The sequence below is a fragment of the Gambusia affinis genome, linkage group LG15 (genome assembly GCF_019740435.1).
Source record: "Gambusia affinis linkage group LG15, SWU_Gaff_1.0, whole genome shotgun sequence".
NCBI classification, from domain to species: domain Eukaryota; kingdom Metazoa; phylum Chordata; class Actinopteri; order Cyprinodontiformes; family Poeciliidae; genus Gambusia; species Gambusia affinis.
Genome location: NC_057882.1, coordinates 21,837,319 through 22,085,317, shown reverse-complemented (window position 1 = coordinate 22,085,317; position 247,999 = coordinate 21,837,319). Strand labels below are relative to the sequence as shown.

Below are 247,999 nucleotides of genomic sequence, written 5' to 3'. Positions count from 1 at the left end.
CTCAGCCAAAAATACTTGGAGTTTGTGGTTTAAACTTAGTAAAAATATAAAAAAGTTAAAACTTTTGCAAGGTATTGCTGGATAGTTGTTGTGTTACTGCAACAGAAATCCAGCCACAGTTACACTATGAGTGAGGCTCAGTTTATCATTTCATAACGTGCATCTTTACTTAAATATTTAAGCTCTTCAAGCTCCCAAACGGCAGATTTTGCCTTCGGGGTGACTCACTTTTGTTTTCTCAGTGTAACAAGAGAGTAAAATAATCAAGATAAAACTTGGCTGGCTGTTCTGTGTTTAAAAAAATAAACTTTCCCTATTACTGAGCTACCTTAGGGGCATGCTGCTGCACACACTGTCTCAAAGGCAGTGATGGATGAGCTTGGATGGGATTATGGCTACACACAAAAAAGGATTTTCAAAGAACTGAAGCAGACGCCGATAAGTGGATAAGGTTTCTTTCTCCGCGTGACGTCCGGCAGCCAGGCGGTTATCGGCTTTGGGGAGAGTGAATATCATTCAGTGAGCTCAATTTGCCAGCAGATGGGTTTGCTAGCTCTTTAAGTCTGGACACCCTGACGCCGTTTCTCCCATCTGTTGTACCTGTCCCACGGCATTTAGGCACTCCGATTAGAGTAAGAGGCGACAAGAGGCCGAGGCATTATTAGACTGTGGATTGCATTCTAAGCAGCGCAGGGGAGAGAGGGAGGAGTGAAATCACGTCCTGCGTGGAGAGAAAGCAGCAAATGGGGTCTTTGAAGTAGTTTTGCTGTGGAGGCATTTAAAGAAGTGAAATAATTGGATGCTGGAGGCCTGGTATCAGCAAAAGCAAGAATGCAGACCTCATTCTTTTCCACAAGCGTGACGCATTCAGAGGAGGTAAAGTCGGCTGACAGCTATATCATCTAATGCAATTACATCCAAGAAATGTTAATAACTTTTTTGTTTCACTGCATTATCCAATCAGGATAAGAAGAGTTGGAGTCATTCTTTTTTTTTCTTTCTTTTGCCAACAGAAAGAATAGTTTACCCACAGGTACTGTTGTATCCTCACAGATATTGATCCATTCATTGTTAGTCCACTCCACTGTAGATGAAAGCCCCCCACTGGGTTCACCCTGGTGGCCTGATGAAGATTGAATAAATGCCAGAGAAAGAAATGGCGGCAGAATGACTCAATGTGGTCCCATGACCTTTTCAGCACTCAGGCTGTAGTTAAAGGACAGAAGACCGAGCGTCTTCCTTTGGTAAATTTATTATGGCCAAAACTACAGCATTACTCAAAATACTGATTGTTTTGAAAGTGCTACGGAGCTATTGCAAAGTATGATTTACAGCAGGTAATTTGGCGCATGCGCAAAGCCCTGGACGACTAAAGACCAAAGACGATTTTCTTATTTTTTATTTTTTTATTTTTTTACATAACAGCGCTCCCGTGGTAGAACGATTCAGTTAACAACATGAAACCTGGAGAAGTAGATACTTAGTTTCCTTTTCTATTAACACAGAAAAAGAAAAAAATCGTTAAACAACTGAAAACCATTTTTTGTCCCGCTCTCCGTGTCGGCTACGCTACACGCGGACTCGTTGCCATAGCAACTGCCAACAACAGTTATGTTTCAGGATTAAATGCGCCTCCAACCCAAGAAAGACTCAAACATTTCCTATTTAAGAACAGAACATTCAGACCGTTACAGTTTAATGTTTTTAGGCTTAATGTTTATTTTGCGATAAGTGATCGGTGTGGTAGATTAGCTACCGGTGCTATTAGCTCAGCTAACAGCTGCGGTAGATTAGCTAATTTGAAGGCCTGCTCTACTCATGGTTTGTCAGAGTTGGTGTTTAGGTCGCCTTTTTCATTTTGTAAAGGAACCGAAACACACCGAATTACTCATCACATAGATGTTATGGTTGTCAAAGTCAAGCTACCAAAACCTAACCACTTAAGTTATTTTTGTCTTAAATAAAACTTGTTCCTACTACTTTCCTCTCCCTCTCCATTTTTTTCTTAATTACAATTGTATGACCTTGTTATCTAGTTGTGGCAGTTTTGACAATTAGTAGCAAAGCACTGCGTCGTACATTTAAGGTTTAGGGCATTATATTGATAGCTTAGTTAAAACCAATGATATTATTGTTGGCTAGCAGGTAGATCCTGGTGGGCTCTTTCATAGAGGGTCCATTTGTTTTAAAATTTACAACCTTTAGTACAATCGTACAAGAACGTGTTCACTCACTTGCAAAATAACACTTTTAAAAACACTTAATTGTGCTTCTTAAAACGTAGTGCCTTACAGGCACAAGACGTAAAGACTCTTTTGCACAAGTGTCTCATTTAGATAATGCAGTAGAAGAAAAAAATCTCATTACTCAACTCACTGATATCACGCTTCAGTAAATTCACATGCATACTTTTATCAGAATTATGATTGCGGTTTAGCTAATTTTTAGCATTATATCAGCTTTGCTACTATCAGAAACTTAATAAGACAGCAAGTTTTGAACATGTTAACAGAGACTGGGGGTGTGAAAGGGAAATTAGAATATAGTTGATGTAAACGACTTCTTCATGGTTCAAAATCTGGCTGCAGTTTTAGGAAATAAAGAAAAAAATCCTTTTAATAAGACTGAATGCACTGACATTGCTATTTTAATATCTTTGACGTCATGTAAAGTATGTTAATTATGATTAGAATAAAACTGAAGTTAAAGACTGGTATTAATTTATTTTTAAACACACTCCTGCTGAGCTCAGTTTGAGATGACATGTTAATAAAGCCAATCCTCAGCTGAAATATATTTGATTCAGGGAAGCTTTTTCTGTTCATCTGTCTCATTGTGAGAATATCCACAGATTTAAAAATGTTTTACAAGCATTTATTAAAACTACAAACCGATAAAAACAAACAAACAAAAACTTTAGCATTTTATAAGTTTACTAAAGTTGTTTGAATCTTTTTTATGAGTAGTGACTTTTCTGTAACTCTTCATTAAAAAATCTTTTGTGCAACACATTTTATCTCAGTTAGTATTTCTGCCCATCGAGCTAGAAATGTAAAATGACTTATATTTTAATCAATAAAACATATTGATTAATATTATTTGTACAGAGATAATGTGCTTTACATCAGGGTTCTTATGTTAGACCAGAAACTCAAAGCAAAAGCAAATGTTTCCAAATGAAATGCAAAAGGTTTTTACAAAAAGGAAACTCTCATGATAAATTATTAATTTGCCTGCATCAAATAACAGATAGTTGCATAAACCAGAGATGATGTTGCAGAGATGACTCAATTTACATTTCTAGGAATGTTATTGTACATTTTTCTGTGAAGGTCAAATATCTGTATAAAACATAACGCCACCTTAATACTGCATTTGTTTTGAGCAGACTTTGCATAGACAGGCACATTTAAAAAAAAAAAAACAAAAAAAACAATGTTCGCTCTTAACAAGAGGAAATCCAGATTCAAATATCATTCATAAACTGGGTTGCAATGGTAGAAAAATGTTACATATTATAACAAGATTAAAAAAAAAAAGATTTTACAATATTTGTTTGGAAGAAAGCATTTTTCCATAAATAAAATGTCTACTTATTTGTAGGTTTAGACAAATCAGGACTGAGATGCGGTGATGGTTTTACGGAAAAGTTGTGCAACATTTTGTGCAAGAGCAAAAAAAACCATCACAGTTTTAACCATCAAGCACAGGAGGTGAGATGATTTTTGTTTTCTACAGCTTCTTGAAGTCACTTAAGTCGCTAAGCCAACCATGAAATCTGTACACAAACATGTTCTACATTATTGCATTTGTCAGACTGCTTTTTTGTCAATGAATACATAAATGTATTCACTGTATGAATACAGTCATGTATGAAATGAATTATGAAAAAATGTATATACTTTTTGCAGCACAGTTCAAATGACATTTTCAGTTTCTGAAGATTTCCTCTCTTTGCAGCATTCTCTAATCTGGAGGAGTCACAAAAATGGTCACAGAAGAAAACCAATAACAAACTTGTTTTCTTTTTTTTGTGTGTGTTTGACATATATAAAAAATAAAAATTGAGAAATGGCTGTTAAAAATGTAACAGAGGTCTGACCACCCCAGCTTTGAAAGTCAAGGTTTGACTGAAGGATCACACAAACCTGGAGGTCTCCTATTAATTTCCGTAAGCCAGGCAGGAATCACTCAAGGTTGCAACACGGTGTTCAGAAACATATTTATCAGCATATTACATCATGCAACACGTCGGCTTCCTAATTTATCTGGGGCTGTGCATAAATGACAACCTGCAAACTTCAATGGAATGATGCAAACTTGTAAAGAGCAGAGTTAATATTTCATCACAAGGATGAGAGACATTCTCAAGGTCAAAAACAGAACATTTTAAACGGATCCCACAAAATGTAGCTTCACAAACTACTGAGACATGGAAAGTATGTAGTCAAGTTTCACTTCAGTGCTGCTTCTACAGATTATTTACTGGGGGTGAAACACAATAAAACCCATTTGGATTTGTTGGTCACGTGTCGCCTTTATCTTAAAACCCCGAAAGGAAATATGAAGCATTTTCACCTTCTGTTTTTGCTTTATTGTTACATTTAAATACTTTAGATTGTCAAACAAAGGTTAATACCAGGCAAAGATAACCTGAGTAAACAATTTTTATGCATTAAATAATTTTTTTTCCTTGGACACACTTTGTCTTCAGTGAATAAAAGTATCTTGTTTATTTACTTTAGATCAACATTATTCACTTTTTCTTCTTTTGCTCTTTCCTTTGGTTTGTTATTTTTGTTTGTATTTCCTTTTAATTCCACTTTGTATTGCCTTGTTGCTAACAAATGTGCTATTTAAATAAAATTACCTTTACCTTTCAGATGTTTGAGATAATGAATCTTTCACGTTGCTGTTGACTCATTTTGGTCCACTTTTCATTGCAGAATTGCTTTAATTCAGTCGCGTCTCAGTGTTTTTCAGGAGTAACTGTGACATCTTTAATTGTTCACCATGTGGACAGAGCAGAACTCATGGTTTCATCACCCAAGTCCTGAAGCAGCAGAGCAGATGTAACAGGAAGCACAAGTTCCCTTTGTGTAAAGTTAGTACACAGAATATTTTCACAAAAGTTATAGAGATCAAGACTTCTCTTTGTAAATCGTCAGCAATCATTTTCACTTTGAAACTCTCCCACATAACCAATTTTCCTCCAATTTCTTTCTTATTATTGAATCAACTTTCTGTCATGCTAGTTTTGTTGTGACCTCCTGGATGAGACGCTGCTGTGCTCTTGGAGTAATTTTAATCTAAACTCTTCCATGGTTTCTTCATTTTGCACAAAGCCTCTGATTTTGGAATATTTTCTAGACTAATAAATGTCTGTCTGTTTTTTCCTCATTAATTCATGAATTTCTTTAAATTTGGACATGATTTTGTTTTTGTTTTTTAGTCTGCTTCACATTGTTAGACGGGTTACCAGCTTAAACAGAGAAAAGTCAGTTAATTCATGATTTAACCAGAAATATTCACATTTTCACGCTGAGACATAATGAAATAAATTAATTTAAAACTACTGTTACATTTATTTGATGTCAACATGAATTTCAGTAAAAGATGAAAATTGTGTTCATCTGCATCCACATACCTGTTCTCCATGTGTGTGTATGAAGGTGTGTGTGTGTCATTTGTCTGCGCCTCGCAAGGTTAATGCTTCTCATCAATCAGCCGGGCCGATGGGAACCACTAATCTGTCAAACTCTGGCAACAGCAACCTGCATGGGACCTTGGACAGAAGCAGATGGACCATCTTATATCTACAGGACACGCTGCAGTGTCATTATATTCCTGTTATTCTTACACCTGATTTGTCCAGTCAACAATGCAGCCTGATGAGCCAATAAGCAATAAAACAGCAAAGTCAGACAGATTTCCTCCAGAATTGATGCACTGAGACTCATTTGAGGAATAAATGTTTTGGTTTTAGTTGTGCTGAGTTTATTTAGGGAGGGAGAGTTTGTTTCTTTTCTGAAACTTTGTCAATGAGATGCAAATCCATGCAGCATTCAGAGAGGAGGAAAGGCCAACAGGGGCTGCACAGTGGCGCACTGTTGCCTTGCTGCAAGAAGGTCCTGGGTTCGATTCCCGGCCAGGGGTCTTTCTGCACGGAGTTTGCATGTTCTCCCTGTGCATGGTGGGTTCTCTCCGGAACCTAAATTCTCCCTAGGTGTGTGTGTGTGTGTGCATGGTTGTGTGTTCTGTCTGCGACAGACTGGCAACCTGTCCAGGATGAACCCCGCCTCTCACCCAGAATGTAGCTGGAGAGGCACCAGCAACCCTCCTGACTCCACTGGGGATTAGAAAGTGGATGGATGGAAAAGCCAACAGCACACACTAACATCAACTAACAGCATGGCAGTGTTTTAGAAGACGCTGGGCAGCGGCAACTCCTTTCTTTTGATCCGTCACTTAGCGGTTCATAAACCACCGGCGAAAGCTGCTGCATACAGAGCTGGCGGGGCAATCCTGAGCACAAATTGAATCAAGCCAATCATCCCCACACAATTCAATCCTCCTGCAACACAAATATTCCATGAGGGGCTTCATCCAATTAGAGAGAAATTGCATTCCTGAGCATCATATATCCATTTCAGCTGCAGAGTTCATCACAGCCAAAAGTTTTCAGCTGAGCCACTTTAAAATAAGAGATTTGCTTTGTAAATAGGATTAATGAATCAATCGAACTGAGCAGAGAGGCTGAAGCAATTCTTACACATTAACTCTGATTTTCTGAAAGGTAAACTTTGTTTACTTTGTTTCCTTATTGAATTTGTGAGTTTTGCAGTTACTGAACATTATGTGGATATTTTGAACACAGCCAGTCTTGAATTGTAAGTGAATTCAGCATTTCACAAGGCATTGTTACCATTGTCACTGTGCCAGAAAAGGATATTTCCTTTTTAGTGCCAGGTTGTAAATCCCAAACACATTTTGCATGAAATAGAGCAAGATTTTATTCACAAAACACAAATATTGGGTCATAACTAACACTATAAAATGTGAGTGGCAATACTAACCCTCCTGCTCTTCTTTAATGTGAGTAGAAAAAGATAATAATGGCCATTACTGAGCCACGTATTTAGTCTGGTTTACCACAGAAATATGCAGAAAAAAATAGCATCTTAGACAAAACTTGTTCATTTAAAGTAAAAAAGCTTTTTGCCTTTTGAGAGGAAATGATAAATAAAACACAGTTGTAGAATCTGATAGCAGCCTTATTAAGATAACTTTAATAAAAATATCAGTCTGATTAACAATTTTGATTGTTTTTATATTTATGAAATTGGTTTAAAAAGACATTATCTTGTTTAATTCAAAGAAAGATTTATGTTTGCAGAGTATGCCTGCATGTGTGCAGTTAACGACAGTGCAATAATGGATGATATCTAATCTATTTTTAAACTCTGGGAAAGAAAGTGATTCGATTACATCTATGTTTTTCAACCAAAAGAATAAAAACAAACAAAATTGTACGTAAGATATGAAGAAAAATATGTTTTCTACTAAAAACTCCAGTCTTGGTGCTTTTACTTTACAAACCTCCCATTAAAGTTTAACTTGAGAAATCTTTATGATTGTTCAGGCATGAATGCATTTTCAGATAAACATCAACAAGAGCCTGAAGGCCTGAAGGCCCTTAAATGATCACAGTTTTACATCTCGTAGTCTGCTTTCAGGTTGCTACAGCAAGAAAAGGTTGACTGTTGGTTTATAGCTGCAGTATATAACTTTTATAAACAATATATTTTAAAATATTTGCTACAACTGTCATCATGTTATGACACTATAACAAGAGAAAGAAAATAGTTACTCCTCCCAAAGCTACTACAGCTCTCTGCAGAAAAGCACTAAAAAAACAGGAGGAAATTTACTGTCAGTAATGCTTGTGTACGTGCTGCTCTATGTACTAATAGCAGAGAAACAGCTTACCAACACAGAAAAGCTTTTTATCAGTTGCCATGCTAATTAAGATGCTTTTCTTGTCTCACCGTGTGTTTCTGCAGATGGCAGTAGGATCACAAAGAGGCGTCAGAGTAAATTAATGACTTAAATTTATTTTTGAATTCCTTACCATCTCATACGCGTCTACAATCTTTTCTCCCATAAAGGAAATATGAGGTTTAAACATAGCAAACTCTGTTCAAGTACTGAATTTTAATGTTCCCAAACTATTTTTTAACAGTTTTTTGTTTTTTTAATTCTGCCAGTGATCAGATTTTCTTTATCTGCTGTGCGTTTTGCGCCATAGACCATAAACAGTAAATAAAATTTACCTCACACAGGCTCCACGGTCCGGTGGACAGCAGAGAGAAACAAATTAGTCCTCAATAGCAGGTCCTGCTGCTTTCTGACCACAACAATTACCTTCCTTACATCGCAGAAGGTTGTTCTTATTGCCACAAAAAATAAAAAAAAACCTTCAATGTGGGACATGTAAATGAGTAAATAAACACACCTTTACAGTCAAATCATGAATAAGCCTCACTGACTGTTCCCAGTCTTCTGTAACAAAAAGTTCAGTTGATGCAAATTTCAGACTTTATAAATGGAAAACATAATTGAGTAAAGTAACCTTGGTCATGCCGTCTGTTGACTTTGGAGGTTAAGAACTGGAATTAAATCTAAAATTAAACCTTTTTTCATGCAGAGAAAGGGGATAATTGAAGAAGGTGTAAATTTATAATGCATTTATCACATTAATCAAAGAGGAAATGTTGACATTTCAAAGACAAAATATTGTCCTAGATGTGTTAGAAAAAAAAATGAAAGGATGTGAGTGACTTAAAATTTAGACTTTTCATCAAAATCACTGCAAAAACTCAATCTTAGTGTAAGTTACTAAGATTTTCCATTGGCAGATTATTTCACTTGTAACATGAGAAAAATGTTTTGTTATAAGTGAATTTATCTGCTAAGGGAACTAGAACTTCTTCATCAAGATTAAGAAATTATTTACTTTAAACAAGCTGATATATCTTGCTGAAAAGTTATTTATAAGTTTGTTTTATTATTTCAAGTGAACTAAGATATTTTCTCTAGAAACAAAACAAAAAACATTTGGACAGATTTTGTATTTTCACTGTGTGACCCCTGTGGAATAATTATCTCCAGGAAACTTGAGTTCATACATTTTCTGCACAGATGGCTCATAAACACTCCTAATTATCAAATGTTCACATTTTTAAATTTACCTAAAAATATGTGCACAATGTGAATAGAGCTCTTTAACAGCAACATATGGAGAGCATGGGATTAAACTGGTCATAAATACTCTAATAATTGATGTCAGGAATGATTTGAGTACAGATTTAGAGACATTTTAAGAGCAAACATTTGTCAAATGTTTACCTAAATGTAACTGGAATTAGTTTTAGATAAAAATTAGTTTTACATAAAATTTAAATTATGCAAATAGGTAATATAAATTATTCATTCAGTTCAGTTTTACATTTAGACATTTCTGTTTTCGCCTCCATCATGTTTCCCTGAGCTCAGCTCGGGATTCAGCTGAATTTAAGTTCCATCCTTCTTTTCTGTCAATATTTTTGGTCAAGAAATCAAACTGCACTCAATAACACAAAAACACTGCAGAAGAAAATGTCTGTTTTGGTCCGTTTATTTCTCCCCTTTGGTCGAAGACGACAGAGCTCAGCGTTTGGATGAAGGTCACGCTGGGTTTCGCTTTGCTCCGCAGATCCTGTGAAGGTGATGGCTGTTTCAGATTAGATATTGATCTCGCTTGTGTGTGTGAGCTTATGTGCCGGCTCTCTTTTTTTTTTGTTTTGTTTTTCCTGTAATTGATTTAGTGAAAAGCTTTATCGGATCTATAAACTGCGGGTCATCCCATGCTTGCAGATTCTGTCGGGGAAAAGTTTGTAATTAGCCAGAGGTTTGATGCACGTTTGTGACCTTCTCTCATGCATTCACAATCGTTTGCAGACCGATTATTGTGGTTTGTAAAGTCTGAATGAACCTTTAGTTTTTCTTTTATTTGTCATTAGAATTAACAGCAGAAAATATTTATTTGCAGATCAAAAATGAATTAAGACGACACCTGCAAAATCCCACCAGACGTTGTTTGTTCTGTGATTTTTAAACAAATAATAAACTTTTATTGTTATTATTATTGACATGCATAAGTGAACATAACAGAGGAATGCTTTATTTCTTTACAAATATGTTAATAGTTAGCTATACCTAAAATTTATGTTTTCTCTTATTAGTTTTGCAGATATCACTTTATACCCTTTAAAAAAAATTCATAAAAAAGTTTTAAAAAATTAAATTAAAAATCCAGAACAAAAAATAATTTAATAAAAAACCTAAAATCATATTTCTAAAATATTTTAAAAATACTTAAAATTTGTATTTTATAAATTTAATTTTAAAAATATTTGAAAAATGTTACTCCATATTTAAAAAAAATTTACAGAAAGCAAAAAGTATTGAGTAAACTTTTGCAAAGAGCCCTAAAATATTTGAACAAAATCGCACAGTTTGAAAGGTAATTTCAGTATATTTTAAGGAACTATATGCAATCATTTGAAATTGAAAAACACTTTCATTTTTCTGGCATTTAACACATAATTACCTTCAAGTTTGGTCTGAATGAATCAAACATTAAGGGGGAAACAAGGAGGGAATGTAAACTTCTGGTTTCAGCTGTTTAGTAACACATAATTGGAAATAAATGCACATTTCAAATGCATTAAATTAGATATTTTTCACTTGAGTAACCCTCAGAGAATATGAATCAAACACATTATGATATGAAAGTTTAGTAAAAGTGTCTTTGAATTAGCAGCAGGAGCTTCAAACTGATATGAGGAAGGATTTTACTGAAGCAGTTAATCTCCAATAATTAAAGTTTATTGTTGTTCCTCATTATTATACAAAGTGTGACTCTGTTCTCAGTTGACTTTCTGTGTTCACTCTCATTAAAATTTCACAGAGGTACACAGACTTTAGTAAACTTTGAAGCAGAATTGTCTGGGACATTTTGTTTGAATATGATTACGCAGTTTTGCTGCGTCTTCACAGAGCCTTTCATGCTGCTCTGTTCTTTCATTAAAATGAGACATAACTGTGTTATATAAAGTGATATGCAGCCTTGGTGCATTCTACCCCACTGGACTGAAATTTCTTGTTTTAAATTAATAGAAACAATCATTCTCCTCCGTCGTTTCAGTGCACTGCAGAGCCTCAGACATGGAGAAAGTGAGCAGGCTAATCGGGTGTAGGGTGAAGCGTTGGACAGAGAGCGTCTTCATCAGTGTTTCTATAGAGAAACCGAGAAGGGATTACAATGAAATATGATTAAAAGTTTAATTTGTAATCCTGTACAGAAAGTATGAAAGAAAATGCCAAGCAGGATGCAAAGGATATTACAAATTTTACAAATTTTACACGACTGTGGGAGAATTTACGTCCATTTTTCTTTGCAGTTGTTTTAATTAAGTCACTCTATGCATGAGCATCTTATTTACAGTCATTTTACCTAAAAACATCGTTTTCATTTTAACTTAATACTGCAAAAACACAAAATCTTAGTAAGTAATTATTGTCTATTCTAGTGCAAACATCTTAGTTCACTTGAAGAAAAACAAAATTAACTTTTCAGCAAGATATAGGAGCTTGCTTTAGGTAAATTACTCCTTAATATTGATGAAAAAGTACAAGGCCCACTGGCAGATTATTTCACGTTTACCAAGACATTTGGAAAAACAAGCTGTCACTCTGGCTTCTGCCGATGTCAAAAGGACGAGGTTTCTGAAGGATTTATCTATACTTCTTTTGCCCTTAGATGTTTCCGTGCTGCTAGAGTTTGATGACACCAATAAATGAAACGCATAGAAAAAATATAACCCAGGTGGCAGATTATCTTTAACAGATTTTGGCAGCAGATGGAAACCAGAGAAAGTGTGTTTGCACTTGTTTTATTTATGTTGTGAGGACGTGTGGAGAAATTTAAGAAGAAAGAAAGCCCGTTTGTTTTCAAATGTAGTGGATGGCTTGTGTTAAATTTAAAATCAAATTAGAGTAGATCATTGTCCAAATTATGTCAGAATGAACATAAATCTGCTTGAAATGTATGATTACAATGTCTGACAAAGAGATGAATGTTTGTTTGTGTTGTGGCTCAGCCGGATAAATCCTCATGCTGTTCATCTTTTCATCTGATATTTGGAAGTTTCTCCCTGTTTGGGTTTGTTTTTATTTAGGTATTTAAAAATCACATCTTCCAAAACTTTCACCAACTTTTTTGTATCTTATTGGAATTTTATGAGAGATCAACACAAAGTATTTTCATATTTTCTTCTACAAATAAATATGTTAAATAAAATTCAGTACAACCATGATGCAGTTTTTTTTGTTTGTTGTATCCCTTATTATTTCAGATCAACCTTAATTTCTCTCTTTACTTTTGATTTGTTTTTTCTCGTAGTGGTTTGTTTATTTTGATTAGATCTGTCGTTTAATCTTTGTGTTTTCCCAGCTTCCCTGTTAATGTTTAGTGTTAGTGCCCACTCTCTGTCTCTCCCTCAGTCTGCCTTCTCCTTCTCCTCACAGCTGCACCGTTTATAATTAGTCCAGGTCCATTGTGCCAGAAATCAAGCTCCCAGTATTTAACCTGGGAGCTTCGCTGGTTCCTTCCTTTCTCAGTTTCCTCTCTGTATTTTGTCATCATGGTTTCCTACACTTTTTCATTTTAATTTTTATCAAATATGACATTCATGAGACTCCAAATGTTCTGTCTTCTCTTTAATCCCGGTCAGCCACAGATCAGATGGGATCAAATTTACACTTTGTGACCTGCATGCAAAACAATCTGGCAAAAACTAACATTGCACATCACCTTGAATACATCATACCTGTTATAAGTGAAATCAAAGCTGAAAACCAAAACACACAAAGCAAAACCTGAAGAAAATATCTCAAAGACTTCAACAATTACTTCTAAAACCTTTTCTGTGCTGCATAGCCATTTGTAAAAGAAATTTTAAATTGCATGTCACACTTTTCACATTCTTATTGTTGCACCATTTCCTTCCACTCCCTAATCATGTGTTGCTCCATCCTAAGATGTCAGCGAATTATTTGGACACTTGTGATTGTAACGTCACAAAAAGTAAAAATGTTCAAGGGGCAAACATATTTCTGCAAAGCACGGTATTTCTAAATATGCTTATGCAGCCCATTTTCTCCAGCATCACAACTCTCACAGGCTGACAGTTTGTCCCTTTCATCACTTATGACCTACTTTTTTCTGATTATGTGATCAAATGGCGGAGAGGTGGAAAAGCTGCAGGTCCAAATATGCTGCAGGAACCACAGTGCAAACGTGCACCTCTCTGTTTTAATTGTCCCCAGAGAATCGGTAATTAGCCAACATTGCCTCTGGTGTGTGTGTGTGTGTGTCTGTGTGCGTGTGTGTGTGTGTGTGTGTGTGAGCTGGGATATCTGCTAAGGAAGAATTTGTGACACACTGTTCACCCCTCTCAGTCAAAACCTCCAGTTGTTCCTCATTTACATGTTAAATACTTTAACAAGAAAGCTTCACACTCTGTCTTGTCAAGTTTGGTTCCCTGTCTGCCATCCCCATTTGTGGCATCTTAGAGGAACATTCATTCACATTAAAGAAGCTGAATTTTTCCTCAAGTTAAAAAAAAATGTATGGCTTGTAAGGAGGTTGGCTCTTTTGTGTAAGGATTAAACTGACCTTTGAATTATGGAGCGGTTTCTGCTGGCTTTCAACCACAGCAGTCCTTCCAGGGACCACCTACCAGTGCATTGACCAGACTTCAGCAGCAGCAGCTTTGAAAGTGCAGTCACAGGAAATCTTCCCTGTTGAATTAGGCCAAATGGCTGCATTCTCTGAGGTTTTACTTCCACCCTGTTTTGTCATTGTTCTTCTCGTTTCTTTAAGTGTTGTTTTTGTGTGTTTCACTCAGCATTATTTCCACTTTATGGCTGTCTTCAAATCGTTCACTTGTTCACCCACCCACCCACAAGCGTTTGCTCTGGAGGACGAGACGACACAACTTGTTGAAACACTTCAAGCAATGTGATTATAGCACTGTTACTAGGAGCTAAATTGTTGTAGTTTTCTTTGCCACACAAACAAAGAGCGGAAAATTAGCATTTTCTGTTCTTACATATGCTGTGATAATATCTAATATTTGACCTAACAAAATACTTGGTAAGATTTTGTGTTTTTGGAGTGTAGCACAGAGCAATGGGGGTGGATGAGCAACTCCATCCAAGATTGTGATTGACAGCACTAAGACCCGCCCCCTGGCTCTGATTGGTTGTTTGTAGAGGAGCTAATTTTTTTTGCAGATTATATCTCATATCATGCTATCATCAACAAATATTTAAAAAATAAAAGGTAATGAAAAAGAAAATCCCAATTGTTACAATAATACATGTGATACGTGAGTTTAACATGAAAAGCTCATTTTCTTTTTTTGCTCTGCAGTTTTCTGTCAGCTGCTCTCCATATTAACTACGTCCTTGATCTTCTCGCCCTTCTACTTGTGTTGTTCTAAATCTGCATGCGAATATGCCAAAACATGCACACACACCTGCATGAGCAGCACGATGCACAAGCACACATGAAACCTTGTTTGAAATTTCTCAAAGTACCTCACACACTCCAACTCCATCATATCTGCACTCTTATCATTTCCTACTTCTTTCCCCATTATGTCGCTGACTCGTGCTCTCACTTCAAGACTCAACTAATAAGCAGGCAAAGACAGCGGATTTGGAGAAAGAAAAAACTGAGTAGACATCTCTCATTATTTTCATTCATGGCACCAGCGGCATTGCAGAAAAACCTCACTGCATCTTCTTCCTCACACACATAATCTAAGTATGATGTGTACGAAAACCCCTGGAAAGAGCAAGTGATTGATGCCTTTCTCTCTGCTCCTTCTTTAGTTTTATTCACTCCTTTTATGTTTGCGTGCATTAGCCTGACATAAAAAGGACATATGAATATTAATCCTAACAAGAGCTGAGGCTACATGTACAAGTGACACAAACTAGCCTTTAAGTGTAAAGTAGGATCTTTTTTCCCCTGTGACTCTTCTTGTTGCTGAATCAATACTGTGCAAACAGCTACGCATGAATGTACACTGACAAACACATGCATTCAATCATAAATGAGGACACACACACACACATTAGAAGGATGTGTGTGTGCACATTGCTGTATCAAGTCCCAGTGTTTTGACTTCTTCCTCCACTGAACAAATAGAAATCAATTCCCTCGACTTGCAGGGAACATATATCAGATGGACATAAACTCTGAAATGTGTCACTTGGTTGGATGTGTGTGAGGAGGCATAAAAATAGTGTCTCTTTACTTGCTTGGCTTTTTCTTTTTCTTTTTTCTTTTTACCATCCTTCCACCAGGTCCTTTTAAAAAGCTGGAACACATAAAATAGGCTGACTTTGTGGTCTTTCAGTGAATGGAGGCGAGCTTTTTCCTGGGTATTCATCTCACATTGGTCATATTTCAGTCTTACAGTATAAACCAGGGGTGTCAAACTTCAGTCCTCAAGGCCCGCTGTCCTGCAACTTTTAGATGTGCCTCTGCTGCACCACCTGAATAGAATAATAGAATAATTAGGTCATTAGCAAGGCAAGGCACCTTTATTTATATAGCACCTTTCAGCCAAAGACAATTCAAAGTACTTGTACAAAAAACGTTAAAAACAACATACAACAAGAAGATAATAAAAGAAAGTAAAGATCAAGCAGGTTAGAAATTAACAAAATAAACATTACAGTTTTTAATATAGTTAAAAAAACAAACATTTAAGAATAGGCAATATCAAATAAGAAGGTTTTTAACCTTGTTTTAAATAAACTCAAGGTAGGGGCAGTCTGACAGTGAGCAGGAAGTTTATTCCAGAGCGTTGGAGCATAAAAACTAAAAGCTGCTTCACCATGTTTAGTTCTGACTCTCTGAATCGTTAGAAGGTTTGATTCTGATGATCTTAAAGGTTTGAGTGGTTTATATGGCTGAAGAAGATCAGAAATGCAGTCTGGGTTTCTATTATGAAGTGCAGGGATCTTAGAAATGGTCTGATATGCTGATCTCTTTTTGTTCTAGTTAGGACTCTTGCAGCAGCATTCTGGAGAAGCTGGAGCAGTCTTATTGCTTTTTTTGATAATCCAGTAAAAATAGCGTTGCAGTAATCGAGTCTACTAAAAACAAAGGCATGAACTAATTTTTCAGAGTCTTGTGGGGACATGAGTCATCTAATCTTAGCAATATTTTTTAGATGGTAGTATGATGTTTTTATGATAGATTTGATGTGGTTATTAAAGTTCAGATTAGGATCCATGATCACCCCCAGATTCTTAGCTTCATCAGAGTATTTTAATCCAATGGACTGAAGGTGGGTGATTATATTTAATCTATGCTCTTTTGGTCAAAACACTGACATTTCAGTTTTGTTTTTATTTAGTTTTATTTGTTTTTAGCAGTAAAAATTTAATGTTCCCATTCCCAGACCAAAAAACACACATCCATATTTGCCCTGAGCCCCCCTGGATCTGCATGAAATGGTTCGTTCCTGCTTGGAGCGCTTTACGGTGACGGTGCTCAGCAGCAGTCAGTAGAGGACACTAACGACTGTGACAGTTACTATGCTGGAGAAGCTGGAGCTCCATCATTAGCACATTTAGCAGTGAGTGAATGAAGTTGATTGACAGCACTCAGACCCTCTTCCTGGTTCTGATTGGTTGTTTTGGCCAGAATGTTGCATTACTTTAACCAGCAATAGTAATTCAGGGAGGAGGTGGAGTAGATTGATTGTTTTCACAGATTATCTGTTTCATAACAAACTGTCACGACATGGTGACAGCTTTAACAAATAAGGAGAAAACATATTTTTTATAAAAGTTCTATACTGCTCCTATACATAGCATTTTTTGAGAAGTCTGGATTGCTTCATGTATATTTTATGTGTTGCCTATGACTGTTGCTCTTTGGGAGAGACATTTCCGTAAGCTAAAGCTAATAGAAACAATTTAAGCTACCTACTTGCATGCAGTATGTGGTCTGTTGCATGTAAAATTCATGAACAGTAAATATTGTGCTAGTTATCAGTATTGAAGCAAAGAAAGCAAGGCAGTTGCAAGCCTTTAAAATCGTGATGCTTTTGATGAGTCAGATAGACTCAAAAAATTGTAACAGCAGCTGTGTGGGGGGGCCCAATTTAAATTTTTGTCAGGGGACCTAAGATTCCTGGTGGCACCCCTGCTTTTTCATATTTTGTGTTCTGTTTCCAAGAAAAAATTATGATCAGGAGTTAAAAAGTTTAATATTTATTATAAAACCAAACTGAAGAATAAAGGGCAGGAGTTAAAATATTTTTTTTTTTTTTTTTTTTTTTATAATTATATTTATTGGTTTTTAACGTTTTGACAAACAAACAAATACAATACAAGACAAGAACAAGAGAACAATCCAGCTCTTAAAGTTACATACCTATATACGAGCATATGCGTACACATACACACATATACATATACATACCTATCAAAGAGAAAAGAAGGGAAAGAAAAAAAAAAAGGATAGCAATGGAAGACAAATGGTCTATACCAAAACATTTCAGATGTTTACAATTCGGACATCCTCAAATTACAAATCCTCTCTGAAGAAGAACCGAAGTTTCAAATCCTACATAAGAAATAAAAGGTTCCCAAACTTTATAAAAGTTATTTTCTTTATTGTGCAGTTTGCTCGTCAAATAGTCCAAAGATATATAGTCCAGTACTATATTTAGCCATTGTGATTTACTTGGTGCTTTGTCAGAAATCCAATTCAGTACCACACATTTTCTTGCACAAAAAGTAAGCATTCTGTAGAGTTGACGCTGATATTTACCAGTAATACCGGTGTCGGTTAAACCAAGTAGTAAATACAATGGGTTGAATTGTGTGCAAACAGAGAAAATCTTATCTAATTCACATTTTATTATATGCCAAAAATGTTGAATTTCCCTGCAGGACCAGTAACAATGTGTAAGACTACCAATATCCACTCTACATTTCAGACAAAATGGTGAGAGGCTTGCATTGAATTTACTTCGCTGAGAAGGAGAAATGTGCGCACGGTGTAAAATTTTAAATTGTATGGCCTTAACCCGATTGCAAATACTTAAAGACTTTGCATTCTTCCAAGCCTCATCCCATCCCTCCTGATTTATTGCCCACTGCAATTCCTTTTCCCAAACTTCTTTTAGGTGAAATGTATTTGGTAAGGGGAGCTCTTTCAGCAAGTTGTAAAAGGTTTTGATTGAAGTTTTTACCCTGGAGGAAAAAAGCTGTTTTTCACACACTGAAATTGTTTGGTCCACATCGAGTGTTGTTTTTTTCTGTATGAAATCTCTAATTTGTAAATAGCGAAAGAAATCCTGCCTCCCAATATCATATTTATCCAATAGTTGGGAGAATGATAATAATGTGTTACCTTCCATCAAGTCAGAAAGCGTACGAATTCCCTTTATTGACCATATTTTGAAGCCAGAGTCCATAGCGCCTGGTAGAAACATCGGGTTATCACAAATAGGTGTAAGAGGTGATATAATTTGGAACCTGTCCTCAAGTTTTTGGACCATTTGCCATGCCCTCACAGTGTTAATAGTAATGGGGTTACTGCAGTATGTTTTTATAGTATAGTTTTTTCCCAAAAAAAGTAAATTTTTTAAAGGGAACCTGGACATAGAGCTTTCTATATCGAGCCACAGAGAAGCAGGCCCCCCTGTCCAATCAGCAGCAGCACGCATGTGAGCGCTGATCTGATACTTTCGTATGTCTGGGAGATCAAGGCCTCCACTCGCGGACGGGAGGCACAGTGTAGAAATTTTTAAGCGTGGTTTCCTTCCTGCCCATATAAAAGAACTTAGCCATCCATTTAGAGCCTTAATTGTTTTACGGAGAAAAAGAACTGGAATCATTTGTATGGGATATAAAAGTCTGGGCAAGACATTCATTTTTAGAAGAGACACGCGGCCCAACCACGAGAGAGGCAGCGCTCTCCATCTTTCAAGGTCCAACCGAATCCGTTCAAATAAGGGGGTGAAATTGGCCTTATACATTTTGTCAAATGAGGGGGTAATTCTTATTCCGAGGTATGAAAATCCTTCTGGGGACCAAGTGAAAGGAAATGGAGCAGGTATAGATGGTTGATGTTTTAATGTGCCTAGTGGCATGACCTCTGATTTGTTGAAATTGATTTTATAGCCCGAAAAATCCCCAAACCTGTTAATGGTCTCTATGAGATGTGGGATAGAGTCCCCAGGCTGAGATAGAAATATGAGCACGTCGTCAGCATATAAAGTAATCTTGTGTTGTCTCTCCCCAATGGTCAAACCACATATCCCCCCATGGGTCCGCCTCTGCCAGAGGCTCCATAACCAGAGCAAAAAGCAGGGGCGATAGAGGGCAGCCTTGGCGTGTTCCCCTTTGCACCTGGAAATTTGGCGATCGTAAACCATTAGTAATAACAGCTGAGCAAGGCTCACTGTAAAGTATTCTGATCCAATTAACAAAATTTTCCCACAGGCCAAACTTTCTCATAGTGTAGAACAGATATGACCACTCAACGCGATCAAATGCCTTTTCGGCGTCTAGGGAAACGACTAGACCAGGCATTGCACTTTGATTAAAGAACTGGATCACGTTGAGCAACCTACGCATATTATTGAAGGACCTACGTCCCTTAATGAAGCCAGTTTGATCCTCATTGATAAGTGTTGGGAGTAGGATCTCCAAACGTTTCGCTAATATTTTTGAAAGGATCTTTAAGTCTACATTTAATAAGGAAATTGGCCTGTACGAGGCACAATCTTCCGGTGGTTTATTTTTTTTAAGTATTAGAGATATGTTGGCTTCCCTCAATGACATGGGCAAGTGACCTTTTCGAAACGAGTCGTTAAACATGTGCAGCAGCGGTTCGGCTAGCAGGGTGACGAACTCCTTGTAAAATTCTACAACAAGAAAGTCAGGCCCTGCTGTTTTTCCAGACTGCAGACCTTTAATAGCTTCCGTGACTTCCTTAATGGTTATAGGACTGTCTAATGTTGATTTTTGGGTTTCTGTCAAACAAGGAAGGTTAAAGTTGGAAAAAAAGGTGTTCATTAGCTCTGTAGTGTCAATAGAGATCTGAGATTTGTAGAGATTCTCATAAAATTTTTTGAAGGTGTCGTTAATATCATTTGAGTCAAAGAGTTGTTTGCCATTCCTGTCGTTAATGAATGCTATATTTTGAGAGTCTGATTTCTTTTTGATCACGTATGACAAATATTTCCCAGGCTTGTCACCGTGTTCATATAGTTTTTGTTTTGCAAATCTTATTTTTTTCTCTGCTTCATTTGTTAGCAGGCAGTTTAGCGCTGAGCGGAGAGTCTGGATTTCTTTGAGTTTCTCCGTGGAGGGTCTAACTTGATAGACTTGCTCAGCCTTCTTCAATTTGGCTTCCAAAATTAATCTTTGTTCTGCTTGCCTGCGTCTTTTACCATTTGTAAAAGTAGTAATGAGGCCCCTGCAATAAGCTTTGGAGGTCTCCCACAGTAATGATGGATCATCGGTGGATGCTGCATTAACTGAGAGAAAATGCTTGAATTCCTCTGCAAAATAAGTTTTAAATTTTCCATCATACAAAATAGAGGAGTCAAAGTGCCACCGTCTTGATCGACTGGCCACAGTTCCCATGTTACATTTAATGTATACAGGGGCATGGTCTGATATTATTATGTTGCCGATTGAGCTAGAAATGACTGATGGTAGGAACTGCCTGGGGACAAAAAAATAATCAATTCTTGTATAACAAGAATGTACTTTGGAGAAGAATGTGAATTCCTTATCTGTTAAATGTTGCGTTCTCCACACATCAACATATGCCAACTCCTCACACAAAGTCAAAACCAATTGGGCCTGAGATGAAATACGACATTTGCCAGTTGGGGATTTATCAACCAAGGGGGAGAGATGACAGTTAAAATCTCCACCCACAATTGTATTCTTGATGTTCAATTCCACCAGTTTTGTAAAAGCAGACATTAGAAATTTGCCTGGTTGACCAGGGGGGAAGTAGACGTTCATAAAGGCGATCTCCTCCCCAAACAGAATACCCTTCACAATAATATATCTCCCACCGGTATCTTTTATGCAATCTATAAGTTTAAATGGTAAATTTTTCCGGATCAGAATGATAACACCCCTGCTTCTAGATGTAAAGGAGGAAAAGAAGGCCTGATTGAAAACACCCTGTTGCAATTTTGCATGTTCTTTCGCATCCAAATGGGTTTCTTGTAAAAAAGCTACTTGAACCTGTGCCCTTTCAAGATATGTTAAGACCTTTCTCCGTTTAAGAGGTGTGTGAATGCCATTAACATTCCATGTACAAATATTAAGTGCTGACATAATAACATTTAGCTATAAAAACAAGGCGCGTGGATTCTGACATAGTTTCTTTGGTATAATGAGGTCGAACATTTTTCTCTCTTCCCTCCCCCTCTATACTTCAAGAAGAGCTGGAATAACATGTAACAAACAGTAAAACTAACTAACTGCCAACAAACATTGCCTAACATTGGCATAACAGATACACTATTTCCCCTCCAAACGGTGAAGAGCAAGTGTGTAGGTCTTCTGACAACAAACAGTCGCCTGTTTAGCTAATTCAAGAGCAACAACCAAAAAAAGAAGAAAAAAAGAAAAGGGGGGCCGGCGCTTGGATAATAAGAACCATTATTTACCCATTTTACAAAAAAGTAATATATAACGACAAGCATAATGTCTCTGCATAAGAACACTATTCATCACAATAATATGAATTCACATAGGTGTATAAAACAGTAAAACGAAGTACCTATGTGTCCCATGGCGCTGACAACGGGGCTTATTTAAGCATATCCAGAAATCGTTCCACTTCAGCTGGGTTCTGATACACCCTTGTAGTACCACGGTGAGTGACTTTAAGCTTGGCGGGGTAGAGGAGCCTGTAGCTAGCATCCACGGTTTTCAGACGTTTCTTGACGCCATCAAAGCTTTTACGCTTCTGTGCAACAGCCGCTGAGAAATCCTGAAAGATCATCACAGAGGCACCGTCGTGCTCCAGGGGTTGCCCATTCTTGCCCTTTTCCAAAGACGCGCGCATGATCCTCTCCTTGTCGCGGTAGTTGTGCAGCCTGACCAGGACTGGACGTGGCCTTTGGCCAGCGGCGGGGACTGGACCTCCGGTGCGATGAGCTCTGTCCACTTTTAGCTTCCCGGTTTCCGTTTGGATGTTCAGCACTTTTGGGAGCCACTTCTCAAAGAATAAAGCGGGATCATTCCCTTCCGCGTATTCCGCAGACTCTGGGAGCCCAATTATGCGTATGTTCCGTCTCCTGCCCCTATTTTCCATGTCATCAATGTGATCCGTGAGCTCTTTCACCTGTCTCTCCAGTGACTTCAGCTTATTAACGACAGGGGCTGTTTCGTCTTCCAGGGTGGAGATACGGGATTCTGCCTCCGTGATGCGCTTCTCGTGTTCTTGGAGCTGCTCCCGGTAATCATGCATAAATCTCGATATCGGATCAAGTTGGTCCCTTAATTTGTCTTCGAAAACCTTCGTAAGGTTTTCGGTTACCGCACGAATCACCTCCTGAAGAGCTGGGTCCATCCTCTCAGAGTCGCAAACCTTTTCGCTAGCCAAACCGCCAGTAGCCTCATTAGCTTCTCCGCTCGATTCCCCTGTCGTCTCCGTCACAACGTTTTTCCTTCGTGGCATGTTCTCAGACGGTCTTAAAAAATAATCTCTAATGCTCATAGCAAGTTTAGCCGACGAAGAGAGACTGCCTTGTCGCTTTTTGCAGGGTATAAACTGGAGAAATAGGTAAAAATAAGCGTCAGCGCCCCTCGTCCCGACTGTCCCTTAAGCCGCCATCTTGAAAACCGAGTTAAAATATTTTTTAAATTAATTTCATTGTGAAAGATTTTCCTTGTCATTATAAATAGATTTGGCTAATTGCTAATGAGTATCATCTCCAGTGATTCAATAGAGCCATAAACTCTATTGCCTCTTATTAAGACAATATGAAAATTTTATTTTTAAACACTAAACTGGAAAGAAATTGAGATTCTTGAGTTCTTGTTCAAACATCTCACTTATCTGTCATGTTTGCCATCTTTTCACTTCTTTTTCCCCATATTCCCTAATGAATCTAAATAAGCTTCTCTGTCTGTGTGAGCAAACACCTGCATCCTGTTAAAGATCTACTCGTTGCCCATCAGTATTAATGAGTCACACACTCATTGAATCTAATTAATTACCTCTCTTCATTTCAAAGGAACGTTCTTAGTCAGCAAACATGAAACAACATGAAACAAAGCAAATGAAAGAAACTGCTTAATATTTATGCAATCCAATTATTTTTGTTAAATCATAGACTGTGTAAAAAAAAAGGTGGATTTAATTAGTTTTTATGAGGACAATTGGAACAAATGTTAAAAGTGCTAACTTTGTTTCAAAGTGTCAGTTTTTAACACAGGTAAATGTGAAACAGGTAACATACAGAAACTATCGACTTCTGGATTTGTACAAAACAAGTAACTTTCATCCTAATTTACTCTGATAATGTCATTATACATTTGTTATTTTAGTGATCTCACTTTATCTGTTTTACTGTTTATGTAATGTAACAAAAATGGAACCGCCATTTGTTTACATGTTAGCAACTCGCTAACCGGCTTTCGTCAGAGCTTTAAGGCTGTAAAATATGTGGGAACATCAGCTATCAAAGCTTAAATGTGAGAATATTGTTTTACCGCAACCTGCAGCTATTGCGGGGAGGGATGGCAACCGCACAAGGATTATGTAGCTACCCGCACTAGCATAGTTAGCTACTTCACTGACTCAGTTGCTTCGGATGCAGATGCGGGTTTTCTTCCGTTGGCTTTTTGTCCACTCAATTAAATGAGTACACGTAAAGCATTTTGGGTTCTCTCTTCAAGTTTTAGCCAAATTCTTTTTGTTTGCTTATCTGTCGGTAGTCAATGAAAACTACCGTTTTTGTTTTGGGTACACGTTCAAAACACTCTTGCTGCAGCCACAAACTAAACGTGGTCTGACTATTAGAGTACAGCCACGGACAGCACAAGTTTTCAGAGCTCCGCAAGGGCATCTTATGACACTTTCCAGCGTCACGTTGCTCACTATAACAGGTTAAGGTTAATAATTCGGTTCGGTTATTGTCCAGTGGGGAGATTCTTCGACCCATAATCGTTTCCCCAGTAAGCCTCCCAGGAATAAGGTGGGAGCCTGTCCAAAGTGCACAGATGATAGCCTAAAATCACTTCTATTTAGTTGTTTTCGCAGTAAAAATTGTCACAGGGTGCTGCGCGGTCGGCTGCACAAACAGGCAAGGATAGAAATTTTGTCATTTTATTGTATAATCTTTAATGAGGAAAGGTGGTGCGGCGATGGATAGCACCTGCAATCATATGATTGGCAGCCCTCGGTCTGACCGCGGATTTGCAGCTTTTTACAAGGTAAGAAGATTAACGCTTTATAAGTAAGTATAATCAGAAAGAAATCAATTATGGCTTTATGGAGAAGACACGCGTCTAACCATTAGTAACCATGGAAACAGTGCCTCGCCGTCTGTCCTAGCATGTATGGGAAAAAAGCGTCTTCTGTACGTTTTTAAGGCTACTCCGGTGTAACGGGAAACGCTGTTTATGACATAGTGACAGAAATCATGTAGTGTGAATCCTGGCAAACTCTGTAATTTGATCAACACGTCAGCAGGTAGGAGGTATGGATCGGTTTCTAAGCTAGCAATTTCAAGCGTCCGTTAAATACCACCCTCTGTGAGCCCCAAGCAGTTGTGTTACGTTCAAAGACAAATTAGCTTGACTCGAACAAGAAGAAGCAGCCATGAATAAACTGACAAAAACAACTTGAGTAAACAACTTCAGTTCAATACTCACTTCAGACGTCCATCATGGCGCTTCCAATGATTAAATTATGTAGTTGCAAAGGGTTAATTGAGAGGACTGAAAAAAACCATCACAACAAAAACAAACACTGCTCTTCCATTATTAGATGGAACAAATAATGTTGACATGTTTTTCACAACTGTATCTAGTTCACCATAATTTATCAAATCCCCACCTCAAACTCCATTTCAACTTTGGAGTATGATGAATGGATTTTTGTCTCATTATTTACCAGGGTATCTGTTGCTTCTCTTGTAGTAGCACTGTTAAAATTATTAAGTCTGCTCTGGCTTTGGGCAGCAAAAAATACTCCATCAATTCCCACACCGTGGCAGCTCTGTTGCTGTAGCCACAAAATGTAAAACCTGTGCTGTGTGACAGAGCTGACCTCCTTTTCCACGTCTCTGGGGGTGTGTGTAGCAGGAGGCGAGATGAGAGGACTGGGTGGAACTTGAGGGAGATATGGATGATGAGGAACAGCAACTGCTGATGACAAAATTGGGTTGGAGGAGGAAGATGTGATGAAACAGAGGAGAGAGATAAAATGTGAAAGAGAGAATCGGAAAATTAAAGCAGGAGAAATGTGAAGGGATTGTGGTAAGAGTGACAGGTTATGGCCCATAGAAAGAGGAGCTCAGCCACTTTCTCTCTGGTTTCAGCATCCTTAGCCTCTAGCAGCAGTTGATTTAGTGCCCACTACTAAATGAAGAGTCCCTCCACAGACATGGACCCCCATATTCGGTTTAGTGAAGCATCCCAAGGGGAATATGAATACCTGACGAAACAGCTTTTTTTTTTTACTCTGCACTGGGAGCTTTATGATGCACTTCACCTCCGTGGAGGGAGAGGATTACTCTGAAAAATGTATATGGAGTTATTGTGTTTTGAAAATAGCCTCTGCTTTGCAGTAGTAGCACTCCACAGTCTTTTCAGCAGAGCATGAATAGCACAAAAGAGCTTTTCTCATGACCTTGCACAACATAAAACAATTGTCTGATAGCCTTTTACTATAAAAGAGCAGCTGATGTTGCCATAGAAATGTTTCCTTCAGAAAGCTGGCACGTCATCATGAGTGCATTAGTTCAATATTTTTTAGGTTAAGGACCTGGAAGCAGATGCATCATATATTATTGAAACATCTGTGACTGACAGAACCACATAATTTGTAGCAAATCATTATAGTTACTATTGTTTATTTGTTGAAATGCCCATCAACTTTGAATTATTACTGGGTTATACATTTGCAGTGGTTCTAGCTAAAGCTAATATAGGGTGAGAGGATAATTTCATCATTAGTTTAAAAAAAAAATTTAAGTTTTTTTTAATCATATCAGATTAAATCTAATCCTTAGAATAACGTCAATAATATCTCATCCGGAGGGCTTAGAAAGATTATGGTGTCATGATGGGTCTGCATGTGTGTATAATAAATTCATTATACACACACCAGCTAGCAAAGCTAAGCTATTTCAGAGTCAAACAGAACATCAATTGATCAGCCAAGTTTATTTGTACATTTCAGCAACAAGGCAGCTCAAAGTGTTTTCCATCATAAAAACACAAAAACATAAAGTCATAGAGCACTTGTGCCAAAAATTGAGACGTTACATTTTGTCAATTGCCGTCATTATGCATCAAAATGTTGGTTAGTGCTTCATTCATTATGGTCTAAAATCAACTCTGAACAGGTGGATTTTTAGTCTAGATTTAAAGGAACTCTGTGTCCGTCTAACAACTCCCTACAATCTCCATGGACAAATAAATTTGTACTTCCATCCTCATGGATTCAATTCATGAATTCAATTCAAATCACATATACATGCCAGTTCCTGGAAGTTAGGAGTTTGTATTTGTCCTGCTGTTAAAGAAAAGTGCCCATCTGTAAAGAAGACGGTGAAAAAGGTGGAGGAAAATATAAATCCACCAAGTTTTATACATTTTACATTGTAACTTTAACATGGCTGATAAAAGACTTTGAGTTTCTGTGCTGCAGTTGGCTCAGCTCAAAGTGATCAGTAATCAGGATTTGAATGATGGCTTCTGGATTTACTTGCCGATTATGTTCACAGAGCGTTGCTCTAGTTTAAAAGCTAATTGGCCCTCTGGTTGCTACGCCCTGCTCTGTATAAAAAAGCCTCTAATCTGCATTCTCTTATGCTCTTGAAAAGCTGAGGAAAATGCTGATGAATTTTTCCTCTTCCACAGAAAGGTTGAAACACATGATGAAGTGCAGAAACTTCCCAAAACAGAACAAAATTATGGATGAAACATCTTAGTTACTGTGGTGAAAAAACCTGTCCACTACTCTGAGCAACACTGGGTCAATTATAAAATTGGGTTTTCCAAATGAACCCTTTATAGCCTAAGTTTCAAATTTTCTGCTGGATATTTTTGCTTGTTTTAATTGCAAGCAGTTATTTGAGTAAATGTATTTGCCCATTTATTCATAACTGGATCTTTCAATATCTAGCAAGTTGTTTTCGCAATTCGCCGTCTATTACAAGAGTGCCCCTCAGATTAATTTCACTTTCTGCTACGGCTGGGTGAAATTACTGTAATAACCCGATAATGGCTGGAAAGCACAACGTCTCCCCTTTCAGAAACCATTGGAATTTTTCAGATAGCGCAAAGTGACGCAGAATTACGGTACTGCAAATTTGGCTTGATCATTGGTTGAAATATAGCAGCAGATTAAACATTTTAACCTGAATGCTGCTAAACAGATTACACAAATGTGCTTTTCTCCTTGCGGTTACAGATATAAAGAGTGATTTTGTCTTTCTGGGTTTTTTTCACACACTTACACGTCTCCTTTTGTTTTCCAGAAATACAAACTGGCCAGCAACTTGCTCTGATGTGTTTGAAGTTTTAAAATTGAACCTTTATTGCCCCGCAAAGGAGGAATTCAGGTGTCAAAGCAGCTTCAGATAATGAAATCTTTGCAACTGTTTGTAGCTGTTGCTTCAGAGAAAGAATATAGATGTTTTTGTTTGGTTTTTACTTGTACAGTACATTCAGGAGGTTAAACAGCTTTTGATGAGCGTGAGAGTGATCTCTTACAATACTGACTTTATTCTCACGTCTTCCTTTAAAAATGGTCTCCAGAGACGGGAGTGAAACGCTGATGACTCTCTGCCGTCCTTATCACACTTTGCAGAGACTTCCTTTCAGCTGCATTGCAGTTGCTGTTCAATGCTGTGATGTAGCTCGATAGATGGATGGGAAATCCTCACTCTCAACCTCTTAGGGAAGTGAATCCTTTCGTTTTGATCAGGCGTTCAGACCCCTGAAGATTTGTTCAATCATCTGGATTCCTCAAAAGTCTCTATGGGACAGTTGCTGATTTTCAGGGTGGCGTTTTAAACTGTTAACTCTACAATAAGCTTCATTATTATTAAATATTATTGTCTCTACATCTCAGTAAATGTGTATTTTCTGATCTGTGCAGATCCACAGTGAAGTAGTCCAGGTTAATCCTCCATTTACAGATTTTATTGTAATTAATCCATAATTTGATGTTTTATTAAAGTACAGTTTTTTCTCTTATTTTTGCTTTAGGTATGGCTTTATTTTAATCATAATGAAAATAATTAGGTTACAATAAAAAGTCTAAAAAGCCTTCTCTAATTTTAAAGTTAAAGTTCCTCAGGATGAAGTTTATTTCTTTCCTTGACTTCTCTTGTGAATTTTTCAAATGGGCAGCTGATGTTTGACATGCTGTGGGTGTTGAGAGTTTATTTTAAGTCAAGCCATGATGTTTTTCTAACCACCTACTTTTAAATGCCTACTGGCCAGGTGGAGAAGGTATCTTAAACCTAGCCAAACATCTCAACAGTAGAAAAAAAGGACATATCAGGGGAAAGAAAGATTTAGCAGTGCATGGTAAAAGGTGTCAGAATGTTAGAGTAAAAGATTTTGACTATGAAATAATAAAATAGAGCAAACCTGGTAAAAGAAAATCAGAGGTGCAAAACATTTCAGGCTGCAGATCTCTACTATCTAAAAACAGAAAAGCAACACTCCTATTTAAATAAAAATGATTAATTAATCATTTTTTAACAGACTAAAACTTTAATCATGACATACTGTAGCTTATTAATATTAGTTTCAGTCAGGTTTTCATAATATGCAATCATCTGAATTTGAGGAATCTGAAATTTAGCAAATAGAAATAAATTTGATCATTTGAAATTATGTAAGATAGGTTTAGTTTGATTTAATATAATATAACAATAAAGAAATGTGTACAGTGTAATTATCTGGTTTAATTACACCAGATATTATTGGATTTGTTACAATCCAATAACAAAAATAAAAACATAAGACATAGGCCAAAACAGAGTTAATATCTCATGAACATGAAGGCGTCTTCATGAATGCCTGTGACGGCTGTGATGAAGTGTCATTCTGTAAATAATGACACTTTTAATTTAATTTTAAATTTGCATTAAAATTTTAATGCAAATTTTAATGGAACTTTGCATTAAAAGTATCATTATTTACTGAAAAATGCAAAGTTTACAGTTTTAATGAATGTTTAATGCAACATTTAGTGCATGTTTGCATTAAATTTGTCATTATTTACCAAATAATACTTCAGGACAACAGTTGTAAACATTTATAAACACTCCCTCATATTTATGACTGTCTCATGTCAGTCTTATGCAGACCACTTCAAATAAAGTGTTATCGAAGGATTTAAATATGCCTAAATAATCAATTCACTCATTTCTGATTTTAAAAAACTCTCAACTATTATGACGTAGTGAGGCCCAGTCTGACATTGCGTATGAACAAAATGCAGAAATCCTCAGTCGGTCTGAAATAAATTCACATTCTAAACGCATTTTACTTCTCATGCTTTAAACATGAGAAGTAAAGCATCAAATCCATTATAAAACCTAGCAGAGTCGGTGCAGGAAGACATGCACAGAGTGTTCTTGGTTCTGCTTTCTTCCTGGTAATGAGTAACTACAGAGTTCTGAAAGTCTCCCTCCAGCCTTAAAGAATCGGGTCAGAATGTGTTTCCACGTAGACTGCAGGCTTGCTTCAGGCGTCCCGAGGAGACTCTGTGCTGAAGTGTTCGTCTTCCTCCTCTTCTTCAGTCGGTAGATCACCAATCTGTGACAGCAGAGGGGAAAAATGCAGCATATACTAAAATGTGTAGAAAATTACATTTACATAAAATTATCATCTTTAGAGTGTTAGAAAGTTTAAAGGAGGAGAAAAATGCAGTGAAATGTTTTTTGACTGGCTGAATTTCACTGCTTATACTTAATCTGAATCTGATTATGACTGGATTATCCTGGAATACATTTAGTTAATTTAAGTTAAATTTACTAAATAATTTGGGTTTGAATTTGACAGGTTTATCTTCTGAACTGGCATAATTTAAATAAACTGAACTGAAAGGATACACTGCATTGGAAAATTACCAGCTGCATTGACAGATTGTTTCACTTATAACATGGTAAATTGTCTTGTTATAAGTGAATTTATCTGCCAATGGATTAGTAATTTTTCATCATTATTAAGGAATTGTTAACTTAAAACAAGCTCATATATGTTGCTGATGAGTTACTTTTAAGTTTGTCATGTAATTATTTCAAGTGATCTAAGATATTTGCCCTAGAAACTTGACTAAAATTCTTGGTAAGATTTGGTGTTTTTGCAGTGTAGGTAAATTTCATACTTAAGGTAAAGTTTTGAGTAAATCCAAATAGCCACAGCGTCCATTTTGCTCCTGTAAAGCTTCTGAATCTGTAGTTTGCCACACAAACAGCTCTCAACCTCTTCCTCCTCACTCTACTGAGTTTACTCATCTCTTCTTCACTCTTCTCTTAATTTACTTTCCCTTTTTCCACCTGACCTTCTCATTTCTGTCTGTCTCTTATTTCCTCCTCTCTTCCACTCCACGACCTCTCTTTCACCTTAAATCCACAGAAACCGCTACCTGCCTTCCCTCTTCCTCACGTTCTCCATCTCTTTACCGTCTTTGCAAAACTCCGTCCTTTTCCTCGTCTCCCTGCTCATCAGAGATGTTTCATTTACTTTAATCTAATTGGGTGTTATTTAATTTAGAGAGCCGTGACTTGCAATGGCCCTGCAGGGATTCAGAGGAGTAGCAGCGCTCTCCTCTCTCCCTCTCTCTTTTCTTTGTGTGTGTGTGTGTGTGTGTGTGTGGAAAGGCATGTGCGCGCGCTTACAGATCTTTGCTGTGCACACACACACAGATGTGCCCACTCGGCTGAGCAGAAGTGTTTGATTTTTTGCAGTCTGGGTTTGCCTGTGAAAAAATAAACTAACTTACAATCATTGCCAAGATGGTCATCATTTATTTACACGGCTGAGGAAGAGGTGGGAGACAGCAGGAAAATCTGCAATGAACGGATAACGAGGGTTAATGTTCAGACAGCCATAGCTGGGAAGAAATGAGGGGCGCAGGATGGGAAATAAATGATAAGAGGAGGAAGAGAAAGAGGCTGAATAACCTTGAAGAGGCCACATAAACAGACATACTGTGATTTATAAGACTTTATGCATTATTGACAAGCGAATTATAAGCTTGAGGCAATGCTCTTCACTTGCAATCATCTCTGACTGCTGTGATTCGCTGCTATGAAGACGGGTGCAGTTCCCGCCCTGCTCTGAGCCCGAAGAAAGAGGTTTCAGATAGAGACAGAAGTTAATATTGTCTTTGAATCGGTCTGCTCAAATAACCTGTTGACCTTTAAACCTTTAGACCCTGAATGCTCTTCATCTCTAATGCCAGATATTGTTTTATTTGTACTGTGAAAATAGCTGCAATGCAGAATGTTTCACATGAAACTTCTAGAAATACTTCCAGATAAACAATTAATTTTTTTTAATCTTCAGTCTTTGATCTTGTTTTCTGTTATCATAATTCAGGGCATTTCTTTGCTACTTGATCTGTTTGTTGCTCCATAAGCATCATGTTTGGAGCTCTGCTGAAATCCTGTTAATTTAATCCCTTAAACTCTCAGACAACCACCAAGATGCCTGCAGCAGTATTACCATATCATGAATTAAAAGTAATTTAATTTTGCTTTAATTAGACTTCATTTGGGTCTGTTAGCAGCATGAGTTACAGCGTATGTGTGTGTATTTGTGTGAAGATGTGGACGAAGTGAATAATTTACATATGTGCATTTATGAGCATAATTTGCAGACTCTTAAAAGTGTACACAAACCCTGTTAAAAAGGAAGCTTAAAAAAAGCAAATAAATGCTTGGAATGGAAAAAAGAAAAAAAAAAACCTGCAACAACTTCTTAAACTAAGATTTACTGAAGAACCTTTTGATTTTATTTGAAGATTAATTTCTCTTGTGTTCACACCTGCCATCCTTGATGAATTTTAGTAATATTTTCACATTTGCATTATTTAGCTTAAGCCATATTTTTGCAGCAATGCTACAAAAGTTGAAAAAGATCTCAGTGCATGAAGATATCAGGAGAAATGTAGGTAACAAAATCCTACCATCATATTTAAGCTACGTCACTGTGAAGGCTGTCACGAGTGATTACAGAAAATAATAAACTAAACAGGAATTACAGAAACTGTATATCTCACTAAAGTTGGTGAAAAGACCAGACAGAAACTACATGAGATGATATCCTATGTAAATATGTCCAGAGTTGGACAGAGCACCTAAATATTTTACTCACATAAGAGCAGCAATACCTCAATTAAAAAGTAGCCGTACAATAAATACTCAAGTAAGTATTTGATAAAAAGTTTATTCAATTACTGATTAACTGATCAAATCATCAATCATGTCATATTTAAAAATTACATCTTCAGACAGAACAAAATGTAAAATTCAGTGGAAATGTTGGTATTTTAAGGACAGTAATTCATATAAGTAGCAAAAAATAACAATATCAGGCTTCTTTTTTTTTTCCAAATCAGTTTCTTTCAATAAAAAAACTAATGAAACTTTTACAAAAACTGCAGGTCTGTCTGGTGAAATCTTTGTTAAAACATGTTTGTTTTTCATTGAGACAGTAGAAAATCCAGAACGTTTACTGAAGTAAGAGATACTTCTTACTAAAGTTACTCAAGTAAAAGTAAAAAATTACAAAGTCATCCTGAAAGTGCATATTTTTCCCTTTACCCAAGTAAATGTAACTCTGATGTGGACAAAGGGTGAAGCTGCAAGGCAGAAGTCATTTAGTCCAAAGAAAACATCCAGATTTAGATAAACTCAGGAGATATCCTCACAATCTGAAGCTTTGTAAGGCAGACTGGAGAAACATCAGGTCGAGTTGTGCTGCAGGGTTTCCAGCGTCACTACATGCTGCAAAGTTAGCAACTTGATGGAAGTGGCAATCCTACTAAAAGAAGTAGTGGGGCTGTATGTAAATATGTGAGCCTGTGTGTCTCACATATTCTGTGCTTCTGTTGACTTCTTGTGCAGAAAAACAGTGGAGAACTCAACAGAAACATTTTCATTGGTTTGCTGCTGCCGTCCGCGTTCTGTGTATCAGTGTGTGTTGGAAATAAATTCAAGCTTAAACCAGACAGGATGAAAAGCAAAGAGCTGCTGCTGAACTCGCGTGTCTGGGGGGGAAGATGGACTGGCAGCCGCCTGCTTCAGAGGAAAAAACAGACTCTAGCAGCTTAGACCTACCTGAGATTTATTCAGGCAGCGTTGTGTGTGTGTGCGCGTGGGTGTGTGTGCGTGTGGGTGTGTGCGTGCGTGTGCGTGCGTGTGTATGTGTGTGTGTGTGTGTACATCTGTCAGGGGGGAGCTGATACAGGACTTTTTTTCAAGACTGCTTTAGATATTTTTGCACCAAATTTTCCTAAAGCTGATATGTTCTGCACCTAAACAATGGAGATTATTTCTATATATCTCCTTGATTTCTGTTTAATATCAGATGGAAAAAAACCTCCAGAAATGTCCAAGCTGACACTGTTATGCCTCCCCAGCAACTCATGAAAGATTAAACTCTTCTGAGATTTATCCTCCTGCTGAATTCTTGGGGAAACTCAGAAATCAAATGAGTTTTTTAATTTAGCAAAACATTAAATAAATAATTGAACAGGAGGGTAAAATGTGCACAGAACAGAACGATGGGTGTTTGCATCAGATGCTGACTAACAGGATCAGGATGATAAACTCAAAATAATGTGGCTACTTGTGATGTACACGCCTGCTTTTCTCATGCATCCATAAACGGATCTATTTAAGGAAATCGATGAGTCACACAGTAATCTCCAACTACTGGTGGTATATAGACAGTGTTTTTAGGTAGCTGCAGTTCAACTCTTGCTTTTCTGTCGCTCTCCTGAAGTGGGCTGTAATTCCTAATTTTATGGTCTTTGGACAGCAGGAGCAACAAAACTATGTTAAACTTAGCGTGGCTAATGTCATTACAGACTGTCAGACATACGTTACTGAGGATGTGTGACTCAGAGCACAGCGCAGCAGCAGGTAGAGCTTCATTGGCTTTCACAAAAGCACATCGTTTCCTGTTTTTCTATTACGGTTCAAATTTCATTTAACACTCCTGTACAAAGAAGATGCACACTAAATAATGAAAAGCCTCCTAATGGCCTTTGGATGGACACTATTACTGCATAATTAAGTTTTTGAAAGCATTGATTTATGAGTTCTTTTAAAACTGCTCGGACTGAGTGTTTTAAAATTAAGAGCTGAGTCAACAGTAAGACAAAAAAAAAAGAAGAAAACTTTATTATCCATGTTAGAAAGTTGAAAAATAATTCATTTAGTTTTAGTTTTGCATCTACATTTTAAATAAGTTTTAAGATGTTTACTTGCAGTATTAGTATGAATTATAAATTAAATAAATGAAATTTGTTTCAATCTTGTCACAGATGAAAATCTTTACATTTGTGATGCAATGAAGGCATCTGTAAAATAAAAAAATAAAATAAATTATCTATCTATCTACATAAATATACGTTGGCATATTTAATATTTTATTTATATACCTATCTATAATTTATTTTATTTTATCTGTTTGCCCATCCAGAATTTTTACACTGCTGATGAAAATGTCAGGAAAATAATCTAGTTTTTTATTATTTATTTGGTGAAATGTAATCAGGTTGCAACACTAAGACTCAAAATAAAGGACTGAAAACCGCCTTTCAATTCAAACAGACTATCAGCTATTCAACATGATATAGTTCTAAAATGTCTGAATCTGTGCATAAATCAGGGTTTTATGTCATTCTCTGTCAGGCGTTCACAATGAAAGCAAAGGGCTTTTTGTCTTTGAAGGTGGCCGGATTGTTAAACCGTCCGTCAAAACGAACCCTCAATGCAGAGGTTAGACGCAGAAAGACAGAGATCTTAAATTAGTTAAAATATCCTGAGAGGGTTGACCAAAAAAAGTGAAGCAGTAGATACGAGAGAAATTCACTTTCTCTGATCTGGAGAGTCTAAGGAAGACTCTCCTCGACCCCAACTAAGACTCTTTCTGATGCCGACCTCAGCTCAGTGTCGTTAACGCGGCGTCTGGCAGAGAAGCTTAAAGAATTTTAGAGTTCTGTAAAAACATGATGCTGCCACCTCCAAAGGAAAGGATTTCCATTTAGTTTTATCAGACCAGGACACTTTTATAAAAATCTAAGTCTGCCTCTCTGGGTGCATTTGTGAGCTTTATGTATCAGTTCTGGAGTGGTGACATGTTCCTCTCTGTGGGACCTTCAGCCCATTTTCATTATGGGTGACAATCTATTATCAGCCTCAGCCAACATCTTCACAGTTTTTGTAGAGTTAAAACACATATTAGGGGCCAGAAACACATTAAAATGCAGCAACCTGATTTGTATCTGGATTATCTGGAGGCTGGTCATCCCCTTGCTGTGTTGTATCTGGATTATCTGGAGGCTGGACATCCCCTTGCTGTTTGTATCTGGATTATCTGGAGGCTGGACATCCCCTTGCTGTTTGTATCTGGATTATCTGGAGGCTGGTCATCCCCTTGCTGTTTGTTGTATCTGGATTATCTGGAGGCTGGACATCCCCTTGCTGTTTGTATCTGGATTATCTGGAGGCTGGACATCCCCTTGCTGTTTGTTGTATCTGGATTATCTGGAGGCTGGTCATCCCTTTGCTGTTTGTATCTGGATTATCTGGAGGCTGGTCATCCCCTTGCTGTTTGTATCTGGATTATCTGGAGGCTGGACATCCCCTTGCTGTTTGTATCTGGATTATCTGGAGGCTGGACATCCCCTTGCTGTTTGTTGTATCTGGATTATCTGGAGGCTGGACATCCCCTTGCTGTTTGTATCTGGATTATCTGGAGGCTGGTCATCCCCTTGCTGTTTGTTGTATCTGGATTATCTGGAGGCTGGACATCCCCTTGCTGTTTGTATCTGGATTATCTGGAGGCTGGACATCCCCTTGCTGTTTGTTGTATTTGGATAATCTGGAGGCTGGACATCCCCTTGCTGTTTGTTGTATCTGGATAATCTGGAGGCTGGACATCCCCTTGCTGTTTGTTGTATCTGGATAATCTGGAGGCTGGACATCCCCTTGCTGTTTGTATCTGGATTATCTGGAGGCTGGACATCCCCTTGCTGTTTGTATCTGGATTATCTGGAGGCTGGACATCCCCTTGCTGTTTGTTGTATCTGGATTATCTGGAGGCTGGACATCCCCTTGCTGTTTGTTGTATCTGGATTATCTGGAGGCTGGACATCCCCTTGCTGTTTGTTGTATCTGGATAATCTGGAGGCTGGACATCCCCTTGCTGTTTGTTGTATCTGGATTATCTGGAGGCTGGACATCCCCTTGCTGTTTGTATCTGGATTATCTGGAGGCTGGACATCCCCTTGCTGTTTGTTGTATCTGGATAATCTGGAGGCTGGACATCCCCTTGCTGTTTGTTGTATCTGGATTATCTGGAGGCTGGACATCCCCTTGCTGTTTGTTGTATCTGGATTATCTGGAGGCTGGACATCCCCTTGCTGTTTGTTGTATCTGGATTATCTGGAGGCTGGACATCCCCTTGCTGTTTGTTGTATCTGGATAATCTGGAGGCTGGACATCCCCTTGCTGTTTGTTGTATCTGGATTATCTGGAGGCTGGACATCCCCTTGCTGTTTGTATCTGGATTATCTGGAGGCTGGACATCCCCTTGCTGTTTGTATCTGGATTATCTGGAGGCTGGTCATCCCCTTGCTGTTGGACTTGGCTCTCAGGTGGGGGTTCAAGAACGGTCCTCCTTCTGCTGCACTTCAGTCAATTAAAATGCAAGCATTTGTTTGTTTGTTTGCTTTTTTTTCAGCAGAAAGCTGCAGTAGTAGAAAACTTGTTCAGAGGACAAAATATAGAGCTCTGGTAAAAACATAAGAGCGCACTGAAAACCTCTTGGTTGTTCCACCAAGTATCTGAACTCTCCTTGAATTTAAACATGACTATTGTTGTTTCTAAATGAATATGAATTTGCCCCTTTGTGTTATTTGAGTTCTGAAAGCCCTGCATCTTTTTCATTATATTGACCTTTTCTCATTTTCTGCAAATAAATACAACATTTTTGCTTGGAATTAGGAAACATGTTGTCAGTAGTTCATATAATAAAAGAGCAATGTTCATTTTACTCAAATATAAACCTATAAAAACGAAATTCAGAGAAACTGATCATTTTAAGTGGTCTCTTATTTTTTTTAGAGATGTATTCTATTTTCTAGTTTTTGGATGCTCCACCCTTTTATGGTGTTTTATACACATTTTATAAACATTTTAGTGCTTTGACAAATCTAAATAATTTAGTTATTACTAACTGACCCAGAGCAGGAAATCTCTAGTCTGCTTTGCAGTGAGGAAAAAATGCATGTGTTCAAGCAGTTTTCCACGACCTCCTGACATTATTAGGCTGGCTGACCTTTAAACTGTGATAAATTTTTGTCACGTCCGCTTGCAGGATTCACCTGCTCTGAGCATAATTCTCCTGATCCCTGTCTCTTTTACTCCAGCTTCACACTCCAGCGCAGAGACACAAACCTGCATGGCTGATTGTTTTAGTACACCTCCCAACTCACAGCCCTGAGCACACAGGTGAATATGAATTAACCTGCTTACGGGTTGTTGTTTTTTTTTTTATTTTTAGATTTAATTCTCGATGATGCCCATAGCGCGAAACTCTGGCTGACAGCATTCAGATTTCTCCCCATGGAAGGTCATCAAATCCTCGGGACATGAAATTACCAAGCAGGAGTGGTGGAGTGGAATGGATGATGACAAGATTTAAATGCTAATGAAAATTAGGTTGGAATGGGAGAGATGAGGAATGTGTCACAGAGCAAGGTTGTGATCTGAACGCCAAATCTTCCACCTCAGGAGGGAAACGAGATCCAGGGTTTGTTTCTCTGCAACTCTCTGTATTAGATAAAATGTTTTAAGTAGAATAAATGTGTTTTCTACAATGCTACAGTTCATTTCACTGCACTGAGCCTATAATTTAAGTTTTATTTCTCAACTAATCTGAAAAAAACAATCTTTTTGGGTTTATTAACACTCCGGGGGAGAACATTAACGTTACCTTTCCTGGTTGTGAGGGAAGTGCATCGATGTACCTGAACTTGAACTTTAAAATGCTAATGATCTTGATCAGAATGCTCCCTCTTTATCAACTCTGCTTAGAATTAAATTTACATTTTTTTGTCTATCTCGACCACAAATCTGCACAAACATTGTGAACGGGACAGAAATTGTATTTTGAGCCATTTTAATCTGTTGTCTAATGAATAAAAGGAATAAAACTTTATTTCTTTAACTCTTATGAAATGACTGTCAATGTGTTTCTTCAGTGTCTTCAAAACATGTGAATGCTGTCTGATAGCAAAGGTTTTTCAACTTGATCTAAAATAAATCTACATATTGATGTGACTGTGCAGGAAGAGCCAGACCAAAAAAAGAGAGATTTATTTTGCATTTTAAAGAGATAACATCTGAAAGTTTTTAGCAAATGTCAGTTGAAAACTGATGTGTTTGAAATGCCAAGAGAGAGAACTATCCTGCAAACCAATAATCCACAAATCAGGAAAAAAGATTAGTTGCAGGGAGTGACAGCAGGAAATACGTTTTCTGAATATGAAATACAAACAATGTTTTATTTTTAACATATCCAGGAAAATTGTGTGAAAATCTTAAAGTAAATCACGTCTTTTGAACTCAATGAGTAAAGTTCTTCATTTAATTTAATAAAAAAGGATTAGAAATTAGATTATGATTAGATTTTGCTCTATATTCTGATTTTCCTCACCAATGTTTCCAGTGTATTCTTCATTCTAGATCACTACATCAGCAGAAAATCATCAGAACCGACATCACTAATCTGCAAATTCAAGAATGCTTTTGAGCAATTTAAAGGCAAAAACATTTCCAGTCTTGTGCTCTTCTCCTTTACAGTGTTATCCCATTAAGCCGTCCAAGTCAGATTAGTCGGGGTTCCCATTTAAACTTTTAAGTGCGTGTCATTCTGAGAAATTCTTGACACTCCCAGTTGTCAACAGTCTAATTAAATAACAGACAGAGTGTTGAGTCTTTCTCTCAGGCTATGTTTTAGTCGTGGTCTCATATATGGAGTAATTAAAGCTGCAAGGCTTGGATAAAACACTATCCAATAAAACGTCTTACAGTCTATAAAAAAGAAGAAAAGTTAGACTCTGTAGACATGACTGTCTGTATTGATTTGTTGTGAGGTCAGAGTTAGTGCACCCCACGGCTCCATTTGACAGCTCAAACTTCCTCCTGCGACTCCTCTTTTCATGCCTGCAAAGCTCGAGGTTTTTTTTTTTTTTACCCAATTGGCAATTCTCAGATCACCTGGCAGGTATCAATTGTGAGCGTAAAATCCATGTAGTCCTCGGGGTGAAGTGTTTCACACTGTCAGCGGGGAGGGACAGCGCTGCGGATCAAGACGCTGGAAATAAGTCAACTTTATAGATTCAGTGCAAAGGTTCTTATTGTAGGAAGCACACAATGGGAGCTGCTGACATTTGGTTGGGTGGTGAAGTGATATTTGATTGAGCAACACACTGGAAACCTATTGCAGAAAATGGAATCACTCAACCAAAGAACGGGATTAAAACTCAGATGATCACCCAGGCAGCCACTCACTGCACAGGTGGGTCCTTCACAGGAACTTAAAGGAAATAATAAATCAAATAAACACAGAAATAAACCAACCATTGCAGCACATCACATTGAGTAATAGCCTGTTCTTCTGCTGCAAATTTCATTATTTTATATTTTATGAAATATTGATTCAATATCAAATGAACCCTACTGATATAAAATAAACATGCAAGTGATTAAAAGCCACTGGATAGTTTCAGGTGAGTGATATATGCTGAACTAAGATCAAATTGCTTCCAAGTAAATTTTTTTTCCACATTTTTGAATCTGAGTTTGTTCCATTGTCATCCCAAACAACACAGAAATGAAAATCAGCCTGGTTTCATCTCCAGCTCAGCCTTTAGACTTAAATCCTGCAGAAAAGCTGCAGGCTGAGCTGGAGAGTGAAGAAGAGCCCAGCAGTCTGGACAAAGAGGAATGGTCAAACTTTGGAGAAGACTAACTTCTGTCTAATTGGCAAAAACAGTCCTGCAGAAATATTTCACGGCAGAGATGCAATTCTTGTTTTTTGTTAATATTGATTAGGTTTTTGTAATGACAATTAATCTTTTCATATAAATTAATTAACTAAATGCTAAATTGTTCTCAGATTCTAGGGAATTTTTTTCAGTGCATTTCATTCATCTTTACCCCTTACAGTGTGCCAGGTCTGTAAGGGAAACGGTGCTTTACTAAATGCTGAAATGGCAAAAACAATATTCTGTTGTCCTTGAAAATCAAATGTAATAATTTCTAACGATACATTTGATGAATCAGGATTTTGACATTTCTGGCCTTTCTGTTTGTGCTGAATTTGTCCAAGGTCAGTGACGTTGTGGGGGGATTTAATAGTCAGTTTGCAAAGAAATTCAAGAACAAATGGTGCAATGACAGTCATAAAAGGTTCAATTAACAAGGTGCTGTAACAAAATTTAATGAAATGTCGATGAGAATCTTGAGATTTTGAACAACTCAAAACCCTTAAACTCACGGACCCTTTCCATCCCTGCAGGTAATATTTATTTAATATTTAAAATAAATATTAAAGGCTCTCCTTTGAAAGTTGCTAGTGCTGTTTTGTTGGTTTTTTTTGTAAAATGTAGCTAAGAAACCTTCAAAACAAAGGGTTGACTGAAGGTTATTGAAGCGCATGTGTTTTGGTTCTCAAAAAGGTACAACTGATGATCATATAGACTTTCTGCAAAATCGTATCTCATGTCGCTGCATACCGGAGCTCTATGTTGCATAAATAGTTTCAGAAAATATTGAAAATAACATCTGTCTTTCATTTTTGAGTTAAAAGCAACATTTTGTCTTCCTAAACAAATTAAATCTAGCAAAAGAAGATTTCCTTTCCATTTCCAAAGGTTCACAAATCACTCAAAATAATTTCTTTCTGCCTGGGTTCCCAGAATATTACTTCATCTACTTTAGTTTAGTAGTTTATCTTCTTTAATTTTGATCAAAAAGTCAACTAAGCAATAGGTTCTTAAACAAAATAGTACAGAAGAGATCATAAAATATTATTTTGATGTATGAGAAACATAAAATTAGTGCTTCTCAATCCATTTCTATTAATGTTTTATAAACTTAGTGTGCTGCAAGAAAACAATTTGCTTCCTTTGCTCTGTCTTTGAGGACAATCTGTTTGAAGGAGCTCAGATCTCATTTGAACAACCATAAATTTCAGTCCGTCTGTTTCTGAAGGCTGAATGAGGCACAGGCTTCACCTTCATCTGTCCTGCTGCGCTCGGAGAGCCTTCAGCACCACGGACAGTGCCAAAACGAGGAGTAGCATCGGCTTTCAAAGAAAATAAACATTCACCTTTTCAGCGTGATCACTGTGAGAATGAAATCACTTTATTTATTAAGTTGGTGTAATTTCTGCTGAGTCTGGAGACAAATTGTTTAAAACGTTTAAGCGGCTCGTTGGATTTGCCCAGAGTGCTTTCAGGCTCACTTGTGCTGCTCCAGCTTCCAGTGAGAAACGGCAGCCTGGTGGCCTGTCATGCAGTTATGGCCCCCGGGTGCAAACACAACATGTTCACCCTTCGCACAACAACGGCTGCTTGAATGCAGTGCAGCTACTCCGTTTAATTACAACCACACAGAGGAGAGGGAAACACGGTGTTGAACCTCCAGGCGAGAACTTCAATAGAACTGCTGCGGTCCCAGTGATGGGTATATTATGTAATTAGTATGCTGGCTGCAAATGGGATGCTGGTAGGGTATGATAATGAGGAGGCAAGCAGAAGACGACAGTGAGATGAGGAGGGCAGAAGATGTTGGAGGTTGAAAAGAGGTTTGAGAAGTGAAGCCACTGTCCTTTCTCCCTGAGCAGACAGACCTTATTTGTTTTTATTGTTTGAATTTGAGGAGGGAAAGGCAAAGCTCTGTGCTGCAACTTTTATTTTATTTTATTTTTTGTTCAGGTCATCGTTGTAAATGAGATTTTAAATCTCAATGGATGTTGTTAGGTTGAAAGAGGCCTTTTGATTGTTATAGTGAAATAAAGGGGATTTTTTTCTTTACCTTATTTATTTTTTTGGCAAAAGGTGACTTAGGTCGTTATTTTAAGAAGGTGAAGATATATTAAATTCAGGGACAGTAAAGTTTGTGGAGGGTAAAATAAGGGCTTAACATTTTGACTTTTTCACTATTCTGTTACATTAAATCAATAAACTTCATATTTAAACTGATTTATTTGGAGATAATATGTGATAGTAAATGTGAGATGTAAGGATGTTTTTAAATTTTTTAACACAATTACACAAAATTGATGTGTAGATTGGTATTTAGCTTTTCTGCAAATACCTTCTGCTGAAATTACAGCTGCAAGTCTTTTCAGGTATATGTCTTGTACATCTTGAAACTGAATTTTTTGCCGATTTTTCTTATGATAAAGTTCAGCTAGCTTGCATAGAGAGTATCTGTGAATATCAAGTTCAAGGAGCAGATTTTTAATGGATTCAGGTCCATCTGAAACATTTAGTTTTGGCGCTAGTTTAATGTTTAGTTTCACCTCAAACCCAAACTCAAGTCTGTTGTATCTTCTGACAGATTTTTTAATTTTATATCAATTTGAAGAAAAGGATAAGCTCTGTGCTGCAACTTTTATTTTATTTTATTTTTCCTTCCACACTGTGACAGTTTACCTTATAAAAGCTTTATTAGATACAATTGTGATCTTTTTGGACAAATTGCTTGATTTACTTTCTTACAGAGATTTGAGAATTAAGATTTTAATTTTTAACCCGAACATGCATTTTCATGTTTTTTAAACGTTATAGAAGCTGATTTGTAACTTTTTGGGAGAGGGAAAAGATGAAGATTAGGATGGTTTGGTGAGAAGAAGGGAGAAATACTGCATGGGTACTGCGGCTGATGTCATTTCCTAAACACCATAATTGGACATCAATGCCAACATCCAGCTGTGCAGAATGGGTGAGATGAGCTCCCTCTGAGAATCAGATGCCCTGGTTGGTTCCGATGCGGCCCCTCCTTCATCGAACTGGACCGACACATTAAATGGGTTAAGTCTGTCACCGGGAGCCGCGGGAGATCCCTTCCCTTCAATCCGCCGCTTGGACGATCAGAGCTCCGGGCTCTCTCCTCTGATTCAACAGTGCAGGCTGAATTTTAATCGTGATTGTGTTTGTAGAAGAAGGAGGACCAGCAGCAGCAGCAACAACCCCACATCTTCACCAACCTTATAAAGCTGGTTAATTCATGTTGGATCAGACAGTCTTTCTTTCTTCCCTAACCAGTTGATATTTTAATTGTCTGAAAAACAAAAAGAAGCGAACACACCGGTGGATTCCGAGCCAGGTCCAGCACCGAGACTGAATGAGTCCATCTTCGGCTGTTGGACGGACTCCTCATCGGACAGGACCTGGGCAACAACCCCACATCTTCAAGACATGGCGAGGAGAAGTGGGCTTTAAAAGGAAATTCTGGTTAATTCATGTTGGTCACCAGCGTTTTCACCTAACCAGTTGATATTTTCCTGAACAAGTGTCTGAAAAAAACAAAAAGAAGAAAAGTGAGGGGGGCACATGACACACCGGTGGATTCCCGGAGCCAGGTCCAGCACCGAGACTGAATGAGTCCATCTTCGGCTGTTGGACGGACTCCTCCATCGGACAGGACTGATGCAAACGGACTAAACACACCTCGGCAGCTCAAATCAGCATCAGCCTCTCGGCCACCGGCGCACTAGCGGAACGGGAGGGGACTCTGACACCGGGGGACCAGCTTCTTTGGCAGGTAGGACTGCGCTGGTCACCTCTGAGTGAGGGTGCTAAAGGTGCTGAGGGTGATTACCCACAGGTCGCTCCTCCTGATGCCCGCAAGACACACACACACACACACACACCACGCAGCACGCACACACACACACACACACACACACACACACACACACACACACACACACACACACACACACACACATATATTTGACATGTAGCAGCAGATTGAAGCTTCAAGCTGGGAGGCACCAGCCGTGTTCCCCTTTGCTAGACGCCTCAGACCATGATGCCTGGTCTTTTTTTCTCCCCATCTGGTGAAATCTGTCATTGTCATTTCAGACTACCTGAAAGAAGGACAATGATTCACCTTCATCCAGCGCTGCTGCTTCAGGTACTGTTCCACATGGTTTGATTTGAGGCAATAGATTTTCAGTGATTACCTGTTTTGTTTTGATAACATTATCACTCAACTTCACTGGCTAAAAAAAAATCTATTTTTATTTAATTTGTTGCAGCACATTGATGCGTTTCCCTTCTTGGTCAGGTCTTCTTGGTCCAGAAGGCTTAAATCAAATTTGATGCCTAACTGATCAACTGGTTTGAGCAGCTCGGCTCTGATAAATGGAGACTGACTGCAGTCCAAACCTCAACAGCACTCACTGTCAACTCCACGGTCTCTGTCACATCCTGGTTAGATCTGTCACCTGCCCTGCTCACACTCATCAATGCCAAACAGGAGACAGTCCTGAGGACAACTAGTGGACATTTCTCCACCAGCAAACCGAGTTTGTTGGTGCAAGCCAAGCCTTTTCTTCTCTTTTTTTTTATGCGTGGGTGAGTATGAGAGAAGGAGGGGTTGTTAGTTTATACAAACACACACACACACACACGCACGCACGCACGCACACACACACACACACACACACACACACACACACACACACACACACACACACACACACACACACACATATATTTGACATGTAGCAGCAGATTGAAGCTTCAAGCTGGGAGGCACCAGCCGTGTTCCCCTTTGCTAGACGCCTCAGACCATGATGCCTGGTCTTTTTTTCTCCCCATCTGGTGAAATCTGTCATTGTCATTTCAGACTACCTGAAAGAAGGACAATGATTCACCTTCATCCAGCGCTGCTGCTTCAGCTGATCACCAAGTTTAGTTGCAACAGAGTGAATTGTACTGTTCCACATGGTTTGATTTGAGGTCCAATAGATTTTCAGTGATTACCTGTTTTGTTTTGATAACATTATCACTCAACTTCACTGGCTAAAAAAAAATCTATTTTTATTTAATTTGTTGCAGCTCATTGATGCATTTCCCTTCTTGGTCAGGTCTTCTTGGTCCACAGAAGGCTTACATCAAATTTGATGCCTTAACTGATCAACTGGTTTGATTGATTTCTGTCAGTCAGCATTCAGAGTCCACTATGTTCAGCATGGCTTAATTTTAGGTCCAATGCTGTTTAGGCTTTATAAGTAGAAACAACCTTAATTTAAATATCTAAGCAAACAACACAAAACATTACAACATGAACTAACAAGCTCTTTAACTCTGCACTAATCCATAAAAGCTTGCCCGTATTATCCCTTTCCACGTGATGTCACTCTCTCCGAAACCCCGCCCACTCCGCCATGAATGACGTCAAAACATCCTACGCGCTCCTGTAAAGCCTGTCAGAAAAAAAAGCACACTTGGTAGCCTAGAATCACTTTTATTTAGTTGATTTCGCAGTAAAAATGATCACAGGGTGCTGCACGGTCGGCTGCACAAACAGACAAGGGTGAAAACCAAACTTGTCAGTTTATTGTATAACCTTTAATGAGGAAAGATGCTGCGGGGAAGGATAGCAGCCGTCAATCATAATGACTGGCAGCGAACACGTTTTACAAGGTAAGAAGATTAACGTTCATACACTTTTTAGGTGAGTATAATTAGAAGCATATCAAATATTGTGTTATGGAGAAGGTACGCGTCTAACCATTGGTAACCATGGAAACAATCCCCCAACACGATGTAGCCTAGCATGTACGGAAAAAACTGGTCAGCATCTCGTCTGCACGACGAGATGCTAACCAGGCATCTCGTCGTTTTGTGTACTCCTAATTTCCTGCTAAATCGGCAAGTAATATGAGATTTTACAACCCAAAAACATATTTGGGATGACCTTTTGGGATGACACCTCACCCATTTTAAAGTGCCTTCATTGGCTCATGTTTCATTCAGGGAGAATTTTAAGACCCTTTCCCCAAACTAAAGCAGAGATAGTTTTATTAGGCACACCAGAACAGTCAGGTCTTCTGGTTGAATGTTTTAATTATGCCAAAAGATCAGAACTAAAATCTTTTAATGAGCTCCCAGAAGGCCTGAAGGTGACTGAATGTTTCATCTTTTAGAAAATAAACTGCTGATACATTCAAACATTTTCAGCCATCCTTTAAAATCTAAACTTTTATCTTTTATTTTGACTTGAACTATCACTGTATTTCTATATTTACTGATTGTCTTTTCCAAAATGATGAACTGTTGCAGCAGCTTATTTCCGGCGTTAGATAGATCTGAGTGACCCAAGCTGAAGTTGCAGAAGCTGCAGCGCCTCTCCTGAGGAAATGGTTTTAGAAAGCGGCTTGATGGGTTTGAGAAAGACAGCTGAGATCACAGCTGTGCTGTGACTGCCTGGATATGCCCAAGGTGACATCAGTATGGCACACTGACAACGTGTTGTTGTGCAGAAGGGGGAAACCAAGGACACTGGGAATAATTAGATTTCCATTTATCATTTTATTATTGGTTTAAATTCTGTAAATCCAATAAAAAAGCACTTTTATTGTAGGTGGTTTGTTGATGTTGCACATGTCCTCCTTTGATCCATAAATTGACACTCCCTCATTTGTTTGGCTTTGTGGTCTGTGGCAAATGATAAATCACAGCATCGGTGCTTCAACTTATGTTTCATTGTTTTCGTCACTTTGCTTGAACTCTTATTGGCAAAGACATGCAGAGTAACATACTGTTTTAGTGACCTGTTGATTTAAATATTACAGGATTCAACATAAACCTGCTTTAAACCTTCAATGTAGGAAAAGCACAATGTAGTGCACAATTGGGATGCAGCAGAAAAATAATTAATGTTTTCCAACATTTTTGTAAAATTAAAATCTGAACTTGTTTCAAGCTACTTCTAAAAGTCTTTGGAGTTTGTTTCCACCAGCTTCAGATCTAGAGACTGATGCAAAACAAGATGAAGGACATTTGTGAGCAACATGTTTTTAAGCCACAAATTCTGGCTTTCCTATTCTATCACATGAACATGTTTTAATCTAAAGCAACCTGCAGTTTCAGAGAAAAATGGCTCTTTCACCTCTACTGAGGATCTTAAAAGATTTGCTCTGAAGTGATACAGAAATAGAGAACTTGTCTCCTTCCGCCACCATGTTTCCAGAGGGAATGAAGCATTCAGAGCAATGCACAGTGTTATTTGGCAGTTTCCAGATAGGCTAAAATATTTAATTTTGGTTTCAACTAACAGGCGCACTTTTTCATTCTTGGATTTTGACAAGTATTTTTGTCTTTCGTCTTTGATTTAAACTTTTCCACAACTTTATTCCTGATCTTTCTCAAGAGTTTCTCTATATCTAAAAATTAGATGCGTATTTATGAAAACTGTGAGACATATTTGGATGAGACAATTGGGGGCAGGATTTATTAGTCTTCTGTCTACTCCTTTTCAAACTGGTCATGGACGTTTTGTTGTTTACGTTTGATTATTATTGTGATTTTTTTTGGTTTCTCAATTATTTAGAAATTTTTCTTCTGAGTCAGTTGCTCTGGTTTTTATTTTTGAATATCAGATAAAAAAAAGGGGCTTCATACAAATGGATGTTATAATTTTATGGTCTTTTTGTTTTTTATTCCGTTTAGGTGAGACCAACAACTTTGTGTTGTCTCACCTGAAATCCCAGTAACATATTGAAGTTTGTGGTTGTGTGAGGAAAGGTTTAACAGGTATTTTTACTTTTGCAAGGTTTTGCATATTGAATGCATGTTGAGCTCAAATGCAGGTCCAGTTTGATTCTTCTATGTTATCCTATTAGTGCTGTCTGGCTGTGATGGCCTGTGGATCTGCAGCTGAAAAAATCACAGTTCTGACCCCGTTCTGCCATTCTGGTAATGCATTTGTCTCTCGGGGGAATAATATGAGGAATGTGGTGGGGGAAAAGGGCTGATTCTCCCCCTCAAAGCCTGCTCTCAGTCTTTTTTCCTTAATTTGAGCCTTTCCGTTGGGTGTAAATTTGTTCTCACTGCAGGCTGGAAACTGGGCTCCCTGGCGTTCAGGTGACCCCACAGTTCAAACACCGTCAGCCAGCCCACTTTCATTCACTCTCTTCACCCCGTTCCCTCCATCCCATCCCACCTATCAACCCGCATACCCATCTATCTTTACGCCACTCTTCTTCCTACACTCAGGCAATGGAGGCAATGGAGCTTATCAGATGGAGGCTTTCTGCTAAAGACTGTGTCTGTCAGCTCTGATGTCCATCTCTTTGACAACATTCAGTGATTTCACAAGTTGGTTTAAAAAATATCAGAGAATAGAAAGATGGATAACTGGCATTGACAGATAAAGGATAAAGGATACAAATGGGACAGATTTTTGTGACTTTGTGTGTGTGTGTTCGTGTGTGTCTGTGTGTGTGTGTGCTGGATTCTGCAGTGGCTGAGTGGGTGTTTTCTGTTCGGGGAACAATTATGAGAACAGATGGACGCTGAAATACCCAAATTACTTTTATGTCATATGTCTAATTAATTTGTCTATTAATTATAATTAATTTGTGCACACTGTTTAATTTAAGGTATCTGAGTAATTTGGCAATTGCAGCATACTGATGGAAATAATCCACCAGTTTATGTTATTAATTTTATGGATTCACTGCGGGTGAAACATATGAAACCTCACATGCGTAAATTAGCAGTTTTCATGCATTTATTTAATTCTTCAGTAGTTATTTCTTAATGTACAGTAAAGTTATGTTCAGATGAGAAAAGAATACATGCAAAATAATGAAAAAGCAATGCACATGGTGTGTTGTTAAATATTCATATTTTTGATTAAATGCTATTACTAAATTAGTTGGCAATTATTTCAATAATCGATTAATCATGATTAATTCAATTAATGGTCTTTACCCTACAAGAGAGTGTCATTCTTCACAGCTATTACTTCAAAAATAACAAAAATGTCCAGGTTATAGTTTGCAAAAACATTCAGAGACAAAAAGCTTTTAATGTGTTGCAATATTGAAGCAATATCTTAAGAAATCATCCAGGAAGTTGAAACTTTTTAAATATTTATGTCATTTTGAGACAAGAAAAGAAACTTGTGTCTCAAGATTTATGTATTATAGTAAAGTATAGTATTTTGAGTTATATTAACTCAAAAGTGCAGTGTAAATAAAAAAAATTCTGCTTTATTTCTTTTTAATTCTTTGACAGTAATTGTGTGCTGTGCAAACAGTGACTGTGACTCTTCCCATTGTACTGATGTGTCCAAAATAAAGGTCAGACCCATTATTGCTTCTGCAATTAAAGTTATATTTTTATTGCAGCTTTTGGCACATCATTGCCACAGTTATAAATAATTCACTTACAAATCTATGATTTGTTTTGGAGTCCCTGCAGTTGAAAAACACTTTACAACTGCAGGTAATTTACCTTTTAACATTTTGAATATGACAAATAAAAAAACCAAAGCTTTTCTTAGGTGAAATAAACATTGCACCCTCTATATTTACATAAATATTAAAAAGCAACTGTGGCATAATTTCCTGTTTTTCTAGTTATGTAATCGTTGGTTGGTAGTGACAAACAAAGGCAGAATAGCTGTTGGCATAGATGGTAAAAAAAAAAAATCTTACAGCTAAATTCTGCAAAACAGCACAATGCAAAAATGCTGCACAACATAAAACTTAGATACAGAAAGTTGGAAAGGTAGCAGAGCAATAAAAAAAGTGATGACTGTTTTAGAAAGCAAATTTAACCTAACACAATATACTCAGAGCAAAGGTCTTACTTTAACTTCCACATTGTTTTATAATCTTTTTAGCATCTCATTTCCTTTCAAAAACAAACATGTTGAATGAACATTTTGTAATCAAGACCTGACAGGGGTTTGAACAGTTTTCGAGTCAAACGCTCTTCGTCATCTGGCTCAGACATGGAGAAAGTCACTGCTGAGGCTAATTACGCCAAACTCAGGAGGACCGCTTGGAGAGGGCGGAAAGTCATTAAACTCGCTCTGCAGGCATCAGCAGATGTTTTGAAATGACAGGGAAGACAAAAAAAATAAAACCTGCTTTTTAAATTAAAAACTTTATGCTCACGAAAAAACCCTGCAGGAGTCACTTTAGTTTTCGTTGAACTGAACAGATGACCTCTCCAGGTTGACCCGCCTCTCGCCCTGAATGTTAGCTGGAGAGAGACCAGCACCTCCTGACCCCACAGGGACAAAGGGGTCAGGAGGTGAGTGTAAAAGAAGTTACACTCTTCTTTCGTAACAAGAGTGCTCACTCCATGCACTTCCTGTGTTCTTTTAAAAATATACATTTTTCAACAAAATCTTCCAGCTATCATCATTGAGTCATCATCCATTGATATACCTCTTATTTTAAAGTTTTTTTTTTCCCAGATTTCAAGAATTTTAGGTGTTTTGGGAAATTTACATGCATTCACAAATCATTGGGCTACAGAGAAGTTTAGTTTTCTTAATTCATGTTATTTATGCTTTGAATTGGTGAATTAGTTTAAAATGCTGCTACTTTCCTGCTTCTCATCGGCAGTTTCCAGATGAGGAACCCAGCAATGAAAAATATCAAATTCAAACTTAAGCATTTCCCACTGGTGGTCACTGCAGTGGACAGCTATCTACAAACATTCTCTTGTGTTTCTTGTGGATTTATATGCTATAAATGCACACAGACCACTGAAGTGGACACTGGTGCATCATGCAATACACTGCCAACTACTGGCCATCCACTGCAAGTGCAAGAACATGTTTATTAAATCCAATATGGCCGACAGACGGAAAAGCAACTCAGGAATATCCAGTCCCTCCTTCTACAGTAGAAACTCTTGCAGGTAAAAAAGAATATTGAAATCAAGTGACCCTTAAAGACTAATACTACTGATGTATTTTCCAAATAACAACTTTGTATTTGTAGAAAATTATAACAGATTGCTTAGAAAAAAAAAATCCTAGATTTGTGGGGGTTTTTTTACAAACCTTCACCCCACTTTTTATGTCTTAAGAAAATCAAAATCACTTTGGAAAAACATCCTGATATAAAGGATCACAATTCATAAATAAAGAGTAAATTTGTCAAGTTAAGCTAAATTGAACAACTTGTTATCATGTGAAGCAATTCAATTAAGTTTTTCATTTTCTCTGTGCAATAATGGCTCTTTAGGTCCAATTGAAATGTTTCTTTAAAAAAATTAGCATTTTTTTGTTTAAACAAAATCTTCCCACTGTCATTGTTGTGTTACCATCCATAAACATCTTATTTTACAAAACAAAATGTTTTTCCAGATTACAAGAATTTTTAGGTATTTTGGTCCGTTTGTTTGGACTACAGAAAATGTTAGTTTTTTTTTAAAAGTTGTTTATGATTCTCATCTGCATTCCTGCTTCTCCAAGAGGAATCCAGCTGCCAGCACGTAAAATATCGAATAGAAAGCCTTAAGTATATTAGTGGATGTGTGTTTCCACCTTCCTGGTGATGCTCTTGTCTTGAGAAGAGACGCATGTTGCTGTGGTGACCTGAGCGAGTTCAGTGTGCAGGTGAGGCATGTTTAGACGCAGCAGCAGATGGACTGAAGAGCAAATTTCCTCTGAGTTTACGAGCCGTGTACACACATTAATACCACTTCTCACACACAGTAACACACACAGCGCTGTCTGTCACTGTCTCATTGAGAAACTCAGCTTTCACACCTGCTACCCTTTGTAAATCAGCAGAGCTGACAATCCCACTTTTTGTTTCACGCTCGCTGCAGCTTTGATTCTAAGATCCACACCAAAATTTCAGGTCAAAATCTTCTCTTGCAAGAACATAGAAGCGGCTGTTTTAGTTACCGTAGATATGCCCACTTCCATCCCTGTCCTGGCTCCTTCGGGATTCTTTCTACCCCATACTTCGAATTCTAAACTTAGCATGAATGTGACATGAAGCGTATCACCAAAATGTCAGACTGTGACACGTGGAGCAGGACAGCGCTGACAAATCAAAGAAGAGCTGCTCTGATCACGCTGCAGCTGTGGCGTACTGTCACCAGGCCTGAGGTCTCATGTCGAGACGTCTGGTGGTGGGATTGTCCTGCGGGACGGGGAGTCTGAGGGTTTGACAGGGACGGTTAGAAGAAACAACAGCTGACGCGATTTTCTCCTCTGTTGAACAAGAAGCAGTACAAGGTGGAGAAAAGGAGCCGGAGAAACGTTTCTGAAAACTAACTCAATGTTTGACACTAAGCTGCGACCTTTACGATCTAAGGAGCCATTTTGCTCTGAGGACGGCCAAATAAAATTTACTAAAGCCTCAAATGTCACATGACTTTTTGAAAAAAGACCATTTTTAAATAGCATACCCAAAAATTGTACAAAAAGTAAAAAGTAGCTGTCCAAGAAATTACTCAAGAGTAAAAAAGTCTCTGGTAAAAAGTATACTCAAGTAACTGAGTTCCTGACGAAATTATCAATCATTTCATATTTAAAGATTACATAATCAGATGGACCAAAATGTAAAGTTAAGTAAAACATTTTGGACAGAAATAGCAATAATTTATATTGGTAACAAAAAATAAAATCAGGCGAAAGCAAATTTTTCCAAATCTGTTTCTTTTAATAAAAAAATTTAGAAAAATAATTTTTCTTTGTAATTATCTTAATTTAAAAGTTGTGTTTTTGTCCTAATTTGTTTAATTTATTCTTGAATTGTGTTCAGGGGGCCTAAAGTCTAAGAAAGCACTACTTCAAAATTATAAATGATCATTATTATAAATATTATACAGTATGGGGGAATTTTCCTGCCATAATTCGAGAGCACACATTTTCAGTTTGAAAGCAGGATTTCTAAACTTTTACTACTTGTGTTTACATTTCAGTTTGAAAACTGGACTTCATGTCTTTCTTCTCAAAATGTGTAATACTCAAAACTTCTGCTCTCTTTCAAATATTCACTGTGCTTTCTCAAACCGTCCTCCTGGCGCTCAAAACCTGTCTCTGTTCAGATCAAATCTCTGCTTGCAGACCTCTCTGTTCACTTATGGCAGAAAAATCCCCCTATAATACAGTCACATGTAACATTTCTGAACAACAACGTGGATTTGCTTTGCAGGGAAAAGATGCCATTCCACCATGTGCGGGCAGGCCTGCTCTATCCGGACAACTACCTGAGCAGCTCCCTGACCGAGGGCAGCGAAGCCTTCCAGCTCACCAGCCTCTCCACTGAGGAGCTGGGAGGTGAGTGTGCCAACCCAGCAGCGGAGGAGGAGGAGGGGGAGGAATGTGTGGATGCAGAACAAAGTGTGAGGTACAGACAATTAATGGGTCACTGGTGGAACAATGCAGTTACAACGCTCCAATTCTCTAGAGGTGAAGATTTTCCATTTAGCCATTCTGTCAGAGCTTGACTAGATGCATTGGTTTCCAATTATGGAGCTTAGGAAATAAAATCAGTCAGACGACTCAGAGGGAAGTGGAGCTTGACAGAACACTAGTGTATCTATGGAGGTACCCTAATTAGTTTCCCATTCATATTTTATCTTGTGTGAAAATTGATGTTACCAGTCCCCACAAAAGTTGGTTTGGATGTAATAAATATTGCGGCAGAGTAACTGCGAACATCAATAATCGGCGCTAAAGTGGAGCCATTTGCTCTGTACTTAACCAACCAAAAATGACTTCCGGGGCTTTACTTCTTATGGCTCTTGCTGTTCGTGTACCATCAGTCACGGTGACGTTAAACTCAACAAAGCCAATTTTGATTTACTGTGGAGCTCAGCGTCGTCTCTAAAATTAGGTCAAATGGTGCAACAAGCACACACTGGCTCACAAGCAGGCTGCAAACAAATCCTAAGGTTTGCTAGAAAACAGTTGATTAAAATAAAAGCTGAGTCTGGATATAAACATCCAGCACAAAATGAAGACGGACTCTGGTTCTGCTTTGATTAACGTTTCCTGCAGGATTTGATTGGCCTCACAGTTTGACTCTGCTTGAGCATTAAGTACGACCGGATCATTACATTCACATTCAGCATTAATATCACTGAAGTTGTAGCTGATGAGAAGACTTGATGGTGTTTTCTGTAATGGCTCTCTGTGATTACGTTGGTGAGTTGTTAATAATTATACTAATTAATGGCCTAGTTATAACTCTTTTTTTGTAGTTTGTCTTAAAATCAGTTTGATTGGAGATTCGCTGTTCATTTTGATCAAAACAAAGAGCTGCAGCAGGCAGTGAGTGTTTCTGTTAGAAGGTTGCTCAAACATTTAATCCTGCTGCACAGTGAGGACTGAGCATGAAAGTGTGTCTGGCTGTTTGTTGTTTGTGTTCGTACACGAAGCCCTGCTGCAGTTTGAATGAACGCTCTCTGCGCTTTGCTATGAAGTACTTTGTTGTACAAATCTTTTAATCCAGTGTCCCTGTTGCATGAATTGACTCAGCCCAGTCTGCAGAGACATTTTTTCTGCACCGAAAGCCAAACTGCACCACTGACTCAAATGTGTCATCATGACTGGTCTGTTTTCAGGGGGCCTGGTCATGTGGGGAGATTCATCCCGAAATGTTCACATCTCTTTCAATTTTTCTGCATCTTTTCTGTCACAGCCACAAACATCGGCGTATTTCATTTGTTTTTACATCAAGTCCCACAGACTGTGAGGTGAAAGGAAACATTTTTTCATAAAAACCTGAAACATGGTTTTTATTCAGCCACTATAATCACTACAACATTTATAAGCACCAGCTTTGAAAAACTACAGATTAAATTTTTTGTCTCCTCACAGCTTACGGGTTGGTTTACGTCTGGAGTTTGACTAGGCCATTTTAACACAAGAATATGCATTGATCTAAACCAGTCTGTTGTAGCGCCATTATGCTGTTTTTACCATGTTTCACTGCAAATCTTGATGATTCACATGGTCAGTTTTCTACTATACATACTATTTTGCAGGAAGTTCAAATTAAGTTACATCTAAACAGAACTTTTCATGCAACCATGACTTTCCACTTTTAATTTTTTTATTAGCTATTTGTAGTTACACTAAAATTAAACTCTGTCTGTCTGTTTGGTTTATTACTTTTAGAAATTGTGTAGTAGTCATTACCTTAGATCAACATTTAGCTTGAAACTTTAAATATCAGAGCAAGATCTAAAGAAACTCCCGTCAGTTTACAAATCTAGAACAAACTTAAAAAGTACCATCTACTTTATAGAACCAAACATGGAGAACCAACATCTAGTTTTATCAGAACAATAATCCATAGAAATGTAGTTTTATACTTTTACCTTTTTGTATTTCTTTTGGTTTGTTGTTTTGTTTGTATTTTTTTCTAATTTATGTAAAGCACTTTGAATTGCCTTGTTGCTGAAAAGGTGCTATGTAGATAAAATTACCTTACCTTACCTAAACTGCACACAGTCTGACTTGTTACTAATTAGCTGACTTCTGAAGACATATGTTTGCACTTGTTTTAATTTAGGAGAGTCAGAGTAAACGAGGCAGTGCAGATTCACGGTGATGCAACAGTTTGTGTTTGTTTACCTCACAAAGTCTCCATAAAAACATTGCAGTTTGTGATTGTGAAGTAACAAAATGCACAAAACGAGGTGATAAAAGTTTTCTTTTTGCAAAGAAGCTGCATGAAGTGCCTTCAGTTTCCTAAACTCTAAGGTGAAGCTGCAGTGAGCCAGAGATCCTGAGTAAACAACAAGTTTGTTTGATGTGGACAAAATATCCAGGCTGGAAGCTGTTGGCTGCATATGAAACGTCTAATCCCACTTCAGAGAGATTCAGAAGTTTCTCGCAGGTTTATCTGTTTGTATAGACAGATGAATTGTTAATAGCGCCTTGAAAGAACCGCCTCAAACCTTTTCTGTACTTTTAAAGCGTCTCTGCTTTTCATATGTGAACATGTGTAGACCTGGGGGCTTCCTTTGCAACACCCAACCATTGGTAGAGGCTGCAGTCTAACACACACACACACACACACACACACACACACACACACACACACACACACACACACACACACACACACGCACACACACACTGTAGAGCAACACATGAGGGACCAGCTCATTTGTACCCTATTGGAAACGTGGTCCCCTCTGTTGGGCTGCATACAAATGGACCTCAGTGGTTCTGGGAGGCTGCACACTCGGCCTCGTTCGCAGCGCCTCACCTTGCCTGTGATTCTCACCCTTTGATGGAAACAAAGAAACAAAACAAAAAAAGAAACGAGAGGCGGCAGCATGGAGGGTGTGGGGGATATTTACAAGCTGCGACTGAAATTCAGCTTTACGCTCCAACATTCAGACAGAAAATACAGAAAATAGAGTTTTTATGGATGGATGGACAGAAAGACAGATAAATGGACTGAACTTATATATCACTTTTCCAGTCATTTTGACCACTCTAAGCACTTTACACTAGAGTCACATTCACGTTTATACACCGATATATCAGTAGGCAATTTGGGTTGCATGCTAATCATGTTGCAGGAGGAAGCTGGAATCAAACCTACAACCTTCCGATCAAAAGACAACTACTCTACCACAGAGCCACAGTCGCCCCAGATGGATGATGGACAGACGGACAGACATGTAGTTTTGTCTTGAAATAAGGCAGGATCTTATTTTCAGAAAGTCTTATTGATGAAAAAGTGTTTGTAGTTGGTTGTTTATTTCACTTATTATAAATATTTTTCTTCCATCATGAGTGAAATAATCTCCCAGTGGAACGACTGGGACTTTTTCTTCAATATAAAAGAATTATTGACTTAAAACAAGCTCCTATATCTTCACAAAAAGTAACTTATAAGTTAGTTTTGTCTTATTTAAGATAAAAAGGTATTTGCACTAGAAACTAGACTGATAATACCGTTTGAGATTTTGTGTTTTTGCAGTGATTGACAAGTTATATGTTGCAAATTGTGGCCATTCTGCGAGAATGCTCGGAGTGTTTCTGCTGCACAAACACACTCGTTCCCTCTGGGTTGTGTGCATTTAATCACAACTTCTTGTTAGGACGAATCCTCATTTTGCGTGGGAACACGGAGTCGGAAGCGCTCTTGGCAGAGATGGTGGTGATTGTTCTTTGTGGAGGCCCCTCGGGGTTTGTAAGACATGGCGAGTATAAAAACGATGCGAGGGAGACAAGAAAAGGGACTTAGACAGGCAGCTGGGAGGAGAGAAGGAAGGAGTTGACTCTCACCTTGGTTTGTCTGTGAGAAAGTCTCCTGCACTTACAGGTAATGGGGAAGCCTCTTATCTACCCCAGGGAAGCACCTTTCATCTCATACAGACCTGCTAAAATCCACCAGTCACTAATTAGCACGTCGTAGATCAGTTTGTCTCTGTGACACGTTAAAGCTTTGAATTAAATGTTATAAAGGTGATAGAACATGTTCTTTTTGCACAATAAGGCTGGTGTATTGGCTTATGTTTTGGTTTGTGGGTTATTTATGGCTCATAGGTTTTTTATTTGTATTTTATTCTGGTGGTAACCTGCCTGAACAGCTTCTGTCAGGTTTAGTTAATTCTAGTTTAAGTCTTTTTACTTTCTACCAGTTTATTTTACTCCTTGCTAATCAGGTTTTTTCATGCCACTCCATGTCTAGTTTTAGCTCTGATTACCAGTTTTTTCTTGTTCTTGTACCTGTGTTTTGGTTTTCTTAGTTACACTTCTTGTGTATTTGTATTTATTTTCTGAAATGGATTCCTTTTGGTTCCAGTTCCTCAGTCCAGTAATCAAACTCACTGAACCCCCTTTCTTGTGTTTTGCTACTCACTCATCTCTCTACCTATTTAGGTTCTTTTGGATTTTTATTTTTGGAGAAAATGAATCTATCTAATGCCACACTTCAGCAGTTGTCTCCAATTTAGCTCTCCAAAACCCACCATGACAGTTATGAGATGAAATTATGAGACGATGGTGAAGATAACTGATCACTTATCAGAAAGAAATGCAGAGGAGAACAATGAGAGTCAAAACAGCCACTCATAAATCTGAGTTCCCCTTTTCTGCTTCCACGGTGAAGAAGAGGAACGTAGCAGTCGTTATTAATCAGGTGCCCTTTATAAAAACATCAACCCAGGCAGTTTGCTGGTCCAAAACATTCATGTGTAAGCTAACACAATGCCAAGAAGTGAAAACATCGTAAATAACTTTAGAGAAGAAATTGAAAAAAAAATCATATGCATAATTGCACAGGACAAAAATTCAGCGTCCAGAAACAGGAATATAATGAGATATTTCTCAACTACTGCTTTTGTTACTTCCTGCGTCAGTTGACTGTGCCGCAGTGCCAGTATTTACTTTCTGATGTGAAAATGCTGCTACTAAGATCATTTTTATGAGCGTCTTTGATTACAAAGAGGTTTTGGTGGCTACAACTGTGGTGGCTGTTGAAAAGTTGCAGTTGAAGTTTATTTGTAATTCAACAATCTCTAAATTTTTAATACCCACAAGCAGAGAAGAATAAAATCTTTTTTTTCTATTCCCAAAAGGCAGAGTTTGATTTTCTGGAAATTTTGAAATGCAAAAAGATTAAAATAATTCCACACACCATGTTAGTGAAAACACTAATTGAAAACATTTGTAACAAATATTTCTGTGTTTTTGTTATTTTAGCTCCGTGGGTCAGGTCCCCGGGGGTTCAGCAGCAGGGCAGCAGCTCTGCAGACGCTGCAGACCATTTGAAGGGTTTTTACACTTCAGGTTAACTGCTGCTGTGATTTAGGACTTGTTTTTCTGTCTAGCAACTCCATTTCCCGCAGGAATCGGTCCCGCTCCAAAGCTAATTTGTCTGTCTGCTGTTTGGTCCTAAAGAAGCTGCTGGTTATGGGAGTTTTATCAGAGAAAACATGTTGCATCCCACAACAACTTTAAGAGCAGGAGACTGAACCCAGACATTTACTGAAAAATTAAATGGTGAGCTGCATCTCTGGACAGTTAAAGGTGTAACTTTCTGATTAGGAAATGTTTTAAGGACACAAGGATTAGGTTATCAACTCTTACAGAAGAGTATTGATCAAAACCCACTTATGCTTTTGCAGTAGCTGAAGTAACTGGGCATAAAAATAAACCAGAAAGGAGGCAAATTATCTGTAACGTTTACCAAAACTGAAGTCAATAAAAACATGCAAATTATCCTGTAAGACTGTTTACTTTGTTAATATAATCATCATAGCATTTAAAAGCTCGGTTAAACTATGATATGCTAAAAGTAAATTTGTCTCATAATCTTGCAGAATTAGACAAAAGATGAATAATTTCACATCCTGCTGCAAGATCTATAAAACAAAACAAATGCTATGGATTTCCCAGATTTATTTATCATTAATCAACAATATTTATACCTAAGTTATGGATTATGAGGAAAGTCAGTGGGAGCTGGTAATTAACATAATCAAGAATTAATGGTATTAATCATTCCACTGAGGTCTATTTTAAAATGCTTTAATTAGATAAAAAGTAACATCAAAAATAAAAGCAAAGATAATTAATCTTCTCTGGAAACTACTGCTGAGAGAGAAAATCGTCTAAATAAGAACCTTATTCTAATCTCATTGAAGAGGTCGGGGGAAAGTAAGTGCACAAAGTTTTATAATGATCTTCAAATTGTTGTTTCTCTTGGTTGTTACTCATTTTGGATTCAGAAACTGGTGATATAAATAAAACAATTATGCACCAAATTAGGGAAACGCAGCTAAAGATGGGATGCAAAAATTAAAAACAGTTACAACAAAAATAAAAACAGTTACAACAAAAAAATAAAAACTCTTACAATAAAAATAAAAACTGTTGCAACAAAAATAAGAAGAGTTACAACACTTTGCTGACTTGTGTTTTTAATTTTTAAATTTTTTTGACCAAGTCAGAACAAAGCTGTTCTGTATCTGGGGATTATGGAGAAAGAGCCATCAGGACGTTTAGATCAGCCAATGAAACGATGAGAAAATGGATTCTGCAATATTTTTCAGACGAGAGAGAAACCAAGAATATAAAGAAGATAAAACTCTGTTGAATGAAAAAATGAGCTACTATTTCCAGTTTGATGCCGTAATGCAATCAGGGCTTATTTATGGAGTCTCAATTGATAAAATACAAAAGTTAAATGAATAAATCTTGCAAGAGCACTTCGACATGCATTTACAGATTTTCAAACATCAGAGGTGATAAAAACATGAGCACTTGAGCTGAGAATTTGTTGTGGTTGAGTTTAAAAGTAATTGGAGAAATGCAGTAATTTGTAGAATATTTGCTTTTCTAAGCCCTGCTTTTATTTCTGAGACACAGATAACAGCGGTATTCTTTGAAAATAAAACTCTTCACCAAGACGAGCTGAACACAACATTTATTGATCTCTAAGACAAAACAAAGACTCACAATTGTTCAGTCTTCTGAAAATCGGTCATGCGGCACTGACAAAGAAAACACATCACGCACAGCAACAAGATAAAAAAGGATTTGACAGTCTGATAAAAACACAAAACAAGAACGTATATCAACCGACTGCAATAAGGGACGTGCCTTAGATAATTAGAAACTAGATTAGATTTAAATTATGATAAACGGGAAAGATGTGTACCATTAACCTCCGCCACAAGTGCAACCACCAAACAAATAAAAAAAACAACAAGCAATGATTACTCATCAGAAAAAAGTGCAAAGGGGAAGACCAATAAAGAAAAGATATTTCCATCCCCTGTAATAAGACGCCTTATAAGACATAGTATGCAATTAGACGTGTGAGAAAGATCATCCAGACTCTCTCACACCAGATGCTCCACGACAGAAAAATTGCAGCATTTCACATTTTTCCATATTAAATTAATAACGTGTATTTTCACAAATTCGTAGAATGAGAAGAAGCACAGACAGTGTCAGCACTTTGCGGTGACATGTTGTGTTTTTATCCTGCGCAGAGATCCGTGAGGCATTCCGGGTTTTGGACCGAGATGGGAATGGCTTCATCTCCAAGCAGGAGCTGGGCATGGCCATGCGCTCCCTGGGTTACATGCCTAGCGAAGTGGAGCTGGCCATCATTATGCAGAGACTGGACATGGATGGTGAGGCGCTGCATAAGGACACACACTCAGGGGCCATTTGCAGAGCATGCAGATCATTCTCACCGTTTTAATGTGTTTCTGCTTGTGGATCTTTGTTTTCTTTACTTCTGCATGGAATACGGAGGAGTAATTTACTTCAGCAGAGGTATGGAGAGCTAAATTTGAATTAGAATACCTCTTCCACTTTCTTTGGATACAAAAATTTGGATCGAACCTGTTTTCTTCAGAAATGCTGCAGTAAAACACCTTGTAAATTACCTAACGTGCAGCAGAAGGCCAGATTTAAAGGACAAATTTCCCCTGAGACAATAAAGAACGAGCCTATCTGCTCCTCGTACTTAAAAGTTGCGCTCCACTTGTAAATTCACAGCAGATTGCAATTACTCCAAGGCAGAACTTGCATCAGGAAAAACCCATTCAGTCTTTCAGCGGTTTCTTATCTGACTGCTCTCGGCTCTTGATTTCACAGTTTGCCATAAATATCAAAGGTCAAAGCTAAAAGCTTTTTGCTTTTGCTTCTGTGAGTAACCAACCACCTGAAAGCAGCACCACCATTTGTCCTGAGGCAAGATGTTATCTTTCTTAAAATCCTGTCTACCTCTGGCTTTCACAGTCAACACATAACAACCTGCACTGTTTAACTCATTTTATGTTATTAAATATCAGCGTAAGAATTAACAGTATATCTTGAACTATCCTTCTGTAATCCTCAATTATTTCAGATTAAATGCTGTTCTTTCAGAGCATCATTTAATCCGGCTTTTCAGTGATGAACATAATGTTAGACACTGTGCAGCATTAAACACACAGATAGGTCTGTGATCTCTCTGCTGTCAGTTTTCATCTTTCCTGGAGCTTTCCAGTGAGGCTGGGTAATTGGGCAACAACTCAAGGCAAAATCCAATCTCTTTGAAACCGCTGTTCAAAGTAAACCTTACCTTTTGTAGATGTGGCCAAAATAAAAGACTGTCTAAGCTGGAGAGAACTTTTACAAAAGTAGTATTTGTTGCCAGGTTGTGCTTTATGCAAATGGCACTTGATAAAAGTTTTTTTTAATGATTAGGCAAAGGATATTAGGAATAATTATTGATCACTTACCAAAGTAATAATTTCCATTGAGCTTAAGCCACAAAGCTTTGTGTTTTATTATAAAAACATGGCATTAACCAATACAAAGTTTTATCTATTTCAAATTTTGTGTTTTCTGCAGATAAAAATTAAAATGTGTTGTGTAACGTATTCAGAAAACTCTTACTTTGATATGAATATTATATTTCTTCACAGGTACCAGGAAATCCTTAACAGGTGGATGGATGGACCTTTGTAAACATTATTAAAAACAATTTGAACCTGGTTTTTTTTCTATCAGGCTTGTCTTGCCTTTTTATGCTTCTTTGCACGAAGAGCCCTCTGCAGTGAGCCCCACAGAAAACCTCCTGGTTATTCCACCTAATATTGGTTTCTGAACTCTTCCTGAGTTAAAACATCAATATTGTTGTTTCTAAATTAATATAATCTTGTTTTCTTTGCATTATTTGAGGTCTGAAAGCGCTGCAACTTTTTCATTATTTTGCCATTTCTCATTTTCTGCAAATAAATACAAAATTTTACCTTGTAATTTCGGAGACGTGTTGTCAGTAGTTATTTTAGAATTGCTTGAAGCAAAGCAAAGCATTTTCGAATGGCCTAGTCAAAGCCAAAGATTTAGCTGTTTCCTGATTCTCACCATATATGAATAAGTTTGAGCTCCTCTTGTACATAAAAATAGTCAAAGAATCCAGTATTATCTTCTGTGCACTTCACCATTACATTTGCTGTGTCACATAAAATCTTAGTAAAATACTCTGTAGTTTGTATTTGGATTGTGTTCAAAAGATTTGAATACTTTTGCAAGGCAATTTACTGAACAGTTTCCAACACTGTGGCTTTACTGCTAAGGTTTTTTATGCTGTATAGTATAACTTAATGAACTAAAAGTTAAATAAAGCTGACAGTCGTGATCGCAGCATCTTCAGGTTAACGTCTGTAAATCTGGGTGAAAATGATACTGTTTACAAGTTCCTGTAATGAAGCTGTTCAGGCTGCTGATGGGTATCATTAACTACATGCTGCAGCAGAATACATAATGCAAACATTTTCACGAGTCGTGTCTTGTGAATTTAAATTAGCCAAATACTCTCTGACCTGTCATAAGAACACCAACACACAAAATCTTAAAGATACTCATCTGAGTTGGGGAACGTTTACTGTGTGTTGATAGTGTCACAAATCAAAGCATATTTAGTTGTTATTCTGTCATATTTTTTATTGCTTTGAATATGTTCAGCCAACACGATCCATGCTGCAGCCTGTGTTTCCTCCTGCAGGGGACGGCCAGGTGGACTTCGAGGAGTTCATGACGATACTGGGGCCTAAGCTGCTGTCGTCCGACAACAGAGAAGGATTCCTGGGCAACACCATTGACAACATCTTCTGGCAGGTGAGAGACAAACCTTCCTCCTACCTACGGGCAGACAGTCTGCTCCTCATCACTCAGGCGCCCTGTTACTTACCGGCTCCATCTTTTTCACCTCATCTAGCTCACCTCTGGCTGCGCATTTCAGCATTCAGAGGAGTGCTTACATGCTTAAGCTCGGCTCTGGTTCCTGCAGGGACTCTGCACCGACACAAATAAGAAAACACACACACACACACACACTCCAGTCCCCCCTACCTGCTTCTGCTGCCTGCCTGCCAGAAATTGTTTTTACTTAGAGACCTGAAGGAAAGGAGACCTGCAGAGAATTTACTTTGGTTTTTGTATGCGGGAGTGATTCTGGGTTTGTGTGCGCGTGTGCACGTGTGTGTGCGGGTGTGTGTGCGTGTGTGTGCAGGCATGTTCGTGCGCATGCGTGCGTGTTCGTGTGTGTGTGTGTGCGTGTGTTTATCATTCACAGTGTTGAAGGAGGCATTGCCAAAATAAGGATTTTAGAGATGCAGCACTGTCTCAAAAATGTTAGAGCATGTTTTCGTTCGAGAATCCGAACTGGGCATTAGTGTTGCAGCTCATGTACAAGCTTTTCTTACATCCTGACTTTGTTTATGAAAGCAGCTCCAGATGAAGAACATGCATTTTGTGCCTCATGGGTAAAGGCACAAAATGCATTATGGAAATGCATGAATGTTTGGGCATATTTGTGTGTTTTAAAAGCAAGGACTAGTTGAGTCTCAGCTCCTAGGAAGCTGCTCTCTGCTTTCCTGAAGTTAAATGAGATGAGAAGCATTTAGAGCACAAGTGTCAAACCTAAGGGCCATGGACCAAATCTGGCCCGCCAAACCATTTAATGTGGGCCTATAGACTCCAGGCACATATTACATCAAACACTCTCTCAAATTTTTAGTAATTGTGAAAAAATTCCTGCAGTTTATTGCAAATTTTCCAGAAAAATTATCAAAAACGTCGAATTTAAGTGACTACTAACTCCCACCTGCAGGTGGCAGTGTTTCTTACTTTTATGACTTCAGCCTTACTGGATGTCAAATTATAGTCAAAAAGTCACATTTAACATCATGTACATTTCTAAAATAACACCACAAAATCTGTGACCTTGATTTCAAAAATAAAATCGCAAAAAAGAGTCTAATTTTAAGAAGTAATTATCAACAGGTATTTATTAACATTTTATCAGTTTAATAGGTTTAATCTGGCACAAACAATCCTAGAGAACAATCATAATCTCTGATTTAGAGATTTAACCACCAACACATCTACAAAGATTTCCCTAATTCCAGATTTCATTGTGCAGTCTCTTCAAGAAGTATAATTTAAAAAACAACGGTGTGTTTATTCAAATTGGAAAAATAAACCAATTTAATGCAAAAGTATGCAGAGAGGGGAAAAAAATAGAGGTAAGCTGGACAATGAACAGGGATGAGAGTGGAAAGAGGTGGGAATGATGTAGGAGAGGAGAGGAGCAGATGCCCCACATAAAGATTTGGGAACATAAAGGAAAATCACAAAGGAGAAGAGGGAGAGAAAATTAAAGAAGTACAAGAGACTGTGATTCATGAAGGTCGCAGACAGTGAGCATCTCCGGGGTGATTTAAAACGCTCACCTCCCACAAAGGGAAACGGCAGACTCAAGGCAAACAGGAAGAAGAGTAGAGGAGAGCAGGAATAGATGGAGGAAGCGTAAAATAAAAGCATAAAGCAAAAGAATATATAAGTGGAGAGGAGGCGGGAGCGGGGATGAAATGGTGGGAGGAAGAGTGTCTCTGAGGATTGTGAGAGCTGCATTTTGAAAGTGTCTGTTTATATTTCACAGAGCTCAGAGGGAGACAGGAGAGTCATTGTGTTAAAAAAGGGAGAGATGGAAGAGGCTCTCCATGATGGATACGGCACGCTGAGCCATAATGACTCAGTTCAGCGTGTTCAGATGATGCGGTTCTTTGGGGAATTGGCTTGTTTTGTTCGGCGCTGGACAGAATTATCTGAATTATTAGGTGGGCATGCCTTAGAGGGTCGCTGGAAATGACAGAAATAAATGGATTTTGTTGCATTTTATTATCTTTTAAGGATACTCAACATTGTGTTGCATAAAATACAACTTTATGGCATATTTGCATTTTATTATCTGACAGGTACCATCCTGCACTGGATGAGCACAACGTGTCTGCTAGCAGATACACACCTGCTATTTGTTGGCAATTTGTTTATTATGTGACATGACATAAATAAGTTTTGACATATGCATCATATATCCAAACCCGAGAAAATTTCGGTGATCATTTTGTGGTTTGGTGAATAAAATACAGTTCTGTATAGAAAAGATCACTTAAAATGATCAGTTTGTCTGATTCTAGGTTTGTTTTAAACATATACCTGTTTCTAGGTGTATGTTTGAGTAAAATGGACGTTGGTCTTTCATTCTATGAACTACTGACACGTCTCTGAAATTACAAGTAAAAATTTTGTATATATTTGCAGAAAATGAGAAATGGACAAAATAACGAAAAGGATGACCTCAAATTAAGCAAAGAAGTTCATATTCATTTAGAAACAACAATATTGATGTTTCAACTCAGGAAGAGTTTATAATTCAATATTTGGTGGAATAACCAGCAGGTTTTCAGTTTGCGTCAGTGCAGTGGTCTTTTGTTTATGCGACATCTATTTTTTCCATCCCAGATTTTAAGATGGAAAAGGAAAATTCACATTCAGTTTAACACAATCAACTTTTAATGTTCATGTGTTATGGATTATTTAAAATTAGCAAAACAAGATTATTCATGAATGAGAAACTTTGAAACGTATTGAGAAAGTCATTCTGCCAGTGAAGTTATAATAAATGCATATTTATAAGAAGTTATAGGAAGTGACCAGTGGGATATGAATTCATTTTAATAATAATAAATAAATTAAATAAATAAATTTCAGATTCATATCTAATTACAGTGTTTGTAATCTGTTGTTTTCCTTAGCGTTTTGTGCTGGCTCTCTTCATTTATCCCTCTTCTTAAAAGTTTTTCTTTTTGTCAAAGGCGTATTTTAACTCCCTCCAAAGCTTTCCACTGGGATCTGTATTCTGGCTCTTGATTAAAAGAAACTTATTCTTTTTGCTCAGATTTTCTGGTCTTCATTGCTAAACCCCCCCAAGACTTTTGGCTCTTTCTTAACATTATAAATCTGGAAGTTGAAGAGTAAACAAAGTCTGTTTTAATCAATTTGGTGCCCAGAGTCAAATTCTGGTTCAGAAAATCGGACCCTCAGACCTGGATATGTGCTGAAATTAAAAAGTATTTTGCCTCCTCACTGACTCCATATGTAAACAGATTAAGGGTGCACGTGAGAAGTAAAAAAGCTATTATAGTGACCTCAGTTTTTCACACACTATCGCAGACAATTGCACTTTGAGGGGCTAAACTGCACAGAGAACTTTTCTTCTAAGGTTTCCTGATCCCGACGTAAACATTGAATCAAGCCTGATTCACAGAAGCTCAGTTCAAAACATCCCAGTTCATCCCAGCAGTCCGGTCCTCTGGTCCTGACTGTTCACAGTTGTTTTGGTTGGCAGTTTGTCAAATCTGATTCAGAATGGGCAAATGCTTCCCGCCAGCCAGACTATTGATTAAAGTTACTGGAGCCAATAAATTAAATGGTTTCTTTATGTAGTAGAGATGGATTCTGCTTTGAACTTATGAACACAACTGAATTTAGAAAACTTTCCAAAGTTAAGTCAAGGTTACAGCTTCTTGAATGATGACTTGTCTAGACGGTCTGACATTAATAATGTTGAGCTTTTAACGTATGTTTTATTTATCAGGGTTAAATTATTTTACAACAAAGGGCTTCAGTGATATTTTATATAAAGAAAAAGTAGCTACACAAGTTTGAATGTATGATGAATGTTTTTATGTTGGAGAAAGTCAAACAGGTTCATGATTATTAATACACATTCAAACCACTTCAAAACGTACAAGTGCAACTTTTCAGCAAGATATAGGAGTTTGTCTTAAGTAAATCGTTCCTTAATATCAATGAAAAATTACTATTTCCATTGGAAGATAAAGTCACTTATATCAAGACATTTTTCCATATAATAAGTGAAATAATCTGCCAATAAAACAAGAACTTTTTCATTAATATTAAGGAGTTAAATCAAGCTTCTACACTGTAAAAACACAAAGTCTTCCCAATTATTTTTGTCTTGTTTCTAGCACAAATATCTTAGTTCACTTGAAATAAGACAAAACCAACATAGAAGTAACTTTTTAGCAAAATATAGGAGCTCATTTTAATCCTATAGTTTCTTAGTATTTATCTGCCAATGGAACTAGTGATGTTTCATTAATACTAAGGAATTATTTACTTAAAACAAACTCATATACCTTGCTGAAATGTTACTTGTAAGTTTACTTTTCTTATCTCAAGTGAACAAAAATATTTGCACAGGAAACCAAACAAAAACACCTGGCAAGATTTTGTAATTTTGCAGTGTTTATCTTACTGAATGCTTATTTCTAAGTTTGCTTTGTCTTATTTCAAATGGATAAAGATATTTGCACTAGAAACTAAAACTACCTTGTAAGATTTTGTGTTTGTGCAGTGAAAACACTGTTGGTCGTAACCTAAAGCTTTAACCTCAAGTCTAAGGAAAATGTATGTTCAGTTCCTAAAACCTGGATTCATGTAGTGACTCTAATCACTACTGAAAAAACAAACATCATCCAGAAGAATGAGGATTTCTGCAGCTTTCCTACGAACACTTTTTGTCCATTTACGTTTCATTATGTGCACATTGGACTCATGCAGATATGACAAAGTTCACAATGTCTTCAAACTTCTGCATCCAATTATTTTTGAAGTTCTTTGTTGTATCATCATTTAGCTGTGGAAGAAAAATGGTTCAGAAAAATCCATGCTGATGATCAGGGTATGCAAATTTCTTGACACAAAAGTGGAAAAAGATGAAAAAAAAAAACTGTGGATGAAAAGAATCTCTTCCGTTTTCATTTGTTGAAGCAGCACGAAAAGCTATTTCTAATGAATCTTTTTAAAAAAACATTACATGCATGTTATATAACATCAGCCGTTTGGTGGATGCTTTGATCTGCAGTGCGGCACTTTGTGTGGAAATGCTTTCAATGTGGCGTCCAAACAGAGTGGAGCTTTTTATCTTCAGATTGTTGTGTTATGCTGACAAAATCTGATTTTATTCTGTAGATTGAGATTTTTACTGCATCTGTGTGGCCTGCTGACACCACACAACATAAACTTTATTTAAACTTAAGTGAAAATAGCGCAGAGTAAAACAAAAAGTGACTGTGATTGTACATCCAGTCAGTCTTGGTGGCCTTTCGGGGTCAGCAAACAGAGCAGGTGGAGGGTCTGAGGAAACAAGCTTGTGTTGCTTGAAGGCCGGGAGGATTAGATAGGAAGGACGCCGTGTTAGCACCTGTTCCTCTGATTGATGTGTCTTGACTCCTGCATGTCGCCGAGTCCCCTGCTGGGCTCCTGGTAGCAGCTCCATCATATGCACGCACAAACACAAAATGATTCAGAAAAGACAAAGACAAGAAAACTCAATATTTTGTCTGCCCCGTCCATCGCTCTGTTTGTCCTTCAGAGACAGCAGAGGAGGAAAGTAAAACATTCTGCCTGATAGCTGCAGGTAGCGGGCCTCCGCGCAGACAGACAGGAACATTGTGTGTTTTCTCTCTGCCTTCAGCTGTCATGTCATCTGTCCTGCTGCTGCTGTTCAAAGTCTTGTTCCTGTTTTTCATTGCTTGTGTTTTGGGCTGAGGCTGCTCTGACAAGAAGGAAAGCAGGAGTCAAGCAGTCCCTCTAACTGTGGTTGCCACTAACTGTTCCTGTGCCCTCAGGGTAGTTTTTGAGTGCATCCTGTCCCGTGTTTTGTAAAATATCTTCTTCAGCAGAGTTGCACTGCTGCGCAACAAGACAAATGTGAAAACCTGAAAGATCTCCTTCCTATTTAGCATCTTCTGAAAAATCAGAAGCAAAGATAATTTCATTATCATTCTGAAATCAAATTAGCAAAACTAGATTAGCTGTAGCAAATTATTTTAAGTTGGTGCAAAGAAACATTTTTTTCAGTGCAGAGGACATTATTGTTTTGTTTTTGCTACTAACTCTTGTTTTATGCAACATTGATTATATTTATGTATTTATAGAAAGAAATAAGTGTTTTAATGGGATGAAAATCAGTCTGCAGAATGAATTTTTCTACATTAAACCATCCATTCAGAGAAACAAGCAGATCTCTCTGTGTTTCTCACATTAATATCTATTTGGAATAAATCAAAAATGATTACACTTCAATTAAGGGACAAAAAGCACAAACAATTGCAACTGGTAATCAGAATGTATTTCATCATTAATCATCCTAATCTCTCTCTGCTGATAGTTTAACAGAGTAAATAAAAAACAAAAATAAATGAAATAAAACAAAATCAACTCTCCAAATACTCTACAGCACAGATGAGAAGCTTTAGGGATATCTGATTAAAATTAAATATCTTGAGCTCTCAGGAGTTTAACCCTTTAGTTGTCACCCCCAAAGATGCTAAAGACAGACAATGTTTACCATCCATCCATCCATCCATCCATCCATCCATTTTCTGTTCACCCTTCGTCCCTAATGGGGTCTGGAGGGTTGCTGGTTCCTCTCCAGCTGCGTTCCGGGCGAGAGGCGGGTTCACCCTGGACAGGTCGCCAGTCTGTCGCAGGGCAACACAGAAAACAGACAAGACAAACAACACACTCACACACTCACTCACACACACACACACCTAGGGAGAATTTAGAGAGACCAAATAACCTGACAGTCATGTTTTTGGACTGTGGGAGGAAGCCGGAGAACCCGGAGAGAACCCACCATGCACAGGGAGAACATGCAAACTCCATGCAGAAAGATCCCGGGCCGGGAATCGAATCCAGGACCTTCTTGCTGCAAGGCAACAGCTCTACCAACTGTGCCACTGTGCAGCCACAATGTTTACCAGTTTTTTTATTTTATTTTGTCTTTTTAAAGTGTTTTGTGACAGTCTAAAACAAAATGAAACTGAAAACCTGCCTCTTACAGAAATGTGAAATTGCACATTTGTTTTTTTAAAACTGTACCGTCTTGTGGTTCTCATGTGGTTCTGATTTGAAAAGGATGCAGATCATTCCTGATCAAACCCCGACTGAGCTAATCATGAAGACATAGTTGCTGAAAATTGCCTTGTCTTGCCTGTTTTAAACTTATTCTGACTGATATTTTTACACTTGTTTAAAGGTTGCAGATTATGTTAAAATAAAAAAGCTGTTTCAAGTTGCCACGTCTGGTTGAAGTCGATGTCGTCGTCTGTGTTGCTTTTTTTTGCTAGCTGCCTCATAAAGAGGAAAGAGGATCAGAATGAACACTAGGTTGTTGGAGTCTGCATTGAAATTGCTGTTTGTTAGTGACGCCTCCAGGGTTTTAAATTGATAGTATTTCTGTTTTCTTCTGTTCCCATTTCTGTGTTTGTGTGGGAGTTTCCATAATTACAGTGCAAATCACTCGAAAAGGCAATAGAAACTGTAAATTAAGACTTCTGCACAGAGAGTGATGCTTTCAAGTACATCATGATTTGAGAAAAATATCACTTTTTAGTTAATATACAGACATTTTAATAATGCTCACCTGGTTGATCTGATTTGTGTTAAATCAATACCTAACTTCCATTAGCTGGGCAAATTTTTAAAGTCAGTTGTGTTTCCAACAAAAGCACACAGGATGATAAATAATATACATTTCCAAAGACACAAATTATTAAACAGGAAAGAATTAAATATCAAGACAAATGTTGTGCACTTATATAATCCTTTTTTTAATCTGGTCGAGGTTCCACAAAGCACTTCACAATGCGTTTCCCATTCACAGACAGCCTTTCTATTATGTATTTGCACTCTGGATATGTAGTCCTTTTTAATATCATTCAGCCACCAGAGGAGGGATTTGGGAACAAATCCCCTCTCCAGTTTGGAAAACATCCAGCCTCCATGTGATCTGTTGTGTTTGGGGACAAAGAATAATTCAGAACCATCAATTAAACTTGGAGGTTCGGTTTCCTAAAAGAAAAAAATCTATTATTTTTACAGCACAAGATGAGCAAGACTATCATTCCCTTGCTAAAATGAGCATCTTCCCTTGTTACAACTCTTCCTCATCTCCACCACTATTGTCTGCCAGTTCTGTTTTCTCCATCTGCCTCTCACTACTTCATTCATCTGGCTTTTCTTGAACTTCATCATACTTTCCCTTTCTCAGCCTCCCTCTTTCCGCTCGTTTTTCGCCTTGCCTGCCTCAGAGAGGCCATCTGTTGTGCTAAACCATGCAGCTGATGGTATTCCAGGATGCCAGCGATGTAAATATTCCAGACATGCTAGTGGGTTTCAGGACGCTGGGCGCTCGTGTATCCAGGGGTATTAGTGGAGTCTGCTGAGAGTTTCGGAAAGCAGGTGAATTTTTTTGGATCAGTGGAGGCGGAATAAGAGTCTGATGTTAAATGAGAAGCAGATGACAGCCTCATAAATCATCTTGAACGTCTACAAACACCAACCACAGAGATGCAAACATGTCTCTGTTTTACTGTAATTATTGAAGCTGTTAGAGGGATTGTGTGGTTGTGCATGTTGATGTCAAATATCAAAATAACTTAGACCATTATTTAGGAACTTCTTCCTTTAAATACAATCAGAATTTCACACAGAATTACACTAAAAGTAGCACCAGTGTTCCTTCACATCACAAAATATTTTCTAATTTTGCTGATGTTTCTGTGTCTCTGCATTGATCCCTTTGGTCCCCTGCAGTTTGACATGCAGCAGCTGTCTCTGGATGAGCTCAAGCAGGTTCTGTTTCACGCCTTCCGGGACCACTTGACGATGAAGGACATAGAGAACATCATCATCACGGAGGAGGAGAGCCTCAACGAAACCTCAGGGAACTGCCCTGAGTACGAAGGAGGTGAGGAAGCTGCTCTCAGGCAAAGTTTTGATCCTCTAATGAAGACTTGAAAAGCTTCTCGTGGGAAACATTGCGCTCTGTTGCTGTTGCTGTTATTTTACAAGGTCAGCACTAAGGGACCGAAACATTTGTTATCAACTTATATGATCAGAAAATAGAGTGAAATATTGTTTTGCTCTTTTCCCAGTTGGCTGATTAGAAAACTAGACTTTACACCGTGTTCCAAATTATTATGCAAATTGGATTTAAGTGTTTGGTCTGTACTCAGACTTTTGGTCTGTACTGTATATATATGAATTTTAGAAAAGTAATAAAAGTCCTTAAAGAATTAATTGTCATTTTTGCATACAGAAATAGTTCAGGGGTCTTCAGCCTTAGTCCTCTGCAGGTTTGAGATGCATGCAAGTGGAGAATTAAAATAAAATTCTGGCACTTTTCAGAACTGACTGAATCCTGCTGGTCTTGGTGGGCAGACTGAGATATTCCTCAAACAAGAGAAGGAATTAGGAATTAATGCAGAAATGTTGGTTGAGGAGGTGATAAGGAGGTAAAGGAGGGGACTGGCCGTACCATGGAGTTATTAGAAGAGGAAAATTAAGAGTTTTAAAAAGAGGAAATAGAAAATCAGCTGTATTTTTCCCCCACATTAACCCTGATCTCACATCCTCCTCCTCCCTCTTTCATGTCGGCTTCTTTCCCATCCGTCCAGTGGGACCTCTGTACCTTTGACAGTTTCTCTTAGATCCAGCAGTCGGAGCTTTGACGCTGACTTATTGATGAGTGTGTGATTCTAACAGGCTGAGACATGGGACCTGACAGAGAGGAAACTTTTGGCTTTTTACTTCAGCCTGTTGGAGAACACATCTGCCTCTTCCTAACGCTCTCATTTTTAATCTCTGGGAGTCTCTGTCTTTGGAGAACAAAAGCTCTCAACCCAAACAGCAGCAGAGCAAAACTTCCACCTCCGTCTGTCTTTCTTTGTTTTTGCTGCTGCTGTACACGTTTGTAGCCAGTCTGTGCCTGTTATGTACCATTCCTTTTACATCAGAGATGATGCTCTCATAATCTGGGTCACAAACATGAGAAGCAAAACAAGGCAGCAGGAAATCTTAGCTGCTGTGTCATCTATATTTGTTTCAGTCAAAGAAACGGTGGATCCCTGGGGAGCAAAGAAGAAATCCTAAAACTTAAATTTTAATCTTGGTTCAACAGAAGACACATAGGAATGAATTTATTATTTCAGCAGCTCTAAAATATTTTAGCATGATTATAGTTGACAGTCTCAGAAGTCTGTATTTAAGATTTTATGGCTGGTGTTATGAACTCAATGGTTGTGCAACTGTGCCCAAATTAGATGAGCGAATCCTTTATAACTTTAAATACAAGTGCATAAACGTTACCATCAGATTCTTGAGTCAAATTAAGTGTATGTTTCCTATTCTCTGTTGCTATAATTTTCATAGTCTTGTGACAATGACAATCCATGTGAAGACAGATCTATTTGAGACAGACAATCTTCTAATCTCCTTTTGTCTGCCATTTACATAGAGAATGTATGAGGCGCTACAATAATCCCTGTGGTCAGATACGTTTTGGATAGTTTCTTAAACGTTTTCAGACCAAAGACCATTTAATAAACGCTCACTTACCACTGAAACTTAAGCCATTTATCTATTGTTAATTTTAAACGCAATCCTTTGGTAAGCTAACTGTAGCGTCGCGCCCCCTAGTGGTCCGCGAGGTACTGCATGTAAACCACCGTTTATTTGCTGTTACGTCATCTCTAAGCGCGAAGCTACAATTAGCTTACCAAAAGATTGCGTTTAAAATTAATTAACAATAGATAAATGGCTTAAGTTTAAGTGGTAAGTGAGCGTTTATTAAATGGTCTTTGGCCCGAAAAAGTTTAAGAAACTATCCAAAACGTATCTGACCACAGGGATTATTGTAGCGCCATTATTGTTTGAGAAAGACAGGTTTTACTTTAGGGTGAGATGACAACAAAATAATTTTTAATTCAGCTTCTTCTTCTCTGTTTTTTTGAACAGCGGGAGCTCTGGGCAGAAATTTAACAGTTTAATAACAGGCCGTGAAACAGTAGAATCACACTCGGGCTTCACAAGACAATTTGACAGCTACAAAAGTTATATTCGTTTGTTTTTCCCATCGGTTTTGATTTTAGAAGATAGAAAGTCCAACGAATGTAAATGTTTTTGTTCTTAATGCAATGGATTTTCCTGTTAGGCATCATGAAAACAAATTTGACTTATTTTTCCATGTTATATGTTCACATTACTGCATATAGCTGTGCCTCAAACAGGGATTTCTTGAGTGTGTATGCTCCCATTCCTTCAACCTTTCAACATTTATTTTTGTTTGTGTGTTCATATGTTGCAAATATGAAACTTTAATATATTTCTGTTATTCTGTTAATATTTTTTCTGATTTCCTTGTTAAAATCTGATTAGCTGATAGGATTTGGGGTTTGACGGGTTTATAAAATAGTCTAATTATGAATCACCAAGAATTACAAAACATTCTCATGTTTTTTTTTCTTATTCTTGTCATTCCTTCCAGTTCATCCTAAGAAGAAGAATCGGCAGACATGTGTCAGGAAGAGCCTGATCTGCGCCTTCGCCATGGCTTTCATCATCAGTGTCATGCTTATCGCAGCCAATCAGATGCTGCGGAACGGCATGGAGTGAAACCAGTTGCACTGTGAGCATGAGGAGTGGGACAGAAACAGCCATGACCTCACATTTTCTCTTTGCAGCCAAAGCTGGACCAGCCACAACCCAAGCACTTCTCAAAACAATCAGTTGACCTTTGTTTTCCTAGTTTTTGTGTGAATTATTCTTAGAAAACGGACAGAGTGGATTAAACGTGGAGGTTTTCTTGTTTTGCAATGAAGATGTCACCAGGTGAAGTCACTTGAATTTTAAATGCAAAACAGTTATGGTTTTCTATAAATTGTGACACTAAACTAGAATTACTTTGCTGTTTTCAAGGTGAAAACGACCCTTTAAACTTAATTTTACAATTAACAGAAATGCTTATCAGGTGCTTTGAGCCATTCTTGATTTTCAAAACAGTAAATGCTTCAAAAAGCTGCATATTTACTCTTGAAAATGTGCAGGGAATGTGAACGGAGTGAATGTGAGCACTCTATCCTGGCCACAGCATTGAAATTCATACCAGTTTCCTCGCATCTCATGTAGCCGTGCATCAACGTCACGTTTAGCGTGAAGCATTTGCATCCTCAGCTCAGTCTGCTGTTTGTGCTACTGTGTCAAATCTTTATGTGTATGTAGAGGAAGCACAACTCAACTCTCAGAAAGGGACCACTGGATTCCCATCACGTTTTAGTCCGATGTTTTTGTGGTGTGGAAAAGACAATGTATATAGATAATTTGCAAAAACCTCATGAGCGTTGTAAAAATAGACCAAACTGAATTCAGTTATTATCAGGTATGCGTTTGTGGGGGAAAGGCCTCATATTTGCATTTCATTGTTATACAGCTCATCTGTAGAAACCCCCTGACACCATGCCAGTATATATATTGCCATTAACTAAAGATTTCCCCATAGATTTTTGCCACCTATCTTATGTAATCTTTTACTCCTCTCAATAGTAGAAAGTACACTGCAAAAACACAAAATGAGCTCTTGGAGTCAATAATTTCTCAATATAACATGGAGGAAATGTCTTGTTATAAATGAAATAATCTTCCAGTGGAACTAGAACTTTTTCATCAATATTGAGGAATAATTTACTTAAAACAAGCTCATATTTCAATTATTTTTGCAGTGTACAAAAATAAGAAAAACTACTAAGCTTTAATATTTTCCAACTGGCCACTTCATTAGATTCCTCTGTTAACACAAACGACAATAACATGGCAGCAAGTCGCTGCATTTTGGTGACTTTGAACCTGGCAGGATTGTTGGTTTGAATATTTCAGACACTGCGAATCTACATGCACACCCATCTCTCAGTTCCACAGAAAATGGCCCAAATAAGAGAAAATACCCCTGGAGAAACAGCTCTGTGGAGACAATCTCTTGTTGACGTCAGAGGAGGATGATCAGACTGGATGGAGATGATATAAGACAAATGCAGTTCAAATAACCACTTGTTAAAACCAAGGTCGGACAGTAAAACATGTTTTCAGCTGCAATATTCAGCTTTTAGAAACAGAATTTGGTGTATAAAACGTGAAAGCACAGCACAGGTTGCTGGTGATGATGTAGAGAAATACTTTCAATTTCGGCCCCTGGGTACTAATCTGATAATCTCCCTTCCTTTACAGCCTCAGTGGACCTATTTCCTGAAGGATACCTCCTGCAGAATAATGGTCTGTGTGAGGAAGCTAAAAATCTTCTTAAATTGAGAATTAGTTTATTGTAGTCCTCCAGGGGTCAATTCAACAGAGCACCTTCATATCATGGATTTACAGCTAACAAATCTAAATCAACCATGTGAAGAAGGACCAGAGGACGTTTCTGACCCAATAGTCAATGCTACGGAGAATCAAAGTGGTGGTATACCTAACAAGGTGTACCTAATAAAGTGGAAGGTGAGTCTGGATAAACAGGAGACGTGTAGTTAGGTTCTTGGAAAAGGTTTCCCTCTAGTGGTCAAGACGGGAACTGAAGCTTAATCTGAGCCTTCAGATTTGTTGTTGGGAGATTATTTTGTTGTATATCTGTAAAAAAAATAATATATCTTCAACCCTTTTTTCTTTTTTTTGCTCAGGACTAAATGTAAAACTAATATTTTCCAAACATATTTTTTCTTAAAAAAAACTCGTTTTACAAGAAGATTTACTTTGAGACTCTAAAACCACACAAGATCACCTCACACCCATAAAAATGTAATTTAAAGATGAAAATTACCAAATGATTCTGAAATGTCTGCTCCAGATTATAAATTATGTATTTACAAACAGATATAAAGAAAATGTGGGACGTAGTAACAAAAACTTGGTTAATAGACATGGGCTGGCCTTCATTTTTACAGTAGCAGGGTATTGACACAAAAGTTTGAAATCAAATTATCTTACAGAATCTAATATATTTTAGAATCTAGTTTTCTTATTTAACAGAAAAGTCACTGTTTTTCCTGTACAGCATCCTAAATGAGATTGAAGGATGGCGTTACTTTTAGCTTTAACGTCATCACTCTGGGAAATTTCAACCAGAGATGTGATAGCTTCATTTCAGCCAGATGACGGCAGTGTGCAGCATCATACAGCCAGAGAAGATTCTGATCAACATGGGACTTTCTCTGGCAGCCCATTAACGTGACTTTAATCTGGAAGAACAAAATTTAAGCACATTTTTTAAAATTATGGTACCCTGGTACAGCTAACCAGCCCATGTCTAATCAATAAATTAGTTTTTATAAGATAATTATGTGAATATAAAGTATCCTGTATCATAAATGTCACTTCAGCTAACCTGTCCAGCCCTGTGTAGATCATTACTCCTGACTTTGACTTCATTATATTCATGTGCAATTGAAACCAGATATTGAAATACGCTTTACAAAAAGACACATGACTACTTTTATCAAAATCTGACAAAACGTCGGGCAAAAATTCTCCTGTATTTTAAATAACATGCATGATGTTGGTCATTATGGTCAAACATTTCAGTTTATATTCATTAGAAGACAGGAAATGTCTATAAAATCTAAGGTCTTGGTTCTTGTGTGTACAAACTACAATCTGGCATTTTATGCTGCTTTTAGAGTAAATGACTTCTTCCTCTCTGAGTGGCTTTCCTGCCCACGTCGGTACAGGACTCATTTTCTGACTTCAGCCAGGATTTTCACATTTTTGTTTCTGATCTGTGGTTGATAAGCACATTTTACACCAAACCTCTGGCACACAGAAAACATCTCTTTCCTGAACAAAACACTGATGGACATTTCTTTTCTGTTCATACTGGGAAATTATTGGTTAGAAAAAGATGAACCTTGTATTTTCAGACATCTGGTCATTGCACACTGCAAAAAAAACACCATTGCTAATTTACAGTAAAATACCGGCAGCTGTGGTGGCCAGTGTTTTACCATATAAATATTGATTTTATCATATGTTACCATAATTATATGGGGTTTAAAACCTGTATAAATACGGACTTATACGTATAAATACAGATTGCCTCCAAAAACACATTGCCTCCTTTTCTGATATCATGGAAAAATCTAAAGAAATCAGAAAAAGTGCACTGTAAAAAAATTGTCTCTCATATACAGCAGCTGTGGTTGGAAGAATATTTTATAAATACAGTAAGGGCTGTATTTATACAGTAACATCAATTTTTCTATGGTAAAATAAACTCGTATTTATAAATACAATAAAATTCTGGCAACCACAGATGCCAGTATTTTAAGTTTTTTACAGTGCATTTTTTCTGATTTCTTTAGATTTTCCATGATGTCAAACAAGAAGGCAATGTGTGAAATAATCAAAGGCTTATGAAAGCATGATATGATATGATATGATATGATATGATATGATATGATATGATATGATATGATATGATATGATGACTTCCAATAGTGTTAAAATATAGCATTCCAGTGGTCATTTGTCGTGTTTTTGAGTTGGAAAATGTTAAAAGTTGAGAGGAAATTTGAAAACATCACTTGATAATAATGTGTTATTGGAAAATAAATATCTGAACACCAACTATAAAGTCTAAAAATGCAAACATTAAAAAAGCTAAAATAAATAAGCAATGCTAAGAGTAAAGCCTGGTGGCCTGCCAGGCTTATAATACACTGGGGGAAACCCTGGCGTTATAGGGAACGTTTTGTTTCACTTCACAATGAACAAACTGTATCTTTTTATACAGTGTATATAAATATCTGGTTTCTACTCTGTGTAGATTGGATTCCCTAACTGCATGGTGCTCCCTTTGGGTCAAACATTGGACCGGAGACTAATTGTTCCCTTTGGACAAATCTCTTGCAATATTCTGCTGGGGGTTTCTTGGACTGTTGCCCATGTGGATTAAACCTGAGGCAGAACTTTCAGTCAAGCTGGAGTGCATCCATGTGGGTTTACAGGACGACGTTGTGAAAATGTAAAATCAGCGAGAGAACTTTTTCTTTCAAAACAAGGTCAAGTATCACAGCTAAACTGTATAATACTGTAAATCAGTGAGCATGTTGTCGTTAAAAAAAGGGATTCAGTTCCTCTTTCCTGTTGGTTTAAATGTAATTATGTATGTATTACTGTCACATATTTGACTTTCCTATTTATACTGTAATAGCCATTTTTATAGTTTCTACTAGCTATTAATCAAATCAGAGAGCAGAAGAGGGCATTTTCATAAATATGCAAATACAAAGTCACACCATCATCATCCTCAGCATCATCTACGTGTCGCATCATCTGTAGAAGAGTCTCACTGTGGATGGTTCTACACACTGATCCAATATGTCATGTATTTTAATCACTTGCCAGTCTAAAATAATGTCCTCACTGTCCTCTACAAACTTCTGCGTAAAGTATTACTCACCTGCAGTTTATCTAAATAGAAATGTTTCATTTTGAGATCATTGCATGACTGTTTAAGGGAAACCCGTTTAAGGTTCACATTATTGTACCCGTGCTTCTGTAACAGGACAAGAACCAGTTTATGGTTTTCATGTTTTTGAAGTTTGTTTTTACCAAAACATGTTTTTACCAGTTGTATATTGTACAGAGATAAAACTAAACACAGATAGCTAATACAACCTCGGCATGCTGCTTAGAAAAGGAGAACGAAAACAGCAATAGTTACCAACTGAATGGATATTTAAAATGCAAAGTTTAATCTGAGTATTCTAAAAAAAGTATATCTATATATGTTTATGCAATAAAACCTTGTTTTGATAGAAACCGATGTACCTGTGTTTACTTGTCTACGTTTTAAAGAATATTTGGTTCAGTGAAAGAGTTAACATGTCATCTGAAAAAGATGAATATCTTACTTTATGCTGATTTTAGATTTCTGTTGAGTTGGATTTATCTTGGGAATCAGATTATGGAATGATGAAGCAGTGCAGTTTATCCTGTTCTGATTGCAAGTCAGAAAACAAATGCTACTTTCTTTGACTTCAGAAGCTGAACTTTACATATTTTCACCTGTAAACTAAAAAATTAAAACTTCCAAGTGAAGACAAAACGCACAACTAGAGGAACTGGGTAGTCAGAGCGGAGTCGAGACAAAACCAAATTAGACTGAAAAACATTTAAACAATCCACCATGTGCAGCACACATAACAGTCTGCATAGCAAGGAGATTATTGAGTCTTATTTTGTGAGACCTATGCCAATTACACATGGGAATGTTTTGATAAATCTAAAATAAAATCTGAGTCAGCTTAAATTGTAGCCTATGTACATTTAAGGCCTTAAGATGATTTTTTGACACCCATAACTAATGAAATCCAGGGTGACAAAAAGTGTGTTTAATCTGTAGTTTTAAAGATAAAGCATAAACTTAAAGTGAATATAGTTATGTGTAAAGCAGCATCATTCAAAATTAAAGTTATTAGAAATGTTAGCCCCACTTATTAATCTGTGAATCTAAATGTGTTCATGCAGAACAATCAGAAGAACCAAACAGAAGTTCATCTTTGGTGTCGTTTTAAATGCAAACCAGTAAAACAGAGAAATTTTCAGTAGTTTTTTCATGGACTGAGTCATAAAGTCCATGCAGGTCATGAACCAACTTCTGTGGGTGTGAAAAGACGTTACCAAGTTACCAAGAACTGCTGCTTAAAAAAAAAACAACGAAGTCTGTGAACTAACGCTTAGCTGCACGTCCGGCAGAGCAGATTCAGCATCGGGACTCATTGTCAGTGTGCAGGTCAAATACAAGTTAGATTATCCTCCTAACTGATTCCCTCATCCCCTCAAACCTCATTATCTGTCAGATAATGAACCCAAACACGCCATTATCTGGACAAACAAGCCATTAGGCTCGTCTAATGGTCCAGACAGACATTAGCAGCTTGCCTCACTGGCAAATCCTTTATTAATTAAGGGATTTATGGGGTGATGAAAACTGCTTGACATCAAATTAAAGAAAAGAAAGTCATGCTGAAGACTGTTTGCATAAAAAAATCTTTATTTGAGGTATTCATTGTCAGTTTGATGTCGTAATAAAACGTCTGCGTTTGTAACACTGCACTCTCCCGAGACTTAAGAACCAATTGAACACTGACAAGTAACAACATCATTAAAGAAAAAAACTATCCTAAACAAAGTTTGTTCTGGCATGTGGAATAATTTATAAGAAAAAATGGTAATTTTAGACAGGAATACTGTTTGAGTTTTGATCTGGAGGTGTGTGGCCAAAACGCCATAAAAGATTCATATTTAAAATGCTTTTATTGCAATGTAAACACCTACTTCTTTTATTGGCAGATAAAGGCACAAGTGTAACAATATGTTCACCTAGACGGCTTCCTGAGCTGCAGAGTAACAACCAACAGCAGAGAAACCCCAATCTGGACCTAACGCAACAAATATGGAAGGTACAAAGAAGGTTCAAATATGTCCGTTTTACTAATTTAATGTGGCTGCTGGATCTTCCACGGTTCTTATCCACAGATTGAATCATTTTGGGACAGTGAAGGTGGCTGCTGGTACAGATGCAGCTGAGAATGAATAGAGGAAAGTCAGAACTCTGTGTGTGTGTGAGCAAAGTCCCGGCCGCCTGCTGGGCTCTCGCTCGGCTTCATGAAGACGCCCTCCATCACCTTCCACAGGCTGTGCTGGCTGGGGTTCGACATGGCGTGGACCTCCATCTGCCCGTGGATCGGCCGCCCGTACTGCTCCCCCGTCACGGACAGCAGGCCGTCAGTGGATTTGTGGCGGAAGCGGACGGATTCCTCGCGCTTCCACACGGATCCACCGCACTGGACCGTCCACTCGTCAAGGTGGTCGCCCTCCCCTTCTTCTCCAAACGCGCTCACTTCCTGCAGACGCCAACATGAGAGGATGAAACATGTGGATTCTGGTATTGCTTCTCGTCTTTTTTTTTTTTTTTGCATGCAGCAAAAGTACTCTGTGCAAAAGTATTGAGTCGCCCTTCATTTATTTAATTTTATGTTCAAGCAGCCATAGATTCCATCTGGCTACCAAAGAACTCATAAAATCAAAGTATATCAAAATGAATTTCTAATTATTATTGAACCTAGACAGTTTTTTCATACATTATTGACCTGAATCTGCTTTCAGTTAGTTCAATTAAATAATATAAATTTGGCCCGGAGCAGGGCTGCACAGTGGCACAGTTGGTAGAGCTGTTGCCTTGCAGCAAGAAGGTCCTGGGTTCGATTCCCGGCCCGGGATCTTTCTGCATGGAGTTTGCATGTTCTCCCTGTGCATGGTGGGTTCTCTCCGGGTTCTCCGGCTTCCTCCCACAGTCCAAAAACATGACTGTCAGGTTAATTGGTTTCTCTAAATTCTCCCTAGGTGTGAGTGTGTGTGTGAATGGTTGTGTGTCCTGTCTGTCTCTGTGTTGTCCTGCGACAGACTGGCGACCTGCCCAGGGTGAACCCCGCCTCTTGCCCAGAACGTAGCTGGAGAGGAACCAGCAACCCTCCTGACCCCATTAGGGACAAGGGTGACCAGAAAATGGATGGATGGATGGATGGATGGATGGATGGATGGATGGATGGATGGATGGCCCAGAGCATAAGCTTATTATTATTATTTTTTTTTTACATTTGCACATATTCTGTTTAGACTCAGTTACTGCGATTAGTCAAGAGGGTTAAACATGACCGCATGCTGGCGAATTCTGGCACATTTCTGAACCATTTTAATAATCCGCTTTATTTTTTTTAAAAATAAGCCTACAAATTACAGGGCTGTTTTTTTACACGTGAATGATTTTAACCAACCTCAGCGGGGAGCTTTTTGTGTAATCCTTCTCATAACTCTGAAATCCCCTCCGCATCACAACGCACACATCTACACTCAAAACCAACACTCACTCTATTCTCACACATTAATAATTTGGTATAAATTAATCTAAAAAGTCCTTCATAATAAATTTATTAGAATCACTCACTCATCAATATTGATGAGTGAGTGATTCTAATAAATTTATAACTATAATCGTTCCAAGAATTAAGTCAAACTCAGTCATTTCCATTTGCATAATTTATTATTTTTCTCTTACTATCAAAGACTGGATCACTAAAGTCTTCAATTTGGTGCTTTAGTCTCAACGAGCTTTTTGTTTGAAGGACAATTTTGTTTACAGAGACGCCAATATCAATTTTTGTTTGTCTTTTCTGTTGCGTTCATTTATTTTGGATATTTAAAATGTCTTCCAGTTATAGAGTTTAAAGTTAATTAATTTTTGACAATGCATTCTGGCATTACACTGCAAAAATACAAAATGTTGCCAAGTGTTTTTTGTGTAGTTTCTAGTGCAAATATCTCAGTTATTTTTCTTATTTTTCTTTAAATAAGAAAAATAAACTTACAAGTAGCTTTTCAGCAAGATATATGAGCTTGTTTTAAGTAAATAATTTCTTAATATTGATGAAAAATGACAAGTTCCACTGCCAGATAAATTCACTTATAACAAGACATTTTCCCGTTATAAGTGAAATAATCTGCCTGTTACTTTTTCATCAATATTAAGAAATTATTTACTTAAAACAAGCTGCTATGTCTTGCTGAAAAGTTACTTCTCGGTTAGTTTTGTCTTATTTCTAGTTTACTAAGATATTTGCGCTAGAAACAAAACAAAAACACTTGAAAAGATTGAGTGTTTTTGCAGTGTATTGATCCAATAACATTATATTAATTAATAATGGTCTCAAAACAAGAACATTATTGTTTAGCAATTTGTCGTCCAACAAAATTTATAATCATGACATCCCTAATATAGTGTGTTTAGTCAGTATGGATATGGTTGTATTTTTGTTTGTTTGTATTATGATATTCTGCTGTTGTTGAAAATGAGAACTTACCTGGTGAAGGTTAAATCAAAATAAATGAAGGAATAAATCACCTGATTGGAGGACAGCGGCGAGGCAAAGTAGTGGCTGTGCAGGTTGCGGCCGGTGTTGACATGCGTCAGGCGAATCGTCTGCCCGCATTTGACCGCCGTTCCCCGAGTACAGGAGGCGCCGTTCGTCCCTCGGATGCTCCAGTAGCTGTTACTGTCCTCCACCGCAGAGACGCCCGTCACAGACTGCTGCCCACTGCCTGCCGCACAGAGTCAGAGTTTATGGCCCCAGTTTCATACCTATGATTGTTATGGTTTCCTTTCGACATTAAAATGACTATTTCTTCTATAAAAGATGTGTGAGGTTCCTCTGTCAGCAGATTATCTCATCTGAGCCGTGAATCACTGCATCTCCAGATTTATCATTAGTTTCTTGGCTGATTTTCTGATTAATACTCTCTTACCCTGCCTGCCTGCCAGCTTAAGTTTTATTTTGTGTCTTAATTTATCCATTTTCAGATGACATGCTAAGCCGTGCTCTGTGAAGTGTTCAATTTCTCCACATTAAATTTTTTCATAACATTATGTCTGACCATTCTGGTTTTATTCATTTTGGTTTTACTGTTAATTAATGCTCTATTATAAACTTCTGAAGCCTTCACAAAGTGGTTGGATTTATTCTGAGACAGTATTACACACAGATGAGCTCTTAGGTTTTACTTATTTCAGAGGACAGAACACTAAATAAAAATGCATGCCACTTGTTTTAGATGTTTTTATTATAAATTCTTATAAAATATTAAAAGCCATGTTTTGATTGTCTTTAATTCATAAATAAGCACTATGTTATTTTATTCTGTCACATAAAATCCCAGTAGGAGTTACAGGCTGACAAAATCTAAAATTATTTAAGAAGAATGGATCTGTTTGAAAGGCACTGTGTACTTCTGACCTAAACGTACACATTTAAGCACTATACGTGTAATTTGCGATATGGAGCCAATATGAAGTGAAATATGTCACACTAACAACCTTTGAACACAGAATCTGGTGACATCCTATTCAGTAAAGATACGTTAACATGTGTGAAAGCCGTTGCTCGTGTTTGAAAGCACGATAATGTAAATTTTACATTAAATCATTCGTTGACGTTTAAACTCACCAGACCCGTAGCGAACGTCGTGCGAGTGCAGCCTGACGTTGTGCTTTACATTCAAAAGTTTAATAACTGATCCGCACGTAACAAAGCTGAGTTCCGAGCCAATGGACAGCCCACATATGCTGGAGAGTAGTAGGAAAATCTGGAGTAGAAAGCCTAGAAAATTCCGACAGTTTGAGGTATCCATTCCGACAACACCACAAAATCGAGCTGTCACCGGTCGATGCCTCTTTTCAGATTTGTGTCAGTTTTCGCTACGTCATTACAATTGTACAGTATCCATGTTAGAACATGGACCTAGCGCCTCTGGCGACTTGGAATAGTAAGGTCGGTACTTTCTGTGCTTTCCGTTGTTTTTGCCTACTAACTGTCCCTTGGTAATACTTTGATATAATTGATTAAACTGAACACATTTTCAACTTATTTCAAAATATAAGACTACAGAGTGCAGATTATATGTTCTCCTATGTTTTCTTTTTTCTTTTAAATCTTTTCTTGTGGACTTTAAGATATACCAGCAGGGGGCATCGTTTTTCCATCATGGAAGGCAGAATTTTCATGTGGGTGCTACAAAATATTTAGTCACTCATCTAAGTCTGTGCCTCAACTCCTGGAGGAAGTTCCTTTGCGTAATGTAATACCCATAGCCTCGTGAGGCGGTGAATCTTTTAGAATTTATGTCGTTCTGTTTTGGTTGCTTATACATTTATTGTTGTATCTCATATGCAGATGATAACAATAACAATAAAAGTGTGTAAAAACAACAGACTACAGAAAAGAACAGCAGGGATGTACATCCTAATTTTTTTCTTTCAGTTATTATATCTGACTACCACCACCATGTTGGTAGATAACAGACTATGTGGACCATGAGTGTGCTTAATGAAACAATCAAATCAATCATATTATTATGATCATTACGATGATGATGATGATGATGATGATGATGATAATGATTATTATTAATGTTTTTAGTGACAATGTAAAAAACAAAGTATTTAAGTACACGTCTAGTTGAATTTATTTGAATTATTCCTCATCCTCTCTAGACTCAAGCAGGAGCCTTGGTTAAATTGTTTGCACGTTTGTTGGTTCCAAATGAGTGTCCACTACGTGGCGGTAATTCGCCATAGAGTTGGTGTACCACTTACACAAAAGAAGATGAATCTTTTCCGGGACGCACAATTTTACACTACACCGGAATTGTCATCACGCCGCTTGTTCTCGGCCATTTTTAGTAGTGTAAGCTCAGAAACGCAAAACACAGCATTAAACAGTTTTTTATTAAAATTATATTCGGACTATATCACCACACTGAGACGTGTAAGTTGAAATTCATTGTTGACCTTTTAGAAAGATGTCAACATTATGATGTACTGGTAACGGTCGTTAAATCTAACGCTGCTTGTTATTGTTCAAGCTAACGCACCGCTATGCTAACGCGCTAGCTTGCTAATGGTTGCTTCCAAGGTTGGTTTCAGAAGCAACGGTTTATTTTCCGCTACCGCGAACTTGTTGCAGCTGGAGTTCTACTGTTACCTTTAGTCATTAAAATGTCAATAAAACCGTTTAGCATAAAATCACCCCATTGTAGAGCGATTTGTCGTTAGCTAACTTGCTAACTTTGCTAGTAATGTTAGCGTAATTTAATTTTGTTGTTCTAAAGGGTTGTAACATGCCAGTTGTACTACTTATCATTCGTAAAAAGGGAATATTTAATTCTCACCAGGTAGCAGTATTTGCATTTGTAGCTAGTTATTGTACTGGAGGGAGTTTGCCTTGTGGTTAATTCCGACGATGTTGGATCTACGCACTGCGACATACTGGTATTACACATGTTGTTAAAAGCATTGTTGTAGTTTTCTTGTTGTAACGCAGGTGTTATAATTTATTGACTGAAAATAACGACTCACAGCAATCCCGGTTTTATCCCTGTATTAATCTGTATTAATGTTAATTCTCTGTGCCACAAATTAACAATCATTATGTAAAACTCTAAGGGCTTTGAGGGAGGAAAGGACTTTTGAATCTCAGTCCTCCATTGCAGCGAGATTATCCTCTTATTGCTGCTGCTTTCTTAGCTTAATAAATGTAAAAAAAAAAAAAAAAAGAAGAAGAAGCAAGGATTCGGTTCTCTTTCTGTCCCAAGAAGTGACATAAATATAATATTACACTTATGGGTTGTGTTTCTTTATTATCAGAACCATGACCTTCCAAACAGGCGTTTTTCTTTCCTACATGAAAGATAAATATGCAGAACTCTGTTTGATACAGTTAAAGAAAACTCTTCATTACTCTGTAAGATTTTCTTGCATCTTATCAAAAGGACTTTAACAGGGATCATTTTAGTAGTTTAGAAACTATCCTTTTGAACCATTTTCAACATAAGCAGCTGTTGCTGGCCTATTTATGAGTTTAAGTTAATTTATTAAAATGCCAGAGAATGTCCTGTAGTAAACAGTTTTTTGGAGGGTAAAGGGATTATAAAGTACAAACCCTTCCCCGTCTGTAGCAGCACACAGCTGGTCGACTGGCTCAAAGTTGATTGATTCATTTATCTGTTATTTTCAGGCTTAAAAACATCAAACGTCAACCATAATGTTAAATTTAAAGCAAAGCCTCTTAAACTTTGCAAATAAATTCTGCAGCTAATTGTTATAGTATCACTGCGGTAGGGACAATTGTTGCATTTCTGTTTCAAATAAAAGCAGTTGGATTGTGTTTCACATTAATGTTTTAAAATGTTCAAATAAAATCATTGAAAGATGACATGAGAACCTCTTGTCGACTGATGCATGTTTAGGTGTCAGGGAAGTCGTCATCCCACGGCATTGTTTTCCCAGGAACCGCAGCCATGTCAGACTTCATTGATAGCGAGGCCGAGGAATCAGAGGAGGAGTTTGAAGAGAGCGACCTGAAACCTAAGAAGACCCAGAGGTTCTTGGAGGAAGATGGTAAGATGTGAAAGTTTTAGCTCGAAACCTTTGAGGGCGTTCGGTTTCCCAATTTGTCATTTCACAACAGACGAAGAAGAGGATGTTGAGAACCCAGAGGAGCAGGATGAGCACGGAAATTTACGTGGACTAATTGACGACGATGATGATGAGGAGGGAGAAGGAGAAGAAGAGGCTGAGAAAAGCAACAGTGGTGGAGGAAGTGACTCAGAGGAGGAAGTAAAACACTGGCGGAAAAAGCGGAGTAAGTTCACTGGATGTTAAGTTTAACAGTGTCTACTATCACTAATGAAACTATTGAAGAATGTAATTATTTGTATATGTAATAAATGTCTTCTAACTGTGTTATTACATGGATTACAGCAGAGATGCTCTGATCAAGATTTTGTGGTTCTAATTCTGACAGTTGAATGGAAATATCCTTTACCGTTTAACTCTGTTTTTTTATTATTGTGTTAGATTTGATAAAATGATTAAACCACAAAAGCATTGTTGGCTATATTGCTGCAGTTTTTTTAAAAGTTTATTTTAAATATCATCAGACATATTTAGATTGAGAACAACATATAGTAAGTGTTTGAGCAATTTGTTCTTTCCAGTTTTGACATCCTTTTAAATTGCAGAGCTGCTAGTTCTGAATACACCGCTGAAAGAAAACACAGTACAAATCAGAAAACAACGATCATTAAAAAACTGCTGCTCCAGACTTTGGAGCTGTTGTGGAGTGGAAAATGTTGGTAAAAGTCTAAAAGAGTGCAACATACGGCAAAAATGACTTAATAATGTGTAATTTTCTGTTGAGAATGGTCATTATTTATTTAAAAGTGGCAAAGTCACACACCCTGCATGTGAAAGTCAAGCATAAAGGGCTTAGCTTTTCACTTCATGTTAGAAATATTTTTTAGCTGCTGATGAATCCTTTGCTTTAAATGAACAAGCCTTCACTATCTGAAATTTTTTTAATATTACATTTTAGGTAATAAAATGTTTATATTCTTATTTAAAAAGGGAGTTATGGATCATTTATCTGCATTTTATTTATTTTACAACATTAAAAACTCCCTTTTCCAGCTCATATAACTGCAGTGTTTTGTTAATATTTGATTGGAAGCTCCTTTTAGTTTTTGGTTAACTGGTTTCATCAGCTTCATCATAATTTCACCAGATGTAAACTTCAAATGATACCTGCACAGAAACTGACAAAAGTTTTAATATTGTTTTTGGAAAAAAATTATCACCTTGAGGGAAAAAAATTAAATCTCTTCCTTTAAATCTTCTCTCTTTACTCAAGTTTCTTCTACTTTAAATCCAGAGAAACAAAGGTTTGCGTAAATGAATAAAAAAAAAATCCACCTACATATTTCCCTTTTTCAGAAATGGATCCAAATATATATTCAGATGGGATTTATTGGGACGTCTGTGCAGTAAGGTACAGGGTATAAACGGCTAAAAATGATTCTTAAAATTTGTGACTAAACAACAAATTAAAAATGTTGAAGAGTCATTTGTTTATTTATTGACATTTCTATGTAAATTCATCTCGTCTCAAGTCTCTTTCCTGTTGCCAAACCTTTGACTTGGTTTTTTTCGTAGCTTATGATGACTGCCTGGATGACGATGATCTTGACTTGATTGAGGAAAATCTTGGTGTCAAAGTGAAAAGAAGGGTAAGAAAATTAAATATTTTCCTCATGTGTGGTTGCGTGTTGTAGAAATGACGTTTCTGCTCATTTGTTGCCTCCTTTTTCAATCTCAAACCCGCTTATCGGCTTGTTTTATAGAAGAAGAAATATGACCGTGTTAAAATGCTGGACGACGATGAAGATGATGACGAGAAGGACTTGATCGCGGATGAGATTTTTCACGTTGACGGTGAGGGAGAGCTGGAGGACGGCGAAGCCGTCGACGAACCCATTCAACAAGCAGACGAGGAAGAAGAGGGCGAAGATGAAGAGTCAGGTTGGCAAAAAGATCCCAAAAGAAATCCTATTATTAATTTTATAGTTGTGTTAATGTGAGTGTGTGTTTGACCCACAGATATAGATGATTTTATTGTGGATGATGACGGACAGCCCATCACCAAGAAGAGGGGAAAGAAGTTCTCAGGATACACAGACGCGTGAGTTCTCAGATTTCTGCTGAAACTTATTGTCCTAAAAATGTTTCCAGCGAGACGCTTTTGTATCTTTTTATGTTTTCTCTATGAAATGAATCCATCTGTGTGAAAGGTTGACGTCAGGAATCCCTGAAAGAATGAAAACAGATTTTTCTGTTTGTTTTCCAGAGCCCTCCAGGAGGCCCAGGAGATTTTTGGCGGAGACTTTGACTTTGCTGACTTTGACGCAGACGCCTATGACCAGGGCGAAGAGGAAGAGGAGGATCAAGATGAAGAGGGCTGGGACCGGCCCAAGAAGCAGACCAAGAGGAGGCAGGGGAGGAAGAGCATCTTTGAGCTGTACGAGCCCAGCGAGCTGGAGAGCAGTCACATGACCGACCAGGACAACGAGATCCGCTCCACTGACATGCCAGAGAGGTTCCAGGTCTGTGCTGCTGGTTCTGTTTGTGTAAACCCGATTCTCCATGTTGAACTTGGTGCTGTTGCTGGATCTGCTGCTGCTCTGTCCTGCAGTTGCGTTCAATCCCTGTTAAACCTGCTGAGGATGATGAGTTGGAGGAAGAAGCAGAGTGGATCTTCAGACACGGGTTCTCCACTCTGACCATCTCCATGCAGGTACTGGTTTCGTTCCAGACCTCATTAAGCACAGACTGGTTATCGGAATCGAGATATAGAGGAGCTCTACCAGCTTTTCTGTTTAATTAAATCCAACAGAAAAGCTGGAAGACAGTACCTACACTTTTTTGTTGTAGATTTTATTTCTACATTTTGTCTAAATACTTTGATGTGGTTTTTTTATTCAAGATTATCATAGAGGCAGAATCTAAAGACTTCATTCCTGTTTAGTCCACTTTTTGGGTCTCATTTTTGAGCTCCTTCTTCACAAAAATGAATGTTCTTTCTTTTTTGATGACCACCAAAGGAAAGCACCGACTATCTTGATAGAGGAACGACAACAAACTTCAGCAGGAAAGGACCCAGCACCATTGCCAAAATCAAAGAGGCCCTGAACTTCATGAGAAATCAACAGTTTGAGGTGCGGCGGGTTTCATTTAATCATGAAACTCTAAATCATTAATGAGTCGATTCCATATGTTTAGTTTGAATCTAGAACCTGACAGATTTGTTTTACATTAAAACCTTTTCTTCAGGTTCCATTCATAGCTTTCTACAGAAAGGAATATGTAGAGCCAGAGTTGAACATCAACGACCTGTGGAAGGTGTGGCAGTGGGATGAAAAGGTAATCTAACACCTAGCTTCTCTCAAAACAATTTATCACAAGTTCAACACTTACATAATCATCCTGTTCACGTTGCATCTAAATAAGCTTGATTATAAATATCATTTTTAATTTGCATTTGCATGATTTGTTTTTCTCTTTTCTCTCTCTACCAAAAACTGGATGACAAAAGTCTTCAATCTCTTGTTGACTTTGTTATTTTCCTTCCTCTGATCAGTGGACGCAGCTGAAAACCCGGAAACAGAACCTGACCCGTCTGTTCCAGAAGATGCAGTCCTTCCAGTTTGAGCAGATATCTGCAGACCCAGACAAACCGCTGGCCGACGGCATCCGTCCTCTGGACACAGCCGACATGGAGAGGTGCTGCTCATTTCTGACTGGACTTCACAGAAAAGCTAAAAATAAAGTTTGGGTTTTTTTTAAAACGTATTCTTGTCTACCTCTCAGTTCTGGTAAATTCAAACATCTTTTATCACATTTTCAAGGCTGAAGGACGTGCAGACTCTTGAAGAGCTGAGCGATGTTTACAATCACTTTTTGCTTTACTACGGCCGAGACATCCCGAAGATGCAGAACGCGGCAAAATCCAAGAAGAAGAAGCTCAAGAAAATCAAAGAAGTGTCAGAAGATGGTAAGCAGGATTACATGAGAAAACCAGTTTATCATTTCCTGGTGAGTTAGAACTTTCTTGGCCGTGTTCTGATTTTCTCTAATTTTAGGAGAGGAAGAGGAGTATGAGGTTGAAGAGGAGGAGGAGCAGAAAGGTCCTGACCTGAAGCTGGCGTCTCGTAGGGATATGTACAGCATCTGTCAAAGTGTTGGACTCGGTTAGCCACTTTTCCTGCTACTCATACCACCACGCCTATGTCGTATCAGAACAACACCGTTATATTTCTGCTCCCATATTTCCACCAGACGGCCTGGCTAAAAAGTTCGGATTGACCCCAGAGCAGTTCGGAGAGAACCTGCGAGACAGTTACCAACGCCACGAGACGGAGCAGTTCCCCGCCGAGCCGCTAGAGCTGGCCAAAGATTACATCTGCAGTCAGTTCTCGACTCCCGAGGCGGTGCTGGAAGGGACCCGGTACATGGTGGCCATGCAGATTGCCAGAGAGCCGCTGGTCAGGCACGTCCTCCGTCAGACGTTCCAGGAACGAGCCAAGATCAACACCAAACCCACAAAGAAAGGCAAAAAGGTACGAGAACAAGCAGAATGACCTTTAGATGAGGACATGCGGGAAAAAATTGTTTCCTAACTTGTTTTTTTTTCTTTCCAACAGGAGGTAGATGAAGCTCATTTTGCATATTCCTTTAAGTATCTGAAGAATAAACCTGTGAAAGAGCTGAATGGGGATCAGTTCCTGAAGATGTGCCTGGCAGAGGACGAGGGTCTTCTTTCCATTGATATCTGCATAGATCTAATAGGGGTCAAAGGGTAAGTTAACAATAACCTCCCCTTTACTCTGATACCCCTACTTAAAATCCAGTTTAATAAATTCACTTCAGATAGTGGTTGTTTTTATGTAATTAAATGTGAGCTGAAGAATCTGCTCAACTAAATGTTTTTGACTTTTATGTAATACATTTATAACTTCATTTGGAAAAAAAAGATAACTTTATTCTTTTCCTTTTGTTTTAAAAATACACACTACTTTGACATCGGTTTATTAGCTCTACTTCAGTTTTTTGTAAATTTCTGACAATGTTACTGAACTTATAGAGGGAAATAAAGAGGTTAATAAAATGATAAACTCTGAGTTTTTAAGCAGGCGTTGGTTTCCTAACTCATCTCTCTTGGTAAACTTCAAAGCTTTAAAGTCAGTAATGATAAGCTCACACTCTCTCCCCACGGCCGTGTTTTCATCTGTTTTCTTTAGGTATGCTGGAGATCAGACCTACTTTGATGAGATCAAGCAGTTTTACTACAGGGACGAGTTCAGCCACCAGGTGCAGGAGTGGAACAGGCAGCGAACCCTCGCCATAGAGAGAGCTCTCAACCAGTTCCTTTACCCCCAGATGGCCAAGGAGCTCAAGAGCAAACTGATCGCTGAGGCTAAAGAGAGCATCGTCAAGGTAACGGCTCAGAAAATCCACAATAAGCCTTCTAACACTCACTAGGGATTTACATCAGATTACCACCAAAGCAAACTTCTTGCTGATATATTTTTCTGAAATGATTATTAAATAACTTGTTTCTCATTTGTTTTTAAAGTCCTGCTGCCGCCGGTTGTATAACTGGCTGAAAGTGGCTCCTTACCGGCCCGACCAGCAGGTGGAGGAAGATGATGACCTGATGGATGAGAACCATGGGAAAGGCATCCGTGTGCTGGGTGTGGCCTATGCCCCCAGCAGGTTTGTATCCAACAGTTATTTATCTTTTGCTACAATTTCTACAATGCAAGTTAGGTTTGAAGATAGAAAATCAGGTAGCGTTTGCTTTTGGAAGAGTTGGTAAGATTTCTGTTCCCTCTGACAGAGACACACCAGTTTTCTGTGCTTTGATCAACGGGGATGGAGAGGTGGTGGACTTCCTTCGCTTGCCGTACTTCATGAAGAGGAGGAATGCCTTCAGGGAGGATGAGAGAGAGAAAAAGGTTCTAAAGGAGAAATCGGTGTTGATTTTAGATGTTCAGATTCGATCTCTGAGTGTATTTTTGAAATATTCCCCTTTTTTCCCTGTTGTCTCCAATGCATACAGGCTCATGACGTTGAAAATCTGAAGAGATTTCTTTCCAGCAAGAAACCTCATGTGGTGGCTGTTGCTGGGGAGAATCGGTGAGAAATTGGTTATTTTATTATATCAGTGTCTATTGATACCTACGAGATGAAGGATTTTCAATAAAGTATTAAAAATGTATCATTTTCAACACTTAAATTACAGGATTGTGTGGCCAAATGAATTGTTGTTCTTAACATTTCAGTACAGAATTTTGTTCAACTGCATCCTCCACAATAGTTTCATTTCACATCCTTTGTGTGGATCTACAGGCCATAGTTATAAGTAATAGTAGACGCCCTCTTCTACCCACGCCAGCATCCTGGCAGCTAAATGTAACTGAACAGGAAACACTGAGTGTACTTCAGGAAATGATCAGGTTTATTAGAAGTTATGACGGATATAAGAGGCTAAATCTGAGGTTTCTGTGCAGAGATGCTCAGATGATCATGGAGGACATCAAGAGGACCATCAGTGAGCTGGAGCAGGAGTCTTCCCTGCCGGCCGTCGGAGTGGAGCTGGTGGACAATGAACTGGCCACCCTGTACATGAACAGCAAGAAGTCAGAGGTAAATTTTTGATTACTCCTGCAGACTGAGTTTTATGCAACATTTTAACCATCAGTGGTTTTTTTTGTTTTTTTTTTACAGTTGTATTGCTGGTTTTCATCAGAACCTTCTTATTTTTGCAGAATGATTTCAGGGATTACCCTCCCTTGCTGCGACAAGCTGTCTCCGTCGCCAGGAAGATCCAGGATCCTCTGATCGAATACGCTCAGGTCTGCAGCACTGATGAAGACATTCTCTGTCTCAAGTTACACCCACTGCAGGTGAGACATCCAGGAGGCTCTTTCATTAACTTTAACCCTTAAATCACATTTAAAAGGTTACTGTAACTGAAATGCTAATTTCAACTCTGTTGGACAGCACTGACTTCAAACTTTATAAAAGTGGTGTTTTTATATTGGTTTTGTTTTTTATTTACTTCCAAATAAGACCAGATTTATGATCAGTCATCTTCACTGTAATTTTGGTGCATTTTTTGCACTTGCTGCTCATTCAGTGAACGTGTTGGGACCAGGAAGTGCTTGATTGCAATATGACGCCCACTTTTCCTATTTTCTTAAATGCACCACATTTCTAAAACAACCAGTGAAAAGTTTTTGTCGGTGAGCCTCACGTGGTGCGAGAGAGATGGGAGAGAACGGAGCGCAGCAACGTTTTGGATGTTACTGGGAGTGTTAGTTAGAGTTCAGGAGTGTGTGCAGACCCTCAACCTTAGAGGGCTAATGCTAATAAATAAGCTTGGATTTTTTATTTTTTTTATGCTCATCATTTTATGTTTTGTTTGTCAAACAACACATAAAGCACATGTTCACGAATGATTGCTCTTTCTTAGGAACATGTGGTGAAGGAGGAGTTGCTTAACGCTCTCTACTGTGAATTCATCAACCGGGTCAACGAGGTCGGTGTGGATGTGAACCGAGCGATTGCCCATCCCCACACTCAGAGCCTGGTCCAGTATGTCTGCGGTCTGGGACCAAGGAAGGGAGCCCACCTCCTCAAGGTCAGGATTTTGCTGTTCATCTCTATTAAAACCAAACATTTCTTCATCATTTCTTGTTTGCGGAGCATCTGAGCGCCGTGTTTGTTTTTATCTGAGCAGATCTTAAAGCAGAACAACACTCGTCTGGAGAACAGAACGCAGCTGGTTACGATGTGCCACATGGGACCCAAAGTTTTCATCAACTGCGCTGGTTTCATCAAGATCGACACGGCATCACTCGGCGACAGGTTGGTGCATCAACGTGGGAAAACAGTTTGAAACTTTATTTTATGCAGGTTTTATCTGATAGACAAACAGAAAAGCTGAAATGTTGATATCTATGGCATATTCTTGCACCAGCTTTTTTGTTTTTTTAATCGACATCTTCTCTCTGAAACTCACGACAGTACGGACTCCTACATAGAAGTGCTGGACGGTTCTCGGGTCCACCCTGAGACATACGAGTGGGCTCGTAAGATGGCCGTCGATGCCCTCGAGTACGACGAGTCTGCAGAAGATGCGAACCCAGCCGGAGCTCTGGAGGAGATCCTAGAAAACCCAGAACGCCTTAAAGATCTGGACCTGGACGCCTTCGCTGAGGAGCTGGAGAGACAGGTCAGTGTGAGAGGAGATGCTCAGACAGTGAAAACGTTGTCAGCGTGAAATAAAGCTGAGGAGGCGGGCGGTCTCTTTCTTCTTTTTTCCTCTACCTGTAGGGCTACGGCAACAAGGGAATCACACTTTATGACATCCGAGCAGAGCTGAGCTGCAGGTACAAAGACCTTCGGGTCTCTTACAGAGTTCCCAACACAGAGGAGGTCTTCAATCTGCTCACCAAGGAAACACCAGAGACCTTTTATATCGGTACACAGACTCCCAACAATCAGCAAACCTCTCTGCAGTAGAAATCCTAAACCCCACAGGTGAAAATGTGTTCCATTGTTTACATTTCTGCACCCTTTTTCTTTCAGGTAAGCTAATAACGAGTGTAGTGACCGGTATAGCTCACCGGCGGCCTCAGGGAGAGAGCTACGACCAGGCCATTCGGAACGACGCTACAGGCCTGTGGCAGTGTCCCTTCTGCCAGCAGGACAATTTCCCTGAGCTGAGTGAGGTACCAGAGCCGCTAAAAGGAAACAAATGAAGTCTCAGAGCTGAGAGTCGTCTTTGTTCCTGACATTTTCTCTTTGTTTAGGTGTGGAATCACTTTGACAGCGGCTCCTGTCCCGGTCAGGCCATCGGGGTTCGGAGCAGGTTAGACAACGGCGTCCAGGGATTCATTCCAACCAAATTTCTGAGCGACAAAGTGGTGAAACACCCCGAGGAGAGGGTCAAGGTGAATCCATGTTTGATGGATGTTTTGATTTCCTGACTTTTCTTTCTTTTGTCCACTTCACCTGCATAAAAGAACTCCACTACCAGTCCTATAAACCTTTAACTTGTGTGATTTTTTTGATTTTTTTTAAATGTGTGTCTGTTGCCTCAGGTGGGCATGACGGTTCACTGCAGGATCATGAAGATTGACATCGAGAAGTTCAGCGTTGACCTCACGTGCCGCACCTCAGATCTGATGGACAAGAACAACGAGTGGAAGCTTCCCAAGGACAGCTACTACGACTTTGACATGGAGGCTGAGGACCAGAAACTGGATGAAGAGCTCAAAAAGAAACAGCAGCGCACACGTTAGTATAAACAAAAAGAGTTTATACACACGTGCAACCGAGCTCCTTACTAATGCAGTTCTGGTTTCTCCCCTCAGCATACATAAAGCGTGTGATCGCCCACCCAAACTTCCACAATATCAGTTTCAGCCAGGCAGAGAAGATGATGGAGACGCTGGACCAGGGAGACCTGATCATCAGGCCCAGCAGCAAAGGGGAGAACCATCTGACCGTCACCTGGAAAGTAAGCGAGACAGACGGGAACATGGGGATGGGGAAATAATTCAGTTGGTAAAAAAAGAAAACGTAAATCTCAAAATAAACTATGCTTCAGATTACTTTTATTAATCCATTCTTGTTTAATTTGTATTTGTGTTTCATTAGGTGGCTGACGGCATCTACCAGCATGTGGATGTGAGGGAAGAAGGCAAAGAAAATGCTTTCAGCTTGGGCCACACACTCTGGATCAACACTGAAGTGAGTTATTTTGCTTCACGTTTTACGTTTGTAAATATTTTGTGGTTGCCACGTCTTTTAAAGACGACTTGTTGTGCCGCTCTGCAGGAATTTGAAGACCTAGATGAAATTACAGCTCGATACATTCAGCCGATGGCCTCGTTTGCACGAGATCTGTTGGGACATAAATACTTCCAGGATTGCAACGGAGGAAATAAGGAAGTATACATCAATTTCTTTTTTCTATTGTCTTTAGACTGTCACTTATTTGCAGTCCTCTGTCTTCTCATGCGGTTTGTTTTGTTCTGTCTTTGATAGAAAATGGAGGAATTATTGATCAGGACGAAGCGAGAGAAGCCGACTTTCATTCCTTACTTTATTTCAGCCTGCAAAGACCTGCCAGGAAAGTTTATTTTGGGCTACCAGCCTCGTGGAAAACCTCGGTAGGTCAAATTTCTTGAAATGATTTTACAGAGAACACTAAATTTTCTTTTAGAGACGGACAGTTACTGTTTGAGGTGGATTTTTGGACCTAACAAACCACCATCCTCCACAGAACATCAGGCAGAAAGCATCTTTTAACTTTGCTGTACCTCTAAACGAAGTCATCTTTCAGTAATAAGAAATTAAACAATAATCTGAACTATTTTAATTGGGGCAGAAGAAAAACAAAATAAAATAAACTGTGTTAATGCTAAATGTTCTTGTTTTTCCCCTCTGCCTGTAGGGTTGAATATGTGACCATCACCCCAGATGGTTTCCGCTACCGTTCCCAGATCTTTCCCACAGTCAATGGACTCTTTCGATGGTTTAAGGACCACTATCAGGAGCCGGTGCCAGGTACTGAGGCAATAACTTCCACTGTAAGAGCCTCATAAATCCGTTCAAAGCGGCACAGAGGTCTGACATTTTCTCCCCCTTCAAAGGTATTACTCCCACCAACAGCAGCAGAACCAGAACCCCTGCATCTCTAAACGCAACGCCAGCCAATATTAACATTGCAGGTGAGTCCAGATTCTGTCCACACAAAAAGCCTGGTGGATTTTTTATTGCAGCGTATTCCCTCCAGGGTTCGTGCAGGTGCTTGAAATCCTTGAAATCCTTGAAAATGTTTTCAAGGGTTGGAAAGTGCTTGATTTCTGCGTGAAGTCCTTGAAAGTGCTTGATATTCAAACTGTACAGTTTGATTATAATGCTAAGTTTGGAAACAACATTTTCATACATCCAATAATAAAAAGATGGATAAATTTTTTTAACCCTTTAAATCAGTCTTTTCTTGTTTTGACAGTTAGAACTTGCAGATTAAATAGAAGCTACATTTTCTTTTTGTAACTTTAAATATTTTGCTAAGCATTTAATTTGAGCAGCAAGGTTGTTTATTGTAACATCATGAATATCTATTATTTCTAATGGCTCAATTGATTTGTGTAAGCGGAATAAAAGTTGGGTTATATTTTAACATTAAACAACGTTATTAAAATTATGGGATTTTTTTGTTGAATTAGTTCTTCGTTTAGTCAAACTAGTTTAGTAGTTTGACTAAACTAGAAGCACTAGAAAAGTGAAATAGACTTTTAAAAACTTTTATTTTTGTTTACCTTAGAATGTAGAATACTATCACAATAACAGTAATAAATAAAATCATATAATAGGTGATATAATATAATATAAAAGCTTGAAGAGGTCCTTAAAAAGTGATTGAGTTTTACAGTCTCTCCTTCCTCCTCAGACTTAACTCGAGCCGTCAACGCCCTCCCACGCAACATGACTTCCCAGATGTTCAACGCCATCGCCGCGGTGACGGGCCAGGGCCAGAACCCCAACGCCACCCCTGCACAGTGGGGCTCCAGCCAGTACGGCTACGGCGGCAGCACAGGAGGAGGGGGAGGCAGCTCCTCTGCTTATCATGTAACTGTTGGGGCTTAAAGCAGACTGAATAAAGCTTCAATTCGTGATTTCTAGAGGTTGCAGCAGTCTATTTGTGATGATGAAAGATTCAAGACGACCTGAGCTCTTGTGGTATTAGTGAACAGGAGGCTTAGAGAAAATCGCTGCAGCTCAGGATAATGTCACCTTCTGTTTATGTACAGCATTACCAAGAGTAAGTGAAACATTAGTGATCAGTTGGGGAAGCTAAGACTTTATTACACACCGAAGCCGAGTCATTTTGAGATAATTACAGCTGCACTTCAGCCACACATATCAAAGGATTTAATTCTGAGCCATTTGTTCCTCGCAGGTGTTTGCTACGCCACAGCAGCCCATGGCGACACCCATGATGACGCCCAGTTACTCCTACACAACGCCGAGCCAGCAGCCCCTCGGCACCCCTCAGTATCCGGGCTCCACCCCCCAGTCCTCACATGTACACGCCCACCCACACCTGCCACATCCCAGCCATCACGGCGCTCCCAGCAGCCACCACGGCCACGCCTCCAGCACGCCGTCGTCCTCCTCCTCGTCCCGCAGAGGAACGCCGCAGCAGCAGCAACAACAGCCGACGACGCCGCAGCCAAAGTGAGTTCATCTCCTGAAACACTTATTTTGTTCTCAACAGTTAATCAATGATTGTCAATTAATGGTTTGTTAGATTAAAATTCATAACCAGGCGTGAAGTAGTCATCTAGGAGTAGCACTACTTCAACATTTAATCAAGTAAAAGTAAAAAGTAGCTGTCTAATTACTCACACGAACACGCCGTCTTCAGCCGTCTTCATTCAGGTTTTTTAGAAAATAGCTGCTTGGCAATTAATCATTCGTTGATCTATTAGGTCAATGAACTTTATATTAAATCATTAATCGATACCTTGTGTCCCTGTTCTGCGCTGATGCTTTTCTGTCTGTGTTGGTGTTCTGCCACTAGGTGGCGGTGTGGAACCTACAATCCTGACATCCCTCTCTCTCTCTTCCCCCTGCAGGCCGAGCAGCAGCGCCTCCTCCTCGGCGGTCGACTGGGGCAAGATGGCCGAACAGTGGCTGAAGGAGAAAGAAGCAGAGGACAGGAAGAAGACCCAGAGGATGACGCCGCGGCCTTCGCCCAGCCCCATGATCGAGAGCACGCCCATGTCGCTCGCCGGAGACGCCACGCCCCTGCTGGACGAAATGGACCGATAGGACACAGAGGGGGGCGTTGCTGCACCCCCTCACCCCCTCTACTTCATCCTTTGTACTGCCTCACCTGGATAACCTTTCACCCTTTATTCCGTTCAGGTATTCATGCAGCAGTCGACATGGTGTCAACATTCATGCCACCTCATTTCCTGCTGTCATCTCATACCAGGTGTTTTATGTCCTCTCCTTTTGCCAATCTCCTCTGGCTGCAAAGCGTTTTTGCATGTCATGCAGAAAAGTAGTACAAAGATCTATATAAAAAATAGAAATACTTGAAGTTTCAGTTACATTTGGGAAATGGACCTGCACAGACACTGACAGACAAGCTGTCCTATCTTTGGTTCTGCTTTCAGTTTGATCTTTGAGCGGTTTTGGCAGAAGGGAAGCGTCGACATGTGGAGTTTTGAAAGCAGTTGCCAAAACAACGCTTTGCCAAGCCAATCAGGAAATTTAATATTTGTACGAAAATGCGTCAGTATGAATAAAGACTTCTCTTTTTCTTTGAACTTTAAGACTCTGCTCGTCACATCTGTCAAAATAAACACAAACTTAACTGTACAGACTGATAGAGAGTTAGCGGAGAGAGGTTTCTAAAGGACAGACATGGGCTAATCCTAATTGTGTTATTATCAGCTGACTTTGGGCCCTGGTAGAAATCCCCTGATGTGAACATGAGCAACATGCCTCTCTGGAAACAGCGGCTCCTCTTAGTTACCTTTTTGTTTTAAAAGTTGTTGATATTTTTATAGGAAACCGAAATCTTCGACAAAATCCTAGTTTTGTCAGTAACACATCTTCAAGTTTATCCGAACTCGATGCATTTTAAATGTTTCCGGTTTCTCTTTACCTGGAGTTATGTTTACCACTCTAACTTGTCATGAGACAGTATCAGCGAAATGTTTCACACCTGCAGCTGTGAATTTACGATGCTTCAGTGGATGGTTTAGTTTTTGCAACACTACTGGAAGAAGATCCGATCAGACAGATTCCTGCCTACTCTGTTCGTATTCCCAACTCTGTAATATTCAGAACTGAACGCAATTATTTCATTAGAATGAATATAATATTAAAAAAATACATTCTGTGATCGTCTTTTTGGCATTTCAAGGCCGCTCTGCTTCCCTCTTGACTCGTGTCTGTGTCCCACAGTACAAGCAAGCAGCACTGGTTTGTAATGGTGTGCTTAAATCTGCGTTGTGCAACGTATCATGGTTTCATGAGATGCATTTTCTTTTAAAATAATGTTTTTAAGTAAGCAGACTTGGTTTGAGTTGCCAGGTTACGATACTGAACCTGAGGGACTGGTTGGTTGGTTGTCAGCAGCAGTTGGTTCTGGTAGAGAAATGTCGTCTCTGATTCTGCTGATGACCTTTTCTACCTGATAACTCTTTAATAAAAGTGTTCATAGTAAACTCTTTGTCTTGTTCGTGCCTAATTAAAAACACAGATCCTTTGGAGATGGGATTAAAGTATCAATATGTTTGGTGCAACTCTTTTAACTGTAAAGTATTTGGTGATCCTTTCATGAAACTAGTAATGGAAATATAAGCACTTGATTCTTGGGGTTTGCAAATATTAACTTATTATTGGCGTTAGTAATTCTTAGCCTAAAACCAATGAGCTGGAATAAAATTTTAATGTATTTTCCAGGCACAAAGTACCATTTTTAGCACAATTATGAAGCGTAACTTCAAATAAATTTGAAGTTATTCTGTCTCTTTAAGAAGCTCTTACTCTTTCCAACACAACAATGTTTTTCCATTTTTGCAATATTTTTACCTGCGTTGGATTGAGAAGTAGCTCCTATGATGAGGTCAGCAGATCCATTGTTGCTGCCGCTAGTCTGCAGGGACTGATTGGGGGAGGTGCAGGGGGAAGGGATAACAAAACATTTTCCCCTTTAATATCTCTGGTATAAAGAGATATTAAATTCCTTTAGGTACTTCTCCATGCCTTCATTTCCGTCAAAGATCTGTAACGTTTTAAATTTGACATTTCATGTTATCAAGTGATTTATTACATTTTTAAGTTTTCAATGAATTACAAAAACACTTCAATACTTTCTCCAAAGATATCCAGTTAAGCCCAAAATTATTCATACTCCTGGTGTATTACAAGTTAGTATAATAATTTTACCAGAATGTTTATTCTGCCTGGAAGAAATATTAACGTTGGAGTGGCTCAGTCAAAGCCTGAAAGAGAAACTCTGGAGATTAGGGTAATGGCAAGGAGGCCTTCTAACCTCTAAATCAACCAGGAGTTTGAATCATTTTGGGATTAAATGTCCAGCAGAATAGTTTATGAAGATGAAGCTTTCTGAGACTCTCCCACCAAACAATCCTTCCTCTCCCAGATCATATGAGCTCTTGTGTCGGAGCGGAGAGAGGCATGATGGGAATGGCGGTGGTCATTTGATCGGATGTATGCATCACATTAGCAAGAGCAGAGACACATGACCAGAAGTCAGCAGGGAGGAAAAGATACAGAGGATGATATTCAGACAAATCCTAACGGGATAAAATGTTGGTTCACACAGACGATGTTCTTGTGAAGTGCTGCTATGGTTTTGGGAAAACTATCTTTATAATCCTGAATACAACAAAGAATTACTTGTTGCAGATCTGGTCAGCACTAAACATTCCTGAGAAACACAGTTTGAGTCATTCTGCTAACAGACTTGTTTACAGGCTCAATTGGAGCCATTATGTTGGAGCTACTACTTGGATCATGACATACATTTTCTCAAGTGGTTTCCTGGTTCCTACAGAAACAGCCTGATAGCTGATTCTGCTTCCAGCAGCCCAGCTCAGGGGATCCACACCAGTTTGGCTCCAGTAACCGTGTAGCCGCACCAGTGAGATCAGGCTTTCTCAACAACAGTTGGCCTTCTTCTTTTGTTTATGATTGGCCTCTGAGCTGTCTGTGATTCCTGTGTGCAGCAGAAAAACACATCAGAAAATCTTCAAATTTCACACAAATATCAAATGCAGCAAATCAAGAATTTGTTTTTCAGCAGTTGCATGCTGCGTGAATATTAATGTCAGGTTACTGACAACAAACACAATTAGCTCCTCAGGAAACAGAAAGAATAATGGACATTATTCAATAGACCAACAGTATGACTGTGAAGAAGAAAATTATTTCAAACCTAAAATAATAGATCATTGCCAACCTGATGATTAATGTCTTGAATTCCAATTTCATATATCGTTTATTGTTGTTTTATTTTGAATATTTAAAATATCTTCCACCTTAGAGTTTAAAGTGGAAGATATAAACTTGCATTATAACTAAGTATAATACAAGTTTGCTCTCTCAAAATGTCTGCTCTTTGAGCGTAATGCGACTAAGTTGCATTAAACTTATTTCCCAGACGTCTGAACTGGAAGTGATTCACGCCACTGAACCGCCATCTTGGTAGGCAAACTCAGCGCAAACATAGATGACCCATGACTTCAACACCAACCAAATAAAAGTATTCTGACTCTCTTGACCACTGTGCAAGAGAAATATAAACAAAATTATCAGGATCGAACCATATTGTTTATAGTCATCATAGCAACTCCATAGCAACTGCTATAGCAACGGATACCTACCAAGATGGCTGTCAGCTACAAAGTTTCCAGAAGTGTGACGTCACATGAGAACTTTGTATTAGACCATTATCAATTTGTTACTGAAAATGGTCTCAAAGTAACAATATTATCATTTAGCGCATTAATTACTGGGACAATTCATTGCGGCATGAAGAAAGCCTTAAGTCTGATTGAAAATCTGTATCAAGACGTGAAAATTAACATTCACAGATGTTCTCTGTTTAATCTGACTGAGCTTAAGCTACTTTGCAAAGACAGTAAGTTTAGACAAAAAGAGAGTTCTTCAAAGTACTGACACTGGGAGGAAAAACAGTTTCTGGAGATTTCGATCAATCAATCTTTGAAAACAATGCGTCCTTCTTCTTCTGCTTCACAGTCAGGCATCACTTTCTGTTGGTCTGTCACATAAAATCCCAATAAAAGACATTCAAGCTTGTGGTCGTAAAGTGACCTTTTCCCAGTTAGGACTTCATTTGCACTAAACTAATGATTTAAATAATTTCTTTTAGCTTTGGCATTTTAGCTGCATAAAAAGTCGATTCTTTAAACTATTCATGAGACAACGAACAGACAGCAATGATGAACTCACTGATTATGTCTTTGACGTGTCTCGACCCACTCCTCTCAAGCTCAGCCAAAACATTCGCCTCAAAAGTCAAAGAAGCCACACGAAGGAAAAGATTCCTGACTCCGTCTCCTGAAACGACAAAAAGGAATCAAATGTTTGTGAGCTAAAGAACCGATTCAGGCTTACTGGTCTGATTGGAACCACTTTATTGCCCACCTGACTTTGCAGACACGGCCCAGTACTCTGCTTTGATTTCCTCTGATAGTCTGATAGCTTCCTGTTCTGTCTCAGCCAACTGATCAGGAGACTAACATAGAGAAATAAAACATCAATACTCACATCTTTCAAGACAAATAATCAATCAACTCAGGATTGGCAGAACATTTAGTGTCTTAGTTCACCTCTCTTTTTCAGTTCATGATTCAGAAAAAGTCTTCACAGATTTATTTATTTTAAAGTCTATGAAAATAAATAAATCTGTAAAGGGGACAACATTTACAGATTTACTTCAGAGCATTAAACTTATTTTAAAATTAAATTGAAGTTATAATTTATTTAGGGAAAAAGGTGCTCAAATCAATCTGGCTGTAAGTGAAAAGGAAATCCCCCCTAACATTGCTTTAAACTGTAATTAAGAAGTTTCTACAACTGGAGATGAATCTTTGCAATTCAGACTTTAACTAGACCACTTAAAAGCATTTATTATACAAAACTCCCATGTTTGAACATGATAACCCAGATGTGACGAGATACTCTACTTTTCAAAATTTTTTATAATCTTTCAACATTTTTCTAGGAAATGTGAGATATGTGTTTTCCCCCCTTTTTTTTTTTTTTTGCTTATTCAAAATGTAAACATTTGTCCAACTGTTTATTTTATCTATAACACATATGTAATCTTCCAGACATAGATCTGTTGCATATCAATTTTTTCTTGACTGATCTGTTAGCTAATCACTCGGTTCAGCTCTAATCTGTGTTGCGGTATCTTTAGATAATCTCTGTTGGCAGTATCTCTGTCTCTAGATTCACCCACGCTCAGGTCTTTCTTGGTCCCGACGAGGAACAGTAAAACACTGGACGGATCGTTTTCCTTCATGGCGTCCTCCAGCCACTCTCTGCACACACAAATCCACAATTTTAGATGCAGAAAGAGAAGGAAATATTTTAAAACAATGTGATTCTGCATACCTGGCATGTGCTAATGAGTTCACGCTGCTCAAGTCAAACACCACCATGATGGCTGGAGACACAGTTTGATTAGATACAACTCAGCTCAGTTTAAATCAGGATTATTGCAGCTCTCACCTTGTGCTCCTCTGTAATATGTTGAGGCGATGCACTTGAAGCGCTCCTGACCTGCTGTATCCCACCTGGAAAACGTTAAACACTTTCAAAATAAAAGCACGCACACTGGCAGCTTATTACTGTAAAGTTACACTAAATCAACACATTGAAGGGAACTTATGTCCAACTCAACAGTCTAAATTGTTAGAATCTCATATTTATCTAGTTATAAAATCAAAGGGATTTCTTTGTGATGCATGACCACAGATGTGGATAAATCAGTTGCTATTTCAGGACTTACAGCTGCAAACTGAAGGGAACGCCAAGCACCTCGAAGCGCTCCATCTCAAAGTCCACCCCGATGGTTGCTTTGTAGTTCCTGTCGAACCCTCCTCTGCAGAACCTGAAGTAGAAACCAGCAAAACTCAGAACTTTGCAAATAAAAGCATTAAAAACATTTAAGAATCGAAAACAAGCGCTGTGTTTTTCTGTATCAACACATAGGCTAATAATTTTTGATTAATTAATGACTTAGAGCACACAGTAAAGAGTAAAACAACAGTGATTAAACTATCCAGAACTGATTAAGTTGTAAACGTTATGAGATTAAAGTCTCTCATTTCAGAAAAATGCTTATTACAGAGAACTTGTTTTAATTTCTGTAACATAAGTTTTAAAAATTTCTTAAAATTTACCATGTTTGAGGAAAAGCTTTCAGAAATTCACTTTTCACATATTTTCATTGGGATTTTATGTGACAGCCCAACACAAAGTGGTCCATCATCTGGACAGTTTTCTTCTTTTGTTTGGCCTTAATGGGGTTTTCATTCACTCTGTTTTCTCTTCATGAAGTTTGGTGCAAGAAACCTTTAGATTGACGTAATTAATCCTGCTTAGTGCTTTTAAATCTAAACTAAAGGTTCTTGAGGCCGGATCTTTGACATACATTTGTGTTGGCCAGGACTCTATTGAAAAAGAGGTTGTTTTTTTCTAATTTATTTATCATTTATTAAATAAATAAAAAGTTCTCTGACAGTTAAGTGGAAGGAAGATTTTCTGATTTTTTTCTGAAAATAAAAATCTGAAAGGTATGCATAATAATAATAATAATAATAATAATAATAATAATAATAATAATAATAATAATAATAATAATAATAATAACAATAATAATGCACCTCATACAGCTTAGATGTTAAAAACATAAAATCTCAATATAATTCCTTGAAGTTTGTGGTGATAATTTGAGATAAACGTATGGATGCCAAATAATTATTGTAATGGACTCTGTGGGATTATAAAGTAGTTTGTTCTGTAGCTGTGTAAACTTTGCCTCACCTGCTGATTAAACAGGTTTTCCCAACAGAAACGTCTCCCACAACGATGACTTTGGCGATATTAAAGCTGAAAGCAGAAAACCAGACATGTCAGAAAATACATTTAACTTTGTAAACTTTTGGATTTTTATGTAAAAATTTGAACTGTAGAAAATGGAAAAGTTTGTCAAATCCAAAATATTTGCAATTCAATATTAATGAGTCCGGAATGAATTTGTGAAATTGTATTTCATGCAAATCGTTAGAGGGATTTCTTAACACAAATTCTTTAGTTAATAGGACTCTGAAAAACGATGCAACTGGTTTAAAGGTGTAGATATTTCAAAGGACTGGCGTTAAATGTGTAATTAAGTCATAAATGTCTTAATTTCAAAAAATGAAAACAAGCGTCTGCAATAACAACAATTCAAACAATTCATAAAAATTGTTGGACATTCGTCACATTTTGCTGATGTGTTTCTACGTTTATGTAGGAACATTTCAGAACTGTGTGGGTGTTAACAGGAACCATGCACATGGTTTGGTTTTACAGTATAATGGAAAATTACTCTAGAAGTTGATTTCACACAATCATCTAATATAATGCTGTATCGGTGTCTTCTTTTGTATGAGGCAATTATTTTTTGTCTCCTTTTTCCTAAAAAAACTTCAGCCCTTTCTTTTTTTCAGAATAATGTTGTCAGACATGGTTGTCTTCGTCTATCAGCTGATCTCTGAGACGTACTTTAGCGTGACTCCACGGCCCAAACCAGAGCTAATTCATTTATCTTCAACACATATCTCAGTGCAGAGACTGTGAAAACAGATCTTACCTCACGCCATCCGTCTTCTGAACCTGGCATGCAGCTCTCACCTGTGGGTGGAAGCCGTCTTTGGTGTGCAGAGCTGCATTTGGACTAAAACACTAAAAACATATTAAACGGAAGAAAACCTTAGATTAAATGAAAATAGTTTTTTTCTGGCTGAAGATTAAGAGAAATGCTGATTCAATCTACACCCAAAGATTTCAGATTTGTGCTCAGATCAGGACTCAAGGCATCCTTCAACACATTGAAGGTTGCGGTTGTAATGCGGTGAAATGTCAAACTACTAGTTGCAAAATGATTGATAAATACAGAAAACTTATAATTACCTTTATCTATTCTGATAAAACTTCAGATTGTGTTTTTGCAGAAACGTGCAGGAAGCACATTCCTAGATTTGAGTTATCCCTCAGAACTAAGGGATTTTTGAATAATTCTTGTTTTCATGGAATATTATTTGTGTTTACCAACCTTTGGGAGGTGAGTGATGATTCGGTCCTTCTTCACAGGAGGCAACATGCTGCCAGAGTTATTTTAAAACCTAGAGAATCACTGCCACATAAAGTCATATTTTAGTGCAGGTAACAGTGGCAGTTTGTTTAGACTCATTTCAGAAACCAAGCAAGAGCCACAGTTAAGGTCTTCACAGTCTGCCTGAAATACACAATTAAAATGTTCAATAATTTGAATTTGAATGGGATGGTGCATATTATTGAATTTAAAATGTTTTTGAAATCTTACATTAATTTTAATAAACGGGCAGAATACATTTCAAATAAAAATGCCTGAAGCAGATTCTGTTGATCTGATTCTGAATGTTGTTCTAAAATATCAGGTTTTGGAACCAGACAAGAAGTCTATGAAGAGTCAGTTTGTTTTCAAATATTTTGACACATATACTGTATTATTCAATCAGAAAACATGATAAATCTGTTAAAAGATTGAATATAAATGTGCTAAAATACTATTGAATCACAAAGGATTCAGCCTTCTTGGGTTCATACCTGCTATTATCTGAACTGAATCCCATTAACCTGAAATGAAGTTCAGTTCAGTCTAATGTTCTTCATATTTTCTCTAAATCAATAGATCTATTAAATCAACAGAGAGGATCAAAATCAGCTCACTGATCATGGGAAGCATCAGAAATCCACAGAAAGGCAGTCACTAACAACATGAGAAAACATGGAACATTAATGAAACCGGACATTTCTCTGAATGGAAACTGGGAAGCTGCCAGGAGCCTGACTGAAGAATCTGCAGGAATTTCTGAAATATATTGTTTTTTTGTGTGTTTAAGTTTTTCACAAAGAAACCATAAAAGGATGTGTTAGATTTCTAAAAACCTTCCAGAAGACGATGACATTCTCTAAATGGAGCTTTAGGCCTCATTTTCTAAAAAAGTAATGCATTCGACACAAAAACACAATGTTCTTTCCAAAATATGTTAACGTTGTACAATTTATGAAGTTTGGTGAACAGCCAGTTTTGACCCAAAACTATCTGATAAAGTTCAAGAAGCCTTTCTGATCAAAATCAACAAAAGATTGGATTCATGAGCAAAATGTTTTTCATGGCTTAACCAGGGTGCAGAACTAAGTCCCATGGATAATCCATGTGGTTGTGGATTATCCATGATAGATTTGGACAATTTTTTCAAGGTGTTCCAACTACTTTATACTACTTTAATGATGTGCAGACTGAGTTAGCCAGGTTATAGCAATTTTTATGCTTATAGAAACATAAAAACCTACATTCTTGCTACAAAGTAATTGCTACAAGAGTGTTTTTTTCCCTTTCAAATAAACAAGTAAAGAAATAATGGCAATTTTATCCATTGTACATGCAAGGAAATTCAGCAAATTCAACACAATCAAAGCTTTCCAACTGTTTCATTGGATCACCAGATTGGACAGCAAAAATTAAAATCTCTACAGAACAAACCAAAAGGATTTTGGATTGAAATGCCATCCTTAAACACAAAAAGAAAAAAAAAATACTTTACCTGAAGTAGATTAAAAGGTGGTATTGCAAATGTGATATAACTCCAGAGATATATAGTAAAACAAAGCGCTCATAATGAAGACGTCAGTCTCCAAAGACAACATTCCACACAGACAAACTGGTCATATAAAGACTGAACAGCAGCTAACGCTATTGGAGAGAAAGATGTGTAAACAGCACCCCCTAGTGGCTCTTTACTTAACGCACATTACGAAAGTTACTCACAGTGTTTATTTTGTTCATATTTTTTTCTTGTACTATTCACAATTAAAGTGCCTTTAGGAAGCAAAATGTAGCGAGATAAAGTGTCTAAGAAGGGATGAAAATCTGAAATTTGAACAGCAGCTTTGCAAAATTATTTTAAAATTTATATTTTTTACTAACTTTATCAGATAAAGTTTGTATCTGAAATTGAGGTTATCTGTTTACTTTCTTTCATAAAATGTGAGCGTTTTAAAATAAAGAAAATAATCTCTGGATTTTAAGGATGCGGTTGACGTCATCTTACCGCGACTGTCGAGGTTTATAAAGCGCACCAACCTCCTGGTCTTTCCTTTCTGCTTCTGCTCTCTCTGGTTGAACGTCGTCAGACTAGAGAAGTCTTTACTATTACAAGGTAGAACATTTTTCTAAATAAAATTCAAGATGCTGTAAAACCGTTGCGTGTCGCTTTAATAGCAGGGTTATTGGATAAACGTCGTGTCTTTTGTTAGCTGCTGCAAAATGTAGTTTAATGGGCCTCGGAGAGCCACGTGGTGGACGACGTTAGCACCAGATTTACTGAAATGACTTAAGATTAAATTCTTGAATTGCCCAAGTTTCCTACTCTAAATGAATGTTAATTCTCAGTTTGATTGCATCTTTTATGCTTTATGCTGCAAGTTATTAAAAGCTTTCTCTTCTTTTTAGGGACCATGCCGCTAACTAGCTCAACAACCCCGTCATGTCTGGACCCAACTTCCTTTCTGAAAGGTAAATTAATACAAAATGCTTTCAGCTGTTTCAGTTAAACTTTGTCAGTGATGAAAACTGTGAATAGGAAGTGCCGTCTGATGCGACAACTGACGATGTTTCTGTCACTGTTCTGAGCTTCAAAGCCCACATGGGTTTAGATTGAGCTGTTAACTAAATCCGTTCAATAAATGTACATTTTCCTTTACCAGATTTTATACTTCCTGGAAGCTGAAGAGGACAGTTGGGATGAAGGTACGTTCTTCTTTTGTAGCTTTAATTGATGTAAATCTCGTTGCTTTCGTTATGATGAAACTTGAACTAATACAGCTGGAATTACCGGCAGATTGTTCAGTGTTGATCACTTAGTTTCTGAGCGTTAATTAGCAGTAACTTATTTTATGGAATCAAATTGACTAATTGATTGAGAATAGCTAATTTAACTTTTCATTTCCATATTTTCTTTAAAGGTGCCAACATGGTGGCAAGTTAACTGAAATCTGGTTTCCCTCCAAAAAACATGGAGCCTCTCATTTGAAGTGGATCTTGGTAAGTTTTAACACGTTTATAGCTGTTATTCATCAGATTAAATTTCCCTTTCTATCATCAGATGGGTTAAAACATGCTGCATCTTAGTTTAATAGAATTAAATGGAGTAGAAATGGGCCTTGGTTGGTCAGAGCCCTGCTACTGAGCATCTTTTGATCAGTGATGAAAACCTGGAATAGGAAGTGCCGTCAGATGCGACAACTGACGATTTTTCTGATCCAGCTTTCTGAGTCATTTAAAATTTATCAGAATTTTCTTAGGAATATTTCTGCTCTAACTCTTTTTCTGTCCTGCAGATGATGCTGCCTCCTGAACACACGGATCAGAATGGAAGGTAGTCATTGTGTGTAAAATGCGTTTTACTTTGCTGGATTGTTGTGATGAAAGCTAAACTGAGAAATGCTGGAATTACCGGCAGATTGTACAGTGGTGACCCTTGGTTTTCTGAACATCTTGAGTCGCAGCGTCAAATCTTCTTTTGAGTTTTTAGGGAGACTTAACTTTTTTTATTCTTCTTTCCCTATGTAAGGATCGGACATTGAGGCTATTGCACTTTGTCCACGTCTTTGTGGTAAGAGATGTACATTTAATTCAATCACATGAAAGTGTCATGGTCAGATTACCAGTGAGAAACTGAAAAATGTCTTGGTCTTTATACAGTAGGTTTCTCCTTCCAGGAATATTGAGTTTTTGCATCATAAGTATTAAAAAGGCTAAAAACCACTTCCTGTTTTGGTGCATCTGCTGTGGGATTCCTGCCTATCTGAAATCTAATCTGATTTTCTTTTTCTCAGGTGATGGAACAAGTGAAGTTTGGAGAAAAATACCTGACTACTCCTTTTGACATCAGCAAAACCTGATTCTACCGTCTGTCATTTGAATCATTGCTAATGCTAATTGACAGTATTTCTAATCCTTCTGCCTGTGTTTGGCAGACTGTCAGGAACATCTTGAATGCTAATATTTTTAGGTAATGAAATATGTACTTCTTGATATAGGTTGCTCTTGTTTAAGTCTGTACAGTCTGGATAAAATGCTGCATAATGAATAAATGTAGAAGGTGTTGCATATTAAAGATTCAACTGACTTGTCATTGTGGTCTGTTCATAAATCCTTACCTTTTAGAAAGTGTTAATTAGCATCTTTCCACTGAAGCTGTGATTAAATTACCACCATTAACTGATGCATACTTTGGATATAAAACATTTTTCAAGCCTGTAAAAACAAAAAATCCTTAAATAACTTTTGGAGTAGTTTCCAGTGCAAATATCACAGCACATTTGAAATAAGAGTAACTTAAAAGTAACCAGCAAAAGTCTTGTTTTAAGTAAATTTAATATTGGTTGGTGTAAAAACTTAAGACATGGAAAAAAATCTGCCAATGGACAAAGTACTTTTCCATCAATATTAAGGAATTCACTTAAAACGTTATTTTGATAAGATGCCTTAAAGTTTTTCTTCTTTCAAGTGCTAAAATTACTTGGTAAGATTTTTTGCAGTGCAATAATTGCAGAGAACTCCACTGAGTTTCTGTATCACTTTTTTTCACACGTGAACCTCAAAACACAAAAATAATTCAGGCAGCAGGAGAAGGTTGGACCAGAAATTTAATGAACTCATCACCCACTGAAGAGATAAAAAGAACAAACTGAAACTTACTAAAGTATCCATCCAACTGCTTCAGCATCCTGGTAAAATATCTTAAACTTCTCTCATAGCTAATGGTGACCGTTCTTATCCAAGGAGAATAAAACAAAACTGTTGTAAAAAGCACTACACGTTTACTGGATTTTACCCAATGATTTTTTTACTGACCTGAGTTTATTTCAACCTGTAAACTCTTCAACAATGTGAAGGGGATTTTTTTCCTTTTTGGAGGGATATTTACTCATTTCTACAGTATTTTGGGAAGTTAAATAAAATGTGATTAGATTGTGCTGAAATCTGCAGACTAGATGGTTCAAAAACACGAGTGGTGAGTTTTACTGAAGTTTCTTTTTCAATGTTTTTTTTTTTTTGTGAAAACTCCACTACAACCTTATTCTAATCTTACGAACTCAGATGAAAGTCAAGTGAAACGCAGAGATGATCTTGAGTTATGTGTGGTGTCAGTCCTCCTCCTTCTCGATGTAGGTCTTATTTGCAGAGCGGGCCATCTGTCGGGCCATGTAGCGATCTCGTGCTGAAGTCACAGTCTGTTCGGTGCTACGCTTTGCAAACTTGTTTGCCTTTTCCTCTGCTTCCTCACCCTCTTTTTCCTGTTTATCATCTTTTTGCGTTGAGCCCTGCCTGACTGATTCCACATCATCAGCATCTTCCTCATTCGCTCCTGCATTTTCCCTCTCTGGCTCTTTCTTCCTCTCCTTGTCTTCCTCCTCTTTATCTCTCCGTTTGTCTTCTTCTGAATTCCTCCTTTTATCCTTTTCGCCATTTTTCTCCCGCTCCCTCTCTCTCGGACTTCTCTCCCTCTTCCCGTGCCTTTCTTTAGGACTTCTTTCCCTCTTTCCATGCCTTTCTTCTCTCTCTGAATCCCTTCTGCCTCTGCTTCTGTCATCATCTCTACCTCTGTCTCTGTCTCTGTCCCTATCCTTCCGTTTGTCCCGGTCACTTCTTCTGTCTCCATGTCTGTCGTCCCTTTCCCTCCCATGGTGTCTGTCTCTGTCTCTGTCTCTCCCTCTGTCTCTGTGGCTCTTCTTGTGTCTGTCTCTGTCCCTCTCTGGTCCCTTCTCCTCTCCACTCCCAGATGAAGGTGACCTCTGCCTGTACTGACGATTTGAGTGAGCTGAGGCTCCACCTGGTTTATTAAATCCAGTCTTTGGCTTTTGGTCCTCCTCAGAGTCGCTGCCTGAGCTGGGGATGTTCTCCTGGGCTGGAGGGGATGGAGCAAGCGAGGTCCTCTCAGCTTCTTTTGAGGATTCTGAAGGTTGATTTCTGTGGATTGAAAAATACATTAAGAGAGATTAAGATTACCAGAAGCTTTAAAAATAATAGCGTTTTAATTTAACTTAAGCTAACTTGTTAGCTGAGCGATCTGGGATCTCCTCCTCTCCAACAGTCTGATTCAGCAGGTGCCGATAGAAGCCGCTCAGATCTTTCTGCTTTCTCACGTCCAGAGCAGCTAAATGGGAAAAAAACGAAACAAAACAAATATATATAAATTATATAATCTCTTATACAAATATGAAACACTGCTGTACAAACTCTTGACACACAACACTCGGGTGTTTTGTGTCATGCTAATCTTATATTCCAGGGAAACAGGAGGTGACAGAGCATCGATATCGGCCTTTCTAGACACTATGATGACATTTAAAAAGCATTAGAGTATAAATGAATTAATTTTATTTACGTGGGGCACCAATAAAAAGATTTTATTTAAAAAAAAAAAAGAAAAAACAGAATAAATGTTTGGGTTGTGCAACTGCATTAAATGATTACATCAATTTAAGGCATTTAAATAACTCTTTAAAAAATATATATCTTTTTACCTTTGGTTCTATTAAGTATAGGGGCTACTGTACTTTGCTGGAACTACACTAAGACACAAACTGTGTTTCATTTACACTCAGAACAATGTGATATAAGTGCAGTGTGAATGCAGATGGAAAGCATTAGTCCAACCTTCTATCTCTGCCTGTCTTCTCTCTCTCTCCTCTTCCTCCTTCTGCTCCTCCAGTTTCTTCTTGTAGGCCGAGGTTACGTAGGCCTCTTTATCAGCAAACTTCTCCCCCTCCGCCTCCCTTTCCTTCTGAATCTTCCGCTCATCTCTCCGCTCTTGTTCTTTCTTTCGCTCCTCCACCGCTTTCATTAATTGGTGGATATATTTAGGCTGTAACAAGACAAAATGATTTGCTCTTAAGGCTTGTGGTTTGTTTTTTATTCAGCCACACTGAAATGAGAGAACCATTATAATCAGAGCAGCTACGTGCATCCCGAACAAATCTGCAGACAGCCTTTAGTATAAGAGAAATTACCCTTTTGTCAGCTCCTGTCAGGACTTTCTTGCTGCTCTCGAGTTTCTGCTTTTGCATGTCATCGTAGACCGCATCGTAGTCGTAAACGGTGCTGTCCTGCTCCAGGGCCTTCTGCATCTCCAAACGAGTCTTTGAACAAAAAAAAGGGAAGAAAGAAAAATGGACAGGCTCCAGAAAAATAGCAAATCGCAGAGAAATGACACTTAACAAAACTAACAAATATTTTATTTCTCCCACCTGTTTCATCATCTTCTTCTTTTTAGCCTCTTTCTGTAGAGTCTCTCCAACTGACGTCTGTAGAATGAAACATAACATTTGGTGTTTGGTAGAAATGAATCAAGTTTTCCCCAACATTGGCTACCGACACATAGTAAGCTCAAAAGTTTACCCACTTCGTCATCTGAGTCATCTCCAAAAACTGAAGGTTTTGGCAGAATTGGGTTTTTTGAGCCTCCTTTCTTCTGGGGCAAGATAAGCCCATACCTGAAGGACAACAACAGCGTTTATTAAACTCTGTCTGGCGGTATGTGTTTACACTAAGTGTTAATTATGAAACAACAACTGGTATTAAGAAAAGACAACGATCTTAGATGTTGTAAACAGCATACTTATTGTAAACACTGCTTTCTTCATGAAGAACTTAAAGATTATAGTTAGGAGAAACAGAATGGTGGGCTGAGTAATAGTCTACGTCTTTGTGAGTTTTAAACAGAAGAACTTTGCAGTTCAGTTTTGCAGCCATGAGGCATTGTTCACTAAAAACGTGAAGATATAATCCAAAAACAATGTGCATGTTTGTGTGTTAAAATTAAGGAATTGGGATAAATTGACACCAGGGGAATTAATATAAACGAACTACAAATGCACACAAACAGCCCTAGCTCTTTCCAACAGTCAGTTGTATTAGAAGACATTTCCGTTCATTAGTTCAAACTATAAGCAATTTGCAAAACAACTAACGAAATATTCAAGCACACACTGGCGAACATCATGCTAAACGCAAACGTATCAAAGATTTATGGCAAAATTTCATCGCTTCAGAGTATAAAAGGGATGCTAGTAGATGCCAAGATTGACTAACGTTCTCTGATAACATTCACGAGTTGGGTTAAAGTTACATTTTAACCAGTTTAAAAAGAAATACACTTTTATAAAAACTGAAGTTAAAAAAGTCATAATAAACGAAAGCTACCTCTCTGGTGTAGGTTAGCATAACGTTAATTGTTTTCAAACGGTAATACAAATCTGCCATTTTTAATAATTTAGTGAGTCCAATATTAACATTATAAAGCTAATAATGTCAGATACAACACCAAACTGTTTTATTCTAAACCAGAAAACATTCACTCATAGCTTTAGCCTTGTTAGCTTGTTTGTAACTTACTGTTTTGTAGGGAGCGCCATCTTTGCCCTGCTGACTGCGATCGTGCACAGCAGATTCGACACACAAATATCACAAAAGTATTTCACTGTACAAACTAATAAACGCCATAAAGCATATATTTTAAAGTATGAACACAACCACTTCAAACACGAGGTGTATTTAAGTAGTATATTTCTCCAATTAAAATAGATGAAAATAGATTTCGGAGTAGTTTGAAATTAGAAAATTCCAACAGAAATGTCCGTTGGTCATTTATTTATGATTTTTCTTTCTTTTGGCTTAATGTTTTAAAAATATTTATACGTCAGATAAATCTCAGTATTGTACAGCGTTTTAACAACTTAGTTGAGGTGTTACACCTGCTTCTGCCAATAGAGAGCGTTATTGCACCAAAGTAATAATATGTTAATTTAAACAATATAATGATGTTTAGAGCCGATCATAATAGTATCGCTGTCTAAGTATGACAATTTCTTTGCATTAAAAAGATTTGTTCGGCATGTGAGACTTCAAGGTGTTTTTTTGAGGCTTTTTGTTGCTTATTGTGAGGACACAATAGAGGACACTCCTCTAAGCCGATACATTTTATCTCATTCAAGGTAAAAGGTACTTAAGTTCATATTCAATCAACTATCTAATGTGTTCAAATGATGCATGTTTGTCAGATTAAAAGAACATTTTGAAAATAACATTTGAGTTGATATTTAGCAAATATTTCAACAAGGTCACATTTCTGTACTTCTTATATCGTACAGAATAACAAAATGCTAAGCTTTCATAGTTGTAAATGGAAAATAATAATAATTAACAGAAACTAAGGCTTGCAAACATCAATTTGTGCATAATTAATCTCAGTAATCTGTTTCACTTGCTGAATAGTGTTACCAAAATAGAAAATATTTCAATAACATTCTAATTTATTATGCATGACTCGATAATGATTGGTAAGCAGAAAATAACTGCTGAAAAAGTGCTAATTGGTGCCTTGTTTGTAGTTTGCCACGACCAAATAAGGGACACAGCAACCAACTGGAAGAAGTTCATCTTCCAGCAGAAAACTAAATATACAGCCAGAATGATTAGATCACAGTATGTCCATGTGGTTGAGGGGCCCACTCAAAGTCCAAATTTGCATGGCGTGTACATTAAATGTTATAAATATGAGACTGTTTTAATTAATTAATTTTAAATTAATTAAATTTAGCTTAAAGTACTATTACTTGATATTTTTTGGGACATAAATGTACTGCATAATTTATGTGCTTTTGACTATAAATTCCGTTTTTATTTTTTTGTTGTGTGGTGCTGCCATTGCTTGTTTGGACATAGTGGAGATTCAAACTGTATTCAGCAGAAATAAATGACCTAGCTGTTATTAATTCTTCAAGTCGTTCAATGTCTCCTATTCATGCTTTTATTTTGAAGGAGGTTTGTTCAGTTTATTTTCTTCTTCTTGTCGTTCATCAGCTGATCTGTTTTCTGTTTACTGTTGAGACCGGTGCCGCAGTCACTGATGATGTAAGTAGTGGTATTAGTCACGTGACATGAATAGGTGGATGCTAATTATCACTACTGACACAGTTGTTTAGCTGCTGGTATATTTCTATAGTTTGTTAATGTCTGTTTTATTCTTAATGTGGTTGTTTTTTTTATTAAAACCATATAGCATTTAACCGTTAGTTTTTGAGCTTTGACCAGTTAGAGCTAGATTGATTCCAAGTTTTGCATCATTTAAATTTAAACAGCCCTTATCTCAGTGGGAATTAATGCTGATGTTTTTTACTTGCTTGTGAGTTGTTATATTTGCATTTTTTTGCAATAGTAAATTTGAACCTTTATTTATTATTTCTGTATTTTCAGAAACTGCTTCAATTTATCTGCACCATTGGCATAATTCTTCAGTAAACGTATTTAAACACGTTTACTGGGCTTTCTGACTGAAGCCTTGTAGTGGTCAGTTAACAAAATACAGCAACAGAGGTCAAAATCCTCAACACTAGCGAATTAAAATGTTGATTCTAACAATCCTGCTAAACCCAGTTAAGTTTATCAAGTTAAGATGACCACAGGTCTTACTGAATATGCATGGAGCCCATGATTTTTTGGTGTTTCAAATACAATAATTAATATTAAATAGGAGGCCCATTTCATTGCTGTCTCGCCTCTGTTTCTGTAAGTGGTAAGCCATTATGTTGGGGCAGATCTCAGAGCTAATGGCTCACCTGTGATTAAACCTGCGGTTTCATATTCCCACAGCTTCCTCTGAATGAGTTTAAATCCAAAGACTATTATCTCTGTCGTAATCTGCATCTCATCTCCTTTCTGCAGTTACTGCTAATCCCTCTGGTACAAATAGAACAGCCAAAGCAGCCTGACACATGAATGAAAAGAGTGCTGATAGAGAGAGCTCAGACGTGAATGACTAAAACGACACACAGGCAGTCATAAAGACAAAGGATGTTAAAAGAAGGGACAAAAATGAGATATAAAAATTCCTCCTCATGCTTTTGTATGACACATAAATAGAAGAGAACTGACAACAATCAGGAAACAAGATGAATGGTTTGAATATTTGTTTCAGACTGGCTCCAAGCATTATGATTCATCGCTTTAATCTATAATATTTAGGCATTCCTGTCTGATTACCAAAATGAAACCAGTTTGTAAACAGCTCGTAGTAATAGCTACAACAATTTCTCCTTATACAACAATTTCTCCTTTCGTTTGTGCTTTAGTCTCTATAATTTCCCCAGTAATTTTTATTATTTGTGGCTTTTCTGAGCCATTTTCAGTAAATGTGTTATAGTTTTGAATAAAGCTGAGTTTATTGTTCTCACAGATAGAAAGTGATGGGTTTTAATACTGACTTTTGTGTGTAGAGGGTTTTTTTTTTCATGAATGCACAACTCTTCTACTTCTGCAGGTAATAAGATTTTGCCTTGCTTGGTTATTTTACCCCATGGTAAATTTGTGTTTTTGATAATTTCTCACACATTTTTTTTTTCAGGTACAGAAATAAGTTAAGACATTGTCACTTGCTTTGACAACTGATGATGATACAAATTAATTTGCATAATATATTTAAATGTGTACCTTCACAAAATGTATAATTGCTTTTTTGTTTGACTGAAATGTTAGATAAGCATATTTGTACTTCATTTTATAAAGAATCGCATTGTGCTCTCTGCTAATAGGGAGATATGCATCACTATCATTCTTCAGTCAACTGCTATTTCAGTTACCAACAAACTTTCATGACCATAAGACATGGTTAGATTGTAGGTAGCCTGTTAAATCCCAGACAAAGACTTATTTATTCAGTTTTATCTAGTTTTGTTCAATTATAACAGAGGAGGTCTCTCATGGACATGTTTGTGTGTATCTAATGATTGCACCGTATTTGTCAAGAAAGAAATTCAAGTTTTTCATTGAAATTCATAACTGTGTTGTTAGAAGTTAAATTATGGCTAGCCTAAGGCACACTTCTCACAGCTGCTTTGTTTACACCCGGCACTCAGACGGTTAATCGAGATTGACAAGCTGGGGATAGTTGCGCATGCGCATCTGAAACTGACAGAGGAAACAGCCGGGGAGTAGTCAAACTGTCCACGACCAGAGAGAAAGAAGAAAAGGAAAAACAGCCAGAGGAACAAATATCTCGGCTTCTTCGGAGGTTTCCCCCTCTCAGGACAGCTATGCTCGTCTCGACGGCATCGCTTCCTCACAGGTGCCCCTTTCCCGGTCGCTGAATGGCGCTGGTTACCGTACAGCGTTCACCGACCCCCAGCACCAGCTCCAGCCCCTGCGTTTCGGTGAGAGCCGCTTTCATTTTTGCTTTTAATTTAATTCACCCTCCTCTACTATAGCTTCCACTGTCACCTTAAACCACATGTTCTAGTCGTCGAAGGCGGCCCAGGACTCCGTTTCCGCTGTCTTTTTTAACGGCTGCTGACTGTCTCCAAGTGCTTCGCCTTTGTACCCGTGCGCATGCGTGAATTATAGCACATCATTTTTCAGTTAGTTACTTAATGCAAAGTAAACCTGCTCAGAAATTGCGTTCTGGTCTTGTGTTGGTCGTATTTAGTTTTCCAACCATCACACCATTGCCTTCCAGAGTAATTAGACTTTACATAATGTTCCTTTAAAATGGTTGTATGTACATTTCCACCCAGATAAAAAAAAAAGCTTATGTTCTACTCAGATACTTAACTAAGTTCCTCTCTTTTATTATCTGCTCTACATGTGTGAGGTATTGTTTCGGCTATACGAGAACAAACAAAATACCATGGGATTTGTGCTTCCTCTTAAAGGAGTTCTGGGAACTTTCTTTGTATATGGGCGAATATGGACGTGTGTGTCTATGTTTTTGCATGTCTATCACCTCCCCAGACACACTCTGCATAGTTTCTACTAGACTTCCCCTCTCTTTCTGTTTCTGTGTGTGTTGTTGTGTTATGGTGTGTTGTGAAGGTAGCCCCATGCAAATGAGAAACACAGGTGTTTTTGGAGTTGTCCTTTCCTTTGGAGGTCTAAGGTCCAGAGAAACAGGAACCACCCCAGAAAGCCTGAAATAGAGAGAGGAAGTAATCTACAAGCAAACTTGTACACAAAAAAAATCAGGCTTGTGTGCACACTTCCTGTGTAGGTGCAGCTGTTTGTGTACTATTTCTGATGCCTTAGGCAGTGGAGTTTACAGATTTTTTTTTTTTACCTGTACATGCTTGCTTAGAAATGCGAGTTTCATTGTATAATTTGAAAGACGCATGCAATCTGGAGAGGTTGACATATATATTTTTGCCACTTAATAAAAGTACATTAATGTACATGGTGTTAATTATTGCAGTTATATACTTGAATTTGTGTAAGTTGTAAGTTTTGAAGGATATATTGACAAAAAAAAAGTTGTTCTTTTCACTTGTCCGATTTAAATCTCAGGCCATTTCTTTAGGTCATCTTTACAGAAATATTACTAGGTCTAGTGAATGGTTATTCTTCATTTTTTCTTAAGTTTATATAGGTAATTTGTTTGTATAACAATACTATAACTTTTCTGCTTTAAATAAAAACAATTATATCATCCATCCAGTGATCTGGTTCCCTATCTCCAGCAGTCATTGGACAAGAGGCAGGGCACACCTTGGACAGGTCACTAGTCCATCACAGGGCAACAAAGAGGCTTGACAGACAGGAAAAACCACCACAAGAGACAGAGATCAATAAACAGAACAGTTAGTTTTTGGACTGTGAGTGGAAGCTGGAGCCTTGAAGAAAACCGCAAGAGAGAACATGCAAACGCAATGCAGAAAGAGCCCAGGCAAGGAGTCAAACCCGGAACTTTCTTGGTGCAAGGCAGCATTGCTGACCATTGCTTCACTGTGCTTCCTCCTGTCACATCATACCTTTGTAATCGATTTGTGGCAACACTGTGAAACTGCTGAAAAAGTCGTGGAAATGTTTCAGAATTACAGTTTCCCTACAAGTAATCCATTAGTATATCAGATTAATAATCTATTTGCTTTTCCCTTGCTATGATCCTGAATAAGACGCTGATGTTAAGTTACTTTTTAAACAGAAAGAATTTCAGTCTTAGTATAATGGCCTTGAAAATTGACCCCGTGCCTTTTGTGTTCCGAGAGGAAAACAGGTTCTGTGAGTAGGCATGGTGATAACTGCCTTGCTGTGCACACACATGTGTTTTGTCTTGTTTTCCTCATGAAGCATAAAAACAAACAGCATAGAGGAGAGAATGCTGCAATTATTAGTAGCCAATCTGAGTTTTAATCTCATTTTATAGAGGTTTTACTTTTGATCCAGGGAAAAGCTGCTGAAGTAATGGAGTAAATGGTAGGGAAGTGCTTTCAGGTGGAAATTTTACCTTGTGACCTGTGCTCAAATACTGCAATAACAAGTTGCACAGCTTCCCGTTTTTGAATAGATGTGATGTGTGCATGTGTTGTACGAAGACGTTTAATGAAACGCCAATTAGTTGTTTGCCCTCAACATGTTTTTTGTAGCATTTCCTTGTACAATGCCTGAGTTAGGGGAAATCCATTGTGTGCCGCACACATGCTGAAGCCATCCGTTGGCCTCTAGATTAGAACCTTTTTAGTATTTTTCTAATGAAGGCAGATAATACAGGATGTTGTACATGAGCAGAAACTTGTGCCTAGTTTCTGTTGTCCCTTTTGCTCAGGCCCCACATTTCCATTCACCTTGGAAAATTCTCACATTTTCATGTATGCAAAGTCTTTGTTTTCTTATCCAAACAAGGTTCAGGTGGAAGCAGCATGTGACACGCTTGCATAAAAAAGCAGATATCAATCTTCTGACGCAAAATCAAAACCTACCATACGATAAAGTTCTTTACTCTACATTTGTGCAGTCATTCGGAGAGCTGACTTTTTGCTGATCACTGGTATAACAAATTTTTTCCAAAATTGTGACTTCTACGATATTTAAATGTTATGGCCACCAAAGATACAAGGACACATATTACCATATACGAATTAGAGCCTTTTAGGTTTGTTCACTGATGCTTTATTTATTTCTGTTCAAATAAGCCATGAACAGAGCAATCACGTTATTGGACTCATGTTTCCAGCTGCTCATAGTTTACCTCAGACATGCATCTGTGCTTAGGATTTATTTGAACTGTCTCCTGGGCTGTTCTGTCTAGCAGCCGACAATGGAAACCTGCGGATACGTTGGCTGAAAGAGGATGAGCACCACCCGTTGCGGTTATTATATTAAGCTACAGCCACAGCAGTGTTGTCAGAACTGCCAATGATGGTTTAATGCAATTTTCATCCTTTTTTCCAAAGATGGCTTGGTCAAAATCTTCCTATACTCTTTCTACTCTTGCATACAAAATATGCCAAAGCCATGTTTGCAATTTGCATGAATGAATCAGCAAATAATACTCCATTATAGCTTTCTTCCTTGCTTCAGTCATCTTTTGTCTGTGCTCATTGTTGCCCACCATCAACCTACTATTCACCCTTCCCTTTGGTAAAGCTGCTGATGTTTTAGTAATGTTGTTAAGGCACGTTAGAATAAACAAGATAAGTACCGGGCATTACAAGATAAGTACCAAGTGTTCATCTGCTGCCAAGCCTCGGGTTTTTTATTTAACGAGGCTTCATATTACGTTTATTTACACTTTGGCTTTCCCCATCTCCCTGCTTGTTGGTGTTTGTGTGTGTGAAAATGTTATTCTTCCCAGCCACACCTTAAAAACAGAATGAGATCATTTTCCTGCAGTGTGTAAATTGAGTTGGAGCTGAACTCTGCCCCCGTCGCATGGCTCTGCCGGGCAGTACTCTACAGATGCCACTTGTACTTTTATTCTCTTTGTGTGACACCTGTGTGTGTAAATGTTAAAGTTACTGTTCTTTCACGCATCCTAACAGGTTATTTTTTTGTTTGACTATAAATTGTTTGGGATTCTGTCTCTTTTCAAACTAACTAGATTCATGACATCTTGTATGGTTTTATTTGTTTAAATTGTTTTCTAATTCATTATAATATCAGCTCAACAGTGCAATTTTGTGACAGCAGTTCCAATAGTAATTGTCTTTCTGTTTCCACCTTTAAAACAGAACCAGTGGTTCCTCATTTGGATCTGGTTTGAATGCCATTGACAACTTTGACACTATTTTTTTTATTTTTGATGTTTTCCAAACAACTCAAATTTATTACAGATCACAAACTGTGCCTTACAAAGGCTGTTTTTAGTTTAGGATAATACACTCCAGATTTGAGAATAGGGTTACAGATTTTAAAATTGAACAGATGCCAGAAAACTGCAAAATAGTTTTTTTCTTTTATTCACTGTTGAATTGAAGGCCAAAACTCTGATGTTTGAATTTGAAAAAAAAAAAAAACATTCAGTTTTTAAAAAAGGACAATAGCAACCATATTTACCTTAAAATATGGCTTTGCAATGTTAGAAAAATGTGGAGTTCCAATATCTTTGTTGCATTTTGCAATAGAAATGTAAAATCTGATTAAACCAACATACCTCACTCTTTTTCCATTTTCACAATGATGCCATGGCTCACCTTAGATGTCAGCATGTTTAATAAAGAGTGTACATTATATTTTTTAATTTGATATATTATGTATTTGTTCTCAGGAGTCCGGTAGTGGGGAGGATGATCGCCGCTCTCAGCCGAGGAGGTAATAGTTTTAGCCCCATGTTGTTTTTTGTCTCAGAGGAAACTCATAATATTTTTTATGCGTGTGTGTAAACTATGATTACTATGTCTTAAATGCAATGTTGTTTTACCAGGTTAAACTTGTGCTCGTATGTTGCGTCAGACTGTCTTTCTCTGTAAATCTGATGTGATTGAGAGCTGTTGCTGCTGTTGTCACGCCCCTTGCTGCTGCGGAGCTGGAGAGTTGGTTTACCCGCTTTCACGCAAACACAGCTGTAACTGCTTTTGACCCAACAGTGATCACTAATCACAGCCTTTCCCAAATGTGTTTAAATGTTGAGCACTCTTACTTCTTTGTTAGATTCAGCACTTTAATCACAAGTGAAAGCCTGAAATCCTTTGGTGATAATTAATGGTTATTTTCTGTCTGTCCTTTAGAGGGCAGCAGCGCCTGTGTTGGGCTGATGTCAGTATGTGGGTCAGGGAAGCTGCCCTGCTGATCCAGGGACAGATTGGTAACCACTCCCAAATTCAGAGCGTTTGTGTGTCTGTCTGGTCATCAGAACTCTGCGCCATCCCTCTGAGAGAAATGACTGTATTTGTGCAGCTGGCATGGAAATCTTTGCTTGCATAAAGGGGTTGATTATGTATGTGTTTACATAGTTAAAGGTACACAATCAGATGTCATATTAACTTTGAATAGTTTAATAAATTTTACTTTCAAATCCTAATAAAGACTGATGGGACATTTATATAATCTGTTCTGAAAGCAAATCAGTTTCTAAAAATGTGAAGATTTGTAGTAAAATAAGGCAGCATCTGGCAGATTCTTTTTTGCCTCATGGTATTCGAGTTCTATATAGAAGATCTATCATCTTTTTAAAAAATTTAATTTCATTCATTTACACAACGTTCAGTTTGAAGACTTGGCACTTTTCTTGACTTAAAATTATCTCAGACCTTCAGTGATGTTTACTTCTCCTGTTTCTGAACAGCAACATGCGTTCAGTAAAAAAGCTTTTAGTTTAGAGAAGTAGGAGATAAAATTTCTTGTACTTATTTAAGGGCGATGCTGCAGAAGCTAATAACTGAAGTTTGTTTATTGAATAATCTGATGGTTATCTATTTTATTTCTGTAAAAAGAACTGTACTGCATAAGAAATGCGATACTTTCATACTAATTTGCTGTCAAACTAGGATTTTTATAACCAAAGGTTTCAATTTCTCCAAATTTTCTACTCATTTACTAAACCATTGTAGATCAGTTGATCTTTCTTGGTAGTTAAACTTTTGGTAAGCATTGTGGAAATAAATTTTATTCATTAAACGAACAATCTTAATGAAGAATTTGTATTATACCCTGTTTCCACTGATTGTGTGAAAAGGCTCATATCAGATATGACCTGAGATCTAAACAAAGTAACGCTAAGCTACCTCCATTGTTGTAAATCACAGCAATTCAATTTGGAAATTAAGTGGCACATCATGGCTAAACCAAAACATCCCCTGGAAGACGACTCCTTTTCATACTTGAAAAAAAAAAAAAATTAAGTATAAATTGATCAAAGCGGAAAAAGAATCAAATTCTCAAGGGCTGTGATGATCACATCCACTCGTGATCTGACACGGTTTTCTCTGTCTGCTGTTTGTTGAATGAAAGTCTTTGAATTTAATGGAGTATTTTGAGTGCCTTTATGCAAGTGTATACTTACCCATTTTAATCAGCCTTTGCAACTTGTTAAACTAACTTTGCCCAACTTGTCCTGCCCGGGTTTTGTAAACTGGCCAGGTTGCCGTTTTGATGGTCAAGGATCCCTGACAGCTGACTTTATAATTAAAGTGCCTTCCCAACTTTTCTACAGTCTTCATTTATAGCTCACAATAGAAACGTTTGTTTCCTCCCTGGGACTTTTGTTTTGATTTGGAGAGCCACTGTAACCAGAGGTTACCGCTGGTGGAGAACCTGAGTATTATCCTCTACCCAAAGCTGAACAACGTCAATATAAATTCTCCAGCTGTTACCAAAATACTGGAATTATAGTAATTATAGTCATTTAGTGGGACAAAAGTCAAAGTTTCCACATGTATGCCCATGCAGTGCAGGATGTTTAACCTGAAGTATTTCTTTTTTCTGTATAAGAGAGTAGTTTTGTATAACATTGTTTATTGAGATAAAGATGAGCATGATTTCTTATACACACGTGTTAAATGTTTCTCCCCAATAATTCATAGGAGGTGGATAGACTTGTTGAAAGAGTAACATTACTTTTTTTTTTTATTTGTTAGGATGCCACAAGATGAAATTTGTAACATCCGAAACATCCATCCAACATCCATCTTAAAAAAGCTGCTGGGTATCAAAGAGCTAATTTCTTTAAGAAGGCTTTTAATTTAAGTAGGGATTAATTTTATTAATAAATAGAGCATGATATCATCATCTTTAGAGTACAACTGTATATCATGTTTTTAAAAAAATATGTCCCAGGGGAAGCATATTTAAAAATGATCAGAATAGGTTGAGCAACATCGGTCATGATTTTGGTATGAACAATGGGTTCATTGTGTTCATACACAAATGTAAGTCTATCAAATCTAATCCCAACTATATCTTAAACTCTTGGTACAATAATTCTGCGATGTTGAAAGTAACACATAAATCCAATATTACCAGAGCAGAAACAAAACCCTTGTCAGAGGTGAGTGTGGTTCTAGTTCTATATGTTTTCCTAAATACTAATAGAAGCTTTTAATTCTGTTTTTTTTTTTTATTCTCTTTGTCTTTTAAATCTGCGTCATGATGCTCTCAGATGGATCCTGAGTCAGTCGGCATTCTGAATAAATTTTTTCACTATGCAGGGTTCTGAGTGAGTTTATATCTCTTGACGTTGCTAAAATGTGTGTGTATTTTCTGCAGCAGACGTTCATTCAGACTCTGATGTGGTGATGCAGCGGTTGTGCCTACGTAAGCGAGGCCCACTGCAGCGCTGCTGATTAAACCTTGTGACATCAGCACTTTATGGCGGTAGCTAAAGCAGCAGCATTCACTGGCTGACCCACAGAGGGGACATTACAAAGAGACTGAGGATTTAAACATGATTCTCTCATAGTTTTGATCAGTATTCCTGATCTCTTACAATCTCACACTCTAGATGGAGAAAAGAATAGAATGAGGGTTTAATTTAGCATTTCAATTTAACCTTGTTATAACTTGGTGCACAGAAAGTATTTTACATCAATGATGAGACTGTTGAAAGTCTGTAAGGAATAAAATGTAATATTCCTGCTGAATAGTGAGTGTGTCTACTCTTGAATTAAATACTTAAGGCTCTTCTGTGATCAGTAAGGCCACTGTATGTGTTTATAAATGTGGCAACAGTTGAGTGTCTGGTGTCTGCTTGCAAAAACCACATCCTTGCCTTTGTCGCGTGTCATTGGATGCTGTGAGTTTCAGCAGACAAACAGAAACAGAGCAGTCAGGTGGAACTTGAGAAATGGCTTCAACAACCCAAACACAAACTTAACCCCGCTGGTGGCCTCTGACCTTTTCTAGCTCGACCTGTGATGTATGATATGAATAATGGCATTAACACTTGTAAAAGTGTGTAACAAAGAATCAGGGAACTATGTTAAGATTCTTGTTTAGGAAAAAGAGTAAGTATTGTTGGCCAGGTAAACAGTGTGTTTACATGTTGTTTTGGTAACTATCAGATTATGAAGCTTATTAAAGATTGCTGCAAGTATTTTGGTCTCAGCAAACTCCTCCTTGATCAAAGTAGACCAGAGATGACCTTTGAATGGCCAAAAGTAAATGTCTACACAGACGAACCCAATAAGTAAAACATGAGCCACAGCACATAGCAGACCACTGCAGTTGTTGTTTATCCTGGGGAGTGTTTTGCTGTCAGGTGGTGGCCAAGCAGTTGCCCTCAGCATGTAACGTAGCCTAAAACCCGAAACCATGTGTGATCAACGGGTAGCGTGACCCAAGTCGATGGTCAGGTTTCTACTACACACATGGGAAGGCTGGACCGTCAGTTTTGATTTCTCAATCGTCTTTTTCCGTTGTTGTTTTTGTTGTTTGTTGTTGTGGAAACGCCCACGTTATCAGGTGTAGCTGGCTCAAACGCAGGCCTGCTATATGTTATGCTATTCTCCCAGCAGAAGTGATCAGAAAACACAAACATGGTCAATATGTAGCTCACTCTATTCACAAGATGCTTCATGCTGAGGGAAGATTATTACTCCTTAAACAAGAGTCACAAGAATGGGATTTTGTCTTACCAGGATTGAAAACATGAGAAACATCTTAGGCAAATTTTAGAAAGATAGTCAGAAGAAACTGAAAAGTTGCAACAAGCTGGTTAAAGAAGGTAAATCTGAATATTCATCCATCCAATTATTTAAACCGGCTTATGTTTTATGTTGAGGGGCTTTATCATAATTGTCCCTGTCAGACTTCCTACTTCCTGATTATGTCAGCTGGCTTTTACTGCATCATGTGACACCAAAAGGCATAATATTCTAAAACATTTTCTCTACACCATCCATGACCTTTCGAGACCTGGACTCCACTAGACCTCTGAGGGTGTGCTGTGGTGTCTGACAAACTACAATCTGACAATACCTTTTAGATTTGCAGAGCTTTTTGATTCCATAGTATGCCTTAGAAAAGCGGGTTTCTACATGGCTTTTTATTGCTCTTTGGTCCAAATGTAATGCTTATATTCCCAATGTTTGGCATTCTTTGGTGACAGGAAAAATCTCTGACTATTCAACCCCATTCACAAAATCTGTGATTCTCTATATTCTGAGATTTTATGATTTGAGCCATAGTGGCTTGTTTTTTGGGTCTAATCACAAACCTTCACTCTGCATGTGACCCTATCACATGTTTACCACCGTTTCTGTCATGAACAGAAACTGTTTTAAGGAGAACAGGGCATCCCACAAAAACAGCAGTTTTGTCCTTCAAAATTTGGCCCTTCACTCAAATACTTACTCTTGTCCATTTTCCTACTTAAAATACCAACTTCGAGGGCAAAATGTTCTCTCCCTGCCTAATATGTCCGACCACCTTCAGGAGCCATGATGACAATAGTCATATTTACATAACCTGTCGGAGGTTGCAATGTTTTGCCAGATATCCTTCACAGAAGAAAAATTACCAATGGCGATGCAACCTTTTTCAGTATGTTGTAATATACGTTTGATAAAAATATTTCTTAATCTAGGTCTCTTACTCAAGAGCCCCTCTCTAAAATTTCTCCCCCCTGATAATCCGTCATCCAGACCTTCACATCCTGCTGTTTCCTCCGATTGGACCATGCGAGTGTCTCCTCCCCTTCAGCGGGAGGATTTACCGCAGCTTGCCGCAGACACATGAGAAAGTATCCGCTGAGCAGATGGTGATGCACCTGCTTCGTCACAGTTCTGTTAATAAACGTGTCAGCGGTTTTGCGGGATTTTTATTTCTTTTGCCTGTGCTCATCGTAATACCGCGCAGGTGTGAGCAGCAACCGGAGACTCGTTTGTTGCGATGCCATGAGCAATAATAAAACAACGACAAAGTGTGAATTAGCGTAGTTTTTACGTTCGAGCTAATCCTTGAGGGATTCACGCATTCTAGTTGGCGGTTATCGATAGCTAACCCCGATTTAGCGCGTCCCGTCCCCGCCGCCGGAGCAGCGATGCCTCCCGGAGTGGTGACCGCCCCTCGCAGCTCGTCTGCCGGCTGCTTCTGCGCCTGCTGTGGGGTCAGGATCAGACCCTATTTCACCGAGAACTCCGTGATTTCCCAGGGAGAAATCTATCAGATGTAAGTTCTGATTGGAAATCATCACATTGTGAGCTGCTGTAACATTTTGCACTCCTCTTAAGTTGTTTTATTTAGCCCACTTTCTTAAGTCTTTGTCATGCTCTAAGTAGGCTTGGATTAAAATGTCTTGCAGTCATTAAAGCCATGAAGTATACTTTCTATAGTTTATAGAAAGTATGCCAGTTTCAGCCTGGCTGAAACTGTTTACCTTGCATTTGCCTCCTTACAAACTTCCATGCAGATGCTTCAAATGCTCATGCTCTTCCCCTCCACCCACCTCCGTTTCCATGCATCTGAAGGGAGCACAGGGCAGCAAGCACACTGTGTACCCCAGACACTTTCATAGCTTATAATTAATCTGTCAGCTCTGGAGGTGAACACTCTGGATCATGCTGGCATTTATTGGGGATTTATGTGTTTGATCAACGAAGCAAGAAATATTTCCTGCACCTATTCATTATTAACACTTCCATAAGACATGCTGTGTGGGTCTGTGTGCAAACTCAGCTCTTTCACAAGATCTTGGTATGAAGATCCTGTAGGCATGCTAACGGCATGGTGCAAACATGCAGATTTATTTTTTTGTTTTGAAGAGTGGCATGTGGGTATTGTCATCACACTGTCACTGCTGTCATTTGTGAGTGTTGACTGTGTTTTTAGGATGTCTAATCCTTGTTGATCCTCTAAATCCTTCACAGAAAAACCAAAGTTTCTCTTAAAAAATTTAGTTCTTTGTTTCATTAGAATATACAACATTTTTTACAGTGGAATTTTGTAGCACAAAAGTGCTTGACTAAAGCCAACATTTGTCTTTTTTGTCACTTTTGTTTTGGAATGACTCCTTTGTCTTGATGACAGGTGGTTATATTTCCAGACTTTCTGTCTCCCCACCTCATCCTTGCCCTATGTTTATGTTCTGGCTTTGAAATGAGTGACGGATATGGATATTCAGTCATCAGTGCTGACAGGATCTGCCTTCACTGTCGTCATAAAATACAAACAGACATGAGTTTCAGCGTTGGATTAATCCTGAGAATGCCAACAATTTGCTAAGCAAAACTTATAATCACCACTACACTAAATTTTGGTAACAATTGGCAATAAAAACACCTGAGAGCTTTGCAATCAGATTATTGAGTTGGGTACCTTAAGTCCATTACATAAGTCAATTATCCAAAGAGTTCTCGGCTTAAGTGGCTTAGTGAGTGGTGCCAAGTTTGTGGCAGATAGTTGTTCAAGTTTGTGTGAGCAAGTAGTGATATCCCAGAAAAATTTAGAAAATTCAAAAGAAAGAAGAAATTGTTTATGTCAAAGTCCAATTTGTTTTTATTTATTTGTAAACCAGTTAATTTTTGTCGTGCCTCTGTCATTTTAGGAATACATAAAAACCAACGCAGCAAGCATAGCTGTATGTATCTGGATTTTGTTTCACATAGCAATCTCAGCTGTCTTAAGCTCATAAATCTTGCCTGTAATGGTTGTGCACAAGATTGTTTGTTTTAGTAGAGCACAGAAGAGACTTGAAATCAAATCAGAACTTTTGAAATGCAATCCCCCTTTCAGGCAAGCTTTGATTGCAGGCATTTACCACATACTGTTGAACAAACATTTTTATGGTTGCTTGATATGGCTGGGGAATGAAATGCCACAAAAGTATCTGAACTTTCAGTGAAAATTAAGGTGGCAAGTTGCAACAAACAGCTCCAGTGCTGGAAACATTTAAAGATGTGTATATAATAAAACATTTTATTACTATAGATTTACCTCACTGCCAATAATTAAAACAATAACCTTTTAGTTCTGGTGCATTTATTCACATGTAAAGAAAATCACTAATAGTGCCATTATTCCTATCCTACATCCTGGGCTGAGCAAAAGCGACCTAATTTTTAATAAAAATCTTTCCACATTTCAAAGGGCTAATGATGCCACACACTCCAAGGTTCCCAGGACCTTTTGAAAAAAACACAAGCCGATATCAAAGATCCTCCACCTATACGCAACAGTGGGGGATGAGTTGCTTTTCTACATTTTCATGCTCTGCTCGCCTGCAGTGTTTTATTGCCAAAAAGCTGAATTCTTGGTCTCTCATTTGACCAAAGTATAAAGTTTCATCTAACATCCCAGTAAACCTTAGCATAAACCAAAAAAAAAACAAATCGTGGATTTTTCATCATTTTTAGCTTGACTATTCTGCAACAATGATTTCATTTCTTAGGCTTTTTAGCAATCTACACCAGGGATGCTAATGAACATGCCCTCCAGTGTAAGATTTTTCTTCATCTGAATGTTTGTTGTGTAAAGTCCTTGAAATCTAAAGTCCCAAAAATTTCATTAATGTGTTTTGTTTTTTTTCAACCAATTTCTTTTTTGTGTCTGTGCAGTATCAGTGAAAGTTTCCTGACAGTCAAAGGAGCTGCTCTCTTCCTGCCCCGAGGAAATGGCTCTTCTCCATCTTCAGCCTCTCGCTTCACACAGCTGCGGAGTAAACATGCAGGTGAGGCAAAGGTTCTGTTTAAATTAACAGACTGTTTAAATTGTAGTTGTTTCTTTTTTTAGCTCAACGTTGTAGCGTTAATTCAGTCTGATCAGACTTATTTCTTGAATCCTAACAGGAGACATCCAGCAGCATCTACAGACCATGTTCACTCTCCTCAGACCAGAGGACAACATCAAGCTGGTGGGTGCACAGTGCTGCTCAAAGCACAGTCTACCTGTTTAAATTGCTTCTGACTTTAATCATTCTTCCTCCAGGCGGTTCGCTTGGAGAGCGCCAACACTCAGGCCACGCGCTACATGGTGGTGGTCTCAACCATCGGGCGCCAGGACACGGAGGAGAGCGTGGTTTTAGGCATGGATTTTAGTCCCATAGATAGGTGAGAAAATGAAACACTCAAGTTCATGTTTGCAGCTTTGATGATGTCATAAAGTTGTAAAATGGTGTATTTTTCTTCTCCTTACAGCTCATGTTCAGTTGGTATGGTTTTGCCTTTATGGAGTGACACCTTAATACACCTGGATGGAGATGGGTGAGACATTTCTAAACATGATGAAACTGAGCACAGTCCAAGCAAAAGATGGCAAAATGAGTGAAAGTTTTCTGTTCTTTGTTTGCTCTCAGGGGATTCAGTGTATCAACAGGCAACAGAGTTCATGTATTCAAGCCTGTTTCTGTGCAAGCCATGTGGTGAGTCTAAAGAAAAACAAATGGATCTTTTTATTGTTTTAAAAGCTTTTATCCTGCCATCGTCTTTATTCCATTCTCAAAAACCTTTTTAGTGTCAGAATTGTGACGCTTTCCAACTCGTATTGACAGGTCGTCTTTGCAGTCGCTTCACAAGGCCTGTGAAGTGGCTCGTTGCCACAATTACTTCCCAGGCAGCTTGTTCCTCACCTGGGTCAGCTATTATCAGAGCAGGGTGTGTTCCGACCAGGCCCGCATTAATGAGTGGAACGCCATGCAGGATGTGCAGTCACACCGCGCCGACTCACCCGTCCTTTTCTCTGATGTGTAAATATTCAAATCCTATATTATTTGGCATACTCCTAATTTACACTACCATGCAAAAGTATTAATTTTTAATTAGTTTCAACCTTTCTCTACCTTACAAAGTTCTGAAGGTGTTTGTGCTGTACCCACATCACTTAGTAATTTGTAGAACTATAAGTTTTTTGTAAAATAGCTGAGCATTAAAAGCACCTGGAGAAAATTATTTTAAGTCTTGCCACAGACTCCATGTTCCAATCACAAATGCAGTCTAATTTATGTTGGAATATTATATAAAATCCTAATAAAATACATTGAAGTTTGTGTCTTTAAAGACATTTGTTATGAATACTTTTGTAAAACACTCATGTCGTGTTTCTCCAGCCCCACAGAGAGAGAGCTCACAGAGCGACAAATAAAAACCAGCTTGAGGGAGATCATGATGCAGAAAGATCTCGAGAATGTCACCTGTAAAGAAGTGAGTTGCTTCAGAGGCTTGGTGTAAAGATCTGTCAGGCAGAAGCAGTCATTTATTTAGATGTTGCTCCAAACAGGCTGTTCAGGTCAAACTGAACAGCCTGTTCTCTGACTGATTGTGTCCCACAGATCCGGACAGAGCTGGAAATGCACATGACATGCAACCTGCGAGAGTTCAAGGAGTTCATCGACAAAGAGATGATTGTTATCCTGGGCCAGATGGACAGTCCTACGGAGATCTTTGACCACGTCTTCTTGGTATTTTGGCAGCAAACATTTAAACACTTCCTTTGGATGCTACTCTAAACAGAAAATGCTTTAGCTACACTTGAACTGTTTAGCTTCACTTTCTGTATTAAACCACAGCAATCTGATTCAGTCTTGTGTAGTAAAATGCTTGCAATTTTAAGGTACTTGGGGCTTGTTTGGTTTGTAAAGACATACTGTACATGAGGCATAACTTGCCATGGGATTTAGGACTGATGAAAAGCTCAGAGTAAAGCCTAGAACAATACTGAGGATTGCTTTTGTTTCCTACAGGGATCTGAGTGGAATGCATCTAATTTGGAAGAGCTGCAGAAGAGTGGGTAAGGAAAAGCAAAATGCAAAGAAACATTCAATGAAACATCAATAGCAGGGACAGTAATGGAAACAGTAAAGAATAAATATGCTTAAAATGAGAACATTGTAGGTTGGTGTGTTTTGAGTTAAACTGCAGCAGACAAGCAGTCTCTTATTTCTCTGTTTTTCCTCTCCAGGGTTCAGTACATCCTGAATGTAACGAGGGAGATCGATAATTTCTTTCCCGGTGTGTTTGAGTACCACAACATCCGCGTCTACGACGAGGAAGACACCGACCTGCTTGCTTACTGGAACGACACCTATAAGTTCATATCTAGAGCAAAGTGAGTTTTATTGGATTCCTGTGCAATCTGGAGAAGTGTGAAGACTGCTTTTTAAAATATGTAAAGAACAGTGTTTCCAATCTTAATTCATTTTCCCTGTTTTAAGATAAAATTCTAAATTTCTGAAAGAGAAATAAAGAACAAAAGTTATTTTAAATTGTATTATTTTTATCTCTGATTTACAACATCACAACTTGGACTTTTTACAAACAAATATGTCAAAGATCAGCTGTGGTTCAGCAAATATATTTAAGATGGAGGTTAATCCAGTACAGGTTTAACACATGTGACTGGTATAGATTTAAAACTTCAGCTGATCTGAGTCAGTTTATAAGCAACAAAATAGGATAAAGGGGAAACAAAAAAAAACGTTTTTTGTCACGTTCAATGATTTTTGGAACTTGCAGTGAATAAATCCCAACAGACAAATGTTTTGTCAGGGTTAGTGATAATTTATGATTTAGTGATTTTATTACATTCAATCAGGTAACTGTGATTATTTTGTATAGTTGTTAGTATTGCTCACAATTACTTCCAAATGTTGTTTACATAATCTACACCGGGTAATGTTACCAATTTACAAAGATTTGAGCCTGCAGAAAATCTCCAACCCAAATTAATCAACACAACTATAGTTTCACTTTAAACTAAAACCTTTGGCAAAAAATGTTTACAAGAGAAAGATTTTTTTACTTAAACATAAACCATCAGCTAATTTTCTTTTCTTTTCCTTGAGATTTTGCTTCTGAATCATTTGTTCTGCATGCCAGTTTTAAACACAAAATGACAATGAATAACTGAATTGTTCTTGTATGAACCAGGAAATCTGGCTCAAAGTGCCTGGTCCACTGTAAAATGGGAATAAGCCGCTCTGCAGCCACGGTGATCGCGTACGCCATGAAGGAGTACGGCTGGGATTTAAAAAACGCCTTCGATTACGTAAAGGAGCGTCGGACTGTGACCAAACCAAACCCGTCCTTTATGAGGCAGCTGGAGGAGTACCAGGGCATACTGCTAGCCAGGTACACACATTTTAACCACTGGAAATCTGGAACAAAAAATACAAAAAGTCATTACTTTAGCAATTTAGTGGAATATGTGATCAAACCTATCATCTTATTTGATGTATTAATATCTGTGATTTTTACTGCTTTAGTAACTTTGTCAGTTTTGAATTTAAATGTACACCTAAACATAATAATATCTTAAGGTTTTTATGGAAGATGTGTTTCTGCTTGTCCAACATACAATAGAGCTTCACTAAATCAGACATTTTTTTTTAGATGAATGCCTTTTTTTTCCCCCCCTTAATTTGATTTGCCATTCACCAATCGTGGCCTTTTAAAGGAAAAATATTGATAACAGAAAATTCAAATAATAAAAATCATTTTCATAATTTAATCATCATTGAGATGATAAGCTTGGACAATAGGACATAACTTTGACATAAATTATGTAAATCAACTAATTCTGCTAAATTTTGTTCATTTTGTCTTTACATCTGTCATTTATTTTGTAGCAAGCAAAGGCACAACAAGTTATGGCGTTCTCACTCTGATAGCGACCTTTCTGAACACCATGAGCCCCTGTCCAAGTCCCTCGCCCAACTCAACAGTCTGGGTCGCGCGGACCCCCATAACCAGGCCAGCAGCATGCCGGGCCCCTCTGTGAGAGATCTGCTGGACTCACTGGTAACGTCGCAGAGCGCTGGAAAAACAACATACTCCACGAGCCAGCCTGACACCGGCTCCCAGTCCAGTCGGCTCGGCTCCTCTGTGTTTGATGATGCGCCGTCATTATCAGGTGATGCTAAAGCTAAAAGCCTGGAGGAATCCCTTCAGGCTGATACAGCCGCCAGCAGGCAGCTCACCCACTTCCATCCCGACTCCACAGCTGGTTCTGTGTTACCTGCGACCCTCTCCAATGGTCTGTGTGACTCAGAGGAGCAGCCATCGTCGCCTCCCCCCTCCCAGCCAAGGGCTGCTGCAGTGGTCCCTAAACCGGAGCAGACAGACGTGGTGACTGTTGCACAAAGCGTTTTGGTGGGCCAGCCTCACCCACCTCCCTCTGAGCACCACCTCCTCCCCTCTCCAGCTCAATCATCCACGAATGAAGCCGCCAAACCGCAGGTTTCCTCCTCTGCCCTCCTGGTGTCGGAACCTGAAGCACCAAACACACTCCAGCCTGAACCCCACTGTTTATCTGCACCAGTGCCTATTAAAGAAATGGGCGATCATCAGACATGTGGCTCAGATTTGCCCTCCTCCAATGACATCAGCAGCTCTCCCACCGCAGTTCTGCAGGACAATGTTCTGCTGTTCGGCCATAGTGCAGATCACATAAACTTTTTTAGTGCCAGGGAAAAATTCAAGGGAATGAGTCACGATGGCAAAACTCAGAGTGCTGCTGTGCAGCTGAAGAGCTGTGGCAAAGACCATTTACCACAGGAGGACGTAAACAGTGGGGGGCAGGAGGAGGAGAACAGAAAGGTAACCATTGCTTGTAAGTTTTCCTCTATACCTTCTTTCAGTCTTTGTCCTTAGTGTGAGTGAGTGAGTGAGTGAGTTAAGCTATAACTATCTTAGAAATCCTACAGTATTTACATATCTTTAACCTTAAATATCATTGAAAACAAGTTATTTTTCAGTAATTTGATTCAAAAAATCTAGTTCAGATGAACTGAGTAATTAAGCACAAAGTGATACATTTCTTAATTTCTTGACAGTCGGCCATAGTTCCTCTGCATTTAAAGTCAAATCAGTTTTCTGGCACTGATATAATAGCGACACCATGATCATTAGTCCTGGCATTGGTACAGTTGGCAGTGTGAAATCAGCATCTTCCTAAAGCTTATCCACAGAAGAAACATTTCTGCTCCACAGCCAGACGCAGAGACCTGTAATTTCTAAGAAAATATAGAAAATATTTAGACTCAAGATGCCTTTGGACCAATAGGCAGCCAAGTTCTTTGATTGTCTCTGGTTCAGGTTAAGATGAAGAATGCAACAGCTGTGAATCTCTCCCTGCTCTTGAATAGGCTTCCCAAGGCTTCAGTTATCCTTGTAGCATGAATTCATTTTACCTAATATACCTTTTTTTTCTTCCACCTAACCTTACCTTAGGTACTTAAACACTCCCTGATGCATGGTTTTTTGTATAATGAATAGTATAAGTTTGACTCTTTGAATTGGATTTTTGAAATTAACATCTCAATGATTGTTTTGTGTGTTCAAGTATATTTGAGTTTTGTATTTACGTACCAATGTATAATTTAAATTATTCCAAAAAAGCATTTAAATTCTCATGATTCAAGTGTGCCCTCTAGTGGTTTTATGTAGAAATGTTCAAGCATGTTTTAATTGGTTTCGCTTTATTAATATTTTTGCTTCTGAATGATCTCTGCTCTGTAGGAAATGCCAGTTCCTGTGCAGGTCGCAGGAGTGAACCCCACAGAGACCCTCACCCCACCAGAACCACAGAGCTCCCACGACCAAGACGAGACGAGGTCGAAGCAGGAAATGGAGAATCTAGACGCTGTCCCTCAGAAGGAGGCCAAGAGTGTAAGAGAGGAATCCAAACAGAAAGAAGACGAGGAGGTTGCCCCCCCTCACCTCTACAGCAACTGGACCAGGGGCTCTGTGCGGCGAGCTACGCTACAGCTAGAGCAGCGGATGAAACAGGAACACGAGACGCCGTTATCCTCCTCCTCTGTCAGCACCTGCAGCTCCCAGCGGCGTCCAAACAGCATCCACTCCATGATGACGTCAGTGCCACAGGACGCATCGGTTTCCCTGCAGGTGTCTGCGGAGGGAGCACAGGAGGGAGAGGATGGCATGTTTAGACCGGTTGGAAGGGGGAACACATGGAGGGTTCTGGGAAATGTTGAGAAAAGCACAAAGGGACTCAAACTCCAGCCTGCTGATACCAGATTCCTGTCTACCTCTTCTCCTTTCCAACACTCTGCAACATCTCCCTTTGCGTCGGTAAACTTCTTGTGTTTGGAAGGTGTGACGGAGCTCGAGTCGTGCGTGGACTGGGACTGTTTCGCTGAGGGACTCCACGCTGACGCCACCTTGAGGGAGACGTGGGAGACCCTGTGCGAGCTGGGTGTCTTCCTTCAACAGGTCGGCTCAGCGGGAGCCTGCTTTGGCCAGGGCTCGGGAAGCTCTCTGAAGCAAGGCAGCAGCCTGCAGAAAAGGGTCAGAGAGGTGGAAGCCAGAATCCGGCAGGCGGGCCTGACTCCGCCATCTCTGATGAAGCGCTCGGCGTCGCTGGCCAAACTGGGCTGCCTGGAGCTCCTAGCCAACGATCTGAATGAGCTGGAGCGCAGCTGCTCCGCTGCAGCTCCGCCCTCTTCTCAAGCTCCTCTCCACGCCGCTGGTGAGGAATCCAAAAAGCAGCGAGTGCACAGTTCTCCTCTATCAAGCAGCAAACATCCAGAAGCTAAGAATGTTTCCACTGCTGGAGAAGGTTTTCCATCATCAAAAAGACTTCCAAACGCTGACCAAGACTCTCTACATTCTCCTGGGCTGACTCTTCTGACCAACAGACAGCAGTATGGGAAGACTCATCCGCTGAGGCAGCTTCAGAAAAGAACTGTTGGCACCCTGTACAACACCATGTGACCCTCACTGTGTGTGTATGCGTGTGTTTGTGTGCGTGCACCTCTTTAGTGGAAATCAAGTGCACATGTTGGATTTATTCAGCAAACCGAAGCCTCTTGCCTTAAAGGATAGTTTTTAGTTGTCGTTTTTGTAACATTTTTTCCCTACAGATCCACCAAGAGCCTCTGTGAAATCAGCGACGCCATCAATTAAACAATAAGAACCGTCGTCTGATCCGAAGCATAATCAAAACCCAAACTTGGTCCTGAGCCTGTACATACTCCCTGTGCCCATCATTGCTGGTTTTCTTGATCGTTCTCGTATATCACAGGAAGGTGGAATGTTGCCTCTGTTGTTTCTGCCTCTTGCTAATGTTTCTCAAAACATATTTTCTGGAGAGTTTCATTCATTTTGCGCCAATATTGTTGCGTAACTGCCATAATCAGGCAGAAATCATAACCGCCAACCGTCGCTTGAATGCAGATTAAAAATCTGTTCCCAGCGCTTCTTCATCAGGAAGTGGAAACCCAAATTTTGGATTTTGAAATGGAAAGAGTGGAAGAATGTGTTTTTTATTTTTCGTACCACAATATCAATACCTCAACCAAATCTGACCTGCGGAGTCGTCAGGCTCTGGTTTTCTGGAATGTCCTCCTCAGTCTGAAACAATTTGAACTACACTTGATAAACTGGAAAAAAAAAACTGGTGTCTTGTTGTTCTCTCAGCTCTGAAGCCGCTCAGAACCGATTCCTTGTGTGTTTAGCTGTGAGGGAGGAAGGATAGTTTTAGGGGCTTGGAGCATAATGGCAGAGTGTATATTTATGAGTTTCCTGCTGTGATCTCTTTTGGATGTAAGTCTAAATTCTGAGTGTTTAGAAACTACGTGTGTTTTTTAAAAATGTTTTTATAAACATCTGGAATGTGTCGGTGACTGAGTTAGTTTTATTTTGAATGGATCTCTTTAGTACAGCTTTTAGGAGTGTGCCTGTGCCTGGCAAGTGAAGCTTCTCTGCAACCAGAAATATCTGTACAGGGACGTCTGTCATACATGCACTTTACTCCCTTTTTTTACTTTTGATTGTGACTTTATTTTCACGTGGGTTTGCTACTTTTCGGGGAGCATGCTTAGGCGGTAGTAGGTGTCGGGTATGTGTGTGTGTCTGTGTGTGTATGTAATGTCAACCCCATTTTGGATTTTATTTTAATTTGTTGATGTAAATATTTTATATTGTGCTTCAACTGTGACCATAAAAATGGAGATTATTAAAAGTCATGTGTTTTCTGAGTTTGTTAAAGAGACTTAAAGTCTGTTGGTAAAACGACGAGAGAAAAGTTTGCTTTTGATTATTTTAGCTATAACTACAAAGTAATTTCGGCCTTTACCTCCTGGGTAGAACTGGTATAACTCAGCCAGGAGTTACACCAGCTTTCACTGATTATTGATTTGGAAGTCTGATTTCAGTCCAATTCCTGATGGATTTCTTCAGATGTTGCTTTAATATTTCCAGAAAACATCCTCTGCCACCCCTCAACTTTCCAGCCAGCATAATATCACTCAAAAGTTTCTAAGTAGAACCATAATTTGTTTTGATTGTGTATAATTCCTTAAAATTTTTAAATTCCAATGTTCTTTACTAATGTTCTTTGAAAAAGGCCTATTGGTAATATAGAAACATAAATGGGAAATGTAACAAATGGAAGAAAGTGAATGGTCAGGAGAGACAAAAATCCTTCTCTGTTCAAATGATTTGCCAATTAAATAATTATAAATTAAATATAAATGATAGCAGAGCATTGTAAGAAAGCCAAGTTGCAACAAACAGCTTTCACAATAGAGTCCTATTGTTGAAGTAAGAGATGTTCAAAGAATCGTATTGCTTGTAAACACCATTTTTTCTAATGGTATATCTGTTTCAAAAGTGTTCAACAGATAAACTAGTTCATATATTAATTTTGTGAAGATCCTATTTATTTTTACTCATTTTATTTAAAAATACCCAAATTTGCACACAGTCTACATCATTCAGACGATATAAAATGGATTTTCTTTTTTGTCATACTTTAATTTTTCCACACACAATCAATGCATCAAAAGTTGTCGCATCGGTTTTATTCGTGTAATTCTAACAGTTGGTTTTAACAGTGTATCACTTATTTAGCCCCTAATAGCCAGGGGGCATCAGTGATTGACCTCTGGTCGGCAGTGTCCGCCGTGAACGCATATCCCCCCCGCCCCTAAGTTCGCGTTTCCCCGTACTGACGGAGCCTGTTCTAAAATAGACGGTAACCCACCCTCCCACCGTCCTGTCTTGCCTGCTCTGCCCCGGCGCTGTCTCCCCTCTTTCTCTCTCCCCCTGCTGAGGAGCGTCGCGCAGTCACCCAGTCCGTCCCCTCGCCAGGACTCCGCACTTCAGGACAGCGGACCGCGGGACTTCATATAACTCATAAGACAACAAGAGGAAGAGGAGAAGAAGGAGGAGGCAACACCGCAGAAGAAGTTCTCGAGGGAAGAGGGGACTCCCCAAAACCTGAGGTGAGCTGCGTGTCGGTGTTTGCTGCATTGGCGTTAGAGGTGCGTCGGGTTATTTATTGCTGTGCGTCCTGACGCATGGAGACTGAAAGGACTAAGCACTCAGACTCTGCACTGCTGCCATTTCTTTAGTGCGTTTTGCAGGTAGACCAACCGACCTCTGACGCCCTTCACCTCTAAGAGTTATGTGTCGGTGTTTCTGGGTGTTTGCACAGGCTGTACGCAGCGGCTGTTTAAATTTACTGTCTGTTCATTAGCGGCAGAGCGCCACTGGGGCCGCCGCCTGCTTTCTGGGACTATTTGGGACGTTGCAGGCAGGTGGGAGGAGCGGGCCCTCCGGGTGGGACGCATCAATTTGTCATGTCTATATTAGGAAAGTGGCCGTGTCATTCTTTCGCTCTGTGCCATGCGCAGCACTCACACCCACGAACAGGGCTATCTCATTAACCTGTACAAGACAGAAGACAGTTTTTGCAGGCTTTTTTTCCCCACTTATGGATATGTCATGTACACATAATTACTGAAAAGGCCAAAACAGCGCACTTTTAAAACAAACTGTTGGAGTGTAACCGGTACAAGCTTGACTGGCAGTGTTTGAAATGTTATTTTTAATTTATGAAATGGACGTGCAAAATACCAGCATCATTAATAGTTTGCAAACAACAGGATAATAATGTGCATTAATTCAGAATTCTCTGCCTTCACATGTATTTTAAACCAACAGCGCAATCTCAATCCCTGTTAAAGAAACAGGGCTGCACTCTTTAATCTACAAACATTTATTTTGGAGCTTCTGCTGCTACGTTGTTGGCAGTAGAATCACAAACGCACCTCGCTGACCTCATGAAACCAAACACGGTAGGAAAAAATAAAAAAAAGAGTTGATTTACTATAAAAGTAAACTTTTAAAAATTACATTTACTAAAAATAGAGCTAACATGTAGTACAGCGAAGCTAGTGGGCTAGTTTGACATTAGCTTAGCTGTGGCTAAGCTACTTCAAGCTAAATACAAACTTAAGTTCTTGCTCCAAATCAGAGATTTGTTGTTATTGTACATTATTGATATATTCATTCATATGTCACCCAACGTGAACACATTAGCCTAGGATTATTTTAATCCAAATAAGTTAGGCATTGAATGTTTACAGTTTTCTGGACCACTATAGCCAGCAGTCCAGAAAGTTATATGCTGGATAAAAAGTTAAACAATTGTAATGTCTTATATTTATGACACTCCAAAATGCCTTTTTTCAACAGTCCAGCTATAACATTGTTAAAATATAGAAAAAACAGAAACGCAAACACAGTTTGAAGGTGCGGATCTAGGGGCCCTGAACGCCCCACAGATGGCAGTCTGGAATGTAAATCTCTAGATAAAGTAGAACTTCTAGGAAAGCAGGGAGAGCTTTCTGTCCTCTCATCACATTTGTCCAGTCATGTCTCCCCTCCTCTCTGAGGTCATTTCTGGATTATGTTCTACTGTGAAGTCTCAGTTTCAGTCGACTCTCTTCAAGGCTTTATTATAAGAAACACATTTGTGCTGTACGTTCTCCAGAAGTGTCTTTATTCTTTGGACATTGACTGCTTGTGACAGGGACTGTCCCTGTCACAGAATATTCCCCAATTAGTAATTCAAAATAAACAAGAATAGGCCCAATATGACCATGATGAAAAAGATTTGTACTTCATAATTGAAATGCTATTTAAAACAATTTTACAACTTTGCAGTCCTGTTCTTTTCTATAAGTGGTGGCCAGGCTGCGTTACTCCAAGTCAGTGGTGATGAAATTTATTTTGCGTTTTATCCAGCCAAAGGAATTGGATCAAACTGTGTTATTGAGACAAGCTGACAATTAAATAGTGCTAGTTGCATGGTTTGTAAAATAATTCTGCTTGGGTGTTTGAGTTTTGGAGCTACTTTCTACCAAAATGTTTCAAAGGTCTGGGACTAAACTGGCTTGACAAGCAAAAATCTGTCCTCTCAAAATAATCTGGGGTGAAAAACCAGACTTCTTTAGCTAAAGTAAATCTTTAAAGACCTTTAGAAATTAAAAAGAAATATTGACACTTTAAAAAATTAGAGTCAAGGTTACCTTCTTGAGCAACAAGGAGCATCTAAAATAGTCATCTTCTTTATTTTAGATTTAATTTTAACCTTTGACCTTTGTGCAGCCGTAGCCTATTGTCACACTGTCATCTGGAAAACATCCAAACAGATTTAGATTTTTATTTTCTGAGCCCTCTCCCAACTTTTATCTGCTCTATCCATACTATGTGTGTTTGCTTCTGATGTTTTGATCGCACATAGTGTTTGCTGGGACAATCAACTATTAATATCTTCTCTGTTATACAATATCCCCTGTGTTTGGAGGATTAGAGATCTGCTGTCTGCAGTGGCCACGGGACAGCTACTTGTCAGTCAACAAACGGAGCTAAAACATGCAGATGGGCTGTTAGTTCATGTAGATAACACACTCAGGGTTATTTAAAGCTGCTTCTGTTAAACAATGACAAAAGCAGAAGATGTTTCTGAACTAACAGGCAACTTCAAAATGAAAATACTAAAACAAAAATAAAGAAAAATACATTTAAAATAACTCACCTTTTTTCTTTAAAGAATACACAGAGTATGTAAAAATAAATTATTTAATTGAAATTTAAGATTTAATTTTACGAAAACAGCAGTAGCTTTTAATATTTGTGGAGAAACTAAAATCTCTTCTTATAAAACAATAAAACTGAAGTGTTTTCAAGAATCTGTAATCAGTGTAGAATAATACAAAAACAACCTTAAAGACAAACAAGTAGAAAAGTTTCCATCTTTCAAACTGTGTTTTTTTTTATTTAGTTTTGGTTAAAGTAGAACATTTTTGCTCAGGTTTGATCAGAATCACAATTATATTTAAGATTTCAGTCTAGATTTCTTAACCTTAGAATCTAGACTATTTTCCTGTGCATATTTCTAAGACTTTAAACTATTTAACAAAATTTGTAGTCTTAAAAACCTGTTGTCTAAAATCATACTTTTGTATCCTGCCCTCTGGTGGTGGATCTAATTACTACAGGTGACCAAGGTAGCTGTAATCCTTTAAAAAGTAATATTCACATATTACAAAGTACTTTTATTGTTGCTTACAGGAATAATAATTAAAAAAAAATTATGTTTTTACCATACATATAACATGCAAAAATGAATCTCCAATACATTTATTACTTCACCAAGACTTGAATACATTGGAATAAATAAATTTTGATTAGAATTTATGTTTTGAAACTTTTTTAAAAAACGCATGATTTTCTGCATGAGAATTTGAAAGATTTATTAACCATGAAACAGTTTGTAGTTTTATCGAGTTCAAAGGAAAACTACAAAACTGATTATTTACCAGCTGCAGTTTCTGTTCATCTGATCTGAAAGAAAAACAAGTTGCCTAAAAGGACAAACATTTTTGCAGAAAGAATATAGACAAAGACCAGATTTGACATAGTAATAAGAGTCACAATTACAAACACAACTTAATGTTAAACTTGTAGCATTCGCCTTCACATTTGTAGCAGAATAATTTACCTCACAAGTCAGACCAGACTTTGATGTAGAGTTACTGTAAGCTTTTCTGCCACATCTTATAAGATTTATTGTTGTTTATTTCTCTCTGCTTATCCTTAACCTTTCCTCCTCTCTCTTCTTCCCTCATTGTGCTTCCACCTCCTGTCCAGTCATGAGTCGCAGCATCGTGCGGCAGAGTAAGTTTCGCCACGTCTTCGGGCAGGCGGTCAAAGCTGAGCAGGGTTACGATGACATCCGCGTCTCCAAGGTGACGTGGGACAGCTCCTTCTGCGCCGTCAACCCAAAGTTTCTGGCCGTCATCGTTGAGTCGAGTGGAGGAGGAGCGTTCCTCGTCCTGCCGCTCTCCAAGGTCAGCCGGGATTTAATGTTCATGTTTATGAAGTTAACTATGAAGCCATACGCACTGGAGCATTTTTGATGTAAGTTATTAGAAATTCAACGTTTTGCAAATAATACTGTAGGTTTTATAGTTTCTTTGTTGTTCTTTACTTAAGTACTGTAATGAGATTTCTGTTATTTCCTTTATTTTAAGGTGATGTATTAAATTTGTTTTGGATTATTTATTGTAAACAAAAACACGTTCTTAACCTTGAAACTTGAAATTTTGAAATAAATATAAAGTCCAGTGACAGATGACAAATTACTGTAATTAAATTAGAGATATTTACATTATTTTTAAGGTTAATAAAAATAAGTTCTTCATTGTGAAATTCACATTAGTTGTGTCCTTCATCACCCTGATTGTATTTGTCTTGATGATCTTTTTGTAAAATAAATTTTAATACGTTTCATGGATGATTTACATTTTTAACTGACTTTCTGTTATTTCTGTTTCAAGGTTATTTACCCTAGACACATTTGTAATTGAAAAAGAATATTTTCATACACAAATAAAAAGACACATAAACATTTTTTTCCTCAATATCTGAAAATAAATCAGACCAAACTTCTTTTTGCTTTAGGTCATAATTACTAAAATTATTTATATTTGTTAAGTGCCAGAAAACGTGTTGAGAATATTTTTAGAAACTTTTTTTGTAGCTTTCTTCACGTTCAGAAGTTTATATTTATTTAGTCGGTACCGGGGATACTCTGACTTTCAACCAATCAATAAGTTTATTCACTCGATTTAACAAATTGTATTATTAAAAGTACAAACAGATTCTGTTATAATACATGAGTGAAAAGAAGGCAGAAAGAAGAGAAACATTTTCCAATAATTACAAAATAAATTTTCCATGGCTGCATACATTACATTAACAATATACGTTGCAAAAAGTGTGTCACTTTCTTCCTTTTTAGACTTGTCATTAGATTTTGAGAACATGATTGTGGTTCATCTTCACTCCACTTTGACTAAACTTGTATTAAATGTTCAGTTTTTGTAACAAGGCTCAGTAGAAGAGGCTTTACACGTTTAAATGTCGTTTCAAGGTTGAATTTCTTGTAGCATTCAGCTTCTCCAGGCTCCAGTCGTTCATGACAAAACGTTCAGCAAGCAGCTGTGTGGGGTCAAATATTTGTTTTGACCCCAAATGTTTGAAATACACAGAAAAGTCAATATCTCCTCCTTTACGGTTGGACCTGGAAGGTAAAAGCAACGACCAAGGAAAATAAGTTCATCACTTTTTAAAATGAACTGGGGATTATTACAAAACTCGTCCTTTAAAAAATAACAAGGAATTCTGTTTTGTTGCATTTCATCTAACATATTGTACTTATTTTCTAATATAAATCTAAAATCGCCTATATTTACAGCAGTTGTACAACATTAAAGTGTGTTTACTTTACTTGCACAATAAAAAAACAAAAAGCAACAATATTTTCATAATTGAAAAATAATAGATAATCAAAATAATTGATAATTGTTATACATACGTGTAATTGTGAGTTTATTTTGAACAATATAAATAAATTATTCATCTTTAACTAAAAGCAGTTAGATCATATGAAATGTTTTTATTTTTTGCTAATTATACCAGCCTGTTAGTTTCTTTTTCTAATATTTCTAAAGATTTTTATTATTTTTGGTCTTTTTACCCTGAGATTTTTGTACCTGCTCTTCCTAACAGTGCTCCAATAATCATGAATATCTGCAGAAATTATTTGAGCTGAGTTTTTTAGTTTTCATAGCAGGTAGTGAAATTGACGATCTTTAGAAAAATCTTAAAATAATGTTGGCATACACTGTTTTGATTTCTGTAACGCTTCATAATTTTAAATATTTGGCCAAAGTAATTTGTTGCCTTTAATGGTAAAACCTCTAAAAGTTTTGTAACATTTGAAAGCACAAGTATGAATCATAAGAAGCACTTTTAATTGATTTCTCTTGTTTATTTTAGCAAGAAAAATGCAAAAACCTTAGAGTTTAAGATATAAAGTCTAAAGAGTTTAAAAATGCAAAGTAATCTCCAGTATTTTCGAACTCACTGAAAAGTCACGTGGAACAGTCGGGCTATTTATACGCTGCAGGCTGATCTTCATCCTCCCCTCTCAGTCTCCAACAGGCAGCAAGAAAAACTCCCCTTTCAACAGCTTGTCATTCGATCTATTAATACGCCTCGCTGAGCGTGTGTGTGTCTGCGGAGGCAGAGATATTTCTTATGCTCATACGTGATAAGAAACACATTTTTGGTTTTCTTTTTCCTTATTCAATCTGCTTATTTTTGTATAGTAAGAGGCCACTATGATAGAATGTGGCTACAGTCACGATGTTTATCCAGGAACATCACCAGAATATGCTAGTTAGCATACTTTACCTCGTTAGCAGGCAAAAGTAAGAGAGAGCGACTCATTACTGCTTTCATTATCAGTGTGCTGCAGCATGCAGTGCTAATACTATAGCGTCATATTTATATATACATATAGTGATCAGTTTCTCTGATTTTACTCTTTATAGGTTCATGTTTGAGTAAAATGAACATTGTCTCTGAAATTACAAGCAAATATTTAGTCTTTATTTACAGAAAATGAGAAATGGTCAAAATAACAAAAATGAGGCAGAGCTTTCAGACCTCAAATAAAGCAAAGAAAACAAGATTATATTAATTTAGAAACAACAACACTAATGTTTTAACTCAGGGAGAGTTAAAACAACCAGGAAGTTTTTAATGGGGTTCAGTTCAATGGTCTCTTAATTCTTTTAAAAAGCTGTATTTTTTCAAAGCCGCTGCACTGAACCCCAATATAAATAATTAAAATAAAATATAAATAAAAACTGAATTGAATTGTTTTCTGTTAAGGTTAGAATTTCCTCTTTAATCATATTTATATTGCTTTATATTTTGGCTAAAGGAGTTGAAAAATGCAGCTATTTTATAATATTCTTTCTAAAATGCCACCTTGGTCCTGGTGCTGCAGACAGGCCGTGTGGATAAGAACTACCCGCTGGTAATCGGCCACTCTGGACCCGTCCTGGACATCGACTGGTGCCCTCATAATGACAACATCCTAGCCAGCTGCTCAGAAGACTGCACAGCAATGGAAAGTACAATTTCTTTTTCTGTATTCTGCTCCTGTTCTGATGTGTTTGTGTGGGGAATAAATTATGGATTTAAATGCTTGATTTGCTAAGTTTGCTATTAATCTGCTGCAATCTCCTGATTCACCTGCTTGTTGTCAGGAAATTAGTGAGTTGGATCAGTTTTCTACCCCTGCTGTAGGTCCTGAAATGTTATTTTATAGATTTATTTGAGTATTTTCTGGTTTGCTTTGCCTTCCTTTGACAGGCCTGATTTCAACGTCTTTTTTTGATACCTCTTTTCAGCCTTCATGGTTTTAAACAACGTCTACAATCTTTCTAATAATTCTGGGTTCAGTTTCACTTCAGCTGTCAGAAGTGAACAAAATGAAATATCTGAAATATCAACATTTCTTCAAAATGTTGAGTAATGATAAGTATACTATAAGTGGGATGAAATATGTGGAATGTCATATTTTCTCCACCGGAATCTGCATTTTAACTACAGTTTATTAAAAATGTAAAAGGTCTTTTCTAGCTTTTTAAATTCATATTACTTGAATTTCTCAGTAATGTTTTCCTTTAAAAGGAGGATGGAGGAGGAGATTGCGGGTTTGGAGTTTTATCTGGTGGGATTCATAAGAAAATCCATCAGAACAGAAACTTTTTACAAAGATTTCTGGTCATAGATCTAATAATAACATTGTATTGTCCAAAACCTTGATTTGTGTCTTTGGTAAAAGCACCAGGATTTAAACGAAACACGCTTTAACTGGAATTTATTGAACATTATTTTTCACAAAAGATATTTTATATCAAACTCTCCATCAGAGCAGACAAATTACAACTTAATCTCAAATGTTTTCATTTTTAAATATTAAATATTCTAGCAGAATGGTTTAAGTCTGCGTGCATTTGTCCTGTTGTAACATTTTTGCAGTAAAACGGCAGCTTGTTTCAACATATGTGCATCGCAGCACCTGTCACTGATCCGCCCACTCAGTCATGTCACAGCTGCAGGAATCTGTGCGATGTGAAGACTAAACTGCTTCTTCTTTTCTGGCAGCAGCTGCATGGACGCTGTTTAAGTATGCGTGTGTGTAAGAGTGTTTTGTGTGTGCATGTGTGTGTAGGGGTGTGTGTGGGCTTTGTTTATATCAAACAGCACACAGACAGACAGTTGCAGCTGTTACTGTAGTGGATTTGCAGAAAGGCCAAAACTGTGAAGTCATTCTTCTTATTTCGGGTCATTGTTCCAGCAAACGTCTCTTTAGAGAGTTAATGTGTGTGTGTGTGTGTGTGTGTGTGTGTGTGTGTGTGTGTGTGGGTGTGCATGTGTGTGGGTGTGTGTGTGTGTGTGTGCGTTTTAGTGAGAGTGTTGTAAAGTAGTTCAGTCATCTCCTTGGGACTGTCACAAACCAGAATTAGTGTTTTTATCGGGGTAACTTTTAGTTCTAAGACTCACCAAGCTGGATTACTTTTTACCTGCCTCTGTTGCCATGGCGTCCTGTTTTTCTGGAAACCCCAAACTCTTCTGGAAATTTATTTAGACAGAAAAATAAATAAATGAGTAAAATTTTATTGTTGTGATAACAATAAAAGAGATGATGGGAACTATTTATTACATCTTTGTTAGGTGACAAACAGTAAATCACTGCGACTTTGTGTCACACTTATCACACAAATAATACTCTTGAAATATTTTTCTTTAGGACAGCAGTCACATAAAAAATTTGATTTATTTTGTATCACTAAATGGCTCACTGTAACTTTTATTGATGCTTTTTTTTGATCAAACAGTGGAAAGAAAAATAAATCCATTAATCCTGACAATATGGACAGTTTTGACTTGACAATAAATAGTATCTATTGTGTAACCAGTGACTCAAAGTCTTATCATGATAAGAAATTGATCAAAATAAATGATAAATAAATTTCCACCTCTACTTTTAAACTTGACGATTTTAACCCATTTGTCAGAAAGTTTGATCATAATTGATTTAATGTGAAGATAATTTAATGCACTAAAGATTTAAAAATGAACTTTTAAGGAGTAAGAGACAACAGGCTTTATCTTGTGTCCGTAACTTTATTGTTTGTTTTTTTTAATCTGCAGAAAGAAATAATCAGAATTTTTACCTACAAATTTAGAAATCAATTAAAGTGGGGTTGTTTGCTGAATTTTGCTAAAAAATAAAACCTTTTAGTTAAAAACAAACAAAAAATCTCTCATATGTTTATATTTTTAGCATAATAAAATATTGAATTCTTAATGTTTTATCTTTGTGATTTATATGATATCGATTTATCTCTGCATTTTAATGCAATTCAATTCATAAATACTTTGTTTATCCGAAAGGGAAATTAAATAAAAGTATAAATCCAGCTGCACAGCATCCAAAACACAAAACAATGGTTGTAAAAAAGAAAAAGCAATTTCTCCTCAGAAAGGCAAGAAAAGATTGAAAAATTAAATAAAAAATATCAAAAAAGCACAGAGTCACTCTAATATTCTGCCAGCCATATTAATACAATATTTCTTCAGATGTGATCAAATATTTAATTGATTAACTTATATAATTTTGCATGAATATCTCTGCAAAGCTGTGGATATAAAAACTGCTAAAAACAGTTTTTTATGATATTTGGTGAATATTTGATATTATTATGATATTTGATATTTGTAAGTAGTTATCTCCCAGCTCTGAGTCGCAGTAATGTGTTTGAACCAGGAAAGACGTTGTGAAGACGACTAAAATAACCTTTTATATGTGCTACATTTGCAGATCACAGCGAGAACAAAATACTCTCTTTCTTTTCCAGATCTGGCAAATCCCAGACCACTCCCTGACCCGTCCCCTGTCCGATCCCATCGTGGTTCTGGAGGGTCACTCCAAACGGGTCGGCATCGTCAGCTGGCACCCCACCGCACGCAACATCCTCCTCACTGCCGGTGGGTTTCACCAACAGAGACACAGATCTTCATTAGGCAGCAGACGTGAGCGGAGAGCCCAAAAACAATGAGAGTAGCAGTGCTTCAGAATAAAATTACTCAAGTAAAAGTAAAAAGTAGATTTTAAACTGCATGATCAGAACAAAATATGAAGCTAAGTGGATATTTTGGTATTTTAAGGATCAAAATGACAATAATTCACATACAAAATCAGGCAAAAGAAAATGTTTCCTAATCAGTTCAATAAAAAGTCAATAAAAATCTTATGAAACTTTTACAAACACTGCAGGTGTGTGTCTGCGTCTGGTAAATTTTTACATGTTTGTTTTTCATTCAGTGGGTGGAGAATCCAGACGTTTTACTCAAGTGAGAGTAACAATACTTCAAAATAAAATTACTCCTCTAAAAGTAAAAAAGCACAAAAATACTCCTAACAGCAATTTTGTTTTTCAAAAAAGTTACTGAAGTAAATATAATGGAGTAAATGTAAGTAGTTATCTCCCAGCTCTGAGTCGCAGTAATGTGTTTGAACCAGGAAAGGCGTTGTGAAGACGACTAAAATCTTTCTGCTTCCAGGCAGTGACAATCTGATAATAATCTGGAACGTGGGAACAGGCGAACCTCTCATATCCATGGACGACCACCCGGACCTCATCTACAGCGTCAGCTGGAACCGGAACGGCAGCTTGTTTTGCACCACCTGTAAGGACCGACGGCTGCGTGTCTGTGACCCCCGGAAGAGGGAAGTGGTGGCGGTGAGTGAGCAAGTGCTAACCGATTAAACTTCTTTACATTTTGCCAACTAACAGCCACAAACTTCAATGTATTTGGTTGGGATTTTATTTGACTATGTGAACAAAACAGTGTGGCGTATGGTGGTATAATAATAATAATAAAAAAATCTTTTTGATAAATAAAAAGTGTCAAACATTACCAGAATTTATTTTGGAGTAGAATGTCCCACAGTGACAAGTTTACTAGAATAGAATAGAATAGAATAGAATAGAAAAAGTCTTTATTATCTTTATTATCCTGCAAACTGGAAATTGAAGCAAAATGTGTAGGTTCACACAAAAAAGTTATTAAAGTGTTAAAAGCAATATATAAAAAACAAGATTAATAATAATAATAATAATAATAATAATAATAATAATAATAATAATAATAATAATAATAATAAACTGTTCAAAACTATAACAGAAAATACTGTGCAGTTATTAGAAATAATAATCCAAGGGTTGTGCAACTGAGTCAGATCACTTTTTCAAAAATGTAAATAATGTAAATGTTTATTAAACACTGAAAAAGTCAGATTATTTACAGTATATCAGTTCAGAAAATGGTGTTATTTAAAAACAGAGTACGTGATTGTGCAAACACCAGCATGTATGTAAATACTTTTAACATGATTTAAACCCAGCAATGAAAATCTAAATTTATAAAGACTTATATAAATATATTTAAATTTCTTGGGACTTATGTGACTCTGCATCCCCGGTTTTGTTCACCCACTTTTTATCTGCTGCTTCTACTTTTGAGATTCCCTCATATCAGGCAGCAACCTTCGAAAATATCACTGCGTGCACCAAAGTTAGACAGAAGTCAAACATTTTTTAAATTTGGTGTTGAAACTATAAAAATCTACTTCCTTCTCTAAGAGCGAGATTCTGTCTCGATGTTTCCAACGAGACAGAAATCGAATAAGTCTTCATATAGATAAAATAAATTTAGGCTTTTTGTTGACGTGGATAGAAAATCAGAATTTACTACAGATTTATTTCTGTTCTTGGAAAGGTTTCTGTTGTCACGTCTTTCCTTGTGCTTTCTATCAGGAACGTCTGGCTCCACATGAAGGCATCCGACCAATGAGAGCCATCTTCATTAGAGACGGAAACATTTTCACCACCGGATTCACCCGGATGAGCCAGCGAGAGCTCGGCCTCTGGGATCCGGTAACAAACACTTTTCAAACCGTCTGTATCAGAAGGCAAAGGACGACAAGTTGATCGTATTTCACATTTTGGCTGTTTTTACTCTGTTTAGACAAACTTTGAAGAGCCTATAGCACTTTTGGAGCTGGACACGAGTAACGGAGTGTTGTTACCGTATTACGACGCAGACGCTAACATGGTCTACTTGTGTGGGAAGGTAAGCTGGTTTATTCTTTTAAATCATTTAAGAACACAGTTTCTTTGAATTCAGCTCATTTCAGTTCATCTATAAACTGAAAAAGTTCCTGTTTATAATAAAATGAATCTAATCGTATGGAAACTTCTAATTTGATCCTACATATAAAGCATTGAATGCAGCTTCTTTGGGAAATATGTCCTATGTTTCTGGCTCCGATTAGGAGAGTGAGTTGTTTTAGTTGAAATGTTTTTTTCGTGCAGGGGGACAGTAGTATCCGTTACTTTGAGATCACGGAGGAGCTGCCGTACGTCCATTACCTCAGCACCTTCAGCAGTAAAGAGCCGCAGAGAGGGATGGGCTTCATGCCGAAGAGAGGTGTGGACGTCACCAAATGTGAGATTGCACGGTAAGACACTCATGACTGCTGCTCTACCGCTTTTTTTAAAAGTGAAAATATGCGACTTTCTACATTTTTTATAAAGAAAATGGTTTGTGGAGACTGGACTAAATTAAACTTTGAAGTTGTGTTTTCTCTGTTATCTCTCTGTTTTCTGTTATCATCCCCTAAAGTAAATTTTATGCTACTTACAAGTCGTTTCAACACACCTTGATGCAGTTAACATATAAAGAAAAAGGCTTTTATTCTTTCTGAAATATATTTTCCTCTAGCTGAGACTCTGAATTTCTATTTGAGCGCTGTTACATCACAAACGCTCATTTCTGTTTGTCACCATCCTTAAATAGAAATCAAAGTGTAAACAAACACGAGGTTGATGGATTGCTCTGCTTTTCCTGTTCTTTATTCTTTTCCAGGTTATACAAACTACTTGACAAAAAGTGCGAGCCCATCACCATGACAGTTCCTAGAAAAGTAAGTAACCCTAACTCTAAGCCTTTTTTGTCATTTATATGAATTATTGTCATTTTTCATCCATTAAATACCAACCTTTCCACTTAACTTTAATTTGGTCCATCTGATGATATAATCTTTTAATATTAAATGATTGATAACTTAATCAGTTACTCAGTAGACTTTTTACCAAATACTTTTTCTTCGAGTAATTTCTCGGATGGCTACTTTTTACTTTTACTTGAGTAAAAATATGTTGAAGTGGTGATACTTTTACTGGAGTATAACTTTCAGGGAAACAATGTGACAGCAGAGATCTACAGTTTACTGTTCAAAACAAAAACAGACTAAAATCTCTCTCTTCTTCTTGCTTGACTTTGTGTGGGCCAGTCGGACCTCTTCCAGGATGACCTTTACCCTGACACAGCAGGGCCTGATCCCGCCATGGAGCCTGAAGAGTGGCTGGACGGCCGTGACGAAGATCCCATCCTCATCTCCATGAGGGACGGCTACGTGCCGCCGAAGAGCCGAGAGCTCAAAGTGGCGAAGAAGAACGTGCTGGACTCCCGACCCACCACCAGACGCAGCATGTCCGTCTTGGACACCAACAGCTTGCCTGTAAGTTTTGGACATGCTGAGCATCCAAAGCGCCATCTGCTGATTTGTTAGTTTTCACATAAATGATTGGGATTCATATCATTCTGCTGCTTTAACAGTTGCTCATCTAAATAAATGTTTTTACATTTATATGGCTTTTCAAACATCTCCCTCTCTGTTGAACCTTTTTCTTATTGTGCACAACCTTTTCCTTCAAAGCACCCATCTCTGTTTTGGTTTAGTTTCTCACTACCCTTGACCTTTTTTTCCCGTCTTTCTTTATCATTCTCCCCCCTTTCATCACTTTCTGTTTTCCTTTTTCCCTTTGTTTCCCTTCCTTCCTGTTTCCTCCTGTCCAGCCTCAGCTGCTTGAGAGGCTACTGGAGGAGATTCAGAATCTGAAGGCCACAGTTTTGTCTCAGGAGAAGCGGATCTGCGACTTGGAGAATAAGCTTTCCCAGTACGCCAACGGTACTGCCTGATGTGCATGTGAACACATCAGTTAAAGAACTGGTCTGAATTTCAGAATCACTGTCATTATAGAAATGCATTTCCACTGCACTGGCAAGAAATCACCCTTCTGGGAACTTCAGCCATTTTGCCTCCTTGAATATATTGTTAAATAACGCAAATAATTTGTTAATCAAATTCCAGTCAAACTCAGAAGCTTTGTGGCCATTTCTGCAAAATTCTAATCCGAGTTTGAAAAGAATGTACCATAATGGCAAAGGCAATGCATTTGTGAAGTCATGGCTTTATTGATTTGAATGGACTGAAAACTGTGGAGCTGTGGGACCGTGCAATTGAAGGACATACGCAAGTCAGATGTGAGGAAAAAAAGTTAGCAATGTTTACAGAGTTTAACGGAAAAAGATGGCAGCGCATGTGTACACAGCGGCTCGGGGGCTCTTAGCTTTTCATTCTTTCATTCTTCCCCCCAAAAATTAAAATAAGAGAGCAAAAGGAAAAGGAAAAAGTCCACCAAGAAAAGAGCGTACACATGTCAGATGTTATGGTCAGATGTTACCAGAACTCTCCGAATACATTTCAAAATGTAAATAGTGACTAAAGAAAACAAGTGATAAAATATCAAACTTATAATGTCAAAAGAAAAACCTGTTTGTGTTCTGTAAAAGAGTAAGAATAGACACATCAACACAATAAAATCTGTTTTTTTTTAATGGGATCCTTAATTTTTTTTTCCAGTGTTGCACCTTTTATCAACTAAATTTCACCTTGGATACAAAAAAGCATCAACTATGTTTTGTAGCTTCTTTGCTTGTGAAGATCTCTGCATGGTGTAAACACTGACACTGACTAATAGTGCATTCATTCATCTCTACTATAAGAAAAAGACAAATATCTTGGATAATTTACTGTGGAACAACAAGGTCTCACAATTCAAGTAACATCATCCATCTTCAGTTGTTGCTCTACACACAATGCACTTTTTATTTTTTATCCTATTTACAACTTAATTTGCTTTCTAATAAACAAAAAATATGTATTTAGCACAACAAATATATTCGTGACCCTGTCAGAGTCAAAGTTGATTTCATTCAACCAAGAAGTTTGCAAAAATAAAATGTGTGTTTGAAGTGTGCTCTTTCAACATCATTTTCATAAAATAAATGCATGTCTAAAGAAAATTATGCCACTATAAAATTAGGGATGCTTGAAATATTGGCACCAACATCGGTGCCAATATTAGCCATTTTTAACATATTGGTACGATAAATAAAACTGCTGATTTCTTTTTTTTTTTTTTTCCTGTTTCTGTTCTTTTTCGAAACTGGAGTGATATATATATATATATAATATTGGTAAATATTGTTTATCAGCCATTACAGCATTATTATTGGATATCGATTACCCAAATTTTTCTATCAGTGCATCCCTAATAAAAATATCAGTGCAAATTTCAATTAAAAAAGAAAGTAAATGCATTTTAAATTCCTGAATCTCTTTCCAGATGGTTTAGATTTGTCAGAGTGATTGATAAAGTTTTCATAAGTTATACAACAAGATATAAAGCATTATTAGAATGATTCAGTTCATGAATTCACTCAGTAAAAGTTGTCCAAACCCCATCATGATGAGACACAGGAGGAAAGACAGTGAGGCCGTGCCGGACCCGGAGACCCTGGCAGTGAACTGACACGTGCCGACGTTGCCGACCCGATCCACAACCAGCAGCTGCATTACTGATGCACAGCAGGAGGCGACGTAGGACACCAGCGTTACGTTCTCGTTTCCGGCCTCCAGGTTGGCGTTGAAGACGCCGGTGCCCTGTATGAGGCTGACGCGTTCGACGCCCGCTCCGCTGTCGCCGTCAGTCACTCTGATGGAGACGAGCCACGCAGACAGGCTGCAGTTTCCAGCACAGCTGGACTGCATGCTGAGAAGCTGACACTCTGGTTGGGTGAAATCATTTAACTGTAGGGGGAAAAAATATATATTTTACTTACATTTTTGATTATATATGAGCCAATAACTGCAAAAAAGGATTTAGTAGTTATAACAGTCTGTACATGAGTAGGGATGGGTAGCTATTGTATTAATATTTAATTATCAGTAAACATTGACAGAATGGTTCAGATTGTCATCTTTAACTTTTCTATTGATTTCAAGAGCATTTATTCATCTGAATAACATTGAACACCATCATTGTGTACTCTTCAGTGTTACTATTGCACTATTTAATGAACCCAAATGAGCCTATTTGAAAATGCAAATTTAAACTGATGAAAATTCAAACACTGTCAAAAAGAACCATAGAAAACTGTGCTGAAGTTTTACATCCATTTTACCCAGTCCTAAAAATTAGTTAGATACACAAGCATAATTTCTATTTTCAGTATAATAATATTTATAGTAATATAATAAACAATACAATAAATGTTGCAAAAATCTTTGGCCCAGACTGCAAAAGGCTAAATTGAAAAGTTAAAACTTTTCTTGCCATCAAATGTCTTAAGAAAAATGTGAAATGATGAAAATCTTTCAGAAGATTTTCGGGATAAAAACTCAAACCACAGACTGGAGAAAGTTTTTCTTTGTAAAAACACCAATGCAATGTTTATTCTTGTGAGCTGTAATGAAAATTTCCATTTCAGACCAACTCAGTCTGCAGAAAGTCTAAATCTAATTATTACCAGAGAACCTGTAAACATTTGACTTGCTGAATATATTTACTTTCCCCCCTTTAGTAACTATGTTTCATTGGCATTGGCTACAATTATGAACATTAGTTGCATTAAATGTGCTGAGAAAAGCATCACAATGTTTACTTGTTGAACTGTGATAGAACCAGCGTTGGTCCGAGAATAGCTTTGAATATTTTAAAGAACTGTCTTATTGCCTAATTCTAAAGGTAAGCTTGAGGGACTTAATTGTGGCATTATTACCGAGTTTACTACAGAGAATCGCAGCACAATGTAGTTGGTGTCACTTCCATCCGGCGTCTCGGCCACGATGGTCAGGATGACGTCGGAACCAGACGGGATGCTCAGCGGAGCCAGCAGGGTCACCGACCCATTAGCGCTGCTCCCACTTCCCACCAATAAAACGGCCGGAAACGTCGAGTCAAGACTTCTCGAGTTGGTGGCTCGGATGGTTATGTTTTCATCGGATCTACTTGAAGCCACAGTGAAGGGCACAGAGGTCATGGTTCCTGCAGTCAAGATGCTGTCTGAGTCGGCCTGAATAAAAGAGTTTAAATATTAACTTCTCATTATTGATCAGGTGTTTGGTCTTGATTTTTACGCCACACTTTTACTCACTGTAAGAGTCAGATTAGAAGCTCTGAAGTTGGTGGCCGACTGTCTCTGAAAGTCAGTAGCAGAACCTTGAACCCTCCCCTTCACTCTCACTACAAACTCCACCGTCGGCATCACATCAACCTGGACTAAAAAGTTCCCGCCGCCCTGCGACACAACAACTCCCAACGCCTCTTCCGATCCCTTCGTCGATTCCACCAGAGCAACTTCTGTCACAGTAGCAGAGTCACTTCCTGATATAGTCACCAACAAACTGCCGTTGAAGCCTTTAAAGAACAAAACCGAGTGATTACTGCGGACCTAATCATGGTTAAAGTTTAGATCAGCAGGTGTTTACCTGCTCTGGGCCGCGTGTCGAGAGCATCGAATCCACCGAAAGGACCCTGAGACGGCTGGACGAAGTCAAACAGGAAGTCAACAGAGCTCTCACCTGCAAATACAAAGATCTAATAAGCATTTTATTGATTTTGAATAACTTAAAATTTAGCAAAACTAATAGATGAGTTAAAGTTAAACATGACAGTTTGCTTATGTTGCCAAGCATGAGTGTGTAAATGCAGACGGAGTCTATGTAATAAGTGTGATTAAAAGTATTTCTGTCAGTTTTGGTCAATTTCTTCTGCTGGAACAGACTAATGTTGAAGTCGCAGAACAATTTAAGTGAAGGAACAAAAGGAAAATTGTAAGCAGTGAAAGAAATAGTAAATGTTTTAAAAATGTCGGGAGAATATACAATCGCAGGTGTCATTGACAGACACACGATATTGTTATAAAAAGAGGCTGAGAACAAAACTAACATTTGGGTTTTCTTCTGTTGTACAGAAGTTTGTTTTAGGGGGGTAAAAATGGACTATTATAAATAAGTTACTTTCATTATAAATGCCGTAAATAAGAGCAGATGCTAAGTTAGCGTAAATACTAAAGTGGTCGCTAACATGTGGGAATCTCACCAACGACTCTCAGGGTGTAGGGGTTGTTTGACGCCATTCTTATTGCCCATCGTCCAACTTGCTTTTGCAACCGCACCGTTATGAAGTTTCCCACAGTCTCTGAAGAAGTGATCAATGAGCCTGTAGAGTCGGTGCTTTGCTGAGTTACACCTGGGGGAAAGAAAAGTAATCAGCATACTTTAAGTCAATGTTGCAACACAAGTTACCTTTCTAATCCTAATTATTGCATTTTGAAATTAATAAATTAGGCTTTCAGTACTAAGTGACTTTGCTTTCACCAAAAAGCTGTAAAGATTTTTTTTTTTTTGCAAAATTTTGAAAACCGAAACAAAACGTTGTGTTGGCTCAAATTTAGCAGGTATTAGCCTACCTGTCGGGCTTGTGAGTGTGAAAGCGAGAAACCTGCCGGTGATGTAAACTGTCGGGTTTATAACAGTTTCGTCAACAATAAAGGTGAAACTGTCGGTTTTTCCCGGGTTCCTGGACGCCTGCAGAAGGGTGACCTAACGGATCGCAGTAAGAGGTTACACCAGGATGCTTTTACAAAAACACATTTAGATCTGGGCTGACGTTACCATTGAAGAGCTGACAGACTGGACTATGGTTGCTGCGGCAACAGGAAGTTCGGTCTTCGTCACCTCGATGGCCTGGCCGCCCGACGCCTGAGCCAGGTCTCTATACAGCTGAGCGTCAGACTCTGAGATCGCTCTCGTCTGCAATTGGTTGCCGTTTCTTCTCCTGCGGCGATTAGTAACGACCGAGTCTGTAATCATAAAGTTGACCTGAAATAAGAAAACAACTATTTAAATTAAACTGAGGGAAGAAAAAAAAAAAAAACTAAATTCTTCCTCACAAGAGATGAAAAAATATTTGCACATGGATCATCGAGCATCGTCTTCATGTACCTTTGACTATTTTATCTCTTTTTCTTGCACTTTTTGAGCTACTAAACTCGTGTATTTTGTGTGATAGATCAAAACAAAGTAGAGCACAACTGGAAAAACTTGTAATCAAAAATTGTAATCAGAAATGTCTAATTTAGAAAACCCATGAAGAACCACTTTTCACTTCATTACAGCTACATGTAGGTTGCTGTTGCACCTCTGGGGATTGAATTGAGCGTCTCCCACAGCATGATGGTGCCACAACCATGCATAACTGTGAGGATGTATGTTAGTTTTCCTCCAATCAGGTTTTAGATATTGGCAAAAATATTTCAGTTTTGACCAGAGTACTGTATTTCACATGTTTATGGCTTGCAACAAATTTCTTCTTGACACTTTTTCCTATAAGTAATTTGACTTGTCAAAATATTTTTTTAAACAAACCTGCTTTAACATTTTTAACTGCCAACCTGTCCGGCGTGTCCTTTTTCAAAGATTTTCACAGAATCGCCAGATTTCAACTACACTGGTCTACCAATTGCATTTGATTTCATTTTGATGCATCAGAGTAAAGGGGGTGAATACAAGCACAAAATTCCAGTAAAACTTTAAGTATCTGTGACAAAATGTAAAAAAGTTTGAGATATATCCTCTGTGCAAGGCTCTATAAAAATATGCGCTGTAATTAGCATGCAAACACTTACCACTGTTTGGGTTCTCTCTATGAGAGCAATCACCGTGTTCTTCAAATCTTTGTCTTTAGCAGGAGCATCCGTGAAGAGAAATATCTCGGAGTTGAACGGAGCACTAGTTAACGCCAGCTGTAAGATGATGCATGCATAAAATAAAGATCAGCTTCAGTAAAAACTGAGGTTTTAAAGACGAACAGAAAGAGCATACCTGCAGCCCTGAGAGACTCATTTCCTCATCATCTCCTCCACCATTAGTTGTTAGATGGTTCACAATATCCTTGAAAAGTGTTGCATCCGTTGTACGAATTATTGGCCCAAATCCTTGGAAAACAAAACAAATCAGTTTTGAATTTTCTTCCTCCTCAGACAGAAAATGTGTTTAAATGTGGAGAAGCGAAAGCCGTACCTGGATCGCTGAACGGGATGAGGATGTAAACGGACGGTTCGTTCTCTGTTCCCACCTGGATGTTGATGATGGTGGATGTGACGGTCTTCACCACGGCGATCTCATCGCTCATGCTCTTTGAGGTGTCAGTAACAAAACAGAGAGCTTTGCTGGATCCTCTAGAGATCCCCACCATCCTAAAATTTACAATATAGATAGAACAAAATGAAGCAAAAATAAATAGAAATCCATTGCTGTATAATTTAACCAAACGTACTGTAAGAAGGCGACGTCTCCGGCTGCCAGCCGAATGTCCTCCAGAAGCTGGCTGGTTGCAGCTACTGCCAGGTTTGCGGCTCGCGTGTGGAGATGTCCGTGGCTGGATTGGAAGGAATCCTTGTTAATCCCACCAGTTGGCTCGATTTTACCAGTTTGATCGACTGATCCTCCATGACTGCATTTTCCTTTGATTAAACAAAAGTTTGTGTACTGTAAGTGTCACTAAAATAATTTATTTCTTGAAAAATAGAATAACGTATTTTAAGTTGTTTGGTTCATGTTTTAAGATTTGTGTTAAATGATTGTATTTTACTTCGACTCGAACTATTTTGTTGGAAGTTATCGCGAGATTTGTGTACATGCGTGAGTCTGCGAGAATTGAATAAACATAGAAGAAGCAGAAGCCTGGAACTGAGCTACACGCAGCAGCCTCCTTTCTCCGGTAGCAGTCAAGGTATTTTATAGTTATGTTTGTAATGTTTTGTGAATCTATTGGTTATGGTGTTTTTACGGTGTTTTAATTACTTAATATTTTGGTTTAGAGTGAACAACGACGAATTAATCGGTTAAAGACCTCCGAAGTAGCAGGCGGCCACGAGGTAACCTTTGTCAGAGCACATGTCATCTGTCTATCTGTAAATGTATTTATGTCTAAAGTTTTGTCTTTTATTTCTGTAGTTTTCACGGCGTTTAATAAAGAGCCCGTCAAAAGGAAGCCGTGCCAGTGTTGTCGCTTTGGAGTTACATGTACTTTTGCACAGTTGGGTTTGTTTTCCAGGCATCAGAAAAAATAAGAAAAATAGAAAAATTAATTATTTGAACGTTTGCATCAGTGTAAAGTTGCTTTTTAGCATTACAGTATCAAAACTCATATTTGTTTTTGCATGTTTCCACTGGTATTCTGACTATCTTGAATCTTAGTCAGAAGGTCTCCTGCAGAAGTTCTCTGTGAGTCAGAGAACTGCTGCAAGGAAATAGTTATTTGTAAAGTTGAGAAGGATAAATATCTGTAATCTGTGACTGACAAAGCTGGACAAAGACCCAAGTATTGTATTCGAGAAGAAAAATAAATTTTCCAAAGGTTATTGTAAGAGAAATGTGGATTTACCAGGTGGCTTGGTTGAGACAAAAGGTACGAGCCCAAAGTAGCCAGAGGTCAGGATCTGTCCAGCGATGATGTCCTCCAGAATGTTGTTGCTGCAGTCGTCGCCGACACAGCTGCGACAGGTGGCTCTGCTTTCATCTGACATGGAGTAAAACCAGATGATGTGGTTTTACTCCATTTCATCCTCTGCAGTGTCATCTCTTTACCTGCCATGTTGCCAATGCTGGTTTCTGCTTTAATCAGATTAGAGTTTGGGAGTGTGTTTCCCAGCTCCACCCAGTTGCTGTGACTGTAGAAATCCTTCAACATTGATAAGAGAAGAAGAATTACCAGTCAATCCACAAAGATTTCAATCTTTAAAAAAAAAGTAAAAGTTATGTTGAATACTTGCAAAGGATGCATGATCTCTCCCAGTTTCTCCTTTGCGGTCTCATAATTCCCCATCCTGTTGTTGGCTTTGACAGCAACCATTCCCTCTGTGATGACCCTCCTTCCCTGAACGAACTCCTCCTCGTCAAAGTGGAAGCTCGGTTTGAAGGCGTAGCGGATGTCCACTCTGATATTCCTCAGCTTGATGGATGTGATGGCTTGACGGAAAGACTTTGACGACTGCGAGGCGCCGCAGGCAGCAGCGACGCCTTCTGCAGTAAAAGGCTGAGCCTGAAAACGCGTATTCACACAACGTTACCAGGACTGAAAGAGATCAGTTTCTAGAAAGAATAATGTAACAGGAGTGTATTCCTACTGGGTAGTTGAAGTTTGTTCCTTCAGTCAGGGCTAGAGAGCGGCATGCCTGCACAGTTGCATTGAGAATCGCTTGCTCTGTAATTTCCTGGTGATTTAAAGAATCTCCAGGCAATATTTCAAATGCCTGAGCTCCGATGTGCAGGAGGAGGAAACAAAGCACAGCAAACACTGAGCGGATCATAGCGCCAAATTTCTGAAAGGAAACAAAAATGTACAATTTAGATCAGGGGTGCCCAAAATAGGCCGTCGAGGGCCGGCATCCTGCATGTTTTAGTTCTCTCCCTGGTTTAACGCACCTGGATCAGATGGTGGCTCGTTGGAAGGACATTGACATGCTGAGAAGGTTCTTACCACCAGGGAGAGAACTGAAACCTGCACGATGCGACTTTGGGCACCCCTGATTTAGATCTTCAGTCACTTTGGACACTACAAATATTATTCTAGTAAGTTTTAATGCATCTTTTGAAAAGCTTAACGATAGTTCAGTAAAACTGCAAATTCAGAAACAATTAATAAAAAATTGGTCCATTATTTCAATTTATCCTGGCTCAGATCAATATAATTTCAATGCCATTTAATTAAAAGCACCTAAGCAAGTTGAAATGTTTTGTCATTACGTTAATTTTTAGGATAAATTTGTCTCAACCCTTAGACCCTTTAATCAGATTAGAGTTTGGGAGTGTGTTTCAAAGCTCCACCCAGTGGATGTGGAAATCCTTCAACATTTCTGCTCAATATATAAAAAGGATGCAAACCAGGAATAGTTTCTCATTCAGACTTGAGTTTTCATTTTCACTAAAGTTGAAGTCTAAGCTGTTTAAAAAAAAGCATGATTTTTGACTGTTTTATTCAGTACACAATCTGTTTGTCCTGTTAAAACACCAAACTGTGTCCACAAATTTAATTTAAGGGTAACGTAAACTGTCACTCTCAGATGAAATAAAATTGGTATTGATCTTAATAACTGAAGAAACTTTAAGACTAAAATCATATCATGAAGAGAAAAACCTAACATAGAGTCTCCTGTTCCAAATTTAAAACCTTTAAGCAGGAACTTTGTCTCCCACATACTTACCAGGATTATGAACACTTTCGATTCAGTTCCTTTGGTACCATCAAGCTCAGCTTTAAAAACCTAAAACAGTTTAAATCACTTTTAAAAGGCCATTTTGAAACAGTTAAAGTATTTACTAGATGTGATGATTCAAAGCTTTACCAAACTATAAAATATTAATCTTGGAAAGTCAGAAATGCATTCCAGTTCTAGCTTTTCATGATAAGAGTCGCCTTCATGTCGGACCCTTTCATAGACGTTAAAGGAAAAAACTACTCACCTTGCTACTGTTCAGCAAACTTTGTGATGATTTTGTCAACACCGACCTTATAAGGGTCAGCTTCAGGGCGGAGTCACGCTGGACTTGTCCTGCAAGTTACTTCTTATCACACCATTATGCAAACATCATGTCTGCACCTTGGGATTACTATTTTAAATGGAAATTAAATGACGTTAAAATTTGCTGCTATAGTGAATAAAACTTACCCATACAAAGGTTTTTGATTTATGTTCTGCTAAGGAGAAGGGGAGAAAAAATTGCAACGGCGTCCTTTACTTTCATTTTTAATCATTATTCCAACCACAGTCTGATTATCTGCATACTTCTTGTATTTCTATAGATAATTGATAGTAGGGTAGATATCAAATACTTTCTTTTTGCAGGCAGGTGCCATGCGTTTAATAAACACTCCCTTCAGTTACAGGATGCAAAAGCCACTGAGCAGGATTCCTGCATGTTCACTTTTGCTTTCTTAAGAGACCAAAGTTCACTTTGTTACAAAATTCAGACGTTGGAAAAATAAGTTAATGGAAGCTTTTCAATAACTAAAAGACAAGCCCCCCTCTGCTGCTGCTGGAAATAAGGAAATGAGAGGTTTAGAAATGTGTTTTTTTTGAAGGTTTAATAAAAGACATTAAATCAAAAACATTTAATTTGAATTAATTAAAATAAAACCAAAAAATGGAAGTGTTTCATGAGGACAGGCAGGATCATTGCAGCGATATTTGAGTTGCATCTGATGCACATGTTGAGTCCACCTGGTGTTTTAGCCACAATATATAACAGAAAAACATTGTGCATTAGTGTGACAGGAGTTAAAACTCTTTGGTGAGCTAAATATTAAATCTGATCATCTTGAATCTAGAAAAACTTGAAACGACTGAACTGTTCACCTCCACATCCGACTTCTCCAGAACTAAATCTACTTATATAGTTTTATCAGCTTTAATAAAAATATTAACTGATTATTTTGTTAGAAATTAAATTTTTTTTCTGAATTGGAAAACCGGATCACGGAAATTCAGTGTTCCTTTCATATCTGATTTTAAAGACAAGATCACATTTCTCCTGCTTGGTGTGTTGAAACTTTCTGCTTCAACAGAAACTTTGTGTTTCTGTTGAAGCAAAAATCATCATCATCTAGGAATGATGATGATTAAATATCATCATTCTTAGATGATGTCTGATCATCTAGGAATCCATCTGTCCGTGAACATGGACCAGACCTGTTGGTTGACAAGAACCCAGGTGATTGTTTTCCACTTCCATCGGCTGTCGTCATAGTTTGCATGTTGTGAAAAAAACAAACAACAAATGCAAAGACAGACAGACAGAACTTCACTGGATATATTTAATAATTAACAAAAAAGGGAAATTTACAGGGGAAGTTGTAGGAACAAAAAGTGACGAACCACAGGCAGCGAGCCGAGCAATTTAAGAGACATGATAGGAGGAGAAACGAGCAAAGAACAACAAACACCAGTGGGATTAACAAACACCAGTGGGATTAAATATGGAGGGATGAGTGGGTAAAAATATTAGATACATGTGATCAGATCAGGTGATTGGGAACAGCTGTGGAAGGCAGCCAATGGCAGGATGAGGGAAAGTGAGTAATAAGATAATAACAGAGAAAAGGCAACAAGAAAACGATTGAAACACAAACCAAAACCAAAAGAGACTGTAAAATATGAACATGTAAACAATTTTGACCAATTTTCTAGGATTAAATGATTGACATTCATCAGCTCAAAATCTCCAAAAAAACTTCAGGTAAAAATTTATTAACAGTATTTTAGAGAAACTTAAACTTAAAATTTTTAAGTTTAACTTTGATTAATTTATTTCAAACAGGTTTTTAAAAACAATCAGTAGGACAGAGAAAACATGTGCATACTTAACCAAGAATAAATAATTTGTTTATTATTCTGTTTGAAGAGAAAGAAGTGAACACTTATTTAATCCTACCTCTTATTTCAATTTATTGAAATAAATTATGTACTGACTCAAAAATTATCAACAATTTGTAATTAAAACCATATTATAATATTGATGTTATATATTTGTCATGAATATGTAGATGTATGCACTACAGACATGCAGTAAAAGATGATGCCTTGACCACAGATTGATTTTACTTTATGTTTCTTTAATTGTTAGTATTAGGCAGTTTGAGCACTGGGTTTTGATATGATATTAAATTCCTTTGATACATTGATATATGATTTCTGTAAGTTTCGATGTGTAGCAGATAAAATACTGTAGTTTCCAGGTATATATTGCTGTTTTAAAGTGCAATCAAGTACATTCAGTTGTTGCCAGATGCTGTACATGTCAAACATAACTTTAAAGAATTTTGACTTTGCATCTGATGCCTTGAAATTGGCGTCTGTCTCTTTAAGGAGTTCCTAATCTTTCTGACACTCTTCCTTCAGCATGTCATCGCAGCAATGCTTCTCCATGATGCTGTTTACAACTGTTCTTTGCAGTGTTGCTTTGAGAAGTAGATGCTGTGATGAACTAAGCAGATTCAGAGTTCAGCCAGGTGTTAGCTAATCCTTGCTGCCACTAGGCTGGAGGAGCAGAGTGGGAAATTGCAGGAGAAGTCTGCTTTGTGAGGTGGAAACTCAACTGTATGGAAAACAGGCGGCGTATTGTATGAGCTGGAGTTAAAGCGCCCCCTATTGGCTGCCACGGGAGATTCAAGGATTCCTCAAACATGCTTGAAAGAATCAAAGCAGTAATGTTTTTGATGAGGGAATAAAACTACAAAATGATATAAAGCTTTAAAAAACCTCCCCCATGTAAGAAATCTCATCCTGTTTGACATTCTGACCAAGACTGCCATGAAAATACTTTGAGCGAAAATAGCCTGAGATATTCTCAATGCAAAGTTTACTACTGTGAACACCTTTCCATGGTTTCCTCCAGAAAACTTGCTAAGCCTGGTGGTTGGGTGCTAGAGCCGTCGTCCATCCAGCAGCTCGCGGCATTTTTAAGTTAAAAATGTTTATAGTTGACAGGAAAATTGAAAATATCGCTTGGTAATTATGTGTTATTGAAAGACTGGAAGATTAACACCTGAACACCAACTATAAAGTTGCAAACATTTTAAAAAGACTTAAATAAATAATCAATACTAGGTCTGATGGGGGCACAAGTAAAGCCTGGTGGCCCACCAGACCTATAATATACTGGGGGAAACCCTGACCTTTTAAAGGGTGCAGGAAGGTCAGTGTTTCTGTCTACACATAAAGTTTATTCTATTTTTACAGAAGGTCTTCTAATTGGATGTACAGCAAGAAGCTCAGGACTGAGAAACCAAAGCAAAGAGACACGGAGAAGTCAACTCTTGTAGAGGAAGCTGTGACAGCTGTTGTTACAGGGCTGGTTGTTACATTGCTCGTTGTTACAGGGCTGGTTGTTACATTGCTCGTTGTTACATTGCTCGTTGTTACATTGCTCGTTGTTACAGGGCTTGTTGTTACATTGCTCGTTGTTACAGGGCTGGTTGTTACATTGCTCGTTGTTACAGGGCTGGTTGTTGCAGCTTCAGTGACATTTGCACGAACAGAGTAACTACAGATTCTCACATTGCCTACTTGATCCACAGCCACCAGCTGCACATCAGGTGAGCAGCAGGAAGCCACATAAGACACCAGAGTTGTATTATCAGCTGCTGTGGTGATGTTCATCGTGCCGCTGCCTTCTCTGAGACTGACGCTGTCCACACCCGTCCCATTCGCTGCGTCAGTGACCTGGACAGAGACCTCCCATGTTGACTGGCTGCAGTTGTCAGAACAGTTGGACTGCAGGCTGAGCAGCTGGCACACTGGTGGAGTGAAATCAGTCACCTGTGAGAGAGTGACAGGAAAATATTATCACTACTTACCCTCAATGATGTGTCAGAATGCATACAAAACAAAATGAGACGTTACTTTTGAAAGGACGGTGAGATGCAGCACAGCGTAGTTGGTGTCTGCACCTCCAGGAGCCGCGGCCTCAACGGTCAGAGTGATGACGGTACCGGACGGCGTGTCGGCAGGAACTGTGACGTCCACTGTCCCGTTAGCACTGCCTCCAGCACTCAGTAGTAAATTAGTTGGGTAAGAAAGCGGAAGGTTTTGGTTATTCGTGGCTTGAATGGTGAAGCGTCCTCCTGCTCCGGTTGTCATCACAGAGAAAAGAACTGAATTTTTTGTTCCTGGTTCCAACACGATGTCTAACTCATCCTAAAAAATAATACAGAGTGCAGTTAAGACACAGGAACAGAGATACTGATTTATTTTAAATATTTAAAGGTTTTTCTTTTTACTTGCATCACTTACAACAGTGACAGTGAGAACAGAGGCTCTCAGGCTGGTGGCCGACTGTCTCTGGAAGATCCCTGAAGAAGCTCTGGAAACGCCGTCGCTGTTCTGGCCCTTCACAAGCACAACAAACTCGACCGACGGGATCCTGTCGAAGTGGACGATATATTCTCCTCCACCCTGGGCCTCCACGGTGCCGTTAACCTGACCAGAACCCGACGATTCAACCAGGATGACCTCTGACACCGTGGCAGAGTCGCTTCCAAACAGAGTCACCAGCAGACTGGCGTTTCCTCCTTCGAAGAAAAGAAACGTTTTTTGATCCAAAGCCGGTTAATTTTCAATACATCCAAACTCTGTTTTCATTACCAGCTGTGGGTCGATTGTCAATTACATCAAATCCTCCAAACGGACCGTCAGACTCCACAATGAAGTCAAACAGGAAGTCGATGGAGCTCTCTCCTGTAAACACAGAAAAATACAATGAATTAAGTTATCTAACCTTTTTATTTAACCACTTTTTCAACAATTCTGTAACACTTAAAAGTTGAAATCAGAGTCTTACCTACAACTTTCAGACTGTAGGAATTTTTTGACACTATTCCTATTTCCCAAACTCCTGCCAGCGTCAGCAGCTTCACAGTGTGGAGGTTTCCAATCATCTGGGATGAAATGACTGAGGATCCTGTTGCATTAACATCATTTTGAACCACACCTAAACAAAGAAATTATAGAAAATGGTTAAAAAAAGCAATTGAAGTTGGCACAACTTGTGAAATGTTTTGACGCTGACCTGAGGGATCGATGAGCGTAAACTCAACGTTACTTCCAGTGATGTAAATTGTCAAATTTCTCACTGACTCATCAACGGAAAAGGTAAAGTTTTCAGTTTTTCCAGGGTTCCTGGAAACTTGCAGAAGGGTTACCTGAAAAATGGAAGATAACTCAGCAGGTGAAATCTTTAAACGTGAAAATAAATCAAGTTCATCTTAATTAGTTTTCATACCAGAGAGGAGCTGGTGGACTCAGTTAGGATGTTGATGGCCTCCAGCAGATTACTTTTGGAGACTTGGACAGCCTGACCTCCTGAGGTCTGAGCCAGGTCTCTGTACAGCTGACCGTCTGCTCTGGCCATCCGATAGCTCTGTTGCTGCTTGCCCTCTCCTGGTGTTTGTTGACGGATCCCAAGAACATTAGTTATCATGAAGTTCACCTGAAACAAAATGAGGGAACCAATAAACCTGGAAATATTGAGACTTTTTACAAACGAAAATGTAACGAAGCTGAAGTTGGTTTCTGATTGCAGCTTCCGATTTGGGAAATGGCCACCAAATCTTTTGCTAAATTTGGCATCTTTTATCTACTCTAGCTAAAAAACTACAACACCCAGACTCTTCAAACCTGGACTACATTATTCTCAACTAATAGCAGAATATTTAAAACCCAGTTTGTGATTTGTGAAACCTTTATTTGAATTGTGAAACTTCAATAACGGTCGATTTCAGTCCTCTTTTTGCATCTGGACCAGATAAATACTGAACTCCTCCTTCTCTGAAATGTCCATTGTTTTGCTTTTATATCCAGTTTTAACTTTTTGCTTTCTCTCATAAAAGACGCTGAAGGTAGTAAAAAAATTGGCAAAATTGCCCTTTACTGAAGTTTCACAAATCAAATAAAGGTTTCATAAATCACAAGCTGGGTTTTAAATATTTTGCTATTAAAGTAGAATGATCTAGTCCAGGTGTTTAATTTGAGTAGGTAAAAGAGGCTGAAGATATTGAAAAAATTAGTGAAATTGCCCTTTACTGAAGTTTCACAAAGATGTTTATGAGACACTGAATCTGTTTGGTAACAGTGATAATAATTGGGCCAATGCCATCTTCTTTTTACATCTTTCACATTGGTTATTTTTGACTGGATCAGCAGAATTTACTTTGCTTCTGCAGAATTACTCACCACAGATTTGGTCTGCTCAATGAGTGCAATCACCGGGTTTCTCAGGTGTCTGTCTTTGGCCGGAGCATCGGTAAAAACAAAGATCTCAGAATTGGGAGGCGCGCCAGTCAGAGCCAGCTGTATGAAGAAACAGAGGAATGCTTTAGTATTCGCTTGTCTTATATTATCAATTTTGCAGCATCAAACAAAGCACCTGAAGTCCAGAAAGACTCAGTTCTGGAATATCTCCGCCTCCAGCTGCTCTCAGTGAGTTGATGTAGGCCTTAAAAATTTCTGGGTCTGTTGTCCGTATCAGTGGCCCAAATTCTGCACATTTGATGGAAAACAAAGACATTTTCTGTTATAACTGTTAACCCTTAAAGCTTAAACCAAATGACAGAGGGTGCAGAACAGTCTTTCTGCAAGGTACTGCATGGAAACGACCGTTTATTTCCTGTGACGTTACAAGATATAACACTGTGATGCATACACCAGCTAAGTAACCAAAGGATTGTGTTTAAAAATAACACTGGATATCGATGAAAAGAAAACCAGATGGTGATACCGTACTTCTATGATCACAGGAAGCCAAGTTACACCTGCTGAAAGTTTCGATGTGTCGTTCGATTCTTTTGAACGTGTTCAAACCGTCGGTCTCAATTGGTGAAAACTGTCTTTGTTTTTTAGGACTTTACTTGCTTATAGTGCTCTGTTCACAGCTATTGTTATTTTAATTTGAATAAAAATAATTCAATAGACTAAATACTATTGATAAAAATTGTTGGATAATTTTAAATTTAATGGTGCGAAAGATAATTTTTGTTTCTAGCACACAATACTTGGTAGTAAAGAACAACTTCTTTTTTGATTTCCATTATGTTTGACATAACTGGAAATCTACACTTTCAGAATCTGTAAATAACTCAAAATAACCTGAATAGATGTGTTCACTGCTTTATCGAGGCTAGTCACATTTACCAAACAGCTTGGATGAACAAAGAAAACAGCTATGTGTGTTAAGAGACTATTAGTACATTTTTGGGTATTTCAAGTTGATTGGTCGTCAGCCTGAAACGGTTTGAGAAACACTGGTTAAGATTGTACCTGGATCACTGAAAGGAACCAGAACATAAACCGACGGCTCATCCGATGTTCCCAGCTTGCTGTCTATTATCGAGGCTGTGACCTGTTTCACTGCAGCGATGTCATCCCCCATGCTTCCTGTTGTGTCCACCACAAAACACAACGGTTTCCCTTTGAACAGCCCCATCATGCTAAGGAAGGACAAACAAAGATAGACAAAAATCACTTTTATAAATTATACTATTTACATTAGCTAATTTCAGCAAGAAGTACTGAATTTATTACTCCAGGAATGCTTTGTCCCCTGCTGCACTGCGGACGTCCTCCAGCAGCTCACTGGTTGCTGCTATCGCCATATTGGCTGCTTGAGAGTGAAGGTGTCCATGGCTGGAGTCCAGCGTATCTTTGTTGATTCCACCTTTTGGTTCCACTAAACTTGTACTATCCGGTACACCGCCATGGCTGCATTTTCCTGTTTGTCACCATAGAAAGAGCACAAATGATTTAACCAGTTTGAACTTGTATAATTACTGGTTTTCGAAATTTACAGGTACCCAAAAAAAAGTACAAACATGGGGCCAAAGAAAGTCCAATGAGACATCAGGCAGAAAAAGCTCATAAAAAAACATTCTCAAAGTTTTGAGGAATGCTCTTTCAATGTTATATGTAGTATTTGAATTTTCATCCAATGTTACATCTTGTTGCTATGAGAAAACTAAGATTGTTTTTTTATAATAATATTTATTTTGGACAATATTGTGCAGAAATTATCCATCAGCATCACAGTGCTTTACATTAGGAAATTACGGTAATGAAGAAAAATCACACATAGTTCACCTAAAAATCACAAAATGTTATTTTGTGGAGTTATTTTTGGAGCAATAATGCAGCTGGTAATATTATCAGATTAATCAAATATAGTAATGATTATTTGGTTAAATTAGAGATTTTTTAAAAAAGGTAAGAAGTAATTATGGCAAACAAATACTTTTCTTCATCTTCAAAGTTTAATAAATGAAGAATTTTCTGTATGTTTTCTCAAAGTTGGATAAAAACAATTTTAAGATCTGGTAAAAAAAAAAAAATCAGATCAGACCAAATATAGTGCAGCACCATCACAGTGTAAAGAAAAGACAAAAAGTATCAGTTTTAAACAAAATTAACCCATGAAAATATGTTTTACCTGAGGGCTTGGAAAAGGGATTCACACTGAAATATCCTGAAGTAAGAATGTTGTTTTCCAGAATGTCGCTCCGAATGTTGTTTCTGCAGTCATTTCCATTACAGCTGTGGCAGGTTGCTCTGGTTTTAGCTGCAGATTCAGATTGGAGCAGAAATAACCAATAAATATGAGCAGAAATTAATGCAAAACAAAATCTCTGCCTTTTGTTTAAAGGCACCTTGAAGCCAGTATCATCATGTCGTTACCTGCTATGTTTCCAACACGGGCGTTCGCTTTGATCAAATTGGTATTTGGGAATTTGTGGCCTATTTCCACCCAGTTGCTGTGACTGTAGAAATCCTTAATTTTCAAAGAAACAAGAGATAAAATTACAGCTTTCATCTTTGTTGTTGAATTAAATTCAAAAATACAGAATTGATTCACAAACCATTTATTAAAAGCACTTTAAAACTTTTATTTTGTGACGCTTTCTTCCACCAGTGGGCAGCAAAACCAAATGCAGCATAAAACCTGTGTATATTTTAAATGACTGTCTGTGTAATTTGCTTGCTTTCTGCCTTTATACACGGACAATTTTAGAAGGAAAAATGTCCAAAAACAGCAGAATTAATTGCAGTGATTTTTAGGTTGAATGCAGGCAGATTTTCAAACAAACAAAAGACAAAATTGCAAATTTAATCTGATTATTAAATTTGGAAATACAGAATTTGTACACGAACCCATTATTGAAAGCACTTTAAAATGTTCAGAACAAAATGTTGCGTAAAACCTGTGGATATTTAAATTATTCCCAGTAAAAACTGGGACAGCAGAATTAGTTGCCCTGATTTTTAGGTGGGATGCAGGCAGAATTTCAAAGAAACAAAAGACAAAATTGCAGCTTTACTAATAATAATAATGTGAAAACCTTTATGATAAGTATCTACATTAAATTGATCATTTTGTGACGCTTTCTTCCACAAGCGGGCAGCAGAACCAAATGTAGCGTAACACCTGTGAATATTTTGAATTATTCGAAGTAAAACCTACGGAAGAGGATTAGGGCCACCGAGAAAAAAAAAAAAAAAAAAGAATTCTGACTTTGATGTCAGAATTCTGAGATTAAAATCAGAATTCTGACTTTCTGACTTTAATCTAAAGTCAGAATTCTGTTTTTTTCTCTCGGTGACCCTAATCCTCTTCCGTAAAATCCTCTACTAGTCAGCGTAATTTGTACAACAGCAGACGGACAAGTTTAAAATAAAAACTTTTGTTCAAACCATCAGAATTGGTTGCTGTGAATTTTAGTTGGAAACCATTCAGAAATACCTGTAAAGTGTGGAAAATCCTTCCGAGACTCGATGTTGCTGAAACAAAGTTCTGCTGCTTACTGGAGGCCTTGACGGCCGATAAACCATCGGTGACGATCTTCTTGCCTTCATCCAGCTCCTCGTTGTCACAGTGGCGACGAGCGCTCAGGGCATATTTAATGTCCGTTTGCCAGTTCTTCCTCTGAATCCGCTGAATGGTTTTGATGAAACTTTTTAAGGATTTTGATGCTCCGCAGGCGGCAGCAACAGATGAAGCAGTAAAAGGCTGACGCTGCATGGAGATAAAAACAGTGTTTTATTAAAACAGAACTGATTGGGTTGGAAATGGGATAAAAAGACGTGGCGAATTTGTTTGTTACTTACAGGAAAAGTGAAATCCCTGCCCTCAGACAGAGCCAGGCTGCGGCACACCTGCACTGTGACGTTTAGGACGGCTCTCTCTGTGATGGCTTGGTGGCTCAGAGACTTTCCATTAAATATACCAAAACTATGAACTCCAGTCTGCAGAAGCAGCAAACACAGCACAGCCAAGGCAGTCATCACAGCAAAATCTGAAAACAGAAAGTCTGAAGTTAAACACCTTCTCCAAAAGCAAATTTTTTTATTATTTTTATATTAGGTGACAAGTAAACCTGCAAAGGAAACCTAACAAAATTTATATCAAATATGTAATATTGGAACTGGTTTTGGTGCTTTATACTCTTTTTTTTTATTTTTTTTTTTATTCTGAACTGTGATCAAGATTCAAGGATTGTTTTTAGCAGAAATATTATATTCTTCAGATCTTTTATCATTGTGGTCAGACTTTTTAAACAATGTCCAGCACCGTTTTTTTTCTATTTACTTACTCATATACCCATCAACATAAAAACCCGCTTGTTTTCAGTGATTTTAAAGATGCAAGAATCTGAATAATAAAAATAATAAAACATACAAGAGACTGGAAGAACTGCGTTGCATCTTTCTTTCTCTCTTTCTTTTTTCTGCATCTAAAAATGTAGTAAATTCCAGTATAAAATTGACATAAAACACGTAACATTTGTCACGATGTGTTGAGAGGTGGTGGTGAGGCAGACGCTTGAAGACCCAGGTAGATGAATAAAGAAAGTTTATTTGAGCAATAATCCACGAAACAAAGCACAACGATGAATAAACAAGTCCAAATCCCTGGCAGCACTGCTGACCGGAGGCTGAGGCTCCCACAGGTAGCAAACAGAGAACACGAGTGGACAAACCGACACACGGCAGAACAGACTCCAAATGAGACGAGGACCCGACAAAGACACAGAGACACAGGTGAGACTAAATACACCGGAGGTAATCAGGGAACGAGACACACCTGGGAACTAATCAAAGGGAGAAAGAACAACACGGAGACACAGGAAACTCTAAATAAACACACAGAAAAACACAGATCACGACATTATCCTTTGTCAAAAGCTCATAGAATTGTAACTTTTGATGAAATAGTCTTAACATTATGAATATTAACAATTTCTTAAATGTATTGAAATTAGTTTAAAAAAAGGATGGTTTTGTTAGGATTGCAGATTTTAAAATTTTTCAAAAGCAAAAACGAGTTGAGGGTGAAATACACAACGCCGTCTGGGTTTCTCTTCACTGTCGCTTGTTTCTATTTAACAGCAGGATGAATTAAAACTTTTAATTTTAGCTTAAGTTCAAACATTATTCTTAAATTGTGATTTGTTTATTTTATTTTATTTTTTTTATCAATAAGGGTGTAAAGAGAAGTAGGAAAAATATAGTTTTTACCTGGGTTGTGCAGATGTCCTGAGAGCAATGTTTCTGAAGCCTTAATGTCTATAAACTTATTATGTTTTTTCTTCAGAAAGGTGGAGTCTGTCAGATAGAGAAGGTGACGCATTGTTTAATCAGCACATAACCAACGGTCAACGAGTGACCTTTTTACGCAAATACAGAAAACACGCCGGAAGGTCAATAAAATCCTTTATAGCTGCCTGTTAAATTGTAACCTTCAGATTTATTTCCGTGGAAGTTTCACAAGAAAACACCAGAAAAATCTCTTTCATATGTTTAAGTTTCAATTTACACAAAGTTCAAACTTAAATGTTCACAAATAAATCATTTAAAAATACCTATGAAATCTACAGTTAAAATTTTATATTTTGATTCAGTCAATTGAAAAACTAAACTTTTGATATCAAGTTAAACTAAACTTTTGCTGTTAGATTATTTTCATCTGTCAGTAATTTATATACACCAATATTCCCTATTTTCATTAATGTAATCTAACTAGATTAGATTAACTAGTTCATGTTTGCAACATCAATCTGGTCTGTAGAATAATTACTTTTTGAACTGCAGGGTTTGTGTCAAACATTCCCACAACTTCCTCACAATAGTTTGCTGAAATGTTGCCTCATTTCTCTTGGTAGAAATGCTTCAACTAGATCTGATTTGAATATAGTTTTAGTTCTAGTTTTTAGTAACCATTGAAATTGTATACCTCATAGTTTCTCCATTCTGTAAAAAGAGCAGTTGAAATGCTTCGATAAAAAACTCAAATTGAATGTCACATTTTAAACTTCTGTACAGAATCATATTAATGTCTGTGTGTATGAGAGCCATTTTAAGTTTCACAAGAAACTTTTCAGCTAAATATTGTATAAAAATGATTTGAGTTGTTGTTCATTTGGAGTTTCTGTCCCAGTTTTAACTTCCTGAATAATGTCTTAAGATGTCCTTTTGATGTCACGTATATATTGCGCCATCTTTATGATGTCGTCTATTTTCTATCAGTAGCAAAAGAACGCCACAACAGGAACCAGTCCCTAATTATACTTTAAATTTGTCAACATTTGAAATTAATGAGACAAAGAAACATTTAGAAATAACAATAAAATAAGACTTCAGTGCAATCTATTAAGTTGTGCTTATGTAAACATTGTTTTAGTAATTTTATTTATGCATCTAATCAAAAATAAGATGTGGTTATGGCATAAAAGGAAGACAATAGTGAGATGTTGCAATGATGTGCACAGCAAATTTAGTGTGATGCAAAGAGGCCAAAAGGTCACAAAACCACAAATGAGAAACCAGAGATTGTAAAATAAGGAAGCAATTTCAGTTTCCAGACAGCAAATAACTAAAAATATGTGTAATTATTTCTTATTTCCACACATAAAATCATTTAAAAACAAAATATAATCACTTTGAGTAACTGAGTTAATAGACATTAATAGTAAATGAAAGAAGTTGTGGTTAAATGAGTTTTAATTTTGGCATCGATCTTAAAGGCCATATAAAATGTGCACCAATGTTATAGAATGATGAAATTATCACATGGCATTGAGACATCAAGTGTTGCAAGAGTCCAAAATTTCCCAGGGAATCAAGAATTCAAACTGCATGACGTCACGTTTTCTAGAAGACCCGGGATTTGAGATCAGGCAAAAAAAAAAAAAAACACTCTGAAAAAAGGACAGAAGAAGCAGGAAATGTGCAGATATGAGCCAAGATGAAGATAAACAAACATCCATGTAGGCAGAGAAGAGAGCTGCAGACTCTGTTCTGTAAAAATTATTTAACCTTTGAACTCACAGACTGTGACTCCAGATTGGGCATGTCTCATCCGCTGTGGTTTAAACCCGAAGATTACAAAGAATTTAGTGAGTCCCATCTGCATCTACCTGTTTTAGAGGAAAGATCAAAACTGTTTTTATCCTATTTTGTTTTATTTATACACAGTTTAGTGACTGTTATACCAACTAAACTTTCCAAAAACAGAAAATGTTTATTGTAAATAAACATTTTACTTTTTCTAATCACTTTTTTGTTTATCCCTGAGAGTAAATTTGAAATATACAAAGAAGTCATTCAGTAGTGTTCCCGTTCATCAGGCTTAATCATTTCTTTGACAAAGCCACACCTTGTACCTGTCATAAAGGTGAGGCAGCGTGGGCCTCATCTACATAGGGTGAGGCCCATGAAGTCACCTCACAAAGACCAACAGTTGCTGGACTGTTGCTGCTGCGTTTCCAGCAGGAAACAGCTTGCAGATTTAAGCAACTACTGAGAAACTACTAGTTCTCAGTTTTCAAAGCTTCAAGAAAATGTCCTGTTAATGCTAAATGTTTTTGAGCAGAACTTAATAAAATTTATTATCAGATCAGAAATTTTGTTCATGCAATTTGAAACAAGAGTTTAAATTATTCTAAAGTAAAATAAATATTTATTTTAACTTGACTTTGAGTTAAAAATAAAAGACGTTTGTGCTCTTCGTGTGAGGACAGTTTTTTCTTGCATATGGTGAGATAATTATTTTGTTACGTTAAAACTCAGAATTCTAGTGAAATGAACTTAAAAAACAATGTTTAGACAACTTGTATCCTGTTGCTAAATCAACATCATGAACTTTAATTTCTGAGCTAAAATCAAAACAATTTTCTTATTTACTTTAATTGCATTTTCAAGGCAGCAGGTGGACTTTCATTTTCAAGTTAAACCACCTTTAAATGTTTCACAATGTGCAGTAATTTGGGTTGTCTGACCTGAGAAGCTTTCAGGGTTTTATGTTTTCTCTATTTGTGGACGGAGCTCTCACTGTGATTCACTGGAGTGTCTTGATCCTAAGTCTTGATCATTTTTGTCTATTTCATGCTGTTAAGTGGGCTCCATTTAAGCGATTTTTCTTAAAATATAGTTCTGGTATCACTCTGGTTGTAGCTTAAGAACTGAACTCATTTTAAGCACACAGATTTCTTCTATGACATTTCACCTGCAAGCAAACACCTGTATGGTCTCTTTCTCAAAGACTCAGTTGGTCAAATTTTTCTCTCATGTTGTGACACTTTGCTCAGGCAACAGGAAATGTACTTTGAACTGTTTGTCCCAACACTTCCTCAAGCAAGACACTTAGTGATGTTAACCCTTTGCTGCAAAGACATAAAATCTTTGATATTCTGAGCAACATGGAAGAAGAAGTTACAAAGATTAGTCAGTATTTATTGGATATATTTATGAATAAAGTTGATGTCATATGCAGAAATTAGAAGCATTCTTTGTTTATTAATTTGAATTTTTTTAGTGTAATTATTTGAATTGGTGGCTGGTTGTTATGGTTAGTCATGGGGTTTGTTCATAAATCTGGCATGTTGTAATTTAAAGCAGCATTAGACTAGACTTTACAGTGGTGTGCGTGATTTTTAAACACAGTTATATTCAGGAAAGAAATAAAGTACACACTTTGCTGCTCTGCATAGAATGTGGTAAAGTTCAAGGGGTGTGGATACCTTTGCAGAGAACTGAGGAAAATTAATTTTTTTCTTTTACCAGGATTTAAAACTGTTTTAATCTTTCATTGACAAAACAAACAGCTTTTTTATTATTAAATTTAACTAACTCTTACCATAGAAAAGAGATTAATTGTCTCTTGTAATGTTACAAAATGTGGAAAAAGTGAAATGCTGTGAATATTTTTTGGATGCAGTGTGGTGTTGCTCTTCTCAAAATAGAAAGATAGCTACATTTTAATAATTAAATGTCATTGGAAGCTTTAATACATTTTGCATGCCAAACACATTGCAAAACATTTGTCCTGGCTCTTAAAACATACAACAAAGTACAGTATGTGACATAAACAACATAAAAATATAAAATTTAGAGGATAACAACCCCTAATGAATAACTGATCACATTATTACTTTAGAAAACTGCGCTCATGCAAACTTGCTTAAAATCAAAATCAGATGCAGTGGCGCCACCAAGAGGCTCCAGAGAGTAACAGCAGCCCAGATAAACTTGACACCCCCATTTGTTCTGCCCAGCAACATTAGGAATATCATTTTATAAGGTTCAATTGAGGAGTGAAAAGAGCAGATTTCCATGAGTAACACTATATATTTTTTATTTTAATTTTAATATATAAATCTTTGCATTGTATTGTGTAATATTGTGAATTAATTAATTTTCTGAACTCATGTAGAGAAACAAAAACAACTTTTGGGCAAAAACTCAGTTCTCATATTTTAAGTATTGTCAGGAATTACATGCTTTCTTAAAACTTGATTTTATAGAATAATTAATAAAGAATACATAAAGATTAGAACAATTGACTTCAAAGATACTCCTTTATCACCAAACTTTGTTCATAGAGCTAAACCTTCAACAAAAGCAAATAGCAAACTCCTCTTAAAACTCTATAATGCAACTACAGCGCTTACATTTAATTTAGCTTCAAAAAGTGTTTAAATATTTCATTATGTATGGATTAGGATTAGATATAAAACCTTCCACAAGGATGAGCATAATATTTACTGGATTTCCATCACCAGTAATCTGTTTTGTAAAGTTTAGGATCACAGTTTCAGAGACGGTAGCAAGAAGCTCAGGACTGAGAAACCAAAGCAAAGAGACACGAAGAAGTCAACTCTTGTAGAGGAAGCTGTGACAGCTGTTGTTACATTGCTCGTTGTTACAGGGCTGGTTGTTGCAGCTTCAGTGACATTTGCACGAACAGAGTAACTACAGATTTTCACGTTGCCTACTTGATCCACAGCCACCAGCTGCACATCAGGTGAGCAGCAGGAAGCCACATAAGACACCAGAGTTGTATTATCAGCTGCTGTGGTGATGTTCATCGTGCCGCTGCCTTCTCTGAGACTGACGCTGTCCACACCCGTCCCATTCGCTGCGTCAGTGACCTGGACAGAGACCTCCCATGTTGACTGGCTGCAGTTGTCAGAACAGTTGGACTGCAGGCTGAGCAGCTGGCACACTGGTGGAGTGAAATCAGTCACCTGTGAGAGAGTGACAGGAAAATATTATCACTACTTACCCTCAATGATGTGTCAGGATGCATACAAAACAAAATGAGACGTTACTTTTGAAAGGACGGTTAGACGCAGGACATCATAGTTGCTGTCTGCACCTCCAGGAGCCGCGGCCTCAATGGTCAAGGTGACACCAGTACCAGATGGAGTACCAGCAGGAGCTGTGATGATTACTGTGCTATTAGCACTAACTCCAGGATCCAGCAGTAAACTGGATGGAAAAGATGCAGTAAAGCCTTGGTCATTGGAGGCTTGAATGGTGAAGCTTCCTCCTTCACCGGTTGTCATCACAGAGAAAGAAACAGATCGAGGTGTTCCTGGCTCCAACACCGTGTCTAAGTCATTCTGAAACAACAGTGGAAACCAAAATGTAAAAGAAATAAGTACAGTGAAACTAATTTATAAAAAGTTGGAAGGATTCTGGATTGCTTTATTTGCTTACAACAATAACAGTGCAATGAATTAATGAGAAATATTTTGATTATGCTTAAATTTGCTTACAACAGTGACAGTGAGAACAGAGGCTCTCAGGCTGGTGGCCGACTGTCTCTGGAAGATCCCTGAAGAAGCTCTGGAAACGCCGTCGCTGTTCTGGCCCTTCACAAGCACAACAAACTCAACCGATGGGATCCTGTCGAAGTGGATGATAAATGCTCCTCCACCCTGGGCCTCTACGGTCCCGTTAACCTGACCAGAACCCGACGATTCAACCAGCGTGACCTCTGACACTGTGGCAACATCGCTTCCAATCAGTGTCACCAGCAGACTGGTATTTCCTCCTTCAAAAATAGGAAAAAAGTGCTCAGTTACCCTTAAAAGTGAATAATTTTTGCGTGTCACAAAATTGTGCTTTTTTTTACCAGCTGTGGGGCGATTGTCAATCACATCAAACCCTCCAAATGGGCTGTTTGACTCCTTAATAAATTTGAAAAGAAAGTCAATGGGACTCTCACCTGCAAAAAAGGAAAATACAATGAAAGAAAACCAAATAAAAAACAGAGGGGAACCCTCAGGAACCTTATAATAATTAACATCTAAATTATATTTATTATTTTCTAAAATAATAAACCAAGGACTCAGTGAGTGATCTTATTTGCAGTTTTTTAAAAATAATATAATCCTATGAGCATTAAACGGGATTTGTTGCTAGGCAGATAAAGGACTGTATCACGATTATAATGATAATTAATGATAATTATTTTTGCCAAAATGTAGATTACAAATTTCTTGCAAAGAATATTGAAAACTGAATCATATGTTGAGTGTTGCCATTGTAGTTGTTTTTCTGTGTTATATATGTAACAGGTGGCACCACCAGGTGTCGCTCCCTCCACAGCCTGAGCTTCTGTAAAAGGGAAGCTGGAAGGGTGGTGGCCAAGTGTTTATTTCCTGTGTGTGAGACCAGGTGTGTGTTGGGCCCACGCTGTTTGCTGGCTGCGGTAGGTTTGGAGGAAAACTGTTTTAAATAGTGATGGGTAAATGAGGCGTCATGTATCGTTTCAACCCATAGCAAAACTGTATTGGTACTGTGTCACTGAATACTGACACCTGCTGGTCATTAAAAATCCCTACACACAACATAGTTGGACTGATTTGATAATACAATAAGATTTAAGTCACTGCATTTTATTGTATTATGTCATATCTTCAGTTAAATTCAAAATATATTTGATATTCTTAGGTACAGTCAATAAATAATGTGAACATGTACCATAAAGTGAAAATGTAAGTGAACGTGTTTGGAATGAGGATGCTTGTGGACTGGGGGAGTTTTTTTCACAAATTTTCAGTAAAAAAATATGTTTTCCCAACATTTTGAAATTTAGTTTGTTATGCTTTTTTGACAAAATTTCTTCTGCTGTAGAAAAAAATTAAGTAAACAATACATTTGTATGAAATGATTTATAAAAAGCAACTGAGTAATTTGTAGAATGGCTGTAAACCTGAGTTTATCCTGGGTGTATCTGGGACTTCATTCTGATGCCCTATAATGCCTCAGCATTGAGGAGGTGGATTTATTTAAATAAGACAGTTCTGTCAAATATATGCAACACCTGACCTGCAGAACAAAATATAAAAGTAAACTAAGAGTCAATTTCAGCTGAATTTGGATTCAGATAGATCAAGTAGAAACTGAAAAGAACCAGATGAAACAACAACGAAGTGATAACCAATGTCTTATTTTTTGACGTAAGATCAAAAGGATCCCAAACTACAAAATCTTTTGTTTGCCTTGAAGATGCTCCATAGTTGACACTGTAACGTAAAATATCAAAAAATCTTTTGGCAAATGCATCCCGTTGACAGATTCGCTTCCTTATAAACACAGTTGGAAACAGTTCCTGTATCGGTCATGTGACTTGATGAAAGCAATACGCGCTCTGACACGGGGTTTTGGTCTGTGGGCTTGACACATGCACCAACGCATCGGTGTTGCCAGAAACATCACTAGTTTTAAACTGATCCTCTTAAATAAGTTTGTTCTGATGTGGTGTTTTTAAACAGGGCCGCATTATTAATGACGTTCCGGTGGTAGGGTTACCTGGGTGTGTGGTTGTTCGATGCCGCAGGTGGGCTCATACATTTGTCTCTTTTAATCAGATTGAATTGTATGTTTTTGTTTTTTATATTGTTTTTACTTGGTACGGCTGCACCAGATCTACTACATCAAGTTTGACTTTAGAGTGCTAGTTTATGTGATGCAGGTATGAAGTGTTTTAATGTGTTTTAGATTGACTTGATTAAAGTGATTTAATAAGCATTTAGCAATTTTTGTACTTTTGTTTTTACAGTTTTATCACCGCTTCCTGCTGTCCTCTTAGAGTTTGATTTTCTTTTTTGTTAGTCTGCCCAGTTTGGATTGTTTGTCTCCCCTTAGTGTTTGTGAGGGTGGGCTAACAACCTTCCATTTATTTTGTTTTTGTCTTTGGGTCACTTCCTGAATACTCACATTTCATGTCGCTGTTAATCTTAAATATCTGAGACCCGATCCTGTTTGGTGTGATCTTGAGTTTGGATTGCATGTGATCATTTCGCAGTGAATCGAGTGCAGCTTAAATTTGCAGTGAATATTGGAGTGGTTTATGAGTGTTTGTTTAAATTTGGGTTGAACATTATTGGACTGACAACAAATGGATAAAGTTAACGGGAAACCCTTTTATTTATGTAACAATATATATTGAATTCATTCTGGTTGTTGTTTTACTGCCCTTCAGCTTGATGGAGTCATAACATATATTTCTTTTTTTATTTAAATATGCAGGATATGCATCACAATATCTGTGCAAAAATGTTACAAATAATGAATTGTGGTTAAAAAAAGTGACAAAACAGGCATGCACAATTTTTCAATCTAATATAGTGATTTAGGTTTCTGGTTTTCTGATGAACAAATAGAAATATAGATTAACCAGATGTTCAAAATTAGGACTTCTGAAAATGTCAGCCTTATATTTACAGATGTCTTACCTACAACTTTCACACTGTAGGGATTGGTTGACAAAATTTGTAATTTCCACAATCCTCCTTCTGTTTGCAGCTGCACAGTCTGAAGGTTTCCGACTGACTGGGATGAAATGATTGAAGATCCAGTTGTGTTGGCAATATTTTGAATCACCCCTGAAAAGAAAAGCTCAGAATTTATACACACTGATTTGTAACAACAACAGCAAAATATTTGAAATCAAACTAATTCACCTCAACCCCATTACAGAGTAATTTATTTACCTGAAGGACTAATGAGACTAAAATCTACAGAAGTTCCTGTGACATAAATGGTCAAGTTTTTTACTGTGTCATCAACTACAAAAGTGAAATTTTCTGATTTTCCAGGATTCCTGGATGCTTGCAGAAGGTTCACCTGCAACAATAACACTTTTAAATGTAAAATCTGAACGCTTCAAACATTAAAACAAAAATAAATAAATAAAGCTATTCTGTACCAGAGAGGAGCTGGTGGATTCAGTTAGGATGTTGATGGCCTCGAGCAGCTGACTTTTTGTGACTTCAACAGCCTGACCTCCTGAAGCCTGAGCCAGGTCTCTGTACAGCTGACCACCTGCTCTCGACATCCGAACACTTTGTTGTTGTTGTTGGTTGTTGTCTGCTTGTCTTCGACGGCGAAGGCCAAGTACAGCAGTTATCATGAAGTTCACCTGAAACACAATGAGGTGGGCAAAAACCTCATTTACTGAATCTGCGTGCAACCTAAACATTAGAGATGATTCTTCATGTTTTTGTTTTTTTTGAAGCATCAAGCTGCCTGGGGCCATGCAGCTCATGTACAGACACTGGCCGTTTGCAACTACGTCACTTAATCATTCGAGGCGCCATGATGGACGTTGGAAATGAGGATCGGGAGTATTGAACTGAGCGACTGAAATTGTTTTTCAAAGTTTTTTTTGTTAGTTTATTTGTGGCTTCTTGTTGTTCGAATCAAGCTAATTTGTCTTTGAACGTAACACACCTGGTTGGGGCTAGTTGGCCGTATTTACAGAAGCTTGAAGAAGTAGCTAGCTTAGAACCCGACCCGTACTTATTCTCTCCTGACGTGTTGATCAAATTACTGACTTTTCCTAAATTCACACCACATGTTTTATGTCACTATGTCATAAGCAGCGTTTCCCCTTACAACCGGAGCAGCCTTAAAACGTACAGAAGACGACACGCTAACCAGTTTTTTCCATACATGCTAGGCTACATGAGGGCGGAGCACTGTTTCCATGGTTACCAAAGATCAGACGTGTACCTTCACCATAATGCGATATTTGATATCTTTCTTATAAAGCTTGTGAACGTTAATCTTACCTTGTAAAAATGTTTTCGCAGCAAATCCGCTTTTACACCGAAGCCTGACAGTCATTATGATTGACGGCTACTATCCATCGCCACATCATCTTTCCTCGCTAAGTTATAAAATAAAATGACAAGTTTGGTTTTCACCTTTGTCCGTTTGTGCAGCCGACAGCGCAGTACCTTGTAACAATTTTTTTTTTTTACTGCGAAATCAATTTTTAAAAAGAGATATTAGGCTACCAGATGTGCGTTTTTTGACAAGGTTAACAGGAGCGCATTGGTTGTTATGACGTCCGTGATGGCGGAGGGGGCGGAGTTTAGAAGATAATGACGTCACGTGCAAAGGGTTAATACATTAGCTTGAGAAACTATCAAACATAAATATCCACTTGTATGTAATATCCACACAAATAAATAAACTGATAAATTCTAAATCATGCAGCTAAATGTTTTAGAAACAGAAAAAAACATAATACATTTAGAAAGCTCTTCACCAGTCTTTCTCAAACTGTGGTCATGGAAACACCGGTGGTCCACGAGCACCCCCTAGTGATCATGTTAACAACCGTTTATTTGACGGTACGTTAGTTTAAAGTGCGACCCTCCATTAATTACTGAAAACGAGGACTTTAGTGCATGACCGGAGACGTACTCACCCTAGACCTGGTCTGCTCTATGAGTGCCAGCACTGTGTTTTTCAGGTAGTCATCTTTTGCTGCTGCATCCGTGAAAACGAAGATGTCCGAATTAGGAGGTGCACCAGTTAAAGCCAGCTGTATGCAGAAAGTGCAGAGCAAATGTTTTTTGTTTTGTTTTTTTTTGTTGTTGTTTTTTGCTTCTCATACAAAATCAGCTCTGTGATATAAATTGGATCACCTGAAGTCCAGAAAGACTCATTTCTGGAGCATCTCCACCTCCATTTGGTGTTAGTGAGTTGATGTAACTCTTGAAAACATCTGGGTCTGTTGTCTGAAGCAGAGGCCCAAATTCTGTAATTTAAATAGAAGTCAATGATATGTATATTCTACACCACTTTAGTCCAGAAAGTTGGAGTTATGTTGTTTTTCCCTTTTTTCTTTATTCAGTTGGTGATACAATGACTATAAAGCATGTGAAAACAATAGGAAAAATTTCTGTCATGATTGTTTCACCACAGATTAAATTCAGAATACTGAAGGTGAAACTATCAGGAAGAAAATACAGTTCAGCCCTGAACATTGGGATTCTACCTGGATCATTGAAGGGAACGAGAATGTAAATTGAGGGTTCATCTTCTGTTCCCACTTTACTGTCAATAATCATTGATGTTACAATCCTCACTGCTTCAATGTCATTCCCCATGCTTCCTGTCGTGTCCACGCAAAAACAAAGGGCTCTCCCTTTGAACAGTCCCATCATCCTGAGGTGCAACAAACAAAATGCAGAGGCAAAGCTGTTCATTTGTTTTCTATTATTCTGTAAAGAAATTCAAGTAAAGAGAACATAAACAGCTTCCCACTGTAGGAATCCTCTGTCTCCAGCAGCACTGCGTACGTCCTCTAGCAGCTCACTGGTTGCTGCTATGGCCATATTTGCTGCTTTGTTGTGAAGATATCCATGTTCAGAGTCAAATGAATCTTTGTTGATTCCACCTGTTGGTTCAATTCCTTTTGTTCCATCAAATAACCCTCCATGGCTGCATTTTCCTGCGCATCGTCATACAAATCACAAAGAATATTTAGTTGTTGACACACTTTTTTCATACACATACAACTTTTTTATGGCCTTTCTTGCCACATGTGGGCAGCAGAGTGAAATATAACTACATTGATATACTATTTTACAACCAAATAAAGATGTTTACCTTTTGGTTTTGTAGAGAATGGATTAAGTGAAAAATATCCCGAAGTAAGGGTTTGTTCCTTTAAGATGTCCTCCAAAATATTGTTGCTGCAGTCCTTTCCATCACAGTTGCGGCAAGTTGCTCTTGTTATGGCTGCAGATTCACATTAGATTTAGTATATTTGAATATAAACACATAAATCCACACAAAGCAAAGCAACACCTTCTTTACCTGCTATTTTTACAACTTCGGCATTTCCTTTGATCAGATTGGAGTTTGGGAAAGTGTGGCCTATTTCCACCCAGTTAGTGTGACTGTAGAAATCCTTCAAAACAAAACTACTGCTTAATTGACTCAAAGGAAGTGTCAAGCTTTTCTGTGAGTTTTCCTGCCACAATTGGGCAGCAGAGTAAAGATATCAACATTGACCTTTGGTAACCCCTGTCTGCAGATTCAGTGAAGCCCCAACCAAGTAATAATAAAAATTATAACTTCTCATGAGTGATAGTTTTAGGCAGAAAGAAAATGAAATGCAATCTCAAAGCTGTAGCAGATATACCTGTAAGGTATGAAGTATCTCTCCCAGAGTTGATGTTGCTAAAACAAAGTTTTGTTTCCTATTGGAAGCCTTCACAGCTGTTAAACCACGTCTAATGAGAAACTGTCCTTCTGCTATTCTTTCATCATCGCAGTGATGACTTGGACTCAGCATATAATCCTTGTCTACTTGGTGGTTACTTTTCTGGATCCTTTCAATGGTGTCGATGAAACTTTTGGTTGATTTTGATGCGTCACATGCAGCTGCTACAGCCCCAGCAGAGAAAGGTTGTGGCTGCATACATACACACAAATGCAGGTGTTTCTTTTGCTTCAACAAAGTAATTTTAATTGATAAAAGAGTAAAATTTAATGGTTTAATTTAAAAACTTACAGGAAAAGAGAAGGTCTTTCCCTCAGACAAAGCCAAAGCACGACACACCTGTAGAGTGACATTTAGGATCGCTCTCTCTGTGATCACTTCATGAGTTAATGAGCCTCCGTTAAAAAGATTAAAACCAAAATTTAATATTTTAAACCCTTCAACTCCAGTCTGCAGAAGCAGGAAACACAACACAGCCAACTTGGTCATCCCTGATCTCACGGACAAAAACTCTTCCAAAGCTTTTGCAGAACTCCAAAAACCTTCAAAACCTGCAAGAAAACCTGGGAAGACATACAATTAGTTTTAAGAAATTCCTTAAATTTTAGAAGCATTCATTTCAGAAATACAAGCCAAAAGTATAACAGCATTTAACAAACTGTGCTGGATCAGATACAGTTACAAAATGTAATCCCATTTTAAAATTATGCTTTGGGTGAATCAATTTTCTAAAAGTAAAATTAAATAACAAAGTAATATTAAAAGTACTTATCCTATAAGCATCTCATTTGAACACAGTAATTAGTTTTCATTATCAATGACTATACTTTTCCCAAAAACATCCCCAAAACTAATAATGACACAACAAAAAACTGCCGAAAGATTTTTAAACAACTACTCTACTCACATATTTGTAATTAAATTCAAAACATATGCAATAAGTTAATCACTGTATTTATGATTCACATTTAGAAATTCTTTCAAATATAAATATAAATGTGATTAAAAAACTGTTCAAAATTGATTAAAAATTACATGTAAATATTTTCTGTACCTGATTTCCTGAGCTCTCCTGGAGGTAATGTTCGTTTGGTGCTGAATACTTTTCATTTCTTTGTTTTTTAAAGATAAGGCGTCACCCGATTGTTTGAGGAAGGTGGAGCCTTCCAGTCAAACCAGTCAAAAAATCTTGTTCAAAGCACAACAAAAGAACTGAAACTAAATCTTAAACTAAGTTTGTTTTTATTTATTGAATAATCAAACATCATACGAGACTGGGGTGTTTTTCATCGTTTAATCAGAAATTAATTAACAAATGTCTTCAGTTTTTATGGTCACAATTACATTAATATAGATCCTGTTATCAATTTCACAACATCAAATGCATTTAATGGTAAAGTTAAAGTTAATCACAAAAACCTTCCATCAGTGTGCCACCATATGACCTGCTAACATCAATAAAGACAGTAGGGTGGTTGCTTTTGAAGGAAAAGGTGTATGAAATCATTCTTCTTCTGTCAAATCTTGCATGTGTTGGTGTGTTTTGTTTCTCCTTGAACAGATGTTCGCTGGTGTCTGTACAGTTATCTGTATTTCTCATCATATAATGGCTGGGGGATTAAGGAGCTGCAAGATGACTAAACCTTGTTAATACCTTTTTTGTAGATTGACAGTACTTGATAAGAAAGAAATGTTATCCAAACCTTTCCTGACATTCAAGAACTATCAAAACAATACTGGGAAAGTATTGTTTAGCAAATACCTACCAATGAGGTGTGCTATTGTTAAATGAGAGATTGTGGATCTCGTGATCTTGCAGATCCACATTTCTGTGCTGTAAAACAACACAAACATGACAGAACGCCTGTTGTGAACATGAAGGAGTCTTTATGAATGTCAGTGACTGTTCTCATGAAGTGTCATTTGGTAAATAATGACACATCTAATCCAAAGTTGCATTTAAATTACATTAAAAGTGCCAACCTTGCATGATTTTGTAAATAATGACAATTTAATGCAAAGTTGGGACTTTTAATGGACTTTCAAAGAAACATTTAGAGCAACTTTGCATTAAATGTGTGATTTGCCAAATAACATTTTATGACAATAGTCATAGACATTCATAAAGACTCCTTCACGTTCACAACAGGTGTTATGTCATGTTTATGACAGTGTCATGTCAGCCTTATGCACACCCCATCAAATAAAGTGCTACTTTTAAAAACATTTTAGAGAAGCTGAAGGAAAGAGAAAATAACCCAACATGTTTTCTTTTGGAAAGGGGGTCAGGAATCTGCCTTATGTAGTTAGAAAATCTGGTTATAATTATTTCTTTTTGGTTATGCAGAACATTTCTTTATGACTATATTTCTAGATTTCCAAGCTACAAACCTTCACCAAAGGAAGACGCTCTTCCTATTGGCCAAAGATTTTTTTCTACTTTATTCTAGAACTAAATACTTTCATTTTATTCAGCAACTTGACTCAGCTTCAGCAGCTTTTTAAGGATGCACAGAGAAAAGCTGCTATGTACCAGGCATACTGACACAAAGAGTCAGAGCTGTGATTCCACCTTTATTTTTTAAGGAAATTGACAGAATTTTGTAAAAATATGTTTCATAAGACTTATTTTTGCTCATTTTTGCTGTTCCAAGCCACAAAAGTGAGTAACATCTAAGGGGGATGTTGGGTTCTGCAGGGGAGTGGTTTTCTTCTCCTTCACAGGGTGGCAGGTTGATGGGATCCAGCTGCTATTCATCACCACCAATCTGCAAGGTCCTTAAAGAGGAGCGGCTTCCCTGAATCAGATGCCAGATGGTTCCGCTTCTATTGTGGTACTCTCTAGCTGTCTGTGCTGAATTCCTTGTGTTCTCCTAGTCCTGACTCATTTTCATCTCTTCCTTCCTCTCCAGTGAATCCACGCTGAACTCGCTCAGAACCAGACTCACCTGAGGAATCTGATTGTAACTGCTCCGTTGGGCCTTGCGCCTGGGTGCGTCTCACCCAACACTCAGCTGCTGCCTGTCCGCCCTGAATTACCTGCTGGAACTCCCCCATCTGGAAACCACCACACCCACAGTTGGAACCCCCCTGTATCCTCCTCAGCTGACCTCAACCCGCAGACTGTAAGTCACCTTCAGGTTACCCCAACATTCCCTTCATTTCTTCCCTCTTAACCGCTCGCCCCCTTTGCAGTTCCTCCATTGATCCGGTTTCCCCCTGCTGTCACAGATCGACGCCCCGCCACTTTCTCCTGCACTTTCTACTGTTGAATAAATCCGTTAAAACTGTTTGGGTGTCCGTAGTTGTTGCTTGCCTTAGAGTCCTAGAAACATCGCATTATGACAGAACCATCTGGCCAATCGGACTCTGCAGCACAACTACGGACCGCTCTGTCTGAACAGGGCGTCCTCCTGGGCCGACACGACGCCGCAATTAATGGCGTGCTGCATCAGCAGAACTCCATACTCCAGCACTTACACCAAATGACAAATCAGATTCAGATTTTGCAGGACAGGATTCCCCCCGCTAACCCAGCTCCGGCTCCTGTTCCAGCCCCTGCGCCTGCTCCTACTTCGGCTTCCTCCGCTCCTCCGCAGCCTCGTGACGTCATCATGCCAGTTCCCGAACAATACTCAGGTGAGCTGGGGAAAAGCAAGGGTTTTCTACTGCAATGTTCTCTAGCCTTTCGCCGCTCTCCCCGCTCATTTCCGGATGACGCCAGCAAGATTTCTTTTATTGTAGGACTGTTAAAGGATCGAGCACTTAGATGGGCGGAGACCATAGTGGACGAAGAGAACATCAGCTCTTTACTCTTTGATGATTTCATAGAACTCTTCAAACAGACTTTTTGTCCCAAACTTGGGGAAGAAGTTGCCTCTAAAAGAATTTGGGATTTAAGGCAGGGAAATAAGTCTGTGGCCGATTTTGCCGTTGAGTTTCGCACTCTGGGTACAGCGGCAGGTTGGAATGAACCAGCTCTTAAAGGAGCCTTCCAACATGCTCTGAATGAAAAATTAAAAGATGAGCTGGTTTGCCGAGACGAACCTGACTCCCTGGACGAATTAATTAACCTGGCCATCAAGATTGATAATCGACTTAGAACTAGATCCCGATCCTCAAATTCCCAGTCATCTCAGTTCTCCATTAGAAGGGGTTCTCCCAGCCCAGACACATCCAGTCCTTCTATCCAGAATGTACCCGAACCTATGCAGTTAGGCCGAGCCCGGCTAACCCCAGAGGAACGGCAGCGCCGTTTAGCCTCTGTCTGTTGTCTTTACTGTGGCTCTCCTCAACATTTCATCTCAGCATGTCCTATTCGCCCAAACACCCTGGCCCGCCAGTAAGTATGGGGGTTCTGGCGGGCGAATCTAAAGAGAATAATTACCTCCGGCTAAATCTTCCTGCTATTCTCACCATTCAGCAGCATTCCTATCCCTTCCAAGCCTTGGTAGACTCCGGTTCAGAGCAGAATCTCATACACCCTGTTTTAGTTGAGAAATATCAGATCCAGGTCCAGGCCTTACCTTCTCCCCTGCGGGTGGCTGCCTTAGATGGCAGTCCCATGGCCAACATTACCCATCAAACCTACCCAGTTTCCCTCCACGTCTCGGGCAACCACCAGGAGCTCATTCAATGCTTTGTGTTTCCTACTAAGGATGCCCCTCTGGTTCTTGGGTTCCCCTGGCTCCGCAAGCACAACCCCCACATTAACTGGGCTGATGCTCGCATCGACTCATGGAGTCCTTACTGTCTAAACCAATGCCTGCAATCTGCTAAACCGGCCCTGCCCTCTGAGCAATCCCAGCCGATTGGTGAACCTGATCTCACAAATATTCCCACTGAATACCATGATCTCCATCGGGTTTTCAGTAAAGATCTCGCCCAATCTCTCCCTCCACATCGTCCCTATGACTGCTGTATCGACCTCCTTCCAGGAGCCCCACTTCCTTCCAGCCGGTTATTTAACATCTCGAAGCAAGAAAGGGAAACACTGGAGCAGTACATTAATGACTCACTTAAGGCTGGTCTCATTCGTCATTCGTCTTCCCCCCTGGGCGCGGGATTCTTCTTCGTATCTAAGAAGGATAACTCTCTCCGGCCGTGTATTGATTATAGAGGTCTTAATCAAATCACCGTAAAAAACAAATATTCTCTTTCTTTATTGTCCTCAGTTTTTGAAGCCTCCATCTTCTCCAAGCTCGACCTGCGCAATGCGTATCATCTCATTCGCATTAGAGAGGGTGATGAATGGAAAACGGCATTCAAAACCCACTTTGGTCATTTTGAGTATCTGGTTATGCCCTTTGGCCTCTGCAATGCCCCCGCCACCTTTCAGAATCTGGTTAATGATGTCCTTCGGGACTATCTCAATGTGTTTGTTTTTGTCTATCTTGACGACATTCTTATCTTCTCCAACAGCATGGATGAACACCGCCGGCATGTCAGATTGGTCCTCCAAAGGTTGCTAGAAAACCGGCTCTTTGTCAAGGCTGAGAAGTGTCAGTTTCATGTAACATCCATTACCTTTCTTGGCTTTGTGTTTGAGGGCGGGCAGGTGAAGACGGACCCGGCTAAGATCAAGGCTGTTGAGGAATGGCCGGTTCCGAACTCCAGAAAGCAATTCCAGCGCTTTCTGGGGTTCGCTAATTTTTACCGGCGGTTCATCCGAAACTTCAGTGTCATCGCAACCCCTCTGACCAGTCTGACCTCCACCAAACACCCATTCAGCTGGACCCCAGAGGCCGGACTTGCTTTCGTTGAGCTAAAGAGAAGATTTGTGGATGCTCCCATTCTCATTCATCCTGACCCTTCTGCTCAATTTACAGTGGAGGTGGATGCATCTGAAACAGGTGTGGGGGCCATCCTGTCACAGCGCTCTCCCAAAGATGGCAAGCTCCACCCGTGTGCCTTCTTCTCTAAGAAGTTTTCCCCCACCGAAAGCAGGTATGACATTGGTGACCGGGAGCTCCTGGCCATCAAACTGGCCCTTGAGGAGTGGAGTCACTGGCTTGAGGGTACTGAGCTCCCAGTCATTGTCTGGACAGACCATAAAAATCTGGCTTACCTTCAGTCCGCCAAACGCCTGAATCCACGCCAGTTCCGTTGGTCTCTCTTTTTCTCCCGTTTCAACCTCAACATCACCTATCGCCCGGGTTCCAAGAACACCAAGCCAGATGCTCTCTCCAGACTCCACTCTCCAGATGACCCTTCCGAGTCTCCCGGATCCATACTCCCAGCCTCCTGCACCATCGGGTCCCTTACCTGGGATGTGGAGAGAGCCATCCAAGAGGCTCTAACCACTGAACCAGACCCAGGAGGTGGTCCTCCCAACCGGCAGTATGTCCCCGCCTCTGTCCGGGGTCGAGCCATCCATTGGGCACACTCATCCGGCTTCTTCATCCTGGGGTAAGCCGTACAGTCGGCTTCCTGCGTCGTTACTTTTGGTGGCCCTCAGTCAATAAAGATGTCATTGAATATGTCTCTGCCTGTTCCACCTGTGCTAGGAACAAGACCTCACACCGCCCACCTTCTGGTCTGTTACAACCACTGTCCATTCCTAGTCGTCCCTGGTCCCACATCTCCCTAGATTTTGTTACTGGTCTCCCCACATCCAAACGGAAAAATGTCATCCTCACTATTATAGACCGTTTTTCCAAGGCTTGTCATTTGGTCGCCCTCACTAAACTCCCCTCGGCCGCCGAGACTGCAAAACTTCTTTCGCCACGTTTTTCGCCTCCATGGCATCCCTGCGGAGATTGTCTCCGACAGGGGGCCTCAGTTCTGTTCCCAGCTCTGGCGGAACTTCTGTTCTGTGCTCGGAGCCCGTCCGTGTTTGTCTTCGGGGTTCCATCCTCAAACTAATGGGCAATGTGAACGGCTTAACCAGGAACTGGAGAACACCCTGCGCTGCCTATGCGCCTCCAACCCCACGTCTTGGAGTGTTCACTTACCGTGGGTGGAGTACGCCCATAACACGCACATATCGTCTGCGACAGGGTTATCTCCATTCGAGGCGTCTCAAGGGTTCCAACCATCCCTACTACCTACATCCTTCCCAGATGCAGTCATTCCGTCTGTCAGACTTTACATGCAAAACTGTCAACGTATTTGGAACCAGACTAAGGCTGCCCTTCAACGAACATCTGCTCAGAATAAGCGTCTAGCAGATAGGAAGCGAATTCCAGCCCCCACCTTCTCGCCCGGCCAACGCGTTTGCTTGTCGTCAAAGAACTTCCCTTTAAAATCCTGTTCCCGCAAACTGTCCCCCAGGTTTCTGGGTCCGTTCGTTGTTGACACCGTCCTTAGCCCTTCTGCTGTCCGCCTGAAGTTGCCTTCCCATTTCCGTGTCCACCCTGTGTTTCACGTTTCTCAGATCAGACCCTACGTCTCTAGTCCTTTGTGCCCTCCGTCTGAGCCCCCTCCACCCCCCCGGGTTGTTGATGGTCACCCGGTCTACACTGTTCGACGTATTGTGGATGTGCGTCCCCGTGGACGGGGTAAGCAGTACCTGGTGGACTGGGAGGGTTATGGCCCTGAGGACCGGTCCTGGGTTCCACGGTCCTTTATCCTGGATCCGACCCTCATTTCCTCTTTTGAGCGCTCCGCTGCGTCTTCCTCGGGTCGGCCGCCAGGTGGCGTCCGTTGAGGGGGGGGTACTGTTGGGTTCTGCAGGGGAGTGGTTTTCTTCTCCTTCACAGGGTGGCAGGTTGATGGGATCCAGCTGCTATTCATCACCACCAATCTGCAAGGTCCTTAAAGAGGAGCGGCTTCCCTGAATCAGATGCCAGATGGTTCCGCTTCTATTGTGGTACTCTCTAGCTGTCTGTGCTGAATTCCTTGTGTTCTCCTTGTCCTGACTCATTTTCATCTCTTCCTTCCTCTCCAGTGAATCCACGCTGAACTCGCTCAGAACCAGACTCACCTGAGGAATCTGATTGTAACTGCTCCGTTGGGCCTTGCGCCTGGGTGCGTCTCACCCAACACTCAGCTGCTGCCTGTCCGCCCTGAATTACCTGCTGGAACTCCCCCATCTGGAAACCACCACACCCACAGTTGGAACCTCCCTGTATCCTCCTCAGCTGACCTCAACCCGCAGACTGTAAGTCACCTTCAGGTTACCCCAACATTCCCTTCATTTCTTCCCTCTTAACCGCTCGCCCCCTTTGCAGTTCCTCCGTTGATCCTGTTCCCCCCCTGCTGTCGCAGATCGACGCCCCGCTACTCTCTCCTGCACTTTCTACTGTTGAATAAATCCGTTAAAACTGTTTGGGTGTCCGTAGTTGTTGCTTGCCTTAGAGTCCTAGAAACATCGCATTATGACAGGGGATTGATAAAGTGATCAAACATTTGCCAACAAACTGGACAAAGAATGCAAATAAATATGATTCCATGACATTGATGAGACCCGTTGATGTTGTCTATTTGCCTTTCCTGACTGACCTTGTAGTAAATGATTTATGAAGAGAGGTGAAAGGGGAGCAGAGGAGGAGGAGCATTTCCTCTAGTTCTCTATTTTTCAGTCATTGGGAACATTTTTTATTGCTTTACTTCTCTTTAGTTTCCTTTTCAAAAGTTGAAGAAACACAGACAGCTAAGCATCAGTCATCTGTGAGCCTGGATGATGAGGAAAACATCCCAGTAACAACTCTTGTTTTTATTCCCCTATGGAGTCATACGTGTTGGATTGTTTATTATGTTTGCTCCCTTGCTCCTTGTTTTTCCTGCTGAGTTTGGGTCTCCGCTGGCCGGGGTTATGCAGTTGGGTAAATGTGGCTTTCAGGACTGCAGGCTGGAAGCTGTGGGTCACAATCTGTGCGATCCTGGAGCTGCCGCTGCTGCACAGCGACGAGGAGCTGAAGCCACCAGAGACGTTATCAGGTCAGACCTCATTTGGACCCAGGCTCATCTGTAAGCCCTCTGCACTGGCCAGGTATCTGCTGCAGCACTGCGGCTCGCTCACAAAGGCAAAACTGGCCAACTGGCCCTGGGGAGACCCCCACCTGCAGACGGTCTCCAGCCAAATGTGTGGAGAACATCCAGACGGCATCCAGTTCACCAGAGAGCACCTCCTGCTGAAGGACGGGGGGGTCGTGGCTCTGGACTGGGCGACGGCTAAGAGGAGGAGGGAGGTGAAGAAGGAGCAGCAGTCAGGGAGGAAGGCCATCGGGTGTTTCACCTCGACACCCCCTGTCCTCCTCATCATCCCTCAGTCCTGGGGAGGGACGACCCCCCACCTGCAGCGGCTCTGCCAGCAGGCCGCGCAGCAGGGCTTCTCTGTGGTCGTGTTTCACCATCGGGGCACAGCCGGGTCGCCCCTCACCACACCAAGAATCTGTGAGTTTGGAGACCCGGCGGATCTGGAGCAGGTACGCTTTAAAACGCTGGTTTTTCAAAGTGGGGCAGCCAGGGGGCGCTGTACTGGGGGCTTGAGCCAGTTAAAGGGAAGATGAGAGAATTTTTTTTATCATTATTTTGTTTGTTTTTCAATAATTTTAAAATAAAATATGAATTAAATTAATTTATTTTCTGATTGGCTGCCTGTTAAATTCATAAAGCTACTTTGCTCCTCAAAACTAGCATTGCAAACAGGAAGTGGAAAAGTTCCTGACAAGACCAAAGCAACCCAGCTATGAAGGACACATCTGCAAAAAAACAAAACAAAAAACCCCCCAACATCATAAGAACTGTGGTAATAAAATAATATTTGGTGTGATTAATATAAAATATCACATAATTTATTATCGAAAGAGGGAATTGTAATGAAAAATTGTATTATCTGGTAATAAAATCTTTCACCACATAACTGAAGGCCAACATTTGTGCCAATTGAATGAAATAATTATTAAATAGTGAATAAAAACATTATAAGAGTTTATGTTTCTTACATATTCTGTATCTGTGGGTTTAAAAAAGGGGTCAGAGGTTAATCCTCTTTGGGTGGCATGGAAAAGTTTGGGAAACTGCTTTAAAAGAGGATTCAACCTACATCAATTCAGTCTACTTGCACTTTCTGCTTACATCTGAATCATATTTCACTCTTATTTTAAATTTTTTAAATAATGCATGGGGAGGGCAAAATATTTGAGAAATCTATTTCTTCATCTGCTACATTATCAGACACACTCCTATCTTCTCTGTTACAAAGTCATCATCCAGTTTAACTGTTTCCAACTGCAGTCTTTGAAAACAGTTAGATGAAAACAACTTGTTCCAACACAAATTAAATAACTCCTCTACATGCCAGCAAGTTCTGCAGAGGCCTGATAATGAGTCAATTATCTGAATCAGGTATGTTGGAGACAACGATGCTCACAATGAAAATAAACTGTTTATCTGCAGCCAAACTGTAACAGGATAAGTTAGAGAAGACCGTAAAGATTTAATCAGTCTGCATTCTAATGAATCAATGTTCAGTGTGGTATAATTATGAGTAAATTAGAGGTTAAGCGTGCCATAAATCGTTGAAATAGTTCTTTAATTGGATGGAGTCAAAAGCTTTTTTATGGGTGCTTGTTCAAGTTTAACTTTTTTGTTTTCGTTTTATTACAAAAATGACCTTTGTGGTTGAGTTTTTAAATATGCAGAGTCCACTTTCATATATTTTATCATGAGTTCATACATATTTTTCTATTATATTTTTTACAGCTTACGGTAGCAATGCCGTGTGTTTTCAGGCGGTTGTGTATGTCCGCAGTCGGCACCCGTCCTCTGCGTTGGTTGCGGTGAGTGAAGGATCGGGCTCCGCCGTCCTGCTGTCCTATTTGGGCGAGCGAGGTTCAAGCACCTGCCTAACAGCAGCTGCAGCCATCTCACCTGTGTTGATGGGGCAACTGTGGTTTGAAAGCGCCATGCCGCCTATTTACCGCTTGGGGGTGCTATTTCACAGAAAAATGCAGCTGAGCAGGTGAGAATTTTATACTTTACACAAATCCAGAGGCGGCTAGTGTAGCCAAAAATTATACTCAAGTAAGAGTAAACAAGTGTTTGGTAAAAGGTCTACTCAAGGACTGAGTAACTGATCAAAACATCAGACATTTAATATTTAGATATTTAAAATTCAATTTTAAAAATCTATATTAAAATAATTTGCTGCAAAATCAGACAAAAGGAGCATTGTTACAAATCCGTTCCTTTCAATATAAAACTTTTTTTAAAAAAAACTTGCAGGTGTGTGTCTGTTTATGGTTAAAACAAGATTGTTCTTCATTCAGTGAACTTACAACAATATCCAGAAATTTGACTGAAGTAAGAGCAGCAATACATCACAGAAAAGTTACTCAGTAACAGCAGAAAGCACAGCATAGCAGAAATACTCCTAAAACTAAATGTTTTTCCAAAACGCCACCCAAACTCTGCACAAACTCCAGATTTTAGTTTTGGTGAACTTGCTAAAATCTTTGCTTTTCTTCCATGCTCTCAATAGATATGTCAGTTCGCTCCGAGGAATCCTGGATGTGGATCGTGCCCTCCGATCCTCCAGCCTCAGAGATTTTGAAGAAGCTCTTTTCTGCTCTCCCACTGAGAAAGCTTCTCCATCCACAGAGAGAAACCCCCCATCTCCCTCCCTCAGGGGCCTAACATCAGCAGCGGACTGGACTCTGGGTGAAAGAGCTTACCCAGCAGCGGACTGGGAGAGCTACTGGGGGAGGAATGAACCTCTGAGAGATGCAGATGAGGTGGCGATCCCAGTGCTCTGCATCTGCAGCTCTGATGATCCTCTCCTCCCTCCAGCCTCCACGCTCCCCGTTTCCCTTTTCCAGAGCAACCCTTAATGCCTTCAAGCATGCCACAGGGGAGACTGCCTCCAGGAGGTTCGCTCTGGACGCCGACTGGCAGACGGGTGAAGGGAGGACAAGAAGTGAGGATGAGGATTGATGTTTCAAACTGGATGTATCGGGTGCTGGAGGTTCCCTGTTGAGTCTCCACCTGAAAGAGGCAGAAAGGGATTGGACAAAGCTGTGACAGTGCTCTCAGGAGAGTGCTTTCTTCAAAGGATTTCAGAACGCATGATGACGCGCTGCACTATGCCTCGTCGGTAGATGCCTGCAGGATTAAAGTGTTTCTGAAGAGCCCATGCCGGCATCAGAGGCAATATGGCTTCACTGTATTTACCTTCACCTGCAAGAGGTCTACCAAATCTCGATGAGACATTTTCAGATATATGTTTAAAATAAAAAACAAATAGTAGCTTTCAAATTAACTAGAAAGCATTCTAGTTACAAAGCAGGCTTACGTCTTATTAAATGTGAGTCATGTTTGTTCAAGGGAAATACTTCTCCACACCTCAATATTTAGGAACTGAATTGGGACTCCGTTGTCAGTGGTGCTTCTCAGGTCTGGTGCTTTCTTCTAATTTTTTTATTTCAGAACGGCATCTCAACGCTTCCTATGCAATTTCACGATGGTGATTACCTACAAGGATTAAAAGTGTTCTGAAAGACATAAGTGCATCATCATAAGCTATCCACTGTATTATGAGATTGATCACTGCAAAAAACGCAATTGTGTACATAACAAAATTTAATCCTGGCAGTTTAAATAAAACAAAGTAGCTAAAATGTTTGACACTGGAAATTTTATTCCTCTGTCAAGTTACACTAGGATCAGGTAACATGTCTTGTGTAAGCCAAATACTATTATAAAACTATAATGGGAAATACTTATTTTTCATCAATATTAAAGAATTATTGACTCAAAACAAGCTTTTCTGCTTTCAGAAAAGATACGTGTACATTAGTTTTGTCTTATTTCAAATGTACTGACATATTTGCACTAAAAACTAGAGCATAAATACACAGGGAGATTTTTAATTACCCCCCAAGGATTAATGTTTAAATCCCCATAACTTTGCATCTGAATTACTTTTATACATTTTAAATCACTTATTTTTCATCTGAATGAATATCTATTCTCTTCTGCTATGCAACATTCAGCGTTTTTTTATTTGTAATTTTTTTTTTTTTGCACAAACTATACACTTTAATACAGATCTGTGGACAAGGGAGAATAAAACAGCAAGATTCACCAAATATGACAGGAAGAATAAAAGGAATACTGATAAACTGACTGTACAGAGAAGTGACCCGGCCTTCCACCGACTCTCCGCCAACAGCAGCTGCCCCCCGCCCCCGCCTCGGGAGGACGAAGGGGGGTCGGGTGTCACAGTAGACTCAAAAAACTGGTCAGCTACTTGTGCAATCAGTGCAACTGATCCAGTTCGGAGTGACCAACGTCTAAAGCTAGACTCTGCACCCACTGCCTTGCAAAAGAACAAACAAAAAAAATCTATAGTAAATACGTCTAAACCTCTGCAGGTTGTTTGGCCCTCTGCAGACAGTTTAGGGAAAATAAAACACAAAAGAGATGAAGAGAAGGGGAATAAAGAAAAGCACTCGTTTAGTTTCTAAACTGAGAAATTAGCATGTTTTGACAGAATGGGGGCCTAATTTTTGTTGCTTATTTCTAGAGGGAAGTGTAAATGCAAGTCTCAAAGATTAAAGCCTGAGTAACGTCAGATGATCCCACATGACCTAAAGTTTCCAAAAACTAAATGGACTTCAGAGCCTTGTGCATGACTTTGGAAACTACCTCAGGGTGTAGAGTGCATTAGGTTTTGTGGCATTAAATGGTTTTAGAGTCTAACTTGGTGTAACGCTGTCAGTGTACAGTCTGAGCTAAAGGAGGGAAATATTTTAATTATGTGCAAAAAGTCCTCCTCATACACTTTTGAATAAATTGTTGCTGCTTCCACAAGCCAATTTGACCTAAAGCTGTGTTTTTGTTCACAGCCAAAAAAAATGTGTAACAGCTGCAAACGGGACAGGTGAAAACTCAGCAAACACCTTTTTTCTTTTTTTAAAACTACAGCAACTCTAAAGCCACAGCATTGTGCCCTCACCGCAGGTTCATCTCGCTTCGATTTGTCATCTAGATTTTCAGGCTGTACAATATTCACATGTTGACTGTACATTCCATCTGCAGTTTCACAATAAGACTTGGATCTTTTCTAAAATTTTCTCATTTATAGATTTATATAAACAACAGCACATATCCTGGTCCGTCGATTCTTCCTCTGAGGGACAAATTTTCCCTGCAGATCAGCGAGCGGCCCCCGGGTTTAGGGCCCTCAAGAGACACAGGAGGGAAGGAGGCGAAGGTGGAAGGACGCAGGGAGATCGGTGGTCGGATCGGAGGGTGAGACAGAGCGGGGTGTCACACCGGGGGAGGGGCTCTGCAGGGGCACAGCAGCGGAGATCCCAGCATCACCCCCCAAGGATCCGCAAAAACATTCAGCAGTCACCAACCGACAGACAAGATGGTCATTTGTTTTTATCTCTGAAGCCTTTTTTAAAACTTTAAATCAGCATTTACATCTCCTTTATCAATGAATGTGTGCCGTTTTTCCATCAAGGATTATAACCTTTACACTTTCTCTGTACATGTATCTGTATGTGTTTGTGTGAAATCAGATGTAACATTTTGAGTTGGCCTTGGCCAAAGTGCGACTCGCTATGACCGCACCTCGCCAAACAGGCCGACAGGCTTTTACTGCATCGTTCAGGACATTGTGGAGTCACTGCCAGCAGGTGAAGAGCGATCACTGGCTTTTATTCAAGTTGTGTTTACCTACTGCTGAATCCCCGTCAAGAGGGATGGTGGGCTAACTACAGCGTCCGCCAGAGTGAGCCTGGGTGAGCAGAGGTCAGTGGAAACCCAGGAGCTGAGCCAATCTTTGCTGCTACTGCTTGGCTGTGTGGCTTAAACTGGCTGAAACTCTCTGGCACTCAACGACAAATACAATCCAGTGTTGGCATGGACAGTTGTGACCCGAACTACTCCTACAATTAGCATGCCAGCAGTCTGACCCAAACTCCTTAAAGAACTAGAGATTCATAAACAAACGGGTTAAACTTGACTGGTCATTAGAAAGCCAACCTTTTTCCAATCACTGAATGCAGGACAACTAAAGGCCACACGTTGGTGCCAACAACACCATGTGGTATGGAAGTCGTAACAAAAATACACTGAAAAGGTGTATTTTTGGTATTAGTGAGGAGTTTTGAAGTAAACCAAAGCTGTTAGAAGCAAAACTCATTAGAGACATTATTTTGTATTTTTGCCCTTTTGGTTGTTTTTTTTTTTACCCAACTTAAGATCTGCAGCCTCTTTGGGCTCAAACCTTTAGGACATTTGGTCCAACTGAGGAAGGGCAAACTGACCAGACTCAACTTCACAGATAACAGGAAGTGTGAAAGGAAAACATGAAAGTTTTTCTGTATTTTAGGCCTTACAGCCTCAGTAAGTCCTGGAACATGCTGCTTTGAAATGTTGTCGACCTTTTGGAAATCTCTGAGTTTAGGTGATGACTACAGTCTCTGTAGTGCGACAGACCAACTTGTCTTTAAATTAGTAACTTGAAATGAGTAAAACCCCGTTTTACAGCAACTTCTCTCTCACAGCACAACATGAGAATATAAACAAATAAGGAGCTCTGGGCAAAAAAAAATACTTCAAATGCAGTTTTTAAATGTCGTTCTCAAAGAAAATGGACTAAGATCCGTATAAGCGGGTCAAAGGTCGACAAAGATGAAACATTGGAAACCGGCCTTCAGTCTACAAATAACTCCCCCCTCGAAACGTTCACTCAGGCTGTTGCCATGGTTTTCTCATTTAAAACCCAAAACTTTTCCAGACTCTAATTTCAAAGGTTTTCTGGACATTTAAACATATTCTTCAAAATATGTAATCTTATCCAAACCTAGTTTTAAAAAAACCCACAGATTCAGATTAAAATATTGTTCCAAAAATACTTAGTAGCCAAAAAAAGGACATTTAAATTTTGTTTTTATTTTTTAATGTATGTTATTTTAACCTATAAATCTCTGGCCCTTTGTAACTCCTTATATTTCTTTTAGAGTTTTTTTAATCAAGTTGCTTTTAGAAAAAAAGAAATTTAAGGAAATAACTTTAAATTAATTTTGATTGATTTCATAAGGCCATGAAAATCAAACTGATTAACAATTTGAGTTGTAAATTAAATCAAAATTAACCTAAGTGTTGTTTATTAACTAACTTAAATTCTTAATTATCTTGATTAACAGAACATGGAATAAAATCTGTAAAATCAAACATTTTTTCAAAGCTCTTTTACTTCTTTAAATCTGGAAAATGCTTAAAGTAAATCCAAACTTCCACAGACTTGTCTGCATAGGAAATTCCCCAGTTGATACCAACACACGACTTTCATTTTTTCCCTCCTTTAAATTTTCTCTACTCTGTCGACTCTTCTGCCTTCCCAACATTTATAACGTCAATAACTTCAGTCTTTTTGAGTGTTTTAACCGGATCTCACAAGGATTTATGTAACTCCAGTTAAAGCAGCAACTCTTTCTTCACGAGAAGATTTACTGTGCAAACTTCTGACTCGATCAACTAGTCCCTTAAAAATAATAGAACCTGCTGCAAACTGACCTCTCTGGTGGAACTGTATGGGGAATATGGCGGCTGAATGGCAACGCAGACTGAGCTGGATGGAGCTGATTGGCTGCAGTGGCACGCTGGGAATGGCGATCAGAAGCTGCAGCTTGGTTTCAGCTCTGATGGGTTTCCACAGACTGGCCAGTCTCACCAGTCTGCATAGTGAGGTGCATTGTGGGATATGACCCATCTGTGCTGTGCCCTTTGTGAGTGTGTGTTTTCGTGTGTGTGTGTGTTTTAGTTACAGTGACTGTGTTTCTTGTGTTTTTAGGTGTATGACAGGTGGGAACCGTTGGAGATCTGAGAGGTGATGCTGGCGCTCCTGCTCATGCCCTGTTCACTCCTCCCCCCCGATGACGTCCTCCTCATAGCCTGCGGGCTGTTCCTCACCCCTCCTGCGCCTCCCTGACTACTTCTCTGACTCCCTCCTCCGGGATGGTGGAGGCTCCAGGGCGGCGGGCCACCTGCAAGCATGGGGTGGCCCCAGGGCTGCTGCGAACTGGACCCCCCCTGGTGGTGACTGTGATGGCTGCCTCCTCCACCGCCTCCGGGCCACTGGCTTCCCCCCTGACCTCCTTGGCCTCCTCCACCACCTCCGCCCCCCCAGCCTCCTTGGGAGTCTGGGGCCAGGTTGGTGAGCACCATGTTGCTGAAGCCCAGCCGCAGCGACTCCGAGTCAAAGGCCTCGATCTCCCGAGCCTGGCGCTCCAGCAGCGAGCGGATCCGCTCCAAGCGCTCGTTCTGGAGGGAAAGCATTTCCTCTTCAATCTGAGGGGGAGAAAAGAAATATGGTTAACAAAACAGAACAAAAAACATTAAAATCTAACAAGTATCTCTGGTCTAGTTCGTACTGCATATATCTTAGCACACTTAAATAAAACAAAACTAGCTTATAAGTAACTTTCCAGCAAACAGAAGTTTGATTTGAGTCAATAATTTCCTAATATTGATAAAAAAGTATTAGCTATGAGTGAAATAATCTGCCAGTGGGACAAGACATTTTTCCATATTATTAGTACTTCTAACATGTACTTTTTCATCAATATTAAGAAATTATTGACTTACAACAAGTCAATAATTTTGACTTTAAACTGGCTGCTATTTTTTGATGAAAAACTATTTGTAATCTAGTTTTCGTTGTTTCAAATGTGCCACAGTATTTGCACGAGAAATGCTTGGTAAAATTTTGTGTTTTTGCAGTGTTCACAAACGTGCACCTTCATTAATTTCCCAACAAACTCAGAACTTTGCTTACTTTCTGCTCCAGCAGCGCCCTCCGCAGCGACACCCGCTGCTCCAGGTCCCGCCTCTCCTTGTCGTGCTGCGCGTCTGTTTGCATCTTGATCTTGCTCTGGTAGGCATTGAGAAGCTCCAGCTCCTGTTGCAGCTGCATCCTCAGAACCTGACACTCGCCCTCCTGAGCCTCGTCCAGCCGCAGCTGGGGCCGGCCGCATCACAGAGAGAGAAGAAATAAACCATTTGATGACACATTAATCCAACTGACAGTAAACGAGCAACAAATACATAAAGATCAGGGCTGCAACTGTCCATTACTTGAGTTATTGATAATTCTGATGATTTAGAGGATAAAATAAATCATTTGAATGCAAATATGTATAAATGAATTGAAATTATTTTCTGTAAAGAGTATTGAGATTACATTTGTTTGGAATTGGTGCTATGTAAGTAGTTTGAATTGAATTAAAAAAACATTTTATTGCCTAAAATGCAATATCTATTTAGTGAATGCTTGTTCATTTGTTACAAAGGATGCATATGCAACAAAATAAATACTACTAAATACTTCTAAGCTCAGCTTTTTCTACTTGAATCAGCAATACTACAGTGTAGTTCTTTATTTTTTACAGAGTTTGTAAAAGGTGAAGCTCACACTACGACACTGGAGAAGATCTGGATAGAACATATTTACAGAAAGCTTTTTTTTTTTCTCTTAAATGCAAAGTGTATATATTTTTTGTACAATTTTGGTTAAATTACTGCTCTGAGTGTGGTGTTCTTTCAACAAATGGCCATTTTTTTGAGTCTGTATCCTCCAGTTTACGATTAAGCGATTTCTAAATTAGTTGACAATTCTTTCAATAATAGATTAATCCAATTAACCAAGAATTTTTTTCCTGTGTCAGGATTTGATCAAACCTGTCCAGGGTGACCCCGCCTCTCACCCGGAACGTAGCTGGAGAGGCACCAGCAACCCTCCTGACCCCATTAGGGACATGGGTGGACAGAAAATGGATGGATGGATTTGATCAGATTTGATCAGACGCTCACCGCCTGGGTGGAGAGCATCTCGTTGATGGAGTGGTCGTACTGCTCGGCCAGGATGGCCAGCTTCCTGGTCTGCTCCTCCTTCAGCCTCTTCAGGACGGCCTTGTGCTCAGATTTGGGCGTGGTCTCCAGGAGGTGGTTCCTGAGGGCCTTGTACTGCCGAGTCTGCGTCTTACACGTATCCTGGAACTGCTTCTTGATCTGAAGCTCCTTGGACTAAAGATGGAAGAAGAGTAGTTGGTTTTTAGGTCGATTGTTTGTTCAGGAAAGAAGCTCTGCCCTGATCCTTGTACCTTGAGGCTCTTCAGCTACTCCAGCTGGTTGTTGATGCTGGGTCCGGATCAGGTCGGCCCGCGCCCTCTGGATGGTTGCCAGATGCCTGAACTCCAGCTCCTGCATGGACTCATGGTGCCTGAGCAACATCGCATGTTCCAGGTCCTTCTGTGTTTGCCGCTTGTTCAGCTCCTAGTAAGAGTTGTGAAAGGTGGTTCAAACTGTTGCTCTTTATGCCTTTTAATGCCTTTAAATCCTGCTCCATTGTGGCAATGAGGATCCTTTTTCCATGTTCCAGGTACTGTTGGTATATTGTTTGGACAAACAGCATAAATAACACAAACAGGAACCCAACTCCTAGAAACCCTGGAGAGCTTTTCCTTTACTCACCTGAAAGTGCTGAATGTTTTCTTTCTGTTTGGACAGCCACTCCTGCTTCTCCTTTTTGGGAGTTGACTGGTTCTCACTAAGTTCCTGTCATAAAAGTATCATTTAGTTAATCCGGATCAACATTTACGTTGAGATATTATTCAAACTGATCAATAACAATCAGAAGTAACCAAAGCATTTGAAGGGTTACCTCTTTTAGCTGCTCCTTGCGTAGTTTATATTCTCGCTTCTGTGACTCCAAAAAGCTGCTCAGCTCCTTCTTCTGCTGAACCTGGATGTGCTGCTGGAACTTCTTCTCATCGTTGGCAAATGTCTTCAGCTAAATCACATAAAAAAATAATAAATATAACAGCTTGTAACATAATAATTAGCTTCAGCTTGGCTACGTACATCTTTCTCCAGTGCGGCCTGGTGTTTCTTTAGCAGCTTCTCCATCTCCTGAGTGAAGTTGTTCCTCAGACTCTCGAGCTCCTTGTCCAGCCTCAGCCGGTGCTCATCCATCTCTCCTTTCAGCTTGTTTTCCATGGCCATCAGGTGCTTCTGGTGCTGCCTTCTCATCCGTTTGTAACCTGACATCTGCTCTCGTAGCTCTGAGTCCTGCTCGTGTTCCTGCATCTCACGCGTCACCTGCAAGACGTCGTCCATGATGAGAACAGCAGGAGCATTCAGAGAGAGAGAAGAAGAGAGAGGGTGGTCTTACAAGTGACGCTGTGCGTATGGTGGCAAAGTGCTCTCTGTTTCGGTAGTGCTTCCTCGGGGCTTGAGCCGGTACCGGCTGTGGCTCAGTGGGCTGACTGCTGGCTGCCTGCTCCCCAGAAAGACTCTCCTCTTCCTCCTGGATAAAGAGCAAAAATAAAAATAATCTTTTTGCTTAGAAACTATGAATAAGAGTATTACACAATATATAAAACACATTTAGATCACTGCAGCATTTTGTTTTGACATGCTAAATTTCCAAAACTACCTAATTTAAGGTTAGTGCGCCCTCTGCTGGCTCCTAAAAGTCATACTCTGAAAGTTTAAATTGTGACCACAACCCTTCAAGGATAAACTGGTGCAGACAATGATGAATGGATGGATGTGCTCAATAAATTTAACTAATTACATAATCTCAGCCATGCAGTGGCCCACTAAAGTATTCATATTTCTTCAGCTTTCAGAGGCTAAACAAACAAAGCAGTAAGTGGCTCTACTAAAGAATGTTCTGAGAAATCAAACTGCATTTCTGTTTTATTCTCCCCATAAAATAAACAAAGCAATTAAAAAACACTTTAGGTTTAACCAACAAATGTCTCAAAAGAAAGTTTTATTTGGATAGTGTTGCCTCGTATTGAATGTTTAAATGGGAGGAATCCTTTTTCCATGTTAGGTTGCTGGTATATTGTTTGGACTGAACAGCATAAATAAAATATATTTGTGAATTTCTGATAATTAACTTGATTATAACTTCATAAAAATCCAGAAGTGTCAATTCTCTAAATTAATCCTAAACTAAACACATTTATTTTGCTGAGAATTGTTAATTTACAAATATTTTTACTTCTTTATTCAAAACATAATTTATTTTAATAAACATCTTCCATTATTTACTGCATTATAGTCCTAAATATTTAAGGGTTTTTCTGCTATTTCATATTTTGTTTTCTTTCATCACTATGTGGTTGTAATCAGTAAGTTGATCACTCACGTTATGCTCTCTGTTTTGCAGTTTTATAAACAAAGTCAGTAATATATTAGGCCTGTTGATGGAGTTTTATCTTGCTACCCAACTGCATCCAGATTTGGTTTCAAACATTCAAACATGTTTGTATGACTGAGGTGGGGTCTGATCAATTCCCCCACTAACTTGGTGAATAGGCTTCATTCAGTCTCTCTCATGTCAACAGATTTTTGTGCCAACTTGCCCTCATTACTGTAAACTGATGCAGAAGATTTGAGGGTAAAATGGGGCAAAACAAATCATCAATCCAGGCAACGAGGCCTGGTGTCCAACTACCTTTAGATGTCTCTCTGGTCCAACACACCTCAATCAAATGACTGAATTACCTTTAATACGTTCCTTTCCAAGCCTGTTAGCTTAGCTACACTGTTAGCTTAGCTACACTGCAGTTGGTTCTGTAAACAACCTGCTGTGTGACGTTCCAAACGTCAATGATTCAAATTGATCTCATACAACATTGGAGGCCTTCATGCAACAGCTGGATTTATAGGGATTTATATTATCCACAGGTGGATCCTATTTGCTAATTAGCTGACTTTGAAGGCAATTAGCTTCACAAGAGTTTATTATTTTCTCTAGAGGTGTTAGATTAAAAAGGAGCACATCACACCTTCTAGGTTTTATTTGTAATTTTTTTTGTCTATTCTGATCCAATTCTATGTCTTTTTGTTTTGTATTTATTAAATCAAATCCACCAAAATATTTACACTTTTAGTTCAAACAAGACAAAAAGAGAAAAACTTCTAGACGAATGAAGACTTCAGTAAAGGCACTGCATGGAAACTGCTGCGTTTTGAGACATGTTGTGTAACAGTTTACTGCTGGAGAGCTACAAAAAGCCTGGACTGAAACGACGACAATGCACAGCTCTGATTTTCTAGCATCACCTTGTTTGAAAGAACAGGCCACGAGTGGGCGGACATTACAGAGCCATTAGCTTTTCACAACAGGACAGATAATGTAGGCTAAACTGAAGACTGAGACACAAAGTGACAAACATTTCACATCAGTCTCGGTGCCCAACTTATTCATAGAAACAAAAAAAACAGCCACTAAAAGCAACATTTCCATTTTGTTTGGAAATGATTTTTTATTTTAGGTTCTTTCTTAAGCCTTAAAGTGAAGAAGTGAGGTCTCTATTTCATAAATAAATTGATAACTGCATCTTCTTAAAAGAAGAAGATGCAGTTATCAATTTATCTAGTAAGAACAAAATAAACTCTCTCCACTGAAAGCAGTTTACATACTGTAAATACTAAAACTTCAGAAATTTTTCCACATTGTCAAACCTTGACAATAAAATTCAAAGAATTTAATCTGGATTTTAACTAAGAGGCAAAGGTCACAGATATGTAGTCATCTCATCAGTTTGCATTTAGAAATCCAACATTTATTGGCTAGCACATTATAAACAAAGTCAGTAATATATTAGGCCTGTTGGATGGAGTTTTATTGCCGTTGCTACCCACACCAAACACAGATGGCAGTGTCTAAAACACAAAAGGTCCAGGCAGCGCTGAGGCAATGTGACAACTCATATCGTCACTCCAATATTTACCAAAAGTATCACCATCGCAAGATTTCCTATCAAGCAGTTCTGTGATAGTCAAACATAAAATATTGCACAATTGTAAAAATGGAAGAAATACAATAAGGACCAAGGAACACAGCAGATGGCTTGATGAAAAGGTGCAGTTCATTCTGGCATTGGAAAATGGAAACAGTGTGGTTCACTGTCAGAGCCGATCACCTTCAAATATCTACACCTGAGTTGGGAAGCGTTCCCATCTTAACCTAAAAATTCCTGCCAATAAGTCGTAGCTTAGCAGTGATTCAGTCAGCTGAGAGCCACTCTGAGTGAGGAGATGACAGAAATAATACCTTGGTGAGAAAGGTGTTAGACCCCGTTGCTAGATGTGATGCTGTCTTCTAGAAACAGAGATCGGTTTTTATTCTTCTTCTACTTCTTTTTTAATTGTGGTTGGCAAACAATGTAATGGAGCATTATGGCCACCAATAAGTAATGAGTGTGAACCAAATGTTGCCAAACAAAAAAAAAAAAAAAGAAAACTTGTATCTCATAATCTAAACTACATGGTTTTAACAGTAGAAATGGATCTCTGATGAATGAATATGAGAAGACTCAAAGTCTAGCCACAGGATTAGGAAGAGTGTGTCATGTTGATAAAACTATTCAGTCAATTGCCATACAGCATCTGCTGTCTTCATTTTATGGAGAATATTTACTTTCTGCCATATTTGTTGCTTAAGACACTCTTTGGTTCAGTAAAGGTTTTCCTCACTACTCCTGACATTTTGACATGTTAAGAGCTCTTAAGGCCTAAGATGCTTTTCTATTCTATGAAAAATCTTAACATTTCAGAAATTCAGCTCTTTATCCTAAAAGGACGTCCAAGGTCCAACTTTTAGTCTTAGAATTTTTTGAGAATATGAACTGTGGGTCCAAAGAGGTAAACATACGGTTTAACAGTTTTTGCTTGTTAAATATATTCTGTGTTCATTGGAGATCAGAATTTCCAATAGGTATATTGGGGTTATAAGATGATTTAACAAAATTTAGTGTCCTTCTACCCACCGGTTTGACGTGTATCACAGAGCTGTTGGACATGACCGTGTGGTCTCCGTCCATCAGGTCCAGCTCACTGCGGCTGTCCTGCGCTGCTTCGTTCAGGCTGTTGACAGAGCTGCTCTGCGAGCTGGCGCTGATGGACATGCTGGGGATGGACTGATTGCTGCCGACACTGTTCACCGTTCCTGTGCGACCTCCGCCGAGCTCCAGGTCCTGTAGCAGAGCGGACAGAGCACACGGATAGAAAGCAAGGGAGAGAGAGTGAGAAGAGACAAAAGAAAGACCAAGAGGCACAGAAAGTACAAAGAGGGACAGACATGCACAGAAACCAGCATATGCTTAATTATTTTCTCTAAATGAAGGAGCAAATACAGCGCTTCAGAAACAAAATCCTAAAACGGACCTCATCTCCATCCTGGGCTTCAGTGGTGGGCCCATTGTGAGCCTCCTGAAGGAGGATCTTCTTCATCTTGCGGTACTGCAAGTTGTCCAGCTCCCGAACTGCATCCTTGGTTCTCTGAATGAGATCCATCAACACAGAGTCTGGACGCTCCCGCTGGAGAAACGCGTGCTGGAGGGCAGGGTGACAAGGAAGGAGAAATAAACCGGAATAAATACACGAGTCACAGTAACTCCAAGTAGGACAAATGACAGTGAGGACAATAGAACAACAATAAAACCAATTTTAACACCAAAATCTTAAGGCACAAACTGTTTCTTATGATGAAAGCAGATCATACTTCAAGAAGAATCAAGAAATCACTTGCAGATTTTCAGTTTAGCTCTGACTAATGACCAAACAATCACAAAAAATCAAAGATCTTTTTCTGATGAATGAATGAGTGAAGAAGACTCAAAGTCAGCCATTTCAGGTCCCAGTGTGGTGTTTAAAATCAGCTCGAAGAAAGAAGCTTTTTTGTAGTTTCTATGAAATATGTGCAGTGCATTAAAGCTGGAAGAGAATGAGAGAGAGCAAGACTTCCAACAGGGAACAGGAAGTCAAAAAAGAGTGAAAGAAAAAAAAGATTTATCAACTGTGAAATTGATTGTTTGTGTACTTACACCCAACATGTCGTCAGAATGTGGCCTGTCTTGAGGATTTTTCTGAAGGCAAGAATCAATAAAGTTTCTAAAGTAATCCGTCCTGGAATAAAGGTGAAAAGACAGAAGGTCAAAACTAAACAGAATCTATCAAATCAAAGTATCAACACTAAAAATTTGTTTTCCTGAGTGACAATAATAAAATGCTTTGATCTAATAAGTTCAGCACGTTCACTGCTCCTTTCTGTTTTCATTATAGATCATTTTACTTATTTACAGACATGAAGACAACAATAGGACCATCTGCTAAGTGGGCACTCTGTACATATTAAACAATGGAGGCTTCCTCTCCGCTGAAAAAGAAACGGTCAGAAAACATACCGAAGTTACAGGGGCATGGATCCTTCTACTGGATGAAAATATCAAATAAACTCCTCAGGGACACTTTGAGAACTGCTGGTCTAATCTAAAGAATGTTCATATCTTTCCAGACTGCCCTAACCATTTATTTATGAAAATAGATTGTGTAACAAAAAAAGTACAAATCTGAGTTCACAATAAATCTACGGGACACTTCCATCACACTTTGTTGTTTGACATCCTTTGTTTTATCTTTATGTGACAGAATTTAAAGAAACACACACAAAAAAACAAAACAGCTTTTTTGTGACAAAGTTAAGATTTTCTTTTCCACCATATTTCCCACTGGCATGTGTTAATATTTAAATCTGGAGTTTAAGCTGCTATGAAGAGAAACTGGAGAGTCAGATTTGACTACAGGAGCTGGTAGCCTTTAGCATGAATATGCAAAATAAACTGCAAAGACTATTTTTTATTATAGGGACAAAATTTCAAATCTTTTTTTATTTATGGTCAAACTTAGCAGGCAGTTTAGGTGCATGTAACTTATTCTTACTTACCAATATGGCGTTCCCACAAAGGAGTTGGCAGGCGAGGCGATGGAGGCGGAGCCAAAGTCTGCCAGCTTGACTTGGCCAGGCTCAGTCAGCAGGATGTTACCCGCTTTCACATCCCTGAAACACAACAGCATCATGAAATCCTCACCTGTGGATCATGCTCCATCACCAGCTAAAAACAAGCACCGATCATAACAATTCCTCCACACATACACCAATAAATGATTGATTACACAAAAAGGTGACATTTTAATCAAATTCAGTTCATGGAAATAAATAACTTACCCATGCTGTGTGCTCACGAAGGTAGCATCCTTTGTATTCTATGCTGTTAGGGTGTCGGATCCTCTGGAGAAACTTCACCTCCTTTATGATGTCCTGCCATTTCTGCGGGAGACAAAATGGGTTCAACGCTTTTATTGTCTGTCTGCTCAGAGATGGCTGCAGGCGCATGAAGCAAAGACAGTATGATACATACAGCAGAAATGGGTGTCAACTTTGGGAGATACAAAGCGACATCTCAAACCTCAGCACTGCACTTAATCCGATCTTCAATTAGTGAAACAAACTGAGATTTTCTACATTTTCACTTAATGTCTGGAAATCTAAATATTTTTCTTCATTCTTGTGTCATTGTAATATATTTACTCAGATCTGGAAAATTTCATATCTTTCCAGACTGCCCAATAGCCTTGTTTTATTTATGAAAATAGATTGTGTAACAAAAAAAATAAAAAAGAAAAGAAACGTGTCTTACCTCGTTAGACTGTTTGCCGCTGTAGGACATCTTTTTAATTGCCACCACCTCATTTGTTCGCACATCCCGTGCCTGAGAAACAAAAAGCACATCTGTTGATTCGCATTTCAAATGAAACTTGTGTTTGACCTTTAACTTTCTGTACATTAATCTCAACAAGAAGGTCCTTGTTTGCACCAACAGAGTAAGGATCATTTAGAAACTGCAGTCAGCTGTGAAACATCAGGAAAGTCACAGAAACTTGGTGTAATTAAACTCCTTCATGAACGGATGTGATTAGATCAGTCAAGCTTTACTGAACAGGACATGGCTTCTTCTGTGACACTTATCTACTAAAATCTAAAACAGTAATGTATGGAAAACACGCTATAGGCTGTGCTTGAATCCCCTGTTGGCTTAATTTGGCAGGTAAAATACCTATTCAATAGAACCTTTTACTGCTAAGATAAAGTAAATTGTACACAAAGTACAGGGGGTGTAAATAATTGCTGCCTTACAAAATAGACAGCCCCAAAGCTGCCATGACCAATCTCTCGGAGGTCAGAGAAAAGCTTCTCTGGATCTTCCTTGAAGAACAGCTCGGCCACGTCCGGATCCTTCAGGCTCCCCGCCCTCACAGAGGAAGGCATCCTGGTCTATGTAGTCCCGTATCTCCCGCACAGAGGGGATGGGACTATCTGGGCGCAGAGCTACACCAAAGCAGCTGAAGATTCATTTGCAGCTACCTGGGAGCCTGAGGAAGTCAGCGCATGGGCACCTGGGCAGACAGAAGATAAAGGAGGATTGAGGTGTGAGAAAAGGCAAAGAGAAATAAGAAAACAACAAAAAACATTCCTTTTTCACAGAAAGAGGGAGATATGCAAGATGAGTCAGTAAGCCAGCATTTGAACAGAAATGATAAAAAAAAAAAAAAAAAAAGGTGTGATCCACAGTGAGAATAGTCGGACAGAACATCTCTTCATCTTAAACTCAAACTGATGAAGCTCAAACTGTTTACGCCAAAAAACTGGGCTGATGCCTCAGTTTGACAACGTCATTCTAACATCTTTATGATGATGTTTTTCCTAATCAGCTTCACATAAATATTTCCAATGCAATGATTAACAAGTTGTGAGACAGCATGGCTGAAGGAAGTCCTGATATATTCTGCATCAGCTCTTCAGATAATCAAAGTAAATAACAAACAGTTTCCTCAGAAATGTCAGCAGCTCTGAATATTTGAAATTGCTGGTTATTCTTCCAGCTGCTGACAATAGCATGATGAACTAACTACAGAGTCATCACTAACGCATCTGTTTAGACTGCTTCAGCAATTACTGCAGATCTGTAAGCTACCGGCGTGACTGGGGCAATGCAAATATCGCAGGATCGATTTAGTGTCCACAACAAGGAGGCGGCCCACAATAATGAGAAGCAAGATGAATAGGAATGCAAGCTCTTCTCTAAATGCAATTCATCTACTTTAGTCCAGTTATAACATGAACTCTATAGAATATTATTCATATTCCGAGAAAATGTGTGCACCTTTTACAGGCCAACGCACACTATACACCAGGGGGGTCAAAAGTGTGGCCTGTGGACCAGTCACAGCCCTCTGGATGATCTTAAATGGCCAACAACCACAATTCAAGAACGTTACAGGTGATGGCTGCAGACACACTTTATTTATTTAGTTTTTTTAATTATAGGGAGAGATTTTCACTGAGGTTATGTATTTTAAATATAAAACAAATATTGGAAAAAATGGACAATGCTAAGTACAAAACAAAAAATGTGTCCTTTAATGAGCTAAATTGTTTTGCTATTGTTTAAATTGTTTACATGCAGACTAGAGCACATAAACAGCAGGTCTACTTTAAAAAAAGTCACCTATATATTATTCTAGGGAATGACTACAGGTCACATCGAAGAAAACACACAAAAGAATCCCAGTACACAGTCTCTTTTTTAAACTAAAATAAAAAAATATCTTGATGATAATGATAAAAAATTGTAAAATAAATCTCAAGTTGGTTTATTTTTGACTTTCCTGTTTGCTTTCCAAGAGTTCAACCAATGAAAAACTAATTACTATGTTCACAACTTTAAAAGTTTCTTCTCTTGAATGTAAAATTCAAATGTAGACACCAATTTATAGACGTGCCACCATTTATTTGAACTGTATGATGATGTACTATGATTATATCTGTTATGTGCAGTGAACCCCATGGAGATAAAACAAATTAAACTTCTCAGATTTCAAAGTGTGCTCCAAAGCATCACTTGATATCTGAGTTCATGTTGCCAATCCTGCTCATCCACATTTTCTGGAGCAAAATAAAACACAACAAAGTGAACTGACTTTTCTCTTTTACCATAAAATTAAAGCTTATTGATTTAAGATTAATTTAAGGGCCACTAAAACTCCCCAAAATGCTGTTTGGCCTATTGCTCAAATTACCCTTCAATAATAGTCACCAACAGGTCCAGTTGGGTAATAAGCCAACACATGGTCAGGAGTCAAGATTTCCTGTAATGTTTTTGAAACATGAGGTTTTTCCAGATAAAACCAGACGGTACTTCCTCATACTTAAGTATGAATAGGGCATACTTTGTTATGCCCTATTCATACTGCATACCTTTCCCCTTATGCCTATTAGCAAACATTACAAGCTGAAAAACACAATATTTCCTTGTACCTATTAAAATGACACATTAAATAAAACACCAGAATACAGTATCGATATTATTAAAAATCTCCTTTTGACTAAAAATATTTAATGCCTCAAAAAAAAAAAAAAAAAAAAAAGAAGCCTAAAATATATTTGGGAATTTCAGAGCGTAATCTTCTCATCTGTCAGACTTCTCCCCACCGTAACCTTTTATCTTTTGATAAGATTCCCAGAATTAAAACTAAGGAAAATTAAATTCAGCATCAGACCTGAGTAAGAAAATCTGCTGACCTCAATCGCTACTGCATCCTTAAATTATGTTTGTGAAGATGATTACTTTTACTCACACTATAACATTGGTTTTAATAGTTTGATCTTGTTCTGTCATCCAGTATTAATAATTGAAAACTTAGTAATAAAGAACCTTATTGCCTTATTAGGCTTGACTGCAACTCTACAGGAGACCAATTAAGAACCCCAAATTTTTCTAGCTGCTTACCCTTTCAGATAAACATCCTCATCTCTTGCTTTTATGCCCTAAGGTCACTGGATTTTAGTTTATGAGCCAGCATAAAGCAAAAACAGTAGGATACTTTGAGATTATACTCATACAGAGTAAAAAGAAAAAAAGCTAAAGCACCATCAGCTATTTCTCCCCGTTTGTCACACACTCAATGAAACAGAACACTGAGCACAAAGTCACAAGACTAAATCTGGAAGAGATGTGCCCAACTGCAGTGTGTGTGTGTGTGTGTGTGTGTGTGTGTGTGTGTGCGTGTGTGTGCATGTGTAATTACTCAGAGGAACACTGTGTTCAAAATAAAAATCACAGAATTTTTTTACCCTCTTACAGCTAGAGGAAAATGATTATTTGATGAGATGTGTGAATTGCTTTTCTATGTCCTGTTAAATAAACAAAGAGGCCAATAAAGAGGCAAAAGATGAAGAGGAGAAAGGAGCAGCGCAGAGAACGAGTCAGTAAGACATGGAGAGGTGGATAATAAATAAATGCTTTTATTGATTTCTAGAGTGAATCTCATTAGAACAAATCTCATTAAAACAATTCTGAAATTTGCTGGGTTTTCGAAAATATTCAAACAATGCTAGTCTAAAGAATTTACTCAAAGATGTACATCTAATTTTTAGATGCAATAACAACGTTTTTGGACACAACTAAACAATGTTTGAGTGAATTATAAGAGCACTACTGTTGCAGACGCAGACAAGTTGGCACCCCTTGTAAAGATAAAAACCCTTAAAATATGTTTTATTAATTCTAAAATTGGAAACAAAATCATTGGCAAAAACAGGAAAATAGTCTCTTTAAAAAAGTATTTTTATTGATTATTTTAACCTGATCAGAGCTTCTAGGAACCTCTACTTAGAAATCTATGACTTCTTGTTTTCCTTCTATATAAATATAATGCGACACAGAGGCTTGTTTTCTGTTAGCAACAGTCCAACGGGTTGCACAAGGAACCATTTTTAGCTTGTCATCATACACAACATGCAAGTCTGTAGGCGAGGTAAAAAAAAAAAAAAAACACCCATCCAGTGCTCATTATTAGAGAACTGCAGTAAAAAGTGACTTTTTTTTTTCAATAAGTCAGCTAGTAAAAGCCAACCGGTTGTTTGGAAGAGATTTCAGGAAAACCCCCTTCTGCCTCATCATCACAAGAGTGAACAAGTTTGTTCAACTCCACTGGGACTTTCAACAGGATGCCGTGTACTTTGGTCAAATGAGACCAAGACAGGTTTTTGGCAAAATCGATGTGGGTTTGGCATGAAACAAAGGATGTGGAAAAGCATCTCTTGGATACGACAGCAGCTACTGAAAGGGTTCTTGTTATAAAGAAAAATTTAAGAACCACAGATCTGACGAGAACAAGTCATCAAAGATCTTTGTGAATTGTTACAAAAGATTAAAATGCATAAAAGTTGGCAGCTGGGAGGTCAACACCAGCTGAAAAACAAAAATAAAATTTTCGAAGGAAATAATTATTTAATAAATGTGCTCACATGCAAGGCTTTGGTTTTCTGCTTTTCAAACAAAAGATGGATTTATTTTAGGCCTTTTTCACATCTGTGATAAACTATTTTGTGCATGTTGACATATTAAGACTGTGGAGTTGGTTTTTAATGAAAAGTTATCAAGCAGAATTCTTCAGAAAGCGTGATAATGTTTTTAAAGAATAACAGCTGTATATTGATTATGTTTTATTTCATTCATTCATATAAACTGTATTATCTACACACCCTTTCCTACAGATGCTCACTGAGAGATGCTTAATGCTGCAATACTAAATAATTCAAAACAGAAATGCACTTAGGTTGTTCGTCTTCTAAACTGATCAGCTTCATGTAACTGGCCTTGATGCACATAAAATATTTCCTAGCTTCTCATTGCAAAATATATTAATTTATAAACAGAAGCTGCATTATTTAAGTGTTTCCAACCCATTTAAGAGTTTAGTAAAATTAATAAACGACATGTTTAACTGTTGATATGTAAAAAAAAAAAAAAAGAAACACCAGTCACCAGCAGTACTGGAATCAATCAATAAACCGAGTGTTGGTGTAGGATTACTCACTGATCATCAGGCATGCGCTCAATAAAAGCAACACAGCAACGTTACAGCTGTTTGTTCAGAGAAAATCTTAGTTTCAGGACCTACGTGAGAGCTGTTATCCAAACGGCTTACACACACACACACACACACACACACACACACACACACACACACACACACACACACACGCACACACACACACACACACACTACATCTCTATCCCAAGATGGAGGGTGGGGCGTCCACACTCTTGCTTCCCAGACTGATTACAGATTGTTGACTTGACTGAAGGGAGGAAGTCAAAACTCTCCAGCACCTCCACCCCAAATTCAAAAAAGTGACACATCCCATTTTCTGCAGCTACAGTCACAATTGTGATGGGAGAGGAAAGAAGTGACCAAATGCTCAGAGGATTTAAGCCACTACATTTCAACCACTTTCCTGCAGCTAAAATAAATGGCACCACTGTAAAATCACCAATGTGCTAAACTGTGTCTGGACTGCAGAAAGCCGAGTTAAAAAATGCAAAACCTTCATCAAGACATGAAGCTCCAAATATGTTCATTTCATTGGAATCCTATGGATTCAAGTTATTTTATTTAAAAGGTTCCAGAGTTGCTACAGTTTTCCAATATTGTAATGAATCATATCAATTGATAGATAATTAGTGATTAGTTTTTTTGTTTTAAATATCTGAAATCCTGCCAAACTGGTGGCGTGACCTTTCTTCTTTTATCCACGGTTTCAATCTACTCTGTTGCTTTTTATTTTTAAGCCGTTATGAGGCACGGTGGCAAACCTAAAACTGCTGCTGTGCAAATCACTCAGCAGGTTGTTGCTAGGCAACCAAAAAGTGAGTTGATGGTACCAACATAATTTAGCTAGCCATGAGTGATTGAGCAGCTGAAGTCTTTCCTCTGCCTACATTCCCCAGAATGCTGGGCAGTTCTGGATTGGAGGTCAGTGAAATTATTGAAAATTCTGTCAGCTGTGTTATTTATTGATTTTGATCAACTGTCTATAATGTCGTTGACTTACTCTCAGCCCTAAATGAACATACATTAAAAGAGTGGTGCCCCTTCCCCACTTGTTGCTGCCAAAGTCTTGAAACCATGCTTTTTTGGACTCAAACTTTCTATTTTTACAATCTTCCATGCCCACTGTAAAGTGAATAAGTATGTAGTAAGCAAATCAAACAGTATATTATAAATAATTATTTCACTTTCTACACTGCATATTTGCTGAACTGCATAAAAAGAATCTGATTGATACTTTTTTCTTGATCCTAGTGTCACATTTATGACCTTCGAAGAAAAGAAAAGCACAAATATGCATCAATAATAGACACATGGACATGAACAACTAAGAGGTTTCCACAGTTCTCAAGGTTGTTGAAGCCTTGATTAACATGAAGGTTTTATAGTGTCCACAAAAAGTACAAAACAAAAATTGCAGAAATGATCTACCTGTAGAAAAGCTGCAATTATTCCTACTTGTTCCACATTGATTGTTACTGTTATAATAATGTTATCTGGAATTTGTTAATCAGTGTTTTGAGTATAAAACAAAGCCTTAAAAATCCACACTGACTGCTGACTAAAGTTAGTCTAAAACCATTTTTTCTGTTGTACTATTTATAGAGCAATAAATAACATGCTCAAAGTGGTTGCTAGCCTGCAGCTAGATGCTTAACATATATGCTGCTTGTACTTTAACAACAGTTTTGTTTTTTAAACAGTATTATCACTCTACTACTCAATGCTCCATAGACTGAGAGAAAACTAATAATTCTGATGACCCCAGTAACTACTGACATTTTAGTAAAAGGACTTCAAGCCAGAAAATATTGATTATGCCAGAAGGTTTTGTGGTTTTATAACTGTATTTTTAATTACACTGAATAATGTAATCTATAAAAATGTTCTTTATGTTTACATTATCACAAAAACTGAATTAAAAATAAAAAAACATTGGTTTTACCCAGGAACGACACCATTAAAACCAGAAGACAATGAAGCAGTCATCAGGCACAACAACTGAAATGAAAAACCATGAAAAACACAGTAGGGTTAAGGTTAATGTGCCTTATAAATGCTGTGCAAAAATCATATCTATTATGGAAACTAGGAGGCTCATCCTGTGGAGCAATTTGCTCTGCAGAGGCAGACCATCAATGGCTAAATAAAGCAGGGTAGGCTTTATTCTAGAGTCTAATCCATTTTTCCTGGGAGACACTTAAATCCATCATGCTGTTTGTCCATATTCGGCGCCCTCTGATACAAAGCTGGCAAGTAAAACATTAAAACTTTAAAAGGGGCTTCAGTTAGAGCCTTTGAAAGCACTGTAAATGAAGCAATCACGCAGTCACGGAAAGAAAAAAATGAAAGGAGCACAAATCGCCCGAAAAACAAAACAAAACAAAAAAAACTTTAGCATAAAGACTGCATTAAACCCGTTTAAAGGTGAGCTGCTTATACCGCAGTGCTGGCTTCACTTCGTTTATATCCATCTAGCGAACAGAACACGGTGTGGGTGTTCAGGTACATGAGGTTATCCAGCCACTGACATAACATTTAAGCTGCCTCCATCCTCTGTTTACAAATCCCAACGTATTGCCATGCACGATTTATATTAACAATGCTCCTAATGCAGGTGATCCGCCGTATCATGCATAACTTCAGCGACAAAAAGTCCCAGATAAAGCCAGCAGAAGGGCAGCCTACTGAGTGTTAGCCCGTGTTACGCAACATCAACACACAAAGCTGAGGAATGCGACTCACGTCAGCGCATAAAAAACAGCCATCAGCTGCCGATGGATCTGCTGCCAGTCGCTCTAACGCGATATTAGGGCACTGATTCGTTATCCTCCACTGCCCTGTGTTGCTTGTAAACACACAGCCATAACACGAAACTTATGTGCGACATATACATGAGAGCCAGGACCGATGTCACCAATTAATCACACTCATGACTCATGGTACCTCTGGTGGATAAGAAAACTTCCCAAACCACACAAAACACATCCAGAGGCGAGCTGGACTTGACGTTAGCGTAAGGCTACACTGGACAAAAACAAAACCGAGGGAGTGGCACGGTTTGCAACGATCGCTGCATAAAGCGGATTAGCAAGCTAACCGCATCCAGCTAACACTTTTTTGATAAAGCGATCTGCATCCATTATTTACATCTCCAATTAGCTCCTTAGCCCGTGGCTCTGCATGTTTAGATTAACTGCGATTCACGTTGACATTAGAAACAAAGATTTGTTATACAATCAACTGATCACCACACAAGCCGAAATTGAGAAATATGAAATATGTCTAAGAGAAACAAGATATAAGTTGTGACAGTAACTTTCTATTAGCAGGCGAATAGCAGTAAATCTGACTGGCTAGCCCGGATGCTAATAGGCGTTGAAAACAAGCCTCCGAAGAAAAAAAACAACTGTTGTAAAAACTAAAATCATCAACCGTTAATAGGAAAAAAAATTTGACTCACCAAGTAAACGGGAAAATCCACATGAGTTGAGTTATTAGGGGAACAATTCAGTCACCCTGCCCGCAACAGCCTGGGGTGGCTAAAAATCACAGACAGCCAATGCAGTTCAGAGAAATCAAAGTGGGAATTTCGCTAGTTGTAAAGATAGCAATGCTAATTCGCTAACCAAACCGCATAACTGCCCTACCCAAACACAGAACAGTCTAGCTGGTTTCAAGTATTCCCTATTTCTGCACATTAACGATATTCGTGTCTTTTCGCCTGTGCTGGCTGGCACGGGCGGCAGGAATAACAACAATTTAAAGCAAAGCAAGGCTATCTAAGCTGTGAGCTGGCTAAAGACAGCCAAGCGTTAACTGTCATTGGGAGCTGGCTGGCCAAACCCGCTAGCTGCTAACGTCAGGCAGCAGCCAGCAAAGTTTCTCTAAAAATGGCGGCGAAGAGAGAATCTCCTCCCTTCCACTGAAAATGAAAGCGACCGATTCTTAAAAAACAGAGTCGAAGCAAAGAATTTAACCTGGTCGTGAGCGGATCGTGTTGCACTTTATGCGGGGACTGACTGCAGCGCTCTCCCTGGTCTCCCAGTTAAAGCGATGCTGTGACATCCAGCAGAGGCAAGCTGAGGTGTGCGGAGGGAGAGCCATACACATAATGACTTGTCAACACGATATTGGGTCCAGGGGCACTTATTATTGCAGAGGATAAACGAGTGTCTTTCTTGTGTGTTTGGTTTTATGCACTTCCAGCCCCTCACTGAGACCCTAACCTGATTAACTGTTTCAGTCTTAATCTGGCGTCTATAAATAGCCAATCGTCAACATCAATATTATATAATATATTCTTCAGATCAAATATCTGTATCCAAGTATCAGACTGTAAAAGGTAAACAACAATAACGTATAAACTATAGCCTCATATGATTAATATATGACTACTTCATTCAGGAATTGATAATAATATCCGTATTATGATGATGGGTGCTAAAATAGCCTGTGTGATGCTGCAAAAATGTAAACAGCAGCTTAATCTCTGTCAGCTGAAATATATTGAATTTATTTATTTATTTTACTCCTTTGTATATCTAGAATGACGTTTTTAATGATACGGACTCATTCTGTCCAATCAGTAAAGAGTTTGTGGCATAATTTAGTATTTTTCAGACTCATCACTGATTCATAAAAAAAACATTAATTAGCAACTTTATGTTCGCTAAACTACACTCCACAGTAGGATAATATATATATAGCTGTAATCTACGCTAAGAAAAGATAAGAGGCGACAGCAACGTGGATGGGAGCAGAGAGGTTAAAGATGGACATTCCACAACAGGCTGCAGGCAAGCGGACCAATCAGCTTCCAGAAGAGGCTTAGCGGGGCTTCGATTGGTTGTCTGGCATCCCTGTTGTCATGATGATGGGAATCAGGGCCTGCCTGTGTGGTCTGTATCCAGGCGAGGAAGTCTACTGATGCAAAAGGATGCTAATGGTTCAGCTGCAGAGGCACCAATCCCTGAGACCTCTGTGGATATGACGTTTAGTGACTTTTAGCGTCGGTTAAGAGGAATAGGTCACTTTATACAGCCCTGATTTGTAAAACATGTTATATTATATACATGTTTACACGCACCAAGATGAATTGTTGAATTATTTGGTGTAAAATAAATAAATAATTTAATGCCTTGCTGTCTTCTAATTATAAAACTGAACTGCCAGTAGATTTTTTTAAATAAATATGATGTCAAAAATATTTACATAATAGTCTAGAAAGTCTTGGATAGAAAAAGCAATGGGTAAACATTTTTGCAATGATTATAAACAAACAAACTGGCAAACAGAAAACATATTAACTGCAAACCTTTTCTTACTACACAATTAGATATTCAAAATTGATTATAGAGCCTAAATGTATATTACCAAAACAAACCAGTATTCCTTGAAAATCATCTTGTATTTTTTAATTCTTAAATGGTCTTTATTAACGAATAGTTGCTTAAGTATTCGACTCATATTTTCTTCTAAGCAGTTACTTACTATTAAATAGTAGCACAATATTTTTTTTGATCCTATAAGTACAATATAATGACCAGACACTTGACTAGCCTGCATAGACTTACTTTTGAATAATAATAAAAAAAACAAATTCAGTTTATAATTTAATTTAAAAAGTTAAACTCATGTCTAGGAACAGTTAATAAATTGGAATATTGTTGAAAAATTTATTTTAGTAACTACATTTTCTAAGTGAAACCCATTAATTGCATCAATGTTTTCAAGCCTTGTTGCTGTTGAATACAGACAATTAAAGCACACTTACTGCAAGAATATAAAATCAGACCAGTAAGAAAGTTTAATACAAAAATATGTGCTTAATAAAAAGTATTTTTTAATAGCTGCTGAAAGGCAGGTGTTTTTCATTTGACAAACAAACCCCAGCCACATTATGGAATATGACTGTGTAAAGACACGAGTTTCTGTTCATTTTAAAGATTTTTGTTTGCAGCTCAAAAAAGAAAACCTAAATCCCATTTCTCAGGGAAATTATAAGATCACAGAAGTCCAACATTTATATATTTTTTTTAAACATAAAGGCACTTTCAGAATTACAGAACAGACTGTTGATACCCAGCATGAAGTCACTGAGGATGAAGATAAAGAGCTACATAAGGTTTTTGATTTGAATTAAAAATATGTAGTTGCTACAGAAGCCTAGCAATGATAGAGTACTGTGGAAAGTGTGTGGAAGGAAAAACTTGCATAAGCAAAAGGCATAACCACAATCTTGGGAAGATTGTGTAAAGACTATTTAAGATACATCTTAAACTGGATCTTTGTGTAATGAATCTGTAGGAGTTTAGTTAAATTTCCAACTATAGAAATGAATAAATGTTTCAATATTTTACCAAGATTTATTATGCAGAGTGCATTATTAAGCTTACAACCTCCTTGCCATGTTTCTCTGAAACACTGAATAATAAAGAACTAATGCCTTTACTTTTGTAGTAAAACCTTTCTAAAATGATCATGTGAACATAAACTCAAAAGACTTGATTTCAATCAGTTTTATTGATGAAGAAAGTTCAATTTAGTTGCTTTATATATTTGCACCACACGAAACCTGCCACAGAACCACAAACACAACCGACACCGATGAAAACAGCTTTCCCAAAGGTTCACAGAAGTAAAAAACACACGAGTCAATGATGGAAGTCCCACAAATTCAGTTCCAGTACAACATAGTTTAAATTACATGCTACTAATCTTTAAAAGGGGAGTGAGAATTTGACATGGTGAAGACAACTAAGGAGGATTCATGCACTGATGTCACTAAAATGAAAACACACACAGACCAACGTAATTCAACAAGGAGGACTCAAAAAGCAATAATAAACCAGCAAAACCCTAAAAATGACAAACTTTCCAGGTCAATAACCTGCGTTTTGAATTTCTTTGATTTGCCAATCATTTTATTTCGTCATAAGAAGCATAAAGAAAATATGCCAGTGTCTTTTTTTTCTACAGAAGTAGAAAAAAAGAGAGAGAAGGAATCCCAAGATTATCCCAACTTAAGCTGCAGGGTTTTTCAACTGTGGTCCTAAAGGCAAACTATCTTGCATTTTTAGGCATTTCCCTTCTGCTGCACAACTAATTTAAATTAATAAGCAATTAACAGGCTACACAGCCCACGATGAGATGCAGGAAATAAGGCAATGATTTAAATCAGGGTGGTGAGGCAGACACGTATCTAAAACATGATTAACTGTGGGTTCTAAGGACCAGAGTAGAGAAAAAGAATTAAAACCATGTCTCTGTTACCTCTGATTTTCATAAAACCAAGAACCCCCCCCCCACCCCCCCCCCAAAAAAAACCTAAAAAAGAAAAAAACACTGTACTGAAAATAGTAGATGATAATTTTGAAGCATTTAATGAAAAGGAAAAACAAAATTCATTATTTAGTAGCTGACCAATCAAGAAAAAATGTTTTTTCCCCCCATTTTTCTGTCTGCTTGGTGTATTTCTACAAATTTACTGTGACTTATGTGTTTTTACCTTAACAAAAGGAAAGATAATACATAAAAGAACTCAATTACGGCCTTAATTCTAAACAGGCAATGCTGATTAAAAGAAATGCATCATGAAATGAACAGATTGCTAAAGAGGTATATAAAAAAACGATAAGGAAATATTCAGCAATGCTACTTGTCGATAAAAAAGATATCCCTCCTTTCATTATATCTGATTAAGAAATGGCCTCATAATCAAGCTAAAGTTACTTTATCACGTCTTTCTGGGAATAAAACTCCCAACGACTAAATCCACCAATTGCATTGCTCAAAAAATGTTTTTTGCAAATCTCTACATAAAAAACAAAACAAAAAAAAACCTTTGCAGATGCTTTTCACCAAGTTCCAAAAAGTTGGAAATATTATATACATGAGATAAAAAAACAAGTGAAACAAACAAAAAGTTTTGTCGTTTTTGTTACCGTCTTGTGTTGTTTTTCTTATAGCACAAAGGTTTCATATTAGCATCAAGCTGGAGAAAGCTGCCAAAGAAGAATCTAGTGTTTCCTGGCAGGCAGGGAACACACACCGTCTCCATTTGATTCTTTCTAGGTGCTGCATTTGTATGTTGGACTCACAATGAAGCCCAAACAAGAATCAGCCCTTTATTCTCCCGATACTTCCTGCTGTAGGTCTGCCTACACCCCTCAACTCTGCTGTAGAAGCTCATCAGTTCAAGCCACTGCCTTTAGAGGCAGGCGGTGTGTATAATATTCATTACTGCTGTTTTTAATCAAACAAGTGATTATAGACAGTTCCCCTCTCTGGTTTTATTCCTGAATCCTGCTTACAGAGGCTAAAGCATCCCACAGACCAAATCACTCAGTTTTAACGCTTTTGCCTTTCTCTTACAACCTATCAGAGACTCTTAAGTCTCTCTCTCTGCATCTCTCAATAGGGGAAGATCTGTGATCCTAACACATACATACACGCAAACACTTCCTCACAAGGGGGAATCAGCTCATCAACACCACTCTGCTCTTTATTTGCTTGTATTCCTGAAGAAGTGGTACTATGCGTTCTCATTATCGTTTCCTTTCCTCACTTTTCTCCTCCTTTTCTTCTTCTTCCTCTGCTTTGAATGCGTCTTCTCTCCTGAGTGACAAGCAGGCTTCATCAGCTAGGTTCCTATGGCTTCATCTCGATCCCGGTTCAGCCCACTTTAGCCCAGCTGAGGAAAGACGGGATGTCCCTCACAGGGACGTTGCGGGTCAAAGCCTTGACACGCAGGTTGCGATCATCCGTAAGGAGGACGACCTCTCTCTGGAGCCTCACTGTTCCATCTGCTTATGAGAAAGAAAATGGACAAAGTTATGTCAGAAGGCTGGTTTCACTCATGAAATATGTTTTCAAGAGAGTCAGTGGTCCATACTTCTCTGAGGAGGCATGAAATCTTTTGCTTTGTCTTTGCAGTAGTGGAGACAGCAGGACAAAATCACATCATCATTGTTACCCTGAAAAAAAAAACATACAGCAAATAAAAATCTGTGTTATTAATAGACCTGTCAACACAACAAATTTTGCTGGACGATAAATTGTTCCAGATGTTACGGCGATAAACGATAATGTTGTTGTTTTGAGACCATTTTCAAGGAATAAATTGCAAAAACACATTCTTAAAAATCAATAAACTTTAAATTCTAATCAACATTTAACACTAGAACTGGAATACATCTTAATTATCCATAATAAATAAACAGAATAAAATTATGAAGTCTCTGTAAACAAAATTGTCCCTCAAAAGAAGGGGCAGCACCAGACTGAAGACGTTTTGTTATCTGGTGTTTGGCAGGAAAAGAGAAACAAGAAAAACTACAAAACCAGTTGAGTTTGTTTTAATTTAATCTACTGTTCATTGTGACAGATCTAGTTATTACCAACCAAAACAAACACCTGTTACATTTAGTGTCAGTTTCATACAGAGCCTTGGAAAGTATTTGTATCCCTCAAAACCTGATCATATTCCCTCATATTACAATCATGTATTTGAATGTATTCTGTGACGGAACAACAAGGAGTAGTGAATCATTTTCAGAATAAAACCATCTCAGAACTACATCTATTAATCTTTTGAGGTACATTTCTATTAACTTTACACATTTTTCTTTGCAAAACAACTGGCATCATCTCAATACGATGCTTAAGAGTGTGCCTGCGAACATTGAGTTTCAAATCTTGCCACAGATTTTCTGTTGGATTAATGTCAGGACTTTGACTGAGCCATTCTGACACAACAGTAGCTCTGGTGTAGCTCTGGTGTAGCTCTGGTGTAGCTCTGGTGTAGCTCTGGTGTCACCCTGCTGTTTGTTCACAACTTTCTCTAACAAACCTCTGATGTCTTCACAGTACAGTTGTATTTATACAGATTAAATTACACACAGCTCAGTTGGTTGCACTTAAATTTTTAAAAACCAGCATAGTTATCAGACATGTGAACATGACTGCATACAGCTGGCTCTCACCTGTTGTCCGGAGGTGTCCTCACTACGGAAGGCAATGGACTCCAGCTGATTTCCTCGGCTGGTCAGGGCTCTGAGGCATGGCTCCCTGGCTTCAAAACCTTTTTCTAAGAAAGCCACTGCAGAGCGGGCCTGTTCCTGCACGGCTCGCATGTGGGCCACGCTGGCGTTGTAGTTGCCTCGACTGCCACTGCTCCGCCCTCCTGTCCCCACTGCACCGCCAAAAGGCTCCTGGCCTTTAGCCAAACCATCCAACTCTGTAATCACTGGGAGAGAGAGCACAAATCATAAAGTTTGTAAATAAAAAAAGTTAATGTTCGCAATATTAGTTATTTTATACTTTCAAGTTAATCTGTCGAATTATTATCCGTTTGCTTGTGTGTTTCTCTTACCGATGAGAGGCACAACTATTATGTACGTTCCACACTGAAGGAGATTCTTCAGTCTGTCCAAGTGATCAATGAAACAGTTGGTGTCCGGCACCAAAAACAAAGGTCTGACTTCCAGTTCCAACTGACCACCAGTTTGCAGTACCGCCTGAAACACACACACACGCACAGGGAAAAGGCATAAAGCTGCATTCTGTCTGTGATCAGTTGAGCTCTACAGTTCAAACCTGCTTGATTCCCTCAAACCTGGATTTTGTCTCTGCGCTTCTGCTGCTGTGCCAGCTTGTTAGCGAGGGCGTGTCGTCGTGCCTTTAGCTCCTTGATGTCATTCTCACTTTCTCCTGCCTCCTCAAAATCCTCCTCTTCTTCTGACCCAGAAAGAGATGACTCGGCCTCAAGTATGACGTCATCAGACTGCCAACCAGACAAAAATGAGAATAACATCAGCTTCTTGTTGTGAGATTTTGTTTGTTCCTTCAATATATATATCTATATATATATATACATAGTCACCTCTTTCTCTGTTAACGAATTCTGCCTGCTCCTTGTATCTCCTGAGTGGTTAGTTGAGGAAGAAGTTGCCACAGACACATATTTGCCTCCCTTGAAGGCTAACAGAGGCTCTTCTTGTCCACACAGAGCCTCCAGGAAGTACTTCAGAACCGTCACTCTTTTACAATCTGCTGCTATAGCCTGAGAAAAGAGGATGAAGGTTAATATGTGCCTCAAGGCGCAATGTGGATACTTGGGCCAAATGTGTGCCAAATGTTGAAAATAAAAGCATGTAGTCCACAGTGTGCTGGCATAACAACCCACTCACCATGTCGGTGTGTTTGTCTGTGTAACATGGCTCCTGTGGCGCTGCCAGCAGAGGTACAAAGCCAGCAAGCAGTTTGTCCTCCTTCAACTGAAGCACAGTCAGTTCCTCGTCTCCCTCGCCTTCATCAGTATCCACTTTGTACAGCAGCATCTCCTCGTGGTCCACACGTGCCAGTGCATTGCACAAGTCAGCAAGGCACTGCCAAACGTCGGGACTGCACCTAGATCATCAGATTATAACAAGAATCAGTAAGATCACATACAATTACAAGAAAACACGGCAAAGTTTGTGGTTTTATACAATAGTTTTACCAAAATCTTTCAGCAAACATTTGATACAAAAGCGGTCAAAGCTCTGAAATTAATTCTGATAACAGAGTAATGACATTGCTATTGGGTCTGAAAGGAGCATAAATAAGTTAACATGAAGTTTCAAAACCAGAATCTAAATGTCAGGTTCACAAATTATTTCCATTCTCTAAATGGAAGGGAAAACTAAAATTTTACTCACTCTAGACTGCATGGGGGTGGGTTCCACTCTTCTGGATGCCCTAACATCCAGTCTGACCACACTTTGATGCCGGGCAGCAGTTCCCTCAGGTCCAGCGGGAAAGCAGAAACTCGGACCATTCCCTGCAGCTCTTCAGTTTTCCCCTCCTCTTCTCCATCTGTCATGGGTACTGCTTCTGAAAGAGACCAACTCTGAGCTTATTTATTTATTTTTTACATCAAATTACTGAGTAAAACACAACCAAACATAAATGAAATCCAACACACTGATAATTTTATCAATCACTAGCTGCGTTTTCTTTATGAATGTGGACAAATCTCTGTTGATATAATCAACATTTTCTTTTCTATTTGAATGATTTCTCCTAGAATCACTTCCATCAGAGCATAAATAAATGTTTTTATTGTGTATGGGCAAAAGCAGCAGAACTGTACAACTTCGGGCAGTTAGTTTAGTAAAACCATTTCATTTTTCATGCATTTTATTTTAGTCATCATAATAAATACCACAAAATACTGTGATTAAATAGTTAATTTTACCCATTTATAGTCAAGGACATGCACAACAAATTAGTGAGAAAAACTGAGTTAAAGTGTAATAAACCAAGAGTTTACCTGCAGGAGTTTTCTTGAGAAGCTCAGTGCATCGCTGCACCAGCAAAGCAAACATGTCCAGACCTAAAGCTGTGCTTTGTTCCAATAAAACAGACCGGACATCTCCTTCTTCACCTGGCCGAGAAAAGGTACTTCATTAATTATTTGTGTGGAATCAGGACATGTAGGTTTATTCTTTTAACTTGAATTAAACACTATAAATAAGATGCTCAATTATATAAAAAAGAGGAAATGAAAGCAGCCAAGTTAAGATCTTTCAGTGGCTTCCTACTTTAAATTTCATTAGGAGAGCTTTAGTATTTTCAAATTTCCATAGCACATTTTACACTTATTGATAAACCAAATATTCAGACTGAACGGTTTGTGACAGCAAGACTATCCATTTAAGATGTCATTTTATCTATAATCATCTATATTTGTTTGTTACCTCTGCTGTGGGCGTTGTATATGGCAAACATGTTGATGGTGATGATCTGCAGCAGGTTTGTAAACCCGAGCAGTGAAGGACCGTGCTGAAGAAGAGTCTTAAACTCCTGCAGAACACGGCTGGCCACTTCAGGGAAGGACTCCATACTGTGCAGCCGCAACACGGAGAAACACACATCTGTCAAACTTATCTGACACTAAATCAAGATTAAAATACAATTCTCAAATAATAATTTATCTTATTTTAAATTCTACACATTAAATTCAGGAAGAAGCTGGAAAATATGAGCCGCCACTCACCCCACTTTAGTGAAGAGCTTTCCGTGTGCATGCAGGAAACTCAAAATGAATCTCTTATTCAGCTGGAGAAAGAAGAAGGTCAAAAGTAAACAACAAAATTGCTCCAAGAAAAAACAAAAAGTGTAAGGACTTATAGTAATAAAAATTTGAGAGACGTATGAAGATGAAAACAGAAAATAATTTTAGAGAAAAACCTCAATCAGGAAATATTTTATAACTATAAACCATGTATTGCAGTTAGAGGGCTTTTACCTCAGTAGCAGTAAGACTGCCCAGCTCTCCATCCTGCTCTGAGTCTCTGCTGGACTCACTGCCCCCTCTCTGTGAGGACGGGGTTGTGGTCTGGCCACTGGGACGGATCCAAGTCTCCACACGTGTGCCGTCGTCCCATTTCCTTCTTCCTTTCACTGCTGGACCCTGGGACCCTCCTTCCTGTTCCTGCCTCCTCCTTCGCTCAAACTGTTCAGCCTGTTAAAATACATCATGAACTTTCTCTGATTCAACTGTGGATTTAAACCACAAAGTGTAGACTTTATCTCTTCAAAACGGTCGACAACTTTCTCAGACATGCCGAGTGTTTTGACAAGGGAGAACACTTAACGTTCAACGAAACAGCTTTTTCTGAAAGCGTTTCAGAGTTGAGCTGTGAAAGGTTTTTCAGATTGCCTTACCTTCCGCTTGGCTTCCTCAAAGAGGCTCATTAGGCTTTCCTTTGCTGTCAGGATGGGATTGGAGGCTGCCAAACTGCGCATATAATAATACACAGCATCCAACTTCCGCTTCTGCAGGTGAGAGAGATTTTAAAATTATAAAGTGAGTAGATAATTAACTATACTCAACTCTCAAAAGACCAACAATTTTTACTTTTAACACTTTTTTAATTACTAAAGGGTAGATGTAATCAAAGAAATTACTGATGGATTATATCCACATAGTGTGACACCAGCAGCTGGACAAAAAGCAGTGCAATCTTTTCTCTCATCATTAACATAAAAAATATATTTGAATTCTGGACTTTTGGGGACGTGACATTCATAACCTAACGCAACAGCTGCTGGATCCTACATCATGGCAAAGTGCTATTTCAATATTTTGATCTCTGGACAAATTTTGATCAGCTCAATTTCAAAGCCTTGAAAGTGTCTGGTTTACCCTAACAGGAATCTCATCTTCAGCCCTTCAGAGTGTTTAGATACGTCTCTGCTTCAGCACATGAAAGTTAAATCATAAGATTCTTGGCAGGCCTCTATAGTAACGACTGAGTTCAGCACAACTTAAGAAAACTTGAGGTCAAATAGAACGATATCAAAATTTTATAGCAATACTTATAAATGAGGTTAAACTTTAGTGGTTCATGGGTTGTGTGATATTTTTGTTTTTTTTAATTGATCCGTTCTGTAATTAGCAGGGAAAAAGCTGTAATCTGGTGCAATAAAAATAAATGAAATAAAAAATTACTAGCTGATTAAATATTGAATTTAACAATCTTGACATCGCTTACTGTATAAACTGCCAACAAAGCCAGCTGGTTGTAGGGGCGTCCATTTTTAGGCGCAATCTGTTGGGCTTTCAGGTACCAGCTAAGAGGAAAAAAAATATGAAAGCCTTAGAGCAACAACATTTGCAAAACATTTTAACTTTGAACATGATTTGCAATTAGAATATTGCACATCACAATATCCTAAAAAGGATGGTTCAAAATCTTTTTCTTGGACTAAAAAGTTATATGACTTTAACAGTAAAATTTAATGCCTCTATGAAAATACATATTTATTGATCTATTTCTGATTTATTAAATCTTTAAGTTTAGGATTTGTAAAACAAAATTAAGCTTAAGGATAGCATAACAATTTCTGCCAGTTCAGTAAAAGTGATATTCTTAATGACTTACTTTTTATGTCAGAAATAAACTTCAGACCATTTTTAAATTTACTAAATTAATATTTATTTATAAAACAAAAAAGATTTGTACATGAATTGAGTGTTTTTTTTAAAGGATTTGTAGAAAACCTCCTGAAATGACTGCCTACCTGCGAGCCTTGCCATAGTTGGCAGAGTTAGTGGCCTGTTCCCGGTACCGGGCAATATCGCCCTGACAAATCATGCATCGCTGAGCACTGATGAGTGCATACTTTACCTACAAATTAAAAAAATTAAGAGAAAAAGTATGTTTAAAACCAAACAAATACATTTAGAAAACAGTCTGTTTGTAAGTAAGTTGCTTCCTTTAAGTTTATCGTCTTGGTATAAGCAGAGACAGCAGTGTAATTAACAACAGGTTTCATACACAAAGCAGGAATTACATACTGTTTTGCGTAATGGACGGGTCCTGATAGCCATGCCGTCCATGTAGTCTTCTAATGTGAACTGGTACACCGCTTGCAGCTTCTGAAGCAGCGTGTCAAAGAAAAGTGCTCCCTGTGAAATAAAGAAAATTAAAATGGGGACATTTTCAATATAGGATTCATTCATACATGGTTCTGATTTCAACAGATTATTTTCCTACACGACTTTTACAAGCTGGACATTTGGATGGATATGATTTTTCAAGAAGCATAAAAATATGTTTTATCTTCCTCTGAAAACAGTAGTCATGGCAACTGAACATCTATTTCAACCAGTATGTTTAGTCAATGAAAGTGTGTTAAACTCCACACTGACCAGCATGTTTTAGGCGATTCCCTCAAAAAACCCCCTGAAAAGCAGGTTTGCCTGCTGTGTGAACGTAGCCTTATTAACCTCAAAATAAAACAAATTTTTTTCATGATTAGATGGTCTCACAAAGCATGAACCCACTACATGTGTGCTGTAAAAGTTTTAAGTGAGCTTATCACCAACATCTAATGTAGTGGTTTTCAACAACTGAGGACTCATTGCCCACCAAGGTTAATGTCAATAAATTATGTAAATTAAAATTGTTTTGAGAAATTGCATTTTTGGTTTTGATTAGCTGTAAAACACAATTATTAAAATTCATAGCAATGTAACACTTTACACCGCATTGACGAGTGAGACTGCAATGTGGATTCTTGACTTGCCCTTTTCCAAAGTTTCTTACCTCATCTAGAAGCGTGAGCAGCATGTTTCTGATGTCGTGCGTGTTGTCACAGCTGGGGTCTTTGAGCAGCTGCCGAAAGCGTTCGATCACCTGGTAGAACACGTTCTTCCACAGAGCCTGATCCACACTCTGAGAGTCGGAGAACTCAATGTCTGCCAGAATAATCCGCTCATACAGCCCCAAAAGTTCAGCTCTTCAAGAAACAACAACATAGATTTCCAATATTATTATTATTATTTTAGTAAGTCCAGACAAGCTAAACAACCAATACAAGCCTAAATCATTAAATACACATCCGCTGCAGCCCCCAAAACTCTCACCTGAGCTGGGACATGCGATCCAAGCCATCGGCACTCACTCTGTCCCTGGAGATCAAGTTACTGAGCTGAAGTTCATGAGCATCTGCAGCCTTCAGCATTCTGCCCAGCTCCTCTTCAAACGTCAACCCGCCTGCTATGCCTGGCTGGCTATACCCTGCTCCCCTGTAACTCCCGCTGAATGGACTTGTACCCGGACTCGGGTACATACCGTTAGGGTGAGCCATTTGGTACTGACCCATGTTATACTGGTAAGGATAGCGCTGGCCGGTGGTAGAGTTTGAGCTGTTGGTGGCTATGGGGTAACAGTAAGGGTTGTCAGAGTTTTGGAATTTGTAGTATGCCATAGCAGTGGCCTGCTGGGACTGGAAGTGATCCCCTTGCGCCACCGGAGGGCTGCCGGCAAGCTCGTCATCCGTGTCCAGAAAGTGAAGCTGCCCATATCCTGTCCCACTCTGAAGATACAGTGGCTGTTTAAGTGCTGCGTGTTTGGACGACTGGGTGTTGGTGAGAGCAGGTTTCTGGTCAGGGTTGTTGGGGTCCCAGAGGCGTCTCACCCCTCCTCCTCGACCTCCTCTAGTCCTGCCAGCTGCTCCTCCCCGGGTTCCGGAAGAAAAAAGCCTCTGCCCCATCTCGGGTGAGTTGGAGATGTCTGTGCGGGCCGGCAGCACCAAGATACCCCGGCCCCTCCCACGAGGGATTGGGCTGTCCTTTGCAACAGGTGACTGATTATCTAAAGAAACCCGAAGGATTCCTCGCCCTCCACTTTTGTTTGACATCTTCCACTCCTCCCCTCGATTTACTGCACTAATTTCTTCCTTCCCCATACTTTTTCTCCTCCTTCTCCTCCTATCTGCTCCCTCTCTGTCACACACCTCACTCCTATCCAGTGATTCTGTTGAAGAGTGTCTCCTTGGCCCCTCACATTTATCCCCCAATTCTTTGTTGTTTTGCCCAGGGAGGCGTGGCCACTTGACACCCTCCATACCCATGTGTCGTTTGGGGCCATCTTGACTGGTTACGCTGCTCGCTGAACTGCTGCTGTAAGTTCTGTTTCGGGAGTGTCGAATGTTTGATTTGGAATATCGCTTGGAGTTTGGTGTAGTGGCATTTAAATTAGACCTGTGTCTATCACGCTCTTCTACAACCCTGTCTCGGTGGCTCCCTGTTTTAGCAGCTTTTTCAGTGTCTTTAAAGTTGCTGTTGTTGTCCTTTATTTTATGATTTTCTCTGGGATTATCATTTCGTTTGCTGTGGTGTGGCTCTCCTGGTTTTTCAGATTTTCTCCTGTCAGTATTAGGAGCTCTCTTGTCTTTTTCCTTCTCAAGTTTCCGCTGATTGTTCTTTCTACTATGGTTAGCTTCCTCGTCTCGTTTGGATTCCAGATGTGTCTCATTTTCTTCTTTTTTCTCCTTCTCTCCTCCTCTTCTCCGGCGGCTACCCTTCTCCTTTCTATCTGTCTTTTCATCCTGGCACTTGGTTTCTCCACCTTGAGCACTTTCTTTTTCTCTTCTTGTGCAAGCTATATCTCCAGCATTATTACTTGGGCCCCCATCCTCTCCCTTCTCTTTTATGTTGAGTCTTTCTACTTTGCTCATAATTTTCTCCACTGTTTGGTCCACAGTTTGTCTTCCTTGCTCTATAGTTTCTTCATTAGAGTCAGAGAATTTTACCTTATCTTTCCCTCCATGCTTGGGTATTGACTTTTTACTGTTCCCTTCACCTACACTCAACTGAGACTCTGGCTCCGGGGTTAATCCTTGTTTTTTGGGGGAAGGTTTATCCAGCTCTTTTCCAACACTGCAGTCCTTTCCCTGCACGTTCCTGCGGCTCCCTGGTTGGTAGAACTCTCTGTCAGGCTTGCGGACTTTCTTTGCAGGTTTAGGAGCTCCTGAAGCATCTTGTTGTTCTTTGTCATTTTCACTGTTTGTATCGGTTTTACCCAGAGACTGGGTGCCTTGTTTACAGTTCAGGCTGTTACTGCCGTCGCCTCTCATTCTGTCCTCATCCTTGTTTTTGGTACCTGAGAGATCTGTGCATCCTTTTCTATCTAAAACGTCTTCAGAGACTCTGTTTTTCCCACTCATCGATGACTGATCACTCTGTTGTGCTTTGGCGTCTAGAGAATCCCTCTGGCCAGTTTCTCCTTCCTCGCTGTCCTGATGACAGCGTCCGTGTCCAGCCGCTGGCTGGTAACGCTGCAGATCAGGACGTTTCGCTTCACGCTGCTTATGCTGCTTGTGTTTTTTGCGTTCCCGTTGCTCTTCTGCAGAAGGCAGGAAGATAAGGTAAACATCAGTCATCAAGACAAAAAAATGCTTAATGTGAGAATTAAAGAGCAGCATCAGCTAAAGACACATTAATAAAATGTATATTACTCAATATATAATTACTAGTACTACTTTATGCATTTATTGCAGCGAGTTATGTTATCTACTTGCCCTGAGGAATGCAGCACTATCTAACATTGTATGTGTAAACTATTTCAAAATACCTTAAAATCCAATGCCTATTAGTTATTGTCACACAAGAATTGTGTCAAAAACTTTTAATTTAGTTTGGATTTTCTCTAAATTGACACAAAGTTAAAACAATACAAACATATATATGCCATCACTAATATATATTGATTGACACCATGATACTGTAAGACCCACAAGAAAATAATTATTGGCCTATTTCTACTTTTCCCCAGCTTTGATAGCTTTATTTAGGAGTGATCTGTGATTCCTTCTGACATAAATACGGGGCAAGCAGTTAGAGAATCAAAATGAAGTAGAATGTAATGTTTGCCAGAGTTTGACAACATAATCCTAAGTAAAGTATTTGTGCTTAATAAGCAAATGAGAAGTATATCTATATCTATAAGTACAAATAACAAGCAAGACCTGTATTTTAAAAATGAAACAACTGTTATGTCATTGTTAATAACCAATGAAGTAACAGTAAACATATAAACCATATGAAAATGTAGAGATTTGACATTTAACACTACAAACTGCTACATAAAAACGTAAAAAAATGACTGACAATTGACAACACCATTGGTCACCTTAGTAAAGAGTTTTCAAATAACAAACATTTGTTATCTTCGGTGACAAGGTAGCTATAATTATTAGGTAACGTTGCCTAGTAGCATACCGTTAATGAACGTTTACTTTACAAACTTTCCGTTTAAATAACACAAGATTTATGCAAGCGCACAAACCTCAAATGTCTACATATACGAATTTTTAAAAGACAGAAAGAATAGAAACCATATTCAAACATATATTTAGCAATGAAAGATTCGGCCTGGTTTGAAGCGCAGCTTCCAAAAAAGTAACGCACCGATAAGCCCAGAGCTCTGCGGCTAATAACATTAGCTACAAACAAACTTAGCAGCACCGCGGTCCACTTCCTGCTAACTTAGACAGTCACCTACTGTTTTACTAGAGTTTACTGAACCTTTAACCAGCGCTGGCACTCCTAGAAAAAGGCTCACTGTCTCTTACCGTTCAAACAATCGGTCATTTGCAATGAATTTGTAGCTTCTGCGCGAAGTTCCGCAGCTGAGATTCGTACTCTATCCAGTTCGTTCGCCATCTTCGCTTCCAAACAAACATAACAAGTATGGTGGCCTGAACGGGTCAAATGTTCAAGCGGAGGGAATTTTGTATTCTAAACAAATGGGTAATATAGTGCGTTTCCAGTCTACGGAGCCCTCCAGGGGACATTGTATTTTTTTTTCTTTTGAGTTTCCTCGCAATACTTTTGCTCTTACAGTATTCAATTATGCCACACGAACTGATGAGTATATTATTACGAGAAAACGAAAAACCATTTGCAAAGGAACGCAATAATAATAATAATAAAAACAAATTCCCATGTCCCTTGGAGGGCCAGTCGAACCATAAAGATCGTATTTAAATTAATCTAATAACATAAATGACCAAAAACAGGAGCAGGGGTTTACAAAAAGTGTGAAAAGAAGCAAGACACAAGTCATAAAACAACTCATTGCAACCATCCATAATACAAGTCAGTAGATGTTTATTTATTGCAAATTTATTTAAGTAGGACATTAAACAACGTTACATTTAAAAGAAAGAAAACATTGTCCTGTCTACAGGGCCTCTAGCCAAAGGCCTGTTCCCTGGTTAGTCTTTTAGAAGTTGACCTTTACATTGAAAATGAAATGAAACACATAAAACTAACGGTAGAATAAGACTTGTAGTATTATATAAAAAATGTTTGTTTTTTTAAACAGTAAAATGTAACAAATGATATAAATGATATACCCAACCATAATGACAATAGTACTTTTTCTTAAATCAATTGATTCACTACACATTTTTGAGCTGCAGGCAGTACCCCAAAACTTATACAATCACAGATATAGAAAGACAATAATTCCAACAATAAAAGACTAAAAAGAACTGTCTGTTACACAGTAAGAAAAATACAATCTTATACCTTCATTTTTGTCTCAGCAATAGTTTCAGAACCACCACTTCACTACTGAGCAACATTAGTTTGAATCTATATTATGGTCAGACCTCTGGTTCAGTTATTTTATATTATTTATTTATTATTTTTTAACTCATGACTAATATTTCAAGAAATCTAAGCATAGATTTAAAAAAAATAGAATTACATAATTATTACGTAGGCCTTGACCTACATATGCCTGGGGGAAGGGGTCTAGGGCTCCACATTACATAAACACATTGACTGAAAGTGTTAATATACTGTACAACGTGAAGACTTTGTACTGTATTCCACACACTGTCCACTAGATGTCAGGATTGATTACATGGTGTGATATTTTCCCGATCTGATCTTTTCCTGTACCCTGAAGATCAGCCCAGCAACAAACTTTCTCCCCTCTACTCTCAGGTTTTTTTTAACCACACTTTCTCTTGCTTTATTCTCATCACATCAATTTAAACATACCTGCAACACATAAGCTCTGCTTCTGTTTGAGAGAGTATATTCTAATGTTCTACCCAGTAAGTAGAGTTTATACAGGAATCAACTCTGTGGCGGATGCTCTCTTTATTTCTCCAGCTTTATTTCCCTAGCAACACCACATTAAAGGAGTCAGACTCTCCCATCCCGTCCTTAATTTAGTCTACCACACCGAATGTTTCATTCTTCTTAAATGTTACTCCATCATGATAAATTCACAGTATTTGGCTCACTTATTTTGTGTGGTAATCAAATGATCCTGATGCTATAATAGTCCCTCTTAGTTAAAAATACAATTGCCCTATATAACAACTGATTCAGTTATCACATGTAAACTTTCATTCAAGGGATATTTCAATATTTTGTGGTTACATTAAAACCTGCAGAATACATAACTCTGTTGTTCCGTTAATTTAATATAAATCCAAATTAGTTGGACCTAGAGGAAGATGACCAATCCAAGAAAGAAACTAGGACCAGAGAAAATTTGTCAAAACCTTTTATTTTCAAAAATGATATACTAGTTTATAAAAAAGCAATGTCATGAACATTCAGACTGCTACCACTTTTAAACTCATTTATGTCTAAAGAAGCCAATGAACCCTTCAGCCATCATCTGTAATCATTATAAATTTAAATCTTTCCTATTAGGTACTTTATATAACAGGAATATTTTACATGTTATGGTTTCAATATGACCCCATTACTAAAATATTATATTAACAGAATAAATATACGACCTTAACAAAGACATCTCAATGGACATATAGTGTGTGGGTGAAAATTAAAACACTAATAGGAAAAAATATATTGGCTTTACTGCAAAATCTTTCTGGAAGTTAGACCCACAATCAATCCTCCAACAATACTACCAGGAATAAGGAGCATTTTCCAGTCATAGTTTCTGTCATAAATCCAGAAACTAATCTGGATTTATGGTAAATGAAGATGCCAAGATAGTTAGCCACTGCAGGTGAGATAGTAATTGCTTATAACCTCACTTCAAAACCTCTGAGCTATTTCTTTAAAAGGTTTATTTTAAGTGCACATGATGTACTTTGGCTCAGTATTAATATTCAGGTACTGTAAGTCACTCTGATTTAAGCCACACAAAGGATAACTAACAGAAATTATGATTAAAATAATATGCTCAGGATTCTTACAATGTTTAATCAGTGATATTATTACCACACTTCCTTACCATTTTTGGTTTTACTGCACACTATAAATGAATTATTTCTGCGTAGAACAAGAAGTCACATTGTGTGTGAATGAGTAACTGTTCCGATACTGCAAGCAGTGGGTCCTGATGAAGCGCTGGCACGCCAGGGGTTGTAGAATGTTTCGTGTCTGCAGTGGAGAGATTTGAAAAGGAGGGGGATAAAAGAGGGGGGTGCCGGAAGTGGTGGGCGTGTGTCTCCCTCTGTGCATGTGTGTGTATGAGAGAGTGTGTGTGTGTGTGGAGGGTAGGAATTGTCAGCGCTGCACCACAGTGCAGGTGGAGCAATGCAGGATGAAGAGCCACGGAAGGACAGAGAAGAGGAGGCAGGGAGCTGGTGGGGGGAGAGAGGTGAGAAGACATGATGCGAAAGGAGAAGGATGAGGAGGAGTAGGAGGAGGGAAGACCATGAATACAGATGAGAAAAGCGGGGGAAGAAGAGAAGGGAGTTTGTGCAGGTGAATCTCAGACATTTTGGAAGGTGGGGGGGATCTCCAGTCCAATCATGTCTCCATTTCTCCTGCCCCCATCTCACTTCACTCTTTTCTGTCCCTCTCTCTCGTTGTCTCCCCCCATGTGGGACACCGGCAGGTGGGAGGAGATGACTTTTCAGAGATGATCGGAGCAGAGGAGGAAGGAGAAGGACAGATGGGGGGAATACAGCCAGTGGGAGTAAAGGCTGGAGCTGAATGAAAATGCTGCTTCTGAGTTACATTTAAAAGTGCAAAAACATGGCAGAGAGGTGAGAGGACTGCTATTGATTCAGCATCTCATGTTTTGTGAAAGACAGAACAGGAAGAAAAACCAAAGAGGAAGACAGGCAGAGGCCAAAGGCTGGTGTAACACATAAACACTGGCACAAGACGGTTGGAGTATGTATAATTCACAGGAAAAAATGAAGAGGGAGAAACAGTGGAGGAATGAATCTAGAGACAATATGACATCGACCACATGGAGTGATGAGTCAATAGTGCGGCGGAACAGAAAACAGAGAATTTTAAACAAAGATCCGAGGCAGAATGTAATAGAAATTGGGGAAGTTTAAGTTTCAGAGGCTGAATCCAATGATTTCTTTTATCCAAAGTTTCAATAAAGGGATCAGTCTAATTTTACCACACATTACCTTATTCTTTCTACTCCTAAACGTCACACTGTATTAATGACATACATTAAACAAACTGTAGGTCAGGTTTTTTTTGTAGGTTTGCTGTGAATTTCTGCTAGTTATTTAGAACAGGCTTTTTTGTAGCTGTGCATCACCCTGTGTTATGGTGCTGCTATTGGGAAACAGTAACTTAGAGGCACAAAACCATGGAGCAGCATTTAAAAAAGTACTTTTTTATATTTTGTCACTACCAAAAACTTTGCAGTATTTTATTGGGATTCTATGAGATGAAATAAATGTGGTGTGTACTTGTATCCTCGTTTGCTGTTCTTATAGCTGAAACTTCTAGAT

The 247,999-nt window shown here is 38.5% G+C and overlaps 13 protein-coding genes, 2 long non-coding RNA genes and 4 other non-coding genes across 30 annotated transcripts; 11 read left to right on the top strand and 8 right to left on the bottom strand.

Moving 5' to 3' along the window:
• Positions 1 to 44,079: 44,079 nt before the first annotated feature.
• Positions 44,080 to 81,174, top strand: caln2 (calneuron 2). Of its 3 annotated transcripts, XR_006372934.1 has the most exons (7): positions 46,227 to 46,339; positions 53,836 to 53,960; positions 61,652 to 61,795; positions 64,162 to 64,274; positions 73,131 to 73,284; positions 75,862 to 77,861; positions 80,182 to 80,804. XR_006372934.1 is itself a non-coding variant. In XM_044140542.1 (6 exons), the coding sequence occupies exons 2-6, from the start codon at positions 53,843 to 53,845 to the stop codon at positions 75,987 to 75,989; spliced, it is 657 nt and encodes a 218-aa protein (XP_043996477.1). In that variant the 5' UTR covers positions 44,080 to 44,447; positions 53,836 to 53,842; the 3' UTR covers positions 75,990 to 81,174. The 3 variants fall into 3 exon arrangements, 2 of the variants coding, with proteins under 2 accessions (XP_043996477.1, XP_043996476.1); XM_044140542.1 differs by lacking the exon at positions 46,227 to 46,339 and adding an exon at positions 44,080 to 44,447 and having other exon boundaries at positions 75,862 to 81,174; XM_044140541.1 differs by having other exon boundaries at positions 75,862 to 81,174.
• Positions 81,175 to 82,686: 1,512 nt separating this feature from the next.
• On the bottom strand, positions 82,687 to 86,688 carry sdf2 (stromal cell-derived factor 2). Its single transcript, XM_044140735.1, has 3 exons — positions 86,420 to 86,688; positions 85,321 to 85,517; positions 82,687 to 83,266 (listed from the first exon to the last, which is right to left on the bottom strand). Exons 1-3 carry the CDS (start codon positions 86,601 to 86,603, stop codon positions 82,967 to 82,969), a joined length of 681 nt encoding a protein of 226 aa, XP_043996670.1. The 5' UTR covers positions 86,604 to 86,688; the 3' UTR covers positions 82,687 to 82,966.
• supt6h (SPT6 homolog, histone chaperone and transcription elongation factor) lies at positions 86,534 to 103,628 on the top strand. 4 transcript variants are annotated; one of them, XM_044140733.1, is made up of 37 exons: positions 86,534 to 86,595; positions 89,260 to 89,370; positions 89,441 to 89,614; positions 90,964 to 91,037; positions 91,152 to 91,329; positions 91,408 to 91,489; positions 91,655 to 91,910; positions 92,000 to 92,101; positions 92,409 to 92,522; positions 92,638 to 92,727; positions 92,945 to 93,087; positions 93,213 to 93,358; positions 93,447 to 93,554; positions 93,643 to 93,923; positions 94,008 to 94,162; positions 94,605 to 94,800; positions 94,940 to 95,079; positions 95,204 to 95,321; positions 95,426 to 95,502; positions 95,877 to 96,012; positions 96,135 to 96,272; positions 96,842 to 97,009; positions 97,109 to 97,236; positions 97,396 to 97,603; positions 97,705 to 97,852; positions 97,960 to 98,102; positions 98,184 to 98,324; positions 98,475 to 98,670; positions 98,748 to 98,893; positions 99,034 to 99,126; positions 99,214 to 99,327; positions 99,424 to 99,548; positions 99,833 to 99,945; positions 100,032 to 100,109; positions 100,835 to 101,013; positions 101,345 to 101,622; positions 102,024 to 103,628. In XM_044140733.1, the coding sequence occupies exons 2-37, from the start codon at positions 89,271 to 89,273 to the stop codon at positions 102,217 to 102,219; spliced, it is 5,262 nt and encodes a 1,753-aa protein (XP_043996668.1). In that variant the 5' UTR covers positions 86,534 to 86,595; positions 89,260 to 89,270; the 3' UTR covers positions 102,220 to 103,628. The 4 variants fall into 4 exon arrangements, with proteins under 4 accessions (XP_043996668.1, XP_043996665.1, XP_043996667.1 ...); XM_044140730.1 differs by lacking the exon at positions 86,534 to 86,595 and adding an exon at positions 86,640 to 86,743 and having other exon boundaries at positions 89,220 to 89,370; XM_044140732.1 differs by lacking the exon at positions 86,534 to 86,595 and adding an exon at positions 87,619 to 87,739 and having other exon boundaries at positions 89,220 to 89,370.
• A 658-nt stretch (positions 103,629 to 104,286) lies between these two features.
• On the bottom strand, positions 104,287 to 111,914 carry rab34b (RAB34, member RAS oncogene family b). The gene is made up of 11 exons (XM_044140432.1): positions 111,813 to 111,914; positions 110,279 to 110,359; positions 109,817 to 109,908; positions 109,006 to 109,071; positions 107,969 to 108,070; positions 107,689 to 107,753; positions 107,572 to 107,623; positions 107,417 to 107,498; positions 106,597 to 106,687; positions 106,402 to 106,509; positions 104,287 to 105,145 (listed from the first exon to the last, which is right to left on the bottom strand). The coding sequence occupies exons 2-11, from the start codon at positions 110,324 to 110,326 to the stop codon at positions 105,087 to 105,089; spliced, it is 765 nt and encodes a 254-aa protein (XP_043996367.1). The 5' UTR covers positions 110,327 to 110,359; positions 111,813 to 111,914; the 3' UTR covers positions 104,287 to 105,086.
• Positions 111,915 to 112,342: 428 nt separating this feature from the next.
• LOC122844716 lies at positions 112,343 to 114,402 on the top strand. Its single transcript, XR_006372926.1, has 7 exons — positions 112,343 to 112,427; positions 112,721 to 112,783; positions 112,975 to 113,017; positions 113,233 to 113,311; positions 113,608 to 113,645; positions 113,841 to 113,882; positions 114,106 to 114,402. It is a non-coding gene; the product is annotated as an uncharacterized LOC122844716 (long non-coding RNA).
• Positions 112,827 to 112,901, top strand: LOC122845491. Its single transcript, XR_006373068.1, has one exon. It is a non-coding gene; the product is annotated as a small nucleolar RNA SNORD49 (small nucleolar RNA).
• On the top strand, positions 113,067 to 113,140 carry LOC122845495. Its single transcript, XR_006373072.1, has one exon. It is a non-coding gene; the product is annotated as a small nucleolar RNA SNORD65 (small nucleolar RNA).
• LOC122845490 lies at positions 113,467 to 113,543 on the top strand. The gene has a single exon (XR_006373067.1). It is a non-coding gene; the product is annotated as a small nucleolar RNA SNORD49 (small nucleolar RNA).
• Positions 113,687 to 113,761, top strand: LOC122845494. Its single transcript, XR_006373071.1, has one exon. It is a non-coding gene; the product is annotated as a small nucleolar RNA SNORD65 (small nucleolar RNA).
• A 498-nt stretch (positions 114,403 to 114,900) lies between the features above and the next one.
• On the bottom strand, positions 114,901 to 118,876 carry nsrp1 (nuclear speckle splicing regulatory protein 1). Its single transcript, XM_044140431.1, has 7 exons — positions 118,670 to 118,876; positions 117,678 to 117,768; positions 117,523 to 117,579; positions 117,286 to 117,414; positions 116,933 to 117,140; positions 116,327 to 116,429; positions 114,901 to 116,242 (listed from the first exon to the last, which is right to left on the bottom strand). Exons 1-7 carry the CDS (start codon positions 118,687 to 118,689, stop codon positions 115,420 to 115,422), a joined length of 1,431 nt encoding a protein of 476 aa, XP_043996366.1. The 5' UTR covers positions 118,690 to 118,876; the 3' UTR covers positions 114,901 to 115,419.
• Positions 118,877 to 120,116: 1,240 nt separating this feature from the next.
• On the top strand, positions 120,117 to 143,383 carry ssh2b (slingshot protein phosphatase 2b). Of its 2 annotated transcripts, XM_044140704.1 has the most exons (16): positions 120,117 to 120,187; positions 122,188 to 122,481; positions 126,804 to 126,847; positions 135,025 to 135,137; positions 135,256 to 135,320; positions 135,395 to 135,516; positions 135,604 to 135,669; positions 135,762 to 135,827; positions 135,957 to 136,151; positions 136,512 to 136,605; positions 136,734 to 136,862; positions 137,145 to 137,191; positions 137,363 to 137,509; positions 138,331 to 138,531; positions 139,029 to 139,998; positions 140,920 to 143,383. In XM_044140704.1, the coding sequence occupies exons 2-16, from the start codon at positions 122,419 to 122,421 to the stop codon at positions 142,132 to 142,134; spliced, it is 3,537 nt and encodes a 1,178-aa protein (XP_043996639.1). In that variant the 5' UTR covers positions 120,117 to 120,187; positions 122,188 to 122,418; the 3' UTR covers positions 142,135 to 143,383. The 2 variants fall into 2 exon arrangements, with proteins under 2 accessions (XP_043996639.1, XP_043996638.1); XM_044140703.1 differs by lacking the exons at positions 120,117 to 120,187; positions 122,188 to 122,481; positions 126,804 to 126,847 and adding an exon at positions 131,558 to 132,640.
• A 1,030-nt stretch (positions 143,384 to 144,413) lies between these two features.
• coro6 (coronin 6) lies at positions 144,414 to 159,384 on the top strand. The gene is made up of 11 exons (XM_044140699.1): positions 144,414 to 144,647; positions 148,363 to 148,562; positions 151,574 to 151,696; positions 154,497 to 154,626; positions 155,203 to 155,381; positions 156,459 to 156,578; positions 156,670 to 156,774; positions 157,017 to 157,162; positions 157,570 to 157,627; positions 157,997 to 158,224; positions 158,563 to 159,384. Exons 2-11 carry the CDS (start codon positions 148,365 to 148,367, stop codon positions 158,683 to 158,685), a joined length of 1,410 nt encoding a protein of 469 aa, XP_043996634.1. The 5' UTR covers positions 144,414 to 144,647; positions 148,363 to 148,364; the 3' UTR covers positions 158,686 to 159,384.
• LOC122844872 (von Willebrand factor A domain-containing protein 7-like) lies at positions 159,365 to 168,183 on the bottom strand. 3 transcript variants are annotated; one of them, XM_044140697.1, is made up of 16 exons: positions 168,100 to 168,183; positions 167,023 to 167,217; positions 166,665 to 166,937; positions 166,484 to 166,577; positions 166,281 to 166,415; positions 165,171 to 165,357; positions 164,915 to 165,090; positions 164,717 to 164,829; positions 164,521 to 164,637; positions 163,508 to 163,714; positions 163,303 to 163,435; positions 162,933 to 163,082; positions 162,320 to 162,412; positions 161,986 to 162,248; positions 161,611 to 161,904; positions 159,365 to 160,639 (listed from the first exon to the last, which is right to left on the bottom strand). In XM_044140697.1, the coding sequence occupies exons 2-16, from the start codon at positions 167,203 to 167,205 to the stop codon at positions 160,253 to 160,255; spliced, it is 2,805 nt and encodes a 934-aa protein (XP_043996632.1). In that variant the 5' UTR covers positions 167,206 to 167,217; positions 168,100 to 168,183; the 3' UTR covers positions 159,365 to 160,252. The 3 variants fall into 3 exon arrangements, with proteins under 3 accessions (XP_043996632.1, XP_043996631.1, XP_043996633.1); XM_044140696.1 differs by lacking the exon at positions 168,100 to 168,183 and adding an exon at positions 167,321 to 167,663; XM_044140698.1 differs by lacking the exon at positions 168,100 to 168,183 and having other exon boundaries at positions 163,339 to 163,435; positions 167,023 to 167,282.
• LOC122844874 lies at positions 165,560 to 166,871 on the top strand. Its single transcript, XR_006372944.1, has 3 exons — positions 165,560 to 165,626; positions 165,715 to 165,771; positions 166,742 to 166,871. It is a non-coding gene; the product is annotated as an uncharacterized LOC122844874 (long non-coding RNA).
• A 3,326-nt stretch (positions 168,184 to 171,509) lies between the features above and the next one.
• Positions 171,510 to 179,981, bottom strand: LOC122844869 (von Willebrand factor A domain-containing protein 7-like). 2 transcript variants are annotated; one of them, XM_044140692.1, is made up of 16 exons: positions 179,953 to 179,981; positions 178,543 to 178,730; positions 178,178 to 178,450; positions 177,115 to 177,208; positions 176,870 to 176,998; positions 175,972 to 176,158; positions 175,708 to 175,877; positions 174,818 to 174,930; positions 174,625 to 174,741; positions 173,675 to 173,881; positions 173,462 to 173,594; positions 173,234 to 173,383; positions 173,038 to 173,130; positions 172,687 to 172,964; positions 172,297 to 172,590; positions 171,510 to 172,212 (listed from the first exon to the last, which is right to left on the bottom strand). In XM_044140692.1, the coding sequence occupies exons 2-16, from the start codon at positions 178,717 to 178,719 to the stop codon at positions 171,628 to 171,630; spliced, it is 3,000 nt and encodes a 999-aa protein (XP_043996627.1). In that variant the 5' UTR covers positions 178,720 to 178,730; positions 179,953 to 179,981; the 3' UTR covers positions 171,510 to 171,627. The 2 variants fall into 2 exon arrangements, with proteins under 2 accessions (XP_043996627.1, XP_043996628.1); XM_044140693.1 differs by lacking the exon at positions 179,953 to 179,981 and adding an exon at positions 179,217 to 179,441.
• Positions 179,982 to 183,701: 3,720 nt separating this feature from the next.
• Positions 183,702 to 193,346, bottom strand: LOC122844870 (von Willebrand factor A domain-containing protein 7-like). The gene is made up of 16 exons (XM_044140695.1): positions 193,302 to 193,346; positions 192,539 to 192,810; positions 192,167 to 192,439; positions 191,839 to 191,932; positions 191,629 to 191,760; positions 191,284 to 191,470; positions 191,015 to 191,184; positions 190,662 to 190,774; positions 190,442 to 190,558; positions 188,933 to 189,145; positions 188,718 to 188,850; positions 188,460 to 188,609; positions 185,852 to 185,944; positions 185,493 to 185,770; positions 185,043 to 185,336; positions 183,702 to 184,958 (listed from the first exon to the last, which is right to left on the bottom strand). Exons 2-16 carry the CDS (start codon positions 192,734 to 192,736, stop codon positions 184,518 to 184,520), a joined length of 2,886 nt encoding a protein of 961 aa, XP_043996630.1. The 5' UTR covers positions 192,737 to 192,810; positions 193,302 to 193,346; the 3' UTR covers positions 183,702 to 184,517.
• Positions 193,347 to 200,754: 7,408 nt separating this feature from the next.
• Positions 200,755 to 204,021, top strand: LOC122845321 (protein ABHD15-like). Its single transcript, XM_044141525.1, has 3 exons — positions 200,755 to 201,615; positions 202,895 to 202,971; positions 203,673 to 204,021. Exons 1-3 carry the CDS (start codon positions 200,914 to 200,916, stop codon positions 204,019 to 204,021), a joined length of 1,128 nt encoding a protein of 375 aa, XP_043997460.1. The 5' UTR covers positions 200,755 to 200,913.
• A 1,151-nt stretch (positions 204,022 to 205,172) lies between these two features.
• LOC122845320 (serine/threonine-protein kinase TAO1-A-like) lies at positions 205,173 to 227,874 on the bottom strand. Its single transcript, XM_044141524.1, is given in 17 exon segments — positions 205,173 to 209,494; positions 209,982 to 210,164; positions 211,016 to 211,228; positions 211,306 to 211,320; positions 211,370 to 211,477; positions 211,676 to 211,759; positions 211,866 to 211,994; positions 212,066 to 212,302; positions 212,376 to 212,510; positions 215,992 to 216,198; positions 216,389 to 216,556; positions 217,048 to 217,129; positions 217,947 to 218,060; positions 218,092 to 218,330; positions 218,701 to 218,772; positions 219,198 to 219,457; positions 227,421 to 227,874. Coding segments are annotated over 16 exon segments (2,619 nt in total). The 5' UTR covers positions 219,330 to 219,457; positions 227,421 to 227,874; the 3' UTR covers positions 205,173 to 208,993.
• A 2,589-nt stretch (positions 227,875 to 230,463) lies between these two features.
• Positions 230,464 to 244,003, bottom strand: smg6 (SMG6 nonsense mediated mRNA decay factor). 3 transcript variants are annotated; one of them, XM_044140818.1, is made up of 19 exons: positions 243,869 to 244,003; positions 240,378 to 242,640; positions 240,058 to 240,250; positions 239,307 to 239,417; positions 239,030 to 239,136; positions 238,501 to 238,579; positions 237,671 to 237,781; positions 237,252 to 237,467; positions 237,000 to 237,061; positions 236,701 to 236,846; positions 236,274 to 236,387; positions 235,660 to 235,834; positions 235,150 to 235,369; positions 234,843 to 235,022; positions 234,576 to 234,743; positions 234,333 to 234,477; positions 233,944 to 234,206; positions 232,854 to 232,935; positions 230,464 to 232,767 (listed from the first exon to the last, which is right to left on the bottom strand). In XM_044140818.1, the coding sequence occupies exons 1-19, from the start codon at positions 243,957 to 243,959 to the stop codon at positions 232,634 to 232,636; spliced, it is 4,860 nt and encodes a 1,619-aa protein (XP_043996753.1). In that variant the 5' UTR covers positions 243,960 to 244,003; the 3' UTR covers positions 230,464 to 232,633. The 3 variants fall into 3 exon arrangements, with proteins under 3 accessions (XP_043996753.1, XP_043996755.1, XP_043996756.1); XM_044140820.1 differs by having other exon boundaries at positions 230,464 to 232,764; XM_044140821.1 differs by having other exon boundaries at positions 235,660 to 235,831.
• Positions 244,004 to 247,999: the final 3,996 nt, after the last annotated feature.

Coding starts and splice junctions, on each gene's coding strand:
- LOC122844870 (XM_044140695.1), bottom strand. CDS start 192,736: ATGACCAAGTTGGCTGTGTTGTGTTTCCTGCTTCTGCAGACTGGAGTT. Junction 192,440..192,538: donor GAAAGACCTTCTCTTTTCCT/GTAAGTTTTTAA, acceptor GTATGTATGCAG/CCACAACCTTTCTCTGCTGG. Junction 191,471..191,628: donor ATTCTCTACAAAACCAAAAG/GTAAACATCTTT, acceptor GACGATGCGCAG/GAAAATGCAGCCATGGAGGG.
- sdf2 (XM_044140735.1), bottom strand. CDS start 86,603: ATGGATACCTCAAACTGTCGGAATTTTCTAGGCTTTCTACTCCAGATT. Junction 85,518..86,419: donor CGACGTTCGCTACGGGTCTG/GTGAGTTTAAAC, acceptor TCTGTGCGGCAG/GCAGTGGGCAGCAGTCTGTG. Junction 83,267..85,320: donor CGCCGCTGTCCTCCAATCAG/GTGATTTATTCC, acceptor TGGCGTCTGCAG/GAAGTGAGCGCGTTTGGAGA.
- caln2 (XM_044140541.1), top strand. CDS start 46,278: ATGCTGCGGGGAAGGATAGCAGCCGTCAATCATAATGACTGGCAGCGA. Junction 46,340..53,835: donor CAGCGAACACGTTTTACAAG/GTAAGAAGATTA, acceptor TTTGCTTTGCAG/GGAAAAGATGCCATTCCACC. Junction 64,275..73,130: donor TTGACAACATCTTCTGGCAG/GTGAGAGACAAA, acceptor GGTCCCCTGCAG/TTTGACATGCAGCAGCTGTC.
- supt6h (XM_044140730.1), top strand. CDS start 86,708: ATGGACCTAGCGCCTCTGGCGACTTGGAATAGTAAG. Junction 94,163..94,604: donor GATCTAATAGGGGTCAAAGG/GTAAGTTAACAA, acceptor TGTTTTCTTTAG/GTATGCTGGAGATCAGACCT. Junction 95,322..95,425: donor AGGATGAGAGAGAGAAAAAG/GTTCTAAAGGAG, acceptor CAATGCATACAG/GCTCATGACGTTGAAAATCT.
- LOC122845321 (XM_044141525.1), top strand. CDS start 200,914: ATGGAGTCATACGTGTTGGATTGTTTATTATGTTTGCTCCCTTGCTCC. Junction 201,616..202,894: donor ACCCGGCGGATCTGGAGCAG/GTACGCTTTAAA, acceptor TATTTTTTACAG/CTTACGGTAGCAATGCCGTG. Junction 202,972..203,672: donor CGTCCTCTGCGTTGGTTGCG/GTGAGTGAAGGA, acceptor TGCTCTCAATAG/ATATGTCAGTTCGCTCCGAG.
- LOC122844872 (XM_044140697.1), bottom strand. CDS start 167,205: ATGATCCGCTCAGTGTTTGCTGTGCTTTGTTTCCTCCTCCTGCACATC. Junction 162,413..162,932: donor CTACACCCTGAGAGTCGTTG/GTGAGATTCCCA, acceptor TTGTATTTGCAG/GTGAGAGCTCTGTTGACTTC. Junction 161,905..161,985: donor CTTCTAATCTGACTCTTACA/GTGAGTAAAAGT, acceptor TCTTTTATTCAG/GCCGACTCAGACAGCATCTT.
- smg6 (XM_044140818.1), bottom strand. CDS start 243,959: ATGGCGAACGAACTGGATAGAGTACGAATCTCAGCTGCGGAACTTCGC. Junction 239,137..239,306: donor CCCGTCCATTACGCAAAACA/GTATGTAATTCC, acceptor TTTAATTTGTAG/GTAAAGTATGCACTCATCAG. Junction 235,835..236,273: donor TCTCAAGAAAACTCCTGCAG/GTAAACTCTTGG, acceptor GGTCTCTTTCAG/AAGCAGTACCCATGACAGAT.
- nsrp1 (XM_044140431.1), bottom strand. CDS start 118,689: ATGGCGCTCCCTACAAAACA. Junction 117,580..117,677: donor GAGATGACTCAGATGACGAA/GTGGGTAAACTT, acceptor TTCATTCTACAG/ACGTCAGTTGGAGAGACTCT. Junction 117,141..117,285: donor TGACAGGAGCTGACAAAAGG/GTAATTTCTCTT, acceptor GTCTTGTTACAG/CCTAAATATATCCACCAATT.
- coro6 (XM_044140699.1), top strand. CDS start 148,365: ATGAGTCGCAGCATCGTGCGGCAGAGTAAGTTTCGCCACGTCTTCGGG. Junction 151,697..154,496: donor CAGAAGACTGCACAGCAATG/GAAAGTACAATT, acceptor TTTCTTTTCCAG/ATCTGGCAAATCCCAGACCA. Junction 154,627..155,202: donor CAACATCCTCCTCACTGCCG/GTGGGTTTCACC, acceptor TTCTGCTTCCAG/GCAGTGACAATCTGATAATA.
- LOC122844869 (XM_044140692.1), bottom strand. CDS start 178,719: ATGACTGCCTTGGCTGTGCTGTGTTTGCTGCTTCTGCAGACTGGAGTT. Junction 173,384..173,461: donor TACGCTCATCGATCCCTCAG/GTCAGCGTCAAA, acceptor TTCTTTGTTTAG/GTGTGGTTCAAAATGATGTT. Junction 173,131..173,233: donor CTACAGTCTGAAAGTTGTAG/GTAAGACTCTGA, acceptor CTGTGTTTACAG/GAGAGAGCTCCATCGACTTC.
- rab34b (XM_044140432.1), bottom strand. CDS start 110,326: ATGTTGCCTCCTGTGAAGAAGGACCGAATCATCACTCACCTCCCAAAG. Junction 106,688..107,416: donor GGACCAAGAAAGACCTGAGC/GTGGGTGAATCT, acceptor TCTCTATGTTAG/TCTCCTGATCAGTTGGCTGA. Junction 106,510..106,596: donor GGCCGTGTCTGCAAAGTCAG/GTGGGCAATAAA, acceptor TTGTCGTTTCAG/GAGACGGAGTCAGGAATCTT.
- ssh2b (XM_044140703.1), top strand. CDS start 132,513: ATGCCTCCCGGAGTGGTGACCGCCCCTCGCAGCTCGTCTGCCGGCTGC. Junction 135,670..135,761: donor ATACACCTGGATGGAGATGG/GTGAGACATTTC, acceptor GTTTGCTCTCAG/GGGATTCAGTGTATCAACAG. Junction 136,863..137,144: donor TCTTTGACCACGTCTTCTTG/GTATTTTGGCAG, acceptor TGTTTCCTACAG/GGATCTGAGTGGAATGCATC.